Genomic DNA, 239,164 nt, shown 5'->3' with positions numbered 1-239,164 from the left:
TAGCATGTTTGATTAGAGTTACAATGGATTATGTTCAACAATGGAAATGGAATGATTGAGCGGATTTGTCACGCATTATGAGGTCTGCTAGCGCTGGTTAGCTTTGGTTCTCGGCTTGACCGATCAAATGGAAGGTGTCCTCAATTTGCTCTGCTTGATTGAGCCATGTCTATTCCAACGAGGAGGGTCTCAGACTCTACACTGCAAAATTCTTCTTCTATGAAGATTGTTCTAACTCTATTTATCTCAAAAAATTGCTGTGACTATCAATGACCACATTTGCAAAGTTTTCTTTTTCTTGATATATGGATGAGAAGCTAGCGAAAAGAACTGAGAATCAGGTGGAAGAAGCATAGCTTTTGTACATATTATAACCTGTTCCTGAATGTCTAACCCGATCTGGGATGGAGTCTTGGTTCATACAAAAGCAAATGATTTAGTCCTCAAATTCTTTCTTAGGGATGAGTTAAATGTACAATTTTGCTTTTTCTTGCTTCAGCATCTGTTATTGCTAGTTCAATGTTCTTACAATTAGCAGCTTCGAAGTTAGTAGCAACCAAAGTCCAAAGCATGGACATTTTGACTCATCAGACTTCGGCTATCTGGATTCTCTGGAATCTGCATTTGATCACCTTGTATATAGAGACCATATGAAGTACAGCATATCAAAGAAAGTTCTCTCATTTTGCTCCTTATCAGTTCTGTGAGATGACAACTGAGTATATGAAACATTGGTTGCATGTTCTTGTCATCTCTTAGCAAGTATGTATGATGGACTTGTGGTACATCATGCCTAATCATAGAGAGATTAGCCCCACAACGGAATGTGTTCTCGGAGGAGTCATCATTGCTTGCGTCACTGTGAAAAGGAATAATGCACATTACATTTTGCCGTAAATAGGTCAAGCTTATGATGCTCGATTTGTCATATTATGTTAATGCGGATTGGCGTATATCATGATTTTGGCCCCTTCTGCGTAGGCATTGATCTGTGGCCAGGGAAGCAAATGCACAGCCACAACTATTGTACACCCGAGCCATTTCAGGATCTAGTAGGTTTCAGGTTTCTTCTTCACCTACTCTTGCAGTGCAGCTTGTCCTCTGTTTACTGTCTTAATATTTCTTCGTATTGCTATCACGCCCATATATTACAGTCGCTTCTCTCTATAATAGTTTTGAATATGCTCTTGAATTTGATGCACTTATTATAGGAGCGGTTAATGTCGATTAGGGGTGCATAAAGACTAAGGGGCGAAGATTTTGAATCATTCACGGTTCATGATGGGGTGAACTGAGACTGCTCAGAATAAGTAAATCTTTTATAAACTTAACTCCTCCCCAATTGAGTGAACTGCTCTCTTCAAGGGTTGGAACAATCTGGCATTTTTTTTGTGTATGATATTTAGAAAGCTAGATGATTTTAATCTCCCCTCCCCATTTCTTTTCAGTGCGTTTTTTTTTTCCTGATCAAGATTGTCAAATTGCATGCTAAACAGAACTATTTTTTTGGCTTCTCAACAGTTGGTTGTTTTGATAGGGAGCGCTGCAAGTGCCATGGACATCTCTCGGGACATTGCCAAGGTCGCCAAAGAAGTTCATGTGACATCTAGATCATACGAAGTCGAGACTCTTGGAATTCAACCCGGCTACGATAATATGTGGCTTCATCCCATGGTAATAATTTGTCCTCCGTCTTTCATCGCAATATTCTTGTGAAATTCGGTTCCTCGAGTAGTCTTTTCAATATGTTAATGAAGCGGAACTAAGTGCAGATCGAAAAGGCCCATGAAGATGGTAAGTCACTTTCCTCGACAGGAGTTCTGTACGTGCTGATATCATCCTACACTGTACCGGGTATTCTTTCACGGATCCCGCTTACGTTTTGACACAAAGGCAAACTGACTGATGCTCTTGAATGTGATGGAAAACAAAGCGATTCATGCTGGTTTCATTTCTTGTTTCAGGTACAAATATCATTTCCCCTTTCTTGAAACCAATGGAATTGTGTCCGCAGATGACAGTCGTGTTGGACCATTATACAAGCACGTATTCCCACCACTTCTGGCGCCTTGGCTATCATTTGTAGGATTGCCATGGAAGGTTTATACCAAGCACCGATCATCCTCGTATTCATGTAGTTGATTTCTTTGACTCTTTTTCTTAATCTTTGTAAATTATTCTCTTCGCATGAATTTCCAGGTCGTACCATTTCCCCAGTTTGAATATCAGAGCAAGTGGATAGCCGGTGCTCTGTCCGGTAGGAATTGCTCTTCCATCGGAGGAGGAGATGATGCAAGACGTAAAGATTTTTACTCCCAACTTGAAGCTTCCGGCGTACCAAAGCGATATACTCATAACTTAGCCAACTCTCAGGTAAGCATTGCGGAAATACATGGAGAAATTTTCAAATTTCAACAGCTCGGACGATTGTTAAAGAATCATGTTTCGACATTGATAAGTTCATACCATTTTGACTAAGCTGCACCTTCTTCTCCTTCTTCTTCATCTACAGTTTGAGTACAACGATTGGCTCGCGGTGCAGACCGGATCTCAACCGTCTGAAGAATGGAGGAAGAAAATGTACTCGGAGAGCTCGAGGAAGAGGCACGCCCGACCCGAGGCGTACAGCGACGAGGCGGGAGACGAGACATTGGTTTCGCAAGCGCACAAGGACTTCGCCAAATACCCTTCGCATCGATGATGTTTGTGGTTGTGTTTCCATAATAATTAAGGGTGCCTAAAGTAGGCCACCCATGGATCTCACCATTCTTCGTTTCCCTAAGAGAGATTATTGTGTTGGTGATGACAGCAAAGCCAACAGAAAACAAAGCAAACATCTTCTGAGAACTCTTGCCCAATTTTATTGACATTGGGATGGTTTTGGTGAACATTTTCAAAAAGATTTTAAAAGTCCTTTGATCTTCAAAAGGCAGTAAAATTATAAAAACAAGAATTCAAGAAAAGAGAACGCAAAAAACAGGGAAAAGAAGGAAGCTCGGGGGTTTGCGATGGAGATGACCCTCGGGTGGATCGGATGGCTTGATGGAATCAACGATCACGATTGCAGGTTGTGACGGCTCCTCAGATGCACCAGTTGGGAATCGACTCCGCGTCTGTATCGTGGCAGGGTACTATTCGACCACTGGACCACTACTGCTTGTTGTTTAACATGCACCTCTTATCTAAATTTCTGTCTTTACATCACGTATATTCCTTCCTCACTGCTGCTTCGCTGCTCGCGTTAACCTCATGACCAAGCAACCCTCTGTCAATCTATAAGCTCCGTTATTTTGCGGAAAATAAATAATTTTAAAATATTTTTTTAAAAACGATAACTTATATCATTTACGTAAATTATCACGGTAATGAAAGCGTTTCATATCGATTCCTGATTTTAAGTGATACAAGATCACTTTTATCGTTCATTTTGCGGAGCAAATGGGCCATAATCTCTATAAAAATTCGTTTTAAAAAATATTGAAATTCGAAAAATATACATATGCTCCTTTGAAATTAAGTCGGTAGCAGCTTGTTTCGTGCACATAATTATTCCACGTTGTGTTAATTAAAAGCTTATAAATCCATCATTAAAAAGCCATGCGAAGCACTAGTTCACCTAATACGACACACCTCAACACCACTACGTGACAAAAAATTAAGGCTCGATTCGTTTCGCGAAAAATAAGCTTTGAGGAAATTGTTTTGGATTTTCGGTGTTCGGTTCACGGAAAATAAATGAGTCAATAAAAACATATTCCGTCAATGAAAAAACACCTTAAAAAATAGGGGAAATGATTTCCTCTTTTCCCTCCTCTTTCTTTCACCCAAACCAAATACGTTCTCCTCCACGCACTCCTTTTAATTATTTCTTCTTTTCTTTTCTTTTTCTTTTCTAAGCAGGGCTTAGAACTCTTGCACAATTAGTTAGATGTGGTCGAGTTTTATTGACATTAGAGATGTCAAATGGGTGGGTTGGATTGGGTTTAGATGAGTCATTAATGGGTTTAACACAAATTCACCAATTTAACTCATATTGATCAATTTATATTCTAAACAACTTATATGACCCATGCCCAACCCAACTTAACCCAACCCATATCCAATCCAAATCCACCCATACAACTCATTTTTTTCTAACAATTTAGTATTTAGCAAATTTAAAATATATTAAAAAAAACATCTCGGGACTCTTGCGCAACCAGTTAGATGTGGTTGAGTTTTATTGACATTAGAGGTGTCAAATGGGTGGGTTGGATTGGGTTTGGATGGGTCGTTAATGGGTTTAACCCAAATTCACAAATTTAACTCATATTAACCCATTTATATTCTAAACAATTTAGATGATCCATACCCAACCCAACCCAAACGTAATCCAAACGCACCCATGTAACTCGAAAATTTTAGGGTTAATACCACGAAAACCCCAAATTGGTACACGCGTGACAAATTTACGAATTAATTTTTTTGACCACCAAAAACCCTACACCTGTGATAAATTTACCTCAAACTAATTTTTTGACCACTAAAAATCCAAAACTTGTACACTTATGACAAATTTACCCTCCGTTAAATTGCATTAATACCACGAAAAATCACAAATTGATAAACTTATGACAAACGGAAGGGTAAAAGCACTAAAAAAGACACTCATTCTGGCGTACCACGTGTCGTCCAACTTAACATGAATTCGACGAAAAATTTAATGGAAAGTAACGGAGTGTAAATTTGTCGCAATGATATCGAGTTTGGGGTTTTGATGGTATTAACCTTTTTTTTAACTATTTAGTATTTAGCAAATTTAAAATATACTAAAAAAAACCATCTCAGATAGATTTTCATCCCACGACTCTGCCCCTTCCTCCGCTGCCGACACCACCCTGAATCGCAAAAAGGGCAAAGAAAGAAGAAGCTTAGGGTTTTGCGAGATATTTGATCCTAGGATGAATCCGTTAGCGATCACAATCGTAGGTTGTCACAGCCCTTCTTGTATTCCCGGTCTGTACCGTGGCAGGGTACTATTCTACCACTAGACCACTGGTGCTTGTTTTTCAACATGCAGCTCCTTTATATACATACATACATACATACATACATACACACACACACACACACATCTAAATTTCCGTCCCTACATGAATTGTGTTGCCTTGTTGCTAATGCTTGCTGCTTGCGTTAGCTTCATGACCAAAATAATAGCTCATATCGCTTTTCAAAATAAACAGACGAAAAATATATTTTATTATTTGTGAAAAAGTTTAGACATAAATTGTTATAGATAATAAAAACGTTTTACACCGACTCAGTAATTTAAGTGACATAAACGATCGTTTTAAGATATTTTCCAAATCATTTGTTTTTACGTGAAACAAATGAAGTAATCTCGACCGAAATTCGTTTTAAAAAAGAAATTGGAAAAATATATAGATGCTCCTTTGAAATTAAGTCGGTAGTAGCTTTATTTCGTGCACATAATTGTTTCAAGTTGGCATTAATTAAAAGCTTATAAACCCATTATTAAAAAGCCGTACGAAGCATTGGCTCACCTAAGTTTCCGGCACCCTCGACACCCCAACGTGACAAAAAAATTAAATTACGGCATGTCCAAATGTCTACCATTATTTATGAAGAACAAAGTACATATGATATGAACCACCAAAACCAACACAATTAAAGGAAGAAAATCACCCCCCAAAAAAGGAAAATAAAGTACCAAAAACATCCCCCAACCTTAGGAAAATTACCAAATCAGTCCTAAAGTTATTGCAATTATGCCAATTCAATCTTAAAGTTTTTTTGTCGATTCGATCCTAAACTTTTTGTATTTGTCTGATTCAATCAATTTGGTCAATTTTGACTACCGGCATCGGACGTTCGGCCGATAATGACGTGGCAATTATTTTAATATTTTTATTTTTTTCCTTTTTTTCCCTTTCTCTTTCCCTTTTTTTTTTCTTTCCTTTTTCCCCTCGCTGACCATTGGTGAGGCTCGCCCTCGCCTGGCAAGGCCATCGCGGGCGAAGTCGAGCCTCGCTTGGCCATGGTGAGGTTGCCCAACCATGGCGAGGCTAGCCCTTGCCCAGCGACGGTGAGGTCGAGCCTCGCCACTTCGCCCGCAACGGCCTCGCCCTCGCCGGCACTGGCGAGGGCGAGCATCACTAGTGGCCTTGCCGGCCTTAGCCCCTGGGAAAGAAAGAAAGAAAGAAAAAATAATGGAGAAAGGAAATAAATAAATAAATAATTGGAAAAAATATTTAAAAATTGCCACGTCAGCATCAGCTGGACGTCCGGTGCCGGTCGGCGTTCGCGTCAGCGTTGGCCGGCAAAAATTGACCAGATAGATTGAATTTGCATAAATGTAAAAGGTTTATGACTAAATTGACACAATTGCAAAAGGTTTAATACTGTTTTCGTAATCTTCCCCCCACCCTTAGAGTTTTAATGTTTTCCTCGTCTTCCCAAGTTCGCACCTGAATTGAATCACATCCACCAGAAGTGGGTGCGGGCACAGGGGTTCTTTCTTCTTCTTCTCCGCCTCGTTGGGGGGCAGGCATTCAAAGGCTCTGTTTTTTCTGGCTCTGCCGAGAACCAGGTGTGTGAGGAGGAAGGAGTGGCCAGGAGGAGCCAAAAAAATTGAATGCCCTCTAGAGTTTTCCCATATTGTCATGTTGGGGGGCAAGCAGGGCGGCGTGCCCCGGCTAGTCGTACTGAGACCGGTTTAGTGTTTACATAATGGGGTGTAACGCGTGATCCTAACGGGCCGGACAAACGGGTTTCTAAGTAGGTTGGCGGTGTTCAACGGTCGATAACAGTCTGCCACGTCGGTCGGGCTCACGGGTTAATATTGTAAAACCAATCTTAATTGGGGCAGGGGAAAGAAACAAAAGGAGAGTGGGGGGAGAGGTGACGCCTGATGCAGTTCTGTATTTTTCAGGTGGTGTTCTCCAGGTTTGATATGGGGGCCATGCCTATTGTTTTTGTGCGTCTTGGGGTCCCATTTATCAGTCCAATCTGAGGCCCGCAAGATCCAGATTTAGGGATTCTTGGTCGCCCCACAGCCTTCACAGGTCACTCCCAGCTGTTGTTTCTCCAGCACTCGTTTCCCTCCAAATCTTCAGTTTCCACAAGCCATTCAATGTCAACCTCTCTCTTTCACTCTCTTGTGTTTGTCAATACTTTAAGTTTCAATTGAAAGGAAATTTGCCAAATAGGAGAGCTTTCTGCCACTCAATTACTGGTGGATTTATGAGTGATTATAATATAATATAATGTACACCGCCAATGTAGAATATATTTTGCACATGTGGCGTCGTACACCGTCCGTCTAGAAGAGTGGATAGTTGTAACTCTCAAATCAATAATGAACAAGGCTATATGTGTAAAAAAGAATTCTACTCAGTGTGGACACTATTTTTTACTAATCTAATAAGCCAAATTAAGATATAAATCTCGGAATTACGTGGGATGTTTTGGCTTAACTATCCATGTGGAAACAAACATGCTTTCTTCACAAAACTCTGTTCCTCCTTTCAAAACAAGTTTCGATTACAATACTAATCAAAGCTTATGCATGACAAGAAAAGAACACTATAACGAGCTCAACATGTGATCGAAGTCTCAACTAGGCACTGTAGATTGCACGATCGATCCCCGTTCATCCCATCATTTGGCAAGTCGTAAAATTGACCCCACTATGTTGCCCCAAAAGAACTTTTCGAGCCTGCCCCTTGAATTATATGAACACCATTATTATCAGCAAGTAATCCACTCCGGAAAAAAGAGGGAGTCATTCAATTTGGGGCGAAATTATTGGCAACCGCATTATTTTCTCTCTCCCCCAGTTTCCAAAATTCAACTTTTTCATGCGCAGTGCGGCGAAGAGTCAGTCAGTCCCCGCGAAATCACCGGCAAGCTGGCCATCGAATCGCATTTAAAACAGTTGCTGCTCTTCGATACCCTTTGTCTTCCGCATTGAACACATTTGTACAGACGAAATCCAACAGATCAAAGGATAGAGATATGATTCAGCAGCCTACATAAGACCACACGAAATGCTGTCTAGCTAGTTATGGTAAACTGACGGGGTTAATTCGCAACGTTTAATTGACACCGGCAGATGCAACCATGCACGCATACATCTGTACAATGATGATAATCACTTTACAAAAGAGAAGAAAACAAAAAGAGAAGCCGGTGTGTTTCTTGTCAGATCGCCGAAATCCGTCAGGAGGGCGTGCCCAGTCGTCTCCCGCCACGTGGTCAGTGCAGGGGCGACCGGTGAGGGATGCCCTTCCGCCGGTTAACGAAGCCGGCCACGTCCGTCGCCGGCAGGCACCTGAGCCGACCCGTCACCCGGGTCATCGGGACCGGGCGGCTGCGCTTCCTCCTGACGAACTCGGCGCTGGGGGTTGAGTCGGGGGACGCGGGCGGCGAGACGGGCAAATCGAGGACCGAGTCGAGGGTGACGTGTCCATCTTCGAGCTCCGGGAATCCCTCGTTGGATGGTTTGTTCAGTGATGGAAGGGGCTCACAGCTGTGGTTTTGGAGCCGTTTCTCGAGGCCAATTTTTTTGGTCATTCGGTGGTGGACCTGCATTTTTAGGATGAAAGATGAAACTCGACCAAGAAAGAAGAAATAGCTAATCCAAACTAAGTTCTGAGCAGAGTCGAGCTGCTCGAGCTTAATTCGTGCATTACTCGAACCGAACTCGATTCGTCTCGAGTTCCAAGTAGCTCGAGGATAATCGGGGTCGACCTCGAGTAATTCAATTTCAGTTTTAGTAAGAATGGGATTGGACCTTGCATGAGAGAGAGCAGAAGAGGAAGCCTTCTTGGAGGCTTCGGTCACAAGTGACGCAGAAGTTGCCCAAGCCTCTGAATGGCCGAGACATTGGCCTCTGGTTCAAGAACACCACTTTCGCGCTGTTTGTTGTGTATGGCTGTTTATCAAAACGATACATTCATCAAAATAAGTTCAATTGGAAAAAAAACAAGAACGGTAGCATATTTTAGGGGCACGCGTCTGCGCAGAGACTCTGATATTACTTGGACGAGGGAACAGTTGAGTAGTTTCTGCGCATCATCCAAGCGAATGACATCGTGGTACACATACCTCCTTATCTGAGAAAAAATCACAAAGAAATGATGAATTGAAGCAAAATTCAAGACACGCTGTTTTAGTAGTAAAAAGGGTGAATTTTGGGTGGAGATGCGAACCTGCAAGAGATGGTGATGGCGATGAGGAGGCAAGCAATGAGGGCAAATGCTGACGCAGCAATCCAAGCAAAACGTGTTCTTCTCGTTCTTCTTCACACAGTCGTGAACACCGCACGGATCGAAGAACTTCTCTCCGAGGAGAATTCGGAGCCACCGGGGAATATTTGAACCCCCACCACCACCACCACCACCGACCTGACCCAAAAAAAGAAAGAAAGAAGGGCACAACACCCACATGGAAAATTCAATGACCCATCTCACAAGATCCCCCAAAAATTCGAAAGAACTCAAAATATTGAAAATCTAGTAACGAAGGTCACCATCTTTTCTCAAGCAAAAGTTTCTTCTCTGTTTCTGAAGACGAAGACAGGGTCGAGAGACTCGAGAACAGAGCAGAGACAGCTAAGGCTTTTGTCAGGCTTTTATACCAATAGTTCCATGAGAGAGAGACAGAGAGAGAGTGATGGAATTGGAGAAGAGTGCAAGCAAAGAAAGTGGAAACGGCGCGCCGGTGGGCATGTAATATTTACTCTGCTTCTGTGATTTTACCAATGAAGAGCGGAAACAGGGGAAGTTGGGAGGTTCATTTAAGGACGAGAAGCTCTCTTTTCTTTTCCCTTTTTTTTTTTTTGCTTAAAAAACTCATTCGCGTGCACTGTTCTTGATGATCTGATTTGAACTTTCGAGAGAAGTTCCAAAGCAAATCTTTCTCGTGCTGGTTTCACTCCTAGAAAAGCTAAGAACCCTAATCTACGATTCTATCTTCCCGCATCAAATCTTTTACCCATATCTACCACACTCCCCAGGATGTGTTGTTACTCCCATCATCAGTTCTAGTCCGTCTGAGAGATGATAAACATAATAAAGTCTAATTTATAAAATTAGCTTTGCACGTATAATTTATCTTTGCCGCGACTGGATAACTAACGTGTCGTTGTCGACAATTCATTAGATCAATTCGATTACCACTCGATAGACAAATTAACCCTTGAATGGAGCTACTTATAAATTTGTAATCACGAGGGTGGAAACGAAATTTGAATCTTTTTTTTTAAATAAAGGGTAAAAAGCTACCAAATACCCTAAATTATGTCCATCGTGACACATTTATTCAGATCTATCTTTTGTGATGCCAAAAACCTCAAATTTGTATCAGTGTGACAAATTTGCCCCAAATTTGTAGCCGTGCGATACAATTATCCCAAACATTTTTCGTGACACAAAAATTCCCAGATTTGTATATATGTGACACATTTACCCTAAACTTTTTTGTGATACCAAAAATCTCAAACTTAGACTCGCTCCGTACATTTACCCTTAGTCAAGATTTTTTATTTCTTCCTCCTTCGCCTTTGCCGCAGCCCTTGCTGCCGCCGCCCTTACCATTATTATCGCTATTGTCCTCACCGTCCCCAAACTAAGGCTGTGTTCGTTTGCGGAAAATATTTTTCCGGAAAATATTTTCCGCGTTTTCCGGTGTTCGGGGTGGGAAAACATTTTCCTTCCCCACCCCCAAATCCTTCATTGTTTTGAGGAAAATGATTTCCTCTTTTCACAAAGAGAAATCATTTTCCCCAAATTGAAAGGAAATTGCCCATGAGAGGGAAAATATTTTCCGTGGGAGAGGAAGTGCCCGCGCCGGTCGCCGCCACCGCGCCTCATGCCTGGCCGGCCGCACGCCTGCGGCTGGTCGCCGGCAGCGGGCCGGCACTGCTGGCGGCTGCAGCCACCGCAGCCCTCGCGCCGCCCCTCCGCCGCCACCGGCCGCCACGCCGATCGCTGGCCGCCGGTGAAAAATATTTTCCGAAATTTTTTCATATTGATCGCCGAACACCGGAAAATTATGTTCGGGAAAACATTTTCCAGGAAAATGACTTCGAAAATATTTTCCAAAGAATATTTTCCGCAAACGAACTGGTAGCTAAGAAAGAAAACAATGGAGGAAGTTAACAAAAAAAAAGAAAAAAGAAAGAGAGGAAAAAAAACATACGACGGGTTGACATATTTTTCCCACATGAGTGCCACGTCAGCTCCGTTTTACATGTAATCACATAAGATTTTTAGCGCCGTTCATTAACGGAATTTTGACGGACAAGTTTGGGGTGAATATATCACAAAGTATAAATTTGTGATTTTTGGCATCACAGAAAAAAGTTTGAAAGGTGAATGTGTTAATGGTGTCATAAGAAAAAGTTTACGGTAAATGTGTCCGGTGGGTATAATTTAAAAACTTTTTACGGCTTCTTTCCCTAAAAAAATCGAATATTCTTAACCCGTCAATTTTTATAGGTTCGGATAGGCGATTAGTTAGGGCTGCTCTGCTCCTCAGCTGTGCATTCGTTGGGCCGGAGCCGATCTCTTTCCGTCTCTAGAATGGAATGAATGACGCAACGAGGGAGACCTCAAAGCAAAGGGACGCCGACGCTACCCTGTCTTCCCATTCTTCGGAGATAACATTGAATGTAATGTCGGGAAAATGTTCAAATATTACTGTCCCAAACGCTTCGTTGAGTGCTTCCGTGAGCCGTCGTTGGAGATGGGACGACAATCGCACGCACGAATAATGATAACGATAATGATGGTAATAAAGAGACCGGTTTACGAGACGACTATTGTACTTTGTACAGTGACCCAATGACCTTAGTCCACTAACGAGTGGGACAATTTGCAAGCCGTCACCTATTGTTACTTAGGTTTAGGGAATTGAGTCCTCTGCCTAGATTGGGGAAATGGTTTTGTACCTTGTGATCAAGATGAGGATGACCAGTTAAAGTTGTGGATGGAATTGTGGCATGCTAGGGTTTGGATTAATCTCAAATAAATTTAACTAATCAGGCAAAAAAAGTTGTAGACTTTGACTCTCTTAACAGCTTGGCTAAAATGATTCATGAGAACAGATTTTCTCATCTACTCGATTTCTTCTAGCACGCACCCGTTGTTCAATTTATCTAAGCTTTCGATTGATTTTATTGCGGTCGGAGCGTCTAATGCGACTAAGCGACCGGCGAGGCCGTATTTTAGTGTCGATGTGCGTCTATTCACAAAATCGAGCAAGTAAAATTAGATTATCACATTGTCAAAACCATTATTTCACACGTTCATGTCATTTGTTTCGAACGGGAAACTTATCGACTGTAAATATCCTCACACCAACATTCATTTATCGAAATGAAGGGAAAGAGCTTGTCGCAAATCTCAGATTGAATGACTATGGAGCATCACTTGAATATTACCACCTTCGGGTCGTCCACTTGATACTCCACATGATAGTATCGATCTAGCGTTTATATCTTGTAAAGGACTCAAAAGTTCATTTTTTTTCAACCTTTTGGGAGTCTATTCCAAGCCTGATAATGGAGAGTCTAACCAACTCTAGTAAAGGAACCAATGGACTAGGTCTTCGTATTCACGAAAACTATCGACCGAGCTGACTAACCACGTCAAATTGCATGAACAATTCAAGGAACGAGAGAACTTGTGGGTACAGTTTAGACGTACGGCGTAGATCCGATCCCGTGCCATCGAATGCCACACAAACTTATGGTCAAAGCGATTGTTCATATGTCAATCGGGAAAATTGTCAAAAAGTCATAAACCCGTTGACGCTGGTCCAATTCAATCATAAACGTTTCGATTTTACCAATTTAATCACAAATTTTTTTCCTATTTGCCAATGTAATCCTCCCGGCCCATTTTTGACCGAAAAAATTACCGACGTGGATGTCAATCGTCCTACCTAGCGTGATCACCATGTCAGCGATTTCCGATCAAAATTGATCGGAAAGATTACAATAGCAAATGGTCCGGGTTTATGTCTAAACCCAAAATCATAAAGTTTAGGGTGATCGAATCGACGCGACGTCGATTTAGGTTTTTTGGGACAACTACCTTGTCGAATCTTGTCCATGGTATCTGGGGATGATAAACGAGCATTCAACGAAAGATAAGAGAGAAGGTGGAATGTTGGTGGCAGACGTTAGAAACTAATGAGCGACCAAAAGCTAAGCCAGAAAAAATCTCTGTGATAGCTCCCAGACTCTGCCATGGTTGGATCGTGAAATATATACCACGCGTACCTCAAGTCGATGCACGAAAAGGGTTGTCTTGTTCTCACGAAATCTGAACGCTTTGGACCACTTTGGAGGCACTCCTAGTCCTCGAGCGTCTCGGACCGGTGAAATTTAGGCATTCGGCTCAAGTTCGAGGACCACAGAGAATTTTTCCTCCGTCCGTTTCCGGCTTGTCCGTATCGTTTTGCAATGTCCCCCTCCCGTTCGGACATTCATCCCCCTTAGGGAACAAACGTAGGGAACTCTTTCTATGTATCTCCCCCCAATGAAATGAGCACGAAAGAAATTGAACCACACATTATTCCATGCGCAATGAGAGCCGAACATAATTCCTCGCGTGCGCGTCTAGATTACAGATGCAGGGAAATTGTCCAATCAAAACCTAAATTCACAGAACGAATGCCAATTCGGTGCTAGAATTTTAGTTCCGCCAATTTAATGTTAAGCCTTTACGCGAAATTCTGATGTAGACCTTCCGATCAGTCTTCAACGGAAGTCGCTGACGTGGCGGGGATGACTGGATTGCCACATCAGTGATTTCGGGCGAAGATTGACCAGAACGGTTGCATCGGAATTTCACGAAAAGGTTTAGGACTACATTGACGGAATTAAAAAATTTATGACTAAATTGACATTCATGGATATATGGAGATTTCATTACTAAAATGAGGATTTGTATGACGAGCTATTTGGGTTTTAACATCTAGCTAAATGAGCCAATTAATTGACACGTTGAGAGCGCGCTTGTTTCACGGTAAATGAATGATTTGAAAAATAATTTTCTTAAAAACGATATCTTGTATCACTTAAAACAATAAATGAATAAAAAATATTTTCATCATCTACAAAAATGTATAGAACAAAGATTGTTGTCGATAATGAAATTTTTTTTATTGACTTATCATTTGAAGTGATACCCACGATAATGTTTAGGAAAAAGGTTTTCTAAATTGCTCATTTTTCACGGAACGAGCAAAGCCTAATTTATTACGTAATACTCCATAGCATACGTCACAAGACCAAATCGAGCGATATCTCTTAGATCAGTTGTTTGGGCCGAGTCATAGTATTGTAACGAGCACGAATGATTAAACATACTGCATTAGCATCGCATCTACATTTTCAATTCCCGACCTCTGTGTACGACCACATGCGCCGATGTAAGACCAAATAACGAGAAAATATGCTAAGAAAAATTAAAGATAACACGACGGAACGCTAGCCTTACACCAATCTGAAACCGATATTACTTAAAAGTTAATGACATTTTGAAAGAGTACCTAACTCTGATTAAGTTCGAGGTTAGTGCAACGGTTTTATTAAGAAGGGGTGGCGATTACCGACACGGACAGACAACGCGGCGCCGGTTGTCGTCCTCCTATTGGTGGTGATGGATGAGCCCCCGAATCATATGCGACAGAATCTTGGTATTTATCTTCATGTGGGCCTGAGTTTATGTGGTTGATCCATGTTACGGCCCAATTTATATCACAATATAAAAAATTGAAAAGGCCGACTCGTAGCCCATGCAAAGGTCCATATTCAAAGATATGACTTATTTCTTGGGAAAACGACACACATTATCCCTGAAGTTTAGCCAAATATGCAATGTGGTCCCTAAAATTAAATTAAAAGTTTAGGGACCACATTGGACATTTAGCTAAAATTCAGGGACCACATTGCACATTGGACCGAAGTTGATGGACCATTTGTGTCATTCTCCCTTATTTCTTCTTAGGACATGCCTCAATGGCTCTAGCAGCAAAGTTCGTTGCATGTTGGTAGAGCGTGTTTGTTTCGAGGAAAATGAATGACTTGAAAATTATTTTTCTAAAAGTAATCGCTCGAAATAATTTTAGTCGGTAAAAGATATTTTCATTGTCGACAGCAATTTATGTCTAAATAGTATCGTAAACGATGGAATTATTTTTCGTTCATTCATTTCTGCAATCGATGTAGGTGATGAGTTTTGGGATGATGTTTTCAAAAGTCATTCATTTTTTGCGAAACAAACGGACCCATTTTCAATTTTACAAGCAAGTTCCCATTTTTCGATTCAATATATTAATTCTCAATTACTGTGCCTATTTTTTTTCCCCAAGTTGGTCCTGCTTTTAGATTAGTGTACATGTACATGGAATTTAAACAATTTATAGAAGATAAGAGAGGTCCATCTCTCTTCTATAGTGTGTACTGCTGTCATGAGATTTCTATATGACTGCAACTCGTCAAGCCTCACCTGATTTTCAATTACTAAATTTTGGTATAATTGTTATTTATGTTGGCTGGTAGCTTTGCCTTGCAATTCTCCATTTTTTTTTTTATGATAATTGTACTTCATGTTGCTATTTTTAATTGGTTTTTTTGGAACTTCGGGTACGTTTATTTCACTAAAAAATTTCATGATAAATGAAAATATTATCGACAGAAATCATTTAAAAAAAATGATTAGTTTTCATTTGTTTGATGGTACGTTTTGAGAAACTGATTTCCTTTTTGCCAAAAGAGGAAGTCTTTTCCCCAATCAAAACTTCTTGTTTTGAGTAGATCGACTATCTTTCCATCATCCATGTACCGGAAAGTCGGAAAACAATTTACTGGAAACAGTTTTTCCTAAAACAAACGGACCCTATATTTTGATCGCATCCCGCGCAATAGAGTTATGTGTGCGAGTAACTTATCAACCAACCAGTAAAATTTCGTATAAAACTGACCAATAACACATCTAAGTTTAGTTTGTATTATTTATACATGACACCTAATTCTCACAGATAAAACGTTAACATCAACATATTCAGAATTAATTTCAACATAAATACTGTAGGTTTCCCCGTAACCACCAACTATATCCAGTACTTGTTATCTCGATTTATGAAGTTGACATCTACATAACAATAACAAAATATGTTTATTAACTGCAAAATGTAAAGATCTAGCAAGACAAACTTTGGTACATAGACATTTTGTTTTTGGTCGAAGGGTACATATACATTGAAACATCAATTTCCATGACCTACTGACCCACTCATGATTGGGGCATCTATGTACACAGACATTCTTTGAGATATGACATTGAACAACAACATCCATTGTCACCATGATTGGGGCATCTATGATTAATTATTGAACAAGTGATTAATGAACATGTTTTGTCTAATCCTTCCATGTGAAAGTTTGCTTTTTCCCATGTGCATACCAAAGGTCATGAAGACAATTCAAACAGTCTAAGACCGCAGAAGGCACAGCAGCATGTATGGCATATTGGGACAAAATTTCGGATGTTGTAGAGAGATTAGAAGAACTAGTGTGAGATTAGAAAACATTGGGCGGAACAAGCAGTTCCATCAGTTGACTGCTCTAATATAAAACAGAGCAGACATAGCAAGACAGGTTAAGAAAGACACCTCAGCATTAGACATAGTAAAATCGATTTTCCAATTAAATCCTCAAGGAAAGTTCAAATTGGAATTTACTTCCTACACCGACTTCAACAAATCATTCTCAAAGTTGGAGAATGCTTCACCTAACATGAATGGAGCAAGTTTTTGGTTCAAAGTGGGAATCCTTTTAGCTGTATAAAAGGAAGAAGTTGGTTCCAGATTGAAGGGCATTTGCGAGGTTTCCCCTAATTCTTTCTCCATCTGTGTATTTGTGCTTTAATACAAAAAACTCGGATTGGAGTGGAGTCGAGCTGCTGGAGTGGCAATTGGTGAGCAACAACGGAGTGAGTGCTGGATTACAGTTGAGGCACTGGAGAGTGAGAAACGAGTAGAGACAGAAAGAGTCGGAGGTAGCGAGACAATATCATAAAAAAGAATGAACTTAGGGTTAGGACCCGAGGATGAATTGATTCCAGACTGATCCGACTCCCGAATCTACCATAAAACCGACCTTTCCAGTAGAACAAACTGTTTCGGGGTATGGAAACGGGGAACCTAACCAATTAAGGTTGGTTCTCAGTTTTTTGAATCGGGCACCCAGTTAGTCCTCGTGTGAAATGGCCTTGAACCGGCTAGATAAAGCCGGTTCCTAGGTTGAAATGGTCCGATTGCTCACCCCTTTAAACAATGGTAAGGCTTGCTTCGTAATTTAGTGCGTGTTCAACATATCACCATATCCGATCATCACCCAAGTCCAAGCCCTGGAAAGTCAAAAACATTTGTCCGACTGCTTCTCATCATGAAAGTTCCTTTGTACATATCGAAATGAGGAAAAAGAAGACAAAAGGCTAGGTCGAGAACACGAAACCACACTTGTAGACCCTATAATCATACTAACATAATTCATGCACCCAATAAGTCAAATAACGTATAACTTACAAGGTGGTGGGGGTTCTTTCTAAGCTCCTACAATTCTCCTCTGCCAACCTACCAAGCCAACCTCCAATTAAAAAAGAGAAACCTACCAAGCCAACTTCATGCTCAACTAATCTCTAGCCTTGAAATACGACGACGAAAAATTGCGATCCCCCATTGTAATTAGAATATCCTATTCTTAATCGTGCAAACAAGACATGGTTCGACGAATGGAGTCGAGATCACGTTAAACTCTCATGATTTCCTCTTTTTGCTTTTGAATTACTGCCTCAGTTCTCTTAATGAATATGTATTTCCTTCTCAAAAACTGTTTCGGAAGAAAGAAAAATTTGATAGTGCATCCTAAATCCAATGAAATGCACCGTCAAATCTAGAAGACAATCTCGTACATGGAACACCTGGATGAAACATTTGAGGGAACAATAACATGGTGGATTTTGAAGAATAAAACAAGGGAATGTGGACAAAGGACAGCGACCCGTTCTCAAAGCAATTAATCTTCAGCTCAAGAAAATATCGCTCCTTCGTTTGCGGTCACTTGACATGTTGGCTCGACTCATTTATGAGTAAATTAATGGGTGGGGAGGGTCGGTAACCCCTAACGCCCCTTAGCACATTATTGTAAAAGATTTCACGCTTTGGATGACATGCTCGGATTGACTCCGCCCCATTCGCGATCCGATGGTTCAAGGTTGGGGGATAGAGCTTCTTGGCATAAAATATGTGCCGCTAAAATCATTTAGAGACTTGCTCGCCTCATGAATCGAACCCGCGATCTCTACTCGAGAAATGGGACGTCTTTGTTATTGATCCGTTCAGCTCGATCGTGCGATGACGTTTGCTTAAATCACGTTTCGAACGAGACACCGACGGAGGAGCATAGGGTAGACAATCAAGAAACCGAGAGGCAACATCACGCAGATGCAAAAGATTTCACCGTGGAAGAGGAGGATCTGAGTGCTTATTCCATGCCCTGCCCTTCATCGACTCCCCCGAACTACTTCCGTCCGTAGAAGGGGCACGTTGTCGGGTTTTGGGTGCCTACGACTTTTCGAGGGTGAATCCTGGCGACGTAGCCCTTCCCCTCTGTTGGATAAATTCGTCAAAAATCGTTCCTTTTTCGCTTTTCTTGCTGAAAATCGACATCTTTGGGAACTCGGGGAGCGTTGCATGACTCTCCCTCAGACACACGCACGCACTTGACAACTCTTTGGAGAGAGAGAGAGAGAGAGAGAGAGAGAGAGAGAGGGGAGCGCATTGGAGTTTGCTCAGACTCGGGTTGGCATAATCGCCCCCTTTCCTATATATTTTATTTCTTCCCTTTTCATCTCTTCGGACCTTCCAATGATATCAACTATAAGACCCAAATAGCTGTTTCTTCATTACTCCCCCATCCGTCGATCTCTCTCTGTAATGGGTTGTTTGGGCATGCCTGTTCTGTCGCAATAAGCTGAGAAGGAGAGGAAAAATCCGAACTTTTGTCTCGCCACAGCACGCAGCGCTTGGTGTATGTGCGCGTTAGAGGCACTGCAGACATTGTGTTTGTTTGTTGCTCCCACAGAGAGAGAGAGAGAGAGAGAGAGAGAGAGTCCCAAGTGATTTTTAAATGGCCAATGCGTCTGGGCTGTTTTCTCCTTCCATACCCACCCTGAGAATGAAGATTCAGCCTTCCATAGGAGTTTCTCGATCTGGGTCTTGCTCGAATAAGGTCGTGCTCCGGCGGATACTGTGCGGCAGCGCCAACGAGAAGCATGCTTCGGGCGTTGCGTCTTCTGAATCTCGAGTGCCTAAGTGAGTACTGATTGGGTCTGTCTGCGTTCACGATGCTTCTTGATGCAATTGCAGTAGCAAGGAGTTGCATCAGTTTAATTGAATAATGCTTTTGAGGATGTTGTGGTAGAGTTGATTGGTGAAAAATGGAGTATGTTTAGCTGTATCCGTTGTTATTTCGGTCTCCTTGTTTCACCTAGCTTTTCATTTTTAAACTTTTAATTTCTGTTAAAGCCTGGTAGAATTGGAAAAAGAACGATGATGTTGGCTAGATTAGCTCATGGGTATGGTCTAGAGGATTGCCTTTTCTTTTTAATTTGTTTGTGGCTGATGCATGTATATCTGGAGAAGAGGTGGGAACATTTGAGCAAGTAGAATAGAGACTAAATTTGTTTATGGGATCGAGTGGTCTTGCATTATGACAATGGTGACCGGAGTGTATTGTTCAATGACTATGTTGAGCTAGTTTTGGCAGCTGGACGGCGTTTCGGTCTATTTGAATTTGTTCGAAATGCTATGAGAAGAGCTTAGATGATTGTTGAGACGAAAAAGTTCTCGAAAGAGCTTGATCTTTTCTATGATTTGTGAGGGCGTTCTTTCTATAGATTGTACAGGAGACTCAAGAGAAAGTTAGGTTCTGAAAGCAGTTTGGTGGGATACATGTTTCTCGGTACTTATTCTCACTCAATCTGAATGCAGCTCCTTTACAAATGGAGATTAATGATAAGCTTTTGTTCCAATTGTTTGAGTTCCTGTTGTTTACTATTAAGTTGGTAAATGACAGTAGATTTTATCTTGTATATACTGATAGATAAGCAAAAAAGAGAGCCTTCAATCCATACAGCTGATACAAGTGCTTGTTATATTGTTAAGTTTCCTGATTAAGCATCTCAAATCATTTGACCTACATTTTGTATAAACTTTGCTCCGCGGAAGTGGGCTTCTATGCTTTACATGCCTCTCTGCTAAAGGACAAGGTCTGCACTTATAACCCAATCAACCCTGAAATGTTTAGTCCTGCCTTGGCCACATGCCATCTGTAGATGGACACTGACCTGGAACGGCATATGCCATAAACTGGCCTTGTCAATTTTCATTAGCTGTCAAATTCAGTTTGAAGGTAAATGGAGAATTTATTGTGTCCAAGTGGCCGAGTATGCATCCACATTGAGGGAAGTTTTATCAAGTAGTGCAAAATTGGAATTTATAGCTTAATCTTTGAGGAAGCAGTTCTTTATTTTGTTAACCTTTATGTGTAAACTAAATTTTTGAAGGGTCATTGGTAAAGGCTGCAAGTTAATTGGATGCGGCTCGGCCATTCCAACTCTTCAGGTTTCAAACGATGATCTTTCAAAAATTGTTGACACTAATGATGAATGGATAGCAGCTCGCACTGGGATCCGCAATCGCCGTGTTCTGTCAGGTTGGTTCTTGCAAATGATGTTGCCAGTATTTACTGCTTAAGTTCTAAGCTAATGAAGAAAACTTAGTCTTCTAATAAATTTTTGATGAACTGGTCCACTCTTGCTTTCTCCACATACCTTGTCAAGAAAGATTGGATTGTTGGTTTTATTTATTTTTGTCGTTTTGATGCATACAATCAGATGCAGACATGATTTTACATAACTGTGAATGAAGATCCATCTATCATCTGCAAACTTATCCACTTATGTCACCTCTGTTTCCTTCATTATTTTTGACTTTGGATTTAAGTAAACACATACACCGTCTTGTTCCTATGGTCTGGATCTTACTATCTTATGTATGTGGTGGCTCTAAGGTTGATAGCTGTAGTCTCACAATTTTGTCAATGCAGGCAAGGATAGCTTGACAGGTTTGGCCGTGGAGGCAGCGAGGAAAGCTCTAGAGATGGCACAGGTTGATCCTGAGGATCTGGACCTAGTCTTGATGTGCACGTCTACGCCAGAGGATCTTTTTGGCAGCGCTCCTCAGGTACTCTACGATTGCATGTATTCTCATTGTGTGCACTTCGTTCTTTCACATTTGGACCTGTCTCGGTTGAGTATGATTCCATCATCCTTCCTGCTAAGTCATAGAGAGGATTATAAATTCAATTGGGGGAGATCGTTACGTCTTGGTGTAACCATAGAACGGTCGCAGTTAACTCAAGCCTCGATAGTTCTTGGTTTAACCTTGCTAAACAAACATCTCTGGAGTCCAAAACATTCCTTTTATAAGATACCTTCTTTAAGAAGTCTTTTCCATCTCAATAGTTTACCTAAACCATCTCATAATAGAGTCTTTTGCACTATGTCTATTTCAGATTCAAAAAGCACTTGGTTGCAAGAATAATCCTTTGGCTTACGACATAACAGCTGCATGCAGTGGGTTCGTGCTAGGTCTGGTCTCAGCTGCTTGTCACATCAGGGGTAATGTAAAATTCATTTGTTTTTTTCGAATAATCTACAGTATGATTAACATCTTTTTTGGCTAGTTACCATTACCGATAATCTTCTTGATGAAAATGTGCCTGAAACTACAGGAGGCGGGTTCAACAATGTCCTAATTGTTGGCGCGGATTCTCTTTCACGTTATGTTGATTGGACTGATCGAGGGACCTGCATTTTATTCGGTGATGCTGCAGGTGCTGTAGTGATGCAGGTGATTTCTGTATTGGACTGCATGAGGAATATTCATGCTTCTGGCATTGAAATATTGTACTTTCGCTTTATAAAGGTTCATCAATGTCACTGTCATCATCATCATTGTACAATATTTTAATACTTATATCTCACATATGATTTAGGTCTATTGCCTGTCTCCATTGCTATGTCATATGCTCTTTATAAGGATTTGGTAATTTGTTTTATTTATGCTGCTTCATTTCCCTGCCAGCTTGTATGTATGATCCAAGAGGAATAATCCAGGTTCCTCAAATCTTGCTTCTTGAGTATTTTTTGTCCCAAAAACTTAGAGGACTGATAATTCAAGGAGTATGGAATAAATTCACATACTTAGAGGTGCAAGCCTTCATTAACGTATGCGTTGTAAAACACGCTAACGGCATATATCTTAGCAGCCGACCTCCTTTTACCTTATTCAGACTGCCTGTCAGTCTGCTGTTCTGTTGTATGAGGGACTCTGTACAAAATCTAATTCAGCTTAACCTTGTTTGTGCCTTTAGACAATTAAACATCAGGAGCAACTAAAATATTTCATACTTTACTTCTCTTCAGGCCTGTGAAGCTGAGGAGGATGGTTTATTCGCTTTTGACTTGCATAGTGATGGAGATGGTCAAAGGTACTTCTTTTCCATGATCTTCTTCTTCTCTTTCATCACTTTCTGCTAGGAATACCAGTTTTTAGAACAGTAAATTCCATTTTGCAGGCATCTAAATGCTTCTGTCAATGAAAACGAGACCGATCATGCCTTGGGTACTAATGGTTCGGTAAGAGATTTCCCTCCGAGGCAATCCTCATATTCCTGCATCCAGATGAACGGCAAAGAGGTTTTCCGTTTTGCTGTGCGCTGTGTGCCACAGTCAATCGAATCTTCCCTCGAGAGGGCCGGCCTTACTGCATCTAGCATCGACTGGCTGCTGCTTCACCAGGTATTCTTCAAATTCCTCACTTAACCTTAGAAGATTGGGACCTCATGTGAAAATTTTGCACTCTAGTTATATGACATCCTTCTCTTTCTTTGATCGCTTATGTTACTGCATGTGTCCTTGTTGCATTCTCTTGAACCAAAACCGTAGCGATGGATTACTTTGAATTCTGAGTACATAGATACATATACATGTGAAAAACGATGTAGTCAGATTCTATGGATCACTTGTCCAAAGAAGAATCGGAGAACTGTAGAAACTGACGGAGATGATGCAGGCAAACCAGAGGATCATTGACGCTGTAGCAACACGTTTGGAAGTCCCTCAGGAGCGTGTCCTCTCGAATCTGGCAAATTACGGCAACACAAGCGCTGCATCAATCCCCTTGGCCTTGGATGAAGCTGTTCGTGGCGGAAAGGTGAAGTCGGGCCACATGATAGCGACTGCAGGTTTCGGAGCTGGCCTAACTTGGGGGTCTGCCATCATTAGATGGGGATAAAGCTTCACAACTTCACAAGGCAATCGCCGAATTCTTGCATCCAAATTTCACAATTTCTCTTAGGGAGGTAGCAATTTTGTTCATTTGAACTCCAACGATTCAAATAAAATTGTATATTTGTCCTTCAACTTTGAGCGACTCTTGTATGCATTTTGCTGCTGTTGGTCTTCCAACACAGCAAGCTAGTGACATTCTAAATTATGCAGGTAAAGAAAAGCTCTTTCATTGTGCACTCCCAGTAATAGTTCTCTATTTCCACTGCCATTATTGTGAGTTCATCAATGTTTGAACAAAAGAAGGGCGCATTGCACAACGGGCAATTCTGCAATAAAGGAAATATGTTTGAATCTTATTGCTAGTCAGATACATATAATGCAGTTCTTTCTGCATTTTTTGCAGTCAATAAATAAGAGGGACAAAAAAATGAGGGACAACAACAAACAAACAAGAAAATTACAAACAAGCACAAGAATGTAGTAACTTCAATCCCAAATTAGTGAAGCTCAAACTGAAACCTCTTGAAGTCTTGCTTTGATCCTCTTCAGAGTACCCTCAACTGCAATATCGAATGCATCCATCTTAGACCTCAAACCAGGTGAGCCTCCATGTTTTCTGTACATGATCCTCGGTATCATTTCCACAACTTTCTCTCTCATCCTCCTCACTCTCTCAATTGGTATCCCCATCAGCACATCCACTATCCTCAACCCTTTGAACACCACCTCCTCCTTCGGTATCGACACCGCGAACTCCTCGAATTCTTCCTCTGGCAGATGCCACCGGTACTGCGACCTGGCCGATTGGTCCTCGAAGAACACCGGGATGCACCCAGCAAGGAGCGAATCGAAGGTCGACCTCCGCGTCGGTGTGTCCCCAGGAGGTTGCAAGCAGAATGCGGCCTTCAGCATCGGCTGCATGTACCGGATAGGGTTGTGCTCGCAAATGCCGTTCGAGCAATCCACGAAATCACAGGTCTTCGCATAGTACCCATTGTCCGACCCTGGAGCTTCTGTCCCATTTTCGCACTCCATCCTGATGCTCCTCCTGATGTTGGGAGTCGCCGAGATGCCGCCCCCGCCAGCGAACAGCATCAGCGCGGTGCGGCGAGACCGTCGGACCCTGGCCACCCACGACTCGAGGAAGGTGGAGTCCTGGGGGTGGAACGAGGTCGGGTAAGGGATGGCTTGCTCCTGCCAGGGCCAAGCTCTGGCCTCGAACGTCAATGCGGTGACGTTGAAGAACTCGGGCAATTCAAGAAACGAAGTGCCCCAGATGGGAGGGTCGTTGGACAACGGCTGCGAGAAGTCCCAGGCGGGTCGAGCCATGACCAGGAAGTGGTCGTGGCCCGAGCGCCTCTCCCAGATGCCCGGATCGTTCGCCCTCAAGAAGCGGTAGAGATCGAGGCCGTGCTCGGCGCTGGAGTTGACGTCGCGGCCGTAGAGGTAGCGGAGGGCGTCGAGGCCGGCGTAGTAGGGGAGGAAGACGGCGTCGGCGAGATCCGGGTCGGGGGTCAGGCAGGGGAGCTCCAGGACGCGGCGGTGGAAGACGAGCTCGAGCGCGAGGGGGTCGGTGCGGAACCAGCTGCGGGAGCGGTTGTGGGTGGGCTGCCCGAGGCCGTGGTTGGCCAGGTACGGGCAGAGGTCGTCGAGGAGGGGGTAGTCGGCGCACGTGGCGAGGAGGTCCAGGTTGAACCGCGCCGGCAGGCGGCGGACGTGGATCCGGCGGCCCGAGCAGACGTCGCCGGCGGCGGCCGAACGGGCCAGGCCAAGAACGGAGACGAAAAGGGTGAGGAGGAGGAGGAAGGAGGAGGAGATGGCGGTGGCCATGTCGAGGGAAGACAGCAGGTTCGATCCGGTTGGATCTCTTCACTGACGCGCACGCACTCTCCCCATCGTGGGTTGGTTCGATCGAGCTCAAAGTCACTACCTTTCTCGCTCTTTCTCGCTCCTTCTCTCTCCTCTTTCTCTCTCTACCGCGGCTTCTTTGTTTTGTTCCTTTTTCAACTGTCAGTGGAGGAACCGAAGGTTGATGATGATGGGACTCTGTAAAAACAGGCCTGAAAATGCGGCGGCTTTTTCTTGCTTCGTGAAGGGCGGGGGGGGGATCGTTGTTAACTGCAGCAATTTCAGCACAGGTCATGCTCGACTAAAGTGCGTGTTATTAATGTTCATTTTGATAAAGGAAGGTCTTGAGCTTGAAAGTTGGCGATGATAGCTGTTGGGCTGTCATTAATTGAAAGAACATTGAGATGATTAAAGGAGGAAGTAATGACTAATGAGGCTCACCCCATGGAAGGGGACTTCTTTATGATAGACCTCACAGGTCAAAAGGATGCATTCGCGGATTCAACGAACCATTCCCGAGTCTGTAAAAACCTCTCGAATCGTGCGAACTGCCCCGTCTTCGCATACCGAGTTGGGTCGGAACCGAAAGTTGAGGTGTGATTTATTGGTTCCAAAAAGGTGTGGCTATTTTCTATTTGAGTGTGAATTTATACTCCCTATCGATAGGAAGGTACGAGGGTCGCAGGAGACAGCACTCATGGGCCACCAGAGGGCTTTTATTGTTTGGGCCTGTGCTTTATTGTTAGTTTGGGTTTTGACTCATGAATAGCTACTGAGTAGTCTAAGGTTTTAACGGCCCCTAGAGTTTTTTGTGTCGCCTATATATAATCAATTTCTCTTGTAATTTAAAATTGCAACAGAGAGGTGGGAGGTACTAATTATAGTGAAATCATCTATTAGATGTAGCCTTAGTTTAAAGATGAACCAAAATAAACCTTGTATCTCGATGTTTCTTTCTCGCCTTTACTCTCTATTTCGTTGTGTTTGTGTTCCTAATCCTAACATCTGGAAAAAGAGCTAGTGGTAGATTGGTGTGCCTCCAATCTTTTATAGTGTTTTCTGAATATCTCAAAGAATAAACCTGGTGACCAACGCGGTTTTCGGGTGGTGGACATTGTGGTGGAGCAACGCGGGTCATACTTCATAGTTTAATATGGAGAAAGAGATCATGGATGAAATTAGGCATTGATGGAGATTCAAGTTGAGATATCTTTATGCCGAAGGATACCTGGATTAAGGAAGAATAGACCTAACACTAAGCTCACACGTGAAAAGGAGATTGTCGAGATGCATGTGCGATTTGTATTAAAAAGTCCTACATTGGAGAATTGGTGTGGTGTGAAGCAACTAATATATCAATTGGCCTATGACTCATTAGTTTAAACTTTTGAGTGAAGATGAGTCTAACTAAATATGTTGATGGGTTTGGACTTGAGCTTTATTGGCGATCTTCTGAGTGAAGGTATTGAGCTTTTCCTTCGCAATCCCAACAATTATAGAGGTCCAAAATGTTTGAGCTCATTGCGTAGGGCCACTAAAGATTCGGGCTCATTCTAATTCATTTCAAGCAGAAGGGCCACTAAGGATTTGGGCTCATTCTAATCCAATTCAAGCCCTCTCACTCGAATGCAGTCTTGTTAGCAGGGGAAGAGGCAAAGGCACCCCCAAGCCCAATCTTCACGCAAATGGTGCTTATTATCATATCAAACTTACTTCACACGATTCATGTTCATATTATACAAAACTAAGGAGAGCAGTAAAGATCCATTATTCTACTGATCTGCTGGCTCGTTTTCAGGATTTCGACGACTGATCGATCGCTCTAGGGTTATAAACAATGTGAGATCAGGTGGAATCTTGATTATAATTAGCTCTCCAGGCTCTCATAGACCCCCGATAACAACAAAATTAGGTCCGCTGGTCATATGTTCGGCCATGTGCTTTCTGAACTTTCTTACTAAACATGGGCAGTTCCCACCTGAACCAGTCACAAGACACACTTAAGGCATCGTTTGCTATCTTTATCTGCGTGGAACTCGTGCAAGATTTTGTAATCTAGTCACCTTGACATGTGTGGGAGAGAGTGTAACTAAAGCGGAAGCTCAATAAACAAGTTCCACCTGACATCGCAGATCTTCTTCTTTCGGTTCTTCTTATCCACAAAGGGGTGTTTTTTTAAGAATAGAATGGCAGCTTTATCAAAAAGAATTTTTATTCCTCCCACTGGCAAATAATAATATCATTTCCACGAGTTAATGTCACGCGATAAATTTTCCCCTGAGCAACAATTTGAAGTTTCGTCATAAGAAATTTAGGGTTTGTTGAGAGCGTCAGGCACGATAATTTCGAGTTGAGGAAAAACTCAACAGACGCATATCGGAAATCCGCTGAAAACCCTTTAGAACTTCCCCACCTCTGTCCCCAATCCACGCCAATCTGATGCCTTAACAAGAGCAAAAGCACACCGTATTATACCCATAGATTCAGACATGCAATGACAAATCGGGCACCGTGAATCCCAAGTCCACTGACCTATCCTCTCATTTCCAAGTCTATATTAGCTACATGACAGATATCTTTGTTGACTGAAACGAGGGAACTGCTGTTTTTTGTGTGTCATTATTATCTAATATCCCAATTGCAGGCTGTCTCATTTGATATTTAGCATGTATAATGCCAATGAGGAGACTGATTGACCACGTATTAGACCAGTGATGATTCCCTAACTATGCTAATTTTTTTTTGGGGGGGTCGAATAACTATGCTCCTTTAATAATGCACCAATGTGGTAGTTGATGGAATCACAACTTTTATTAAGCTCAATCCCACGTGAGCTTCTGGACAAAAGGAGAAATCATGAGTTCTTTCCATGACTGAAAGTCTATGATGAAACCCCTGACAGTTTCCTTGTCCGGCAAACATGTAAGCCAAAAGGAGGAGGAGACCAACAGGAAAATGTTCACATAATTGAATCGAGTTTGTCCTGCCTTAGTTTTGTTAGCTTGTTAGTAGAACTATCAAAATGGGTCTACGATGCATTTCTTAACTCATATTTGATGGGTTAAGTTTTATATTGATTAGTTGTATTCGGTAAATGGATTTAGAATGGTAAAGCTCTAAATAATATGGGTGTCAAGTGGGTTTACAACTTAGACTCAACTCACCTTTATGACTCTCTTGCTTTCACTTGATCTTGCACTCTCGCACTGCACGCTCTTACCTCGGTTTGGGTATGACTTTCTTAGATTTGGTTAAATATGTAAATGTTTTAGCAATATGGGTTGGGTTGGTATGTATTGGGTATGGATTTGATCGAGTATTAGACATTAAATTTGTATTGCATGGAAATAGGTTAAAACGAGTTAAATGCGTAAATTTGGATCATACCATTTTCGACTCGACCCCACCCCCATCCACCGATTTGACCGGTATACTTATCATACTATCCCGAATGGGTATGCATGCATGGGCCCTACGACTGAGAATTGATGAGATTCTTGCTCATGTAGGCCAAACGGGACTCTTGGACTATAATGTTTGTGGCAAGTTGTACAATATTGTACATGCCTGTGGCTTTGGACGTTTGGGCAAATGAAAGACAACGAACATTAATAGATTTTCGCTATTCACAAGAGGGACAACAAACATTAATTGGCTCCATTATTCACTTTGGATGCATATATATGTAGCACTTGCAGATAAAATATCCACACAAGCTCAAAAACGTCTCTTTTGGGAGAGAATTACTTAACCATTTTTTGCCATCATTTGGCTGATCGTTTGGGAGAGCTATATTTACCTAATCTTTTCCCCAATATGTATTCTTCCCTTGACCAAGGAGTGTCAAATGTGAGGTACAAGAAAAATCGAAATGTATAAGGGAAGATTGAGCATTTTGACTTGGTGCATGATTTCGCCATTTGCACTTTGATTTCAACACTTACTGTTGCTCCCCAATGTCAAACAATTTGGTTGTTTTGACGAAAAAACAAAGCGTTCACGGTAGCGAGATTTGACAATACTCATCGTGCCAAGAAACTTGGAGACGTTGCGTGCTTTCTTGAGCATCGTATGACAGACATTAGGAGGCAGCAACATAGGTGAGCCCTAGTTCTACCTCTGCATAGGAAAATACTAGAATAATTTTTAAGCTTACTTGTTGCAGAAAACGAAGTTATTCCATTTGATGTCACTGATGATGCTCTGCAAGAATTGATGGTCTTCCCCAGAGTTCGGAACTTAAAACCCTAATTTGTTACTTGTTCTATCTTTTGTATGCACGCATCGAGATCAGAAGATTGACCCGAGAAAGCAAACATGCGCGTTTTGAGAGTTTAAGACGACCTCATGTTAATCCCAAATATATATGATCTTGTCTTAATGGGAGATGTCTGATTCTTCTTAGTAAGAGATTACATCGAGATTCGCATTTGAATATCGTAGATGGTAATCGAATGACGACTTATTCAATCGCATCTCCTGACCATTTTTTCGGTCATATGTTAATAAGAAACTTTACTTCTTATCCTGGACATGGATTTGGGGTAATTTTCATTTGAGCGAAATGCAGATCGAGCATAAATTAACGCTGGATTTCATAAATTGTAATGTTAGGTGATGTCCCGGTGAATGTAGTTATTTGATATTCATTTCAACTACGAAGTTAGGGTTTTAGGAGTACAAGAATGCGTCTACCAAACTAGTGAAATTCGACGGATGATATCATTGGCCACAGCGTCATTATCATCTGAAATTCTAAAATGGGGAAAGTCTTAGATTTATTCTTGAAGTAAGGCACAAATGTTTGACCATGGGGCGTAGAGTACCGGGTATAATACGCTTTTATCATGAACAATGACCCGGCGGTGACAGGTATCAACTTGCAAACGTACGCTTGAAAGATACATGCGCAAAGCGCATCGAGAGAAATTTCCCACGAAATTTCACAGCATGCGAATTTTCTACAATGGTATATGATCTGGCTGTACGCACGAATCAAATGCATATAAATCTAGATCATTTAAGGACCATCACAAATAAAAGTGAATCTTAACCGTTGATCGTGTGGAGATCGCACGTCGATGTCACGTCATTGATCGACATTGAGATCGCTCGATTCTAATTGACGGTGGATCGAATGGCGTGTTGCCTAGTCATGGGGGGGAGGGACGGTGATTAGGAGGTGGGTCCATCTGAATATTTTCTCTTGTCATAGACACCGAAGACAACATGTTACCCCCGTGGATCCGAGGTAGCTTCAACCAACCTTTTCTGTATTTTTAAAAGGTCAATTTCGACGGACCAAAATAATATTAGAAAATAACATAAAAAATAAAAAATAAAAGGTCAATTTCTCTTGCAGTTTCATTTTGTGGTGAGGTGAGGGGTGAGGGCGATGTTTTAGGTCAGCTCATTCGAAGCTCGACTAATTCACCTCTCTAAAGATTAAACGGTCCACATTCAGCCATGACGTCTTGATCGCAACACTTTTTCGAACCGGTAAAAAACTCGATAAGCCACGTTTAACGGGAATCGGATTAAGATAAGACAATTCGCCTTACATCGTACCCGGATCAGGGGATGACAAGCAATTCACGAGTCCTATGAGGATAGGAGAAATCTCGCGATTATTATCCGATCCTAAATTTAAACTCACGTATGTACCGGTACCCATTTCGCAATTTACGTGCTGTTTTGAGAGGGAATTCACTTATTAGAGTGAGATTTTGACCTAAGAGAATTTACATGCTTTTACACATGTGTTTCCCCAAATGCTTTAAGCTTCTCCATTTAATCGTGTGTTGACTTTGCAAGGTGGGATAGTGGGAATGAGTCATAGGCTTGAAGGGAAAGAATATATGTAACTTTTACTTATTCATTGTACATTTAGGGTCTGTTTGTTTAAAAGAAAACTAATTTTCGATTTTCCGGTATTTTGGATGACAGAAAATATTAATCTATCTACGGAAAATATTTTCCATAGACTGAAAACGACAAGTTTTGATTCAGGGAAAACGACTCCTCCTTCTAGTAAGAAGGAAAATAATTTTCTCTAAATCACCAAATAAGTGAAATTAAAATTTTTCCTTGAAAATGATTCCTAAAAAAATATTTTTTTATCATGAAATATTCAGTGAAATAAACGCTAGGCTTTATTTGTTTCGCAGAAAATCTTTTTCTCGTTTTCCAGCGTTTGTTTAGCTTAGGAAAATAAGTCAATAGAAAATATATATTTAAATTCAGGAAAATGATTTCCTCTTTGAAAAATCAGACAATATTTTACAAAACATGACTAGATATTAGTCCTTGGACCTGAAACTCCATGCTTGGCCACGAAAATCCTAATATTGATTTCCGAGTCCTTGGCGTCCAGGCCCAGGTCTCCGGCATCCTCATACAAAAAACCAGTTGACATGAACAAACGAAAAGATGAAAACCAAATATGAGTTCACATGATAACGACGAGGGGTTGGCATGCAATGCAAGAAGTGAGTTGCAAAGAAGTTTGGTGTGCAGTCGAAGCAACCTCGGAGGGCATCGTGGCAAACTGTCATGGATCAAAGCGGTTGCCCCCGACAGTGGAGAGTTCCAAGCAAAGTGGACAGGACAGGGTGCAACTTCTCTTGAAGAACATGAGAGAGGCCGAGGCATCAGGCAGCGCTGTGTTGATGTAATTCCCATGTCAGTATAATTCATTTTATCTTGAACTTAGATTCGTAGAATTCGCGCTCTATTCGAATCCCTTTCGTGCGCTTTGTGCTCGAGTGAGAAATCATGGAACGATCCCAACTGCTCTCCAATTGTCTGAAGTTCGGATACTCTCGACACGATCACTGCTCGATATTGATCGGTCCCGACACTGATTTAATGGGGAATTGGCCAGCATATTCGGATGCTTCTTTTTGGCCAATTTTGTCAAATATAGTTCGCAGAAATTTCTTTTTTCCTCTACGTTAGCCAACATGCATTAGATGTATAAAGAAAGTCCAATGATCTTATTGTTGTAAAACTCATACATCATTTGTCTAAAGAGTAGCAAATTCCATCTAATAGTTTTTTGCTATTTTGATCAAAAGGGAGTGTACATAAGTCAATAAGCGGTGGAATGAAAACTTTAGGTTAGAAATGATAAGAGTATAAACACATTAATTAAAGAGTATGATAAAACAAAGTAATCAATACATGAAATTCTGATAAAGAGGGAAGATAATCTTTGTACTATCCAAATTCATCTTCCATAAAAATTCTCTTTTAATAAACAATAATCTGCTTGAAATATTATCTCACATCGCTTGACAATGGATCACATATGCTAACAGTTTAAGCTTTTGAGTTGATTTTTCTAACACAGTATGAGAGCCACTGCTATCCATTTCACGTATGTGCATTCACCCTCGTAGGACAACTACTTGACAATGGGTTTTTAACAATCATCTCAGTATTATATTTTTGTTTTCTCTATTTGGAACAATAAACTGCGAATGGTCTTATGTTAGTGTACTACAATATAGAAAATATGACCACGAGTATATTCAGATCCCGTTTGTTTCGGAGAATTTGAATAATCTGGAAAACATTTTCCTTAAAAACAATCGTTCGTATCGCTTATAAAAACGAATGAACGACCACCAGTTTAGACATAAATTATCATCGGTTAATAAAAAAAAATTTATTAATTAATCGCTTCAAACGAGACAATCGATTATACTTTGGAAAATATTTTTAATCATTCACGTTCGAGCTCGACATCGATAGATCTCGGACTCTTGCTTAGTTTATAACCTTCGACATTTATGATGGTTGCTTCCAATGTGCCTGCATCATGCACCACCACCACACGAAAATCGAATCCCACCACCCGGATCATAGCATTTTGCACTTTTCGTGCGATCCCCATCTAACAAGTCCACATCAAAGAAAATCGAAGTTGTAGCTTTGGGCCAATTCGATTGGACCTAACATTTTTGCAATGTGTACAGGAGGAATTGGGCATGTTGGGTGCCGTCACCCGAATGTATTTTGGTTGGCCAGAAATGCCGACCTTTACCTAACTTATAATGTGTTAATATATATTAGTGTGAAGCGAAACTTTTGAGAATGGCTTGTGAAAAGGAAGCAAAATGAAACTCTTTTGGGAAAACAAACCAGTTTTTTTCTCTTTTTTTTTTAGTTTGGTGGGAGCCAATTGCCTTAACTTAAGGGGATGCATTAGAGAAGAGAAGGGCAGATCTTACGCTGTACCCTATGGTCCAAAAATAGAGATTTGTGTACCTAAGTTTGGGGAAGTGAAATTTTCCTTCCAAAAATATGAAAAAAAAATTGTGTACGGAATGAAGAGACGTGTTTACTTAATTGATTGTGAAGGATTTCGATCCAGAGATGCATTTTTAAATTGGGCCTTTTTTTTTTCGGTCGAAAGAAAGATGCTATTTATATATCATAATAATACTGGAGAGGCACATGGAAGGATTTCAAACCTAACAAATCCTAAATAATTGTAGAACGAAGCAAAAGCTAGAAAGCAAATAACAAAACATAGTCTATAGCTGGAAGCACACTCCCATCTCTCAAGAAAATATTTGCCATCCTAAGCATTTGGCTGTTGATAACCAGATTCAGTGATGTCTTTCATTCCATATGCAACAACTTATGGTGTGAGTCTAATTCAACGTTCTTATCAATATCGCCGTACAGAGATACCAACATTAAAAAGTTGAAAGAACACAGATCAAATATCTGTAAGAAGCTCCCATATCTATATATAGATCTAGTTCGAGAGAGTAAAACCGCCAAAACTTGACCTAAATCTAAATCGGGAGAGGAAAGCGATATAATCTTGGAGATGTTGTGGAGCCATGTTATGGATATCCTCCTCAATAACCGTCGACTGGATGAATGACCGAATTGGTCTCCACGTTCACTCAAGATCGATCAGCTGTAGAAATTTATTCATACACATATACTCCCAAAATAAATCGGGAGAAAAAAAGATAGAGCTTTAAAAGAGGGAAGAGGGAGGGAGAGAGGTTGCTTAGGTACATTTCAGGTGCCACATTGGCATGACTTTGCTTAAGTACTAAGAAAAATGTGTACGTGTAAATCGAGTGACAGTTATTTTCTTAGATGAATGCTCAAGGTAAGGTCTTACCACAATCTTTCACGTTGATGGTGTCTTCATTTATAATCTAGTTAGTCGCTTGGCAGTGCTTTGTGCTTTCGATTTACGAGATGGTTGATTATTCCTTATGATGTGTTTCGACATGGGATTTTTTATAGTTCTTGTGCGCATGGACTCGCAGCCCCAAATTTTTTATTATTATTATTGGAATTTCTTATGGACGGTGTCAATGAGTATCTTTAGAGACTTAATTCAGCAATAACTTAAGGTTACAAGAACTCGGCCAAACTTATTAACGCGTTACAGCGAAACTGATTGAAACGAAGTTAGAAATTATAATATACATATAAGGAAACCCTAACAGGTGTCGGAACGCATGTTTCGACCATCTTCGTCGGTAAATTAATCATGCATCGCATAGTAATAAAAGTCCTAAAACGTTAATACAATAAATTGTTCACGTGTCCTGAAAACGAAACGGTGACGTCGTGCCAACACTATATCGAGAGACATCGTTGCCAATTAGGATCGTGGGAGGCCACGTGAAGAGAAAATATTAGGTGATCCAGCCCCTCCAAGTCACCATGAGGTTCAACTAATCAATGAACGACATGTGACGCCACTTGTCATTCTTTCTTCGTAAAATAGTTTGCATCCCATCTCTATTCATTGAAGACACATTCTCTCTCTACCATTTTGTTCAAAATTCACTCCCTCTCTTTGCGTCCTCCAAAGAATGAGGACTCAACTCTCTTTTTTTTTTTCATCCCGCACGTCGCCTTCACCTCCACCTCCGGAGCCATGGCGACGTGAAGGGGCCGAACCACCTAATATTTTCTCCCACACAAAGGTTCGTGTGATCAACAGCCGTGAAATCAAGAAAAAGCAACAGAGTCTCGAACCAAACTCGATGGCCGCACGTGGACCTTCACACCTTCCTTCTCACATAACGTCACGGCGCGTTGGCCACTTCAAAGTCGTCATTTATGTTTGGCCAAAGTATATAAATTTAATGTCTCTTTCACTTCGCCGACTCCCACTTAGAAATAACCCTCTCCAGCGGTCGAGCGGTATCCCGACCCGGTCCAGAAGCTCGCACGGGGCTCGGTCGAGCAGTATCCCGAGCCGGTCCAGAAGCTCGCCCGCGGCTGGAGACCCGGCACAAAGAGCCGACGCCATCTCCTCATCAGTATGCATCAACGATAGACAGCCCGTCTCCGCATGAATCGGGACCTCGTAACCAAGCTAAACCCCCGCCGATTCAACGCTTCTCGAATCACGCCGTCCAACGCTTCTTTTCCAAAAAACAGTACAAGAAGCACAGTGATTCCTAGCTGCTGACCTTGGTGGTGGCTTGTCGCCCCGAAACGTGCTCAGCCCTTACAGTAGTCGATTACGTAAAGCTTTAATCCCGTTTGAATTAGCGACGCGATTGCATCATGGTTGACATTAGCGAATTCAGCCATCCTCTGCATCTTTGCCCAAAAGGGGAGAGTACGCGTACTCTGTTTTGATACTAAATAATGACTGCAGATTAATGTGTTTACACTTATAATAAGGTAAATGAATTTCGCTATATCATATAAAAATCACACACATATTATTTTTCCGGGATTATATGGGTCCTGTGTTGTGATGGGAAGGAGAAATCAAGAAAAGAGAAAAGAAAAGAAGGGAAAGAAAAGGCAAAAGAAATGGAGGATGGAAAGGCAAGAAAAGAGAGAACTTGTCTTCGAAATCCCACTCCTATAAAATGCCCAGAGTCCCAGACCACCTCGCCGTCTCTTCTCTTCTGCCTGTGTTTCGTTTCTCTCTGTCCTCTCTCTCTCTCTCTCTCTCTCTCTCTCTCCGTGTCTTTCTCTCTGTCTCTGTCTCTGTCTCTGTAAAGGGTCGAAAGCTTCGACCTTTTTGGCATTTTGGTGACAGAGACAGTCTTCTTCTTCTTCGAAGCTCCTTCGCCCATCAATTCCATTCACGACCGACCTCCTTCCTCCCGCAACTGCATTTTTTTCCCCAGGGTCGCTCGAGGGGTAAAAAAAAAGGTAAGGGCTGCGTTTTGACCGCTCGCGATTTGTTGCTGCATCATGCACGTCTCTTGACGACCGTATCGACTGAAAAAAGATTATTTCTTTACACTCGCGTTCCAGTGCGGAACGGAGTTCGTGGCTGGGATTTCGTTTGATGAACGTTCTTGATACGGCAAAATCGAATCTTTTGGTGGCCATCACGGTTTGTGGTGACGATACATGCATGGGAGTCTTTCTATCTCAACTCCCTGTGAGTTCCGGCGACAGTTTCTTCGACTTTCGATTTCAAGGTTTTTTTATTTTTTTCTACCTGCTCGGTTCGTCTAGGACCATATGATCTCGGGCCCATGTTTTTTAACGCCGTATAGTTTTTGACGACACGATTTTCTTGAATATTTTGGAGGACTAAACAGCTCGTCTGCTTGTTTCGGCTTTGAAAGAGCTGTACTTGCTGAGAAGATGGTGACTTTGAGGACCCCATTTGTTTATTTCGCTCATAAATCATAGGCTAATAATAAAGTTAATTGTTTGTCGGTTGCTGTAATCCTGGTGGATGATGTTGATGCCTGGAAACGTGTATCAATCACTTTCTTTCGAATGCCGAACCGTGAAACGTGTCTTAATCACTTTCTTTCGATGTGAACTGTTAAATGAAAGCTTTGATGTACTCTGGCTTACCTTATTTTTTGTTTCTTGATTGGCCCAGAAACTTCTGTAAGTAGTAGTTTACAATCTCGAGTTGTTTCAGCCTATATAGTTTGAACTGAAAGTGGGCAAGATTACATGTTTCAGGTGTGAACTATGAAGGTTGATGTTGTGTTCATTTTCTTGTTTATTTTCCCCCATTGTTGTGCCTGGTGGCATCTCATGGTCGTTTTTTGTAGTTGCAGTGTCCTTTTCGCGGTAGCGAAATAAACCGTGTCAATTTCCTGATGGGTCATACTATTATGCATCTGTGAAAGTGATATATGAGATCTATACATGGGTATTGCATGCCTTTTTTATTTTTCGATCTAGGCCCCCACAGGACTATGTAGTACTACATGATGCTTGCATAGGAGACGATGTGAAAATGATTCCTTTATTTTTTTTTTTTTGTGGGATGTCTTTTTTCTTTGCATGTTATTTAAGAAGTTTGGCCTATGTTCCATGTGCATTGTCTCTGCAAGAATTGGTGACTGCACCATAATTGTCCCTTGTAGTCTTCTCAATAACAATTGTCACAAACTGAGTCCTTGAGATGACGCGAAGGAAAAGTTCTTTGAGAATTATAAAATCTCGGATTGTCTTGCTGATGATTACACGTATCGTCGATTACTCTCTAGAGAGCGCGAAGCCTGTATAAAGTAAATTTGGGATAGAATCATGGAGATTTTGTCTGTGTTTGTTTTTCACTTAATGCCACATGGTGCAAATACTGCATGCCATGTATTCTCTTTCTGCATTTTTGTCTTTTCAATTTGTCATATGAAAGTGTCATGTAAAAATTTCGGACTGATTGTTACATATGAGTATAGATATCCAGTACCAAAGTCATCGCCGTTTGCATATTCGGTTGCCTTTTTCCATGTCTACATTTGCAAAATGGGTTCTTTACCTCCTGCTGCTGAACAAGTTTTCAGGGCTAAAATATACCAACAGGCTCAAACTTCAGATGCTAAATTAGTGGATTTTGTTTGCAGTGACCATCAGGGAGGTATTGAGCGCACAAGATCTGGAAGATTGTTGCTTTTCTCAAACATTCCGATGAATAATCCGCTATAAATGCAGCGCTTTGGAAATGAGAAGGTATTTTTGTCATAAAGGCGATCTGTCTCGTTTGTGTTAATTATAGTTATCTTGCTGAACGTTTGTGTTTTATATCATGACCAGATCTCAGGAACTCAGCACTTAATGGACTGCACCCCCAATAGCAGTGATAAGAAAACTCTGAAGAGGTGGTTTTTCATCGACAAGAGGGTCGGATAAAGCATATTTGGTTATAGCTTATAAATCACTCTTAAAAGCGCCATTTCTGGAAATTAGCAGCACAATCAATACGATCTGTTGTCTTATAGTGCTTGTATTCTTGATTCAATGGAACTTAAGTCTACTCATTCATCTCCTGTTCTTGCCGACCCTGCACCCATTAACAAGACGAGACTAGGCATTCATTCCACCTTGTCCTCTAGCAAATGCATACCGATACTGAGGAGAAAGCCGGGAAAGCTCGATGAGGCTCTCTCTAATGGTTGGCTAGATGAAATGAAAGCCTCGTCTCCTCCTCGTAAAAAGCTTATAAAAGGTTATTGTGTTGAAGTTGCTTTAGATGATGCCGAGATTGCCTATTGCTCTTGGAAGGTATTCTATTCTATAATTTCTAGATTTAAATGATGTGCTAAGCACTATACTATGCCATTTGCTCTAATTCATTTTGTTTAATTGCAATTTCTCCGGATTGCACAGGTTAAGCATCCATCAGCCCTCAATTCATTTGAGCATTTCACGAAGCAGGCTAATAAGAAGAAGATAGCCATTTTTTTGGATTATGACGGGACTCTTTCGCCAATTGTAGACAACCCTGATGATGCACTGATGTCTAGTGAGGTAAGAATATTATTTTGTAAGCATGGAAGCACTTCGTTTCTCTGTATTCCATAGTTATTTATTTTCTGACATTGTTCGATATATTTTCAGATGCGTTTGGCTGTGAAAAACGTTGCAGAGTTCTTCCCAACTACCATTATTAGCGGGAGGAGTCGCAACAAGGTATTTGGAGGACTCCACTTTAGGGGGTGTTCAGAACATTTCAAGCCTTTAATCCACCTTTCGACTTTCACTTCTCAATTGATACTCTGAAGATGCTATGCCTGATTTACATCGATTTAATTTCTTTTTAGGTACATGAGTTGGTGGGACTAACTGAACTGTATTACGCTGGAAGCCACGGGATGGATATTATGGGTCCTGTGGGTGTTACCGCGTCCATTGACCATCATGGCTGTGTCAAATTAACTGACAGACAGGTATTCAAAGATCTACTCGAGAATGTTTGTATTGATTCTCCGGGGGGAATAAATTTCATGTTGATGGTTTAACTTTTTAGTGATGTCTGTTCTTATTATTATAGGGTGAAAAATTAGAACAGTTCCAGCCTGCTGGAGAATTTTTACCAATGATTGACGAGGTGTGCGACTGCTCTGCCTTCATTTTCTTTTTTATTTTATTGTATCTATATATGATAAGTGGCAATTAGAAGATTGATTCTTGACCCTGGCATGCAGGTTTTTAGAACTCTCGTCGAGAAGATGAAGGGAATTAAAGGCACAATAGTCGAGAACAACAAGTTCTGTGCCTCAGTACATTATCGAAATGTAGATGAAAAGGTCAGGACTGGTTGCAGTTTGTGGCTTACCAAGGGCTGCAGTGATGTTCAATCAGCTTAACTTCCAAGCCTCGTTTTAATTGCTTGTTCTCTGATTTCAGAATTGGCGCACTATTGCTCAATTAGTCCACAATCTACTAAAAGCCTACCCGCGTTTGCAAATAACTCACGGACGGAAGGTACAACTCTTGTCTGGATTCCAGCATGTTCATCTATGCATCGTGACTTTCTATTGTTAAGTGGGTCTCGGTGATTGTTGCACATACTTCTTTTTGGTTATCCAGGTTTTAGAAATCCGTCCTGTGGTGGACTGGAATAAGGGCAAAGCGGTGGAGTTTCTGCTCGATTCTCTCGGTATCTTTTCTTTCCACCGTTAACTCTCTCTTTTCTGGCACATAAGCGGACATGCACTGTGCTACAACAAATTAACTTGCTTTCATGTCGACACAGGTTTCACTAATCAAGCCGATGTGCTCCCAATCTATATTGGTGATGACAGAACTGATGAAGATGCATTTAAGGTACTACGCACATGCAATTTCAATTTTTTTCTTCTTTTTCTACCTTGAAGCAAGCACGTAAATGAGTTGGCCATTTCAATGATTTATATCAGATGCTGGGCGAAAAGAAATGTGGCATTGGGATTTTGGTATCTTCAGTCCCCAAAGAAACAAAGGCAATTTACTCTCTAAGGGACCCATCGGAGGTGCGAATCCTTGTTCATCTTTTCATACTTTTCGCCTCAAAACTTTTGCTCGCCTTTTCAGAAGCATATACTGATATATGACGGATGTGTTGGAATTGCATGTAGGTGATGGAATTTCTGAAATCTCTTGTCGCGTGGAAGAAGATGGAAGATGCATGAAGGATGTGAAATTGCAGTACTAGTACTAGTGTCATAAGGCTAGGGATTCAATGGGATTCTGTCTATGCTTCTAATAGATCACGGTCGGGCGGTCGAAATCTGAGTGAAATCTTTTTTGCTTTTGCATCTCGGCCACCGGTCCGTGTAGTTTCTAATGTTTATATGCTATGTGAAGGGTAAATGTGGTGTGTTCAGCTAGCTGATGAGATCCTGTAATTATGTTGGACTCTTCTGCGAAGTGATAATGAATAGCCACACTAAGTAATGACTATCAGTTCAAGAACTTCAAGGGATGGTTCTGGGTCATTAGCATTTCACATGTTGTGATCTTGTAAATACTCTTGGGAATCTGGGAATCATTATCTCTCTGCCTAACAAGAAAGTATTCTACTCACATTGCCTGTGCGGTATGCATATCGACTGACTTCCACGTTCGAATTTCGGAACTTTCTCCAATTCGACCGTTTTCTGTGCTTGTCATTGTCACACGATATAACTCTTATCCTCGCTTGTCCGTGGATTATTTCGACGATTTTTCTTTTTTGGGTGTAAGCTGAGGGTTCTTTCTTCTCTTCCGAATGTCACGAAGTTTGTTTTTCATCCACAGGTTTATCCTTACGTTCTGCACAAACCAGGTCCTGGGCCTGGGCTCAGCATGCATGGGGCAAGTCCCGAGTCTTACGAATCTCTCTTATTTTCCTCGAAACAGGAATATGTTGTTGCTTCATGCTCCCATAATGATTGAAGAGGAATGGTGACATTCATAGTTGGGCAGCGGCTTTTGAATTTTTCTTCACGCGCCGACTATTCCGCCGTCGTGGTAATGTCGGCCGAGTTCTAGGACCATGAAGGCGAAAACGTTAGGGATGGTAATATGCTGCAAGGAGTCCTGAGCCTAATGAATTTTTTTCTTAGTTTCTACTCCATTCCTAGCCCTACATACAAAACGCAGGGGAAGTGTCGTTTGTTACATATCACTTTGACATTATATGTGATGAACCTTTTCTTTTTTATGAAATTCTTATTCGGTCATTTGGAAAAACTTATGTCCAAAGCAAAAAAACGAAAATATAAGGCCAAGAGATCATCATTTCAAGCGACACTATCGTTGGTTTTCACATATCGCATTAATTGATACACGGCGAGTCCTGCTCGTCCGATGATTTTATTAGTTTGGCATTTAATGATTTTATTAGTTTGGCATTTAGAAACATTCCACGTCGAGTTCGACCCAGACCCAAATGCCATAGAAAAGGATCTCTTTTTTGATATTTGAAAATCCTTCGCCAAAGATGACCTCTTTTTAGTGGTTCTAGAACTCGTATTCAAAGGGGTAATAGTGTCCCTAGCTATTTCATCTTTTTCTATCTGGGCCAAATAATTTTGAATCCCCTGATTACCCCAAAGATGAAATAGGAAATCCTACTTTATACAAGGCCGACCCTAATGTTGCTGTCACGGTCCAACTTCACCAAAGTTCATGAGAAATTATTTAAATTAATTTGGGCAGATGACATTCAGCTACCCATTGTCCTTGGAAAAACGTACATGAATGTCTTTTTGAAATTTCAAATCGTTCCGACCTGCTCTAGCTAGCATGTCAATTAGGTGCAATTTTATAGGATGCCCACAAAAAATATCAATTACAAGGAGCGTGACTAAACCCCGTAGAGCTCGGGACCTAAGATTCCAAATTCGCATTATGATACCCTTAATCCGCAAACGATCGTGTAATCCAATGTTCATTAGTCGTGACCATCGCTACTATAGGAGATACGAAACAAACCAGAATAATCTTTTACCCCTTTATATATCAACACATAGTCAAGTTGTAAGCTCAAGTGTGGTATGGCACTCAAAAATACAATGAACTTAAGAATTTTTTAACTCCAATTTTTTTTTCGTTTTAAAAAAGTTTTCTAGCACTTAAATATTGGGATGTAACTTCAACGATTTAAATCGAGGGTTAGCAAACCCTTTACCCTAAGCTCTCTCTTTTTTAATTTTTCTTTGTTTTAGTTAACCCAACTTTTTGTAGTTAGGGTTTCTTGTGGAGGAGGAAAGGGAACCAAACTTATTGATTATAGCTCATGCAAGTTATGAACGTGGTGCAGACATAATTCAATAAAAGTCATATCTAACCACATTATTTATATTCCTGGCTTTTCCTTGTACGCAAGATCATCTCATCACATATACACACACTAAGAATAAAGTGAAATAATATATATATATATATATATGTATGTATGTATGTCAAGAACTTGAAATGGACAATCTTTAATTGCATGGAAAGCAAAGCCGACACCACGAGGTTAGGACGTTGATGAAAGGATGTCTAGGGTTTGATCATTTTCCACGCAAAGCACACCTTTTTCCTTTGTTCTTCTTTATTCGTTATCATCGAGAGTTTTTCGAAGGTGCGATCAATGTTAGGATCAATTTGGGGGTGGTTTCTTTATGGATGCAATTATGTAAGTTGGAGATTCCACATGATTCTAATCCATTCGCGGCTTTTTTTTCTTTTTCCTTTTCCTTTGCTCGCTCCTTAATTTTAGGAACGACCATGGTAATAATTTCTTTTTTTTCCACCTACCCTCGAAATTTAATTGGATTGGCTCTGACGGATCTAACGGGAGGTAATTACCGAAAAAGTCTTAGACCTATTATACGGATGTTTATTCAATCTTAAACCTTTTGATTTGGTTAATATAGTCTTAAACTTTTTAATTTGATTAATTCAATCTTAAACATTTTGTCGATTCACCAATATGGTCATTCCGACCAATGTTTGGTAGGAAATCATTGACGGGAACACCAACCGCCGTGTGTATGTGGCACAAATTTAAGGCGTTGACGTGACAATTTTTGCAATTTTTTACAAAAAATTGTTGTTTTTTAGTTTTTCTTTATTTTTTTCATTGGGGCCGACAAAGAGCTTGCAACCATCGTTGGCCACAACAAAAAAAAAGAAAAATATATTAAAAAAATTAGAAAAACATTTAAAATTTTGTAAAAATTATCCACATTTGCATCGACCGTGTCACATAGGACGACTGACGTCCATGCTAGCGATTTCTAGCCAAAATTAGATGGAATGATTACATTGATAAATTATCAAAAGTTTTAATATTAAATTAGTCAAATCGAAAGGTTTATGACTGAATTGATATCCGTACAATAAGTTTATGATTGTTTTGGTAATTTTTTCAAATCCTATAGAATCAGTGATTGTGTACTCCACCCATTGAATTCGACTTGTGAACGATACTTGGATCTCTCTCGAGTGTCGTCATGATACTTTCGGATTCAAACTTATAAGGTTTGATTTATGTTTGTGTAATACTATTTTCATTTTTTTTTGGGTCAAAGCTGTAATAGTAGTAGTAGTAGGCTCGGCTACGTTGTAATAGACAGCTAAAATCTCACATTTTGGCGGCTTGAATCGTATGATAAAAGCCAAGATCGTCGCACCAGCTTCACAAACATATCCGCATATACCTATTATTCAGACAACATTATTAAATGGAATAATTAAATTCATCTTAATTCATTATTTATTTGTTGCTTGTTGTGGTTACTATTATTGATATTTGGCCCACTCTTGGGAAACCCATAATTATTAATTTTTGGGCTACAATGTTTGCCCCCAAGCAAAAGCAAAAAGCTAGTAAAGTCAATGTTTTCACGAATTCTTCAACCAAAAAAAAAAAAAATTTGTTGTCACGAATTGATTAACAAAGCCGGTTTCTAGGCGTGAGATATGGAGGTTGATTGAGCCTATTGCTCTATTCTGTTTCAGTACATTAGTAGTTCCAAATGTATAATTTAGCTTTATCTCCATTTTATCAAGTATTTTCCGAGGAAAAAATAGTAGGAAGTATCGCCACATATAACTTAGTAGACCGTTATTTTGTGATTGTTCCGTAACTATCGTATGATGTTGTGGCGGCCGAACACCTCAGAGAATGAGCCGTCCGACTTGTTTGTCCTTTTTTTTTTACCCTAAAAGTTGTACTTCTCGATATTTTTGTTTAACTCTCCTTTTCACGCAATTAGTATTGATGTGTTAACCATGTTATTATATTCCAAATTTCGAGCGAAAGGGATGGTCAGTGACCTGAGCGGCGCTCCGTGAGCATGTATGGGTAGAGCTTGAGACTTGGAACCGGACCCGTGAACCTGAGAACCGAACCCACGGGAACCTGTTCGGTTCCAAGTTCCAAGGTATGCAGGATATGTTCCAAGTTCCAAAAATTGGGGAACTTATTTCAACAAGTAGGTTCCAAGTAGGTGGAACCTGGAACCTGTAACGGGTTTTTGTGTTTTTCTTGGTCTATATTTTCACGAAATCCTGTGGTATTTCATGGCATCCGAAGATGAGTATATAATCTGGAACCACTAATCTGAGCTTCTATTTTATGATTGAGACTTTTACTTTGTTAATTTTTTATATTTTTCGTATGTCTAAATATAAGTTGTGGTTAGTGGATTGTAGAAGCAAGTGGTGATCATTAAAAGCGATAATTCACTGTAATCATTCAATTAATAATACAAGTGGAACCTGAATAGATCCTGAAATCGACCTTGAAACCTGTAAATGGTCCATGCATGGCATGTTTGCTTTCCATCTCCGACAGGAGGTAGAGAGAGAGAGAGAGAGCGAGAGTAGGCGAGCTCGGGGCCGAGGTTCGAGGGAGACTAAGGGGGTTGGTTCACGAAAATACACAATTCTTCCTTTTCGATATTCAGTGCGAGCATGGTATCCTAAATTTTAGATGCGAAAGCTAAGTAATAATTGAGAAAAGGAGAATGCAAGATAATGCATATGGATGTGTTTTTCTCGTAATTCAATCTCCGAGTTTTATAAAAAAAATTGAAAAAAATTCTATTTCGATGAAAATTTTATGTGTCACAATCGGTACACCAAAAAATGGAGGAAAAGAAAAGGAAAAACAACACAGACCGTAAAAATGTTATCTTGGAAAATGGCAATTCTTTTTTCTATTTTGATTATGAAAAATTCTGGTGGAACAATTTCCGCTTTCGGCTTGCCATTTTCTTTGCCTCCGACCCCACGCCCCCACAAAAATTGGTCATCATGTTGTCACTTCCAATTTTCATTTTCTTTCCTTAGTAAAACCTCAGGACAAGTCTAACCATTCAAATTCAGACAAAAAAAAATGACATAATGATTCGTTAAATTTATTTAATGTCGTCCTAAACTTTTGACCCAAAGTGTTGATGTAAATCAAGTCGGATCGCAATCGTTGGCAACGGAATTGTAACTGTCAGAATCGCGCAAGATGTCGCCGAATATTCCATTTGCTGAAAAACGTAAATAGCATTGTAAAAGAAGAACGAAAGTTCTTACGTGGAAAACCCAATATGGGAAAAAATCACGGGACGCTGATCTAGGAACTGCTCCACTATAATTAAAGGATTACAATTAACATTCGAATAATGTTTCTCTCACAATAAATCTTCACAATTGTCACAAAACATGTCCTCACTTGATTTCTCGTGTTTACACACATTATTGAAAACTCTTGTGATTTCTATGGAGTATTTTTTGGTGCACACGGAAACCTCCACCCAAGCCTTTCTGTTTATAGCAATATATTTCCACTCAAGTTAGGAATCCTCCCTAATTGATTGACAATCATCTCCCAATTAGAAATCTCCCCGATTGGAATTCCTTTAATTGGATGATATTATTTCTAAATAAAACTTCTTATTTGGATTTCTTCTTTTTCAACGTCCTACCATAATATGACTCCTTCCTATTAGGTATTCTTGACAAGCAATTTTAAGGATGTTTCAAATCGACTCCCAAATATGCTGGGCTGCTCCCAACAAATGCAATGTTATCCTCGAATTAATAAAATTTTGATATATGTTCAATTTAATTTTCGAATCATTCGTAGAATCATCCCTCTAAACTTCGACGGTCCTTCTTTGTTAGGGTCAAAATTAAAACAATGAAGAGTAGGTAAACCTAACGATTTTACTAGTCGAAAAAAGGGTTAAAAAGCGAAGAGGGTATCTCGGTCACTCCTGACAGTCAAAAAAACACTGAAAAAGCTGAAGACCGGAATCAAACGGTTCGGTTAGTGGGCGTTGTTACCTTAACCAACGCTGCTAATTGCCAATTTATTATTTGAATTCCTTTTATTTTCCCCAAAAAAAAAACGATTAAGAAAAAAAAAACAAAAACAAAACACCAAAAAAAGGACAAAAAAGGAAGGGAAAAAAAAGCGACAGGATCTATTAATTAATGGCCGTGGGGAGAGGGGGGGCCCACGCGTGGGAATGGCGATGGGCTGGCAATCATGTGGCGCTTTCAGAGGAAGATCTGGGAGGCCGAAAAAATTGTTCCTTTCCTATTGATTTCTCTCTGTTTTTGGTTCTTGCTTCTTGGGTTTTCTTCCCTTTCTTGTGTTGTTTAACCTTTGGAGACGAGACGACAGCGGTCAAACGTTAATCCCCTTCACGCGCTCTTCCGTCGTTGCTGCCGGGGGAGAGCTGTCTCTTCTGCAGCTGCTGCTGCTGCTTTTCATACGCACTCGTATAATGATGGTGTCTGGCTTGATGATGCCTGCCCCTGCCCTCCTCGGGCAAGCGTTAATTTAAGAAGGTAATCAAGAAAAATCGAGGCTTGAGATTTAGGATCCGAAGTTGCCATTCGTACCCGCGTCTCAAAGGAGGGGGCCAGTGTGGTCTCCGTGGCTGGATTTGTCATCCGTGAATAGGGAATGAAAACCACCCGGATGTCTGGTGCGACCGATTTGCCTTGATTTCGTCTCTTTCTGAACTGGCGATAAGCTGTCACACATCACACCTCCTCTGTTTCTCTCTCTGTCTCTGGAAAGTTCACACCTTGCTCTGTTTCTCTCTCTCTCTCTCTCTCTCTCTCTCTTCGGCACCATGCACGGTCATGCTCAGCAACGCATGACCGACGAGTGGTGACCGACAAGACAGAAGCTTGGGATCGGAATCCGATCCTCGACCCCTCTTTCTCTCTCCCCCATTTGACGAATTTCCTCGATTGTTTTTTTACGACTACCCGTTAAACTAAGAACATACATCTAAAAAGTTTCGAACAACAACAGATCGCGATGATTCTCGCTCCCAATCCGAACTGTCTTTGACCCACCACCGCGCAAAAGACTGAAAAGTGGGGTCATCTACATATTCTTGCAAAAAGGAAAACGTTAGCATAGACTTGCAAATTTCGCGGTGTTTTCTTTTTTCTTGGACAAAAATACGAAAAACATTCAAGGGTGTTGGTCCCCGTAATTGTTTCTTTCTTTTTGCGTATTTATTTATTTTTTGGTTGCAGACTGTCCCCCGGAGCTAATGTGCTTATAAGAGCCCACGAGAGCAGATAAAGTAAAAAAGAGCCGTTCCCTCAGACACGCAGACTCTCTCTCTCTCTCTCTCTCTCTCTCTCTCTCTCTCTCTCTCTCACACACACACGCAGAGAGGCTACTCTGTCTTCCCCATTTTTGCCTTTTCCCTACCAGATCATGCAAAGCCCATAAAAGCTTGGGAAAAATCGCCCCTGATTTTCGACACGAACAAGCTGAGAGAGGATAGAAAAGAAGGAGCTTTCTAGAATGGCTTTGAATGGCCTCGCCACCGCGGTGTTGCTGTTGCTCGTCCACATTGGCCTGCTCTTGGGCTCCTGTTATGCTGATGATCCATTCGTCTCCTACGATTTCAAAGTCTCCTACATCACTGCCTCTCCGCTCGGTGTTCCTCAACAGGTCCGTGCTCAGATCTCCTGCTCTGTTTTTCCTGTATCTATCTCCTTCCTGCTCCTTCTTTCAGTGTTGAGCTTAGCGTTTTGCCTGCTTATAGATGATGGGTTTGTGCTAAGTCCTCCAAAGTTTCCATTTTAGGTACGGATCTGTGCGAAATGAGGTTTCAGTAGTTGCTTCGAGCAGATACGTTTTGGTTAGACAATGTAGTGTCGACAGAGTGAATGTTCCACAGGGCTTATCGTTTGGGTTTCGATTTTGCTTTGCAGGTTATTGCAATTAATGATAAGTTTCCAGGGCCTACTATCAATGTCACTACTAACAACAATGTCGTAGTCAATGTTCGCAACAAGCTGGACGAGAGTCTTCTTATGCATTGGTATGATTTGCTTGACATTGTGAGACAAGAGGGAGAAAAAAAAGAGATTTGATTTTGCCGCTCTTTTGATCATGTGGAGTGTGTGATATGTTGCTTATGAGTAGGTCCGGGATACAGCAGCGGCGCAGTTCGTGGCAAGATGGTGTTCTGGGGACCAATTGCCCCATTCCTTCAAAGTGGAACTGGACTTACCAGTTTCAGGTCAAAGATCAAATTGGGAGCTTCTTCTACTTCCCCTCCACTAATTTCCAGAAAGCATCGGGCGGATTCGGTGGCTTTATTATCAATAACCGGCCTATAATCCCCATTCCCTTTGCGACTCCTGATGGCGATATTATTATTCTGATCGGTGATTGGTATACCAGGAATCATACGGTTGGTGATTGTTAGATGATTTGGGATTGTGGCATATGGTCGAAAGCTTATTTTTTAAGATAGATTATGCTTTTTGTTTTAGGCCTTGAGGAAGTCCCTCAACGGTGGAAAAGCTCTCGGGATGCCCGATGGTGTTCTTATTAATGGGAAAGGACCTTACCAATATAATACAACGCTGGTCCCGGATGGTATTGATTATGAAACCATTACAGTCCACCCAGGTAATATTAATTAAGGTTATATTATTAAACAAATTATCTGCAATTATTTAAATAGGCCAGATAAGCTCTGCTTCCAATTGATAATATTTTGCTGGAGTTTCCCCAAGACTCTCAGTTGTGTACTAGAAAAAGAATTTGGCTGGCTATGGTAGGTGACAAAATTATCTGGTAGCTTTTAAACTATGAGTATGATTTACGCATTGCAGCCATGTAGTAAGAATTTCTGCATCACCGTGGCAACGTTAAGGGTGTATCTTATGTTTCAATGCTCTTTTCTGGTATTCTCTTCTTGTGTAAGCAGCATTATGGTTCTTGATTTTTGCTTCATCATCTCCAACATTTTGCCTTATCAGGAAACATGTATATGGTCAATGTCATTAACAATCTCATAAATTGTAGTTATTTGATCATTTCATAATGCTGCTTGGTCTAATTAAAGTGAGCAAATACAATAATTTATCCTGTAACTAGTTCATGGGTTGTGGTGGATGCGGCTGGAACCGCACTACTAGTTCAAAAAATTGTCTGCGTCATTTGCATGAATGATTTGAAAGCTGTTCTTTTTTCCTAAAGTTGAATCGTTCTGTTTTCTTTCTTTCTTTTTTGTTTGGGGGTGCGGGGAGGTTTAGTAAGTCCTGCTCAAAAGAGTAGAAGTTAACAATACTAGAATTACTTCCTGTTTCAAAGAATTGATTTGTTTGAAGGGGAGGGTAAATCATCAATTTAGCTTGTAGGATTATAAACAACATGAGACTTACTGATGCCAATGATCAACAGGGAAAACATATCGCATCCGTGTGCACAATGTGGGAATATCAACAAGCTTGAATTTCAGGATTCAAAACCATAACCTCCTTTTAGCTGAGACTGAGGGATCATACACAGTGCAACAGAATTATACTAGTTTGGACATCCATGTTGGTCAATCATATTCATTCTTGGTGACAATGGATCAGAATGCTAGCTCTGATTATTACATTGTAGCAAGTGCCCGGTTCGTGAATGAATCTCTTTGGAAAAGAGTAACTGGCGTTGCCATATTGCATTACACAAATTCAAAAGGGAAGGCTGCTGGCCCTCTTCCGGATGCACCCAACGATGAATTTGACAAAACCTATTCTATGAACCAAGCTAGATCGATCAGGTATGCTTCCTGGAATTTTATGCGGAGAAACTTACATTTCTTTTACTGATTATGGCAAGAGTATGTTGAGTCTGCATCGCCTTGGATTCAACATCTGGACATCTTTTTTATCTGGAAAAACCGTCACTGCAATGAAAAGATAGAATGTCTTATATTAACATTCTGGGAGTGTGTCTGGTCCATGTTAGTTTCAAAAGTTGGTGAGAAGATCACTGCAGCAAATGTTTGAAAATAAATCACATGTGGCGTCAAAAGTGCCTTCTGTATTTGTTGCAACTTGATCTTTTAATCGCTGACACGGCATTTATGATTACTGTGTTAACTGAAACAATAGATAATTGAATCTCAATCTCTGATCTGACACTGGGATGCAGATGGAATGTGACTGCCAGTGGGGCTCGTCCCAATCCACAGGGGTCTTTCCGCTATGGCTCAATCAACGTGACTGATGTGTATGTATTGAGAAATGCTCCTCCAGTGACGATTGATGGAAAACGGCGCACAGCGCTAAGTGGAGTCTCGTTTGTGAATCCTGCCACCCCAATCAGGCTTGCTGACCAGTACAAAGTGAAAGGAGTATATAAGCTTGACTTCCCCAATAAACCACTGACTGGACCGCCAAAGATGGAAACATCTGTGATTAATGGAACTTATAGGGGATTTATGGAAGTAATATTGCAAAACAACGACACTAAGGTGCAGTCGTATCACATGAGTGGATATGCATTCTTTGTAGTGGGGTAACTTCTTCTGCATTGCCATGCCTACTTGCAACGTTGCATTTGCTTTCCATGGTTATACTAGTGCTATTTACTTTGTTAGTTGGAGTCGTAGGAATTCCCTTTTCTTTTTAATCAAGAAGTGGTGACAAATATCTTCTACGTACAGGATGGATTATGGCGAGTGGACAGAAAACAGCAGAGGTACATATAATAAGTGGGATGGCATTGCCCGCTCCACAATCCAGGTGCGTTTTCACGTGTCAAAAACTTTTATCAGATAAAATTTCAAATACCCTTATCTTCACCCTCAACTTTCTCACAGTGGTTGGGCTCATTTTCTGCATTCATCGAGGAAGACTGAGTATTTCATTGGTTGTAGTGTGCCTTCGCAGTGCTTTATAATTGAGTGTGAAAGATGCTTGTCGCAACTCGCAAATGATCCTGTAGTGGTGATGCTCTAAGGCATCTCCTGTTATACAAAAAGACAAACGCTTGAAAAACTTATTTTAGTTCTGAAGAAGCTGAAGTCCCTCATGTTTCTTGTTTCTTTAGTCAACGCTTGATTTTCTTCGAAGTAGATGGGAGACAGATGAAAGATTGCTTATACTGATTACTCTTTCTCTAGGTCTATCCTGGAGCATGGACAGCGATCCTCATATCCCTTGACAATGTTGGAGTTTGGAACTTGAGAACAGAAAACCTGGACTCATGGTACCTTGGCCAAGAGACTTACGTGAGGATCATCAATCCAGAAGAGAATAATAAGACTGAGATGCCGATACCTGATAATGCTCTGTACTGCGGTGCACTTAGCCATCTGCAGAAGTATGTAATCCAACTCTGCCTCTTAATTCTTTGTTTCGGTAGATAGAACTATCATCTGCCAATTAGGCAGGCTATTCCTTTTCAAATTTACACCTTTGACCCTGACAAAACGCATCTATTGCTCATTTTTTCTTTTAGTATGTTCATGGAAATGTGTTTAATCTAAAAACTGAAGCATAATAAAGAAACAAGGATTGTGAACCATCTTATTTTTTTGGTGTTTTGGTGAAAGCTTTCATGTCATACTAAAATTCTATGCCTTCAATTGCAGGCCTGAAGATATCTCTTCGGCAGTCACAATCACTGCCAGTATATCAACCGCGGCTGTCGCTCTGCTAACGATACTCTGTGCTCTCATATCCGTCTCCCGCTAGGCGCATCGTCGCCATCTCCTTCTAGTGTTTCCTACATGTTGCTTTGCCGGATTGTAGCTTTAGTGAGGTTGGTTTGTGAGTGTTTTAGGGTGTGCCATTCTAACCTGTCCATAATTCAGTGATTTTGACATGTATTCTTTTGATCCACTGTAGTCTAAGTATTCCGCTCGGGGTCCTTTCGTCTAATTTATCGCGATCTTACATTCTTTTACGTACCCTACAATTGTATGAATGACTTGTGAACAGTTTTCAGAAGCAGATCCATTTTTCCGCTCTCTGGTTTGGCTCTCTTAATTACTCATTAGTCTTGCCCGGTCTTTAGGAGGGACTAAGCACAGATTACATATAGGCTTTAAAAGTTGAATCTTTGTTGCCTAGCTTGTGTCATTTGCTATGGAACTGTAAAAAGAGTAGGTTTTCGTATGTGTATTTTCAGCTTTTTTCATTGTCCACTGAAAATGTAAGTTTACTTTATATAGGACACTTAAAATGTCGAGACATCTGACAACAAGACCTAGTTCACGTAATCATTTCGATGCCAAAAATGATCATCGTATTCCTTTTCCAGGTTTCTTAAAGGCCATCTCTATTTGCAAACAAGAATCAAAATCCAATGTTAGAGTTTTGGCATACTCTAAGCAATGCCTTGGATAGTGACGCGACTCGGCATCAAAAACTTGAAATCGACTGTTGTTGCACATCCAAAACTAGTTGAAAAAAGGATTTGTCAATGGTAACAATTATAACTTGTGTGCTTCCGACAAAAAATAACAGCCAAAGAATCGTCACGACATAGATCCCTTGCTCTCATGTCTTGTGCTTCATAAGCCCTTATTATCTCTGAGGAATTCTCAGTTTTCAGTAACTAAAGAATGAGAAGAGCCTCTGGCTTCAGGCTAGGAAGAAAGGTGGTGAAGATCTTCAAATTGATTACCCGGCACGGAGCAGAACTTAACTAGACCCCGAAGTGAGGTCTTCTTGCTAAGAAAGATGCTCGTAACCCCATGAACAAAACCTACGATTGGCTCAGTACGATATATGCAGAGCGAGAAGGCACTCCCCTTTCACTTCAGCTGAAAGTTGCATTTTGTTGGGTCAAGAGATGGACGGAACCAAAGGAAAGGGAGTTACAAAGGGACAATTGGCGGTTTAGTGGGCGAGCCGGGAGCTGCCATGAGGAGAGTCATGGTGCCTGTGATGTACTTCAATCACCCGCTGTTCGGCAAGATGCTTGTGGGTATGATCATCCGGGAGGGATTGACACACCTTGCAGGATTTAGAAATTTGAGAAGGTGAACAAAGGTCAGGCTGGTGGTGGCATTGCTAATCCCACTGAGATTCAAAACGATTAACCTATAAATTTACAGATGATAGAATGAGCGACTGAAGGCAATGGTGATTTTAAGTCTGGTGGTTGTCAAGATTCATGACTGGTGTTCCACAAGTTGCAGATCCTCTCTGTTCTTCAGTTTCTTAATTCTCATCGATTTGGTTGTTTGATGCAAACCTCAAATTAATTTCAAAAGTTCTGCAAATTACGGAACTCATCCCTGATTTTCCCTGTCATGGGTGACACCGATCTTCTGCAGAGTATGCAAATAATGAACCACGCACAATTGTGCATTATAAAAGCAATTAAAATCACAGCATCAAAGCTTTCCCGGCCTAAAATCAAGGTGATTCTCCTTCAAAGGATGAGGATTGCAGAGAGAAAAAATATATGGTAAGAAGCTGCACTACTTTCAGTCTCAGATTGTTATAAGCCCAACAAAAGTACATGAGGAAGACATGCAATAAGGAAGTCTCTTAACTGTCCACAGCGGAGCCATTTATGAATTCTGCTCAACCCCAAGCTCGCTCAATAACCAATGCTGCTTGAGGATCAAGAAATTCACCACTGCCCCTCCTTAAAATGCAAAAAAGCACAACAGTCGTAGTCCAGCTCATTCGAGCATGGTGAAAATTAAAGTGAGAAGATGCTATTCACGGGAAAAAAAAAACACCTCTCACATGACCAGAAATTCAAACTTTTATCTGCTGCTGGTTGTGTAATCAGTTTCCTTGTATTATTCAACTCACAATGAATGACTATTCTCTAGTATCTACCCCTCCAGGAACTCCATTTGAGTTTCAGTTGGTACCACAAAGGCGAGATTCCTAGAACTCCTCGTGCTAGCCTTGAATCAAACACATCGAACTGCACCCGACTGAGGGTATCTAGCAGTACTTGCGCAGGCACAGCCGGAAGCAGCACTGGGATCGCCTCTGCACGCACTGTTCCGGCTAACTCACGAGCCTTCTGCAAATGGATGTTAGCCACAGATGCCATCTCAAATACTGCATCACAAAGCTTCTCGCGGGAATCTAATCGAACTTCCGATTGACCTCCCAATTCAACCAGCAATCCATGCTTGGCCGCCACTTTTCTAGGTATATATAAAGAGTGGCGGCTCTTGCTAGCATGATATGGCAGCGACTTGAGCAGCAAAAGAAGGCCACTGGCCTTTCCAATATGAGATGCCGCGTGATCAGCGGCAGTGGACCTGATTCCACCAGATTGAAGTGTCGTGTACAGAATGGTCGATGCAGTGTCCTCGGCATATTTTTCCAATTCATCGATGGTTTCCGGCATTTGAGTCACCTCTCTGCTAGCGTCATTAATACGAGCTTCAACAGATCGTTTCAACCATGCCTTGCTAAATTTGAACTCAGATACAACTGCAGATAAGGCCTGCGCAGTTGGGTGTTCGATTAGTTTATTGGAAAATATTTTGTCTATGGTTTCCTGCCACCAGACAAGTCGCATGAGGCCAATTCTTGGATCAGAAGCGACGTCCATGGCTCTGGATGTTTCAACATTGAAAGCGCGGAGGGCAAATGCAGCCTTACGCATGTTGGGTGGAAGTTCAAGAAGGCAAAGGTAGTGATGGTAATCATAACTCCGAACCTGCTGCACACAATGGGAGAAAGCAGCGCGTAAGTTAGTAGATGCACCGGAGCCGCTCATCAGTTCAACGTCGGAAAAACCACCCTGCAGATACACAGAACTCGAATGAGAACAGGAAATCTCTAGAAAAGAAAGGAAGAAACTTCAGCATCGTTCAAGTCTCCGGGTAGTCTCTCAACTGAAAATGTTTAGCTTTCACGTATGCATTTATGCTTCATCTTCTCTTTGTCAACGCAAACCTCTATCTACGCAAATTGATAGCCCCAACATCTTGCTATAAACGTAAGGCCAGGTCATTGAGTGAGATGGATAAGGAATTTCATACCAACCTTTGCGCATCGCTGAAACTTCTTTGATAGTCCCTAATCAAAATTAAGCTAGATATATCGCTCTTTTCTGGTAGAGTTGCAGTTTTTCCTGCCCCACCTCGTGTCATATGGCCCCGGAGATACAGGGGCACAGGCGCATACATGAATTTGCCCAATTGTTACAGACCTTTTAACACCCAAGTATCGATCACCCAACGCTGCTATGTGTTCTACCAAATTATTTTCGCCAATGCCAGTCCATTTTAGTACGTGTACATTCACAACAGGACACAACACCAACCGTTTGGACAAATGCAGCCGCCAAAAAACCAAAAACCATCTGGCAAAGTTTACGAGGGTTAACAAGGTCCCAACTTTAGTAGATGGAAACGCGCACCGGCACGAAAAGCATGAATCGGACAACAGACACGATCGCGCTGAAGCACGCGCTCACGGAGGCATTTCATCAAACAGGTGACCCCCCAATGCAATTCCCAACGGTCGAATCCAAAAATGAACCGATGCAAACACGGCTTTCAGAACTTACCGGGTCGGCACAAGCGAAGCGATGGTCGGCTTCGAACAGTGGCTCCAGGTGAATACCAAGAGGGGCGAATTGGGTCAAGAGCCCGAGGGAATGCGGGTTCGGAAGCGCGAGCTTGGAGTGGGTAAGGTGTCGCGGGAGAGCGGCCGAGCTCTTCTGCACGTGGACACACGCGCGGTGGGGGATCTCCGGCGAGAGAGGTGTGGTGGGAGCGAGGGGTGTGGTGGTGGAGGGAGGAGAAACGCTGCGGTCGCGGGAGGTTCCCTCTGACGTTCGGCGGAGCTACATAAGCGCCAAAGATCTTCTGGATTTCGTTTGCTCCGAACTCGAAACGCAATAACGACACGAACAGTCCCTTAACTCTAACTCATTATACAATTTGATATTTATTTAATATAGTCCTTAAATTTTAACTTAATATTTAATTTGATCCCCGAACTTTTTATTTGTTCAATATAATTCCTGAAGTTTTTGCTGCATGTTCAATTTAACTCTGTGAAAATGTTCAAAATTATCGTTCAGACTCCATTGGAACAATAATCAATTTTAGCTTGAATGGGTTGTAGAGGAGCCCTACATTCTCTAATCCATTCGACACGTGCAATTTCATTACCTTTATAAAAAAAATATCTTTCTTTTGAGGAATAAGACTATTCCAATACTCATGGAGAAAGAACCGTGATAAATGCAAAGAAACGGCATCTTTGACTCTAGGGAAAGGGTAGAAGAATGGGACCTAATCTGGGACATATAATGCATTATAGACGTATGGTCATTACGTTTCAATTGGGTTATTCTGTCATTGAAATATGTACCAAAAAGTTCAAGGGCCATATTTAACAAATTAAAAGTTCAGAGATCAAATTAAAAATTAGGCTGAAGTTTATGGACTAAATTGAATAAATTAAAAGTTCATGGGCCAAATTGCATAATAAGCCAAAATTTAGGGACCATTTGTGTCATTTTTATTTTAAAATAAAATTCATTTAAGGTCCTTATTTGAGAAAATGAGAACACCTTAAGCCTTTTATTTAAACTATGATTAACTTTATACCCTTATTTGAAAAAATAAAGGCACTCCGGATCATCATTTGAAATTTTTAAACCAGAAACTATGATTAAGCTTGGTAATTTGCATTAGCACGTCATAATGTCTTTATAATTCCTCAAATTATGTTTCCGCATGACCATCGTATTTTCTTTTCTCTATTATATGAAGCGTAATAATTGAATTGCCACGAAATCCTGTTTATCGTTGTAGGAATCGCACAACTTCTGATGTCAAGCGAAGAAATTAAAGGCATTTGAATTTTCTAGTCAAATCGAAAATCTATCGCAGCAAGGCTATCACACGTGGCCACCTATGGGTAGGATTCTGGGCTCTCCAAAGTCCAAAGTATTGGAATCTTGGCTCCCCAACTTGATTACCTTTCTGGTGGTGCCTTCGTTTCGCCGAAAAATAAATAATTTAAAAAATAAATTTTTTAAAAATAATTTATTATATTTCTTATAAAAATAAATAAACAAAAAATAATATTTTCATCGTTCTCATCATTCATGAAAGTATTTAGAATGTATTTTATTAATTAATTTAAATAATACAAGTGATTATTTTTAAAAAATTATTTTCTAAATAGTTTATTTTTCACTAAATAAACGGAGCTTGTTTGATTGGCCGTTAAAGAGGCGTCACCAACCCATGTGGCGTATGCGAGCCTAGTTAGCTCCACTTAAAAGGCAATACGTGTGGCATGGGTGAAAAAAAAATAAAAACCGAAAGCTTTCCATTTTAACGTCCTTCCGGTCAGCAACCCCAGCAAGACGACTTCATAGCTTCAGCAAGATTAACGAGTTTCGTTGAAGAAGTCAAAGAGCGGGAAGGAACACCTCTGCATCTTCCAAAGGTAAAATAGAAACGCACATTAGGAGGGAGAGAGAGCAGGTGAAAGAAGCCCTTGAAAAGAAAAGAGGAGAGTGAGAGCAAGTAATGCCCTTGAAAATTGAAAAGAGGAAGAGTGATGCTATGTCCCTTTTCAACTAATTGCCATAGGATAGAAAGCTTCCGATTTTTATTTTTTATTTTTCACTCATGTCACACTTGTCGCCTTTTAAATAAGCTGTAGAGAAAATATTATGTGCATTCAACACTCCACGTAGGATATGCATTGAACCATCCACTGACGGACACGTGGCCATAATGGGCCCACTTTTCAGACCTTTTCTCTCTCCTTCGATACTCTCTCTCCTCTCACCATTTTCTTCATTTTCATTTTGCCTTTTGAGGCGCCATGGACGACGTTTCGTGGATTGAGCGTCACCGGCCAACCATGGACGACCCGCTCACTAGCACGCCGACGCGGTGGCGACCGCCATCAAGGCGGCCGACGCTGAGCTTTAGTTGGCCTAGAGCCCGTACAACAGCGAGGAGATTCAGTAGGCGGACCAAGCCATCGTCGCCGAGCTGAAGCAGATTTCGGAGCACGAGGTGGAGATGGAGGACCTACGAGATCACGGTGAAAAAGATGGAGGCTGAGGTGGAGCGCAAGGAGTCGAAGATCTCCACGTGGAGAAGGAAGCTCGACGAGCTCGTCTCCGAGAACAGGTCATCGGAAAAGAATCTCTACGTGAGCGAATAGCAATGAAGGAGCTCATCTCCAAGAACAGGTCATCGGCATGCTGGTGAGTGGGTCGTCCATGGCTGGCCGGTGACGCTGCAATCTACGAAGCGTCGTCCATGGCCTTGAAAGGCAAAAAGAAAAGGAAGAAATGGTGAGAGGAGAGAGAGCAACGAAGGAGAGAGGAATAACCGAGGAGAGAGAAAAGGTTTGAAAAATGGGCCCATTATGGCCACGTGTCCATCAGTGGATGGTTCAATGCATATCATACGTGAAGTGTTGAATGCACCTAATATTTTCTCGCCTAGGCTCACGCATAGTGGTTACAAACCACTTAGGGCAAGTTTGTCAATTTACCAAATAGTAACTATTTCTGTTTTTTTATTCTCAGAATCAGTTTTGAAACAGAAATCCGTTTGGTAAATTTTTTGTTCTCGGGCATAAATTTGTAAAAAATTTGTTTCCAGAATCAGTTTTGAAACAGAATCAAAAAGTAAAAAAAAGTAGTTTCTTGATTCTGGGAACAAGAATCAGAAATGGAAAAGAAATTTTTTCTTCTTCTTGGTTTTCTTCTTTCTCCTTGGTTTATTCTTCTTCTTCATTCCTGGCCTGCTGCCAGCCGCCGGATCTAGCGTGGACGACCCTTGCCGCCACCCTCGCCGGATCCGACGAGAGCGGCCCTCGCCCAGGCTGCTAGCCGCCCTCGCCCAGGCAAGGGCAGCGGCTAGGGTCCAGTTTGCCGTTGGTCGGCAAGGGCTGTGATGCTCTCGCCAACCATGGCCAAGGAAGGGGAAGGGAAAGAAAAAAAAATAAGAAAAAAAAGAAAGAAATATAAAAAAATTCAAAATATTATTAATAAAAAGAAATTTTGGGCAATTACCAAACGTCTTAGAAATTGTTCTCGGATACGAAATAAAAAAAATTATTTTTGAGCAGAATCAGCTTTTTGGGAACAGAATGATTGTCTAACGCGCTCATTAACACTTTTTCGTTGACTAGAGATAACGTAATATACGGGGTCAGATATCAGGCTTGAAATTTTACATTGACGTGAACCAGACTAAGTGGGCCTAACCGGGTCATAATCGGGTCTAATACCTGCCTCAGTTTGTTGTTAGAGCTTAGTGGGCCTGACCGGGTCACGATCGGGTCTAAACAGTCCCACACACAGCCAAGCTGCCAATACTAGGGTTTCGCGGGGAGTCTTCTTCCCCAAAAGAGAGAAACACAGAGCGAGAGGAACCGTCACTTTTTCTTACATTCACATATTTCACAGAACTTCTTAACATTCGAAAAGCTTAACATGCGACAGCAGAACTCAAGTTCCTACATATGTTATACATCTAGTAACCACCTTCCTTTCTCATCGCCATTTACAACAAACCAACGTGTTCTTTCAGCCTCAACCCTGACCTTGGCTTCCTGCCGTGATGACCCGGAGCTACGGCTGTGCTTTGGCCCCGCGGCGCCTCGACCCGAACCTGTCCACCAGGGCCAGCGCGTTGCTCACCACCTGCCCCAGCTCCTCCACCTGCCCCCTCACCGAAGTCTTCACGCTCCCATCCATGTCCGGCCTCGAGAACCCATCGAGGCACATGTTCTCGTCGGTAAGGGCCCCGCTCACCCACGTCTGCACGTTGCTCATGTGCCATTCGAACGCGTCCCCCGTGGCCGCCTGGCCTCCCATCTGGCCGAGCTCGTCGATGGACTGGCTCAACCGGCTCACGCTGTCGCCCACGTTCTGCACGCAGTCCCGCACGGCCTGGGACTCCCGGGGCGTGATGCCCTGGAACTGGGACAGCCGTGCAACGTAGGACGAGGCGTCGCGGGCCCGGTCGAGGCTGACCTGGAGCGCGGCCCGGGCGAGCAGGCGGGGGTCCTGCTGGACGGAGGAGGCGTAGCCGGAGAGGCACTGGATGCAGAGCGCCTGGTAGTGCGTGGACTTGCATGAGGACTCGATGAAGTCCGTGTTCGCATCAGTCGCAGGCTGTGAGTTCGACGGTTTGAGGAGCGTCGTGAAGAAGAGGGCGTGGAGGAGGATGAGGAAGGAGAGAGATAATAGTGCTTTGGCCATGTTTATGTTTGTGTGTGTGTGTGTGAGAGAGAGAGAGCTGGTTCAGACCGTGTGCATGTGAAGGTGAAAAGCATCGTGGAGTGCATGGTTTATATAAGGAAGTTTGCAGAGAGAGAAAGAGAGAGGACCTTCCTCGGAAGCTCCACTCAAAGTCAATGTTTATCTCTGTCGTACTTTTCATTTTAACTTATTTAGTAATAAAAAATTCAGTCACGTGAATGCCTGCCTGCCCTATTGAGCTCCCTTCATTTATGGCTGCATTTGTTTATGTTCTCAAGTCGGCACCATGTTATTGACCCCTTTCGACTTCATTTCTCTCTAAGATATCATGCGTAGATTATCTCGCCCTCGCATGAGGCCAACCCTCACCCAGGCGATGCCCAGCGAGGCAGCGTTGGCCTGGGTGAGGGTTGGCCTCGCTATATCTAGCAAGGGCGATCTCATTGGTGCTCACCTTGCTTGTGGTGGTGAGGGCGACCCTCGCTTAGGGGAGCCAGCCTTTACCGGCCATGGCCTGTGTCAGCACCATGGAAGAAGAGAAAGGAAAAAAAAAAAATTATAAAATATGTCTACGTTAATGCCAACAATGCCATGTAGGATAGTCAGCGTTCATGATTTCTAGTCTAAATTTGCCTGATGGACTCGATTGATACTAATGTAAAAAGGTCTAAGACTAAATTGATCAAATTGAAAAGTTTATGACTGAATTGATACCAATGCAATAGGTTTAAGATTTTTTTGGTACTTTTCCCAACAAGTCGATGAATTGGTTTAATATCATGAGGGGTTAGCTAAATTGGCATCTTGACTGCGATTTTGGGTCTTAAGAAGTGTGGAAATTTTTAGGGTTTAATTCGGATTGGGCATTATCTCTTGAGTTTGTGTTAAGTCCTTAAATCCCCAATCTTGGAGGCTTTGTTGTTTTACAATCGCCACAGAATCCGTCATGAGGCGATTTACTTTTGGCAGAACACTAATGGTCTTCAAATACAAATCACGCAAGAGCCTAATGTCGGTCGAGAAATTAATGTCCTAAATGTGCAAATAGAGTTGACTATACATCTAAGCAGGGACATACATACAAGGTTTAATTCAAATTTCATACCAAAAGAGAGCCAAAGAAAAAGTGGGTCTAGAGACACGAATGCCAAAATAGTAGCGTGGGTTTCTCGAATTTTAGCTTGGTCATGACCCCGAGCATAGAGACTATAGAGAGCTATATATTCGAAACAGTACATATGATTAAGTCTTTTAAACATCAATATATCGTTATTGATAAAGAACATATCTTTCGCTAACTAATTTTTTCAACCGATATCCAGTTGAACCCACCTCACTCAAAAGCTTAAGTTAGTGAATTATACGTCAATTGGGGTATATTAACTGTTCTACATCACATTAATTCTCTGATGAGAGATTTTTTTAACATAACTCACATGTACATCCTAACAATTTGACATTCGTTCTCAAAGAAACAAACAAATCCTAAGCGGAATAACAACTAATTATAAGTCTGTGTTCTAGGACAGTTGGATACAGGAGGGCCGACACCGGAGGAACAACCCTAGAATGATAAATTTTACAATAATCATATGAATGGACTGGCGACGCCAACCAGCTGAGTACAAGCCTGCCTCCCGAGATGGTTCTCTTCTTTCTGGACGCTTCTTCCTTGTCACTCACTTTCGTGCCACTACCGCCATAGATTATTTATAAGCGATTCGTGTACAAACACAGCATTAAACAATCACAAGTCCACCTTTCTCGTTTCTCAAGAACCGCAGACCACACGGCCAGCCAGTTGCGCAACACAATGTCAACCCATCAATTCAAACTTGTTTCTCGTGTCAGGAAGTCACCCAGCACTTGCCTCAGAGCAAATATAATAAGAACCAGCCAGTTATCAGAAGCTGTTCATTGGGTCTAGGGTTCCATTTCCTTCTGTCCTCGTGGGTCTGTTGTGCATTAAAAGATTTCGTCTCAGAAGTATAGCTTAACCAGCACCTTAACCAGCAATGCCGGTGCTGATTCTAGTCCGTCCCTTGTTTCTGTAAAGAAAAAGTGGGATTACACAACTTGAGCTAAGGCGTGGCATATCATCCAACCCTTGTTCAAACCTAGAATTGCCTTGAATTTTAAGTTTCTCTAAGGTTATCCAAAACTGCCTACTTTCGTATACACACGTATGAAGATGACTGTCGAGATTAATTCGTACCCACAAGTCATTAATAAATCATGGAATTATATGATCAAGGTCAACTTAGCTTCTCATCAATGTTACGTTTTTTTTTTTGGTAAGGAAACAATGAAAATGTTACGTTTGAAGGTTCTTTCGACACTTTTCGCGTGTAAGTCGATCCATTTACGTACGACGAGATATCCAAAGAACGAACAAATAAAAAGGACGGAAAATGACAGGCACAATAAGGATCGATGGAAGAGACTGTTAGGGTTCGGGCTGATGGTATCATGTTAGATAAATCACTTTTCTCAAAATATTTAAACTGTTCATAAACAGGGTTATAATGTGCGAATAGCATGTTTTTGTCGATCACCAAAGAAAAAGGATGTTTGAAATTAACTCGCAAGACCCGACAGCCATTTTTACATGACAACGAGGACGGGGTGGTGAATCCTATTGATATAGTGTCATGGCTAAATATTTTGATTTTATAAGCTCATATTAGCTAACTTAAAATTTGAAAAACTAGCTAAGTGATCTATATTAAAATTAGGGCTACGTCTTCCTAGGGACATGCTATCGGTCCATTGACTAAACATAATATCGTTGATGATTTTTGTTGGGTCGATTGCATTAACGGGGAGACAAGGTTGCCGGTTGACTCCATTTTATTAGAATTTATAAAAAGAAAAAGAAAAGAAAAGAAATCAAAACACAATTAAGAAAAAAATCCACCATTAGCGATCGTATCTCCCACATAAGCCAAGTCTAGTCAAACTCTTAGCTGCGCCTCTAGAAGTCTGAAGTCCTGCATTGGGCGGGGGGGTGGTGGGGTGGGTTGCGGGGCGCTGATTTTTATTCAAAAGACAATGGGGAAATTAAAATCTTTTGTTACTTCAGCATCACCCATGTTCTACCAATGATTCAGGCATGCGTTCATTATGACTTGCTACATTGATTTGATTTCGATTTTGAAGCAAGGTTAAATTTACCTTTTTGTTTGATAAATTTGAGAAAATCTCGAACATCAAGTACTCCTAGATGAAGATTATGGCGGAATTGAAGGATTAGGGTCTAGGTCTCGGCAATCACTTGTATCCATCACAGATCTAGAGGAAGGGGTCGTCGAAGTCGAATGGCAATGGCTTGACCCAAATTGATAGGAACTTTGGTTCCTCCTTGACATATATGCACATAGATCAAAGGCTGAATTATGTAGCGACAGAGCCAGAAATCTGGCTTAGGAGGGGCGGCATTTCTAGCACAACTCGCTTTAATTTTCAATCCCGAATTTTGGTAAGTGTTCAGTGATACCACCTTAATCAATTTACAATAACGCAACAAAACCTAATTATTGAAAATGCAACATCCGGTCGAAATGTGATTAACCGCACGTATGTAGAAAAAGAAAATTGTTTGAAGTTTACATCTTACGTTAATCGTATTCATGAAGGAAGGGAATCGAATTTAGAAGCTGAGTTACAATGTTTAGTCGACATGGTCATTTGGATTTATTTCATAAAAACTTGTGTTTTTAAGTACATGGAAAACTAGATTTATGTTGGTATGGCATTAACATAGAAACTCAAACTTGCTGGAGATTTAATGCATCATTCCTGCTAATTATGGTGTATGTTTGGGTGAATTTTAGTCACATTGCTTTGTGACGGGAGTGTTCTTCCTTAGAGAGAAACAGGCGTGAGAGCAAACATCATTTTTCTTGCATTCACATATTTCACAAAACTTTCTTACATCCAGAAAATTAAACATGGGACAGCAACAGCAGAACTCACGTTCCTACATATGTTTTCATATCTAAACACTGTCTTTCTCATCACCATTTACACCCTATCTCAGAACTATCATTCTTTCAGTCTCGACCCTGACCATGGCTTCCCACCGTGATTCCCAGATCTAGGGCTGCCCTTTGGCCCCACGGTGCCTCGACCCGAACCTGTTCACGAGGGCCAGGGCGTTGCTCAGCACCTGCCCCAGCTCCACCACCTGCCCCCTCACCGAGCTCTTCACCCTCCCGTCCATGCCCAGCCTTGCAAACCCATCGAGGCACATGTTCTCGTCGGTGAGGGCGCCGCTCACCCACGTCTGCACGTTGCTCATGTGCCAGTCGTACGCCTCTGCCGCCGTGGCTGCCTGGCTTGCCATCTGGCCGAGCTCGTCTATCGACTGGCTCAACCAGCTCACGCTGTCGCCCACGTTCTGGACGCAGTCCCGCACGGCCTGGGACTCCCGGGGCGTGATGCCCTGGAACCGGGACAGCTGCCCCACATAGGACGAGGTGGCGCGGGCCCGGTCAAGGCTGACCTGGAGCGCGGTCCGGGCGAGCTGGCGGGGGTCCTGCTGGACGGAGGCGGCGTAGCCGGAGAGGCACTGGACGCAGAGCGCCTGGTAGCGGGTGGACCTGCAGGAGGACTTGATGAAGTCCGTGTTGGGAGCCGCCGCTGGCTGCGAGCTCGACGGTTCGAGGAGGGTTGTGAAGAAGAGGGCGTGGAGGAGGAAGAGGAAGGAGAGAGATGGATTTGCTTTGGCCATGTTTACGTTTGTTTGTGTGCGTGAGCTGGTTTCAGACTCTGTGCATGTGAAGGTGAAAGGCATCGTGGAGTTGCATGGTTTATATAAGCAATTTTAGAGAGAGAGAGAGGACCTTCCTTGGAAGCAAGTTTAGAGAGAGAGAGGGAGGACCTTCCTTGGAAGCTCCATTCAAAGTCAACGTTTATTCTGTCGTGCTTTTAATTTTTTGTTTATTCATTTGGGGGCAAAATGTCGGAAATAAATTTTAAAAAAAGCGGTCACGTGACTGCCTGCCTGCCCTTTTGACCGACCTCCCCTCATTTATGGTCGTATTAGTTTATGCTCTTATTAAGTCGGTAACGTTATGCTCGACCCATTTATTCATTTCTAGATGGTGTCATGCTTATGGATTACTTCATCAAGAATAGAAATTGTGAGTTCGATTTGTCCTGATACACAAATGAGAGTCTCATCTAATACTTGAGTAAGCGATATCGGACAATGTTACTCGGCTTATCAAGTCATAGGATCAATACGTTATTGTATCGATAAACTAAACCAATCACGTAATAAGAAATAATGACACCCATAGGGGTCCGATAAAAAAAACCGCAAGTTCTTGGACAGTCTTCAAATTCCATCAAATCTGTTGTCCTAACTTTGTTTGTGGAATCAAATTTTGCGACATTAACTTATGAAGTTAAAATCTAAATGCTAATGTGAGTCAATAAATTGGCGCAATATCTCTAGGGTTTAGCTCAATTGGCATCTAGATTGCGATTATGGGTCTCTAAGCCGTGTGGAAATTTAGGTTTAATTTGGATTCGCAAAAGCTCTCGGGTGTGTCGGAAGTCCTTGAATCCCCTATCTTGGGGCAATCTCTAAGATGGACAAGGTTTGCTGTTCTGTAATTGCCACAAAATCCGTCATGGGGCGATTTTAACTTCTGACACCACACTCATGAACTTCAGAAAACAAATCACGTAGCACTAGACCTCGAGTATAGAAAAAATAGAGATCTAGAACTTTCAAAGGGTGTGTAATTATTATTATATTGACTAATATATATAAGTGATACAGGCGATCATTTCGGTAAATATATTTCAAATCATTCATTTTTATCAAAACAAACCGATCCCCGTGAAACGGAAGCTAATTATAAATCATGCTTTGGGGCCGTTAGGGCACAGGAGGGCCGACACCTGAAGAACAACTCTACAATGATGGAAAATTGCGATGATCCCATAAAATGAACTGTGGACGCCAACATCCGGCTGAGTACATGCCTCCCAAGATGGTTCTCTTCTTTTCTGGATGCTTCTTTCGAGCCACGCAATTTCATGCGACTACTGTATTAGATTACATATAATTCGTGTGCAAACACGGCACTAAACAAATCAAAGTCTATGTTTCTCGTATCTCGAGAATCGCAGAAGATGGCCAATTGCACAATATCGACCCATCAACTCAATCTCCTTTCACGTGTCCGGAAGTCACCTGGCACTTGCCTCAGGTCATTGCAATAATGGGTTGCGATTAAAAATATAAAACCAGCCAGTCATTAGAAGCTGTCCATTAGGTCTAGGGTTCCATTTCTTTTTGTCCTTCTTGGGTCGGTCTGTGCATTAAAGATTTCTCTTAGGAATAGCTTAACCGGCAATGCTGGTGCTGATTCTCATCTCTCCCTCATCTCTGTCTGCAGCTGGACATAGACTTCTGACTATTATTTGAGATAAAACTAAGGCGTGGCACATGTTGCAGTCCTTGTTCAAACAAAAACTTGCTTGAACGTTAAGTTTATCTATATTTATCCCCAGCCTGCCTCCTTTCGTGTACACGCATGAAGTTGACTGTCGAGATGAATTTGTATGCTAGACAAACAGTTCTTCTTATTTAAGTTTAAACAGTCTCTTTAACACTTTTCTCGTGTATAAGCCGATTCATCTACATCTGAAAGACGCAGGAATGCATGATGAGATATACAAAGAACGGAAAGATAAGTAAAGCATAAGAAATAATGGGCATGATAAAGATTGACGGAAAGGAGGGTTATAAGGTTCAAGCAGATGACATCGAGTTGAATAAATCACAGAGTCTCAACGGCTATTTTAAACGAGAATCTCGATGATAATGTTGTCATGGCCATACATTTTGATTTTATAAGCTCATATTAGCTAACTCAGAATTTGAGAAACTAGCTTGTGATCTATATCAAAATTGGGGCTACCTCTTCCTAGGCACACGCTATCGGTCCATTGACTAAACATCGACAATATTATGTCGATGATTCTGTTGGGTCGACTGCATTGATGGGGAGACAACGTTGCCGGTTGACTCCATTTCATTAGTAATTACAGAAGAAAACAAAAGAAGACAAGACATGATAAGAGAAACCCTCCACCATTATCGATCGCATCTCTCCCACATAAGCCTGGTCAAACCTTTAGCTATGCCTCTAGAAGTCTGAAGTCGTGCGCTGCATGGGAAAAAAATTTATCTTTTGAGCTCACGTGTTGATTTTTCTTTCCCTTCTCCATATTCACAAGACAAAGGGAAAATAAAAAATATTGGGTTGCTTTAGCATCACCCTTGTTCTACCAATGATTTAAGCATGCGTGTCTTATATATGACTTGTTAAATTGATTTTGCTTTCGATTTTGGACAAAGATGAATGTTTTTTCTTTTTATTTCGAGATTGAGTGTACAGTGACTCGCGTTTGATAAATTTAAGAAACTCTGGAAAATACTTCTAGATGAAGATCATGGTGGAAGAGAAAGGCTAGAGTCGAGGTATCGACGGTCGGGACTCAACCCATCATAGATTTAGAGGACGGGTTGCCAAATGGCTAAGGCTCGACCCAAATACATAGGAACTTTGGTTCCTCCTCGACATAAATAGATAGATTTAGAGGCTGAATTACACGGCGATGGAGCCAGAAATCTAGCTCGGGGGAGGGTGAGATTTGTAGCACAACTGACTTTAATTCAATCCCAAATTTCTGTAATTTAATATCAACTTTTTTTTTCCGCAAAACATACGGAGCCTTAGGTAACTTAGAAATATCTAAAATTCTTGAGAGAATAGAGTAAGTGCAATTCTTCAACATCAAATGCCCCTCCTTGGCTCCGTGGCCGGAATTACATATTTATGTTGAATTTTAATTAAGGTGTCCAAGATGATACGTTGATGAGAAATCTCTAAATAAACTTCCCGATAGCTAGAATGTTTCATTTAGGTTATTCGTGATTAGTCTCGTCACAAATAGAAGTATTTCAATAAGAGGAAATCTAATGTAACAATGCATCGCCCCGCTTGCCTCATCGGTCCCCTTATCTGGAGCAAATTACTACCTAAGACCAACATCCATCACGACCGGGCGAATCTCCGTGGCCGATGTTATGTCAGTTGAAATTCACTCGATCCATGACGGGACGTGTCCAAATTAAGTGTTAACTGCTTTCGATTACTGTATACCTACATATAAAAGCTACTAAACATACCCCCGTATCCACACTTATTCAGACAAGGGATTCAAAGACATTCGGGGTGCATTTGTTTTATCGAAAATTTCATGATAAAGGAAAATTTCTTTTATGAGAATCATTTTTTAGGAAAATGATTAGTTTTCATTTATACGGCGGTATAGGGAAAGTCATTGTTCTTCTTGTCAAAGGGGAAGGCGTTTTCCCCTTTTCAAACTTGTTGTTTTCAGTTTATGAAAAACTTTTTTCGTAGATTGATTAGTTTTCCATCATTCAAATACCGAAAAGTCGGAAAACAATTTCCTATAAACAGTTTTCCTTCGGACAAACCAACCCTTGATTTTATTGTGCGCCTAAATATAAGTAACTAATCACAAGAGTCCACGTAATCGAAGTGGAATCTAAAAGACAACCAAGGTTGGGCCAGCCCATTTTAGTACGTATACACCGTATATGATTAAGGCTGTCTGGTCTGGTCCTTGAAACCCTATCTTGGGCTTTCCCATTCTACCCAATACACAATGCCTCAGTCCAATTCGATGGGGCCTGAAGTTTTCTCCGAGCCCGCCTCTCTTGATAGGGAGGCATTTCCGATTATCGGTGCACCGCTCGCCGTCGACGGAGCGAGGAAGTCTCCCGAACTTTCATTTGCCTAGGCGATGACTTCTTTCGCACTCCCGGTGAACATTCCCTCCACGTCGAAACCCTAGCCCTCGTCGAAGCTCTCTCTCTCCTTGCGGCCAGAAGAAGTGAAGCACTCGAAGTGGTGTCGGATTGTTCAGAGTTGGCAGAAGCGGTGTCTAACTCTCTTCAAGCACAGTGGGAAGTACAATCACCGATATTAGAGGCCTGGCGGTCCATGGGCTCCTTTGCAAATTTAGAGCTAGCCCACCGCAAACGAGAGGCAAATTGAGTAGTAGACTGGGTAGTCAAGGCCCATAGATTTTTTTTTTTGTTTTCTCCTATTCTAACTCTTAATCCACTCTCGGACTTTTGCCCTACCTTTTTATAGAGCGTGAGAGTCGAATTCCATACTTGAAACTAAACGTCCCCGTCCCCATCCCCATCCCCGATCCCCCCTGAGAAGGTGGAGATTCGAACTCCCCACCTTCCCCAGGTGGCCACTGGGGTTGCCCATAAATTTCATACTCTACCTTGTAATTGGTGAGCACTTTCATTTGACTACTTTTCATTCAATAAATTCGTTATTTTAGTCGGGTAATTTTGGTCGCATTGCTTGTGAGTTCGGGACTGAGAATGAACAAAAACTTGTTTCGCCTAACCCGACTTCGCAATCTTCGTTAAGGTATGAAAGGAGGACTTTTCAGGACCGCCACGAATGACGGACCTTTTGTCCTTTCGGGCCACCGCGTGAAGACTTCGCAACGAGGTTTTCGGTTGTTTTCCATTGGCGCGGGATGTCGCGTGATTTCCACCTGCCACATATCAATATCAAATGCTAATGATGACCTTCAAATTGTTTACTTAGTCGTTTTGAACTCTGGTAATGTTTAAACGCGATTGCTCTCTGTTCTTGGCCCTTTCTCGTGGAGTCAAATTTCGGACAAGAAAAGTTTAGGTGCCGCTAAAGGGGCGGAGTCCAAAACTTCCTGTCGGCTTGAAGAAGACCCCATCCTGTTGCAGTCAATCGCCGTTCAACACGCAAAGTGTACGAAGATAGAAAATTCGTACGTAGTGTGCTTTCGTTGACCATGAAACCTCAATTCTACACCTTGTGTTTTCCTCATTTGTTTAGTAACATTGCCGCCTCGAATGCGCATGATTAGTTTCTTAATTACATCTTAGCCAATCATAGTCCGATAATGTTTTTTTTTTCTTTCGAGATGTGTAGGTCCTGGAATGCACAATGTTCGGCAGGGTCCGAAAAGTTATGAGTCGTCCATTAAATTTTACTGCTGGAGAGTAGAGGGTTTCGTGAATAGATGGAGGAGATGCGCAACTTCTGAAAGTAGAGGTGCACATTGAATTTCATTGTATATGAAGGGTGTTGAATTCTTCGATGTGTGTGCGTACGTATTCCTAAGAGGAAAGTGGAATTAGAGAGAGCCGGAGGTATATCGTGGAAAGTAGGAGGGTACAAGAAGAATTCGATATCGGGAAAAGAAACACGTCGTATTCTATATTCAAAATCCATGAAATTAAAATTTCCATTTTAGGCTCCGTTCATTTAGCGGAAAATATTCTCCTTTTGGAAAATATTTTCCCGGTAGTCATTTTCCTGGAAAATGTTTTCCCGGAACATAATTTTCCGGTGTTCGGCGACCAATATGAAAAAGTTTCGGAAAATATTTTTCATCGGCGATCGGCGGCGGCGGCGGCGGGCGGCCGACGGCGGCCGGCGACCGGCGACCAACGGTGGTGACCGGCGATCAACTTCCTCTCCCACGGAAAATATTTTCCCTCCCATGGGTAATTTTGCCTTCAATTTGGGGGAAAATGATTTCCTTTTTGTGAAAAGAGGAAATCATTTTCCTCAAAACAATGAAGGATTTGGGGGTGGGGAAGGAAAATGTTTTCCGTGGGAAAACATTTTCCGCCCCCGAACACCGGAAAACGCGAAAAATATTTTCCGGAAAAATATTTTTCCGCAAACGAACACAGCCTTAGTTTTGTTTTGTTTGTGTAAATATGGGAAAGGAGACTTCATTGGGAAAATTGCTCAAAAAGTCTTAAATATATTGTATTGAGATCAATTTAATCATAAACATTTCAATTGTGTCAATTTAGTCATAAACCTTTTGACAATTTGCCAATATAGTCATAAAACTTTCAATTATGCCACTTTGGTCCTAAATCTTTTGATGATTTGCCAATTTAGTCATAAAACCTTTTTACAACTTGACAATGTAGTCTTTTCAGCCAAATATCTAATTAATTGGTTTATGATTAAATTGGCAAATTTTCATAAGATTTATGACTAAATTGATACAAAGAAATGTTTAGGACTAAATTGACACATGATTGAAAGAATTTTGATTGAATTAGATGTAGCATAATAAGTTTAGGACTTATTGGACAATTATTCTGAAATTCATTCGCTAGGAGCTTGGGCAATCCCTCCTCATCAAACAAGAAAAGAAATTAAAAAGAAGAAAAACTTGACGGTTGGGTGGATGAAGATGTGCAATTCACCGGTCGATGCCTTTCAATTCAATAATTAGCCAACTAATTAAAAAAAAAAAAATAAGAACAAGGTACTCGATGTCGTTGGTGGGTCGAACATCTGAAGATAATTTTATTCCCGACACAATTATAGGGAGGCGCTTTGGAATTTGGACAGCTAATCCCTCCTGAAAACGACGTCAAAAATCAAATCCGAGGGCCATCCCGTTTCAAAATTTTCAAATCTCGACTCGATGGCATTACATCGCCACGAGTCAAGGGGGCCAACGGGACCCAATCCTAGGTTTGATTTGTTCAAAATTTGAACTTATCGTAACTTTTCATGTTGCGTCACATGATTAACAAAATGCAATTTGTTGGTTGATAATTATTAGGGTCGTATTCCAGTTTTACGCGGTTTTCCCCGGTCGCGTTCTTGTATTTTATAATTATCCGATTAAAATCCTTGGATTAATCTGAGCTTTCTAATCAACGTTCATCCTGCTCCAACCGTGATTGATTTTGGATAACTTGTTAAAAGCCTACTAGAGTTTTGATGTTAACAACACGAGCGCTGTGTCTTGGAGATTGTTACGCTAAATGTCTAGTTGCATATGGCCAAAAAGATATGTTTAAAATTGTGGTCTTTACCGTCGATATGGACGTGGCTGCTAAAGATTTTCTAGAGCGTTTGAACAAGTAGAAATCCGAAAGATTGGCTTGGGACAAGAATTAGCACGTCATTTGGCCATAACTAATGATGTGGGAGGAGGGAATTGCCAATTCGAAGAGCTTGTTTAGAATGGTATTTTCCCGATAAACCCTAATCCCTCTATCGGCAACCCTCTCTCTTCCAAAAAAATCCTCCCTCAAAGAAACTTCAAATGTAAGCTCTCCGCTTCAATTTTTGAAGTTGAGAGCCTGCTTTGCTCATGTTTTCTTTTCTAGGCCCCGTTTTCGTGTTTCTTTTCTCTTCCGACCTGATTTGGGAGTAATTTTTCGTCTCCTTTGGCATCTTCTTTCGCTCGTCTCTTTTGCTTTTCTTCACTATTCATGATTAATAAATTTGCTTGCAATTGAAAATTTTGTGAGAATATTCTCACTAGTCCAACCGGCAGGATGCCCGAAACATGGTTCTATGACACCTTCGAGATTTGATGGAAGCTCTACTCTCCCGATTTAGGTGTAGATCTAAATTTAGGAGCTTTTCTCTCACGATCTATATTTAGATCTAGGAATTTCTTAGAGGTGTTCCATCTGCGAAGGTTAAACATGTTGTTGTTGTTGTTGTTGCTGTTTTTGTCTTCGTATGGTGATGACATTGAGTTGCAAGCTGTAGTTTATGGAGAGGAAGATCTCGGCATGTGCCCATCACCGACGCTCTCGTTGATGAGCCACCAAATTTTTTTTTTTATGCTCCGATGGATTTGGTCTTTTGGAATGAAAACTTGCTTATAGCTACTGTACTCTTTTATTAAATGGGTTTTGTTTTGTAAGTCTTTTGGGATTTGCTTTGTTTGGAAGGTTGCTACGTTCCTCTCATGTTTAATCATGACAAATGAATGAAATTTTCTTTCGACCAAAACAAATATTTTCGAATATTTTTTAGCATTACTTTTTGCCCTTTTTTAATTTCTAGGTTATTTCTTCAATTTTTTATTATTATTTAGTATTTAATTTATAAATCATTTAGTAATTCCTAGATTAGGGTTGCAACAACATTTACTTGCTCTGTTCTATCAAAACGTTCACGTGCATCGTTTTAGAAATACAGAAAATTGAGAAATTCTCTACATGCTATATATGTGTTGGCGAGTTCCGACTCGTGTTTATCATTTCCACGGCGTAAATCGTCGAGAGCAAAAACTTCTTCCACGCCATGCCTGATTAATTGGATTTGAAGCCGAAGGGATTAATCAGAAAAGGGTGTTTGGGACTCACCATGGAAGCCCCATGTCTTCACTTGTGTAATCATCCCCTTATGCCCTGGGCTACCCACGTGCTACAATGGCTGGAACAAAGGGTCGCGATCCCGCAAGGCCGAGCTATAGTGGAAACTCAATTCCGAAACCGTCAAGATATTAAGTTGATGAGTTATAGGTACACTTGTCAAACAGGTGGGTTGAGTTTGGGCAAAAATGGTCCAAACCCAAATCGACCCATTTAATCCGTTTTGACCCATTTTCATGTAATATAAATGTAATGACTCAGACCCGATCTCATCAATACCCGAATCTACTCATATTGCTACAACATTTCTATATTTAACCCAATCTACGAAAGTGCATAATCAGATTAAGGTGAAAGCACAAAGTGAACGAGCACGAAATCAAAAGAGAGCAAAAAAAGAGTTATAACGGCGGATTGGGTTTCAATAAGCTGTGAACCCATTTAACATCCATATTAAACCCATAGAACAGGACAAAAACAAAATCGCTTTAGCCACGTATAATAGAGAAAAAAAGAAGAAGAAGAAGCCACATCAGTATTTTGCGTCAGCTAATTTCGGACGGTGTTAACGAAAGGACTTAATTACATCAATTTGATAAATTTGAAGATTTGATTATATTTTTTATAAATTGTAGGACTCAATTATATTTTCGTGACAAGTTGTAAGACTAGGGTTACAGGAGGATTGGGAAAAATAAGGAGAGCGTGAAGGTACGGTGAGCCAGCAAACGCGTGGCGACACGGCGCTCCCATGAGTTTCAGAAGTTTCACACTTTTTCACACACAAAAAGGAAGAACAAGAAGAAGAAGAAGAAGAAACGCAACTCGGTCGTCACACGCACCCGCACTGAGTCGCAACCATATATACCGAGTCGACTCCGTCAGAAACGCATCACCAACCCAACCACCTAACTCTCTTCATCCCCAACGCACAGAGAGAGAGAGAGAGAGAGAGAGAGAGAGAGAGAGAAACATGGCCTCCACTTCTCGCCGGACGCCTGTCCTCCTCCTGGTCGCGGCGGCGGCGCTGCTGGTCGCCGCCGGGTCCGCCGTCCTCGCGGGGGCCCAGACGCCGGCGACGCAGACGTGCGCGTCGAAGCTCGTGCCCTGCGCCAACTACCTGAACTCGACGAGCCCCCCGCCGGACACCTGCTGCAACCCCATCCGGGAGACGGTGAAGAACGACCGCGCCTGCCTCTGCACCCTCTACACCACCCCCGGCCTGCTCGCCTCCCTCGGGATCAACGTCACCCAGGCTCTCCAGCTCACCAAGGAATGCGGCGTCCCCACCGACACCAGCTCCTGCAACGGTAAGCGATCGCCCTACTCGCTCTCTCTCTCTCTCTCTCTCTCTCGTGAAATCTTTGCAGGGGGAAGGGAGGAGCGAATTCGTCTGCGATTCGGAAGAGCGTTCTCTTTGACGAGATCGAATGGCGATTTCCATGAGCCGATCTTTAACATTCGGAACTGGGATTTGGCCCGTTTTGGAAACTGAATCGAACTTTGCTTTTCTGCGACCCGTTCTTCCTTTTGAGTTCCAGTAACAAAAATTGATGTCGAACAAGGTTTTCTAACACGAGAATCTCTTGATTGGCAGCGACCGCTACGCCTCCGTCGTCATCGACAACGCCACCAGGTAAGAAATTCGATTCCGTTTTCGTTTCTGGGTCGTTGAAAAGCAGCAATTTTGGTGCTGCAGTACTGTTCTTCTTTTCAACTTTGGTTTCCAATTCGGAACCTGAACTGCCGTGCCTCTATGCATTGAATGTTTGATCCGCCATTGTTGAACCTCCAGATAGAGTAGTTCCAGAGCTGGTTCAGGGAATCAAATCTAAGTGAGGAAGATAGTTTTGTCTAGAACCCGATAAGGCTGGAAATTTCCTTAAAAAATGCGGGTGTCCGATGCTCTCGGGACCACCGATGTCGACTTGCTTTGATTGTGGAAATCTTACTTTAGTGGGGAAATAATTGGAGTCATGGCCTTTGTCCAAGCCTGTCTCATACCATAACTTTCCTTGGCAAAGCTGTCCACGTGAATGAGATCTATGAGGATGATCGAATATGCAATAGCAGATTCATGACAAGCAGAAAAATTTAAACAGGGTTGTTTATGGTTATCTTCGGTTAGTCTACACATTAAATTTTGGGTTGTCTCTGGGATTGATGTCTTGTTACTTCTATATGTAGATAGTTTATCGTATCCTAAGTTTGTCTTTAGGTTAAGACGGACAGACAGTGGAATTGGGACAAAATTCATGAAAGTTGATCAGAAGAATCGCTTATATTCCTTGAAGCTAGCAGTATTGCTTGCTAACCTTCGAGCGTCGTCTTCTGCCTCAAAGACAAGTTAACTATTGGGTATATCTTGTGACTGCGTTCGAGGAGAAAAACCAACCATAGGGCTAAGCGTCACTGATGTTGTAGAGACTCGGGAAACAAGAGAGACTTGCATTTTGCATCCCCCCTTTTGCGGAACTCTGTGTTTCCTTTCAATCGAGACATCTCGATCGTTATTGTAAGTGTTTCGGTTTCTAATAGCAGAACGTTGAATGAATGTTTACAGCGACGCCTGGAGGCGACAGCGACGCCGGCAGAATAGCTTGGAGCGGGATCTCGAGCTTATTCCTGATTCTGGCATCGATGATGTTTTATTGAGGTCCATGGGTTACCCACGTTGCATACCATCTGATTGACGAGGAGACACTTCACACGGATTGTTATGATTATCGGAGAGGTGAATCCTGGCATTTGGAGATTTTGGTCGTTTCAGTTGCTTTCGGCTTTCTCGATACGTGGGTGGTGAATTTGATTTCATTGCGGTGGTGGTTCTAGCTAGCTATGTTACTATAATTATACCCTGATTATTGTGTACTTGATTTATCCGGATCTTGACCTTGGGACACTTGATGGAGGTCATTTCTCAGGTGCATCATAATGAAATTGTTTCAACACTTCTCTTTCAGGGGTCACTCGCACCATATTCCATCGCTGAATCGCATGTCATATGCGTCCTGTTTTTTTTTTTTTTGGTCCCATTCCTCTCTACTATGTACATGTGTATGCTGTTTCACGGGATCGAACCTCGAACCTGATAGTCTCCGGTCCCATCCCTCAATCTCTTTATCAGCAGGGCTGCATGCCTAGTTGGTATATCGGTCCTTGAAAATAAGTGGTATAAACTAGTAGAGCATATTCATGATTTGTGCAGGGCTCCGGCTCGGGCATGACTTGATAATTTAACTCGTCTTGGAGTTTGATTCATGCCTTTTTCTTTGCTCAAGGAGCTTGATTAGCTCCTGGAGCTGAGCTTCAGCTCGCTGTGCTTGCTCTGAAAAGCAATAGTGGGGTTGTCTGTTCCCTCGAATTGTCCTCTTTCACAGGCTAAAATGTATATTCTAATTATTCGATATTTTACGGAAAAAAGTATATGTTATTTTACTTGTCCATATACGTATATTTCGAAAGGGTTTGGATACTTCCCATTACACGAAAGTGTTAGATTACGAAACTCTTAAGATTTACAAAAAAAAAAATTGTGAAAATTTTAGTGGCCCAAGACTTCTGTTAGTAAAATACTCGTACGTATGAACTTGACTTTCAATAATGCTGCCAAACTGTATTGAGGATAACATACTCCTTGCTTCTGACTTGATTCATAACTTCCACCTCCCTTCACTCATGCTAAACAGAAGAAGTATAATTATAGGCTTTTTTAAATATCTCAATTTGACAATACTTCTAGACTAGTCACACGGTACTGGTACGTGTTTAGAAAAAAAATCTCCCGTCGAGGATAAAACATAATCCCTCGGATTTCATTTCGTTTGGAAATTATGTTTAGGGGAGAGACGCCATCCTCAACTAAAGCGGCTTCCACTCTCTTTTCTATCAAGAGTTTGGGCATTGATCATGCGATCTATTGATTCGATGGGTAGGTTTTTACCGATCATAGGAACGAGCGAGCGCCTATAAATTCTTTTCTTCGCTCTAAATCAGATAAGTGAAGACCCACCTCAAAGGGGGCGGGCCCTGGGCCTTCTTTCATTGAGTCACTCGCTCCGGGGATATCTTCTTTTCTTTGGTAGGGATCAGACTAAAGATACTCATTTCTGTTTGAACTTAGGGAAAAATACTCATTCTTTTATAGTATAATGTACGATATACATTGAGAATACCCGATATATTCTTAACATAGATATAGTACATTTATTTTTTAATTATCATTAGGTAGCACGAGAAAATGACAAAATTCAATTATCTGACACGAACATTTCATAAGAAATTGCAATAAAAATAGGTACATTATTATATGCAAATTTGGTGAAATTAATGTCGTAAACTTGTGATAACAATGCTCTTAAATTTTCTTGTAGTAGGGCTGAATTTTTTCACGTAAATCAGGTGACGACAGTACCCGACCTTAAATTATTAACAGAGCCCTAGACTCGAGGGCCTCGGCCCATTTTATGTTGTCCGGCCAATGTGGAGTCGTCGAGTCTTCTCATGTTGGGCCAGTATCTTAACCCGACATGAATTATCCGATCGAAATCCAAATTCGACGAGCCTCGACTTAGCTCGAAACTAACGAGAATCGACACGTTGTCAACCATTTTTGATGAAAAATACTTTGTAATCACGTTTGAACGATTTTGTAACGACCCGAACTGACATAACCAAAAAAAAAATGATGTGCTGACACCCAGCAAACTATTTAGTTCACAAAAGTATACTTGTTAGCGAAAGTTTCTTTTTGGTTTTTGTGAGTCGAAGTTACATTAGGATATTGCTAGACATATTAAGATATGTCTATTAAGTTAGTATATTAAGTGATACGGCGGACTTTTATTAGATATTGGTTATGGCCCTGTAGTTTAAAGAAACATTACAATCTGTTATGTTATTCGGCATAGCAATTTATTGGTTTAGTTTTCATATGCTTAACATTACTCTTTACATTTGCGTATAAGCTAGGTGATTCTTTCAAAAGCATTGGACAATATGGTCAATTTAAGGTGATAAGGGGTATCAGGAGTCAATAAGGGCAGAACAACAAGAGCTTATTCATAATATGCACCCATCTTTATAAAGTCTAAATAAAAGAAATGGGAGTGAGACCAAAACGAGCTAAAGGATGGCCAATTTGGAGGCATAATGATAAACAAAACAAGACCATAGCCTTAATCTTGTTCCTTTTTATTTATTAGATTACATTTTATTTGCTCTAGCGGTCGGGCGGTGTTTGGGCTAGTTATTTGCGTACCTCGAGTAGTACATCTATGCATGCGATCTGAAGGGTTCACTCTCCCACATTGATTTGGTGTATTCAGGTATGACTCTTGATCGAGAAGCTCTCAACAAGAAGTAAAATCTTGCACAAGCTAATCTAATTATAGTAGCAGTTATACAAAACCTCTCTAAATTTTTGGGGTAGTACACATTTTTCCCTGTACTTTTAATTGCCACATAATACCACCGAACTTTCCTTAAAAATATGAGACGAAAATACATTTTTACCTTTAACAGTCATGTGCATTGCACATGCTAACGAAAAATGTAACGGATGATTAATGGTTGCCGTAACAAAAATGAAAGTTGAAAGGGATACCAAAGTTTGGATGAGTTTTGTGTGATTCCTTCTTATAATCATACATAGACAATATTATGTTAACGGGATATCTGGCAAAACATATACGGTGAAGATATACTTGTTCTAATACATCATGTGATCAATCTATTCACATCTTGTTTTATTAGCGAAATGACGTATATCGAACAGATTAATAAAGATATACTTAGGCCGGTGTATAGATTGCGACCGGTTCTTTAAACAAATGTGTCATGTTCAAGAACCGATAATAGCTCGACGCGTCACCTTTGTAAACCAATTATATACCGATCTCCGAAGGTCTAGTATTTTTCCTATTGTGGTAATATCCCGTCGAGATATTTCGTGTATTGTGAATGTATGTAGAAATAATATCTTCCCAAAGTCGAAGTGTATGGGCAATTGCCAACCTGTAAATTACTTGTCTAACTGGCATATCTCCCCACTCATCAGCAACAAAATGACATTGGACATGCGGCTAGTTGTATTTCTGCGATTATGACAAAAGATATGTGGTCCTATTTAGCTACAATCGATGTGGTCCCTCTATATCTCAAATAATGGATACATCATATATTAAAAAAAAGTATGGAGTTAGCAGCCCCATAACGAAGAGATATGTGGTCCTATTTTGATGCAATCGATGTATCAAAAAAAAATTTCATTCATTTGTCATAATCAACATGAGAGAAACATAGAAAGTTTCCAAATAAAGAAAATCCTAAAAGAGGTGCAAAACAAAAGAAAACCCATAAAGCAAAATAGTACAGCTTGCAGCTATAAGCATGTTCTCATTCCAAAAGACTAGATCTATCACAACATCAAAAAACAAGCAGCAACCGATCACCGGAACCTTCAATGATGATTGGCACAAGCCGTGATCTTCCCCTTTATAAACTTCGGCTTGTAGTTTGTGCCTAGGTTTGGCATCCTCAACATAATTGCCATACAAAGACGATAAAAACAACAGCATGTTGAACAAGCACAGATCGAACGCCTCTAAAAACCTCCCAAATCTAAATTTAGATCAGAGAGAAAAGCTTCCATATTTAGATCTAGATTTTGATGGATGTTGATTTGCTTCTTTTGTAGAAAATTTTTGTAGATAGACAGATAGCAACCTCCACCATCTCCGTATATAAGACAACCAACACTTTTTCCTTAAGATAGCAGATGAATGCCAACTCTTTCAGAGACTTTTTTTTTCTACACCTCTATGTTTAGATTGAATAATGCCTTTTGAGCTTGAGACAACATTCTCACTAAAAGCATTCACTAAAAGCATTTGTATATTCTCTCTCTTTAAGATAGCAGATAAGTGCTAACTCTTTCGGCCTACGAATCGGCTACTCTTATACAGGATTCTTGTAAGCAAGATAATAAGCAACCTCGATCAGCCACACAACGAAAAACAGTGAAACTCCGCGCATTGCACGAGACGGGTCACAAGTTTCACTTGAGTAACATGCATGCACTCAGGTGCTACATGAGACAACTAGAGCAGATAAGTACCACTCTTTCAGAGACCTTTTTTTATTCACCTCTATGTTTATATTGTATACTATATAAGACAACTAGCAGTCTTTGGATCAACATGCTTTTTAATGGTGTTTTGAGTCTTCTACATAGTATACACACGTAGTCGGTGTCCTCTCCAAGTCTAAGCTTGTTAATCTGACACATGTTGAATACGATTCATCATGTCTCTAGGCGATGGCCAAGCTTTAGAGAGGAACATTTACCATCGATTGTCCTCTATGATGTAACTAGCAAGGATCATTTAGAGGGGAGGTAAATAGGTGATTTTAAACAATTTTGATCAATTTATAGCGGAAATGATTGATCACAGTAGAGTCTAAATAAAATTCAGATTCAAAACAGTTTATATAGACAATGCTCTTGGTGTGCAGTATGTAAAGCAAGAAATGAGAGATAGAAAAACTGCACACAAGTTTATAGTAGTTCGGCTTATAGCAAGCCTACGTCCACTCTCCCACGCTGACAGCCTACTGGCTGGATTTCACTATGTAATCAAGAGGAATTACAAATTCTGAGTAACATCACTCTTGTGTCTAATCGGACTCTCTATCTCACACAATCACTCTTATAAAGTATCCCTCAAGATCTTAGTCTTTTGCTCAAGAAAAACAAGAGAAAGGATCGGAGTGTGCTCAAACTTTGGACTTGTTGATTCTCGATTTCGTTCTTGTTCATTCTGCTCCTCGTTGATCTCCTTTTATACTCCTCCACTTCCAAACTAGCCGTTGGATAGTCTTCAGAGGGTCATCTTCCAATCTTCATCTTGGACAGATTTGTATAAAATAGATTGAGTAGCCGTTTGCTGACAAAATCTGAATCCCGCTGATTCTGGTTACCCATACAATCAGAATCTTGGTTTCCATAAGTAGAGCTTTATCCGTTGTAATGCATACTTGTCATAATGTTTGATTGTCAATCAATTATAACTTTAGATTGAGACAATCAAAACTTCTTTTTGTGAAATCCATGCCAGATCACTAGCTGTTGTGTTTCGTTCTGAATGAGTTTTACTTCTGTGTCTGAAAAACTTCTGCGTCTGTGTTTGCATAATTTCTGCGTCTGCGTCTGCATAACTTCTGCGTCTGCGTCTCTTTCAGAACTTAGATTAGTGGGGTTCTTTTAATAAGATATGAAACCTATTTCTCATAGGGTCTAAAGTTCTTTGAAGACAAAAAAAAAATCTGAATGACTTTTTATGGTTAAGTCTGAACTTCTCATTCTGAATCTGAACTTCTCGTTCTGAGAACTTGTAAAGTCTGATATTTCCTTCTGAACTTCCAGAATATATTCACCTGGAATGGAATGTATGTCAAATTCACAAGATAAACATAGAAAGTTTTGTCAGCTTCAAAATTCATTAGGAGTTTTCCTCAACAATCTCCCCCTTTTTTATGGTGACAAAACTTCCATATAGATTCAATCAATGAAAAATAAATTTGAAGAAAATAATCATATTCGGCGCATGAAACACAAATAAAAAATAAATGTACAAACTCTTAAGATCTGTGTATTTCTCTTCCTTTGAGTATAACTTGCATATTGGAATGTTAGTACGGCAATATCTGCATAATCTCTCCCCCTTTTTGTCATCAGCAAAAAGAATAAATCAATAATAAGCAGAATAATGCATGATATAAACCATTCAAACAGTCTAACAAATGCAAAATGGTTTAAAAAAGAGGGTGCAAAATAGGCTATTTCTTTGATGGGGTTCGAATAAGCTGAAAGTTTTCCAGGATAAAAATAGCTTCCTCAATCTTTGTGGAACAATGGCCCATAGCTTTCTCCATATTTATTGAACATAGAGCAATAGCTTCCCCAATCTCTGCCTTATCTTTTTCTGCCTGAAGACGTTTAGTCTGATTGTTTTCCTCAACAATTTTCTGTAGATTCTTCACGTCTTCTTCAAGTGCAGCTTATTTCTCTTTTATTTCTAGCAGAAGGGTCAAAATGGTCATATTGTCTGAGGTCTGTCCTTGAACATTATCCGGTGCATTCTGTTCGAACTCATCCCCCGTCTCTGTTGGAATCTCCCCCTGAAAATCTGCTTGTCCTGCAGTAGTATTTTCATTTAAAGTCTCTTCAGGATTAAGTGGAGATTGACTTAGATCTGTCCTCTGTGGAACATCATCATGTTGCTACAGATGTGAGCCCCCAGATACTGGTTCTGAAACCTTCTCAGCAGGTGCTGAAGTATGTTCTGGACCAACATTCTGTCCTGTTTCAAGGTGTTTTGATTCATCATCTTCATGTCTGAGAAGAATTTTTCTTTTCTTGTTGTACACCCTTAATGGACTCGGAGACACAGTCTGCTTTCTTGCTTTTTCTTTTCCTGCTCTTTTTCCTTCTTCTTTGTCTTGGTCAGTTTTCCTGCCAACAGATTTTGCTTCTGACTGCTGAACACCCTTTCCTTTGTCTGTACTTGCTCTTTCCTTTCTATCATCGAATTGCTTAAGATTCATCTTGGTAAGCATCTTTTCTTCAACAAACATCAAAGTAACAGAGATTTTGCACAAATCATCAGGAATAGTAATGTTTAAAAAGGTAAAAATTCTAGTGATGAGTGCACCATAAGGAAGTTGTCCCTTGTCCTTCTGGAGAGTTCTGTACATGTGAAAAATGATGATGTGAGGAAGAGAGAAAAGCTTTCCATTCATAATAGCCCAGATAAGCTTGATTTCAGACTTAGACAAGTCAGTCTTGGAAACAGCTTTAGGTCTTAAGCAATTTATAATGATCTTATGCAAGATCACGGTCCTTCTGGTCAGATCAGAATATGAGATATGACGTTTAGAGCCTCTAGGAAAATTTTGATTTTCTGAAGCTGCTTTGGAAGCATCTTCTAAGCTCACTTCAAATGGAATGAACTTGTAATTTTTCACTCCAATAATCAGAGCCAGATCTTCCACTTTCAGATCATACTTTTTATCACCAATAGTAAATTGAAGCCAATTTGGGGACAGAATGGATAGATTCGAGTAAAAGTAAGCAGTCAATTCTGCATATACATGTGCAGATTGCAGACAGAATTCATAAATGCCCAATCTTTCGAAAAGATGTTTCACAGAAATGCCAGCCTTATCCAGATAGTTGAAATCCACACTACGATGATTCATAATCCCTCTAGCAAGTAGCAACTGATAATATACACTGTGCTATGTATTTCTAAATAAACTGCCATTACCTTGTACACCAAACGCAATTCCAACCTTCATCTCAAAGTTATGAAATAGTCTAGCATTATCATCAAGAATCGTAAATTTAGACCCACTTGTAGATTTAGGGCTTATACGAACAGATTTCGTTTCAGAGGGAGTTGATGGTTTCCCTTCTTTCTCTTTTCCCTTCCTGGAAATAGTTTCCTTTTGAGTAGCACTAGCCTGATCATGACCAGTTCTTGAGGAAAATTTAGAATAAATTTGCACAAGACTTTCTTCAGTGTGAAAGTCGTTGTCTTTCAGACACTGACGAAGAACCGATGCAAAAGCATTGCTGCGTTTCAACCTTTCGTATGCTTTCCACACAAGTTCGATATTACTGAAACGAAAATCAGTTTTACCCGTAGTTTTTGGTGGAGACGATAGTTGTGGCTCTTGTGGTGTCGCTTCTTAAGGATCTTGGTGGTGGTCCGATTCTGTGTCTGATGAATCAGAAATCTCCATGAACTCTGATTTCTTTGACGTCTTTGTGTCTCTGTTAAGGATTCTTGTCGATCTTATCTTGTAAAGGCATTGTGATTTACAGAGGCAAAAAGATTTGTTCTTGGAGAAGGAGGAGAAGCAGACTCTGAAGGTCGTGATGATCGGGAGTGAATGGGTCGGTACTATTAGGATTTTATAAAAAGAAGAAGACGGTTTTTAGAAATAAAAACCTCTTTTAGAAGTTATAAAATGTGATCCTATTATTTAGGAATTTTGGAAATAGAGAAAAATATTTCAAGCACACTTAATCAATCAGATAAATTAGAATACATACCTGGTTTGCTTCCAAAAAATAACATGTACCAAAATATCCTGCCAGAAATGCAAAAAATATATCCGCCAAAATTTGAATTAAGGACGTACCTTTCATTTGAGTCTGAAATGGACATTCAGACGGAGATTATTTGAGTCTGAAAAATTCCTGTCTAACAAATATTTCAAGAAAATGGGTAAGTAATGCATAGTTTATTTCTAATATATTCAAATGAAGACTTATCAAGAGGTTTTGTGAATATATCAGCTAATTGATTCTTAGAATCAATAAATTGAATATTCACATCACCATTATAAACATGATCTCTAATAAAGTGATGCTTGATTTCAATGTACTTGGCTCGTGAATGAAGAATTGGGTTCTTGGTCAAATTGATAGCACTTGTGTTGTCACATTTGATTGCAACACTTGAATCTTCAATAGCAAAGTCTCGCAACTGTTGTTTCATCCACAGAATCTGTGCACAACAACTTCCCAATGCTACATATTCTGCTTCTGCTGTAGAAAGTGCAACTGTGCTTTTTTTCTTTGAGTACCAGGACACCAACACATTTCCAAGTAATTGACATGTTCCTGTAGTACTTTTCTTGTCCACTTTACAGTCAGCTAAATCAGCATCAGAATAACCAGTAAGAGTAAAATCTGATTCTTTGGAATACCAAAGACCTAACATTGGATAAGTTCCAATGTATTTGATTATCCTTTTAACTGCAGAGAGATGTGATTCCTTTGGGTCAGATTGAAATCTTGCATACATACAGACACTAAACAATATGTCAGGTCGAGACGCAATAAGATATAACAATGATCCTATCATGCTTCTATACACCTTCTGATCAACCTTTTTACCATTTTCATCTTTGTCCAGTTTGGGTGAATGAGACATAGGAATGTCTGTTTTCTTGCAGTTCTGCAATCCAAACATCTTGACAATCTCCTTTGCATATTTTTCTTGGCAAATGAAGGTTCCATCCTTGGTTTGTTTTGCTTGTAGTCCAAGAAAGAATGTCAATTCACCCATCATACTCATCTCGAACTCATTCTGCATATTATTAGAGAATTCTTTACAAAACAGTTCGTTAAAGGATCCAAAAATAATATCATCAACATAAATTTGAACAAGTGAAAAATCCTTACCTTTTCTCTTAATGAACAAAGTTGTATCAACCTTACCTTTTGTGAAGTCATTTTGCAGAAAGAAGTTACTTAACCTCTCATACCAAGCACGAGGTGCTTGTTTTAGACCATAAAAGGCATTTTTGAGTTTGTAAACATGATAAGTCTTCCTTGGTTCTTCAAAACCAGGTGGTTGTTCCACATATACTTCTTCTTTGATATAGCCATTCAAGAAAGCACTTTTCACGTCAATCTGAAATAATTTAAAGTTATGGAAACAAGTATAAGCTAAAAGTAGCCTAATGGCTTCTAACCTGGCAACCGATACATAGGTTTCATCATAATCTATGCCTTCTTCTTGTGAGTAGCCTTTTGCTACAAGCCTTGCTTTGTTTCTTGTGACTTTCCCTTTGTCATCCAATTTGTTTCTGAATACCCATCTTGTTCCAATTACAGGATGATTTTTGGGTCTTGACACAAGTTCCCATATTTTATTGATTCTGAACTGCTGAAGTTCCTCCTGCATAGCTTCGATCCAGCTTTCATCTGATAATGCTTCATCAATTCCTTTTGGTTTTATCTCTGATATCAATGCCAAGTTGCTGATGTTTTCCTTGTGTTTAGATCTAGTCTTGATGCCATCTTCTATTTCTCCAATGATGAGGTTCTTTGGATGACTGGATTAATGTTTTCAGTTTCTGTTGAATCTATCCTTCTGAGTATTATCAGATTCTGATGGTTCTGGTTATGTGATGAATGAATCTTCCTTTATTTCTTCATCTGTTTCACTGGTCTTTGAGGATTCTTGTTGAACTTTAGACATCTCTTGAACATTGTGAGATAGTTCAGATTCATCTTTTTGAGTCTGAACATTTTCATCAAATCTCACGTTCATTATTTCTTCCACAGTCTGAGAGTTTCTGTTAAAAACTCTATATGCTTTGCTTGTATTGGAGTATCCAAGGAAAAATACTTCATCTGCTTTCTCATCAAACTTTCTAGAGCGATCATTTGGATTTTTGAGTATAAAGCATTTACAACCAAATACACGAAAATATGAAATACTGGGTTTTCTACCTTTGCAAAGCTCATAAGGGGTTCTGTCAAGAATGGACCTAAGAAAAAATTTGTTAATAATATAACAAGCTGTAAAAACTGCTTCTACCCAAAAATGAAAAGGAATCTTGCTTTCAATCAAAAGAGTTCTTGCCATTTCTTGTAAAGAACGATTTTTTCCTTTCCACAACACCATTTTGTTATGGTGTATAAGGAGTAGAAAAATTGTGTTGAAAGCCATTTTCTTCATAGAAATCTGAAAAACTTTGATTTTCAATTTCTCCCCCATGATCAGTTTTAATGCTGGAAATAGTATAACCCTTTTCATTCTGAATTCTTTTTGCAAATCTTGAAAAATATGGAAATGCTTCATTTTTATGAGCAAAAAAGAACACCCATGTAAATCTTGTGAAGTCATCAACAATAACTAAACAATATTTCTTACCACCAATACTTTGTGTTCTGGTTGGTCCAAATAGATCCATATGTAGAAGCTGCAAAGCACGATTAGTGGAAACATGATGTATAGACTTAAAAGAGCTTCTTACTTGTTTTCCTAGAGTGCAGGCATTGCATAACTCTGTTTTCTTGTACTTCAAATCTGGCAGACCTCGAACCAATTTCTTGTTTAAGATTTTTGAGATTTCTTTCATACCAATATGCCGTAATCTTCTGTGCCATAGATCTTCATCCTCTTTGATTGAGATTAAGCAATGTGTGGAGTTAGGATTGACATCTAGAAGATAAATATTGCTATGTCTTTTTCCTGTGAATGTTTTAGAAGAATCTTTGCTTTTTCCTGAGCATGTATTTTCTTGAAAGTTGATTCTGAAGTCTGTGTCGCATAGTTGGCTTATGCTTATCAAGTTCTGGTTAAGTCCTTTTACCGATGACACATCATTGATTGTGAGTCCTCCAATTTCAACTGTTCCTTTACCAACTATCTTTCCTTTGTTATTTCCTCCAAAGGAAACTTTTTCACTATTTAGGCTTTGTAGTTTAACGAACATACTTGGATCTCCTGTCATGTGTCTGGAACATCCACTGTCCAGGTACCACTTCCTTTTTCTCTTTGTGATAACCTGCAAAAAATCACAAGCACTCAAGTTTTTTTTGGTACCCAAATTTGTTTGGGTCCTTGAGAATTAGTATAGGTTATCTTAACAAAGTCTCTTCGAATTGGTCTCTAAACCTTAGGACATTCATTCTCAAAGTGCTGTGGATCTCCACATTTTGAGCACTTGAGTGCACTTCGGCCAACAGGTTTGACAAAGTTCCTTTTGAAATGATTTTTATAAACTTGTCTCAGAGGTCTTTGCCTTAATCTCTCCTTGACTTTTGGAAAATCAATTAAATTGTCACTTTCCTTCATAAATCCGAGACAAGATTTGTTATAGTAAGGAATTTATATAGAAAGAATATGCTTCAACGTTTCTGAACCTTTTGAAAATTTGGAAGTAATTTCTGAAAATTCCTTTTTCAAAATAGCATTTTCTTTGGAAAGTAAATCTCGATTTTCTTTGACTTGATGGAATTCTTTTTGAAGGAAATCGATTTTATCTTTTTGTGAAACATCATGTTGCCTCAGTAATGAATTTTCCTTTTTTAATTGAGAGATTCTTTTAAGAGCAGCCTTAAATTCAAAGCATAATTCATTAATATAATTTGACACTTCAATTGGAATTTCAGGATACTTTACCTCAATTTCGACTCCAGCATCAGAATCTGAATCTGAGTCTGAGTCTGACTTGGCCATCAGACAAAAGTTTGAGATATCTTCATCACTGTCTTCACACTCTGTATCACTCCAGGTTTATGCTTTTAAGGCTTTCTTTGCTTTCTCAAACTCTTTTTCTTTTTCAGAAGTGGACAATTTGGCTTGATATGTCCACGTTTCTTGCACTGGAAACAGATTACTTCCTTTGACTTTTCTGTTTCAACGAGAGTCTTCTTTTTCTCAAAAGGCTTCTTCCCTTTGAAGTTTCTTCCTTTCTTTTTCATCTTCTTGTACTTCTTTATAAAGAGAGCCAGTTCTTCATTGTCAACATCTTCATCTTCAGAATCTGCATCATCAGAATCAATATTAGATTTTAACGCAATTGACTTTTTACCTTTGGATTCATTCTCCTCATTCAATTGTTCAATCTCATATAATTGAAGAGTTCCGATTAGCTCATTCACTGATAGAGGCATGATCCTTTGAGTCTCTCGAAGTGATGTTTTGATATTGTCCCACTGCTTTGACAGTCCTCTCAAATGTTTGTTGACTTTCATCGCATCTGAGACTGGTTGTCCTTGATATGCAATACCGTTTACTATGTCAGCAAATCTGTCATACATATCAGCAACTGATTCTCCAGACTTCATTATGAAGGATTCATATTGACCAAGCAATAGATTGATCTGAGTTTCCTTGGCTCCATCTGTTCCTTCATATGTAGTGTAAAGAGTATCCCAGATATCCTTAGCTGATTCACAAGAAGCAATTTTCTTATATTCAATAGGTACTAAAGCACAATAGAACGAATAAATTGCTTTTGAATCTAACGCTTCTCTTTTTTATATCTCAGTTTGAGATAATGGAGGATCTGCTGGTGCGCTTCCTGCTATCTTTTCTTTTGAATCAGATTTTGGTGCAGAGGATTTTGGTTTGACTCCTCTGATGATATGATCCCATTGCATGTGATCAATTGACTTGATGAATGCTTTCATCTTGTTCTTCCAGACACTATATTCCTTGCCATCGAAATATGGTGATCTGTTGTTGTTTTGTCCTTCAATGAGACCTGGAGCACTCAAGCTAGCCATATAGATCGTTGGCTCAAAAATAATACACTTCAATAAACGAGCAACCTAGCTCTGATACCAATTGATGTAGCTAGCAAGGATCACCTAGAAGGGGATGAATAGGTGATTTTAAACAATTTTGATCAATTTATAGCGGAAATGATTGATCACAGTAGAGTCTGAATAAAATTCATATTCAAAACAGTTTATATAGACAGTGCTATTGGTGTGCAGTATGTAAAGCAAGAAATAAGGGATAGAAAAACTGCACGCAAGTTTATAGTGATTCGGCTTATAGCAAGCATACGTCCACTCTCCCACGCTGACAACTTACTGGTTGGATTTCACTATGTAATCAAGAGGAATTACAGATTCTGAGTAACAGTACTCTTATGTATGATAGGACTCTCTATCTCACACAATCACTCTTATAAAGTATTCCTCAAGATCTTAGTGTTTTGCTCAAGAAAAACAAGAGAAATGATCGGAGTGTGCTCAAACTTTGGACTTGTTGATTCTCGATTTCGTTCTTGTTCATTTTGCTCCTCGTTGATCTTCTTTTATACTCCTCCACTTCCAAACTAGCCGTTGGACAGTCTTCAGAGGATCATCTTCCAATCTTCATCTTGGATAGATTTGTATAAAATGGATTGAGTAGCCGTTTGCTGACAAAATCTAAATCCCGCTGATTCTGGTCACCCATACAATCAGAATCTTGGTTTCCATAAGTAGAGCTTTATCCATTGTAATGCATACTTATTATAATGTTTGATTGTCAATCAATTATAACTTTAGATTGAGACAATCAAAACTTTCTTTTTGTGAAATCCATGCCAGATCACTAGCTGTTGTGTTTCGTTCTGAATGAGTTTTACTTCTGCGTCTGCGTTTGCATAATTTCTGCATCTGCGTCTGCATAACTTCTGCGTCTGCGTATCTTTCAGAACTTAGATTAGTGGGGTTCTTTTAATAAGATATGAAACCTATTTCTCATAGGGTCTGAAGTTCTTTGAAGACAAAAAAAAATCTGAATGACTTTTTATGATTAAGTCTGAACTTCTCATTCTGAATCTGAACTCCTCATTCTGAGAACTTGTAAAGTCTAATATTTTCTTCTGAACTTCCAGAATATATTCACCTGGAATGGAATGCATGTCAGATTCACAAAATAAACATAGAAAATTTTGTCAGTTTCAAAATTCATTAGGATTTTCCTCAACACTCTATTCGATGCTAACCTTATCATGCCTATTTTGGCTCCAAAGGTTACTCGCAATCTTCCAGAAAGGCAAGTTCCGCCTACCGCCCGGTCCGAGAGGTCTCCCGGTCGTTGGTTACCTCCCATTTCTAGGGCGCAACCTCCACAAGTTCTTCATGGAACTTGCCCAAGAGTACGGCCCGATTTGTAAGCTCTCGATCGGCACCAAACTCTATGTTATTGTAAGCTCTCCAATCTTAGTCAAAGAGATACTACGTGACCACGACATCGTGTTCGCCAACCGCAATCCTAGCAAGGCCTCGTTGGTCTTCTCCTATGGAGGGAAGGATATCGCCTTCGCGCCTCATGGTCCCCAGTGGCAAATGATGTGGCAGTTGTTCGTGTGTGAGATGCAAAGCACGGCAAATCTCGATGCCTTTCGCTTGCACAGAAGGAGAGAAGTCGTGAAGAGCGCAAGAGATTTGTGCGTTAGGGTGGGACTGCCGGTTAAAGTCGGGGAAGTGGGGTTCCGGACAGTGATCAACATGATAACATGCATGTTCTGGGGCGGGACACTCGGGGAGGAGCAGGCGGCGCGCATCGGGGAGGAGTTTCGGGAGGCGGTGGCACAGCTTACCGCTCTATTGGGGAAGCCTAATGTTTCGGATTTCTTTCCGATGATTGCTAGGTTTGACGTGCAAGGAGTGGAGAGAGAGATGAAGGAGGTGATGGCTTGGATTGAGAGGATCTTCAACTTTGTCATACGTCAACGCATGAGTTCGGAAGAATTAGGAGGAGGCAAAGGATGCGAGAGGAGGGACTTCTTGCAGTTTCTTTTGGAGTATAAAGAGGAAGAAACTGGGAGATCAATAACGCCAGAACAAATCAAGGCTTTGCTCATGGTAATTTTCTATCCATTTTCGCAGTTCAAAATTTCCCCAAGAACTAGCACTCATGCTAATTTCTTTTACCATGTCATTTTTACTAGGACATCGTTATTGGAGGTGCTGATACCACGTCGACCATGTTCGAATGGACAATGTCCGAGCTGCTACTACACCCACAGGTCCTTCTCAACGTCCAGAAAGAGCTCCACGACATTGTCGGGCTGAACAACATGGTCGAGGAGTCCCATATCCACAAGTTACCATACTTGCATTTGGTAGTGAAAGAAGCTCTGAGACTGCACCCTGCAGCTCCGCTTCTGTTGCCGTGCAGCCCGAGCTGAACCTGCACAGTGGGCAGATACACCATACCCCAAGGCACTAAAGTCTTCTTGAACGTGTGGGCCATGCATCGAGACCCGCGGTTCTGGTCCAACCCGTCCGAGTTCAGGCCTGAGAGGTTCTCCGTGGGGGGAGACGCTTCTGAGTCGCAATACTCGGGAGGGGATTTGCGCTACATACCGTTCGGGTCGGGGCTGCACGTGTGTGTGGGGCTCCAACTGGGGGAGAGGATGCTAATGTATGTATTGGCTACGTTCCTGCATTTGTTCGAGTGGAGATTGCCACCGGCGGTATGGAGTTGGATTGCGAAGAGAAGTTTGGGATGGTTCTTGAGAAGGCCACTCCACTCATTGCTATTGCCACTCAAAGGGTACCTAACTTGCATCTCATTGTAAAGGAATAATTTGGTAGGATTAGGATCCAAATTTATGTGATTATTCTAGTTACAAAACCAGGAATCACGTGGAGTGATGATGTCTTCTGTAAAATTAGTTGGTTAATATACGAATATCATATGTTGTCTCCTTACATAAGTTCGGACATTGTTCATGTGACATTGCGGAGAAAACATCGAAAGGGATTCCCCACATCAACATAAAAAATCGTGCTGTCGGGTGGCACATGATCAAGTTGGTACTTAAAAATTCTAATGATGCCCGTGATGGTTCATCACTTGATGCGTAATCGATTCATGATATTATTCACATATGACGTCTTAAATGATTTGACTATACGATATGCAATAGCCAATCTCTTGAAAGGAGCTATAGGCAGTCGGTCACTGAAATGAATGAATAAGTTAAAATCACCTTTTATATCCTTGTAGAATTACTTCTATGTTAGTTGCACATTCGATGCATGAAATTACACATGACATCTCAAATGATTTCTTAAATTCAACATGATCGAGTTGGTATATAAAAATTCCAATGATGCCATGATGGTTCACCTAGTATTAAATGCATTATTCTAGAAGGAACTATTGGCGATCAATGAATCATAAAATTAATCACCTATATCCTTCTATAATCATTTCTATAAAGTTGTATATTCGATGCATTATATTCACACATGACATCTTAAATGATATTTTAAATTAACAAGACATATATCATGTATTCAATACGTACCTACACATGATTCGGCCATCAAAGGAAAACAATCCAGCATATACGAGTAAGCACCCTAAGGCTTTGTTTGATAATTTGGACATTTTCATCGTGCCCCCTATCATCACAAAGTCTGATAGCACCTCTGTCCCGTCTAGATTATCAACATTGAATCCCCAGCGGCCTTGCGATCACCTCAAATGGTGTCCTCAACCATGGGCAGCACCAAATGATCTTTGAACCTCGTGTTGTGGTCTAGGATCTCCATTAGGGGTGAGCAAAAAGAACCGGACTGGATTGGAAACTGCCCGAACCAAACTGAACCAGCCAATTCTGGGCAGTTCCCGGTTCCAAGTGTGGACCCGCTCACTCGAACCACTCGAACCTTTATATAATATTTATTTGGGTTAATACCACGAAAAACCCTAAACTGGTACACTTGTGACACATTTACCCCAAACTATTTTTTTGACCATAAAAAACCCCAAACTGGTACACCTGTGACAATTTTACCCTAAATTATTGTTTTGACCACCAAAAACCCTAAACTGGTACACCTGTGACAATTTTACCCTGAACTTACCACAAAAAACCCCAAACTGGTACATATGTGATAATTTTACCCTGAATTAAAATTTTAATATTATTTTTTGTATTTTTTTCGAATTTTTTTTATTTTTTATTCTTTTCTTTTATTTTTTTTCATTTTCAAACTCTGGCCGGTCGCCGGACCAGGCAGAAGCCGGCGAGGGCGGCCCTCGTCGGCGTCGGCGAGGGCGGCCCTCGCCGGATCTCGGCGAGGGCGACCTCGCCCGGGTCGGGCGAGGGCCGCCTCGGCTGGCACGGGCGAGGCCGTCCTCGCCGCCCAGGGCAAGGGAGACCCTCGCCGGTATCGGCGAGGGCCGCCTCGCGGCGCCGGCCACCCTCGCCCGACGCCGGATCCGGGCGAGGGCGACCCGCCTGCGCCGGCGAGGGCCGCCCGCGCCCGAGCCGGGCGAGGACGGCCCTCGCCCCGGGCAAGGCGAGGACGACCCTCGCTCGACGCAGGCGAGGGCAGCCCGACGCCGGTGAGGGCGGCCCTCGCCGGTCAGAGGTTGAAGGTGAAGGAAAAAAAAAGAAAAGAAAAGAAAAGAAAAAATAAAAATTCAAAAAATTAAAAAAATAATATTAAAAATTAGTTCGGGGTAAAATTGTCACATGTGTACCAGTTTGGGGTTTTTTGTGGTATGTTCAGGGTAAAATTGTCACAGGTGTACCAGTTTGAGGTTTTTTATGGTCAAAAAAATAGTTTGGGGTAAATGTGTCACAAGTGTACCAGTTTAGGATTTTTCGTGGTATTAACCCTATTTATTTTATGTTTAGAGGCTCTTACCTTGAATAAGTATGCTGGGTGCGCCAGTTCTTCGGAGGCAATTACCTAAGATATACATATGATTTTAGCTCAACGAGAACTGTCGTGCTTCTTTGAGATCAATCCATTGAACCCTGCTCTTCTCTTCCAATATCAGAGTCGATCGATGATATGTTAAGAGTTGTGACGGTCTTTTTGTCGAACAGAAAAGATATTTGTCTGTTTTAACTATTCAAGTTGGGTAATGTATCAATTGCCCACTGAATCAACCCTTAGCTCTCTCATTTTCATTTTCCCTGACTTAGTCAAATCGTGGCACTCTAAATCATAGACCACTTTCACATTTTTAAGATGATCAGAGATTTGTGAATTTGGGCTTCGCATTAAACACACCCAAAGTCATGTACAATACGTGAATGCGATCGACATCTATATCTCCGACAAATAACCTGTCAAGCCACTCGTGCCAAAGTGTTGAAAAAGGTAATGGAAACAACAATCCGAGAACTTTGAATATTGAGACAACTCAGGACACAGCCGGTTCTATGGACCCACTTGATAGCCGGACCGAATCAGTGGTCCAATTCTCAAGTGGGTCCAGTAACCAATGGACGATTCTCGGTTCCTAGTTTGTGGAACCGGCCCTTCATGGGCGATTCTTGGAACCGATTACTCCTAATCTCCACTAGCTCGTTCAAGCATCACTCGAGTTGGTGTAGTTGGTGGTGAACATGTTGAGGGAAACCGTAAAGTAGCGAATTGCGTTGAGCAACTTGGGCTTGATGAAAATCATGGTTTCCACTTTGTCATTGTCCTGGAAATAGTAGATCCCTAGCGCATGGAAGAGTTCGGCCGCAAGGTCTTCCTTATGTCCTCGTGTTTGAAGCTCGCGGACATGTCATACTTCCGTTGATGAATCGAAGTAGAAGAAAGAATGTGTCGCTCGATATCTTCAATTCCCATTAGGATAATGCATAATTGAGTGAGAGACTACGAAAAAGGTCGACCTTAACTTTTTTATTTGACTAATATAGTCTTAAATTTTTTTTATGATTTTTCAATATAGTCTTAGGCAAGAAATTTCTGACATGCCGGTCTAGTCAGCGCCGGCCGTCCTACGTGGCAGGATGGTGGCTAACGTGAACTATCTCAAATGAAAGTTTTGTAGTTTTTTGTTTTAATTTTCTTTCTTCTTTCTTTTTTTTCCTTTACTTTTCTTTTTCCTTTTTTTTTCTATTTTCTCTCCTCTCTACTGTTCATCTTCTTCCCTCCGACAGTCACCGGGGCCTTGGCGGTGGCTGGCGACAAGCGAGGATTGCGGTCCTTGAGATACATAAACTTCGGTTCTAGCACTCTTTGTATATTCTCTCTCTTTGAGATAGTAGATAAGTACCAACTCTTTCGGGGACTTTTTTTATACACCTGTATGTTTAGGTAAGAGTGGAAAAAAAAATAAGATAAAAGTAATAGATCCACAAAAATGCTTTTATAATTTGTTTGTAATAACGACAAAAAATTGACAAGCAATTCTTGTGAGCATTATTTGACCAACATACATACACTACTATACAGGACAGCTAGCACTCTTTTGTATAATCAATAACAGCAGATAAGTACCAACAAGTAAGGCAACAGACATACACTTTGGTACTATATAAGAACAATGGCACTCTTTGCATACACATGCTGTTTAGTAGTGCTTTCGAGGCTTCTACGCATTACGCACACGTAGTCGGTGTCCTCTCCAAGTCCAAGCTTCTAACACAGGTCGGATACGAATTCATCATGACTTTGATTTGTCATGTCTCTATGCTATTGCCAAACCCCAGAGAGGAACATTTATCATCAGTTTTCCTCTATTCTATACTGACCTTATCATGCCTATTTTGGCTCCAAAAATTACTCACAATCTTCCGGAAAGGCAAGTCCCGCCTTCCGCCCGGTCCAAGAGGTCTCCCCGTGGTCGGTTACCTCCCATTTCTTGGGCGCAACCTCCACAAGTTCTTCATGGAACTCGCCCGAGAGTATGGCCCGATATATAAGCTCTCGTTGGGTGCCAAACTCTTTGTTATTGTAAGCTCTCCAACCATAGCCAAAGAGATAGTACGCGACCTCGATGTCGTGTTCGCCAACCGCAACCCTAGAAAGGCCTCGTTGGCCTTCTCCTATGGAGGGAAAGACATCGCCTTCGCACCTCTCGGGCCCCAGTGGCGGATGCTTCGCCGGTTGTTCGTGCACGAGATGCAAAGTGCAGCGAATCTCGATGCCTTTTGCTCACACAGAAGGAGAGAAGTCATGAAGAGCGCAAGAGATTTGTGCGGTAGGACGGGACTGCCGGTCAAAATCGGGGAAGTGGTGTTCCATACGGTGTTCAACATGATAACATGCATGTTCTGGGGCGGGACACTCGGGGTGAAGGAGGCAGCGCGCATCGGGGCAGAGTTCCGGGAGGCGGTGGCGCGGTTCACCGTTCTAATGGCGAAGCCTAACGTGTCGGATTTCTTTCCGCTGATTGCGAGGTTTGATGTGCAAGGAGTGGAGAGAGAGATGAAGGAGGTGGTGGCTTGGATTGGGAGGATACTTGACTTTGTCATCAGTCAACACATGAGTTTGGAAGAAGTAAGAGCAGATAAAGGATGTGAGAAGAGGGACTTCTTGCAGATTCTTTTGGAGTATAAAGATGAAGAAACCGGGAGCTCAATTCACTACAAAAAAACATGATTTTTGCGACGATTTTTGCGACGAAAAATTTGGAAAAATCCGTCGCAAATCGAATTTGCGACGAATTTAGCGACGGAAAAAATTCCGTCGCTAATAGGTCGTCGCAAAATTTTGCGACGGAAAATTTCAATTTTCGTCGCAAATTTGCGACGGACAAAAATTCGTCGCAAATTTGCGACGGACAAAACTTCGTCGCAAAATTCGTCGCAAATTTGCGACGGACAAAAATTCGTCGCAAATTTGCGACGGACAAAAATTCGTCGCAAAATTCGTCGCAAATAATTCGTCGCAAAATTCGTCGCAAATTAGCCACGAACACTATCCATCGCAAAATTCGCCGCAAATAATTGTCGCAAATTTCGTCATGAAATTTGTCGCAAATTTCGTCATGAAATTCGTCGCAAATTCGTCGCAAAATTCATCGCAAATAATTAAATCGCAAATAATGTAGTCGCAAAATTCGTCGCAAATATCGACGCAAATTTCGTCACAAATTTAGTCGCACATTTCGTCGCTAATTATCCGTCGCAAAATTCGTCGCTAATTATTCGTCGCAAAATTTGTCGCTAATTTGCAAAAAAAAAAAAACTTGGTCAGTAATTTACGACGAACTTATTTGTGGCAAAATTCGTCGCTAATTTGCCATAAAAAAATTTTACTTTTGCCATTAACATTATTCATGATCGAATTTAGCGACAATTTTTTATTAATTCTTTAGCGACGAACTCCCCTACGAATATCGTTTAGCGACGAAATTTTATTTTTGCATTGAACTTTTGTAATTTGTGATCGTACGATAAAATCATTTATTTTATTTTTCGATTTTAAACCTAATTAAAAGCAAAATTAATTTTTGAAATTTATATTTAACATTGATTAAGCACTTAATAACATCAAAATATTATAATAATATGAAAATGAAATACATTCATCTACATTTTCCACAAGAATGATAAAAATAAAGAACCAAACTGAAAGGTGCATTCTTCCTCTTCAAGACAGACTTTCTCAATTGAGGAACTATCCAACCAAAAGGCGTTATCAGCCTTGTTATCAGAAAAAAGTTCACAGAATATGTTCTTGGCTCCACCAAGTCTAGCAGCCAAACCTTCTAACTTTCTCCATGTCAAGCCAGTTCAAGATTGGTTCCGATTTAGACGCAGAAGAAACTAGGAATACAAGTTCTGATGAAATACGATTCATCATCAGAGAAGAGTTTTCCCTAATCCATTTCATGTGTTCAAGGGCAAGTCTCACCTCGTCCGCATCATTTAAGTATTTCAGGAAAGTGACAAGGGAGTCTAAATTGCCCAAATCACAATTGAAACGTTGGAGCAACTTTGAAGCGGTAACAAAATCACCTGCATCAAGCATGTCAAGACATAGAACCAAGACATTATCTGTTGGTGCAATTATATAAGATCAAGAATACTCAAATTCAGTATTTACCGAGCTCGTCAAAACTTTACCTTTTCTGCAGAGACACAGGATGAATGCACTGAGGACACTACTGGCAAGAGTTGGATCCTGTTCAATACACTTATCGAAAATATTAAAGGCAACTTCAAAGTTTGCTTCTTGACAAAGCCCTTCTATGAGAGATTTGTAGATTGAGGAATCTGGTTCCAACCCGTTCTCCAACATGTGGTAAAACAGCCTCCTCGCCTCTTCAACTTGCCCTATTTCAGAGAACTTCTTGATCAAGATAGTATATGTTCTAAAATCTCCAGAATACCCACTTGAAAACATCTCATCCCACAGCCTTTTTGCTGGACGTATAAGATCTTCCCGACAACATGCTTCCAGAACAGAATTATAGCCAACCACATCTGGGCCCAACCCTTTCTTCTTCATCACCTGAAGGATTCCATAAGCTTCTCTTACTTTACCAGCCCTGCATAAAAATGAGACCATCACAGTTTAACTCTCCGCATCAGCAAAATAACCACCAGAATCCAAGACTTGATACACCTGCATCAGTACATCAGTTTGGTTGTGCTTGCATAAGTTCCTACACAAATTGCTCAATGTCAAAAGGGTCGGGAACTTTCCCTTCTTAATCATGAACCTAAAGAAGGCGATAGCTGATTGGGGATCATCAGCTGAGATTGTTCCGATCAATGCATTGAGGATATCATCCTCCAGGGGAAAGTCCCCACTAACGATGACTTCACCCAACTCTGAGGCTTCCTTCATTAGTCTTTCAGAAATCAGAGTAAATAAAAACTCTTTATAGTCATTCGCCCTCGGAGCTACTCCTAACTTCCGCTTCAACTTCAAAACTCTCTCTTTCTGCACCACATCACCCATTTCTCGAAAAGCTTCCGCAACAATTCTATACGCCATAAAATCAGGTTTGCAGCTTCTACTTCTCAGCTCGTCCAGCACCCAAAGAGCCTCTGATACCCTTGAAGCTTGACAAAGACCATGAACTACCAAAACGGCAATAACTGACCCGTTAATCCCTGCATTACGCCTCTTAACTTCATCTAACGCGCTCAGAACCTCGGAAATTTCCCCATTACCACAAAACTTCCACAAGAACACGCCCAATCCCAGAGTGCTCAAACGAACACCCCACTGCATCATTTCATCGAACACCTTCCTTGCATTATCGATATACCCATCAGACGCGAGGGCAGCCAGAAGCAAGTTACACACGTCGGGCCCAACGTCCCCAACTAACGAACCAATCTCGCTGAAAACCAAAAACCCGTCGTGGGTCCTCTTGTTCCTGACGAAACAGGCGATGACGTGCCCGTATGCCGAGGCGTCGAGGCTGATCCCGCGGGCCCTGACCCGCTTCAACAGGGCCTCGACGGCGTTGGACTGTCGGGAAGCGGAGAGGGACTTGAGGACGGAGCGGTACGTGAGGGGGTCGTGAGCGAAGCCGGGCTGCTGGGAGGCCCAGTCGAAGAAGCCGAGGGCGAGCGAGAGGTGGGGGATCAGGAAAGGGTCGATCACGCGGGCGACGAGCTGAGGGGTGAGCAGGTCGCGGCAGCCGAGACGGTGGAGAGCTTGCTCCGTCCATGTGCGCGCCGAGACGGTGCGGCTGGAGGCTGAAATGAGAGCTCTGCTTATTCTTCGCCGCGCTCGATTTCCTCCTCCTCTTGGGCACGCCCTGTTTCTCCACGGAGCTCCCTCCTTTCGGATTCTCCTCGCTCTCCTTCCCTTTCGGCCGAGGCCTCCTCGTCGGAAGCCTCGGCCTCCTCCTCCTCCGGAGCGGCGATCTCTCGGTCCCTTCGGGCGATCTCTTGATCTGCCTCCTCCACCTCTGATTTCTCGGGGAGCTCCTCCTCCTTGCCCTCGACGGGGGGAGGAGCCGCCGCCCCTTCGGGCTCCGCGGCCTCTAGGGCTCCGGAGGCCATGGGCGAGGAGGAGTCGCGGGAGGAAGCGCGAGCGCGAGAGGTTTGGGGGTGTGGGGGAGAGGGAAGAAGCAGAAGCGAGAAGAGGGAGAGAGAGGGAGAACAGTGAGCGAGAGAAAGAGAAATTGGGGGTAAGGGCGGGGCTTTGGGGCGCACTTTTTTTAATTAAATTTGCGACGAACTTCATATTTCGTCGCAAATTTTAGCGACGAACCTTTCCAGTTCGTCGCTAATTTGCGACGAACCTTATGTTCGTCGCAAATTTATGACGGAAAAATAAGTCCGTCGCAAAAATTTGCGACGAAAAAAAAAAATCCGTCGCAAAAATTTGCGACGGAAACAAAATCCGTCGCAATTTTGCGACGGAAAAAAAATCCGTCGCAAAAATTTGCGACGGATTTTGTTTCCGTCGCAAATTTTTGCGACGGATTTTGTTTCCGTCGCAAAATTTTGCGATGGATTTTTTTTCCGTCGCAAAATTGCGACGGATTTTGTTTCCGTCGCAATTTTTTGCGACGGATTTTTTTTTCCGTCGCAAAATTGCGACGGATTTTGTTTCCATCGCAAATTTTTGCGACGGATTTTTTTTTTTTTCGTCGCAAATTTTTGCGACGGACTTATTTTTCCGTCATAAATTTGCAACTGATTTTGGGACAGATTCCAAAAATAAAGAGCATTTTCTAAATCTTGCGACGGATTTATTTTCCGTCGCTAATTTGCGACGGAAGTGATCTTCACGGCACATGGCGCCCATTTTTTCAAATCCGTCGCTAATTTGCAACGGAATTACCGACGGAAATGTTTATACCGACCAATTTTTCGAATCTGTCGCTAATTCCATCGGAACTTTGAGTAGATATGCTTCTTACAATGACACATTACTCATATTTGACGAATTAGTAAATGTCATGATCTAATTCATCTAAGGGCGGCAAGTTTGGTGATTTTTTTTTTTCATTAGAGCAGCGGAGGAATGTCAAACAACCACGGGAGGTTGTTGCGAAATGGGCCGATGTGACTAGCATTACGAGCACTGTGGAGAAACATGACTGATGTGGATGTCGTTGTTACAAACAGACTCGATTGACGCTTTCTCAAATAACAATAGGGCTCTAATACCAAGTCAAGAATGTGATAAAAAAAATTAAGAGCAATATATATATATATATATATATATATATATATATATATATCATTGTCAAATGAAGAGTACACGAACCTATTTATCGGTTTTATAGGATGACTATCTAAAAGGGAAAATATCAATTACAATCAATTAAACGAAATATAGGGAATCTTCTAAATATTTCTCTAATGGAATGCATGTCCTCTATTCACTCATCATTCGGATGTAACCCTTTAGAAATAATTCATCTAATTGGTTAGATCAAACTGGTTAGGTCTAAATAAGAATATCTCTTTTATATGATCTCCTATAGATATCCCCATATAGATATATTGACTTTACATTTCATACATCCACTCGATTCAGATCTATTTGAAAATTGCTATAATTTATTTACCCATATATTTACGCATACATAAGAGCTACGTGCGGAGGAAACCGCCATATTCAACTAAATAGATATCTGCGTTATCTATATCTAAGTCTTGAAAAAAAGAAGAAGATAAGATTTGCACCTATCGAATCTAAAAAAGCTTATTTGGGACGAAAACATTTTAAGAGATTATCTAATATCTTGAGTTTATAATAGATGTTCTTATCTAATTTGAATTTGTAATATCTAATCTCTCTTAGAATTGGACGTGTAGCAAATCGTCCAATCTCTTTTGAATTTGAACTTGTGACAATCATCCAATTCGTCTCTACTTTCATCGCAAAATGGTAAATTTTGTTGCACAAATTAGCGACGGAAAATAAATCCGTCACAAAATTTGTCGCAAATTTGCGACGGAAAATTAGTCGTCACTAATTTGCGACGGAATTAGCGACGAAAATTTTCCGTCGCAAATTTGCGACGAATTTTGCGACGGATTTATTTTCCGTCGCAAATTTGCGACGCATTTTGCGACGGATTTATTTTCCGTCGCAAATTTGCGACGGAATTTGCGACGGAATTTTTCCGTCACTAATTTGTGACGAATTTTGCGACGGATTTATTTTCCGTCGCAAATTTGCGACGAAATTTGCGACGGATTTATTTTCCGTCGCTAATTTGTGACGGAAAATTGATCCGTCGCAAAATCCGTCGCAAATTTGCGACGGAAAATTTTCGTCGCTAATTTGCGACGGAATTAGAAATCCGTCGCAAAGTTTGTCGCAAATTAGCGACGAAAAATTTTCGTCGCAAATTTCCGTCGCAAAATTCATATTTTTTTGTAGTGATTTCCCCAGAACAAATGAAGGCTTTGCTTATGGTAATTTTCTCTCCATTTCCTCAAAATCAACATTTTTCCTTTGAGTAAAATATATATGAATACCAAAGGCATCTTTACTATAGGTACGATACATGGACCTAAAATATTCAAAATCATTGGAGGCAAAGTTTAGTTTAGTTATTTGGTCCCATTCTGAGGGAAATTGTTAAAAAACGATATGCATTAGGACAAGCTTTTTGTTGAACAATCTAGGAGAGTAGCTGGCTCACCTCCGGAAGTTCCCTTGGAAGTACAAACATTTGATGCGATTGAGAAAAAAAGATGTGTCATAAGAACAGTCATTGTCCTAGAGTGTCCATATACGAGGAGAACCGAATGATTTTACCCAAGAGAAAGGGGAGATCCATGCCTTCAATTTGCCTTTTGATGTGTCCTCTCTATCCATGCAAAGATATTTAGAAATAGCTCTCATGCTAATTTTTTCATGATTTTTTACTAGGACATCTTTTTGGGTGGTACCGACACCACATATACCATGGTGGAATGGACAATGACCGAGCTGCTACTACACCCGGAAGTCCTTCTCAAAGTCCAGAAAGAGCTCGACGACATTGTCGGGCCGAACAACATGGTCGAGGAGTCCCACATCCACAAGTTAAATTACCTGCATGTGGTAGTGAAGGAAACTCTGAGACTGCACCCCGCAGGTCCCCTGCTGTTGCCGCGCAGCCCGAGCCAAACCTGCACGGTGGGCGGATACACCATACCCGAAGGCACTACAGTCTTCTTGAACGTGTGGGCCATGCATCGGGACCCGCAATTCTGGCCCGACCCGTCCAAGTTCCGGCCCGAAAGGTTCTCCGTGGGAGGAGAGGCCTTCGAGTTAGAATACTCAGGACGGAATTTGCACTACATGCCGTTCGGGTCGGGTCGGGGGGTGTGTGCCGGGCTCCAACTGGGGGAGAGGATGCTGATGTATGTATTGGCTACGTTCCTGCATTTGTTCGAGTGGAGATTGCCACCGGGTATGGAGTTGGATTGCGAAGAGAAGTTTGGGATGGTTCTTGAGAAGGCCACTCCACTCATTGCTATTGCCACTCCGAGGGTACCTAACTTGCATCTCCTCGTAAAGGAATAATTTGGTAGGATTAGGATCCAAATTTATGTGATTATTCTAGTTACAAAACCAGGAATCACGTGGAGTGATGCCTTCTTCTGTAAAATTGGTTGGTTAACGTATGAATATCATATGTTGTCTTCTCATATAAGGTCGTACAGTGTGCATGTGACATTTGTGGGGAAGACGTGGAAAGGGATTCCTCCAAATTGACATAAAAATCGTACTGTCAGTGGAATTTCTAATAAATTGACCAATGCAAATAGTGCATAGCATTGGCATTTCTAATAAATTAATTCAGTTAAAATTTATGTTTGAGATAAGTATACGGAAAGTCTTAAAATTTATAACAAAGTGCAATTGAGTCCTAAAAATTTTCAAAAAGTGCAATCAAGTCCTAAAACTTATCACAAAAGTGCAGTTGCATCCTAAAACTTTTAAAAAAGTATAATGAAGTCCTAAACTTGTCGAGTTGATGCTATCAATTCCTAAAACCCATAAACATTAATTAATTGAAGGACTTGATTATATCAATTTACAAGTTTTAGGACTTGATTGCACTTTTTGAAGTTTTAAGACTTCATTGTACTTTCATGATAAATTTCATGTCTTCCATTATACTTATCTTTTTATGTTTTAGTAAGTTCTTAGTGCGCTAGCATTATTCCAACATATTGTCACGCGCTATTCATAGCTTTGCACGAGAGTGTATCATTCAAATTATTAGCGTTATGGCGGAATTAGTGTGAAATCTATAAAATTACTATCTATATTGTTATTACTAGCTCTCCCCTCAACTATATTAACAGATGCTATAGCGCCGATGTGGTAATAAAGATGCTGTGTCTCCATTTGGAACATCTGTTTCTAATGTATAATAAAGAGACTAGTGATGAAAAAGTATGTTGATGGAAAAACACATTTATATAGAGTGATAGGGCATTCGTGCGTGCAGGGAGAAAAACGGTCCTTTTCTTTCATGGGAATATAATAAAAAAAGTCCTTAACCTATTGCATTTTTACCAATTAAGTCATAAACCTTTTTAATTATGCCAATTGAATCTTAAACATTTTCACGTTTTGCCAATTGAGTCCATATGGTCAATTTTGGCTGAAAATTGCTGATCTGGATGTTAAGTGTTTTACGTGGCACAGCCGGCGCTGACATTAACATTTTTAATAATATTTTAATAATTTTTTGAATTTTATGATTTTTTCCTTTTTTTACTTTATTTTTGTTTTTTGGAGTGAGGGCCAGCGACCCTCACCCATGCCAACAACGACTGCCAAGCCCCGGCCTGGACCAGATCTGGGAGAGGGCTCGCATGCCCTCACTTTGGCCAGCGTGGGCGTTGTGGCTCTCACCCAAGCCCTCGTCGTGGTTCTTTTCCAAGCCTCAACGTTGTGGCCGACAAGGGCATCAAGCCCTCGCCTAGTGACCAGCAAGGGAGTGGCTGCCCTCGCCCAGAGCTAGTGAGGGCTACGACACCCTATCAACCCTCATTCTAAAGAAAATAAATAGGAAAGAAAAAGAATTATAAAAATTTCAAAAAATTTTTAAACTATTATTAACAATGTCCACATCAATATTAGCCGTCTATTCTGGCCATGCCATGTAGGTCGGACAGCATCAATGTTAGCAATTTTCAGTCAAAATTGGCCGGATAGGCTCAATTGGCAAAACGTGAAAATATTTATGACTCAATTGGGACAATTAAAGGATTTAAGACTAAATTAGCAAAAATGCAATAGGTTTAGGATTCTTTTAGTAAATTTTCCCATTCTTTCACATAGGACAACAATTAAGATTCCATCACGTTCCTTAGAAAAATACCAATTTGTTTGCTATTGACTACCGAGTAATTAACTCCATGGTGTTATAATATGCAATGGCTATTCAACATGTCATCGCTAAGCATGATCAAGTTGGTATTTGTAAAATTACAATGACACCTTGATGTTTCACCAATTGATGCGTATGCGATGCATGCTTATTCACAGGGACTCTTAAATATTTTGACTATACATTCCGCAATATTCAATCTTTTTATAGGGAGCTATAGGTGATCAATCCGCGAATTGGATTACGAAATTAATCACCTTATAAATTCCTATGATCACGCCAACTAAGATGTGTACTCAATGCATGACATTCACACATGACGTCTTAAATGATTTTTCTAATTAAACATGTCATCGCATGATCAAGTTGGTACTTAAAAATTCTAGCGATGCCATGATGGTTCACCACTTGATGCGTAATCAATGCATGATTTTTACATATAACGTCTTAAATGATTTGACTACACATTCCGCAAAATCCAATCTCTTGGAAGGAACCATAGGCACTTGATCATCGAAATGAATGATGAAGTTAATCACGTCATATACTTGTAGAATTATATCTATGAAATAGTATATTCGATGCATGATATTAACACGCGACGTCTCAAATGATTTTTTAAATTCAACACGATTGAGTTAGTATTTAAAAGTTCCAATGATGCCATGATGATTCACCCATGATATTGTCGGATGACATCGTGACGATTTGACTATACAATCTGCAGTATTCAACTTTTTAAGAAGGAAGTATAGCGACCAATGAATGACGAAATTACTTCTATGACATCTTAAATGATTTTTTAGACCAACATGACATATACCTTGTATTCAATACATAATTATTTTTTAATCCAAACATGATTTCTCCTTTCTAAGATTAATGTACCAAAACCTGACCCTATAGATGATTTGGCCAGCAAAAGGGAAACGAGTCAGCATATGCGAGTAGCCACCTTAAGGCCGTGTTTGATGGTATGGACTTCTTCGTTGTGTCCCCTATCATCGCACAGTCAACAAGCATCTCCGTCCCGTCTCGATCCTCGACATTGCGACCCTTGCGGTCTTGTGATCGCCTTTGATGGCGTCTTCGGCCTTGGGCGGCACAAAATGATCTCTGAACCTCCCATTGTGGTCCAGGATCTCCACCAGCACATTCAAGCATCACCGCAAGTCAGCGTAGTTGGCGGTGAACACATCGAGGGAAACCGTAGAGTAGCGAATCGCATCAAGCAACTTTCGACTCAATGAAAATCTTGGCCTCCATTTTGTCATTGTCCTGGAAATAGTAGATCCCTAGCACATGGAAAAAGTCGACTACAAATGTCTTTTTTATGTCCTCACCTCTGAAGCTCACGGACATTTCGTACTTCCATTGGTGGATCGAAGCAAAAGACGGAATGTGTCGCTCGATTTCTTCGATTCCCATGAGGACGATGCGCAATCGAGTGAGAGACTGTGAAAAAGGTTGAAACTATTCCTCGCGGGTGAAGTGAATATGTAACAAAGAACGCACAAGTTGTGAAGAAAAAAAAAGGGACGATGGATGAAAGCTCCGCCATCACACTAGATTTGGACGAAAGGTGGAGATGCCAATTGAGAAGCTCCGATTGGGAAACATGATCGGTTGACCAGCAATGACAACCAGTGGTGGTCGGAGGTGAGAAGAGCTACGCATTGGTCAAAGACGATGATGATAAGCTATTGTGGGGTGGTATTCACGTGGCGACCAGCTATTCTATAGCTTTGATACCATGAACATGTAAACTCATATTCACCTTTATTATACCCCCACTGTTATTTTTTTAATCCAGATTGTATCTCATTTTCATTCAGCCTTATCCTGTCTTGGATAGTAGTAATCAAACACCAAATATAGTAAAATTTATCGAATCCTGTTTTTTATCATGATCGATCACCAAATGTAGCATAAGGGAGCAATAAATTACCCCGAAAGAAAAGTCTCAATCTTGCATCCGCTACAAACAAGAAAATAAAATATAAAAACAGGCATTTCGACAGTACGAGAATGTCAAGAAAGAAAACTCATGAAGCAGCTTTAATTTCCAAGTGGCCCAAACAAACATGGTGTAAATGTAAATGGACTCATCCAAAAGCCGAGCTTTGTATACCAAAGTTTGGACATTCTTGCAGAGCCCAATCATTGGCCTGTTAATTATGTCATCTTCAATTATTTAGCCCATATGGCCCAAGGAAATTCTTCAGCCTAAAGATGAAATTGGACCTATGTAGGCAAAATCACATTGGACCAAAAGATGATATTTGGCCAACAACGTCACCATCAATGTAACCCCATGACCGGAAAAAGTTCCAAAAAAATCTTAAATCTATTGTAATTGTACAAATTCAGTCCTAAACTTTTTTTTTTCAATTGAGTCATAAACCCAATTCAGTCCATCCGGCCAATTTTGGCTAGAAATCACTAACATGGATGTCAACTGTCTTACATGGCGTAACCGGCGCTAATGTGGACATTTTATGATAATATTTTAATAAATTTTTTAATTGAATTTATAATTTTTTTTTTCTTTTCATTTCTATAGTTTTTGTTATTTTCCCTCCACTTGGGACCAACGAGGGTTGCTGGCTAGGGAGTCCCGGTCCTCACTTGTGGCTAGTAAGGGTCGGCTGGCGAGGGACCGGTGACCCCGAGTTTGGGGAAGAAAAGAAAAAAAGAACTAAAAGAATTCGGAAATAATTTAAAATATTAAAAATTATCCACGTTAGCACCGGTCGTGCCACGTAGGACGGCTAGTGCCCATGTCAGTAATTTCCGGTCAAATTTGATCGGATAGACTGAATTGGCACAAATAAAAAGGTTTAGGACTCAATTAGCCCAAAAAAAAAAGGTTTATGACTAAATTGGCACAATTATAATATGTTCAAAACTTTTTGGTAATTTTCCCCCATGACCATGTTAATACGATGAAGAGATCAATGTTGGGAACTTGACGGAGTCAACCTAAATAGCAAGTCATTGGGGGCGAGTGAGGTGCTTGACTAAGAGCACACGAGCCAAGCGAACACCAAAGCCTCTGTTAATCCAGTCAAGTGGAGCCTAAACAAACACATTCTTTGTACTTAGTATTCATTAACTTTCTAACTCTTATTTAAATCTCAATTTGATATGTAGTTGTATTCGTTAATTTGACATGAATTTGGTTGAGTATATATGGACCATGACTAAGATACGAGCAACACACAATTGTATCAAACTGTTTTTCGGTTCAACTTTTGTGATGTATAAATGAAGAGACCAAAAGACTATATATTAACCTTCGAGGTTGGCGTAATTGATTGGGGGCATTGGAGGATTTTCAACTCAAGAATTCTAGGTCGTGCATTCAAATCTCACAAATTACCTGCAAAATGTCTTAGGTTAAGGTAGCATGCAAAGGTCAAAAACCCGAACTTATTTAGTTCATGGGCCTTGAAAGGTGATCTACTAGTCTCCAGGCAACCGGGTCGATGAGCTCGTGTCCCCGGATATATAAAAAGACTGCAATTGAAAGTAATGCCCTTCACTAAGTACTATCAATGAAGGACAAAGTAAGGAAACATCTCTTGAATGCATTCATTGGACCCAACAACATGTTACTTAGCCATATAGAATGCACACATTTCTTCAGCTCTAATTCTCATGATGGCTTTTTGGAAAATGGCATTTGGTGGGGCTTGGTTTGGTGAGTGCTAATGTGAAGTCAACGTGAATGTGGTGAGTGTGGCTTAAGTTAGAACGAGGTTACTTTCGCTTGGCGAGCTTTTAGCTTTGTTAAATATTCTTGCCTTCATCACAAAGTCTATCTTTCACACATCTTGCCATCATCGCAAGTTTCTCTTTCACAGCTCAACCTTTCTTGCTTCTGTCTCTTGAAAGACTTGGTTCTTCATCACTACTTTTGCTGTCATGGTCATCTGCATAGCCTTTTTTTTTCTTTTCTGTTCGAAAGATAATCATTCATATGTGATGCGTACAAATACAAAAAAGTCGTAATTTAATGATCTGGAGTCAACCATTACGTTACATGATTCTGTTCCCGATGCATATTTGGAAATTGTTAACGAATAGCTTCACTTATGCAAAACATAGCATCAATACGCCGTCCGATATACCTTTCACGCGGTATAATTTTTCGCACATGTGACAGTATTTGCATACATGCTGCACAAAATGACAGGTAAGAGTGTTAAAAAAGTCATAAATCTATTGTATTAGTGCCAATTTAGCTTTAAACCTTTTTTTTTGTGCTAAGTCAATTCTAAACCTTTTGTTTTTATGTCAATTCAGTCATTCCGACTAATTTTGGCCAGGTATTATTGACGTAGACATCGGTTGGCCTACGTGGCACCGCCGATGATAACAACGTAGACAACTTTTAATAATATTTTAATATTTTTAAAATTTATTTATTTATTTTTAGAATTTTTTTTTTTTGCTTTTCCTTTCTTCTTCCTCCTGCTAGTCCCCGGCCTCTAGCGAGGCTCACCCTCGCCAGTGGTTGGGCAAGGCACGACCTCGCCGAATCTGGCGAGGTTGAGCCTCACCCATGGCCGGCGACACTCGACCCTTGCCAGCCCACCGCGAGGCCATGAAGTCGAAGGCTGCAATCTCCCAGCCACTGGCGAGGGCAAGGCTCGACTTTGCCATCGCCAGCGGCCGGGCTCAGCTCGACTTCACCTCGCCAATGGCTGGCCCTAGCCTCCAGCCAGTTGCCGAAGGAAGCAAAAAAAAATATAAAAAATCTTTAAAATATTATTAAAAATTGTCCACATTATCGCCAGCAGTACCACGTTGGTCGGTCGGTGTCCACATCAGCAATATCCGGCCAAATTTAATTGGAAGGATTGAATTGACACAAAGACAAAAGGTTTATGACTAAATCGGCACCATGCAATAGGTTTAGGATTTTTTGACACTTTTTCCCAAAATGACATGTTGTAAAATCTCATAAGTAACCGATTTTTCATTTCGTCGAGTTCTCTACTAAATACGGAAAAAGCCGTGTAGATCAAAAACATGTTTTTCATCTTATTTCCGGGACCACATTGAAATCTGTAGCCCTCAACTAGCAACAGGTGAATTTCCACCGCAAGGTCCCAGGCTTTACATCTGTAGAGCAGAGTATTGGACCTACAAGAAAGTTCATAAAAAAAAATAAAAAAAAATTGCAATCATCTAGCATGAGCTGTAGCTAGTTGGATGCAACTGCTCAGAATAGGAATATAGGATCATTTTTCAGCCTGGATTGGATTCTTTTACTATCCGGTCAAGCAACAGTGAAAGAGAATCAAGAAGACCATATCCTAGATCGTATTATGAATATCAGATCGATCATTTTCATTTGACCCAATATTCAGCAAACTCCAATGCTTCGTTTAAATAATAATGTCTATTTAACTAGAGCCGTGTGAGATGGGTAGAATTGCGCATGCCACCATCCGTATTTTTATAATCGGGGAAAGCGTAGAGAAACGAATTTTGTTAACGCGTGTCCATCGATGAATTAGGTAAAAAAAAAATTCGGGACTTTTCAGCAATTGGACTTTCTCGTATAATAATGTGTTAAAAAAATAGCTTGACGATAAAAATTATCTTATGTTCCTGCATTCTGGATTTTTGCCACTTATTATTATTTTTGAAATGGCAGCACAGAATTAAAAACGAGATCTTAGAAAGGAAAACTCATTTAAAACGAGATCAACCCGAAATCTACTTCTCCGGTGTCAAACACCAGATCAGAAATTTCCAAACACTTGCAAGAATTTCTCAAAATCTCTCTCTCCTTTCTCTGTGTACTGTGCTGCTGTTTGTGGGGTGTTTTTTAGTTTCCTTTTTTCCTCAGCGTGTTCTTGGTATTCTACTTTCATTCTCTCTCCTCACCCTCTCTCTCTCTCTCTCTCTCTCTCTCTCTTCCCAAGATTTGTTTTTTTGGTCACAGACTTTCCTCCTCCTCATCAAACCCATGGATATTGATCGCAGACCCACCGTATAGAACCCTAGGAAGTCCTCAGCAAAACGATCCAGGTGTGAACAGGAGCGCCTTTTCTTCACACCCTTTTGCCAGGAATCGCCGGAGCAACGGGAAAAATCCATGCTTTTCTCACCGGCGGTAAGTGGGTTTCTTCGCCATCAAGATCGCCACCAAACCCTAACCGTAGATTTTGCCCCCTACAACGGAGATCGGTTTGTTCTTGATTGATTTGTGAATTTTTTTCCTTCTGGGTGGGGGCAAGCATCCGTGAAATGTCACAGTTGAAGACGAACTCGCTCTCCCACTTGGACAATGTACCATCCTCCCCGGGTAAGTTCAAGTCCGACAAGCCGTTGACCTACATCCACCGTCTGAGGTTCCACTCCTCCGTGTCCAAACTCACGCTCTGGCTGGCCCTCTTCCTGGCCCTCCTCGTGTTCTTCTTCTTCCTCTCCCCTCCCTCCTCGTCCCCGCCGCCGCGGCGGTCCCTCGGCTCGTGGGGCGGGTCGCGCTGGGAGAAGCGGATCCGGACGTCGGCCCGGGTCAGGTCGCGGTCCGGCTTCACGGTCTTGGTTACCGGGGCGGCGGGGTTCGTGGGCACCCACGTCTCGCTCGCCCTCAAGCGACGCGGGGACGGCGTCATCGGGCTCGATAATTTCAATGAATACTACGACACCAGGCTCAAGAGGGCCAGGCAGGAGATGCTGGATCAAGCAGGGGTTTTCGTCGTCGAAGGAGATATCAATGATAGGGAGCTTCTGAATAAGTTGTTCGATGTGGTGCCGTTCACTCATGTAATGCATCTCGCGGCGCAGGCCGGGGTGCGCTATGCGATGCAGAACCCCGCATCTTATGTGCATAGCAACATCGCGGGGTTTGTGAACCTTCTGGAGGTGTGCAAATCTGCGAATCCGCAGCCGGCAATCGTGTGGGCTTCTTCGAGTTCAGTCTACGGGCTCAATTCCAAGGTGCCCTTTTCGGAGAAGGACCGGACGGATCAGCCTGCGAGTCTGTATGCTGCCACAAAGAAGGCTGGCGAGGAAATCGCGCACACTTATAATCATATTCATGGGTTATCTATAACTGGATTGCGGTTTTTCACCGTGTATGGACCGTGGGGTAGGCCGGACATGGCATACTTCTTTTTCTCAGAGGATATCTTGAAAGGGAAGGAGATTACAATATATGAAGGGCCTCATCATGTATCTGTTGCTAGGGATTTTACCTACATTGATGATATTGTGAAGGGTTGTGTATCTGCCCTGGATACTGCCAAGAAAAGTACCGGGAGCGGTGGGAAGAAGAAGGGGTCCGCGCAGTTCCGCATTATCAATTTGGGGAATACATCTCCGGTGCCTGTGACGAAGCTCGTGAGCATACTGGAAAAGCTTTTGAAGGTTAAGGCTAAGAAGAAGTTCTTGCCTTTGCCGAGGAATGGGGATGTGAAATATACACATGCAAACATAAGTTTGGCTCAGCGTGAGCTTGGATATAAGCCTACCACTGACTTGGAGACAGGTTTGAAGAAGTTTGTGAAGTGGTATGTTAATTACTATAAAGGGTCGAAAAGGAGTTCCTGGTGAATTCTATATGCCAATGCTAGTTTGCAAAAATGATAATTGATCTCGACATTGACTTTGCGTCCCCATGATCCTTAAATTCGATTGTATCTACGCTCATTCAATTGGTATCATCATAGAAAAGGAACTGAGTCCTGTACCGTCCAGAATTCAGCAGGATGGAGCATTCTTTTGCAGGGCATTCTGAACTGTATGTGCTGGTAATTGGGAGCATTGCATCAATTTTTCCCAAGTATAGGTTCCTTATGCACTCTATGATTATTTTAGATCTGAAATATTGTACAGTCCATGACTGTAGAGATTACAATCATATGTTGATCGTCGGACCTTTTTCTTTTCAGATGGATGGGAATAAGATTTCAATTTGCTGCAATGATTTTTTTCATTGTCTTAAGTCCTGGAGTGTTTAATAATGAGGTTGCCTCTATTACATCTTTGTCTCATTTCACAAGGTCACTTACTTCTGTCTAGAGTAGTTTCAGTTCTTCCAGCTGAAGTTGATATTGTTGCGTGTTTGTCTTTGCTCATGTTTTTCCTGTGGCCGTTTTGAGGATTGTCAATCACCTTTTGTTGCCATTAATTGATTTTATTGTTCAGAGGTTCTCAGGAAATTGTTGTTGTTCAATGAGCATGACTTAAAGGTTCGTTATGCAGCAGTGAATCTGATCAAGTTTAGGAGCTTTTTGTTCAGATTTTGCGGTTTGTTAACAATCAATGCTTGTCCAATGCGCTTTGTTAACAATTTGCACATAATTTACAAAGGTTGACAAGTCCCCTCAAGTTTTCAGATTTACATGGACATTATAGTTGTAATTGTGATGGTTATATATCCATTTTAAGGTTTATTTTGATTGTATTCATGTTCTGCTAGGTATACAAAATGAAAGTTGGCTTGTAGGGTTATGCTCCGGAGTTGGGACAAGAATGTGGCCGTTTTGCGCCGGTATAATGTAGGTGCTTACTCCATGATACTGATTATGATACATATTGATGAGTTGACGAGATTTTTTGTGGATACTATGTAATTAGTTAGTTTTTATGAGGTGATTAGGCTCGAACTGGCGATTGAATGTTCAGGCAGAGGAGCATAAAGGTGGCCTTCATATATTTTGTCCTGAATGATGAGAATTGATAACAGGTGACATTGATGAAGTTTCTTTAAAAGCATGCTTTGAAGTTGGAGGCAGAAGTCAATTTCATAGTTGATGGATTACTCTCCTTCAATTCTATAAAACCTTCACACTCGGCATAAGTCCAAGACGTTCTTAAACAAATCATCAAATTGAGGGAACACAAATGTTCTTTTGACAAATGCCAGTACCATGGTTAAAATCTTGGGAAAACGCGAGAGTTTTTACAAAGAATGTGTAATACCAGAAGCATAGCATTACAGGGCGCAGGGGCAACTCCAATTAGACAGAAAAGTAGCACCTTATGAAAAATTCAGAATCTCCTCAAACTTTGGGGTCATCGAAGCAGTTCTCTTTCTAACCGCTTTGTGGAAGAAGCCTGATGATCTGCAAAGTGATGTTGAAATGGAAGATTTGAGCTTTCGAAGACCCTGCAACATCATAAATTTCCTGCAAGCTTATGATCCTGCCAGATTATGAGTTCTCTTCGTCTGATCCTACACAAGTACGCATAGCAATCGAATCATGATTCAATCCAAATCATTTAGTTCGATTCACTTCATCAGAGTCAATATGGGGCATCTTATAAACCATGAGATTTTAGTTTTAGTCTTGTTTGTTAGTCGGTATAGGACGGTCGTCTTCTGTTTAGTCAAAGTACCAAATGGATCCTGAAATCAACCGCATTCACGGGATGCCTTATTCTAATTGAATTTTGGTTTTGGTATTATACTGAGAAGCATCTGGTCTGATCCTGATCAGACCGCCCCCGATGGAACTGAATCGCAATACTATTCTGCCCAGCACTTCACCAATTCGCCACAGAAATACAGGACAGACAATCTCAATTAATATCATAAAACTGATTTGTGAATGTCTTCCAGATGGATAGCTGAACTTCAGATCCATAATATTAACATCCACACCAATTTCCAAAAGATAATTATATCCTAAGCAATCATAAGTCCAGTTGATGTAATATTTAATATTCTGTTTGTGTTTAATCAGTAAAGATCAATATTAGAAAAACTAGTGCGTGAAGCTATATAATGAAAGAGCTCAAAATCCCAAAAGAAAAGCTTCAACAGAGAGAATGTGGAATGCGTTAAGATCTACAATTCTCAGGATTCAGATTCAAGTAAAACACTTGAATCTTAATTTCGAGCATTCTGAGGCTATTGAAGTAACCATTACAGATCGTGCAAGAGAAAAACCATTGATAGTTCAACCCAAACTTAATGATCATTTGCCACCACATGGAAAAGTACCAGATCTGGAACAAGGAGCAACTGTTACCAGAATCAGGTTTTAAGGCACGCGATGGCAATCAAACCCTGAACTCAAATGCTTTCAACCAATACAGCAAAAAACTATGTCATTTTAATAAAAGGGTCAGCTGACTGTGCTAAATAAGAACAGCCTAAAGGTAGAAGTCCTTAAAGTCACCACTCACCACTTTCAAGTGTAGAGAAAAAACCGAGCATATTATAACATTGATAAGTAGGATCAAAATGCAGAAGTAGCTGGTGCGCAACTGACCAATTTCAAGAGTCATGTCAAAAGCATCACCAAGGATGACAGGCAGATTTTATGCTTATGTTTGAACATGAACAATAATACTTGGGAAAAGTTATCACAAGTATGTCAAATAATTCTCCTTCATTCTGATTAGTACTGTAGGAGTTCAACTTAAGCCTTTAAGCTTGACCACATTTCTGCATCATCATCCACAGATTAGCCAGCAAGCCGACAGAACAGAGAGATAGAATGTTCTGCCTGAGGGATGCAGTGTCAAACATTGATTACTCATTTGATTATGCATCTACTGATATATGTGCCAAATCAATTCAGTTCATCAACGATCATGAAGATGAATGAGATGCCTGAGAAGAAGCAACATCATCATCTGAGTCCAGATCCCACCAAGCTCTCCTATCATCTTTTTCTATAAATTCACCATCTACTCCGCTATCACTGTCTTCAAAATCCTGGCCTTCACTCTCATCATAATAATCATAAATTTTCCTATCCACTTCTGGGTTGTAAGTCCACTCCAGCCTATTCAAAATGTCACGGTCTTTCCAACGGCCCACAACCGATACAGCTTCTTTCTTAGCCTTCCCCATCAGAATATCCCTCCACGAGAACCCAACATCTGCTGTTCTCTTCAAAGGTCCGTCGTTTATATCTCCCACGACAACAGTCTTAAGACACCTCAGTTTCGCTTCCTTAAAAACATCCACAAAGTCCGAATCATCCGAGACCAGGACCAAACAGTCAGCCTTCCTCTTATCCATCACATCAACCATGTTATTCCTCAATGCAACATCTGCTGCTTGAGGCCTATCCGAGACCATATTCACGAAAAACCCTGCTCGTTTCAACTCATCGGCTAAACCGTACCCGACTTTGGGGGTCAAAACATCCCTTGCAGCATTCTTGTACTTCTCCATTTTCATTGAGTACTTGGCAACCAAGTTCACCCTCCTCTTCCCCCTCGCGGACTCTATTTGACTCACCCTCTTCATATGTTCGCGCTCGTGGATTTGCTTGAAATGATTAACAAATTTTTCGTTCGTATAGAATTTCCTCCCACAGATACGACACAAGTACGACTCCACCGGCCTGAGCACACCCTTATTTTCCAACTTGTTCAACACCTTCCTCTCCTTCCTTTGCTCCCTAACAACTGGAGGGACGTGGCTGAACGCGTGACGATTAGCATAAGCCACCATGTAATGGACTACACCGAACGAAGATGCCGAAGCTTTTAGCTTGATAGCAGCATCGAATGGAGGGAAGGAATTAGGGGGCTTGTTGTCTAAATCCCAAAAGATGGCCACACTATTCTTGTTACTTGATGAAGGTGATGGTTCCAAATAAGTAGCAGTGACACCGAGTGGTTCGGAGTGACAATATCTAGCAAAGGCAGTGTACGTGTACTTGAGGGCATCGAGTTTTCCGAGACGAGCAAAACACCAAATGCTTTGAATCTTCATACGAACAACCATGACAAATAACAAGCTAAAAGACACCAACTTATGTTTCACAAATGAAAATCTCCAATCTGGACAAAACCGAATCTTTGAAGCTTAATCGCACACAACCCTGTACATATGGATTCGTACCTTCGCGATTCCTGAAGCAGAGACCGGGACGTTGTTTGGTTCAAGGACGGGGATCTAGAAACGGAGTCCTATTCGATCGGTTGGTAGGCTTAGTTATACGTGAACCACGAATACACTACTTCCACACAATCATCTCCGGACTACCATCCTCCAATCAACGGTCATAACCGTACCGCCACCTCCTATGCTCCACTGGAGCATTTCATCAAACAGACGTTACGCAATCCTGAAATCACTCAAGTTTGGCTCGACACGACTGCCAACTAATGACTTGATGCATATGGAACCACGGTACATATGCTAGCCATCACCTTTGCTTCTTCTTTCAGAAGCACGGCGGTGGATAATGTCAACGTTAAGGTCATTGAGAAGAAAGTAAGACTTCTTTTCCCACTTTGCCTCCTATACTGGCCCAACAACGAGCGTATAGCTACCTGGCTCTGTTTCTTGCCGGACGACAGGACGCTCGTACGAGGTTTGCTTTCTGGGTTCTCTTCATACAAGCCTTCCACTGCATCATCGCGATCGACAGCGATCTTCCGTGCGAAAAAATATTGTGTACAAGGTTATTTGGTATAACTTGTCTGCAACAATTTCAATTAATAAAAAAATGATGTTTTTCAGGCATTTTATAACTATACTACTTTTTTTTTTAAAAACAGCAACGTATTACAGCTTTCAGGAAATTAACTTACAATTTGAAGGCACTACAGTTTTCAAACGTGAAATATCAAATCATGCACAACTGTAGTATAACAAGGTAACGATTAGTTACAACTATACCAAAATCAGCTCGCTCAGTTTAAAGAGAGATTAATTATATTGTAATTCTTTTTAGATAACCCATGTATAAAATAAAGTGATTTGAAGATTCGGAGAAGATGAGGGAAATTGGCCACCTATACTAAGCTTTACAAGCGATAATTGAAACAAGTGGGCATGTTGTTTCTTCAATTTTTCTGACACTTGCCATAGAGGAATCTACTCTCACGAATAAAGACAAAAAAAATACTCAAATTTAAAATTTCAAAGTGAAAACATCCAATTCAAATGGAACAATAACTGATTAACCATTTAAACTAGCATAATGACAACTTAACGAATTGCATGTTAATATCCGAGATAAGAAGATTTTTATTTAAACAAAGCACTCAATGAAGTGTCGATCTATGAAATAAAAACTAAAATCGGCTAAAATGAGGATTTCGCACGTATTACAAAGTAACGTGTAGATAAGGGCTAAACGGAAAATACAAAATGAGAGAAAAATCACCTTTGACCTATATATATATATATAGACACACACGATTACAAGGACATAAAAGGTATCAACAGCCGAATTGAAGTTGAGATGATCCAAGCAAGACGTCAAAGCCAGGAAAGGAAAACATTTTGATCGAGCAAATGGGCCACCTTGAAAAAGCAAAGAGCAATTTGAATAAAGCACCACGGAAGTGGCACAAGAAAGATCATCACGACATCGAAGAACCCTAAGTAAAAGCAGAAGACTTTTGGAGGATAAAGATTTCGAGTTTCCCCTTTTTAACTTTGCTCAAGCAAGCACGATCGTGTGAAAGTTAAACTAATTTACAAATCTTCAGATCCAACTTTTCTCCTCGCCTTTTGACCATTGCTAAACCGAATACACACTTCTCGTAAACGAAACGTCGCAAATTTGACAAACTAGCTTAGTTCGACGCGTCAATATGAATTTTTGTGGGTCTAACTAAAACGGTCTTTCCTCTTTACTAAGAAAAACGGTACACGTTCATATTCGCCATCTCCTGCTCTTAAATTTTCCTCCATTTTAGGTCGGTCTTCCATGCTCTCTCCGTATGGAAACTTGGTGCAATTTGAATTGGCGACAGCGGCAAGTGCCGACTTTTCCATCTCGAATCCTTTTCTCCTTTGAAAAGTACAGCATGAGTTCTCCCCCCCCTTTTTTTTCCTGCTCAATCATGACGAGAATGGTGGAGAGATTGCGCATTCCCATCACCCCCATGATGTCTCAATCAAAATCAAAATCACATCACTTTCCGTCATGGTGACGACAATTCTCCCCTTCTTTTCATCGCCATTACTGCCTCTTCTTCGTACCTTGATATGAATAGAGGAATAAATACACTATATGCTACGTCGCTAGGGAGTAGAGGATGGTTAGTTGGCAATCGACCCCTTTTTTAATGTTTGTGCATTGAAAAGGATGGCCACGCAAATGTGGTCCATGGACCACCCCCTTATGCTATACATACTCAAAAATTTAAAAGTGGGCAAACCTACTTCTATGATCCACTTTCCAGGTAGAAATCATTAGACAAGGAAAACCTTCCCCAAAAAAATAATTCATCCAATTCAAATGATAGAAATTAGTACGGAACTTCATATAGTTCACAAACCAACAACTAATAAGACTAATTCCACGTAAAAACCCGATAGTTTCGAAGATTTCTTGTGATGTCGGCGTGTTCGGCACTAATCAAATCTCGGTCTTAACAAACATCAAAAATTTCCTTCTACCAAATAATTACATGACTAGAGATTTGGGATTCTCTATCCTAAAGCTTGGGGACAAGATAGACAAGAAGAGAGGATGTCCGTATGTGTTCTGCCCCCACCAGTTTGTGGTTTTTTCATGCATCTCCTAGATTAATCAGTCGCTTTTGTCACCATTATGCGCAATGTATGCAGCTTCTGCATGGAATCTCAAGGAACAAAAAACATTATAGAACAAAACAGAATGAAGAGAAGACGACAAAAGACGATGTTAATGTTTGCCACCGTGTTTCAGATCCAAAGCATTCTTAAAAGAAGTGATTTAGCTGTATATCATTCGACATGCTTAAAAAAATGAGGCTGCATCAGTTGAATTTCGTCCTCGAGCCATTGTCAAAGCACACACTACTTACTTAAGCAGAAAGCTGTGCCGTAGCAGGCGGTATGATAGTTGAAGCCACCCAAGAAAAAAGTACCACCAACCACACTTTTAAATCGGCAAAAAAGACTGATGTTTCCTTCAATACTATATTGATTATCATTTTGGTTTTCTAAATGCAAATAGTTGAGAGGGACATAGAATCCAAGGCTGCTGAAGAATCGTAAGTCTGTCCACGTTCACGAGTTTGAAAACTAGAAGATAAACGCAGAGGCGCCCTTCGCGCGTCAAGGGTCGCGTACGTGAAAGTCAGCTTTCGGGCAGTTTTGTCTTGCTTGTCTGGGGAAGAACATGTGCGATCGAGAGATGCGTCTAGCTTTTGGATAGCATTCGAAATCGTCGTATTACACGTCCGTTCTATGTCGGAAGCAGAATCGGGTAGTCTCCTTGGTGACCAGTTAAGCATTCCCAAAACCCTAATCCAACTTCAATAAGTAATGGAAATAGCCGAAATATAATTTCCATTCTAATCTATTCTCTCGCTCGTTGTGGTCTAGCTTCTTGGCCATGGAGCAGAGGTCGTGCCATGCACAGCTCACGACCCTTGTTTGCTAGAAAAAGACATAATGTGTATGAACTTCATTAGGGTTGTTGATCGGTTCATTTCCCGACTCTGAATCGACGACGATTACTTATTTTTTCGAATGGCATCTTAGAATTTCGAATTCTATGTCAGCAAAAAGTTTCCAGAAATGTCCCGTGATTGGCATAACATAAAATGGACTATATAGTCAACACATGCCATGTGGGGTTGCCATGCCACTGCCCATCGAGACCGCCAAAGTTAGGTCTCCCCAACAATCAAACGCTCTGACTTTTCCACCAGAGGAAAAATAAAAGAACAACAAGTATTAGGAATTTCGTCGAAGAGTCAAGATTGAAGGATGGATATAAACTAATAATAATAATAATAATATAAAAGTAATCTCCTCTTTGTGAACCGTTGGTGCAAAAAATAGTATTAAAAAGGATGAAGACGAATGTGGAGAGCTTCCCACCTAATTTGAAAATGCAGCCCCGCCTCAGTTCTTTATTTTTTCATACCACTGCGCCGAAAGTGAATTAACCCTCATGAATGACGATATAATACTCGATTAGATGCGATCGATTGATGTTAGGGAGGTAGTTATAGGTGGAAGGGGAACACTTAATTAAAGCCCTTCGAGGCATACGTCTTGAAAGCAAACTTGATTGAATGAGCAGACGAATGGGATCGAGGGTGGTTCGGTTTAACTTTGTTAATCAAGCTCCTTCATAAATAAAATTAGAGAAAATCTTAGAGTTGGTTTCGAATCAAACAATTTGGTCGGTTTTTTCAAAAGGCCAATTCCCCCAGTCTACCTATTAGCCATTCGGGCTGATCATACTAAATAATTCAAATATGATGTCACGCATTTATTTTAATGGTTCTTTTTGAATTATTGACAGAAATCCTATACAATTCTACTTTGATAAAATCGACTGCTTAGACACGAGGGGGCCTTATGTTATGGCCTATGAATACAGATTAGGAGTTAAGCCTTATTACTTTACCCCCAAAAACATAAAAGGTTCTAATCACCTTTTGCATAAAAAGTAGTGTCTCATCAATTTTTATCTTTTTTTTATTCCTATGTTTATTTTTTTGTAAGGTTTATAAAAGAAAAGTTGTGATCAAAAGTAAATTTTTGCATTAGATACTACTATAGTAATTAATTTAGGTGTCTTTTAAAAACAGGAAACTTTAGAAAGTAAGATTCAAGAATTCCCAATGACTAGCTTTTAACCGTACCTTTTCATCTGCTTGTGATTTTGTTCTTCACTTCTACAAATTACACTCCTCACTCTTTAACCCTCGTGAACCAATTAAGGTATGCTCAGTACTACACTTACTAATTCTAGATGATTTTTTTTAATCTATTTTGAGCAATTCGTGTACTCTTTTTGCAATATTTACATTGTAATTTGTCATCTTTTAGAGGAAGATTATTTTATATCAATAAACTTGATGTTTAATTGATTATGGGACGAAGTGAGACTACAAATTCCTTCTTCAAGAATTGGACTCTCAAAGTTTAGAAGCTAATAAATCAAACTCAATTTCCTTTCGGTGAATTTTTTTTATAATTTTTATGTGTGTTCTACTAATTTATTGAGTCGATTTCATTTGACATATCCTTTAGAAACGAAAATTAACTAAAAAAATAGCTGCATCATTGTTAAAAATTTTGCCCTTCGGTCAAAATCACGGCCCGTCACTGAATATCCTATCATGATATATCTCTAGTTTCCATTGCGCAACAATTATATAACAAATTCTTATAATCTCGATGCCTTCTTATAAATGATCACGATGCTACAGGTGTAAGAGCTTATTTTATAGTTGGTGATGCCAGAAAATCAAATATTTAGCAAGTGAAAATTCGGGGTTTTATTATAATATGGGTATCCAAACCTTTCGATTCGACTAATCCTCACAGATATATGCAGACGGTCCACTCCACGTATATCGAGTAAGGCTCAATCCACAAAGCAATGGATGTGGTTTCCAAGGTACCTATGAGTGGACGACGCTGTGATTTGAATACAAGTTCATTTTCTTTTTTATCCTAATAGAATGCTTAATCGCTCAACCAATCATTTGGGGTTAAAATTAAGTTGCATACACCGAGATTCGACTCAATCTTTAACGTGACAGGCATGACACAACCACTTCGCCTAATGCGATATTCATTACCAAATAAAAACCACAGTAGTTTCGATGTCTTCCTCAGTTTACCATTTACAGGAGTTTCGTTTGTGGCGTGAAGAGGAATCACATTACCTAACTATGAATTGGCGTTGCTTTTAAACCATACTTGCCGCGAGTACGGAGAAATTCTGCTTCATTTACTACTTTTGTGACACAATAAATTAAGATATTAACGCATGATTAACAAAATTTTTGACAGTGCATCAGTTTGGAAATCTGCATTGGATTTCTCTCATATCATTTTCAAAGAGAATTTGCAAAAAACCAATTAATATTTTTTTTAGAAATTAAATTCTAACGCAGCCAACTTCATCATAAATTAATGGTTTAATATCACGAAAAATCATAAACCAGTACATCCGTGACAAATTTACCTAAAACTAATTTATTGACCAACAAAAAACCCCAAATTTGTACACATGTGATAAATTTACCCCAAACTAATTTTTTGACCATCCAAAACCTCAAACTGGTACATTTATAACAAATTTACCCTCCATTAATTTCCGTTAAATTGAATTAATACCACAAAAAATCACAAACCGATACATATGTGACAAACGGATGGTAAAACCTTAAACCGGTATACCTGTCAATTGACACGTGTCATCCAACTCAGCAATTTGACGGGAAAATTTAACAGAAACTAACATAGAGTAAATTTATCACGGGTGTACCAGTTTGAGGTTTTTCATGGTATTAACCTTATTTAATACTTTCTTTTTCATCTTTTGGCCAAACCAAATACTTTTCATTTTTATGGGAGTAGAAAAAGGCAAAAAGATAAAATCTTTGCGAGAGAATGAGCTAATTACTGCAAAAAATCTGACAATTCCTTTTCCCGAAAAGATCTCTTTTTTTTAACTTCAAAAGTTAGCAAATTTAGGACCACCGTATCTCATCATCCTCCCGCAGGAATTTAAACTCAAATCAAAATCGAAATCCGAAGTTGCTGTAATAACTTAGAATTCTCTCGCAGAATCTAATCCCGAGCCCAGGCCGGGTGTGAATCCTGTCAGAAGGTGACAGAGAAAAGAAAAGCGGTCCCCATTCGATTCAATGCCCACCACCATCTCCTCCACCTCTTCCTCCTCCTCCGTTTGAAGTTACTACACGTACCCTCTTCTTCTTCTTTCTTTTTGCTCTCCCTTCCTCACCTTCGCTGGATCCCAGAAGCCAACAAAAGGACCCGAGATCCAGACAAAGGGGAGCTGTTTCAGACTCCCAGTTCATTTATTCCACACACCCAGAAAGCAAGGGAGCGAGAAAACATTAAGGTCATGGCCTTTTGCAGTTCCTGCTTCTGTCCGAAAACGAGACGCATGTGAGCGAAAACCGGATCTTTTTGGTGTTTGGAGGACGGGCAGTGTAATGGGGTTCGCTCATTTGATCCTGATTGGCTTGGTCCTGCTGGCGCTTGATTCTAGAGGGCTCGTCCGTGGGAATGCGGAGCTGGGGGCTCTCATGGAGATCAAGGCCTCCTTGGACCCGGAGAACAAGATTTTGACCTCGTGGACCAGTAATGGCGACCCCTGCGGCGGTTCGTTTGCCGGGGTGGCTTGCAACGAGCATCTGAAGGTGGCTAACATTTCACTGCAAGGGAAGGGCCTCTCGGGCAAGGTCTCTCCTGCAGTGGCTCAGCTCCAGTGCTTATCGGGCTTGTACTTGCACTACAACTCCTTGACTGGGGAGATTCCTAGAGAAATCTCTAATCTCACTGAGCTGACAGATCTTTACCTGAACGTGAATAATTTAACTGGGAGTATACCTTCTGAAATTGGAAATATGGCTAGCCTTCAAGGTGAGTTTTGTTTTGCTTGAAGTGCTTTGAACACGAGTGCTTTGTTTTTTAGCAGATGAGATGGTCACGACACTTTTCTTTGGCATCTGATCTTTTAATAATCTGGCTTTCGATTTCTTGTTATTTTCCTTTTCAGTGCTACAGCTATGTTGTAATCAGCTCAATGGTACTATTCCCCAGCAAATGGGATCCTTGAAGAAGCTGAGCGTTCTTGCCTTGCGGTATAACAAATTATCCGGTGATATTCCTGCTAGCTTGGGCAATTTGCAGACCTTAAAGAGGCTTTACTTGAGCTTTAATCGGTTTACCGGTACAATCCCGGTGAAAATAGCTAACATTCCAGAACTGCTGGCTCTTGATGTACAAAACAATTCTCTTTCTGGATTTGTCCCTCCGGGTGAGTTCAGTTCCCCAGTCTCTGCTTTTCGTTCAGTGTTTTTTTCCTCTTTCAAACAATTGCTGTGACCTTTAATGATGAATTTTCCTCATTTAGCTTGTTTTCTAGTATTAACTGAAGTTTGTTCACGTATGTTGAAGCTCTGAAGAAATTGGAGGAAGAATTTCAATATCAGAATAACCCAGGTCTATGCGGAATCGGATTTCCATCTCTTAGAAATTGCAACAATCTCGATAACACGAATGTCAATGATTTACAGCCCATTGGCGTGAACACAAACAGCACTGTTCCAATCCCACAGACAGCAAATATGAAGACGCATTGCAACCAAAGCCATTGCTCAAATCCATCGAAACTCCCCCAAGCAGCTCTTGTAGCTGGGATTGTCTCTGTCACAGTCACATTGGTCGGTGCAGGTCTTTTAACATTCTATCGATATCGTAGAGGGAAGCAAAAGATTGGTAGTACAGCTGATGCTTCTGATAGCAGGCTTAGTACCGACCAGTCAAAAGACTTATACAGCAGAAGTGCATCTCCCCTCGTCTGCCTCGAGTATTCTAGTGGATGGGATCCTCTGGATGATGGCCGCTATGGAAATGGACTATCCCTGCAGGCGCCTAGGTACACGTTGGAAGAAGTTGAGTCAGCGGCCCAGTACTTTTCGGAGGTTAATTTGTTGGGAAGGAGCACTTTTTCATCTGTCTACAAAGGCATACTAAGGGATGGGACTCTCGTGGCTATCAGGAGCATCAATGTGACGAGCTGCAAATCGGAGGAAGTTGACTTTGTGAATGGACTAAATTTGGTAACTTCGCTAAGACATGAAAACCTCATTAGATTGAGAGGTGTTTGTTGCTCCAAGGGCAGAGGCGAATGCTTTCTTGTGTATGATTTCGCTCCCAAGGGTACCCTATCGCAATATCTTGATTTAGAAGATGGAAGCATCCAGGTTCTTGATTGGCCCACAAGGGTTAATATCATCAAAGGAATTGCTGAGGGTAAGTCTTACTTTCTTTTCAGATCTTAAGGAGAGCTTTCTGGTTTTCCCTTAATTTCTGATTTAGTTGTTGGAACTTTTTTCTCTAGCTCAATGCTTCTAAGTCTTTAAATTTGAGAAGTACCAACTACCAAGTGCATTTACCCAGTTCATTAAGTACTCTTGGAAGTTTTCAACATTTAGATCTGGCCTTCTAGCTTCATGGGTGGCTTAAGTTCTTCTGAAGCCTAAAATTCTTGCACTTAGTTTTTTATTCTACAACTCATCAGCAAAAGTGCTTGAAACATCAGTGGGATGAATACAGTTAGGTTCCTCCAGATTCATTTTCATAGAGCCAGCTAGTTTTGCTGGCATTTGCATAGTATATTGCTCGAACATCATTGTTTTGTGCTTGTGAGTGTACCCTTCCTCAAAAAGTAACTTGTATGATGAAACAAGAATTCCCTTTTTGATTAATTCTGTCTACTCTAATTAGTGTTGTTTGTTTTTCATCTGAGTAGGTATCGGATACTTACACAACAGTGAAGCCAACAAGCCTGCAGTTGTTCACCAAAACATATCTGTTGAGAAGATTCTCATTGACCAGCAGCTCAACCCACTCATAATGGATTCCGGGCTTCCTAAGCTTCTTGCCGATGATGTCATATACTCAGCTCTCAAGATTAGTGCTGCCATGGGTTATATGGCACCAGAGTACATTACAACAGGTCGTTTTACAGAGAAAAGTGATGTTTTTGCATTTGGAGTCATCATCTTTCAGATCCTCTCGGGTAAGCGACAACTTTCCAGCTCAATGCGGTCAGCGGCAGAGTCTTGCAGTTTCGAGAACTTTATCGATTGCAATCTAAAGGGAAATTTCACTGAACCTGAGGCGGCTATTCTTGGGAAGATCGCATTAGGTTGCACCAGTGAATTGCCCGATAGTAGGCCCACTATTTTCAGAGTGATTGAGGAACTAAATGATTGGCACGATAAATATTGACGATTGTACATAGCGAATTGTCCAAAGTTGCATCCATGGAGGCACCAATTTAACTCGATGAGTTATCAAGATCAGCGGTGACAGTGCAATGATGTATGATCCCTGAAGAGTTAACAGCGTAATCTTGTCCTGATGCATAACAGATTAGCTTTAATTTATGTGTACCTTGTCTGTTCATCTAAGTCATAATCATTTTCGTTTTCCATTTGTGCTATCATGATATGATTTGCTTGTAAGTCGTTACTATTTGAGTTGGTATCCTGATTTCAAACCTATCAGAGCAGAACTATACTGTTCTCTGCAATATCCGTACACGGCGGAGACAGTTCTGCTCTCGAACTATAACTGCCGATAACAAAAGTTCCGTCACCGGAAGTATCCATATCGAAGAAGTTTCACATCCTAGCTTTTTCTTGAAGGTATTTCCAGGAGTGTCTCCTCTGGCACTGCAGAAGTCCAGTCCTGGAAAGTCACATCTGTGGACAGCGATTCAATCAGGTCCATATAGTCCTCCCGAATCACGGGTTTCGCAACCATCTCGGGCTGAAGTACACTCAAAATTGGGATTTGCAAATTTGAGTAAGGTCTGATGAACGTCAGGTTTGAGATTGTGAGATCTTCATGTAGTTCTTGCATCGATTATACTGCCATGTTGGCGACTCTTTTACTCTCCTAAGCCGATGCAAGCTACCGCTCTCGATCACGACGATTACTACTGCTGCAACTAGCATTGCGTTTTGTCAATTCGCGAGTGAAATGCCGAAGTGAGCAAACGGACAATCGCTCTTGCTCTTCTTTCCTTTCCCCTGTTTCATGAAATTGGTTGAAGGGGCCAGGGACTCGGAGGATTGGGCTGCGCAGAATGAAAGAGATAGAGATGATATATTCTCATATGTTGTTCTTTACATGGTAACATATAGTGAGATCCCTATTAGGTCTCACCCATAAACGAAAGTTTTCCAAAATGCCTTGCATAGACATAACCTTTTGTATTGTGATTGATTTTTGTCCACTACATTGTACATAGCTGCAGGTTTTCATGCAAATTTTATATTATGATTGATTCTATTTATCAGTTATCACGTCGCCAATAGAGAGCTTATTTGGTTATGCATTTTCCTTAAATCCATTCTTGCTCGTCAACCAAATTTTTGAAACTCGGTTTCGATCTCTGGTAGTGTCCGAGGTGCATCGTGTTTGATCCACAGCACCAAACCCTAAGGCAGGCCCGCCACCCTCGGCCGCTAGGTGCTCGTTGCATATTTTTTATAATTATACACGTGTATATCCTGTATAAAATTTCATGTATAATATTTTGATCTAGTCCCCGAAGATTAAGATCTAGCAATTCTTTTTAACCATGCTCCCTCAATCTAACTTTCATTTTTTCACTCATCATGCTGCTTCATGAGCAAGGGGTTGCTTACATTAAGTGACAAAATGTTAAAAGCACGTTCTGATACATACATTAGTCCTCTTATAATGACCAGTCGACCATCACTGCGTACATGCATATGTGTGCAATACGTATGTCTACACGGATTATTTTAATAAAATGAATGACGCAACACAAAAATAGAAAACGGAAAGTAGTGCCTTCCGGCCAGTGCAGACTAATGTTTTCGAGGAAAAATATAAGACAATTGGTCCAGCTTGTTTTCGACGCGAGGCACGAAAGACAATGTTTGCTGATGTCTGCATCATCACCACTTGTGGTATAAGTTTATCGTCAGTTTAGTGCAAATCTCAATACTTATAATAAGCAAAGTCAAACCCTTCTCAAATAAATTAAGCAGCTGACTATGGTGTGCCTTGAGTGTCCTCCTGAAAACCCCAGAAAAAAGAAAGAAAAAAAGAAAAACATTATTAGCTCATCAATGTTAACGTTTCCAAGTTGTGGTATTCGGGCCAAGTTCACCGAATTTGACCATATAATTTGGTCTAGAGAAATGTTTATCTCTCTTTATTTGTGCGGTCGTCGCCTTCTCTTTCTCAGTTTCATTCTTGTGCAAGCATACGCACGTCATCGTCGAGGAAACTGCAATGCGAAAATTTGCAGCAGTTTCAGAAGTTCATGCAGTTGATAGTCCCAAGCTTTCGAAGAGAACCACAGAGGCAAGGTAAATCATCAAATGGACAGGACAACGAATAGTGAGTGAACTAGTAAGTAGATGGAAACATGTATATATATATATAATAAGTGAGGTGAGCATTCGAAATGAAAGAGACATGAGTAAGATGAAATATTGGTAATAAATCAAATTGAACAAGTTGCCCTAGTTGTGAGGGAAACAATGCCTTAATTCAAGGTATAAGAAGGAATAGGGATAATGACACAATTAATTCATAAACTTTAGCCAATGTGTATTGTGGTCCCTTAATTTTTAATTTGTTTAATGTGGTCCCTGAACTTTAGACTAATGGGCAATGTGATCCACGAACTTTCAATTTGTTCAATGTAGTCTTTAAACTTTTGGTATATGTTCAATCTAATTCCCAAACTATATGAAAATGTTTAATATTGTCCTTCCATCAATTGAAGCTCGAAAACAACATTGAATATTTTCATATAGTTCATGAATTAAATTGAATATATACCAAAAGTCCATAAAATATATTGGACAAATTAAAAGTTCAAGGACCGCATTACATATGGGGCTAAAATTTAATCATTTATGTCATTTTCTTCGAAAAATGCTTAGGGTCTCGTCTAGGTGATTCCCCACTGTACGGGCCATCACATGAGGTTGAAGACAAGTGAACATTCCCAACAAGATTCATGTGAAAATCTCACAAGTTGCTGCACGTAACTCGAAAGAGGAGGGTTTTATGAACTTGGACGGTCAACCCTTATATTATCCTTCATATGTCTATAAACAAAAGGAAAACCCCTTCAGAGTTTCAATTCTAACATTGATGAAAACACAATTATTATGTTATACCGCCTTATACGTACCGAATATTTCTCTCTGTTTCTTTGTTCTCGATTTGAGTTTTTCCCCTCATTCTCCAAAGGGACAGAAGAGGGAAAAGAAAAAAGATGGAATAGTATACAAACCTGTATCGTCAGCGATTAGGTGGATGTTGTGTGGCAATCTTAGAGGTCAACCAAAGTGGGGGCCAACTCTCACTCGGACTAAAGTACAATTATTAGCAGAAAAAGAAAGCAAAACCAAACATTATTCTTGTTTTCGTACCGCGGCTGGGATCTCCCAATACGGACGCGACCACATCATCTTCCATCTGAAAACTCTGGTCTCTCCCCACCATTTGTTTGACCTCTTCACCTTCTGGACCTTCCCATGCCGTGTTGCTTCAGTTCTCCTTCATTTTCCTTCGCTGAAATAGCCCTGGTTTCCTCATGGAATCTCGGTGGAGCCACTGCTCATTGCGTAGCAACAGTTTTCCACATGGGAATCATCAGAATCATCCCATTTAAAATAATAGAAAAGATAAGAGCAATATAAATCGGTTGGCTTGATAACGCAGAAAAAACCAGCATCTCAGCATGCACTGAACCCACCAAAGATCTCGAGGATAAGTCAAGATTTGGTGCTTCCGGCGGTGGCGGCACTTGGTTCCCATTATGCTCGCTCTTTGGTATAGAAAAGGTTGCTCTAAGATAAGAATACCCTCAAGCCTCAAACTCTCCAAAGGGACTTTGCGGCATATCTTGCCGTATTCATTTTCTTCGTACGACCAAAAGAGCACACGCTTTATGTTGGAAAAAGGATGGTAAGAACAGAAAATGGGTTGTTGAAGATTTGGTCTATTTAGGGAGAAAATTCAGATTTTCAGGAGATAAGAAAGATTCAACTTAACGAAGATGAGAAAATTTACATTTTAAGTTTGGAAAGAGGTAGAGAGATTTAAGGAATCGTCATCCGAAGAGTTAGAGATTCTGATTTTTTTTTTTAATTACGGTTTTTGTCCATCGTTTATACTTATACCTTTATAATTTTACAGTGGAGTTTTCCATGGAATTTGATGGGAAAAGGGTACGGTTGAAATCATCTTTTGGGTTTGTTTTATTATACATAGAGATAGAGATTATAAGAAAATGGAAAGACGAAATCCTCTAGATAGATTTGATGAAATGGTACAAAAATCAGGGAAGGCGGCGACGCCACTTTTCTATTTATCTTATCGCAACAAAGATAAAATTCCACTAAATAATCTTTGATCAAGCGATAGAAAACCTTGGATAGTGGACACTTTATGATCCAAATTTTTCATACAAACTTAGTCTGTGTACCCATCATTTCCACACCTGAAAACAATTGAATGAGGTCAATAAAAGCTTTGACCTTTGCTTATCAGCAATCATGTATGTAGCCCTACTTCTTTTACGGTTAAGTAGGTGTTTGTGGAAATAGGAGAAGGTGCAAGGAAAGAACGATAAAGAGATTAGACACTATGGTTTGCAAAGAGATATATTGGAAAATCTTAGCACTCTGAGCTCAATTAGTCTACCTTTCAAGCAACACCCTTCAGTTTGGGGTTTGTTCATTATGAGAGCCTTCTTCGCTACAACTACTGGCCCCTCAAGATCAAAGATTTTTAGAAAGTTTGATTTTCTTGAAAGAAATGATGTTAGATTGTGTTTGAGAATGTTTCTTTTTCCAATATGAATCTGGGGTTTGTTTAAAAATGCTATCAACAAGGGACGAGCAGTGTTTGCTTGTATGAACTTCCAAAATATTAAATGCTCTTGTTGCTGCCATAACACAATGATAGAGATAACAAAGTTGCAAAGATCAGTGCACAAAATCTTGCATGGACTTCAACCTTTTTTTTTCGAGCTCAAGGCTAGCTTGTATTTTTCAATACTGTATTTGAAGATCGAACCATGTATTGAGAATTCGATGGTTACCCGATTGTTAGCAAGATAAATTAGGTCATAGACGTTGATGATTGGCCGGATGATGCAAACTACGCAAGCACAAAACCATTCAGTGGAATGACATTCTAGTGATAATTTCGTAAGAAGGGGGGGCATTTTGTTCGCGTAGATTTTGCCTGCCGTTGGTCCACAATTGTAGGGAAATTTTTAATGAAGTTTTTAAAACCAAGTTGTGCAGTGTAACCCTGCAAAAAACAAAAACAAAAAATACAACAGCAATTAATGTAATAGTAATCCACACGTTGATATTGACATATTGTAGTAACAATGTCAACGGTCCACAAAAAACCCTTTCTGGGACTCTTCCTGTCTGAAATATAAAGCCAAAACTGGCATTGCCTTTCCCATTACCACTCGTTTTTGCTTGTTCCTGAAGCAAACCACGAACTCAAAATTTATTCCAAGAAGAAGAAGAAGAGGAAGAAGGAGGAGGAGGAGGAGGAGAAGAAGAAGAGAGGAGAGGAGGAAGAGATGAAGCTAACCTGGTCTCCGGAGACGGCATCGAAGGCTTACATCGAGACCGTCACATCTGTAAGTATTTCTCTCTTGCAACCTATTGTAAAGAGTTTGTGTTATCTCTTTCGTCGATTTGTTTTCTGATCTTGTGTTTTGACAGTGCAAAAAGCTACAGAAAGAATCGGGTGTCGCTGAGCTAGTTTCAGCCATGGCCGCGGGCTGGAATGCACGTCTTATAGTAGAGACGTGGTCGAGCGGTGGAGCCACCGCCACGAGCATCGGCCTTGCAGTGGCAAGCCACCACACAGGGGGAAGGCATGTGTGCATAGTTCCCGATCAGAAATCAAAGTCTGAATACATGGAAGCCCTGGGAGAAACCGACGAGAACGTGGAAGTGGTGGTCGGAGAACCGGAGGAGGTGGTGGAGGTGTTAACGGGCATCGATTTCATGGTAGTAGACTGCCAGAGCAAGGATTTCGAGAAGATCCTGAGATCGGCTAAGTTGTCAACTCGAGGGGCAGTTTTAGTGTGCAAGAACGCAAGCTCGAGACTGAGTTTGAGCTTCCGATGGCGGAGCGTTCTTGATGCAGGGTCACGCCGTCTCGTGCGGTCGGCGTTTCTTCCCGTGGGCAGAGGGCTGGATATTGCCTATGTTGCAAGCATCAGTGGGAGCTCGAGCGCTGGCAAGGGCAAGAGCCGGTGGATCAAGCATGTTGATCAGCAATCCGGGGAGGAGATTGTCATAAGGAAATGAATTTCACATCAGCAGTGGTTTTGATTTTTGTCCTTGGCTTTTTTGTGTCTGTACAGTCTAACTAGTTATAGAATTTGCTGGGACACTTTATTATTCAGAAGATTATTGAAACCTGTACAGAAATGTTCTCCACATATAAACAAATGAGAAGGGATGCTTTTGCCCACTGTCTAGCTACAGCATCATACTGACAAAAAAGAAAGATCCAGACTGAATCATTCATTGATCACCCGAACAGAAGAAAAGTTTTAACAATACAGTCTCGAAAAATCTCTACTGACTCTGTATATGAAGTTGCCCGCTCGAAATTTCACAAGCAACAACGAAGAAACATATATGTCTATTAAAGGTTGGACTTCTTCCAGCAGCTTGATCATTGAGGGTGTCAGCGCGACCTAGTTGAATGATCTGTAGCTCTGATTCTTTATCTTCACGAACTTACCGCAAATGGTACTTGCTAATCAATGCTACATGAAACATATCCATTGCTACTATTCTCAGATGGTCAATGACAACGGTTGACGAATCAAAAGGGGATTCGGTCCATCAATTTTAGACTAACAGCTACAGAACCCCTTTCTGTGTCAATCCCAGCCGTCTCTACTTCTGCGAAATGCCTTCTTATCTGAGAGCGCCTTTTTACTCTTCAAGCGTTTCTGCTCTCCAATAGCAGCCCTTCAATGCAGAATAACTTCATCAATTTGGAACAGAATTGGGACAAATTTAAGTGAGAAACCATACTAGTGAAATGACTCACATCTTTTGACCACAAAAAAAAAAATGACTCACATCTTGGCCATCTTCTTCTTCTGCTCTTCTGAAGGAGGTGGTGGGACGTAAGAAGCAGCATCAATAATTGCCTGCTCGCAACACCCCAATATAAAACAAAATTAAACCAAAAGGTGATCTAAGAATCCAACGACTGAATATATTTAAGAGGAAAAACAAATAACAGCTGACTGTACACCCAGACCCAGTGTTTTCACGTGTGAAAAATGTGGATTAAATGTCCCAATCAGAAGACGAAACGCCGAGTAGTGTATCATCACTGCACATGAATATGAAATTAGCTTCAATTTTTTGTACCTGTAGCTTTCCTAGAGCGTCGTCAATGTTCCCCCTGCACAGAAATAGAATTGTCAACCGGCTGCTGCACTAGGCAGCAAAACCAACAAATTGTAGACAAAAGAGGGAAGAAAGTGACTTCTGAGTTCTAGTTTTCGTTGAAGAGATCACAATTTCACCATCCTTATTGATTCGATTCTTTTCCTGTTCAGCAGACAATATGCAGAAAGAAGAAAGAGCAGTTAGGAAGAATAGCTTTCAATTAAATATCAGAGAAAAATTACACATTTCCAAGTGTTGGTCATTCAAAAGACTGAAAATGCAAAATGCAGCAATATTGTTATATACATCCTGCACAAAATCACCTAACCAAAAACAAGAGCTCCCATGCAATCACAGAAACAGACACCGCAGGGACAACTCCTTACTCCACCAGATAAGAGGAAAATCTATGCACGTAAATATCTTGCTCGTGATATCCCCTTAGCCCCTGTATCGGGAGGGATTATAGTTCAACATGCGTGATTCCTAAGGAAGATCTGTTACATAAAGCTCAAGTTAAAGCAACAAACCGTTTGCATTATCCTCTCCCTGATCCTGTCACTTAGCCAATATGCATTTTTCACATTGAAGCGCATGTCAACCTTAGTATTCACTGTAAATTGCATCAAGAAAACAGATGTTAGTAGAAGGTATCATCTGAGAGAGTGGTACAAGGAAATGACCATGACAGAGAAGGGAGGAAAGAAAAGGAAAGAAAAGATCCGACCTTTGTTCACATTTTGACCTCCTGGACCACCACTTCTTGCAAAACTCACAGTGACATGGTCTGGCAAGAAATGAGAAAGAAACTAATAGATTTAAGGTTCTTTGATCGATTTAGGATCTAATATTAGTTAATCACAAAAAAATTTCATATCTAGCAATGGCTTCGTCAAGATGCTACTTTCTACAACTTAAGTGAGCAATTATTCTTATATGTTTACACTTCTGTAGCAGTATGTGAAAAGCAAACGACATATGTAAGTGCAGTGTTTCTTATGTATTTCTTCGCTTCAGTGACAGGAGAAATGGCTGCAGGGAAGCCAGAGAACAAGCACAAGCCCACTATGGAATCCAAGAAATCACAATCAGGCAAAGAAAAAAAAATCAAAACTATTTCCCGAGAAGGCTCCTTGACAACACAACATAAACTGCTGGATAAGGTGCTCCCCTCATTAATTCTGACCAAAGAAAACCTGCCCACTGGCTGAATGTGCACTGGGAGCTGAAAGCCCAACTCACTGTCTAAATGACGAGTCGTATAACTTTCTGAAAACAGCTAAACCATCATTCATAGATAACACGAAATTAAATTAGCACAGGATATTGTATGAATGCTGTCTGCACGCACTCCTTTTACAGCTGACCCAAGAAAGAAGGCCAATGAAGCAAGCTTAAAAAGCATTTGCACACCCATAACATTTGCATAAGACTTTTTGAGAAAGATTACAGATAAAAAGGGCTAAAAATCCATCATCAGTTCTTTCCCAAGCAAACAGGGGAAATCATAGATCAATTCCATAAGCCATGTCAACTCTCAAAACCATGCACCAACATAAAATTAACAATGAACAAACACACAACTTTGTGAGGACACGACGGATTAAAGGCAGAGGCAATATTGGTCCGCATCAAGGTAGGGAATATGCGAGAGATTCACTCATCTAGCTGTGATGCATCGGTGTTAACGAATTGCTGGCGACACCAACTATAATCAACACACGTATGCTCTATATGCCTCTGTGCAGCTGATACAGGCAGTAAGCTGAAAACGAAGCAAAAGGCGACAGGCAATGTATCCTCTTATTAGGAGCATTCGAAGAACGCAAAATGAACTTAAAACACCTGTCAGCTATCAGCCGCACGGGCATGTAAACTCTTCGGCAGTCTTTGCTGATATAAAGAGACTAAGAGGCAAAGGAAAACACTCCATTCAGTGATCATTCAATGCAGAACTTTTGACATTCCCGCGTGGAACAAGAAAGAGAAACTGTCGCCAAAGTTGCACAATCGCACGAACACAAAGCGAACACCCACTAAATTGAAGAACTCGTCGAGCTGCTAAAAAGCCAGCCAATGCCTGCCTCGACGCTCCCAAACCATTCATCAGCAATCACAACAAAACAGGAGCTAAAATAAACCGGAAGAAGCAGCAGAGACGCGGCCACCCACCGAGAGTTATCTTCGGGGTCGGCTCGTCGCCGGCGCAGAGAGCTCGCTCCTCGGCCTCCTGCAGGAGCTGCTGGACCTGTGCGAGCCGAGAGGGTGCCCTCTTCTCTCCGGCGCCCCCCGACGCGGCGCAGCGTATCCGGGTGAACCCGATCCCTCGCCGCGCGGCGCCGAGGCACGGCAACGGAGGGCGAATCCTTCCGACGGCCGGCGACGGGAAGAGGGGCCGAGCGAACATTTCCCGGAGGACCATGGCCGTCGTCGTCCTGATGGCCGCCATCTCCGGCTCCGGCGATGCCCCTGATCGGAGCGAGCAAGTGCAGGTGAGGTGGGTATGGGATTCGTGTTTTCGGTGATACCGGGCGTCGGGAGATGGAGGGAAGAGAAGCGTCGCTCGGCGGTGTGGCCGTGAGCGGCTCCGGTTCTTCGTTCTGTGGCCAGAAAAAATTTGAACTTTCAGAAGGATTCGAACCCAAGACTGCAAAGCTATAGCCCCGTCAAGTGATAAGGATGAGCAAGACGAATCGATCGAATCGGGAATCGGCTGGACCGGACCTAACTAGCCAATTCGGTCCGGTTCTCGAGAGTGCCGGTTCGGTTTCTAGTTCCAAAGGGAAACCGGACTGACTATATATATATGTTTAATTTTTTTTAATTTCTTCAAAAAATTAAGTAAGGTAAAGTGAAACCCTAAATGAATTCCGATTTTCCTTCCTCGAAACTTTCCAAAATTGCATCGTCTTCAGTTGTAACACAAATATATTTAACTCGTCTAGGAGCTATTCTCCACTAGAACAAATACTACAAATTACAAAATTTTCAAATTAATTTCAAAAGGGGAAAATGCAAATACCTAGCGAAGAAACTTTATGTGAACACAAATTGCAACGATTATTACAAGTTACGTATAATAAGTAACCAGTTCCATTAGACTTGACCGGATCGGTCCCAGGGTGGTCTGGTCCGATCCCTGGTTACTGGGTGGAAGTGGACCGAAAATCGATCACCCCTATCAAACGAGAACTTAGTGTTGTGCGAGTCGTGAACTTTTTGCAGTTGTCCGCTTCGGCCCGTCTCGTTATAAAAAACATGGTGACACCTTATAAGATTAGATTGAGCTCATTTATTTGGCCCGAAATCTACACTGGCAAGCCCGATCCGAGTCATAGGAGGTTATCTTGCGCTTTGGCCGACGAGATAATTAGCGGTGTTTATGTTGTTTGGGGCGTCTCGCTTGAGTCCAGCTTACTTATGTGCAACACTTATTCCGCTATTCACGTCCATGATTCGATTCATTTTCTCCGACAGATCTTTTATAGAGAGCAAAAAACGCACTCGAAGCCTCTGACCGCGAAGATAAAGCTGAGTAAGATGTGTCGGATCGGTTCACACGTCGTGCCCATGTACAATTAAGAGCTCCGCATGCACGCGATAAGGAGAAACGATTGGTCTGAGAAATCAAGAAGCTATTTGATGTAGTAACGTTTGATTGTAAAGAGATGGCGCTCGCAACAAATATGCTGAAACAGATTAATTCATCTCCAGCCGAACGAAGTTTATATCACACCCAAAATCATGTGTGACCATTTTTTCTTGACATCGTTCGGAAGCGCCATCTCTTCAGACAGAGGGAGAGATTCTCTACACAGCAAAACTGGGAGGAGCAGAAGAGAGATCATTCGGAAGCGCCATCTCTTCAGACAGAGAGAGAGAGAAAGCGCCATCTCTTCAGACACAGAGAGAGATTCTCTACACAGCAAAACTGGTAGGAGCAGAAACAGCTAATGCTATCCCTGGGCTCGCAAAGGAAAACTCATGCTTCTATTCCCCTTTCGGATATACAACTCCTCCCCTCTTGTCGCTCTGTCACAATCCGTGATTTATTGCTCCAATTCCAAACCCGCCAACAGTGACTAGGCTGATGAACTGCAGGCATACATTAAACCCAAAAGCCTCCATCAATAAGCACCCACACATTCAAATCGTGTATGCGGAACTCAAGATGCCTGGTCTACAAAACTCCCTGGTCCTGAGTCAGAGCCGGAGACAAGACCAAAAGCTATTCTTTATATTTAGGCCAACTGCTGACCAATTAATCCTAATCCAAGAAAGTCACCTGTCACTCACATCCTGCTTTTGCGGACAATCATCCAATCTTAATACAAAGGCAAACTGATTGATTTAACTCTTAACATCCAAAAAAAGAGCATTCACAACATTGGGGGCATTACAACCATGCCCATCAGATCATACATGCATTGCCATCAGGCATTATGAAATAAAGGTAAAGGTATCCCTGTATTATGCAAATTTCTATCCAGCTAGTCCAACATATGCAAATCTACGTGGCAAGGGAACAGGAGGGCCGCAACACGCAAGAACGATTCAATCTCCTTATCCTCTTGCTTTACCATGGGAGAGGCCGGCCTTATCGCTGGCATTTGCTTTCATTCTTCCGGCATTTTGCTTCTGAGAAGACTGTGCTCGTTCCCTCATATCAGATGTCACCCTCTGCACGGGCACTGATTGTTGAGTGGACGGAAGCGCCCATCCGCCATGACTTGAGTGTCCACTCTGACCAACTCCACCTAAAATACATTTGGTTTTACAGATATACAACTTAAAACCGTATTTGCAGGAAACACAAGGTCTGAATCAGGAGTCAAGACTTAAAAAGTCACAACGCATCATCAAGTGCCTAAGTATAATGAAAAACAACAGTAACACCTATGGCAATCAAAAGCAACTGCACCATCATGCACAGAAATGAACATCAGCGACTTGAATTTGCATTAAAACCTGCCACACAGTCAATTTCTGATGCTTGCAGAACAAAGAGAACATACAAAGAAGCTTCTTAAAAATGCTTATTGTCATATTCAGCTAGATGATTGATGCGCTTAGACAATGGGAACCTGTCTGATGCCCCATAAGCAAACTCACCAACCGAAAAGAAAATGACAATAGGTAAAAAGAATCATGTAACCTTAGTCCACCACATAAGTAGTAAGAATTGAAACATTAATTCTTTGCCTGTCATTAACACAAAAGATGCAGCCGAAAAAAAAAAAATCTCACAGCAATACTCACCCCGTCCACCATGGCCATCAAAATGCTCGCTCCAACCAGGCAAATGATTTCTAGCATTTCCCTTCCAGGCTTGTTCAAATTGAGGCAGCTCATCTAGATAGTCATGACGTTACATATATGAGCTATATGAATGAACCTTTTCTTAGGAATCCAGCATCCAACAAACAAGAAAATGTTTCAATACCTTCATTTAGGTTGTGCAGAGTCTGCATGGCATCCACCTTACCATCAGGGTTAAGCTTCCTAGTAACAGAATGGCCCTGCAGTAAAATCATAATATTAAGACAGTCGATTAAAATCATAATATGTGACATCTTAGCTTATGTCACACAAGGTAACGAGACCAACACTAAAGCATTCGGTGATACCTTATTATGAAGTCCCCTAGAAACTCTATGAGTGGCTTGCATAGTTGCACTATCAGCTTCTTTCCTATCCTCAAATGTTACCTGTTTTGTAACAAGGCAACCACTGAATCAGACCATTCCATAAGTTCAGTTTGTCACTATAACAGGCACTAGTACGTACCCCATCACCGCCCGTCCTCCTTGTCATGGATGATGTATAATATGCACCATTTGCACCACCACGAGTCACAGTAGAGCTCTGAAAGGTGAAACTGCGATTCTGTGGCTGGATCTGTCTCTCAGATGGCCTCTCTCTGGAGCCATTCCAATAATGTACCTGCTTGCTTCTCCTCTCTGCCATAACAAACAGGGCAATCAGTTAGAGCATATAACAATTTCAGACACGCGATTTAGAGATGGACATACCTTCGACTTCATCATTAGGACCCTCAACAAGAGGCATCTCACTTGACCTCCCATGCTTTCTTGGGTTGTCCTTCTTCTCGTTGTCCGCTTCTTCCTTCTCATCATCAGAGTTCACTTCTTCAATAATGGGTCCTCTCGAAATTCTCGGTTCTGGAGGATGATGCTCTATCATAGTAGATGGATGCATATTCATGAAAGGACTTGCAGTTGGACGAAAGACACTCGAGTCAAAGAGGCCCCCAAATGGTTGTGTAAAGAAAGGGTCATCAAATGGGTCTCTTCCTCCAAAGAAGCTAGAAACTAAATTTCTATGGCCACCAAAGCTTCCAAAACCAGCAAAAGGGTCACCAAATCCGAAAAAAGGATTTCTACCACCTCCGTTGCCCTGCATTTTGCTAGTGCTAGACCCCTGCAAGGAACAAGTAGAATCCAGAATTTGGCAAACGTTTCAAGCACAAAATCCTATAATGACGAAACATATACGCCACCTAACTTAAAGAGCTTTTGCAAAATAGAAAAAGGTAAAAGATAACCAAAGAAACAAAGAAAACAGAACCACTCATTAGTCAGGACACATTCCTGGAGTAAAGAATTTGATACTGCATTATTGAAGTGTTTATGATGAAGGAGAACAGCGAACAACTGATAAACTCTCTGCACATCTCAAAAAGGTGCAGTTGATCTTCCAAATACTACCCATGGGCACCAACAATCCCCAACAAGGTAAAAAGTATAACCACAAACACAGATCCCCAATAGGAACGAAGCCACGAGGGAAGAACAACTACTATATCATAGCTTGAACGCAGGTTACAGTGATGATACGAGCAAGGGTGGCTCTCGGGCATCTTGCCGAAACCTCACCGACTCGTCTGGGAACCACTAACTCAGCAAGGCAAGCGAGGTATGGTCAGCATCAGCGGCGCCTACGACCGCAACAGAAACTACAAACGTATTTTGAAATTGGACACGGCGCCGACATGTTCAACCGTCCCACTCGTCCGATACGAACAACGCATCCAGGCAGAACCAAAATGAACACCACGATCAACACAAAGAAAAAAGGAGCCGCGTAAAATCTCAACAACAACACGGTCTCACTATCAACAGCATCAGAACGATCTTCGGCACTTGAAAGCTACACATAACTAGCAGGACAACCAAAAACCTCTCTCTCTCTCTCTCTCTCTCCTACAAGCAAGGCACAAGGCACGGCTTGTAAATAACGCTAATCCAGAAGAACCGCCAAGAGCGCAGCCCCGCACTTCGCAAAAACACATCCAATCTCCAAAGCAGCACACACACGCAGAACGAAATCGTCCGCAAACAAAGGATCGACGACCGATGAGCGGCGCGTCATCGGCCGAGCGAATCGCGCGAAAGAGAGACCTAAGGAATTCACACAAAACCAACCGCTCGAGAGGAGGAGGAGGCGGCGGCGAGCGATCGTCGGTTGCCGAGACCTTCGCCTGGCGAATTCGAACCGGCGCGCAGAGAGAGAGAGAGATTCACCTGTGCAGCGGCAGTGGATTGGAAACCCCTATCGGAAGCCGCGGCGTGAATCGGAAGCTGCGGCGTGGAATTCCCCGACCCGGAAATTTTTCCGGCGAGAGAGGGAGGGGAGGGAGGGAGGGGAGGGAGAAGGTCGCCGTCGTGTTGAGAAAGATCGAGATGCACAAGCGAGGTACTCGTAGGACTCGTGGGAAAGCGAGGACACGTGTCGTGTCGTCACGGGGTTGGTGATTTTGCTTTCCTCTACCCTTTTTGGTGAAATGCAACTTTCGCACCCCCGTATTTTGGGAAAATTTCAATTTGGGCCCCTATTTGAGACTGATTGGGCACTTCATGCCCTTATTTGACACTTTGTCTACTTTGGACCCCTTTTTGAGAAAATGACTCCACTTTGGGTACCAAATTGAAATTTTTCCCCGTATTTTTGTGATTTTCTGGGTCGGCTCCGGGAAATCAATTTGTGAAGCTTTTGACCACCCTTTTTTGTCTAGATTGGGAAAATGGATTATTCAAACGTGTAATATGATCTTTTAATTTGTTCAATATGATCTCTGAATTTTAGTCTAATATGCAATGTGGTCCCTGAAATTTTAATTTGTTCAAGTGGCCATTGGACTATATGGAAATGTTCAATATAATCCATAAATTTGAATTAATGAAAGAGCTACATTGAACATTTCCATATAGTTCAGGAACTACATTGAACATATACCAAAAGTCCAAAGATCATATTGAACAAATTAAAAATTCAGGGACCACATTGAACACTAAGCTAAAGTTTAAGGACTACATTGCACATTAGGTCAAAGTTCAAGGACTATTTGTGTCATCATCTCAAACACATTTCATTTAGCATCTAATTCACAAACCCAGCAAGTGCATTTCCTGAATCTTCAGCATTTCACGAACACTTCCCGCATCTTATCAGACACTTTCCATCAAACGTGCTCGGTATCCTCTAATTCTCACCACGCATCAAGTTGCAAATACATCACGATCTTTTGTTCATTGTGAGAAAGTTTCTGCTCCCATTTATTACCAACAAAAGATACAACTTTACGATTATGAGCACGCTGGTCCTCTTCTCTTCATTTCGCAAGAATAATAAGCTATTGTTTGACAGTCATCAAATGCATTTTCAAAAGCTTGCAAGGTTCATAGCGTTTTGGGGAACAATCTCAGCAAGATGATTACAAGAATATCGATTGGGAATGGCCCCATCTAGCAACATTCATGCCGTGTGTCGACATAACGATGTATTATACTTCACTCGGCCACACTCGGAAGAGGAGATCAGACATCTTCGCACGATAGCCGCTCACCTGTTCTCGGTGAACAGGTACCGCTCGTATCTAACTCTATAGCTTTAAACCTGGGCCTAAACCCCGTAGCTCATCGGACAGCTGTTCCCTAGGAAGTCGGCGGCATACTGGATGCAGGTCGCGCATTCCGATGCCGTGATCCCCACCTAACACGTCGCGTGGCCGTAGCACACCTGATCGCCAGGGCTAGACAACCTCAACTGGGCGGAGCAGTCGTAAACGGAATCCGTCGTGGAATCGGCTAAAGCCTTTATGACAGTAGACACCGCATCTCCGTACGACGCTCCCGCACCATACATGTCACTACTACATTGATAGCTCAATGCAACGAGGCCGGTGTCGTCGGCTCCAACGGAAACAACAGCGACGAGAGACAGTACAATGAAAACCATAAGCTTATAAACAAGTGCTATCTTCAGATCTTTATAATCTTTTTGCACAAACTTTGGTGATATATGTATAACGGGGAAAGCTCTCTTATATAGGCTTATCAAGCCTAAGCTTTACTTGATTAATTGTGTAAAAAGGAGAAAAAAGTGTCAAAAAAGTCATAAACCTTTTGCATTAGTGCCAATATAATTCTAAACTTTTTTTGTGACAATTCAGTGCTAAACCTTTTGCATTGGTGCTAATTCAATCCTAAACCTTTTTTTAATGCCAATTCAATCCTAAACCTTTTGCATTGGTGCCAATTCAGTCCTAAACCTTTTTTTTCTTTGTGCCAATTCAGTCCTTCCGGTCAATTTTGGCCGGATTTTGCTAACATGGACGCCGGCGGGTCACCGGCACTGACGTTGACAACTTTTAATAATATTTTAATATTTTTTGAAATTTTATTTATTCTTTTCTTTTTCTTTTTTTTTCCTGCCTCTTTCCTCCAGCCGATCGCCGGACCGGCGACCGGCCAGAGGCCGGCGAGGTCCTCGCTGACCACTGGCACGACCTCGCCGGCCACTAACGAGGCTCGCCCTCGCCCTCGCTAGTGACGGCGAAGGCGAGCCTCGCCATGGCTGAGCGAGGCTGGACCTCGCCGACCCCTAGCCAGTGACGATGAAGGCGAGCCTACCATGGCTAGGCGAGGCTGGACCTCACCGAATCTAGCGAGGTCGTACCTCGCCCAGCGGCCGGTGAGGCTCGGGCCCTCGCCGGCCTCTGGCCGATCGCCGGTCCAGTGACCAGCTGGAGGAAGAGGGAGGGGAGGGAAAAATAAAAAAATCAAAATCAAAAATCAAAAAAATTTAATAAAATATTAAAATATTATTAAAAGTTGTTCACGTCAGCGCCGGTGATTGGCCGCCGGTGTCCACGTCAGCAAAATCCAGCCAAAATTGGCCAGAAGGATTGAATTGGCACAAAGACAAAAAGGTTTAGGACTGAATTGGCACCAATACAAAAGGCTTATGACTGAATTGACACCAAAAAAAGGTTTAGGATTAAATTAGCACCAATGCAAAAGGTTTAAGACTTTTTTGGCACTTTTCCCATAAAAAGGGTTTAGGCAATCTTGCCGGCACTAGATGTCCTTGTACATGTACATGTGTTTACATGTATATGTTTTAGATGCTGCCGCTAAATATGTATCGTTGTTGCAAGGAAAACCGATCGAAGTCCAGCCACAGGATTAGAAGCTGCGACATGAACGAGGTTTGATGGAGAAGAAGACGAGTACGATGAATGCGATGTTTCAATCGAGAATCATGTTTTGAGCTCACCGATTGACATAAATCGAATGCTCTTCATAGGCGATTTTGCTGCTTCATATGAATCGATAGTGATTAGTGACATACGTAGTTGACCGTCTGCTGGTTGTTTTCTACTAGTAGTAGATATCTCACCATTGACCATAATACGGGAAAGTCACCGAAAAAGTACTAATCATATTGTAATTATATCAATTTAGTTCTAAAAAAAAATTAATGCGTGGCATGGCTAGCGCTGACGTGGATAATTTTTTATTTAAAAAAATCGATGTTTTTATTTTATTTTATTTTTTTTTCTTCATTGAGCCGGCAGGCCAGCAACCTCTGTCAGCCTCTGGACAAGGGCCAATGACCCCCACCAGCCCCTGGGCTAGGGCCACGAAGCCCTCGCCGTTCAACTGTCTTTTTAGCTTTCGGGAGGCTGTTCTTGTTGATGAACGAGTATCGTGTCTGAGCTCTCTGTGCGAATTTCTCCACGTACTTGGTCACATAATCATATGTTCTTCACAGGCTTTCTCCTGCTTTATTGCAATCGACGGTGACATACCGTTTGTTAGCGCGGGGCATATACATATACGCTAGCTCCTGCACGCGAGCATAGCAGCTGCCTGATTCAAGATGGATTCGGATGATTTTCGCCACGAAACATAGATATGAACTTTAATGGTTAGGGTAATGGGCTCGTAAGGACAGGAGATTCGTAAGGTAACCCACCTGGAGATGTCGAATTAAGAAAGATTAAACGACTCTAATTCAACGTCAAAACCCAGCCCAGATGTTTCCACTTCATGCGATTTCCGGCAATTGGCTCGGGGACGAGCCGACGAACATATCAGCGTTCCAGGACTATGAAAAAGAAGGCGAGACGAAGAGCCACTCAAACAAGGAAGCTTCAAACTGTTAACCGCTGAACATTTTAGCAGCAAGTTCCACAGTACAAAATCTAACGCATGAACTGAATGGTTGTACAAATGGTTGTTGACTTGAGGCAAATGATATTAGGAGCATTCTACTTTCAGCAGCAAAGAGAGACTCCCAAACAAACGTCATAAGAACAGCACTCTACATTGACAATTACCACAATTTAATGCCATAACTCAGAAACCCTCTGCAGCCCCATCTCCTAGCCCTTCATCTATAATTACTAGAAATACTACTACCACACTCTAGAGCGGCGATGTCAACTTAGAGTCAAAAGGCTTCCGGGAGCTGTCGCTAGCAATGGTATGACTATCTGGAGAAGTCCCGTGCGCAGCCACGGCTAACCATTCTTCACTTCGTCGCTAGAGCAATCAAATTTTCCCCCGTTTAGCCCAGTGCCACTGTCTCCGTTCATGCCTTTCAACTGAAGATTGAAAAAGACCAGTTAGATGGATGAAAGAGCAAAGAAAGTGGGAAGATAATCATTAAAAACCCTCAACTTTTTGCAGAAAGGAATGGGAAAAAGTTCGTGTTGACTAGGGAGTGGGTAAGTGAGACATGAGTTCCTGTGAAAAAAACGATATGGACTTCAAGAATGCCTCATGGTCTCAGCTATAAAATTTGTTGATGCCTTAGATCTTCCTTTTGGTTTAATTTTCTAGGGTCTTAATAATACAAACCGAGATGCTAAAACCTTACCTTACCAAGAACCTTCTTATGATACTGATACCCCTGGTAACAAGAGCAAAATTAGTTAGTGATATTCAAACAAATGGAACCTCAAAAAGTGTGGAGCGCTGATAAAAGGCATGCTCACCTTGTCAGTTCCATAGATGAAGTCACAATAAGTAAAGACAGATGCAAAGTTGCTCTGGCTTTGTCCTCCGACATAATGATGGTAATCATGGTACTCTGCACCCCCATAAAATGGAATGTACTTGGTTGGACTCCATGGTAAGTCATACCTGCACCGAAAGAGCAAGTCATGCCACAAGGATCACCCACTAAAACATAAATGAGAGGTTTGATCAAGGTTATGCATCTAGAAAGCATCACTCTAAAGAGAAATTTTCACTTCTCTTAGAAACAAGCAGAGCATCAGCATACAGGGGAAAATTGTTTAATCTACACGCATGGGAGATGAAGAGTATCCAAAATTGGTGACAGATTCACTGTACAACAAATTTAAATAATGTCATACAAGAAGCTGCTTTAAGATCATTCATGAGATTTGCAAGTGCACTGACGTGGCTAATTAAGGGGGCCGAGATATAATCTTTTGGAAATGGGTCCATATCTTGATGCAGATTTTGGCAGGTTCCAAATCAGTAGAGAAATTTGGACGTCATCAACAGACAAGAGTATGGAAGTTATGCGCAGTTTCAGTCTGACCGGGCTTACAAAGTTTTTGGGGGAAAGAAGAGTAGAGTCACAAGAGTTTCAGGATTCTTAATGATATCTCGGATGAGAAACATTAAGGATCAATTTGCTAGTTGAAATCCCTAGACTCCAGAACAGAACCGCAAGTATCAAGCGGCTGTTCGTTCACTTGCTTCAGGGTAAACTGTCTCATGTCAGCTTTCGTAAATTCCAGCCCAAAAATGAAGTCTGGGGATAAACACAAGGCAACAACATAAAAGTGGGTTATGTACGGAATTGAAATATCACTTCTTTCCAGGTGAGGTATGAGGCAGCAAATACTTCGAGAGTGATATCTTAATATCACTTGTCTAAAATTTGAAACTTCAAAAAGCTGTTCTTACAATCTATCATGAAGGTCGCCATACTTTGAAGCTTCTTCAAGTTAGTCATTCTGTGAATCCAACTTCAGCATCCTCACTATTTTCCCTTTTCCCCAACTAATAGTAGCCCCTTACACTATTTCTACTTGCTATAAAAATTCCGAACAATTGTTAGCAGCAAATACACCTTGGATACCGAAAGAGTGTTAAAGCCTGTCTTGGTTGTGCTTTTTTTCTTTTTTACCAACAATTTATGCAATTTGTAATCAAATTATAAAATAAGCAAGCCAACAACAGTTCTGAGAGATTTGACTCTCAAGATAAGGTCACGAAAGATATAATATATAATTCAGCAAATCATGCTTGGCAAGAATTTGAGAAGCTATGAAGTGAAGACATACAGCCCCCAAACCCCCTCATAAAGAATTGAACAATTGTCATGATTTTAAAAGGCAATAAACTAATGAAACAGCAATACTCCACCAGCATGAGGAAAAGCCACTTGATTGCGACACGTGTCAGGAATCTTCCCTTTAGCAAAGAGTAACACATATGCATACCCTTTACCCAAAAAAAAAAAAAAAAACACATATGCATACCTATGCATGCACATATAGGTTAAATACCTGTGCACAGGTTTCATAATATACTCACATAAAACCAAGGAAACCCGGTCTTTATGCTTGTTTGCATTCACGAAAGGTGAGAAAAAGTATTATTAAGTGCAAAGATCCAACAAAATCTGTACTTTACATGTAATGGGTTCCAAGATCAGCCATAAAAAATGTAAATCAGCCACCATGATAGCATCATTTCGTCACTACCAACTTCGAAAAAGAAAGTGCTCAGCCAAAACAGACAATTAGAAAAGAAAAGCAAGTGACTAAAGGTGAAAAGCATGAAGATTAAAGCAAATATAGTAGATTATTGAGCATGCGTACCCGCTGTGAGTCTCAATGGCCTCTATCTGCCGTAAAGCTATCCACAGCCAAAAGGTGACCATGTGCCCCGGAGCCAAAGCTGGCCCGAGAAAAGACGGGATCCCCAGGATCAAAACCTCCCCCCAGTGAGCATAAGGCGCAGCATAGCCGATCGGAGCCGTGAATTCGTGGTGAACGGAATGGATCTTCTCGTATCCCCATTTCCCGTGCAGGAATCTGTGGATCCAGTAATTCATATAATCCTCCACGAGGAAATACACCACCAACTGTGACAGAATTTCCCATCTCGAGGGCAATGGCAATCCTGTCCGAATACCAATCATCTGTAGATTAAGGAAAAGCCCTTAAATTATGACCCAAGTGGTTTCAGAAAGAAGATTCACGTCCCCAAAAAGCAAGACATAACAGTGCGACATCACCCTTTTCATCACGAAAAGAAAGAGAGCAATGCAACATCATTCAGGCTCTCCGCATAAAACGAGCTGAAGAGAAGAGATCATGAACGGCACCATCCAACCGTGAATGGCACAGTCCAACCATATGCACAATAACGAGACAAATTGCTCAGAGAACCACAAACATAATGCGATGGGAACGCGGTCAATCAGAAACCGAGAACACGTTTCGACCTGTTTTGTCAAAATTCCTGTAGCATCGCTTGGTATTCATCGTTCAAAAAGAACGAAAATGCTAAATCGACACGACACGAATCGCCGTTCCCCATCAACCGAAACAGCGTCAGCACGTTGGAGGGAACGCCGAAACGCTAAACATCGCCATAACCACCCCTCAACAACAGCAGAACTTCAAAGAAACCTACAAAGTCTTCACCTTTCCACACATTCACACCAAAAAAAAAGAAAAAGAGAGGATTCTTTACCTTGATGGAAGGATAGGAGACGAGTTGCAAGGGGCCGACGACGAGGAAGAACATGCGATTGACGTCCTTGTAGCACTTCCACATCTCGGCGAACGAGAGCCTGACCTTGGGCTGGATCTTGTGCTGGTCGATGCCGAGGGATCGCGTGAGCTCCGCGAAGGCCAGGGGGATCGGGACGAGGTTGAAGGCGAGGAAGAGGAAGAGGATGTTGTGGCAGTAGAGGAAGTAGTCCGACTTCGCCGCCGAGTACCGGAACCACAGCGTCTCCGCCAGCGTCAGGCCCCGCCCGATGGCGGACTCCGCCTCCTCGATCGTCGCGTACGGCAGCATTGGTCGCCGGCGGCCGGGGGGTTAGTGGAGAGCGAGAGCGAGCGTGCTGTGGACTATGCGGTGAGGTGAAGTAAAAATTGCAGAGACGACGAATTGAATAGACAGAGAGACAGGTTGCCCCAGATTTATAAGACTCTGGTTCGTATTTCCCGCAACGGAAAATCACGCAAATGTTCCTTGATGTTTAGCTCAATATACAATATAATTTTTAATTTTTTAATTTATTTAATATGATATCGAAACTTATGTAACGTCGTCCCTCAACTTTCAATTTATTCAATGTGGTCCTTAAACTTTTGATACATATTTAATCTTGTCCCTGGGCTATATGATAGTTAATGGAAGGGTGACATTGAACATTTTCATATAGCCTAGGAAGTAACTTGAACTTGTATCAAAAGTTTGGAGACCATATTGAATAAATTAAAAGTTCAGGGATCACATTGCACATTAGACTAAAGTACATGGACCACATTGAACAAATTAAAAATTCAAGGATCAAATTGCACATTGAATTAATGTTCAAGACCTCTTTGTTACTAACCCTTCCCACAATGGATTCCATCTATCATTCAATTACAATTTAAATTGGTGATCCCAAATTCATTTGCTTCCATTTTTTTGTTTTGTTTTTTATATCTATGTAAGATTTACTTACCATAATTAATAACTTCATATGCATATTTTTTTTATTGTAGATTTTCCACGTACATTAGATGCATCATATTTTGTTTTATTGTTAGATATAACTTCCATAAAAATTTATTTTGTCGAACAGATAAATTTCCAAGAAACTAATTTTTTTCAACGTTGCCGATCAAAATTATGGATAAATTGTTAAGCAAATGAAATTTAATAAAATCAAACATTACATAAAGTAAGAATTTTTTTTTTTAAGTGCCAACGAAACTTCATTATTCCAAATTGACATAAATTAGTATCATCCATCAACGGTTTACAAAAAAATATCAAGATACCTCATTATGCATAATGTTTTTAGCGTATTCCTAGATATTCCTCTAACGTCTTACATGCTTCGTATAATAGCATCTAGCCAATATAGTAAGGAAAAAATATAAATTCTTTAATATAGTAAATAAGGAGACTTCATATATATTTAAGAATAATGAAATTAATAAAAAGTTCACCAAAAAAGTAAGGTTTTGAGATAAGAGAGACAACTAATAAATAAGTTTTTATAAGATTAATGATAAATAAGAGACTTTTCACTTTTATACTTTATCAAATGATCTCTTTTTTCCTTACTATTGGCGAGATAATTTACACTAATTATGTAAAATGTTATAGGAATATTTGATAATGCGCTTTTCTTTAATACATTAGAAAACAAAACATGTGAAATTCTTAATTATGATAATTATAACAAAAGAGTGGGCCATAGCTTTAAATTACAATTGAAAGATTGAGGGCAGATTTGTCTTTTTAATGTGAATGGGGTGGATTTAGTCGTTTAGAGGATGGAAATAGCGCCGCCCAATTATTAATATCTCAACAAAATTGTTAGTTTTCCGATATTATGAAACCTCAGTATAAAAATCTCGATAATCACACGGACTTTTATTAAAAAAAATTTCAGTTCCCGACCGTCGACTCGGATTAGGAGAGACCGAGCAAGACATGGCAAAAGTAAAAATAGCTCTTAGTCAGTAAATATAGACGATTGACGAGACGACTAATAATTGCCGACAGCGAAAACAAAGGGAAATTACTAAATCCCGAGATGTGAGTGTCGATGAATGAAGTTCGGTTTGATCAACAAGAGGGCCACAATTAACACAAATCATGACAAGAGGTAACTGGCTAAGTAATAGGTCAGATAATTTCGGACGCAATTCGTTCAGACAAACCGATATGGTCGTGGAGAAATAAGACCGACATGATTGTGTTGTGGTGGAGCTGTAGACCGTGAAGGTCAAAAAACATAGGTTGTTGCAACGTTGGGAAATGAAGCTACAAGAGAAGTAACTGTCGATGTTGGCCACGAAAGGGCGGAGAAGTAATGGCTATCGAAGTAGTGGGTTTGCTTGGTAACTATTTGTTAATACATGTTGCTGAATTTTAGGAGCCACGTAGAATGTGTTCGTTTTTGTTCTAAACATTTTTAATTGTCAGGCAGTATAAATAGTTGAGTTGTAGTTTATAGCAAGTACTATCAATCAATCAATCAATGAATACCAATTGTGCAATTTTATCTTCGTGTTATCTTTACATTTCAATACTCTTTTACATGGCTGGCCGTCCGTGATTGCCTCCAGTCTAGTACTTTTAATTTTCTCGTCAATTTGCATTTCCTATCTAAGAGTCAAGAAGGGACCCTTTGCATCTTTTCTCGATTTTCACATCGATTTACATTTTGAAAGTTTTTCCGCCGGTAACTTTTCGGCAAGATGGATAGTTTCAACATCAAGTCTCCGTTCGTTTGGCTGAAAATATTCTCCTTTTGGAAAATATTTTCCCGGAAGTCATTTTCCTGAAAAATATTTTTCTGGAACACAATTTTCTGGTGTTCGGCGACCGCCGATCCGGCGGCGTCCGGCGATCCGGCGGCAGTCCGGCGACGGCCGGCAGCGCGACGGCAAATCGGCGCGGCGACGGCGTAATGGACGGCGATCGATAATCGATTTGGCAGCGTAGCGAAGGGCGATCGTCGGTAGACCGACGGCCCGCTATGGCCGACGATCGACGGCAGGATCGGCGACCGATGACCGGCGGCGCGATCGGGAAGCTGGCCGGGGATCCTAGCAGCAAGTGGCCGGCGATCGGCAGCGTGGCCGACGACCGACGGCGACCGGCGACCGACGATCGGCTGCGGCGATCGGCGGCAGCCGACGATCGACGATCGGCGAGTGGCCACCGACGACGGTGGCGGCGGCGACTGGTCAGGCGGCGACCGGGCGGCGGAGACCGGCGGCGGCGATCAGCGGCGGCGACCGGCCATGGCGACCGGCGACCAATTTCCTCTCCCATAGAAAACATTTTTCCCTCCATGGGCAATTTTGCCTTCACTTTGAAAAGTGAAGGCAAAATTGCCCATGGGAGGGAAAATGTTTTCCGTGGAAAGTTATTTTTCGCCCCTCGAACACTGAAAAATCCGGAAAATATTTTTCTGAAAAATATTTTTCGCCAAACGAACGGAGCCTTAAGAGAAATGGAAACTTATTTGGTAAAAGCCTATACCTATACGTTAATTTTCAAAAAACTATCTCACCTAAATTTAGGTGATGGGATTTAAAAATATGTATTATAAAAAAAAAAGTCACAGCAATTCACGCTAGGGTCATATTAGGGTAAGACCACACTTCAAAATGTAGCTATACTATGTGGGCTCCACAGATGACAACGAGTTTTGGATGGGAATTGATCTCAAAGGACCACAAAATTGTCTCCGAACGATGGGTTCTTTGATAAATCCTAAGGTTTTTTTTTTTTTTTGAGAGATGGGTAGCTAATATAAGTTTAAAGATTGTTGAGAAATTTTTATCGTTCGAATTTGTGCTAATTTAGTCCTAAATATTTTAATATAGAGCCAATTCATTCCTTCCAACTAATTTTGGCTGGGTATTGTTAACGTGAACGTCGGCCATGCTACGTAGAGCGATTGGCGTTGATGTGTATAACTTTTAATAATATTTAAATATTTTTTTGAATTTTATTTTATTTTTCTTTTCTTTTCTTTCTTTTTTTTTTCCCTCCCTTCCTTCTTCCTCTCGCCGGCCAAAGGCGAGGCACGACCTCGCTTTTGGCTGGTCGCTAGACCTCGACGACCGGCCGGAGACCTAAGCAACTGGCTGGAGGAAGAAGGAAGGAAAGAAAAAAAAATAAAATAGTCGAAAAAGTAATAAAATATAATTAGAAGTTGTTCACGTCATCATCAGTCATGCCATGTGGGCCAGCCGGCATCCACATCAGTAATATTTAACCAAAATTGATTGGAATGACTGAATTAGCAGATCGAAATATTTAGAGCTAAATTGACATAATTAAAAACTTTAAAAATAAATTGACATAAATGTAATAAATTAAAAAAAAATTCCCGACACTTTTCCCGATAAACAACCTTTAGCATGGCTAGGCTCGCAAAACTTACAGAGGACAAGCAATTATATCTTTCTCCACCGACTGAAATTAGACAATTCTAGTTGACTTTTTGGAGCCCTCCTTCTCTTTTGACTGCACTTTTTATCCACCAAAAAAAACAAAAATCATTGTTCTTTTGATAATGAAAGCTGTAGAACGATCGATCCCATGTAAGACATGGCTGGGAGAGTCTTGTCCCAATCCGAACGATGCTTATTTAGAATATTTCTTCTCCTTCTTCTTTCATTCATAGGCTGGAGTAAGTCTGAGATCATTTAGAAAACCCGAGTTCTTAAAAAAAAAAAATTAGCGCATTAAAATGAGTAGTAAACGTTAATAAGTAATCCACGATAGAACCTTGCAAACACAAGTTAGTGTATAGTAAATTAAGGGTGGACGGTTTTAGAATCTGGAACCCATCCTCTCAGAATTAGTTTTCAGTTTTTGAAATCTCGAATCTATCATGTAGACTCTAGGACAAATTATGTCTTATCGGTCCACCTTTAGGATCTACTCGGAAACCAACAAATTCCCTTTTTTTTAGTTTCCTTTTTCCATACTTCAGAGAATTACTTGAGACTTCGAATCTTCAGTTACGTAACCCAAATGTCTTCGAAAAACCTTCGTATGTGCTGGAATTGGAGAAATGGAGCTTGAGCATCTTTTATTCTTCTTATACAGACGAGCCACCGATCTACAGGAGGCTCGAGAGCTTTGAACAATTGATTCGTGTCGATGAAATGTGAAGAAGTGGGCGAAGCTTAGTAGAGAGCGAGAGAGAGGAACCAGAGATAGAGGCAGTAACAACAAAAATATAAGATACAAGATAAAACTAAAAAGAGAGAGAATTAAGAATTCTCTGTCTGATTCCGCACCCAAAATCGAGAATCAAACCGGTGATAGCCGGTTCCAAAAATTTGGAACTAGGAGTTGGACCAGAACCAGCTAAGTAGGGTCGGTCCGGTCTGATTTCGAGGTCTACACGAAACAGGTGCTCACCTCTACTAACGATCATCCCTCCCAAGGAGAATAATCGAGTTTTGTGTTGAGTGTATTGGCAACAAGTGAAAGCATAGGTTAAAGCGTGCGATATCTATACTGAATAATTCATCTTTAAAGAAGAGATTGTCGGTATTTATTAGCTAGCTATCGGTGAAGATAGATATTGGACCATCAAATCATACTCATGCGCGTTCAAAAAATCTCTACTACTTTTTCACATATGATTTCGGATTTCCAATTTGGTCAAGAATTGGATGCTTGAGGTGGGGACTCCTGTACCAAAAGCAATCACTAAGATAGACTGGCATGTGGGCGGTAGCTATTCATATAGGATGCCATTATTCATCCTTTCTTTGGCCTTTGCAATTTTTCCTTCATCTCTGAAAAATCAGTTTGTCATTTCATCTTTATCGCTCCCATTTCGAGCCTATACTTAGCCTTTGAATGATTGATGCAACCTAGCTAATAAGGCCCACATTTCACAAATTTGATTTAGGCCAAGTACAAGGACATGCTCCTTTTTTATTTATGTAAAATGTTGGATATGAGGTCATGTTCGAGGGAGGTCGAAAAATCATCTCTCGAGTGTAGCACGGCCTAAAATCGACCAGTCGAAAAACCCATCATTATTTTGGTTATCGTGGCTCTTTTAAACATGATTGTTGCCCACAATTTCGATTTGGTCAATACCAAATCCACATTATATTACTAAACTAAACATTGAACTAGCCAATTAAAGAAGTTAAACGTGGAACTACATTCAAAACTCACTACGAGAGCATGATTTTCCTCTTACCTTAACCAGGGGCTTCCATGGATGTTAGGTGTTGGTTAAGGGGGTAACCTCGTCATGGAAGTAGAGCAAGCTCTCTACGAGAGCCCCCACGGCCTGTCTGTTTGTATTGCAGAGACGGCGGGCTCCACGGATGCGTTTCTTATTTTAACGTATCGGTGCTTGCACACTTCGCACCCCTAATTTTTCCTGTATCGTTGTCTTCCCTAAGAGAAGGGAATGCCCTCTAATCGCTTAACATCTTTGTCTTTCCCAAGGAGGAGAAAATATCCTCTAATTGCTTAACGTCCGAAGAGAGCCGAGGTTCGCTTGAGGTCTCGGACGAAGCAGTTTAACCTCATGCTCGGGAGGACATTTCGAAATTCATCGCGAGACCCTGATTTTCCCCCCTAATCTTCTCGGAGAAATTGATGAGGGAAAGCGAGCATGGAAAAAGAGGGGGGGAGAGATTCGGTGAGTGGGGAACCTTTCGATCAATCTTTTACTAAATCGGTTTTGACTAAGGAAAAGGCCAAAGGTGAAATTAAAGGGGATTACGGGATCAAGATCCAATCATGAGGTTCGGGGGGCCCCCTCCCCGAACTCGTGGTTGATGATTGGCCCCCACCTGCGAACTCATGATTCTGTGCGTGGACCGCGCCTCACTGAAAAAAGCTCTCTCTCTCTCTCTCTCTACTTGCGATGTTGGACTGTAGAAAGATTGGAACAGATGCAAAGCAAGGCATGCTTTGGTTGAAGCCCCACAAGATGCAATGGCATCATTTGTCATTCTGTATCCGATACACACGCCGTGGTTCGATCTATCGTTCTAGGTCCCGTGGATAACATCTTTTCCCCGGCTCTCGCTCGGTCATATCTGTGCGACGATCGTGTCACGGGACGCTTGTCGTGGCCCTCGATGATTGGCGATCGTTAAATACGGACCCGATGACGGCTGCTGACTCTCCTCTAGTAGTGGATCGAAAGCTCATCGTGATTGGAGCTGAATTAGCAACCATCGTGTCAGCCCGACTGGGGGATTGTTGATCCTAGGGCTGATGAAAACGCCTAGCACTAGCAGGCACTATCTCCTCCTCATCATCATCATCATCTTCATCATCATGCATGTCCTCGAAAGAGGACAAGATTGTTTGGTGTATAGGTGCCTCGCAAAAGTCATTCATTCGCTGTAAATATGGTAATGAAAGAAAGGTTTTCAATTGCGAGTAAAATGTAAAATTTAGTGCATTGAGTCAGTGGACCTGCGCCTATCTAAGGGTAGAAAAAAGCCGTAGAAATCATTACTTAGAGTTTGGTGGAGCCTTAGTGAACAACATGCCAAAAGAAACCCCTCCTCTTTTTTCTCGATAGACGAGAGATTTGAACAAAAACTTGATTATCCAAATTCTCGAAAGTATTAATGACGTATGAAAGTAGGTAATAAGAACTTAAGTTGAGATTGGGGAGTCGTTTTCTTATAAATAGCTCCGCATATAAGATATTTCATTCATATGACGCATTACGTAATTATCTTATCGTACGAATATATCAACTCTCGCACTCCTTTTTATGATTGCACTAGATGTCGGATTGCATTATATTCTCATTTTCTCATTCGGGTCGTGTCATGTGCGTGCCAAAGACGTCTGGATCTGTCCCCGCATCGGATAATCTCGATCCTAATCAACTTTAATTCCCATGCACTTCAAGAAGCTATCTTGACTTTGACCATGATTCTGTCGGTGATCGCTGAGGTTTTGGACACTGTTAAGGGTCATGCTTCATGAGGGATTAAGCTAGCAGCGAGGCTAATCATAATCTGCTCTCTAACATGCTTTATTTACCCTATAAAAAACCTCCTTCCTTGTCATGATTAACCTCAGTGCTGATCATCCACCATAGAAGCAGCTCAAATAGCCAAAAAAACAAAGGAAAATGACTCAGTTAGTCTTCGAACTTTGGTCCAACGCAAATGTGGTCCCTAAACTCTTAATTTATTCAATGTGGTCCCTAACTTTAACCCAATATGCAATGTGCTTCTCTCGAACTTTTAATTTGTTCAATGTCGTTCATAAGCTTTTGGTATACATTCAATTTAGTTCTTGAATTATATGAAAATATTTAATGTAGTCCTTTCACTAATTCAAATTCAATGAATTACATAGAACATGTTCATATAGTTAGGGACTACATTGAATATGTACCAAAACTTCATGGACCACATTGAATATTAGGTTAAAGTTCAAGGATTATATTGAACAAATTAAAAGTTTATGGACCACATTATATATTAGGTCAAAGTTCAGAAGTTATTTTTGTCATTATCCCAAAAATAATAGGAGAGAGAGAGAGAGGATATCAGAGCATGTCATTGGGTCAGTGAGTAAGATTTTGACAGATTCATGCACAAAAAGAGTGATTGATTTAATCCTTATCCCATGCTTAATTATGATTAATCACCTGTTCAGTGGTGGCAACAAGCTGCAACTTCTCGAGGCATGCCGAGGTTAAAAAGAGGTGGGGGGGAAAAAGTTGCCTAATGGAAGGGAGACACTGTTGTTGGATTCTCCTTGCTCGTCCCACATAATAATTGTACCACTTCATCATGTGGGAAGGCCAACTAACAAAAGGTCATGGTGAATGTGAAAGGACACATTCATACACGAAATCAGATGATAATGGCGATGTGATCATCTCGCCACAGTAACAACTCTCAAGGATAGAACAGTCGGCGAGTTGAGTTTACATTGCTTCGTGCCTGTAGAAACACGAGGTCTTACCTGGGTCCCATGCCCGGCATTATCTCTGAATATGAGCCAAAGTTTTGCTAGCTTTTCATTTATGGTAAAAGGGTGTGTCGATATTGCATTATTTACAATCTTCATAGCAATTTGTAGCCTTTCAACCTTACCCTTACTTATGACCAAAAACAAAAAACAAAAAAACCTTTCCCTTACTTTTCTAGAAGGCACTCGATGTGCAACCTCGAATTGGGCCAGAGAAACTCCTAGCTAGGTCCATGGGCCTAGCCAACCGGCGTCCAACCTCGAGTTCATTTAGCATTGTTCAAACTAGGCCTCCTGAGCAATCCACCATTCGCGAGCCTACCCGACCCTATCGGCCAAAATTTCATGCCCAAACCCACCCAATAATCGATGTCCTATTGATCGATAAGTCGATACTTTCACATGATCCATTTTCTTGACATTTAGGGTGTATTTTCTTTACGAAGAACTTTATGCTGAAGGGAATGATTTTAGCCGAAATTAATTTTCAAGGAAACTGATTGATTTTTCCTTGAAAATGAGAAGGAAATGGTAGAGAGAGAGAGAGAGAGAGAGAGAGAGAGAGAGAGAGAGAGAGAGAGAGAGAGACGCTCGCTAGTTTTGCATTAGCAACACCTAGATGGTATCTCTTTGGGGAAACTGATTTCCTCTTTCACGGGAGGGGAATTCATTTTCCAAGGCCATAACATACCAATTTTGGTCAACGGAAAACCTATGGCTTTTAGCTTGGGCTTCAAACTTGAAATTGGGCTTTTAGACGTCTCCCTGAACCGAGCACTTGTTCGGCCCATGTCCAGTTGAGAGTCTGAGCCCAGCCCATGACCATTGACAAGTTCTTAAAAGAAAATCCAGACCTGGTCATGCAAAATCTCTCTTCACTATCGGTAGCCATCATACTCGTCGAAATTATTATTTCGGAAGTCATGGAAGTACTCCATTTCAATTTCCGAAAAAAAGAAAAAACTGCGCTTTCAAAGGAACAAAAAGAAGTATCCGACACACTCAAATATGTACGTCTTCCAATTAAATGCAACGTGGACCTCGCGAAAAGATGGGGTCATATTCTCGAGATTCGCAGTAATTACCCCGGCCCTTACCTTATCTATAAAGAAGTTATAAAGCGGGTCAGATTGGCACTAGTCTACGAATTTGCCACCCCGAAACCGCCTATTGGTCAAGAGAACTCCAAACGCAGGAACGCCCTAATCTACATTGTCATATGCATACCAATCGACAGTGACCTTATCTATGGAGACTATGCACATTCGAATTATTCAATTTGCATATAAGAATAGGATAAGTACTTTGCACGATAGTTTTTTTTTTATTATTATTATTGTTGCCCAATAATTATTTTAATACTTCAACTAGCCTATCCCAACATTGCAGAGATCAGGCTGGGGGTCACATTCGATCGGATTAATTAACACAATTATTGGGGGTGGGGGGTGGCATGCATTTTGCCATTAGCTTGATACTTTTGCTGCATTATTTTACCCATTTTCTTGAAGTTTTGCCCCCATCGTTTAATGAAGGAGACAGGGGTTTGAGGGTGTTAACTTTGCCCTAATCTATATTTTTTATGCGCATGGAATTGACAGGGACCTTTTGTTAGGGACTGTTTCAGAGTGGATAGACATTTGTTACACAATCAAGTAAGGAAGTAATCGATTTTTTAAAAATTAAATAAAAATCAATTCAAACACGCGAAATATAAGACAAAACATGAACTTGGACTTTGCTTTATTCTGTTTTTTTTTTATTGTTAAAATGGATAGCCGCCCCCCCCCCCCCCCCGACGTTATCATAAGGATCTCACGCACGCGTGCGAAATGTCCGGTCCGAGTCCTGACTACTCCACGTCGGTCATGATCCAACATCCGAAGTTATTGAGCTTAATATTGTAACGTATAGTTGGCAATTAGAAAGTTTCTCGACACGAAAATATGCTACGGTTGGATAACACGACATGAGCCATTTAGAGGTTCGATTGCAACATGAACCAAACTTATGACCTCACCGAAGGCAGGTGACCCTTTTTATCACTAGACTAACTGTCTTGGTAGTGAATTCATTAAGTTCTTTCTTCCTTTGTAATTTCACAACTGATTAACTAATAGTCTAAATCCGAATTTTATAATTGAAAAAAAACATGCGTACATATATTAAAGTCCAAGTTCAACCTACCATATTTTACATATTCTTCGGGCAATCTAAGAATGGTAATAGTCGCGCTCTATTAATTGTATACGTGCGTGAAACAAGAGACGATCGATCCCAATAAGGATCAATTAGATATCCAAAGATATCCAAGATTATTTTTTGGGATAAGTGCATTGAAAGTCCTAAAACTTGTCACGTAAGTACAATCGAGTCTTAAAACTTTTAAAAATTGCAATCAAGTCGTTGCCCAATTGGTCCAATCAAGTCCTTCTATTAATTGCATTTTTTAAAATTTTTGGGACTTGATTGCACTTTCATAATAAGTTTTATGACTCAATTGTAATTTTCGAAAGTTTTAGAATCGACCGCACTTTCATGATAAATTTTAAGACTTGATTGTATTTTTTGAAAACTTTATGACTTAATTACACCTTCGTGATAAATTTTAGGACTATATACTGCACTTATTCCTTTTTGTTTTCTTTAATAGAAGAAATAGCAAAAAAAAAAATAATGACGAATCACATAAGGACACACACTCCTTTGACTTGCCTCAAGAAGAAATCTCCAATTGGGAAGTTAGGAACTACCCGTCAACTTTCACGTTTTCCCGCACACAGATTGGCGAATTCGGACAAGGCCCACACGACAAGAACCGTTGATTTCGTCACCATAAAACCGGCCAAAGAATTTCTGCTTCCTTCTTCTCCTTCTTCTTCCTTCCTTAATGTTCACTCCATCCCTCTTTCGACTGCCAAAACCGCACGCAACCGACGGGGAAAAAGAACCGCCCACAACCCCCTCAAACCTTTTTTGCTCTTTCTCGCATGTCGGAGAGGCGGGCTCATCGGCGACAGGCGGCGGTCTCCGGCGGCGGCCGGAGTAGCAGGCCGCCGCAGCCGTCGCCACCCGCTGCCCGGCGGTCTTCGTTCAAGCACCTGAGGCCGGCGAAGAGGCTCGAGAGGTGCTCCTCCGAGCCCTCGCTATGGAACAGTGCGGAAGATCTGGTCGGGGACGGCCCGGGCGATCTGAGGCAGAGCGTGAGCTCGAACGACGGGGCTCTGTTCAGCCCCCTGAGCTGCACGGACGTGCTTGCCTCGTCTCCTTCTTTGATGGGTAGTTCTTCTCCCGGCGGATTGGAGGTAAAAGTTGCGAACTTTTCCGTGCTGTTCTTGATTTGGAACTGTCGTGTTCGGATTTTCAGAGATGGCTTTTGATGGGTTATTGGGTTGTTTCGTTTGATCTATCTGCTCTGACTTGTCTAGCTAATGGGGTTTGAATCTTTGGCTGCTCAAGTTTAATCTGTATAATGATCGGTCAAGTTCTGTTTTAGCTATCGAAGGGAATTAGTTGATTCCTTCGAGCAAAAGCAGGTGCTGGAAGAAACGAACCCATCCTTATCCCCTGATACTAGATGACATGCGCCTAGACATAGCAGCAAAACCAAACGTTTCGGTTCGCATGAACTAGGGATTGACCTATTTCTGGAATTTCTAGATGAGCTATCAAACCACATATATAGACATTGCTGTGTGTGATTCACTTGTTGCATAGAGTGACTCAAGTAGATTGATTGCAGGTAAATGCGTAAGATCAATTGTCGGCCTTAAGATCAAAAACTTGCGTAGCTTTAATTGATTACTGAGGGACAAGTCTAGAAGCTGTGGAGGGGGATCTTTGGTTTCAGCTTTTCCAGTTTTTCTTAGTTATGGATCTGAAGTTGCTCTTTCTGTGTGTGCAAAATAAAATCTAAATCTTTTTGGAACTTTTGGATGTGTGTAGGGATACAATAAGGAGGCCAAGGTGGTGGTAAATGTAACCGTGGAAGGGAGTGTAGGGCCTATCAGGATGATGGTCAAATTGGGTTCCAGTGTGGAGGACACAATCAAACTCGTTATGAACAAGTATAAGGAAGAAAGGCGAATGCCCAAGATTGATCGGGATCGCTCGACCGGCTTCGAGCTGCACCATTCCTATTTCAGCCTTCAGAGTAAGTCCAGAATCTCGTTGTTCAGTACTCCTTATGGTGGCGTGTAGGAATTTTGGGAATCTGGTACATCTATGATTCTGCTGGCACTAGTTGTGCAATTTGTGATGTTCTTGGATATTCCGTGATGGTATGCTTGATTCATGATGAGAGCCAAGCCAACTAAATCAACGTGCAGTCGTGTTATGACTTTTTGGGGAGTATTGAACAGTCGGAATCTCAAATTAAGCACATAGCAAACCAGTTGCCTTCAAAAGGAAACATAGAGAACACACTTTCTTAGTTACTGCCTCTCTGGTTCTGCAGAATCTTTGAACGTTCTATAACTTCCCTGTGGTTCTGTGAAAAACCGTAGATATATCATGAAAAAGTTGGACCATAATTGGTAAATCCACAGGGTGACACTGTGATGAACATCTTCCATTAGTCAGGGTCTCTGCTCTACAGAAAGAACATATGGAATCTAATTTGGAATGTCGTGTGCTGTATAGGTCTGGATAAATCAAAGCTTCTCGGCGATGTGGGTAGCCGAAGCTTTTATCTGCGAAGAACCACTACTGGTCTCGATAACAGCGGATTCTCGGCTTCTTTTGTATCCGATAAAGCAGCAACAGTGAGGACCAGCTCTCCACCGAGTCCGCCTCTTTTCTTCTTGTTTACAACTTTCATAGCTCGAAAGCTCGCGAAAATCATGAGAAGGGCTCATAAGCTCTGGAGAATCATTATCTGCTCGCAACAAGACTAACCCGACATCCTTCCAGTGTTGGAGCAGCATAATTTTTTTGTCATGCTACTCTAACTGCTATTGCTGTTCGATGTAACCTTTCATAATTCAGCATACGTACGACCAGCTCCTCTGATGGGGTCCTCCGGTTCAACTTGTGAATGATGCCATTTGATTCGAGCATTGATTCAGCGTACCGGCTATGTACATAAGAAGTGCGTGTATTCGTTGCATTGTATAGCTAAAGCGTGTGAGAGTCCACCCTATTGCTATGATGTTGGACGGCATTGAAATGGTCGGTCGGGTTTGGCAAAGGACAGGTTAGATGAACTTCAATGTATTGGATTAATATCTATGATGTGTTTTCACACGAGAAGTGAAAGAATAGTAAAAAAGGAGGAACTTTATATTGTGCTCAGGTTTCTCCTTTCTTTTTCAGTCTAATTCCAAAAAAAAGTATCAACTTTAGGTTGAGTGATAATTCTGGCCCTAACCTTTTTTTTGTCTTGTAAAAAAATACCAACTTTAGGTCGAGTGACAATTCTGACCTCAACCTTTTTTTGTCTTGTAAAAAAGTACCAACTTTCACTTAAATCTCAAATCTGGCTTTCATTAACTTAGAATCATTGATTATCCAACTTGATTGTTCCACCTCAGCAATAAATTCACGTGGCTTGTTGACTGGATTTAAAGCACTATTTATTGTCTTATTTTCTAAGCCATAGCTTGAAGAATAACAGTAAAACTGTTCGTCTCCTTCACTTCATCGGCAAATAAAAAATATCTTCAGATTAAATCTCTCTGGCGTAATCTGAAGCTGTAGACCACCGTCCGTCGACAGACGTTATGCACAAGATCTGCCAAGCTCACCACCATAACCCTTTTTTCTCAAACAATGGTGACTTCAGACAGAAAGTCAATGGGAGGGCCAGATTTGAGATAAGGGTGAAAGTTGGTGATTTTTTATGAGACAGAAAAAAGTTGGGGCCACAATTGTCATTCAACCTAAAGTTGGTGCTTTTTTACAAGATAAAAAAAAGTTCAGACTAGAATTGTCACCCAACCTAAAGTTTATGCTTTTTTTTTTAATTAACCCTTCTTTTTCTTTTTCTCTTTTTCGGTTCCTTTTGTTTATTTCTTGCCTGAACCTAGGAATTCGTTTTGTTACTTTCTTTTTTACTTTGAGACAACCAAAAGAACATGACAAACCCACCAAAAAATCAGAGTAATTCGTATCAATAAGGGTTAATACCACGAAAAATCTCAAATCGGTACATTTGTGACAAATTTACCCTACGTTAGTTTCCGTTAAATTGGATTAATATAACGAAAAATCACAAACCGGTACACTTATGATGAACGAAGGCCAAAACCCAAAACTAGTACACTTGTCAACTTCACATGTCATCCAACTCAGTAATTTGACTGTAAAATTTAATAGAAACTAACAGAGGGTAAATTTATAACGGGTGTATCGGTTTAGGGTTTTTGGTGATAAAAAAATTAGTTTGAGGTAAATTTGTCACAGGTGTACCAATTTGAAATTTTTTGTGATATTAACCCTATTAATAAATCCTTAATTTTGTCATTCTAAAAGTCAAAATGCATAATAAAGTGAGCAATGTAGTGCCCCCACAATTTCAATCCTTGTTAAAGTCCTAACATATAGACTCCCCAATAGGTCGGTTTGTATCTCTTTTTAGGCAAAATATCAATTGTTGTTCAACAAGATCAAACGAATCTTTTCGGTTCGTGAATTAGTATATCACATAACAATATACTTGAAACGAGTAAAACCGATTTAACAAAATGGATTTATAAAGGGATGGAATACATTAGAAAAATCGACTAATATTCGAGCATTAATTTAAGGGAAAATGATACAAATAGTTTTTGAACTTTGACCCAATATGCAATGTGATTCATGAACTGTTAATTTGTTCAATGTGGTCGTTGAACTTTAACTTAATGTACAATGTGCTCCCTGAACTTTTAATTTGTTCAATATGATCCCTAAATTTTTTGTAAATGTTCAATTTAGTCCAAGAATTATTACATTCCTGGATTCAATCCAGCCCTTGGATTATCTAGTTCAGGGACTATATTGAATATTTACCAAAAGTTCAGGGACCATACTGAACAAATTAAAAGTTGAGAGATTAAATTATATATTAAGATAAAGCTCAGGGACCATTTGAGTAATTATTCCTTAATTTAAACTCTATTTGAACTTGATGGTTAAAATCACGAAACTGATAGTTTGTACTATTATTCCTACGACAAAGCGGCATCACGAGGGGCAGTTTGAACGTCCCGCCAGCCTTCCACGAAGCTTCGCGCTGTCTCTCTATCCCTCCATTAACGTCCAAAAACAAACCTCGCTTGCTGATCTTTTCTCTATCTCCGTCGCCATCTCTCTCTCTCTCTCTCTCTACAACATAGTTATCATGAATCACCGCTCACCCCACCCGACCACCCGCCGCCGCCCCGCCGCCCGCGCTCCCCCGGCCCGGGTGCCCTCGGACTGGTCCCTGCAGACCTTCCCGCCGGAGGGCCACGCCGACCTGGTCCGCCGCCGGGGCGGCCTCATCTCCGTCCCCTGGAGGCTCGCGCTGCCGCCCTGGCTTCCGTCTGCGGCCCCCGAGGCGGCAGCGGGGGGACCGGCGAGGCTGCTGCTGAACGTGACGGTGGAGCGGAGCCTGGGGCCGGTGCAGGTGGTGATGGCGGCGGAGAATAGCGTGGGCGACCTGGTGAGGGCGAGCGTGGAGGCGTACGGGAAGGAGAAGAGGCGGCCATTGCTGAGAGCGAGCGACCCTCGCTGCTTCGAGCTTCACTACTCGCCCTTCAGCTTGGAGTGTGAGTTCTCACCTCACCAGCTTTTTTCATTCTTAAAATCCACGAAAATTTTCTATGTTAATATTATTATGCTGACCTGGAATTTCCTCGAACCCAAAAAAAAAAATGTGGACCTAGCCTCTATGAGGTGAGCAAGATGGACCGCCCAAATCGGAACAAGACCGGACCGAACAGATCGGTTTGATCCAATTCTCGGGAATATTGGTCCGGTTCCCGATTCCTAAAAATGAAACCGGTTTTCAAGTGGTCTGGTTCCCGATTCTAGGATGGGGGCCGAACCGGACCGATAAATATTTATATTTCTAATTTTTCATATATATATATTTATTTATTTACTTTTTAAAATTTTTGAAAAAAATAGAAAGCCTAATCTAATTTTTCCAATTTCCTCTTGCCTTTATCAATAAGTGATTGGTCCCGTTAAAATCGGTTCACGGTCTCAAGACTAGCCGGTCCCCTATCCTATAAACTAAAAACCGATCCTCCCGGTCCGATTTTGGATTCCTGGATTAGACCGGATCAGACCGAAAACTGCCCACCCCTAATCCTTCCCTTAACAACCCTCCCTCCAGGTAATTAGGGTCGAGCAATTCTAGGACGAGTATATTTCAAACATGGAACATAGAACCTATCCCATCAACATCAATTCTTAGCTTTTAGAATCTGCAACCTGTTATGTAGACCATAGAACCGACCTTGTCACTAATCCTTTTTTTTTGTTTCATTTTTTTTTATTTCTTGAAATGACAACTTTAGTAAAACATCCCATTATTTATAAGAATCAGAAGTGGAAACAACGAGAATACAAGATGAAAGGTAAAACTAAAAAGAGGGAATTTGGGTTTCTTGGTCCGATTTTGCACCTAAAATTGGGCCGATAATAGCAGGTTCCAAAAATTTGGAACCGAAAACTGGACCGGAACCGGTTGAGTAGAATCGGTCCAGTCCGGCTACAGGATCTACCTAGAATCTATGTTCACCCCTACAGTCAACAAAATCAAATCAAATTATCAAAATCCGATAAGCAAAAACCAATGTCGTTTCTTTTATATCTTGCGGCACACGAATGTTAAATATCTTTCAATGTGATATTTATATCCATCTACCAAATCGATGCTCTCTATTTTACTTTCCATTTGTGCCTCCCGGAACTTGGATTAGGCACTGAAATTGCATAAGGAGTTGGTACTTTTACAATGCATCATGCAGGTCTAAGGCCAGAGGAGAAGCTGATAAACTTGGGGTCAAGGAACTTCTTCCTCTGCAGCAAGCGCTCCACGTCCTCCAGTTCCTGTGGCTCTGAAGAAGCCAAAATGGGGGCATGCTCCCCATTAGCACTGACCCATCTGATGGACTTCCTCCTATAGATCAGCCCCTCGGTTCAGTAGATGTACGAGAAGTCATGTAGTCGGCACGTGCCCAACGACGCGCGAATTGCGAATCGGGGCGAATTACCCGTGAGACAAATGAGATCAAGGTTTTTAGATTGAATTGGGTTCACATGAATCGAGTTCGTGTTTGCAAATTTTCGAGGTCAATGGCTCTGAGAGATTGGATGTATTTCTCTCTCTTCTCTTCTGGGAGCCATGACGTGTTTTTCATATGATTGATGATGTTGGGCATGAAACTCATGAGTCCTATACTATCGTATCTAAATAGTTTTTGTTCATACTTCTTACGTTACTCGTGACTAGACTATCAGTTGATAAAGAATTATTCCATGACAATTTTGAAAAAATAATCAAAAACTATAGACCGTCATACGTATCGATATTTGGATTTAGAAAGATTTTTTTATGTTTCATGCTAAATAAAGTCGAAATTGCGAGCGCCAAAAAAATTGCAAAATGCAAAAAGTCGAAATAGAAATACTGTAGCAACTTACTTGATTTGACTTTAATATGAAACGAAACGTCTAAAAATTGTGCTTGAGCTCTCCACTTTCTTTTTGCTTAGGACAAAAAACCCTTTAAAATAGACATGACTTGGATGGGCCGGGACTTATATCACTCGTCGGTGGACTTGTCCGGTTTAATGCGCCAATGAAGCATCAATTGTCTACTGGACGGGTCTGTCGCTGTAACCTCGCTAGGTGGAAGTGGAGATCCCTAAGAAGTTATGCACGTAAAAACCCGGTCCTATCTTTCTCAGACTAACGGAGTGGAGGAAAATACCAAAAGCATGCTTGAATTTTCATCCGAATACCGAAAAACATACCTCTGTTTGAACTACAAGTTTGCTGCCTGGCAGCACAACTAAAACTACTTTGATATCCCTCCCCTGTCTAAAAGCCTAAAAAACTCTAGCCTCGCACCACCCAAAAAACCCCGTCTCTCAACAAAAATTCCCCCCCCCCCCCTGCCCTCCTCGAAGGCCGATCGCCACCTTCTCCGTCTGGGGACCGCCTTGTCGTCGCCACTTTGCGCGGTTGGCTAGAGTTTAGGTATGAGTGATCATGAATAAAAGAGTAGGGCCATTTCCGAATAGAGGGGAATGACAATCTTGCAAAATAAATGCACAAATATGCTGAGTTGAAGTAATAAATTTGTAGTTTCAAAAAAGTAGGGATATGTTTTTTGTTGTGCAGTGAAATATCAGATATGTCCGACCAAAAAATAATATATCAGATATGTTTTTGGTATTTTCCAAAAATGTTAAAAATGAGAAAGATAAAACTCCATTTTCTTTCTTTCATTCTTTCTTTTTGGGTCTCTTCGGAGACATCCAATAAAAATCTTTCTTTTTGAAATAAGGGCACTTAAAATTAAGAAAGTGCAATTGAATACTAAAATTTTCATATAGTGTAATAAAATTTTAAAACTTGTCATAAAAGTGCAATTGAGTTCTGAAGCTTTTTAAAAAGTACAATCAAGTTATAAAACTTGTTAGTATTTTCCGTTTATCATGTCCTAAAACTGGATAATCGCTTTTCTCTTCTATTCCCTAGGGTTTTCTCCTCTCCTTCGCATCTTCACACAATTTTCTTTTTCAACCTCCGTGGAGTGGAGGGTTTGAGCTATGTATCTCTCCTGGCCTCCCTCCCCTTTTTTTCCTTTTTCTTTGGATGATTTGGTTCTTTGTTCCTTTTTTTTTTTTCGCTTTGCTCATGTTTCATAGAGCTTTTCTCTTCTGATTGTGTATAGATCTAAAAGCTTTTCTCTTCCATTTCGAGAAGATTTCTATCTCGATATGCTCTAGATTTGGGGATTTTTGTGTGTATGATATGAAGGTTTCACATCCCTCAAGTTTCGTTGGGGGAGACCGAATGAGCACTGTGAAGGTTTTTCTCTCACACGTGTCAGATCTGTGTTCGTTTAATCTTGTTACTCTGAATAGCGATGACAATGCTATAGCAATAGATGGTGATCTTAGTATGTGCTCATTACTAAAGACGGATTTGGTGATTGACCGTGGAGTTCGGTTTGAATAGGTCGTAGAATTGCTCTTTGAGCGGATGACATTTACCTTGTTCTGATGATTTATCTTGTTATCTGTTGTCTGGGATTTATCTTGATTTGCAATTGAACTATATTGTTTTTCTCTTGTATTTTGTGGAAATGAACGAAATGTTACTTTGACCAAAATAAAAGTTTGAAGGACTTGATTACACCAACTTGACAAGTTTTAGAATTTGATTGCACTTTTTAAAAGTTCTAGGATTCAATTATGCTTTCGTGATAAGTTTTAAAACTTGATTACAGTTTTTGAAAGTTTTATAACTCAATTGTATTTTCATGATAAATTTAGAATTTTTAATATATATATATATATATATATATATATATATATTTGCCTTGGGATATGGTACACCTTCATTTCCTTCTCCGTTTGAAGACGAGCCCTTGGATTGGTTCCTCCGTGCACGCCCTCTCTCACTTCCTCTTCCGCACCTCCCTCAAAAGTCAACAGTCAACTTGCAGAGCTCGCTGCCCTTCTCTCTCTCTCTCCGGCTCTGTAAATTTTGAGCTGAACTTGCGAGAGAGGAAGACGAGGTCAGGGGAGAGCTCGAGCGAGCAAGCAGGGATCATGGAGGATCTCTTCGGGTGGCTGGTCTCCTTCTTCGCCGCCGTCGCCCTCGTAGTCGTCGTTATTTACCAGGTTAGCCCCCACGCCACCGAAACCCTAGCTCCCCAACTCTCTTGTCCGTCAGAGTTACCCACCTTTCTTGATCAGGTTGTTGAAGTCGAATCGCAGTGTGTTGTTCAATTCGAAGTCGCGATTGACCCCTCCCTGTACTTTCCCCTCATCTTTGAGCCGACCCAAATATGGGTAGTGTTTAATTTTGGTATGAAGCATCTCAAAGTGGAAACTTTGCCGTTGGAGGGTGATCGGACGTTGAGATTAGAAGGGTGGTCGATGATGGATTGAGAAGCAGATGACTCTGTGCTACGTATCGTGTCTGAATCCCTTTTCGATGATGGCCAAAAGCTGCTTTTTTCCTTTGTTTTTTTGCTTCATTGTGGAAGCTTTTGCTTCCCGAAGCGGGGTTTCATTTGCCTCTCCGTCTTTTTGTTTCCGGAGCTGTCGATCCTCACTGTAAATGGGATCCTCCGTAAGAAGTGCCGCGATCCAATAACGACGCGTTTCGATCCGTGTCGTGTGCAGGCATAGGCCCTTTGGTTTTCTGTATGGAGCCCTTTGACTTTGCAGTTCAATGGGTTGTAATTATGAACAAACTGCGAACCGTGGCGGCCTTTTGCTGCTCTTACAAAGGAATTCTGGTTTTTACGTATTCTTCGTTCAACTTTTTATGTTTACAAGTGATGAGGTCTAACTCTCGTGATTACTTGCAGCTCATGTGCTTGGCAGACCTGGAGTTCGATTACATAAACCCTTATGATTCTGCATCGCGGATTAATGCGGTGATCTTACCAGAGTTTATTGGACAGGGAGTCTTGTTGTTGTTTTATCTCTTGACAGGACATTGGGTTATGGCCCTGTTGTGTGTTCCATACCTCTATTACAATGTGACACTGTGAGTTCAGTTTATTCCTCCTTTTATGGCGTTATGTTGTGTATTTGAAGCCAAACTAGCAGTGCTTTCTATGATTTGGATGATTCTCTCTCAAGAAATGCTGGCAGCCTGTTTTGATGTCCAGTGAGGACAGTATTTTTAATCATATATACTAGCCAGAGCTTTTTAATTTCCTGGAGATTTGTAACATGTTCAATGACCAAACAGATGCTTAAATTGATGGCTTGCACTAATTCATTCGGCCCAAGTTAATGATCCCTGTGACTCTTGCCCCGCAGCTGAAATTCGATTATTCTGAGCATGATGATGCTCTTTGGCCGTCATTGCAAATGCGAGACCTTTTTTATGTCAAGACTTAAACGGACATGTCCTAGCTCTGACTTATCTGAAGGATAGTTGTTAATTAGATAGTCAAACCTCTTCTGTTAACTATGTTTAGCTTTATTCAATGGCGGATACTACACAAGGGCTTTAAATTATCGTGATGCAACTTGGTTATTGACTAGTACATCTAAATGCAAACTTGTGTGTAAATGAAGATATAAAAGCATCTTGTTGTCTGAGCTGATTGTTGATTATCTGTTTACCTTGCCAGTGAAGCTATCTGCATGTAATAATTTGGTGATGGCTGGCTCTGATCTGTGACTGTTGTTAGGTACACTCAGAAACAGCACTTGGTAGATGTTACAGAGATATACAACATGCTCAAGTGGGAAAAGAAGAAAAGGCTTTTTAAGCTGGGCTATTTAGTAATGCTGCTCTTCCTCTCCTTATTTTGGTATGCCGAAAGTGAAAGGCTGCTTGCCTATGAACTATTCATGTTTTTTTATTCCTTTGAAATCTTCAAGCCGTGGCCTGATGCTAGAACACGAATGTTCCTCCCAGGTTGATCTATAGCGCACTGGACGATCATGAAGAATGAGGATATTCTCATCCGGAATTTTCACATGTTCACGTGATCTTTCCATAATCTTTGGGTTGGATTCCTGATTGATATGCTTTGGGTAGGAGGCAAGTTGCGCCTTTTCAGTCACTCTCAGGTCCTCCATCTCTGCTTGGCTGTGCTGCTCTATGCTAAGGAGTGTTCTGTTCCCTGTTCCATCTGTCTTTGTGATGTTCCGAGCTCGAGCAGGAGTTACTCATGGAACTCCTTTCTGCCGAGGGTTGTAAACTTCATTAGATTAAGCATTTGTGCATTATTTATTCTGCAACTGGCTTTCATTGTTGTTAATTCTGGACTTACAAATTCCATGGGGAGCAAGGACCTCAGTTCTCATAATCACATCGCATGCGCTGCAAGTACAGGCACAATTCGCGAGTGTACTCGACTCTCTTGTTGGGCAAGTTAGATGTGTTTGATTCCAGGTGTGAATTGGGAAACATCAAAGTGGGCGACGTCCGAGAAATAAACTCATCTATGACTCTCTGATTTTACCATTTACTGGGCCTATCATAATGTCTGACAAGGAAATCATTTTTGTATCGCCCAGTAGAGAAATACAGCTAAAAATTTTCCACGGGACTTTTATCTCCTAAGGGACTTGAGCAGGCTACTGTCACGGGTCAGGGGTTTTCCAAGCCCAACAGACCCAAAAAAAATGCGAAGATAGCCCGAGTTGGCCCATGAGAACCATGAAGTCTAGAATCTAGGGGTGATTGATTCCTGGTTCGGTCCGGTTCTAAGAATCGGTTCCCACAATTGGGAATCGGGGACCGGATCGGTCTAGTCCGGTCCAATGGAATTGATCACTCTTTTTTCCCCACTATTTGATGTCATCTTTTCGTGTTGAATTAAATGATATGTATGTAATGATCTTCATATTGAAAAGACGAATAAAAAAATGAGTTTCACTTAGGGTTTAGTTTACATTTTAATAATTTTTTTGAAGAAATAAAAAAAAGTACATGTAGTCGATTCGGTTTCCTTTGGAATCGGGAATCGTATCGACACTCTCGAGAACCGGACCAAATCGGCCGGGTCTGGTCTAGGCGGTTTCCGATTTGGGTGGTCCGTTTTGCATATCCCTAGTAGAATCTTCTTGTATTTAGGGTCTCTTAAGAGACTGGAAAATTGTCAAAAAGGTTCTAAACCTATCGCGTTTTTGCCAATTCAGTCTTAAACTTTTTAATTGTATCAATTAAGTTCTAAACATAATAACTTTTTATAAATTGAGTCCATCCAGTCAATTTTGGCCGGAAATTATTGACTTAGACACTGGTCATCCTACGCGGTGTCGCTCTTCGATAATTTTTAATAATATTTTAATCATTTTTGATTTTTTTTTAAATTTCCTTTTTTTCTTTTCTTTCTCTTTCTTTTTTTCTGCCCTTCTTCCTTTAACCTCGCCGGCCTCTAGCGAAGCTCGCCCTTGCCGACCACCAGTGAGGGCGGGGTCGAGCCTCGCCCCCCAAGGGGAGGCCAACCTCACCGACCTGAGGAAGAAGAGAAAAAAAAAAGAGAAAGAGAAAGAGAATTTTTTTAAAAAAAAAATCGAAAAAATATTAAAATATTATAAAAATTATTCATGTTAGTGCTGGCAATGATACCGATTTCCGGCTGGATAGACTTAATTGTCAAAAAGTGAAAATGTTTAATTTTCAATTGGTACACTTAAAAGGTTTATGACTCAATTAACACAATTAAAAGGTTTAGGATTGAATTGGCAAAAGTGCAATAAATTTATGACTTTTTGGACGATTTTTCTCATAAAAGACTACAGAATATTCCAAGCATATAACATGAATGGATTTAGCGGTTTTCAAGCTCAACATACCCAAAAAAAATAAGCCAAGATAGCCCATGAGTTAGCTTGGAGTTGGCTTGTGGAACCATGAATTCCAGAAACATCTTGTGTCTAGGGTTTTTTAAGAGACTCTAGAATATTCCAAATATATAACAGAAATGTATATTGTAATTAATAGGTAAGTGGTAGGTAAAGAGATCAAACTTCCACCGTTTGATCAAAAGGTAATCACTGGTTGTAAAGAGAAGAACTCATGTATAAATAGGGATGCCATTTCCTCATTTGAATCATATAAAAACTGTGCAATGCAAGCATTTTTGAAAGCTTACCTCTTTAATCACTTTCTACCATTCCCTTTCTTGGTGAAAGGAATATATCTAGACATTTCAATTTGAAGTGAATCCCATAGGATATAATTTCGTGATACAACCACCATCCGAGATAAATACCTTAATGGAAACGTCTAGATGGGCTTGGATCAGGAACAACAATCACAACTTGACTCGGTTTATTCATCAAACCCGAATTAGACTCATGTTTAGAAATTCAATAAAGGATGCGGCCGCTTTCCGGAATATCATTTTCCAAGAAAATGGATAGTTTTTTTTGTATGGATTTCATCTAAAAAATAGTTTTGCAAATAATAAATAATAGCCTTCCTCAACTTCTTTTTCCTAAACTCCATATCCTTCTCCATCTCTCCAACCTCTCTCAACCTCTCATCCAACAACGCACTGAGCTACTAACCTCTTCTCCACCACCTCGATCATGGGCATTCCTCTCAACCTCCTAGAACATGAGCTCAATCTCTGCCTTCCGCCTCGACGATCTCGTTCTACCTCCTCTCACTCTCCATCGCCTCGAACACCCTAAAACTCGCCTTGATAGATTCCTCCACCAAGTGAATCTCCTTCTTGTGTTGCTTGAGCGCCTTGTAGTGGTCTCAAGGTCCTTCTGCTGGAGAGAGAGCAGCAAGTGCAAGGAGGTTCAGAGGTGCTGCAACGCGTTGCGAAAGCCGCTCTTCTTTGCCTCCGCAAGTCAGTCGAGAGCCTTGTGTCGGCCATGGCTTTTTCTAAACCACTGATCGAGCGAATAGAAAACCTAACATGATGAAGACAACAAGATTGTCTTATTCATGAACGTGATAGTCACAAAGAGTTAGGGGTGTCAATGGATTGGGTTAGGTTTCATAATACTCGACCCGACCCAAAATATTGAACATGTATACTTGGCCCAACCCGAGATAAGACCCGAATAAGATATAGCCACACGATAGGGTCGAGTCGGGTTTCGTGTTTCAGAAATAGTACAGAGTACCCACTCCTACTCCCCGTTGCTGCGGCCGCTCCCTTGCACCACGGCGCCAGTCACATCAACGGCCTCGGACTGAATCTGGAACTCGACACTCTCGATCTCCACAACGAGAAAGCCAATTCCGATTTTCTTCTCCTGATGCGGCAGGCCGAGGCACCCGAGCCGCCATTGAGGTCATGGACAATGACCAGTGCCAAAAAGGCTCAAAACCAATGACTAGTGCTTAGGGAGTCTAATCCCTTATTTGAATCATTTAAAAAACGATGCAAAATTTTGTAAAAGTTTCTCTCTCTAAATTTGCTTTTTAAATTTCTCAGTATTAACCTTGCTACTTTCACGATTTGTAAACTCAATCATATCATTTAAGAATTTAATGGCACGGCAAGATTAATTTGAACACAAATCAATTATTTTTCCGTATCACATTCTATTTGGAGCAGAAATTCATTTTTCACGCGGAACTTTCCTTCTAATATAACTTTAATAACAGAGAAAAGTATTACATTTGAATTTTGTAAATAAAAAAATAAATACGACAAATGCTACAGGTTCAAGCATCGCCTTCCACTTTCAGAAAATTCCTACAGAAGGTTCGCTTCCATTCCCTGTGCTTCTACTCAGTCTTGATCCCACCGCATTGACCGCTGCTCGGACGGAGGCAGCGAATTCCTGGTTTGAATCGTTATGCTTTCGTACCTATTCAGTTGATCAGCTCTTCGATCTCTGAAGCTTTGCTGTTTGAAATGAAGATTGCTGCGTGTTCTAAACTAGGTTGTTGAACTTGGTTAGAAATGCAATCGGACTTTCATGTCTCCGCACTGCTCTGTATTTGATCAGATGGAGCTGTACTCGTGGGTGGATTCTTTTTTGTGTGTCTATGATCGAGGTAGCTGCGAACGCGATTCTGTTGTTATCTGGGCCTTTGTTCTTGTTGGCGTTGTCATGCACACCATGTGTTTGATTGATTGCTTCAAAGAACTTATTATCTTCAGACTGCCTGTTCCTCTCGAGCTTTTTCCTTAATAATCTTTGCTAGTTATAATGTGACATAAACATTCGACTTTGGGTCCGCCGTTGATGGATCAAGGTTGACATTTTTATCCTCTTTGAGTCCAAGAGAGCCATAGGTGCACCCACCATGGGACGTAGCAACCTATTTTCTGCAATAAGTGTTTTTGGGACTCAGTGGTAATGGGTCTGTGATTTAATCCTATGTAGCGACCATTTGCTATTCAATCAGTCGAGAAGGTAGCATGTCGGATTTGAATCTTCCAAATATTGTGTAAAATTTAGAACATAAGTCTTTTGGTTTTAGTGTTGTCTATGAATGGTACCTGGTTGTATTTCTGTACCCGTGTCTCACTATCATTTGGTTTTCTGTTCCCAGTTTGATGCTCGAGTTGGCTGTACATAATGGTTAATGCCACAAAGGGACTTTTCATTTCATGGTAATCCCTTGGTTTTCTTCTGCTTGGAGGATTGCTTTTAAATGCTTGAATCCCTTGTGCATCTTTCTGCCTTATTGATGGCTCAATCACAGATTTTATTTGGTCAAATTTTAGCATCCATAATGCTGCAATCTGTTCCTTGAGAAATTATTGTGTTTGGTTTCAAGATACAGTTGTCTTTCCTTTTCATTTTACAATTCTCGCGTGGCATCCCTGGAGGGTTATTTGAAACATCAGTTTGATTTTTCAAAACAGAAGTTCACAAAGTGCGACTCTGTTGTTATTTATGTTGCACATCTTTCTTTTCTTTTGATACTTATGTAAACAAAAGAAATAACATACATCTTCGTTCAGCGACATACCAATGGCGCAGTTCATCATCAACTTGAATGCTTCTCTGCCAGCATCACAGAAGTTCATCATACACGTCTTGGACAACACTCACTTGTTCGTGCAGCCTCACGTGGCCGACATGATAAGGAATGCCATGTCAGAGTTCAGGGAACAAAATTCCTATGAGAAGCCAACTTGATGACTTCTTCCCATTCTATACATTTCTCGGCCAGTTAATTACAATGAGGGAGACTTGGCATACTACTTGTGCCGTGTCAGTAAAGTTATATTTTATAGCTGCACATGGCGGAAGCAAGAGCATTTCGTCTGAATGTAAAAGCTCATGACTAGTTTCTATTTCGAAACAGGCAAAAATTGCCACAAACGCCTCTGACTTTATGTAACAAGAGTCTCTCTTTGGCATTGGCAAAACCAATTCCTCTATTCCTTGTATCAATAGCTTCATTCCGATTCGATTCGCATGATCAACTCCTCACACCCATATGACAGATGATGTTACGGAACTCAGATCTAATGCTGTGTACTCCCACTTTAAGCGATGCCAGACAACCGATTTTCCTCGTCTTCTGATACAGGGGCTCACCAGCTCATTTTTCCTTGTCGACATACCCTCTTTCGCTTTTGAGGTGAGGAAAGGAATTTGCCTCCTACTTTGTTCCTCAAGTCCCATCATCCGGTACCTTCATTCCCAGATGCTTATTTGCTTTCGCATCGCCATGATCATATGCTCCAGGTCATTGCGAGAAGCAACCTTGGCTACATGAGGTTTAGACTATTGAAAAGAGGAGCAGAAATTGACACGAAATAATTAACATTTTTTAGACTATTGAAATCATGTATGTGCTTTAGAATTAATAGGCTATATATATATGACTTCCATTTCGATCTACCACCTCCACCCTAGTACACGGAACACCGAATGGAGACCTGCTTTTGAAAGCACTGTGGGCGAAGGGTTCTCAACCAATCTCGCACTTGACATGCAAAGCGAGAAAGAGCCGTCTATCTTCACGGAGAAAGAGAAGGATCTTCGGCAAGGGGTTCCCGCCTTCGCGAGACCTTTTCGATCTGCTCTAGGCTAAGCTCAATGGGGCCTTGCTTTGTTGATGCCAATCTCTTAGCTCATTACTGCCTACATAATCCAAGCTAAAAATTGCACCACAAGTAAGGAATTTAGCCTTTTTAGGCAAATTTAACGCGAGTCATGAAACGTGCATATATTATGCTTGAGTGAAAACCAAAAATTATTTTTCCTTCGAAAGTTAAAATAGTATATAAATTCAATAAATTACGGAAAAATTATATGAAAAGGCACGTACCGAAATTTATATATCATAAAAATTTCAGGTATTGCCGAGCAAGAAAAAATCAAACTGCGTCTATTAGAAATAAGGGAAATTAAAAAGTAAAAACTATCCGGACTAGCAAAATCAATCCTAAAAGCAAAAGAGGAATAAAAACTGAATTTTTCCCCAAAAAAGCAGAAGAAGAAGAAGAGAAGAAAAGAACAGTGCACAACATTTGTCTAAGGTTTATTCTCTCTCATCGGTTCTTCTGCTTCATCTTCTTGACCCAGAAACAGCGTCACTCTCTCTCTCTCTCTCTCTCTGTGCCGATAATGGCGGCCTCTCTGCACACCCAGCCGGGTCTCCACCAACCCTCTCTCAGGTCATTCGAGGCGCTTGCTTTCGCCGCCTAGGACCTGCCCTTAGCTTGAATTTCTCGATTTATATTTTCTAGTTGATTTTTAGCTGGGGAAACTGATGTGGCATCGGGTTTGCGAAATTTGCAGCTGCGCTACCAAGCTTTATTCGGGGCTAAAGCTTCAACCTTCGAGTCCGTCTCTCGCTCTTGCCATCGATTCCGCTCGTTCCAAAGATTGGTGCTTTCTCGTGTTGATTCGTGGTTGGTGTTTTTGGGTGTTTCTTGTGCAGGTCTGGCGACCGTGAAGCCGAACGTGTCCGCGGAGTTTTATGGGAAAGTTCATAAGAGCCTCCGGTGCAGGTAAATTTTGTATTTTTTTTAGTTTATTGATAATGGGTTATCTTTTTTTTTAAGTGGTTCTGTGGGAATTACTGTGGTCCTGTATTGGCCTGGGAGGCATCCTCATGGAAACGTAATGGTTTGAAGCTCATCCATGATGTTTAATCGCGACATAGTAGTTCGGAAAGCGGGGTCGAAAGTTTAAAGCTCGTCCCTTCAATTTGTTGTGTAGGAGAAACTAATATACTTTTTGTGAAAAGAGAGCAGTAGAGCAGAGGATGTTGCTGACTTGTTATTTATCGGGTCAATTTTCTCTTTGCCGAAGCGATATATTTCATGCATTGCCCTGTAAAATATGTGGGAGTATTCAACTTCATGATACTCTTGACTTGCTGATTGCAGTTCAGGAACCAAATTTCACAAACTACATGGGTTTCTTAACTGTCACCTGCATTGTTCGTAAAAAGTATTACCAAATCTCTTAAATTTGATGGACGTCCTTTTTGCTTTAAATTGGAGTAAAAGTATAGATGCTGGGTTTTTTGCTGAGACTTCTACTCTTAATTTGTAACGGTTGGTTTGTTGGTATACCTTCTTGTTCATCCTATTATCTGCTCAAAGACACCAATGGCATTATTTATTGGACAAATTGCCAGTATTCTTTAAAATGTACAGAGAGCAGATACTTTTCTGTACGTTAATGAACTGTTTCTGTAGTTTCAAGAATTCCGTGCTTGCTTCTTTTAGTTTATTGTGTAATATGCATTTTGTGTCTACTATGTTTTCTGTGTGCAGGACTAGCAATCCTAGGCCAGCACAAGGTAGAGCAAGAATGATGCCGATAGGGACACCAAGAGTACCATATAGAGTTCCTGGTGAAGGAACTTGGCAGTGGGTGGATTTGTGGAATGCCCTAGTAAGTCATCTTTTACTAATATCGGAGTTGAATAGCTAGTTTGAGTTACCCTATAACACACTCGCCTACGTATCAATGTTGGTATACTTTTTGTGCTATTCATATCCTTCGACAGTTCCACTGTTCTCCTTTGTCTCCAAGTGTTATATAGACCATTGATTTATTGAGTGGTGTTTGGTCATGTCTTTTGAAATGTGCATTGTTGACCAAAAGGTTTAATTGCACTTTCTGCATTAAATCTGCGTCTATATACCCTTTCCTCGTTAAAGGGACTGTCATATGGAGGACTCACTTAACCGATGGATGCAGTACCGGGAGCGTGTCATCTTCATTGGACAGCATATTGATGAGGAGTTCAGTAACCAAATATTGGCAACAATGTTATACCTTGACAGTGTTGATGATTCCAAGAGGCTTTATCTTTACATCAATGGTCCGGGTGGAGATGTGAGATCTACATGCATGCAGTTTTCCTAATTCTCTGGAATTATGTACTTTATCTTATTTTAACCGGAGGAAAACTGCAGTTTTGAGCTTTTAAATTTCTCATTTTGCAGCTTACACCAAGCTTGGCTATTTACGACACGATGCAGAGTTTGAAAAGTCCTGTCGGCACCCATTGTGTTGGCTATGCCTACAATCTGGCAGGTTTTCTCTTGGCAGCTGGTGAAAAGGTACCATCATCTTCACTAAACATGTGCTGGACGAATGCAGTAGCATTAGCACAGTCCTTTAGTTGAATATAACGAAAATATCGCCAATGCCTTGACTTTAGATAGCATGGTCAAGATAGTTCACAAGACATGTGTAAACACTCTTAAATTGACGCCCACAATTGAAAAGCTTAGAGTAAGGAAGTCCACTTCCCCGTCAAACGGGCACATGAACCTAAAGACCCAACACAGGGTATCCATATCCCAAAATGAAACAATTCGAGCATCAGGCACTAGCAGTTGGTTAAGTTTACTCTGCGTATGTAATGGGTTGCTGTGGAAAAGTGAATGGATTGAAGTAGAGAAGTTAAATAGAGGAAGCATGTTGGTTATTTGATATGAGCCGAACATAATTGTTAAGAGAAAGTTTAATTTCTGTAATGTTAATGTTCCATTAGCTCTTGTCAGAAGAACTGAATTCGAAAAAAAGAAAAAGGACCATGTGAAGTTGACCCCATTTAGCACGGTGTGGGCCCTCTTTGGTTATGTTTAAGGTAACCATAGAACTCATCTGCACAGTATTTGAGTATCCTTTTTTGAACCAGGTGTAGATGGCTTTCGGGATATATTTTGGTTCATAAGCTTGAACCTTGTTATGGTTTATTCAACTTGTTCTTTTTTTTGGTAATTGACTGCATAAAGAAATTAGATGCCCAGAACCAGAAGTTCACTTTGGCGTATTCACTCTTATATTTTGCTCCTGTTAATAGGGTAATCGCTTTGCAATGCCGCTTTCAAGAGTTGCATTGCAGTCGCCTGCTGGTGCTGCTCGTGGACAGGTATAGCTTCATGCTAGCATGCAGTTAAACTTTCTGAGGTTTTTTTGCATGGCAATTATAAGTGTGCAAAAATATCTTTGCAGGCTGATGACATTCGTAATGAAGCAAATGAGCTTCTCAGAATCAGAGATTATCTGTTCAGTGAGTTGGCTAAGAAAACAGGCCAGCCTGTTGAAAAGGTGAGTGCCCTAAACTGAATTCCAAATCTAGTTTTGTTAAAAAGAAAAGAAAGAAAGAATTGCCAATTTACACGATTGATTTTATAGTATAAAATGATCTGTGTAAGTCTAGTTTGCAGTAGCTGCTTGTAAGCTTTTCAATATGCTCAGCTACCTAAAGAAAAAAAAAAGGCAGGCTTTGATATGAATTCTTTATTTCTTTCCTCCGTATCTTTGGTTGAAAAGGCAATCTTCTTTATTTCTGGAAGCTTTTGAATATACATAGTTTGAAAAAAAGAAGAGAGATGAACATATATTTTGATGTTTTGGCTCCATATCTTTGATTAAAACGGCTAACTTCTTCACTCCCACAAAAGAAGTGCTCTTTTTCTTGGAAAGAACTATTTAGATATTCATAAATCCTTTTTCAAAAAATGTGCAGGTTAACAATGACTTGAGCAGAATGAAACGCTTCAATGCGCAAGAAGCACTCGAATACGGGCTTATTGATAAGATTGTCCGGCCACCTCGTATCAAAGCTGATGCACCACGTAAAGATAATGGAGCAGGTCTTGGTTAGTGTAATTTATTCCCTCCTCGTTGGCTGCTAGACATTTTTTCACTTTTTGCGATTATTTTTCCTTTTGAGGTCATCAATTGTTTGAGAAAGGGCTATTTAGGTGGGAATAACCTTGTGTAAAGATTCCTGTGCTTGTGTAATGCTTTATAGTCAGTGACATCCCGATATAATCTCCTGCTGAATAGAAAATTTTAAAAGAGAACGAATATACTTCAAATAGCAGCTGCAAAGACGCGCAGTACTTACTTTGAACTCATGACCGATACAATACCCTGCAGCTAGAGTGACCAAGAGAAGGATTTCATACATTTAGCTTTTACATTACACTCTCCTTGTGGTTATTCTCCTTGAACCTCTCTACACACCATCGTTCATCAACCTTGGTGATGAATTCTTCGATTCTTTTCTCTAGACTGTTGGTACAAGCTCCGTCTTCCCAACTAATCTCATCGTCACTTCCACTCATGTCATCATCTCCATCGTAACCATCCGATCTACCAGAACCACTATACTCTTTGGCGTCAATATCTCCCTCGTCTCTATTTCCTCTGTTGTCGTTTTCTGTGACTTCATCAGAAGAAGGGTGGGAGAGGTCAGCTCCGCGACAGTTCGGTTTATGGCTTCCGAGGAGGACGGTAAGGACGAGGGTGTTTAGGATTAAAAACACCAAGAGAGGGCTCGATGACGGATCTGGATCTTCGAAACTGCTGTTGCTGCTTGATGATGATCCTATTCGTCGGTTCAGGAGAAGAATACCGGACACAGAGACTGCTAGGAGGACGAATATCTTTGGCAGGACAGGCTTCATGCCCCGCACAAAGAGTTTGGGGAGTTTGGTTTTGCTTTAACAAGAGAGTGACTCTTTTCTGACCACTCCTTTTTGTCGGGCTTGAGTAAAAGATGCTCTAATCAAATCAGAAGCTTTTTTCCGGTGTTGGTATTTGTTTGGAGTGGAAGATAATCTAATCGGGTGTTTTGGTTGGAAATTTTAGGCCCTGGATTATAAATTTCTTCTCTAATTCTTTGAGGGGGTTCCAGGAGTGCAATTATTTTGAACATGAGTTCTTATTTGTTAGATTATTCTTGGAAGTAACGTAATCTTATGGACATAAGATGCCGATGAATAAGGTTCAGTAATCAAAGCTGGCTGAGGACGGTGACAATGACCAGATACTAATATCCATGGAATGATTCCATAGACCAGATTCTTTCTGCTTCCCTTTCTCCATACTCTTTTTTCCATTGACCTAATAACCCGAGTCAGTTTATGTTTTCGACTGAGACGTGCCTGTCCGTCTCGTCTCATCTCATCATGTCATCGATTTGTGTTATTTCATGCCACCGTCAAAAATTACTGGCAAAAATTACTCCAATCTCTATCGCTACGATGAAAATTCGGTTTCTTCAAAAACACGAGCCGGAGCATGCTAAGCGGTGTCAAGTTTCAGACAGTATATCCATGTTACATGGCATTCGTATATTTCGCAGTAAATTTGGCTTCATGCTATCATATCACGTCTCCAAGTTGCCCGCTTTCACGGGCACATGAACTCGAGGATGATCGAACTGAAACAACCATGCCAGATGCGAGAGAAAATACAACTAGATTGTCAACTGTTAAGAGCCTACTTGTAATCTAACTGAGTTCTCAAACAAAAAGTTCAAGACTTCGATTTACACACACCGTTGAATTAAGTGATACCGATCTTCGTGCAATGGTTAGCTAGCTCTGTTCGCTCCATGGAACCATACGATCGGAACTGAAAAGATGACCGAGCTCAAGGTATCACCCGGCTTAGTAAACGGAAAGGAGACAATAAAGCAACATAGTTCCCAAGAAAAATGATCCCATCGTGTCGTCCGTAAAAGAAATAACTCCTCAAAACGTTGCTGAAAAAAGGTGACGGGCATCAGAGATCCGCTACATGGTTTCCTTGATTTCACACATATGACAAGATACGAACTAGGAAGATGTACCTTGTAAGAGTTCTAGCATTTGCAAAAGGTAAGTGTCAACCAAGAAAAGAAATTGCAAAGCACATAAGGATAATCGACACATGATTCGTCTAATATCAAGAGCGACCATTAATTTCAAAGAAGTTGGCTAAAATTCCAAAGTAATTCCCATAGTTTTCATTAAACATCCTACACAAATCGAACACACCGGCAGTAGCAGCATCCTAGCTGAACCAGACAACTAAAATCTGAACATAACACCGATACAAGAGCCGGGAAGAAGAAAAAAGAGAAGGAAAAAGAGGCCCTAGCTGAAGATTACTCTCTCTAGATGAAGTTTACAGACAAAGACAAACAAGGGAGTCGTAAGACTTACAAGCAGAGCCAAATCGACGTGGTGGGTCAGTTAAAAATCATGATATGATCAGTAGATATCGTCTAGCACTACTTCTACTACTACTACTACTACTACCACTGCTACTACCTCTCTCAAGGCAAAGATGACACATTAATGTCAGTTTGCTTGTTATTTCTCAAATCCGGCTGCAATGCAGACCAGTTTTCCGCAGCGGATATTGGAATGGATGACGTCGGTAGTGAGACCGTGGAAATAACATCATGCTTCTGTTTCTTTGGCTTTTGCTCGTGCTGGTTTCCCGCGAGGAAGCTGCCTACGACAACCTATTGATACATAACAGAGGCAAATAATAGTGAATTCAGGGGTTTGTGCGTCTAAATCAGGAGTACGTGAGGAATCACTTGTAACATGGACATCCTTAGATCAAGATTCAGCATACTCGGATTGGAGATTCCTCTAAAAAGTTAGGCTCTAAAGATGGCTTTTAAAAACCCAAAGATGACTATAAATCTTTGTCAGAGAAATTGTACCGAAAAACAATCAAACACAAATCGAGTTCTTTAGAACATTTCCAAGCGACCACCAGTAGTCATTGACTCAATTTTGTTGTTGCAGAAAAGGAAGCATGAAAAAAGAAACTATCAAAAAGATCATACCTGAACAGGACTTGCAGCTACTAGAAGACCAGCAACTCCTCCACCAACGACACGTCCATCTGGGCTTGCTAAAGACACACTCATCCCGCCTGATCTACTTCTTGTTCCTCCAGTGTCGCTGGGCATGAATGACCCAGTTAAGGACAGAATCTCGAAACGACCCTGTAATGAGAAAACCCACAATACATGGGATATTATCAGTAGTCGATGAAGGGGAAAAAAGGAAATATTCTACAAGGGACTTTGAAATCACAATTATGTGGCAACCATTCGCTAACCATGAATTTATTCCACTAATTCTGGTTCTTCTTAAATTTTTTGTTATTTAATTTTTTCCGTGACCAAAAAAAGAAGAGGAAGACCTTACCAAAAAAAAAAAAAAAAAAAAAAGAAGGGAAGAGAGCATAAATCCAGAAAGATTCTGCATATACATAGATGCATATGCATGTTTCTGTACGATGCATCACCTCATATGTCAATGTACCCCCGGAAGAATCAGGCTGACGAAGTGTAACGCTCGAGATCACGCCATTGGCAGAGAGAATGCATATAGCTCGAGGTCCTTGCTGAGAAAATGATATTATCTTCATAGTTACATCCTGAAACGAGGAACAGGTAAATCACCTATCAACTACAAGAAATGTAGGAACATATTAGGATGAACTTGATCTAGTTACTCCAGTTCAATAAGTCACCAGCGTTACTTACTCAAATTCTGATGCCATACCCCACAAAATTTGGGTCAAAAAATAAACTAAAGAAAGATAAAGGAGGGATTTTTTTCAAGCTTTATTTTTCGTGTAGTGTAAGATAGTAACTATCTTTTTTCAATTGGGAGAGATGGCTGAGCGGACTAAAGTGTCGCTTGCTAAGCAGAACTCAGATGGTATTAGTACAAAAAATTATGCAATAAGGAAGCCAAGGTTAAAGTAACAACAACAAGAACGATCACTGCAAAAACTTTTACTGGAATTCGAACAAACAAAAACACTACCGTGCTCCTTTCCCTCTTCCTTTTTTTTTTTTTTTTGTTTTCTATTGGTGATGGGAAGGGGTTGTGAAGAATATTCGTGAACTTCTGGAGGCCTATATCCCTTCGAATTCAATGCAGTGTTTGTCAGGCTGGTCCCTCAATGAGCATGTCGTGAGAACATTAGCTAAGCATGATTGCAGATAACATCAGATAAATGCCAATTTTTCCAAATATACCTCGCCTGTATTAACAGTGATGATATGAGGAGTAAAATTAGCACCAACAGAGCATGCAACCCATTCACCTGTAAAGGAACAATCAAACACATGGTTAATAACTCCAGAACAACCTCATTTACATGTAAACAAGTTCATTGCAACCTTAATAACACCATAAAATTCGTGTGAAGTGAAAAAAGAAACCCGAATCAGAAGTTTAAGACCGTATAACATATGCTTGCCAGGAACTGATAGGCAGTCCTATAAATCATCTCTCAAGTTGCTAGCCCAATCTGCTCGACATCCATACCGAATCACTATAAATAGAAAGGAAGACAGCAAAAGAAATTTCTAAGTAGTTTAGGATTTTTTGCAAGTTCATTGTTATTACTTGCCATTGAGATGATCCAATTTACCTAACCTAAGAAAAAGTTTCGATTGTTTCAGGAAAGGATTGTCATTTTCTCAAGCCAGCAAAGCATGTCAAGAAGCCAACATGAGAACAATATCACCGAACTTCAGACATTGATATTCTTGCCATAAAAATCCATCGCCTTAACCAAAGAACTATCCTTCTTCATCAGCTCTTACTATGTGGTCAAGAAAAAATCTGAGTACGTGCGCTGATCCCACCAGCGCATGTCAAACTATAGGCAAATTTATAAGTTGGGCCTCTTGAAGAAAAGAGGATGACCGTAAAAGAGACGGAGAAGCAGAATCTCCCAAAGGTGGATTTAACACATTTGGGAACCAACTTTGCTTAGCTCTGACAGCTCTCGCAAAGTCCCAAATGTCCAGTTTTTCGAGCTTTTCAACCAACAGATGATAAGGATGAGGTACCCAATGACAGGCTTTGCTAGAAGATTCCATCAGTCAACCACAACACACTTCCTCCTCTTAGTTCTCTCAGAAAAAATCCACAAGCATCAGAAGATCTGATATCTGCAATATAAGCATCTAAACACACAGGTCCCACATCTATCGCCCATCAAAGCATCACCAGAACCGCAAATTCCCACACCAATCTCTCGATTTTTTTTCTCAAGAGTAAAACAAACCCAACTCAATTCCCACATCAAAAACCACACAGATCACAAGAAACACTCGCAACCTCAACCTAAACGCCAAAGTGCTTCCAAAAAAATGTTAACTTCAGTTCGGTAAACTTACTATGATCGCAAGAAAGCCAAGACTTCTTTCGTTTACCTAAATTCTCCACTTCAAAGCTGGGCTTGGGGACCGACCCGGCCGACCGCCCGCGGCCGCGCTTAGGACCCGCCGAGGAGAAGTCGATCACCGGCGACGGCGCCGACGAAGATATCGGCTTCGGCGACAGCGCCATCGTCACCGACCCGTCCGGCCCGTACTTCCTCGGCCGCCCTCTCTTCTTCTTCATTGGCAGCGCCGTTCCCGCCACGACGGCCGGCAGCTCGCCGCCCACCGCCGGCTGCTGCGGCGGCGGGGGAGGAGGGGCCGGCGCCGGCTGAGCCGCCGATCCAGGAGCCTGGGCCGGGTTCTCGGGCCTTGGGGCCACGTGGTACTCTGATGGAGCATCTGATCCCACCACTGTAACACCCCCACTGCTACTCACACCTTCTCTTCCCTCCATGGATAAAAAACCTCGCAAATTCCTATGCTCTAAACACCAAAAAGCATTCAACTTTTCAGCTCAAAACTAGAACTACCCAGAACAGCTTTCCAACCAAAAATTCAAACTTGATGGAAACCAAGAAAGCAAAACATGCCACTGAAGCTAGAAACTTGAAAAAAAAAAAAGCAGAAAAAAATTTGAGAACCTTACACAGAAGCAGAACCGCAGCAAGGACAACTTCAAGAACAGATTTTTGAATTCTTTTCCTTCCTTCCTTTTCTTTTTTTTTTTTTACAGTGAGATTCACTGCAGTTTCTTGATTACAGGAAGTAGAATTAAGCTCAAACGGGAGAGCTTAAAACTTAAAAAGTTGGTCATCCTAATTTTTTCCAGTAAAGAAAAAACTAAATAATATTTATCTAAAAAAGTGGAAGGTTTGATTTTTCGGAAAGAGGTGGAGTATAGGGAGATGATAATAATTAAAAAAAAATGGATTTTTTTTTTTAGGTAAAGTTGTTGTTCAGCTAATTTGGTTCCTAACTTTCCTAAGATTGTCCGAACTGATATTATATTAAGAAATAGACAGGCATAAAAAGAAAACAATATATCAGATAAGCATCGCTCGAAATTATTATTTTAAGGTTGATTTTTTTTTATTTCACGTATTTAAATGTGGAGATATTGATTTCCGTGTTTTGGTTGGAACTTTCGTTGAGATGTAATAAATTAATTAATTATTGGCAGAGGGTAGGGTGATATATATTTTTTTCCCAATTTTTTTTTGAATTGTTTTTCTTGGAAAATGGGCGGGGGAAATATTGGATTAATACCTCCCCCTAATATTTAAATAATGAATTGAGACTTTAGTTGCCAAGGCATGAAGCAATTGTCTGTAAAGAAAAGTAGTGATGGCCAAGATTCTCCTCTTTTTCGGATCCGGCGTGCAATAACCAATTCAAATGAAAATGATGACCCGGAACAATATTAATTAGAGGAAATTAATAAAAAGCCCAATTATTTTTTAAAATTTTTAACTTTTTAAGCTTTAAATCAGATTCTGATTTCATTTCCCGCACTAGAGTTTTTAAAACATGCAAGCAATAACATTTAAGTACATCTTAAATTTTTCATAATTAAAAAAGTCATTTATTTTAATAAAGCTTTTGATTTGGTTTGAACAATACCGTCCTCCCTTTAAATAATTGCAAGTCCATGGATTTTTTTAAAATTTTTCAGTATTTTCTAAGTTCATGCACCGTTCATATCATTCGCCCTTTATTAGGTGCAAGAGAAATCGCTAAATAAATTTCAATCAATTATTATTCGTGAAATAAAATTTTTGGACATTTGAAGTAAGTCGATCAAAATGAAAACTTAATGATTTAACAACAACAAAAAAAACACTTCAAAGTTTAATTTCTCATGTATCTTCATGGATAGTGCATGATTTATAACAAGAAATTAAAGCTTAATTTCCCACTAACAGTCATGTCATGATCCTTTTTAGCAAGTACCTAATATTCAATTGAAAAATGTACATCTGCCTTGATAACCATAAATGTGAAACCGGTCACTTTTTCTTTAATAATGCCTATAATCATGTAAATTGATGAGGGATTTTCGCAAATTTAAATTATTATAGAAATGTGGAAGTGGGGGACTGGGGGGGGACCACGGGGGTAGACGCCAGTCCATGTGCTTGAATTACCACCTTGATATTACCTACCAAAAGTGCAATGAATTACTTACTTTTTCGATATAAAAGACACAATAATAATTATTAATAATAATTATAACAATGAATTGGTGTATACCAAATGTTAGGCACAGCACGTGATCCAGCTGTTCTACACTCTCTTTGGAAACCAAAATTTATATGCTTATAAAAAAAATGTGCACGACAAATAACCAAAAAAGAATCCTTCTTTTTCTCTTTCTTTTGCAGGTTTTTTTATTTCGCTCTTCGAGAAGGGAACCGTGAAATTTATTTTCTTTTTTGAAAATTGGAAATAAAATATATGATCAAGGGTCTTTTTTTGTCCTGTTAGATTGAAGAAAAATGGGACAAGGGAAGATGCTAAATGGAAAAATGACCTCCTCTCGCGGAAGAAAAGAAGACTTCAAGGACACTTTTCCAGAATGTGCTCAACTGCCCATTATCAAATTATTAGTCAGTCATTGAGTTTACAACCGAAAACACACACCCAATTCAACATTATTGGGCATAAAATTCCATAGGAGGAAGAAAACGTATATGTCCTTTTACGTGTAGTCCACTAGTCAAACCATCCAAATGTGATAGGTGTCCCCCATACAAAGCATTTTTGTTGCATAAAAATCTGAATCGGACATTTATAACTTTGATGCTATTTGTGAATGATTTTGAAAAGCATTTTATAAAAGGCATTGTGAAAGGTTATATATAATGCTTTACGGATCTAGTTTATGAAATGAGTTCTAAAATGATTTGAGAAATATTTTATGAAAAGTATTTTGGCTGATGAGCTAAGTTGCGAAAAGGGTATATGTTTTAGTTTGTGAAATGTATTCAGATTTATAATATGAATTATGGATTGGTTTTGTGGATTGTTGGAGGATGGTGGTTTAATGTTCATTATCATTGCGAACCCGGTTTAAAGATTTTTAGATATGCATACTAGTTTCATGATATCATTTGGGGCCGAGCCACCGGCTGATATGTAGGTTGAGACTTTGCCGGGGGAAATCTTAGTCACCTTGTTGCTATGTATTATGCTGTGACTATGGTTGGATATTAAACAATGGATTAGTCGATGGAATGGATCATCGACATATGATTTGATAAAGTTTGATCAATGAATTTCATCATTGATGTTTGTTCATATATAATTGATTTAAGGAATATTTCATATATGTTTATAGTTATGTTAAGGTGATATGACTTTCGACCAATAAAAAGTAATATAACTCATTTTGATTATGTGCTGGATTTGAGATAAGTGAGTTTGATGTTGTTTTATAAATGTGCATAGCTGATGCTCAACCTACGTAAAAGAAATTTGTACCACTCATTAAGATGTGATTGCTCATACCATTCATCTTACATCTTTTTTCAAGCTCTTCAATTAGAGGCAAGTTGAACAAGAGCACTATCAATGGGAATTTATCGTGGTTCCCTGAAATTGGGAACCGCCCATTAAGGACCGATTCCACAAAATGGACCCACCAAAGAACTAGACCAACGGTCTGGTACGGTTCCTGGGTGGGTCCATGAAACTGGTCTTTTTGTGTGTAAACGCGTGCAATAATTCTCTGTTCAGTATCAAAATGATACTACAGCAATTGATGCATATTTCATTCTCTCGTTCTTTTCTTCTTCCAACTTTCCTCAAACATATAAAGAACCAAAAAGATAAAAGAGAAAGATCGGAAAAGAAAAGTTCAGACTTTTTGAACCCTCTTCAAAGAGCCTTGAAAGAAGAAACCTAGAACAAGCCAAGACACTGACCGCGGTCGCCACTAAATATGTTGGGGTCTTAGCCAGTGATCTCCATTCTCCTTCCATTTTAACACCATTTTAACACCAACCCAGAACTCTCTCTTCCATTTTCTTTAAATCTCAAACACAAATTCAAACCCACGGATACAGAAAAGAGACCCCAACTCTCCTTGACTCGGTGTGAAGCAAGAAAGGTCATAACTTTTGAGAGGTCACATTAATGGTGGGTCATTGGTGTAAGCAAAGAAAAGAGATCGTACATTGAAAAGAAAAACACATTTAAGATGAGGCGAGAGAGTTGAGAGGGCTAGGTAGAGGGTTTGTGTGAAAAGGTGGATGATAGGGGTGTGAAAGATTTGTATGTACAAAGCTCGATTAGGGTTTTTTTGCTTTATATGTATTTATATATATATATATATATATGTATTGGTCTAGTCCGGGTGAATGGGTCTATGCTCGGAACCAAGAATTGGACCGATCCCCATGAGAATCGTCGGTTCGGTTTGGTTGAGTTTTGAACAGTTTGGGCGGTCCCGATTCTTTTGCGCATCCTCATATATAGGATGGATATACATTTTGATAACAGGTTCATGTTGGTTTTTGTTTGAAGGTGTGTCGTTTGAGTAAAAGGACGACTGTGTCATTCTCTTATACTTATAAGGGTCTGGGTGTGAAGTTTGTTGGTATTAGAGCGGGGCTCACTCAAGTAGATGTGTTGTTCAGCGATGAACCACACAGAAGCTAGTGAGCCTGTAATGACTTGGTTCAACGAGGGCCGGGAGTGATTGTTAGGGCCAGAGGCTCGAACAAGTAGAGGTTCCTAGAAGGCTTCTAGAATGTCAAATGAGGCAAGGATGAATTGAATTGCGAACCGAACAGAGAGAGCGTTCCTGAGATTTATATAATATTGAAATTAACTCACTAAAGACGCATTTTGACGTAACAACAAACTTAGAATTTGAACTCTAATTTTAAGCATGCTTAAGTGAGAGCACTACCAAAATGGGTGATCTCTTGGAAAAGTGCCAATTTGTACTCCAAAGGACAAAATCGTGAGCTTCGGTATGAGATGGGTCAAAGCGGATAATACCTTGAATAAGTTAATCCAGTGATATCACAATATGATATGTATATATATATGGCCGTAATCCGTATACTTATGGCCGCAACATTAATATAAATAATTCACATGATTGAGAACAGTGATGAAAATAATTCTATTAAAAAATCCACTCAATTTGATCCTAAATTTCTGTTAGAAAACCGATGAGGAACAGGTTCACGAGCTTTGATTTATCATTTTATCATTCAAATTTTGTCTTCCATCTCAATATTCCATAAGAAATTAACGAACGAAAAAAAGAAGAAGAAGACAAAATTTCTAAGAAGAACAATTACCCGGTAAATTTCACAAATGGAATCGACATTTTATACTTTCTCACTTTCTTTTGTAAATTCAATTTTTTAATAACAGATTGGTAAAATCTAATTCGCGTAATAACAATTCAAAAAATTTTAAAAAAGGGATTAAAAATAAAGTGATCGCTGGCTTCGAGAGCACGAATAAAATAGTGAGATCCATAAAGTTGAATGCCGGACAGCAAGCATTGACCAAAGCAAATTATATTTTTGCAATTAATAAATAAATTGTTTTTATTTTCACAGAGACTGATGGCATCTCGAGTAAACAGGGCTGCAAAAAAACAAAAAAAAAAACAATTGAAAAAAAATTTATGTCCAGATAAGAACAATCTAAATTAATTAATCCGATTAATAAAAAAATATGGTGATAAGGTCGATGCAACATTAGCTTGGACATCTTATAATAATTCCAATTATTTAAGTCTTTTTTAAATACATATCGCTTGTCTATTTATAATATTTTTTTATCAATTTTTTTTCCTTTTGGCCGGTGATCTAACCTGACTTAAATTGCATTCTACTCAATCCAAAAAAAAAAAAAACCAAAAGGGGACGCAGCGGACAAATCAAAGAGAACTCGTTATGTTATATTTATATAACATTGGATTATTAATTAATCAATTAATTACCACTTGACCCTAAAGATGAGTAGGGCTTATAGTGACTTTCATTGCACATCCATGTCATGATATGGGTTTTCATGATGAAAGTGAGTGAGTGATTAAATTAATTAATTATAATAATAATAATAAGCTTTTTCATAATATTTTATGTTCAGGCGTGCTCCAATCGTATTGATAATTAAAGGGTGGCATGTTGTGGAGATGAAAAAGGTGAGGAATTAGCTTTGAATTACAGATTTCGGCCCCCTACCTAATATCTCATTCATATCGGTACTAATCTCTACCGTATGGAAAGCGAATTCAAAGGATAGCTCGACGTCAAACTGCTAGGGAAGACGACGCGAATAATCCCTAAACTCAGGCTTAATGTGCAATATGATCCTCTAAACATCTTGCTTTTCATAATCGAACTTAAATCTCATGCAGCTTAAACTCACTTAAATCTCTTTCCTGTGCTAATTGGCATCTCTTAACATTTATCTCTCTCCATATGTGTCAAACATTTACAACCAGGCATGGCTTCTGCTCTTTTGCTAGTTTGAATAGGTTACTAACTTCAAATTAATCAATTATTAATTTAATTAATTAAATAAATTAATAGGGTGTGCATTTCTTTCTGATTAATGGTAAAAGGAATTTAAGTAGGTTTTGAATTCCTCCTCCCATGGAGTCAAAATCAGCAGGCATGCTGGTCAAAAAGGCTTTTGTAGCATGCCTAATGGACCTGGATTATTGTAGTCAAAGAGAACATGACCTTCCAAAAAGATGACAAAATTAGAAAATAAATTAATAAAAAAGAAGGGGTTTTGTTAATTAATAATTGGGCAGGTCCATTTGGACAAATCTGGCGACCGTATATCAAGGAATTTCTCTCTTTCTTTAAAGTCAAGGACCACTGACCATGGGATGGCTGGATTAGTACTTAGTCATAATTAACTAGTTTTAATTATTATTTTTTATCATTAACCCAAATTAAAAAAAAAGATGGTTTTATTTTTATTTTATAGGCGTAATGACGATGATGAAAGTAGAAGCCAAGCAATCTCAACATTTTCTTATACTTAATCACCGTTAAGACAACAGAAAAAATAAATCTTGCCCGTTCTTTATTTCCATTTCCTCGTTGACGCTTTGAATAGAACCTCATCTCGTGTCGTCCCTTCGCCTCGAGGCTATCTATTTTGATCCGGGAAAAATAGGGAAAAGAAAAATTACCCGCGATGAATCCCCGAGAGATGCGGCTCGAGTAACTAACGAATTCATTCTCCCCGATAACAGGTTTGGATTCGGATCATCACACTCAGCACTATCTATCGAGCCTTTTTCTTCAAATCCAAGCGCAAAGATTTGTGAAACAACCGCTAATTTCCATGATCTCTTGAAAGTAACTTTACTACTTCACTTCGTAACTCCCAAAGCTCAACTTCAAACAAGGTTTGAAAAGCCCAATTCAGGTGATCTGTCTGAAAGCCCAACTCTCTAATCTTCTTTTGAATTTGTAGTTCATTAATTCAGATTTTTAATTTTTTTTTAATATGCACGAGTTATCGCAGGCGCGTGCCCTATGTTTCCTAAAAATCGATTTTGGAATTGGAATTGATTTTCACCGTATATTTTTCCCACCAATTTTGTGTTTGGTCAATGCATGAGGTACATGCATTTAGTAAAGTCCATATAATCATAACCTAAAGTTTATTCACTAAAAAATAAAATAAAAGAAGATAATAGAGGACCTCACATGGAGAGTGGAGGAAACTGAAATGTGAAATCTACTTTGAGCCCGGCCCAATAAGCCCATTACCACATGTAGGCTTTTTGTAGCTCTTTTGCTATTAGCCTTCGAAATTTTTTTCATGAAATTTCTCGGATACCCGACATTCGTATTCTCTCTAGGACATTCCTTAAATCGAGAATAACTTTTGAGATTTAGACATGAAGGTCGGCGTCGTGCATAATACGTATGCTTCGACATCGAATGAGAACGAAGAGTTTCTCCAACACTCGACGGCTCAATCGATGTAGGAACCTTTTCGAGCACGATTGGATAGTATATTCACAGGCTATGCACAGAATTGAGAACCCCAAAATTGGAGGAAGCCAAAAGAATATTCTCGGCTCCTAATGCTTGTGTATGCCATGATTTGTACGGATGGGGAACAAATTGGAGAGATTCTACAAAACAAGATGGCCGCAAGCGAAGCTAACAAAGGTGGAATGGAGATTATTCCCATGTAAAAAAGCAAAGCCTCGTGAGAACATTTGTACTTTAGTTTCTCGCATGCGTCTTGTTAATGGTTGGCCGAGAGAACAAATTCTCTGTATGTTTTTGGATAGATTCCTGCTTTGGCCAACTTTCGATAACTCTGTTGTATTGTATGAAGCTTTAGGAAAACTGGGTGTATCCGACACGAAATCCTTAGGCTCTTAGTTGTTTCGTTGTCTACCTTGTCGAGTGAAAGATAGAATGTGCGAGAGATTTTGTAATCTTCGCTGAAGATGCGTAGCTGATTATCCGCCTCGGACTCTCTTGAACGGCTTGTCTTTTAGACAGAATATCCTTAACTTTGCTCTCCATAGTCGCATCAAATGTCACGCCGGCCAGTTCAAATCCGACATTTTTCATCTCTCTGACCTACAAAAGCTTCCTGTGGTAGGGTCCGGGAGGGCAGCATCCCCCCGCCCGCGACCCTCGATGCCAGAAGGCTTTTATAATTTGAACCCATATTTTATTGATTGTTTGAGCTCGGGCCCATGAATAACTACTAAATGTCTATCTTTTTCTCTTATAATTGAGAAATGTAACATAAAAGTGAGAGGTGCTAATTATAGTAAAACCTTCTACCGGACGTAACCCTAATTTAAGGATGAACCAAGATAAAAATTATTGTGTCTCGATTTCTTTTCTTGCTTCTACTCTCTATTTTCTTATGATTATGCGCCGAATCCTAACACGTTGCCCTCATCCACACCCAATCCCCTCTCTCTCTCTCTATAACAGGCCAAGTAGCTATCAAGAGCCATCACCGACAGCGTCGAGTTGCTGCTCAATGCCACAGTCTGACCCCTAATGTCGACGACAACACCACACCCTTACTCACCACCTGCGCACCCATCCCCTGGCATCTCTGTCTGTGGAGAGATCGTTCGCAATTCACAACGATAAGGCCACGCAAGCTCGGCCTGAGCCTGCGGCTCTCGATCTACAAGGCCGTGCAAGGTCGACCTCAAGCTCGCGAGGGTTGCAAACGGCCGCGAGCTACACAAGCTTCGTATCAGAATTTTAGTAAAGAGATAGTTCACAAATTTAATTAACCAAAAACAAGTTACGTGATTTTATTATAAATACACGAAAACAAAAATAAACATAGCCACACAGCCTCCCTAAAAATAGGGGTGTGCAAAACGGACCACCCAAATTAGAAATTGCCCGAACCAGACCGAACTGGCCGGTTGGCTCCGGTTCCCGGGAGTGTCGGTCGGGTTCCTAATTTTAAGGGGGAATTGGAGCGACTACATATATATTTTTTTATTTCGTAAAAAAAATTAGTAAAATGTGAACTAAACCCTAAGTGACCAGATCCATTGGACCAGTCCGGTCCGGTCTCCGGTTCTCAATTTTGGGAACTGGGATCCGATCGCCCTTACCTATAATGTACAAACTTTAGATTCACGTACTATTTTTCTCTTTACAAATTTTAGATTCACATGATCATCGAACAAATATTTCAAAGAAATGTAACCAATCGAGAAAGCTAAAGTTAAAGCTGTGATCACACACACCTTTTATCAAGTTGCAAAACTCAGTTCCAAGGCCCAAAAAAAGAAGGGTAACAAAAATTAAGGACAACATGGAGAGAGACAGGCACACAAGAATTTAGATTCTGCTAACAAAAGAATGCGGCCGGGGCATAAACAAACGAGCCTCCTTTTGCTTTGTCGGATTCGCTTTTAATTAAATTCGTTTTCCCCCTCTTTAATTCTCGCAAAATTTCTAGACCTGTCATGGTTCCAATTTGGACTAAATTATTGCAATTTTCGTGGACCCTTTTCTTGGATTTAAATTGGCTTTTTCTTTTGGCTTATCTAGTGTCGCATGCAATCTTAATCCTACATGGGGCAAATTGGAGTTTTGCGTGTTGTATCCTTCTCACTAATTAGCAAGAAGCTAGGATATTCATTCCCAATTGCATTAAGACTGCACAAACGACACGGTATATAAGACGTTGGTGTACTTAGGCAACTTAGGGTTTTTGGACTAAATTATTGGAGGGGTCAACGGCCCACAAGACCCAACACATTTCAACCCTCGGCACATGCCTTGTCCCTATGCCAATGGCATCTAACCCAACACTAATCTTTAGCATATGGTCATTTCCGAGTCTACATATATATATACACACACGTCCATTTCTCTCCGATAAAATCATTGTTGTGGTCGTCGACAAAACCAAGTATATAACTATGGCGAAGTCAATTGAGCTGACCCGTGTCGATGCCGGACTCCCCCTTTCTTTAGCTGTAAACGGGGGGGAATTAACTAATGTTAACGCGTACGGCCATCAAAATGAGTCCGCCCGACCGAGGGGGACGAGGGAACGGTTCTCACAACAACACAATGTCCGGCGCGCACGCAATCATCTCGCGGCCCCCCCTCGATCGGGATCGGGCTCGATAACTCCGCATAAACAGATAAATTAAGACCTAATTATAAACCTTTCGAAGTTTTGATTTTTTGTGTGGGTGCGTGTAAAAATCGTCAAACGTTGAATCGATCTTTAGAAGACGAAAACACGCATGAAAAGAAGAGCCTCCAAATGAGTGGTGTGCTTAGTGGGGAGCCGTACCCCCGCGACCGACTTCTTGTACCAAACCTCTCATCCCTCCCCTTCTTTTCCTCTCCATTAATTCAAAATAACATAAAATAATAATAGTACAAGAAATAAAGGTCAAGAAGGAAAAAAAAGAGGGAGAAGGTGGTGCCAGCTAATATAATGAGCTTTTCAGCTCGTTAATCGGCGCAAATTTCGGCCATGTCAAGTCGGACCATTGCCACTCTTAGGAAAAAGGTGTGATCTTTTGAGCCTCGGAGGATTTTCGATTTAGGGGAAAGAGGATAAGGACTCCTTTTCGGATCATCGGCCACCCCCATCGACACCCGAACCGCACCCAACGCCGAAAAACCGACGGCGAGTGGAGAATGACCGACGGGGTCGTCGACCCGGTCAATTACTTGATGCCGCGATGTGATACTTATGGAACGTGTGCTCTGACTAATCTGTGGAAATTTCGTATGAGTGCATCGCCTCCGAGTTAAGTGTCGCAGATTTTTCCATATCTTTCTGAGGAAAAAGTCACGATGAGAATTTCACGTGACGATATTTAATATACTTATAGGTATGAACGGCGAAAAACTCTATCATGAGATCGTGAACCCTCGATTCAGTGCTTATCGTCGAGCATGTCTTGGGTCCGGAAGAAATGGAGTATTAGTATAGTTTATGTTTCCCCCCCATCAACTGCACGTCGGCAACAGGCATGCAACCCTACCGATAAAAGGATTGAGGGGACGGGGCCGGAGAGTGCCGGGTCTTGAATTTCAATTTCCGTGAACACAATACACACATATGTACAGAGTAAAGATGGGTGAGGCCAAAAAAATAAACTGCTCATCAATGAACGATTCGACTTTCAAAATACTAACTACACAGATCACAATTCGGAATTAGTAATAATAAAAATTTAAAAAACTTACGTTGTAATGTGTACTATTTAATAAACTTCGAATAAATTTATGCAAAGGCCGTCTTCACTCGAAATTTTTTTTTTCAAAAATTTAGGGAAATAGAAGGAGGCAAAATAAAGAAGACGATGATTCCAAAGATGCCAAGCCAGAAGCAAAGCTCGCTTTTGGGATTCGATTGAGCGTCGGGAGTCGCGGTGTCTTCCTCGGGCGCATACCAAAGCACGCGATTTAATTTTTTTTAAAATTTTTTTGCTAGCGACCCCCTTTAATTTAATTCTATTTTATTCATTTAAATCCGGCCTATCTTTGACCACTCCAAATTCAAATTGTTTTTCCTTTTTCGTTTGTCGGAACTCGAACGAAAGCAACAGGAATTAGGTCGTTACGGTGAAACTACCGATGCCCACCATCGTCAAACAAATGGAACTTGACACTAATCAAATTGGGTTTTATCCGACTTAGCACTGAACTGTTTCGCTTGGCTAATGTGGGGACAAATTTGGCGTGGCGAGTCTGTCCAACATCGTAGCAAAGATCTTAACGACGCCTAGTGCGATGCTACGTGACAAGAAGACAGGGGGACGAAAAACTTCCGTGATCTCCTGCGGTTTTGGTGGGTGATTCTTATGGATTTATCGAAGTTAGGGGCAGATTAAAAACTTAGGAGCTGGCTTAGCTAGCGCCCAATCGAAACAGCCTTGTATAAAGTGGATTCCTAGTTTAATGTCTTGCAAGAAATCTACGCACGTATCATCTATATCGAAGAATCGTGTTCCTAAGCCGAGCTCTTTTCATGTGATTGGATGTGCAAGGTGCGCCATGGCGGTCGTATCTTGCTCGCCTGTATCGCTGGCGACGTGCATGCCCCCGTAAAGCGCGAAAAGAATAGCGGATAAGGCCTCGGAGATTCATTTGATGCAGTCGTTCTCTTCAACTAAGACCCTCGTTCAACCCCGAAAGATTTTTGCTAGGGGTGAGCACCGGATCAGGGTAGATCCTGAAAACTGGATTGGGCTGACCCTACCCAGCCAGTTCTCGATTCCGAAAACGGAACTGGCTATTACTGGTCTAGTTCCTTAGTTCTGGGTGTGGAACCGGACCGAGAAGCCTTAATTTCTTCTTTTAGTTTTAACTTGAATATTGTAATCTTGTTGTTGTCGCCTCTTCGTCTGGTTTCTCTCTCCTGCTCTTGGCTCTGCTTTGCCCACTTCTTCACATTTCCTCAACGCAAATCAATCATTCGAAGCTCACGAGCCTCCTGTAAAAATCGGTCACTAGGTTGTACAAGAAGAATCGAAGACGCTCCGTTTATCTGATTCCAGCAGATACGGAAGCTTTTCAGAGAAATTTGCCTTGTGTAACCGAAAAATCGAAGTCTCCAATAACACTCTCAAGGAATAAAAAAACGAAACGAAATGAAAAGGGAATTGACCTCGTTGATATCAAGATTTACGGGGGTAAGTTTCAATTTCAATAAACTGAAAACCGATCGCGACCGGACTCCAAAACCGCTTCCCCCCTAATTGTTGCCACACTGTTAACATTTGCAGCGTGCTCAGCCACCGAAGAAAACCCTTTTGTCAAGTTAAAAAGATGCACTCAGCGCTTGAAAAGCATTCATGATAGGGGAGGGGGCAATTCACATGATTTTACCTAACGAAAACCAAATTTGATTCGACTTGATTTTGATTGAACAACGAGCGAGGGGAATGATGATAGCAACCGGAAAGGGTGGAACAACATGGAGTTACTCGTCGTGCTGTCATTGGTTGCAACGCTGGAAGAGTCGTTAATGCAGAGAAAGATTCTCCCAAAACAGTGTGCGCAGAGGACACATTGCAGCTCAAATGCAATGCTCATCATGGTTTAGGTCAACCATTAATATAAACTAATCATTTTTCAACCGCCCATTTACTATTCTCTTCTTCCCCCTTTGGGGCTCGCACATGACAGCACCATGTTTTGTAATTGCAGCCAACAAACACAGTTGTCTACATGGGTTGTTCCTCATAAAATCCGAAAACTACAGGACAAAGTTCACAAGTTCGGAGACACAGAGAGAATGTGGAGAACTCAAGTCAACCATTGAAACAAGTACTAGAAAAAAAAATAGTCATTTTATGTACAATACTCTCTGCTGCTTTGTAGAAATAACTAATGATTTCATCTACCTAACTCATCTCTCTCTCACTCACCGCCACCAACACCGACACCAACGCAAACTGCAGTATCCATGACCCTCATCCATCATCACTAAACCTTCAACAACACCCTCTCACCACCAATTTGCTGTTTTAACTTTCCTCACCTGTCCTCTTTCTTTTTTCTTTTTTGTTCTGCTCCATTCTGGCTATAATTCAAACCTCCATAAAAAATCAAGCATTTAAAAATTTAATCTTGTATAGGGGGGACCCCCCAATCCTCCAATCCAATCTGGGTCCCCATCAAAATGAACCGACCAACCAACAAACCCTCAAACCCGCCCCTAACTAAACTAGCAAGCTACCATCACCAAATTCCCAACTTTTTGCTGTTCTGCCCTCTTCTGCTATGCACACAGAGCCCCCAATCTGAAGCAAAGAATATGCCGCCACATCAGTGGACGAATCTCCCTACCAATTTGCAAAATACCCTTTTTTCCCTCACTCCCTTCTCTCTCTTTTCAAATTTTCTTTTTGCCCTTTTCAAGTACATGATCTGATCAACCCCAAATTGTACAGATTCCTCCTCACTAGGCTTCCAAGTGACAACAGCACAGCCCCAGCAACCCCAACTGCTTCCTCTCCTTCACTCTCTGGGCTTCTGTGGTAGATCAATGGCACTTCCTTCACTCGCAGTTCGCTGAGCCCGATCCTCTGCCTCACCGCCTCGATGATCTTCAAATCTGCCGGGTTCCCCACTGCATCCGTCACATAGAACACGTTGAAAGCTGTGCCCAACGTGGTGGATATCTCGGCTCTCGTCACGTTGAGGCCGTTCTCGCGGAATGTCCTTGTGACCTCTGCTAAAAGGCCCGGTCTATCGGCCGTGCATAGTTCTAACCTCACACCCTATGAACATAGAGAACATTTCATTAGATTAGAGAACTAAAGAAACAAGAATGGTACTAAATTTGCAAGATAAATGGCGCTTGATCAGTGAAATGTTGGGATTTCTGTAAAATACCTCAGATGCTCTTCTCTCGATAGCAGCTTGCAGACATAAGATCACACGTTGCCTCTCAGCCTCGGAATTAATCGGGGTTCCATCCATGTGCCTAATGCAGAATTCCTGAAACACCATCAACAAACAGTCGAGTCAATATCTTTACCAACTAGCAAACAGGTTTAACTTGTTTTGATCAAAATCAGCAAAGATATATACCAGAGATGCTCTATTCCCAGTAGTATCGATGGTCGCGTGGAAGACGACGTACTCCATATCCGTCAACGTGCACACCACATCGAACAGAAGCTTTGTTCTGTCCTTGCACTCAACGTTCACGACCGAGTAACCCCTCTCGGCCCAATGTTGTACTGTCACTACTGGAGAGTCGCCATTTAGCTGTAGGACCGGCTCCCTCTCATAATCGCGATCCGCAAACATCATCTGGTGCAGTCTTCTCTCGGTGTGTGTCACTGCCAGAGAAACTGACGTCTTCGCGCTCCTAATATCGTTATCTCCCTTGAGAACATTCCTCAACCGTGCTTCGATTCTATCGATCTGCTGCGAGTCCTCGATCGGGGACCCGGAATTGCAGTCCTTGACATATATTAAGGAAGCGATCCTGCCGTTGTGAGTCCACACCTTGGCCTCCACGATATCGCATTGCAGATCGGCCAACACTGCAAACACCTCGGAGAGCAGGCCGACCCGGTCTGTGCCGGTCAGCTCTAGCGCCGTTAGGCCAGTGTAGTCACTGGTGCTCGTATAGTGAATGGTTCCGAGAGACTGCAACAACCAAAACCGGCACTCTCTTTTTAGATACAAACAATGCAATGTTCATGACTAATAAATCACTTGATCCACTTATCCCGGAATTAATTGCTCCCATATTCTAATAGAGTACACATGTAACTAGTTCCACATATATCAGTTACAGTTAGAGAGAACTCTTAAGAGGTTTCAGAATAGTAAATTACCTGTTCCATGTAGCTGATAACGCTCTCATCCGTTAATTTCTTTCCGTTTTGATCGGTCACATGGAAAACTGTAGAACCCAGAAAAATACAAGGCAAGAAAAATCAGGGAAATTGCTCAAAATGCGATCAAGGAAAGTTACTAAATGTAAAGATACCAAGATAAAGACACAACGCCAAGAAAAGAACCAAAAGAGCAAAAATTAAGGAAAAAAGATTTTGGTGACTCACCATCCATGGACCATCTTCCATCGGACGAAATGTAAGCCTTCTTGATGGAAAGGTTGAGATCAGTGAGGATCTGGACCGCCTCCAAGAGAATCCCATGTTTTCTTGCACTGTCGACCTGAAGAAACACGAGCCCAGGACTTGGTCAGACCCGCACAACATTGAACAAGCAGCAAGATATCTCATTTTTTTTCTTTCTTTCTTTCTTTCTTTCTTTCTGGTTTTGTTGAAACTTCTGGAAAAGGGTTTCGTGGAAGCATACCTTGACAATAGTGGCAGCGGGACAAGCACCATTATCAATCACCACCCTGTTAAGAGGACAACAACAGTAACAAACAACCAAGTCAGCGCGAATGGCATCCGGTCCAAAATTCAAAGTCTAGACGACAGACTCTGTCTTTGAACTTTCAAAGGAAGGTTTGCGAAGAAATCTTTTTCCAACCAAAAAATGATTTCTTTCTTGAAATGGAGCAAGTCCCTTACAGAACTTAGCAAGAGATCGGATGGAAAAATTGGGGAACAAAAATCGACCAATCCCAAGCAAGGGGGGGGGGGGGAAGAAAAACAGAGACCCAGAGAGCTCCTCTGCGGTTCTGGGACCAAAGACGGCCTTCACGAGGACCAAGTTGAAAGGACTTGAGGACATGGATCCGGGAACAAACCTCGGGGTGTTCATGCGAAACACGAGCTTCTCGTACTCGTCCTGGCAAGCATGCCACTCCATCTTCTCCATTCTCTGCATCTGCATCTTCTTCCCCCCCTCCTCCTCTCTTCTACTCTCCCCAAAACAACACCAAGAAACCAAACCACCCAGACAAAAGCAAGCAAAAGCCACAAGACCCGGAGGCGAGGAACCCGAAGGGCGCTGCGGTTCGCAACGACGCTGCTGCTGCTGCTGCGGGCCGCGGGCGTGAACAGCGAACGAACGGCAGCGACGACAATGTCGTGCTCCGGATTGTCAGCCTTTTGCCGGGCCTCCTCCTTCGATCGAATCGCTTCGGTTCAAAGGAACACCGCCCCTCGTCGCCGAGAAGAGGAGGAGCTCCTCTGCAACTGCTACCGGCGCTTTCTCTCTCTACAGGGCTAGCGGGGGGGCAGGTCTTTCTCTCTCTAGAGAAGCCTTCCTTTGGTCTTTCAACTCTGAGGACTCTCGCGCTTGAGGTCGCTCTTATATATATATATATACATGCAGGTAGTTTTCTTTAAATTAAATGAGGAAATCTTATTTTTTTTACTAAAGGTATTTTGCAGTATGAGAAATTTATTTATTTATTTGCTTTATTTGTTTGTTTATTTATTTATGGCAATTAGCAAAAGGAATGGAGAGAGAGAGAGAGAGGAGGGGGATGGGCCACATGGCGTGAGTAGCGCGTGCCCCGGACGGACTGTCCGGCCCGACCCACCTCCCGCCCTTTTTTCTTTTTTCTTTTTCTTTTTGGCCCCCTCCCCCCCACTACTTGAAAATAGGGAAAAAAACCCTAGAAATTTAAAAAAGTAATTCTGAATAACCAACTCGATTTAGAAATTGGATAATGACTTTAATAGTTTCTGAACTTTGCCCAATGTGCAATGTAGTCCATGAGCTTTTAATTTGTTCGATGTGTCCCTAAACTTTAACCCGATATGCAATGTGATCCCTGAACTTTTAATTTATTCAATGTAGTCCTTTTATTAATTCAAGTTCAGGGATTACACGGAACATTTTCATATAATTCAAGCGTTACATCGAGCATGTACCAGAAGCCTATGGGCCACATTGCGAATGAGGCCAACGTTCAGTAACTGTTTATGTCATTATCCCGTTTTAAATTAGGCGCAATCCGGGAAAAAAAAATCAGACAGCAAGTCGAGTTAAAATCCTCGATCGGATGGATGGGGTCGGCATTGCGGCTCCGGGGCTGTATCCAGAGTGCTTCTTAAAAGCAAATTTAATAATAATAAATAAAAAAAAGAGAGTGATCGAAGTTAAACTTGGGATTGTATGTTTGTACTAGCAAAGATAGTCCCGTCCATGATCGAAAGGAAGAGATAAATTAGGTCGATCCGGCCGACCGTTCGGCACGTGACGAGAGGCCCGCTCGGGTCGGGCGGCTCTTTCCCTTGTCCATTTAAAACTTTATCGGGGCCGGTTCCTCTGTACCTCTCGCTGTACCTTCCCCCTCGTAACGAACTTTGGTTCCACCGAATATGCCCCTCCCACAGCTCCCCCCCTTACAGTTATTCCCCCGCTTGTCCTCCTAGGCGGGGAGGTCAAAGTCGTCTTTTCACGCGCTCCCCCTTTCAAAAGATATCGAGCGCCGGATCGGGGAGAGTGCTCCGATCCAAACGGAAGAGTCCAATCTTTGAGCTGCCACCTGCCATCACTAACTTCAATTCGCTAAATGAACAAGTCCAAAGGCCAAGCCATATGACAAGGAATCAAGGCGCCCGGGGTCGCGCCATACTAGCCATTCGGGACTCATCGGTATTTTCGCCACCCTGAAACCATCCAGCTAACCCCGACCCTGCCCCCCTTCCCTCGGGAGGACTGATCGAGCTGTGAAACGACTGTAATCTCGCGCCTCGAGAAGTTCGAGCGAATCGGGTTTTTTCTCTGTGGAATGAACGAACCAAAAAAGCCATCCGAAACACCACCGCGGCCGCCACTCGATCGGGTCGTCACCGTCCTCCTCCTCCTCGTCCTCAGTTAGCGTAGGGTTGGTGGTGGTATCTCGCGCTTTTACTTCGCTTTGGACTCACTCGGGCACAACTGTGGGCGGGCAGCGTTGGCGTGGCCGCGGAGGCACGATCTTGGGGGGTCGCTCGTCACGCCCCCGGCCACGTGTCGGGACAGGGTTGGCCCGACAGGCGTCCCCCCAGCCCGCCCATCTTGTCTCGCCCCGTCACGTGCCCCTCGTCAGAGGAACACGTTCCCGGGTTTCCTTCGGAGTCAAGCCCCCTTTGTCTGTCTGTCAGCGTGCCACCGTCGCATTAACCACTCCCCCGCCCCCCCCCCGTCCCCCCGACTTCGCTTTCCATAAAGCAAGAAAATGAAAAATTCGCGATCCGCCGGAATTTTCACGGCCGCAGGATCCTCGTGGCCCCGCCGCCACGATGCCGCCACGTGGCCGGGACGTCGTGATGAATGTTTTTCCCGCGACGTGCGTGGCACTAACGAACGAAGAATTGAATGCTGCGGGTGCGGGGGAGGGGGAAAGTCCTGATGCCGCGAGGAGGCGAGGCGTCGTGTTTAACGGCGCGCCGGTTAAAGCGCGGGGTTCGATGGTTGATGCTGAAAAGACGCCTTCGCCCTTCCCCCCCGGGTCGACCCGGCGAAGCCCTTGGTTTTTTCTTTTTATTTTTTCTCTTTTTAAATTTGTGTTCCGAACATAAAATTAAGTTAATTTTTCCGGTTAGTCTCCCTCTACTGAATCTACTCTGCCATTTTCTCTCTCATTCATTCCTCCCTAACACAATCATCGAAGCTCGAAGGCTCGAGCGCGTGTTCATGGCGCCTTCTCAAGGTGCATAAACCCATTTAGACAAAATCGATCTCTCGCTAAGCTTACTCCCGAGTTCTATCTTAACGATTATTCAGAACGGGGAGTAAGCTAGATGTTCCTACATGCAGCTAAAGAAGACCCGGCTTCTTTTTCTTTAAATTGAGGTGATATTTCCTTTACAGGAGGCGTAACATGTGTAGGCATCTTGCAAATGCAACGTTCAAAGTGCGATGAGGATTTTCTTTTCCTTTTTTCTTTAGAAAAAAAAAAAGGAAGAAGGAGAAGAAAGCTCCGCACGGGACATAAAAAAGATAAAATCTCTCTTTTCACCCGGAAAGAAAGGAAAACGAAAAAAAAAAAGGAGGGGGGGAAACGCGAATTCGAAGGAGGAAGAGAACCGGCGGGAAACCGGCGACCTTCCCGCCAAATCGAGGCGGCGGTGGGTCCACGTCATCACGGATGTCACAGCCGCCCGGCCCGAATCTGATAACGTGAGGAGGAGGAGGAGGTGAAAAGCCAACGGGGTGGACCCCCACCACCCCCCGTGTCTTTGACGTGGCCATTACCTCGGTTGGCGAAAATGCGTGATTCCTGAGACAAGAACTTTATTCGAGAAGCCGTATGAAATCATATTGTCCCAAAAGCACAAAAAATAAATAGAGTCGAGTCGGAGCTCACGGAAAATTAAAGTTCGGAGTTAACTCGACCCAAATTTCGCGCAACTCGGCATTTGATGGGGGGGTCTCGATGGAGCTCGATGTCCCTAATTCGAGCACACGGATTTTGCTAAGTTAGGCAAGTAAATATTTGGATTATTATCACGAGAAATCTCAAACTATATCTACCGTAACAAAAAAATCTCAAACTTTTTTGACATGTCACAGAAAACTTAAATTTGGTCCATCGTGATGCGAAAACCCAAAAAATTCGAGATATTTTTTTATCACGTTAGACATAATTTGGGGTGTTTTATGACACTTGTCCTAAATACTTTCTATTCGAGTCATGTGGATTTGATTTTTTTTTTTTGGGGGGGTAAAACGGTCGATTTGATTAAAAGTTGCCTCAAATTCGAACTCGAGCTTCTCGCCTCCGCAGAGCTGACACGTGGGACGACAGCTAGGACGTCGGCCAGCGGGGCCCACGGTCCACCCACCTCCCCGGATTTTTCCTCCTCCTTTTTTTTTTTTACCTTCGAAATTGAAAAAGAAAACGCCTTTCGACGTGGGTTTTTCCCCCTTTTTCCCCCCCCTCTGATCTTTTCCTCCTTTTTTGACCGTATATTTTCCCCCACTTTCCAGAACCCCCGTTCACACCCGTCCGTGCGGTCTTCGGGTTCGGGTCTCGACGAGAGACAGACAGCAATACAGCTTTGCATGCATGAATGAACAGTACGGCGCCGCACATCTCTCCCCCCCCCCCCCCCCCTCTCCTCGAGACACTCGCCGCATGTTTTCCTCCCCAACGTGACTCCCACCATCACTACATGTCGCAATAAACAAACCATTCACAATTATTATCCTACATCGATTCGCCCCGTCATGAAAACTTCGGAGATCTCACTTCATTTTATCATTTTCCACCCTCCTTTTTTTCATCTTCTTCTTCGATCCGGAATCGTGGACTTTCTTATACGTTCTGCTCTGAATTCGGGACGCGATTGTGTTTTTTTTCCGACCCGCTTTTACGTGATTTCCGCACCTGCTCCATCTTCCGTCGGGTGTCGGGGGAAAATTCCACCCCCTCGATCCTCGTGCCGTCCCCCCCCCCCCCCCCCCCCCCGCGCGCGTGGGGCCCCGGGGGCACGGCGGTGTCGTGAGATCTTAGTTGGGGAGGGTCGGACGGAGAAGGGAGGAGAGGAAGATATCTGGTCAAAGCGAGACTGCACGTGATTGCGACGCTTTAGGGTATTTGCTTCGTTCGTGGTACATCACTAACTTTCCTCAATCGACAATCGACAATCAACTCTTGGGTTTAATATAACAAATTCGCGTGCGATCGGGAAATGCTAGACGAGCTTGGGGTATAGTTAAGATCTGCGAGCGTGTAGATGGCACGACGAGGGGTTTTTAAGTTTAGTATTCGGTCGTGCGCGAGAGGATCCGACCCATTACTAGAGTAAAAGATTTGTGTCGACGAGCGATCTCGAGTCGGTACCTTCTGCTCGATAAAGTTGCACAACGCAGTTTCGAGTTTTCGATTGTGAAGATATTTACAAGGTTCGCGAGAAAACTAATGCTTTTGTGGTCTCTTCTGGCAATTACGTATGTTGATTCGATACATGCCACGCAAAGAATGTACAAATGTCGAACCGTCGCGTTCATAGAACCAAATGTGTTAGTAGGAACTGTAACGACCAGGTTTAATGAGGATGGGAGTGGTTGTTGGGGTTAGAGGTCATGACAGGTTTCTAGGATGACGAAAGGGATAGGAATGAATCGAATTGCACACTGAATATGGGGAGAGCGTGTTTGGGACACATATATGTAAAAACTAAAATTAACTCACGAATGTGTCTTTTGACGTAATGGTAAGTTTTGCTCTGGAACTCTAAAGTTCAGCGTGCTCAAGTTAGAACATTACTAGGACGGGCGATTTCTTGAGAAAGTGCGTGCCTATATGTCCAAAGGACAAAACCACTCGCGACGGATCAAAGCGGACAACACCCAAAGCAAGCTAATCCAAGGATGCCGCGGGAATGAAGTCAAGAAGTCGCGAAAACAAGATTAGAAGCCTGCCCAAGTACGCATTCCCTAATGATGTCAATTAACAGCTGATGATCATGGGGCAGTAGCTTTCCCCCGTGGCAAAGTGCAACACGTGCTCAACAGCCAGCCACAAAATCATCGCTCATGATCGAGTTGAGAAGAAGAAGCGATCATCATGTTCGTGTGACGTTAGATACGTTCGAAGAAGAGAAGTGACGCACCCGTGGTGGTGGGGATCGGGGAGATTTGAAGATCGTTTGCTAAGATTGGTAGATGCGGACGATCGAGCAGGTGGGTGGAGCGGATCATCGCTTTGGGATTTGTGAAGTGAATACGAAGTAAAGCGATCGTTGGCTTGCCTTGCCTTGCCTTTCACGACTTGGCCTCTTTCTTCTTATTATTAAGCCCCCCCCGGCCACAACTTACTCATTCCATAAGCATATTCCCCCAATGGGGATTGCCGCGGATTACCAACTAATTAACCCGCCATTTTTCCCCACTCTAAAGTTGGCCGAAAATCCCGTATGATGGATTCCATCGAGAGCGCTCTCGCCCCGGGCGAAGGAAACATTTTGCGAACGGAGTATGACCGTTAACACGTCGTTTAGAATCGACAAATCATACATGGGCATGTCTATTTGGACCGAACTGAATCGGGATGGGGTTAGGGAATTGATCCCATATGATCCGACTACCGAGATCACAGGGTTTTGTCGTGAATAGGAGTGTAAGCTGGTCAAAAGTTGTAGCTATTGATACAATATGGACTCGAGTTAGATAAGATTCTTTTCGACTCGAGTAATTAATAGAGTCGAGCTTGAGGTTAAAAATACTTCGACTCGAATGTCTCGTATGCATTATTAGGTGGTTATATTTCACTTACTCAATCATACACGCACATAAGATGAAAAAGAAAAAAATAATAAAATATATTTTAACTATATTTTATTTTCATATTTCAAGTTCGAGCGCAAGCTCGCGATTTGAATTTTATTCAAGTCCGGAATAAAATTTACTGACCGACGGATTCGAGTTCAAGCATACTATAAACTTATTCAATCAAGCTCGATTGATTATAGAGTCTTCGTTACTCAAATCGATCAGACTCGAGCACTGAATTGCACTGACTTGGCTCGGCTCGGCTCGATTTAACTCCCGAACTCAACCCTCCATGCACGTGTTTGTTTCATCTATCGAGCTTCTGCCGACTCCTCTATTTTTTTTATTTTTCCTCGTGCGCTTCTTGAAGAATTCTTATGCTTTACGTTCACGTTGTCTTCATTGCGGAAGGTGAGGAGGCGTTGATGATGAGCTGGACCACTCACAGTGCAGCATTCTGTCCAGTAGACCTGCACAGCAGACTATTTTTTTTTTAAATTCTTGCAATTATGTCCGTCATTAAATTTTCGTACGTGCTACTTAATATATGTCCGGGGGGGAAATGACGTCGGAATATGATAAAAATGACGTCTGCATGCACTGAGAAGTGAGAATCCATCGGTTTCTTTTGGCACTGACGTGTCCAAGTTCTTGCATGGTGTTCATGATTTGGAAATCCTTTCTTATTGCATCTACTAAAGTTTATTTCTACCATAATTCTACTTCTTTTCAACGTCAAATCAAATACCTAAGTGATGTTGATAACTCTTTTTTTCTTCTTGTGAACCACGTCACATACTTCATCATAGCAATTTTTTGTGTCGATGTGTCATACTCGACAACAAATGAACATCTCCTAACAATACGCAAGAATTCATTACCTATAGGGAAACAACACCGATAAGCTCCAAACTTCCATTTAATGTGCAATGATAACCTCAAACAGTTAATTTGTTCAATGTGATTTTTGAAGTATTTCTAAACGTTCAATGCAATCGTTTCGTTCGATCAAATGAGGAGATGGCCTAATGTATAATGTCATCATTTAATCATCTTTTTACTGTGATGTGCAATTTAAATGACACGAACTAAGGCCCTATTCTTGAAAAACAAGCACGAAATGCCAAAAATTAACCAAAAAAATTAATAAAAAAAATCAGAAACTCCTTTTTCTTGGTCACTTTCACTCCCAATCTCATGATTATTAAATTTTTCTCCTTCCCAGATATTAAATTTTTGACCCATTAAATATTTATTTATCTGCTAGCTAGCGGTTGGTCCATCAAGTCTGTGCCAGCTACAAGACGATGGAAACAAGAAAAGGGCGCGGCCCAAAGCAAAGAACAGCAATCGAACAACAACAAGAACAGTAACAGCAACAGCAACAACAACAACAGCAACAACTGACCCCGCCTTCTCCAATCAACAACCCACCAAGATTTTAATCGCGGAATCGAATTTCCGACAACGACGTTTCCGTATTTCATATTAAAATATCGAGAGCTCGAGAAAGAGGAAAAGAGAGAAAAGAAAAAAAGGTGCAGGAGATCTTGGTGGGGGCATCTCCGGTTCCCATTGAGAAAGACAATGTCTGGTGTCGATCGGACCACGTCCCCCACGCATAGACAATCCCTTTCGCTTCTAAATCATTAGGCATGAAGCTTTCGAAATTACCCACTTTTTCTTTTCTCTTTTCTAGGATAATAGATTTTTTTTTTTTTTTTGCGCACTATTCTTTGTAGATGTAATTGAAGTTTAGATGGTGCAGCTGCTGGCGGCCGAGCCAACTGTCTGTTTGGTTTTGATTAGAGCGGCTCTTTAGCGAGCAACGTGATCGAGTCGGATGATTTTTTCTTGTTCCCATGTCATACGAGGAAGGACGTGCTTAAGGAAACATCCTGTCATGAATTGGTTTTTTTTTTTTTTTCGCGAGAAGTCAACGGGACGCGATGATTCCTCGTGCCCCCCCCGGGTTGTTATCTTCGATTTTAGCCGCTCGGCGATCGCTCCGGAGGCATGATTGGACCGGCCCCGTACGGAGAGTGCTGTTTTTATCATCGGGGAGTTTGAGAAGTTATACATGGAAGTGCGAAGATACGCGGAAAAGGGTTTCGACGACGGTAATCCGATCTCAACATGGGATTATTTGATGGAATGGTGCTTCATTTAGTGGGGAAATCCAAGGCATACAAGCTACAAAACTACCTGTTTCTGTCAAAAAACAGGAACGATGAAGTGAATCCAACCCGATTCGAGGTTTCGAAGCCCACGATGGTCGGCGAGAACAACCACAACAGCACATGGAGAGACCCAAATGCTCAAATCTAAGGGGGCCCTCACGGGAGGCAGAGTAGACCTTCCCACATGCCAAGATCACACCCGCAATATATCTCCCGATTTCACATAGGCCCGTCAAACAGGTGGGTCCTGGTTGCACATAGACTCGTCAAATGGGTGGGTCAGGTCGTGTCGAAAATGGTTCGCCTCAAATTAATCCATTTAACTCGTTCCAATCCATTTCCATGTTATACAATTCTAGCGACCTATACCCAATGCCGACCCATATTTACTGAATATAGTTAACTCATATAACAACTCAACCTATCAAATATGGGTTAAGAAATGGATTTACGACCCATTTTGATCAGTTTAGTTTCACCCCCCTAAAATGACATCAGAAAGAAGAAAAAAGCCAAAAAAAAACAACAACAATTTCATCGCACTTGAGTTTGACCACTCAAGCTTTGGTCGGCACATTCCACCTTTCTAACTCCCATTTCAATTAATGCAATTGGATCCGACCCGCCAACTTAGTCGCTCGACGGGAATTTTTTTAGGTGCTCTCGAATCACAAAGCATGTCCTCACGTCAATCGCTGTGTGATTAGATATAATAACGAGCTGTCTTCTAAGCCGGTAACATATTCTCCAACTTCATCATTTCGACGAGTAAGTGAAAAAACAGTCGTTCCGCCGAAATCACTCAACTTAACTGTGTGGCATTACCGGAAGAATCGCGATGACCTAATTTCGGTCTTGGCGGGTGGCCCACGAATGCCGCTTGTGTTGACTATCGTTCGTTCGATTTGTGCACAACAACTCCGAAGGTAAAAGATTCCCTTCATACCGGGAAAATCTCGTGCAAAGATTGACACCATCATGACATATAGGAATGATTTTTTCCATGGAGAAGAGGGACAATCTTTTCGAGGCTGCTTCGGCTTTTTTGTGTTCTTTTACCCTCCCTTTGGTCTGAGCTTTTGCTCATATGCTGGCCGCCTAATCACATGGCAGCTCACATGATCTGCCGGAGGCCGAATCACACGGGATTCACCGTCTCCATGCGGTGTTAACTTCTATTGTAATGATCTGGTCCGACAAGGACGGAGAGTGGTCGCCGGGGCTAGAAGGCTCGGACAAGGAACGGCTCCTGGCAAGCTTCTAAGATAGCGAATGGGGCAGAAGGGAACCGAACTGTGCATCAAACAGACGGAGAGCGATTATGAGATGAGTGCGAATGTGAAACTAGAATTAACTCATGGAAGCGCCTTTTAACGTAATGACAGTGCTTAGGTGGGAGCATTCTTAGGATAGATAACCTCCCTGGAAGGTATTCACTTGTATACCAAAGGACAAAATTGTAAAGCTCGGGACGGGAAGGACCAAAGTAAACGATACTTAAGTGAGTTAATTCAAAGATGTCACATATATTATATCTTTCTAGCAGGTACAGAGACGGCCTTTGAAAAATATTCGGGTCGCACCGGAAATTTTGGTGTCCCATCTAAGATCCGCATATGGGTAGAATCATAGTCGAAAGGGAGACAGGCCAGGGAGACTACAGCTTGCGCAAATCTAGGATTGAGACAGCAGTAATTGGGGCTAAGTGGGAAGTGACAAGCGTACACGTTTCTAGGTGTGGGAAGTGGAGTTAATGCAAGAGGCCAAGGATGGGTTACGAATAGTTACTCCCCCCCCCCACCACTTTTCTACCAAGCTGTCTTCAGAGATCATCGCGCAACGTGCGCTCTTGATTTCCTGCATTGGGATGCGAAGAGAAGACAGCTTCGGTCAACAAAACGCACGCAGCATCCACTTCGCTTCGTTTGAACATAACGTGTAGTGTTCGATAGATACCACCTCACTCGGCAAAGTACTCATCAAGAGATTTACTTGATGTTTTAGACAGAACGATAGATTCAGAAGTTCAGGTCTTAGCTCTCAGCTTCTGGTGGATTGTATGCGATCCTCTGTGCTTCGTGAGATCCGCAGGAGATTGGTTCTGTGATTTGTTGCATCTTGGAGATTGTTCTTTACCTGGTTTGTGCATTGATTATAATTAATCTAGTGGATAATCATCTTGTAGGGTAAGTAAAGATCACCATTTGCCTCCAAAAAACAAGAAAAACGAAAGCAAAACTTAATGTTGTGAGAAGACATGAGGTGCAGATTGCTTAACACCTACTGTTTCCGTTGTGTACGTGATAGATAGGACCGATTGCGATCTCATGATTCACGCGAGGATTTCCAAATTGGGAGAGCGGTTTTTTCGAGTTCCCGAGATACATACTGAAAGGCGAGAATGAGACCGTTTGAGCGGCTCGACAATGTGGCGGGATACAACTCTGTGGATACTAGTTTGCTTGGCTTCATAATATGAGGCAACGAAAGTGTTTCACTCAAGCTCGAGTTCAACTTTCCAAAGCTGTTCGGACTCTATTTTAATCTCGATCAATCGAGGGGCGAGTTTAGATGGGTTCGAAGTAGGCTGTGACCGATACTTGCAAGCCCGACAATCATACAGGGCGGCAAACTTCGGACCTAAAGAGCAGTACCCAGACTCGCTCCGTCCTACAAAACAAATCGGAAACTACGCGTGCAGTCGCGAGCCCGCCCCCGCCGAGCTCGTATTTTCTCCAAATCCGGCCCGACGCGTAGAAAAGCTCCGCCGAAGTCCGCCCGAACGACGAAGGGCCCGAACGAGCCTCAACGGTTGCACTATGCTGGGCAGGCCTTAGACATAGAGAGACATCAAAAACAGGAGATGTTACTAACTACATGGCACATATGCTCTCCCCAGTCCCTCCACCAAACACAAAACACAGAGGAAAACAGAAACGAATGGGCCCAAGGCCCAATATGTCAAAAGGCCCAACGGATCGAACCATTTGGGCCGGCCAACGCTGAACATAGAACCGAGCCCACGTGGGGCTACGACGTCGTACCGTCTTTCCTTCTCCATCTCTGTCTGTCTGTCTGTCTGTCTGTCTGTCTGTCTCTTCACTCTATCCACAACGTAGCATCTGCGCAACAACTCCGGTGCTTCTGCTTGACCTGCGCGGCAATGGCGTCTTACGCTCTCTCCAAGCTCTCGCCGTCGACGCCCTTCTCGCCGTCGACCCGCGCTCGGTCCCCTCACCGGCCGAGGCTCGCGAGCTCGTTGAGATTGCCGAACGCGTGGCTCCTCGGCGCGAGCGATTTGGCGCTCCGTTCGACGAGCCTCGTCTCGCGGTCGTCGAAGCCGCGCCCGATCATCGCCACCGTCGCCTTCAGCCTCCCCACCGCGTGAGTCGCCGCAAAAGCGTTACTTTACGCGTTCCCCTTTTAGGATTTTGTTTAATTTTGGTTTCTGGTTTTAAAAATTGCATTTTTTAGGTGACTGTGTTGTTGTTTCAGGAGTATTGTGCTTGATTTTGCAGAAAGCCGGAGAGGGTCTCTTCCGGTGAGAATGTTCCCAGGTGAGTTCAGCTAAAAACATTAGATGGAAGTTTGTGTCTTCTGTTGTTGTTTCTTGGTTACCATTACTGAAAATGTTCTCCGAACGAGCTGTATTTATCGAATGACAACTGGGAATGGAATAATTATCTTGATTCAGCTTTGGAGCATGCCATTTGTGTATATAGTTGATTCCAATCGATGATAAGTGAAGACGAATCTGTTGTGTTCGCTGGTATTCTGTGTTCTACGTGGACATTGAGTCTTTCTCTGTTTTTGTTGTGGTTGGGAGTGGAATTAGATGGTCGAGGAGGGCGATAAAGTCGTTTGCTATGGGTGAACTCGAGGCGAGGAAGCTCAAGTATCCGACTACTGGAACGGAGGCACTTCTTATGGGATTGCTTATCGAGGGTAATTCACTTTGTGCATTTTGGGAATATCTTTCATATTGCTTCCGGTTGTTGCTTCATTATTCATTGAAGTAGTCTGTTGGCCTATCTGCCTAGAGATATTCATAGCCATGTTAGATCATTCTGGCTATGTACCGTGTATATAATGAATTCAACTGGTTGGTGAAGTGGTTTCTTAGGAAAAGTTTTCGATTTTACTTGAACTGTGGAGTTGCCAGTGACGTTAATCATGGAGGGGGCATCTTAGGCCTGTCTTATATCATGCAAGCACTCTTGATGGGACCCTCATTTTGTTACTGGGAAGACCATATGTTTTCACATGCTTTGCATATAGTCTCGATAAGATTCAAGGGTTATCATTAGAGTGACATGGATTGTGCTACTTCTAATTTCTTGGTCGTGATGTGCAGGGACTAGCTCTGCTGCTAAGTTTTTGCGGGCAAATGGAATTACACTTTTCAAGGTGCGGGAAGAGTCCATAAAGTCGATTCCAAAGGGCGACATGTATTTTTTCAGCCCCGAGCATCCGCCGCTGACCGAAGATTGCCAAAGGGTGCTTGATTGGGCTGTCGATCAAAAATTGAAGTCTGGTAAGCTTTCCGTCAATTTACTCATTCATCTTTCAAGGACTGCTGTGTGATAGCGTTCTGCTGTAGTTGGAGGTCCACACATTCTCGTGGATTATCAGGGAATATGACAATAGGTTTCACTTGTTTGAGATGAGTTACATTTTCTGATTTTTACGAGTTTATTCTTAAAATGATGGAACGACTCTCTTAAATTAAATATCTCAGATAGAGAGAATCACTAATATGAAATGGTTTAATGTTAGCTTCTTCAATGTCTGAAATGCAAAGTGCCTGTACTTCATTGTATAAGGTCTTTCGATGGCATAGAGTTTTGCACTTGGAACTAGTACCGGCATAGCAAGTGAGTTATAATCTAAATGTTTTTTCCTTCGTTTCGAACGCCCAGAGAAGTCAAATTCTGGTTTTTTGCAGTTCTTGGATGGAAAGTCGGAAAGTGCTGTCAATGCTTTAAATATAGTTGGAGGTCCACACATTCACCTATATTGTTTGTTTTTCTGGCCTGTCCAACTATAGGCCTAGAACTAATAGTTCTTGCATTCCTTTGTTGACGCAGCTGATGGTGGAGAGATTACGACGAGCCATTTGCTTCTCGGTATCTGGTCTGAAGTGGAGTCGCCAGGTCACAAGATACTAGCTGCCCTTGGTTTTGATGACGACAAGGCCAAAGAGCTGAAGTCTCAAATTTGCGAACCGGAATATGACGGCTAACGGATTTTCCCCCCTCGATTTCTTTTTAATTCTTACGCGGGAATCTGGGGTTCCTTGGGAAAGCCGTGACGCTCAAACTAGTCTCCTCAATATGTTCAGTCCCTAATCCCTCTCACAGGCTGGCACGATCGGATGATTTCTTGACCATTTTTGTTTGTTGATTGTTGCGACTTGAGATTCCTTGAAAAATGAGATGGATCCATCATGTTTGTATCAAGGTCTTGCATTCTGAACAAATCTCTTCTTGGGACTTGAATTTATGTTCTTTATGGGTGTTGCTCAACGTGCGAGGTGATAATAACAACAGGGGGTTGCTCGTTCAGCTAAAGATAAGCCATCTGGTTTAGTATACCACGGCGTTTTTTGATGGTTTGATGTTTCTATTGATGTAACGAGGCTGTTATTTGCGAAACGCCAAGAACAAGTTTGACATGTTCTTTTACACCAATTGCTGCTAATTCCGTGTCTTCTCCTTCTTCCTGATCAAGTAACGTTTTTCATCGGGGGAGGAAATCACCTCATCTATCACCAAAAAATGATTGAGGGAAAGCCAAGTGACCGTACATTGGCTCGGTTCAAAGTGCGACAATTTCTCAAGGATACCTCCGTGACTATGATTCCCGTAACCAGAGTCAACTTGTTTGCCAACTGATAAGCAAGTAAACTCTGATAATAAACTCAACACTTACATTGTCTGGAACTCTAAGCTCAAGCATGTTTCCTATGCAATCCAAGCTGTACACATCTAATCTTTATACATTCTTTCACGTGGAATAATTGTTAGCAAGTTATGGAAACTAACTAAATTTACGCTACTAAAAATGGCATTGCCAGATTCAGAAAACATCAAACATGAATGAATAATGACCAAAGGGCACAAACCCTAAATGACGACCCGCTCCACCGGAAATCTTCTACAAGAGCAGAGCTTAAAATGGCCCCTTTCATGTGGAATCTCAATCCTTCCACTTGGATTAGTTTAAGCTGATAAATCAGGCTGACAATTATGTTAATAATCCATCCTTAATCGCCGCAGTTCAGCTTTGAAAGTAGAGCTGGATGCTAGCGATCTACGGGCGAGGGTCCTTATATCTTCACGTGAACAGTCCCGTGAGATGCGAACCAGTTCCCATAACGCACCTCCACTAATCATGTCCTTCGCATTCACTTCTGAGATGATGTTAAACACAATTTACTTCAGATTTATATTAAAAGGTTACAAATTCTTCAAACTCTGAATTGAGAGGAAGAGAAACTACCATGCTGTGCTAAGTGGCAGAGAGAAAGCTCAATATGACGCCTGATTGCAGAGGCTTCATTATTAGCATTTTGCACAATCCATGGTAGTGCACCATCTTCTATCAGGAGAGACCTTCCAGTCTTCGTGCCTGCACCATCAGAGCGATGAAGTTCATAAAAGAAGAGAGGATTGTGGAATGAGGGGGTTCTATAGTACCTGGAGGTTGTAAGTCACAAGCACAGATTAGTTTGCACGAGATTGAACATTTTTACAAGGGTTCACTATCCCAAGTGTAGTACGATGGGACATCACACCTAGCTACAGGTGCTCCAAACTACTCAATTCGTGATGGCATCGTCACATTTTCTTAATGGCAAGTCAGATATCAAATGACGCCATGGGCATAGTCTAAGCAATGATAAAAGTTTTGGTAAAGTATCTCTTTTAGTTATTAAAAGGTATGTACCTTGAGCAGATGATCTTGACTCGCATTTTGCAAAATTGGCAATTCCACGAGCAACTTGTGCAAGAACGTCAGGATGCCCACAATGAACCATCCCCAGTAATGCCTTGATGCCACCTTCACCCCTTAGCATAGTTTGCAACTTGTCTGGATAATGAAAACAAAATGCGTGAACCTCTCTTTTACGCTAAAAGAAGATTTAGCAACAAGATTACTTTGCCAGATGATTAAAATGTATTCCCTCACCTTGTCATACTATTGAGGCATTAAAAAAGGCATACATGGGGACAGTACCAAACAATGAATTAGGACAATATATACCCACAAAAACATGAACTAACAATAGCATGTTGCTACAAACCTCCAAAAGGCTAATGATTATTGATCAAGGAATACATAGAATGTTTAATATACAATTGCTGGATCAATGACTTGAGCGCGATTCATCCCCACACAAATAGTCCAAAACTACAACCCATCCTAATTACAGCAAGATATCTATTTTGTCGAGATCTCAGCATCAGGAAAGAAGGGCTTCTACAATTTTCTACCAGGGGTTTGTGTAAGTGACTCTTGCTTTTGGGAAAAATAATTGCTTAGTTTCAAATATATTCCCAAAACGAATATGTCTGCCCTGCCATCTTAACATTGACAATCATGTCAATGAAGAACCAGCTCTGCAAATAGTGAAAGAACAACAAATAACAATTCCAACAAGACCAATGAATATTGGGTATTTGATTTTACCATTTCCACAAAGGTTAGCAATAGCTCCAGCAACCATTCTAAGAGTTTGAGGATCCCCAGCATTAGCGGCTGTTGTTGACAACAAGCGAATTCCCCCTTGAGCCATTATCAGCTCCTGGTTGGTTTCTAGGTGAACAAACAAAACAAAGAATCTGCTTAAAAAGGAAGAAGTACAAAATAGCAGCATAGAAACATTATAATGATTGTTATATATTGTGAACGAGGTGAAAATGAATTTTACCATTCATTGCCAGATTAGCAATTGCACCAGCTGCAACTCTATGTATGGTCTCATCGTCTGAGCTCCTAAGCAGATTCAGCAAGGACATAAGACCACCAGTTTCCACAATCTTCTGCTGATTAGCTTCTGCAAGTCACAGTGAAGGTTTTTGCTCAAACATAACAATCAACTTGAAAACACAGGGTACTCATGTTGATAGGATATTGACAGATTTAAACCACTAAATAGATATTCTACTTCTCCAAATCAACATGCAATCAAAACTTTATTCAGAGATCTAATCAGTAGATGGACACTAGGAAACAACTCAAGCAACAAGGAACATAAAAACCTGTAAATTAGAAAAAAAAAAAATTAGAGCTCACAAAAAGGTTTTCAAGCCATATTGTCATGAAAGTGCATATTAGAACATAAAACACTCGACACAAGTACAAAAGGGCACCTTCAGCAGCTAGATTTGCTACCACCTTGACAGCATGAATGCGGACGTCAGCATCATCTGCTTCTAACAAGGACAAGATCTTGTGCAACCCCACTATAAGAAGATTTGATGTTATTGAGAAGAAGGAAAATTAGTCCATTATCCAAAACTATCAAGAGTAAAAGTGGCATATAAAATCACTAATGCTACACTACCTTGTTCAAAGAGTTTGGCTACTGAGGCTTTCTCGCCATTTTCGGAATCGCTGAGCTGAGAATTCTTCACTTGGGACGTGAGACAGTCTAAATCATTGGGATCATTCCCTGATCCAGCTCTGTCTAGTTGTCTCCTTCTCTACAAGATAAATGACATGTACTTATGCATGGGGAATTGTTGTTAAGACTCAGCTTCAAGCAGCTGACCTATTTGCTTGAGTAGCAATTTATATCTTACAATCACATTTTCCACCACATTTTAGGATACCAAACATCGTCTTATTCTGGACCAAAAGTATAAAGATTAAGCAAGTGCATCAAAGACGGAGATATCAACCATCTATATAACATAACAAACTTTTCGCAAGCCATTGAAGCAAAAAGGCATTAATATAGCCATCTCATGCAATGAATAACTAAAATGAGGGGTTCCATAGGTCAACTTTGACAGTGTGATTAGCATACCTCATCAGCATCAAAACTTAGCTGGAATAGCTGACTTTGCAATAATGCAATATCTCCTTCAAGCTTTTCTTTCTGCCTTGACTCATCTTCGAGCAACTTGTGAAGCTTTAAAATTTCAGATGTTGCTGAAGCCTAGTAGATGACATTAACACACGATCCAGTCACTCTTAAGATACAACAGCCCAATTAAAGAATGAAGGAAGAAGAGAGTTGGAAAACAAAATGTTAAACAATCACAAAGAGACCTCCATTAACTTTGATTGATATAATTGCCTCTTATGGTTCGTAAGCTCCTCTTCTGCAGCCTTTTTGAGAATAGTTTCCTTCTCAAGCAGTTTCTTCAGATTAGCAACTTCCTCAAGAGCTGAGATTGAGGAAACCTATGCACAAGACATCTTAAGTTTGACTTCATATGCACCATTTGTTATTTTGGGGGAAAACTAGGAGCAGCAATAGTATGTATAGGATATGTTGCAACAGATTAGGGAGGCAACATCTTGAAATAATATAGGCAGCATATGAGCAAAACGAGATATGCGTAAAATGGGTCTCTAGCTATGACTATTCACATGCAAAAAGCTATATCCAGGCCTTAGGTCTTGCATTTCTGATGCTTTCACTTTAGGTGTGGAGAACATTATTGACATCAAACAATTTTATTCGTACATCACATCTATGACAAATAGTGACAAACTTACAGATAAATTTTTGGTGACATCTAAGCTTGTCTATTTGTTCTTCAAGGCATTATAAAGGTACATGAAAAACAAAAACAAGCCTGACATTCATGTCAGGGCTATGTTTTACAAAAATTCATTACTACCTTGAAAAATGTAGAATTATTTGTTGATCTACTTAGTTACTCTTTCGAAAATTTTCATGAAAACATGCACAGTTCAAAAACGCCAAAATTAATTTTACAGTTGTTTTTTTTCTTTTGTTTCTTCCATTATCTGAGGAAATAAGCAGAAAAATGTCAACTATGGGCCCTGGTATCTATCTAAACAGTAGGAAGTTTTTCATTAATTTAAAATCAACACTAAGGTCCAATTGAAGTCGTCCGCACATTTTTCTACTTAAGCACACTGAAAAATCCGTTTCATGCTTTCATTCTTAACTGTTTCCAAGCAGGTCCCCAAGAATACTTGTAGACAAGTAAGCTATCTCCAGCTTCCAGAGGCACTTTGAGAATCTAATACTTCAACTGCTTCCTACATTCTTCAAAAATCCATGCATCTCAGCACTCTTCGACTGCATGATCCACACTAATCTCCTCAAAGATTAATATCTCGCATCCCCTTTTATGGCTCTTAGAGCCTTCACTTGATATTGAGACGTTTTGATTTTTTGTTATGAACTTAATAGCCGAGTATCGGTATTGATATCGCCCACTTAGGGGAAGACAAACAAACAGCTGGTTATTCCAGATGAGCTTCCTAGTGGTAGTATAATTGATTATGCATCTGTCAAGATACTTCCTTTTTCACTTCATTTTTCTAAACTATCTACAGGGCTAATTCACTGGGATTGATCGCTTCCTTTAGGGGAAGACACCCAAACAACTGGTTATTCCAGATGAGCTTCCTATTGCAAGTATAATTCATTGTGCGTCTCTCGAGATACTTAATTTTCTAATTCATCAAAACTGTCGAGCATTTCACAGGGTTAGATCATGGGATTGATTGCTTCCTTTATGTTATTTGCCAGCACGGATAAAACAGCTTACAGAATGCAAAATCGAGTTTGGTTACACGATTATTCTCATTGTAAAGACAAAAGGATCAAACAAAAGCATGGAGACTAAAAAGCCCTATGAGGCTTTCCTCCTTGAATATTGAGCAAGAATAATTTAACAAAAAGGAGCAGTAGCAAATTATGGGATTATGGGGAGGATGATGAGCTAACCTCTCCATTAGAGTAGGAATCATTGTGTGCAACAGTAGCACTATCACTATCATGCTTTCGTTGATCTCCCACCAACTGCTCCTCGATCTTCTTTATTGATTCCATGTACTCTTTCTGATACTTCATTCTTTCCTTCTATAAATTGATTAACAGTTAGTTCAGCTAAGCCATTGAAACAAGCATAACACGTAGCTATAAATTGTAAACTGTATCTTTAAGAGTGCATACCTCTAGGGCATCTGCATACTTTCTCTCAGTCTCAGCTATTCGCATCTCTGATTCTGCCTGTATCCTTTCAATTTCATCATCGGATGCTTTCTGCTGCCTTTCATGCTCAGCAATCAGCTTATCTAACTGTAGCTCTAGCCTTCTAGACAAACTTTTGTAATCAAACTCTTCCTTTAGCTTCAACATGTTCTCCACCTTCATAGCCTAAAAGGGAACAAAACTTTAGCTTCATTCACTTGATTGAAGATCATCAAGAGATTTGCTGACATTAGTAAGCTTTAACTAAAGCGATCAACAAATGGTGCTGCTTCACAATTCATCAACAATCCAAACATATAAGTAAGAACCAAAAAAACAACAGAGAGGCGGTGTTACATCTAAAGCAAACTGTGATATGTGAAAGTGATGACCACTGAACATACCCTTTGTCCAAACATTATGGTGCTCATTGTCTCTCCTCGATGACGTGGGGATGGGCCAATAGTAATAACCAAAGAAGTTCTTGCAGTACCTGCAAAAATTCCAAAATTTCAGGCAACAAATATAGTGGTGTTATTCTGTTCCACCTACAAGCTAATTCATGAAGCCTTCCCTAAATGAAAGAAATAACTTATAATGCGCATGCCTCTTGGTTAAGTAGTACTGAGCCAAGTATACAAGAAAGACGAAAATGGTGTGAAAACAATATGAGATGCAGTAACATGGATTAACTAATTTTTAAGGTTTAAGATAAAAGCATTCTAATTTCTATTTTTCTTATCAATATCAGGGATGTCTGCTCATTTTACTAGGGACAAAGAAGGTAAAAGAGAAAGAACAGTAGGATCCTGTACAGATAGATACATTATCACTGTCACACCAAAGGCCATCATTACTGCAATAAAAACGAAAACGGGCACTACAAGGAACACTAGACTGGGAGTCCCTTATGATGTGCTCAATGCAAATATTATACACTTGAGAATGAAAAGGAGATTCAACAAAAATGTAAATGCGATCTACACTGTACCTCCAAAAGAATCTCGGAGCAATCTAGTAAGCTTTGAATCACGAACTGGAACATGTGCACTATTTTCTGCCAGAGCATTAATGCATTTTCCTAGTGCACTCAAGGAGAGATTGATCGATTTGGCTTCCTCAAGCGTATGACCTTCACTTCCTGCCACATGCAAAATTGATAAATGTAAATCAATAGACAATAAAGGATCTAACTTTATAAGCAGCATCTAAACAATAACTAAGAACCTATGGGCCTGTTCTAAAAAATCTTTTAATAAAAAAATGACGAATTGAGAATTCACACTTAAGAATCTTTTCCTCTAGTCAGTTCCATACCAGTCCAATAATCAGAATCTTAAATATTTATCAAATGACAATTCACCTTATGATGATCTATTCTAAGCTATTCTCCCGTTGCCATCAAGTAATGACGAAACTAAAGTTAAAGATTTGTCCAAAACAAAACTAACCCATCAATCAATGTGATTATAGTGTAGAAGGCAACTTGACCATATTAACTTAATGGTTATAAACAGTCCATACAGCTAACTAAACTAGTTCCACAGTGATGTCTTGATCTATCATATCTTCATGGCACTGAGAAAACTTCATATCATGAACATTAGTAATTCAATTTAGTTAGCCCATTTTCGTTCCAAATTCTGATTAAAATATTTTACGTCGAGACAAGGAGATTTATGCAGTTCTTTAAACCATCAGGTGAAGTTGATCTTTGTGATTTCTCTCCAATAATGTCTAGTGGAATAATCCGTTCTACTAGAAAAAATAAACAAATAAATAAATTTCAACATACTACACCTAGCAAATAATGTAACACATATGAAGCTGGAATTCAAATGTTAGCATCACAGTCCCCTACATTGTCGTAAACGACGGTGAACTGTACTGAAACAGGAGCAGCATACCCGTTTATCAAGATCATGGTAAGTATGGGTATTCTTCGTTATGATGTGCCCAGATGGTGGCATGCAAGGGGTATAGGAGGGTTGGCTTTCTGCAAGAAAGCTTCGAAATTTGCTCTCCAAGGAACATTCTGTTCCTACCACTATCAAACCTCCAAAAGTTGACAGACTAAAACTCCTTATCCAAATGGGCAAATGAACCACGCTTCAATATTGAATCCTCAAAGAACATTCTGTTCCTACCACTATCAAGGCTCCAAATGTTGACAGACTAAAACTCCTTATCCAAATGAGCAAAAGAACCATGCATCCCAATTGAATTTTGAGACGGTTGAATAGGAAGCAGAGGCATCTACATAGAATAATGTGCCACAAAAGGCAGAAGGGGCAAACAGATAGCAACCGCAGCATAAGAAGAAGATGAACAAAAAATTACTGTTGATAGAAATGCTTCTTCAACATACTTCTATGGGTGAGCATATGAACATGTGCTTGCTAATATTGACGCGTGGGTGCATGTCATACAAACCAGTAAGTGCTAAATTAAAGACAATAGTCACTCTTATTCATACCTGACTTGTCAATGCGCTCTGAGCCAGCAAGATCTACCACAACTAGCTTTCCCTTCCGAATTATAGGAGCTTTAAAAGTTTTAGCCGAATGGGAGTTGCTACCATTTTCCATTGTAAGAACGGGATCCTTTTCCTTCAGATATCTTTTTACATTTACCTGAAGCATACGACAATTTTTGTCACGCACTGTAGCTCATAGGCATACCGCTGAGCTCAAGTACCAGCAGCAATCTTAAAGAGATTATTCACCATTAGAATGGCATGACTGCGTGATGATTCAGTATTCAGTTTGGTGTTCGCAGCAAAGCGATGGGCTTCCCCTATTCGTAATAGCTCCAGAAAACTTTGTTGGTCTCTTACTTCAACTAAGCTAGCTCCTGGTAGTGAAACATCTCCAGTTTTGGGATCTTCTACTATAGAAATGTTATCATTAGAAGGATCGAGGAGGTCTTGTATAGTCTCCATATAGAGCTGAGCAAAATTGTGAAGATAGGAAAAGGTTATATTAACAGTTAAAACTTTCGGTCTTATTCTTATGAATTTCCAAAACTGATAAACAGAGAAAACTTTATAAAGAGGCTTGTAATGGTGACAAGACACAGAGATAATGGGGGCATAAAATCAAGATTTTATTCAAAGGCCCACAACCTGCAGATAGGAGACAGACAAGGAATCAGTCTCCAAAGAGATATCTCCCAATATATCTTCCATAGCACGAACCATGATCCCACGAGCAGCAGTGTCCTCCTCTCCAAGTTTCCCAAGAGTATAGGTTTTGCCGGTTCCAGTCTGCCCATATGCCATAACTGTTCCATTATAGCCTTCCAGAACACTCTGCACAAACAATCACAGATATTCGTGTCATTTAAGGGCATGAATCATAGCAAACATAAAAATTAATTCATTAAGAGTTATACAGAGCAGCAAACGCATATCTTTGGAATATTTAAAGGCTACGAGGTTATGAGTCGTAAAGTAAAATAATATATCAATGAAAATAGCATTCTCCCTCAGACTCTTCCAATTGAGGTCTAAAACAGAGAGCTCAGCAAAGAACAAAATTATCAGAAGAACTTCTTCAACTTTCTTCGCTCGATAATAGTTCAATCAGTGATAGCTAACAACAGTACTTCACTTTTAGTCCAGCTTTCTAGTTTAGCTGTGTGAACATACCTTTCCTCAAACTGTAAAAAAAATATAAAATGACAGCATAAAACTCAACTATGGTATTTTAAAGATTCAAAGGAGTAGAGTGCCAGAAAAGTAAAAGTGTAACCAAAACTCATGATTTTTTCTATAGGAAGCAAAAATTATGTCAACTGGGACAGGACCTAGACCATAAATGATGGAGTCAACAGGAATGCTACTCTTGGGGGGCAAGATATAATCGCGGATTTCTCTCAATGATTCTATTAAAAATAATAGAAAAGGAAGCATATTAAATGCTTAAAATGTCAAAAGTTTCTCCACTTGCTTATATTTACCAAAAGCAAGCTCATATGAAGGTGAAACTAAGACAACTATCAAAATCTTTCATTTGTACACACCTCCACAACAGGCTTTGCCACAACCTCATACACGCGTTTTTGTGACGCGGCCTCGGTGAAAACTTCATCAAACTCATAGGTGTCTGTATCCCAGTTATTCTTCCGCAGTTTCAACCTTTTCAGCTGATCATAATAACACAGAGGACTTCAATCAGTGCATCATGAAAATGAATAAGCCACCTTAAAATTATCTTTTATTTTTTAGAAGCTATATACATAAATTGTAGCATCAGATACCTCAGGCTGTAATTCCACACAATCAGCAAAATCTGCATCAGCAACCAATTCCTCAGCATTACGAGGTCGCAACCTCACAGCTACCCGAACTCTTCCGAGTACTAAAAACAAGCAAAACCTCATGTCTCACGATATGTATGTATCACTTGTATGGATCTTGAAAGTCATTCATAAAGACAACCGTGAATGCCCATTCACGATCTATTTGGTCATGTTTGCCATACTAGGTTCTGACTCACCCAAGACTCAAAATAAAACGCAAACTTCAAATTAGTCACAATAAACCTGGAAAATAAGTCTCTTAGAGTTACATTTTCTTCGCCGATAACCTATCAAGAATCACCAAAATAGATTGTTACAATGCAAAGAAGAGGGGCATTCTCAAACAATCAATTTCAAGGGTTCAAGTATGAAAAAATGATCAGTAACAATGGGCAGCAATTCCTCTATACTTCGCTTAGAATGCTGGGGGATATTACTTAACCCCAAATTCCTAGCCTCTGAAATTCATTTACTCCATGCCGATAATTTCACTCGGTAAATTATCCCTAACAGCCTCATTTCCAGCATGCAATAAATACGACTTCCACATGAGATATGATTCCAGCTCCAGACTCCACTTTACTAGGCACTTCACTTCGTATTACATAGCAAAAGCGGAACATACATTACCATTGCTAGTGCATAAATGGCCAAAATTCTCCATGCGGCCAATAAGACCGATCAAAGTCGTAGGCAGGCGACCGTAAGCAACAGAAAATCAGATAAAACAGACAGTCGACCTAATGCAACAGCATTATACAGAGAAAACCAAAAAACAGAACATCTGCCAACCAAAATTAATAATCTCAACTCGCCAAAAAGCCAAAGTTTTTCCTAGACTGCGTCATGCCAGACAGACAAGATTTCGAATAGCATCAGCTCCTGAATTCATACAAAAGCTGAACCCAAAAAGAAAATGGCAAAGCTCAAATCCCATCTGGGCATATTCTCTTCCTGCACAGCCAACGAGACCAACCAAACTCCAAGGCAAGCAATCGCCAGACAACAGCATATCGACGAAAACAGGAAAAACAAAAGCCTGAGCTAACAGCACCATCACACACCACACCAGAAACTGACAACCTCAGCACAAAAGAAAGAAACAACTTTCGAAAAGCACGCCGAAACTGACCCCCGCCGCTGTCCTTGGCGGCTCCGTTCCCGCCTCCCAAGGCCGCGGGGCTACTCTTCCGAAATTGCAGGCTCCTCGACTTAAAAGACGACGACGCGGAGGACGACGCCCCGGAGGACGAGGATTTGAAACTCGGATTGGCAGCTAGGCTCTTGCCGTCCGCCTTGAGGGAGCTCCGGTGGGCGCCATTCCGGTAGGTGTTGCTCCCGAAGCCGGCGGCGGCAGCCATGGCTCAGAAGCAAAGGAGCCGCAACCACAGACGACGCTCCGGCCCTCCGCTACGGCATCAGAGCCGACCCAGAAAGGAAAGGCGCCCGCTTGACGGCGAAACGCAGCCGAATTCCGCTCCTTTCCAGCTTTTCCACAGAGAAAACCAGCGAGAGAGAGCGAAGGAGAAGGAGAAGAGTGCGCGTTGAAATTGAAGTCTTTTCGGCAGGGGGGGAAAGTGCGAGTGGGAGAGAGAGTGGGAGGACCCGGTGCAGATCGTGTGAGGCGTGACTCGGACAAAATCGGTAGTTATAAAACGACACGAACTTTCAAAATTATTAGAAGAAGAATCCGAGATTAATTAAAAGAAGGGATCAGCAGCAGACGTTGATTAGCATTTCAAACGACGCCCCACTTTTACTTATACTATTGTCCAATCGTATCTAAGGCCCGGATTTGGGGACATGATATCCTGCTCCCGACTTGGTTAATCGCGCTCTCGGTGTTCTTCCGATTGCCTGAGATATTTGGATATTTGCTAGAGGATACTCAGGATGATTGCTCCGGTTTTTTCATATTCATTTTGATTTTGCATATCCGATTTGATTTTTCTCGTGTAAAATGCGGTCTCTGAACTTTTAATTTGTTCAATATAGTTCTTGAACTTTTGATACGTGTTCAATCTAGTTCTTGGACTATATGAAAATGTATAATGTTGTCCTCGAGCTTGAATTAACTGAAGGATAACATTGAACATTTTCATATAGTTTAGGGACTAATTTGAATATATACCAAAAGTCTAGGGACCACATTGAACTGATTACATTGCACATTGCGCTAAAGTTCAGGGATCACATTGAACAAATTAAAATTTCAGTGACCATACGATACATTGAATTAAAATTTAAGGATTACTTGCGTCATTATCCCTACATCGAAATATATAGAAAATTCCACAATTGTCTCTTCCGCTTTATTATTCTCAGCTCCGATGATGATGTAATGCTAGATCTGTACGCTGATTAGAGGACAACGATCCGACCGTTGTCGACGCGTGAATTTTGTCGTTAACTAGTACTCTCGGGAAATATTCTTTTGGGTACTTGAAAGCTCTTGTGTTCTTGCATGCTTGTATTCTAAAGGAGGAGTTAGGTACTCCCTCTTTTGGACGTGGATGAGAATTCCTTGTCGACATAGCTATCCCTAACCATTTTCACTCCTTCCTTTCTTGTACTAACATGTTATTCCTATAGAGTTCCTTGTCTGACGGATTTTTAATGCATGATCGCCTGAACGAATAAAAGTAAATCTAAGAGCTTCGAGATGCACATCGACTTCAATGTAATAAATAATTCGAGAACATATCATATTAAAAATCACGCGCCGACAGATTCGCAAGATTAATCAGAGTGATTCAACGCATTCCAATTTTAACAGATCCATCTAATACTAGACGGAACGGTCGTGTTATTCGTCTCATTATACAATTCGGTCTCTCTTCTCGATCTCCATTGAGAACATGTTAAATTGCGTCCACAAAGATAAGATTCTTCAAAAGTTGTCTCTAGACGAGTGATGTCGTTTATCTTATTCCCGTCGGACCACTTTCATTTACTGCAACAAGAGGACAGTGTCTTCACAAGATTCAAACTGCCTTGCGAGTGAACACGGCACGTCCGAGGCCAGAATAAATGCACGAGTCAGCGGGGGAATCGTACGTACGCCCGTCCAAAGCTCTATGAACAGATGCATGCACCTATTGCGTGTGCGTTTTGATATTGGGAAAATCTATGAAAGCTGTCGAAACTCTCTCACCTACTTCGCATTAACATGACTGCAAAAGAGAAAAAAAAGTGATATGAACAGATGAACTTGCTGCCGCAGCATTCTGGTGGTTGCAATGTCACCACCAAGATGCCCCAGGTTGAATTTGGATAGGGTTGAATTTCGATTTACTCAACCTCAAAGGAGTATAAAAGCAAAAACTCACATGAAAAAGTAGTACAAATAGGAAAAAGGGACCCGGATCTCCAACAACGGAAAGCTACCCTAAACTTGCAAGACAATTAAACCTTTCCCTCTTGATTGTGATCTAGGAAACAAGTTCTCACATCGATTGAATGCCTGTGTCGAGCTCGAGTTGGCGGAGAGAAGGTTCAAAACTAATCGGATCATTCGTTTGAATTCCTCCATTGAATGATCACACGATACCCTAGTTCGACGAACAATACAATCGAGAGGATTGTAATCTCGACGCGCCACTCGATGTCATTCAAGTTGTGGTTGGCTCGACGAGTTTTTATCGGTTTAGACTTTGGCTCAGCAACCGTCGTCGCTCGACCAATCCACTCATGCTGATGATCTTTAGGAGCACAGTTCCCCACATAAGCCGGGTGCATTTATGATTTTATAGTGGAGTGTTCTTAAAAAGAGCTTAAACCCAAGATTGTAAGGAGAGAGATAAACTTTCTAGACATTTAATTAAACCGGCCCAAATCCTAAATTAAATGACTATAAATGCAACGAGGAGAATGTCCTATTCCCGCGGAGAACATTCAAACTCATTCACAAAAGCAGATGGACTGAGCATCTTCACTGATGACACTCACAAAAGTGGCCTGATTTGGGGCCAGAGCTCCACTCAATGGATTTGACAAATTGGGCACCCCATTCTCAACCTTATGACACTTTGAATAGATGGTCATTTTTCCAAGAACTCTGAAGGCTGAGAGAGCAAAAGGAAAAAGGGATAAAGGAAAGAATCTCCTAGTGCTAGGGTTTGCTAACATGATGAAATACTAGTGGATTTTCACTTTTTAACTTTTATATTTGCAAGATTCATATAGATTTTGTAGACATTATTCTTTGTTCTCGATGATTAAATGAGTAGATGTTGTTGCCCACCGAATGGCTGCTGGATCTAGGTTTTTCCGTGAAATCGAGAGGAAAAAGATTGAGATCGAGTAGACTGAACAATCGAGAATTTTGGATGAATTTTATTTCTCGTTAAAGATCGGAGGGGAAGAAAAGCAAAATTACCATTAGTGAAGAAGATGGCATGCATGTAGTTATAATCATCTTTCTTGTATTATATATAAACTCGCGATAGATGGATAAAAGAGATGCTTTCGCTCATATAATCATATATGAATCAACATTACGTAATCAATCGATCAAGTTGGAATATGGAGAAACAATAGAAAGAAACTCTATGATTCTTAGTTTAGATCAGTTTGCACTTCTTAATATTCAATTCTCAAACCAAGTCATCGCAAAACCTAAATACGAGACAAATTGGTTTGGGGTATTATGCAAACCACAACCAAACCGAGAGGGGTTAATTAAAGTCATTCTTCATTGATCAATTAACATCTTAACAATGAACATCAAACAATCAACACTAGATCATGCAATAAATTTATCCTATGAAGTCCTTTAAAGGGGGGTTTTTTTTTTCGGCCAAGAACCATCAAAGTTCAAAGGACCAATTATGTAGAGTTACCCTAAATATCCAACTTTAAGGAGGTTTTGTAGTAGGGGTCCATCAATGGTGGCCTCATTGCCCACCATTGGCAGGCCTAGAGAGAAGCCCTTTTGCTGCCCCTTTTTTTCCTGCACTTTTTCACCGTGTCTTGACTGAGACACTTCAAATTGAAGATGCTCAAAAGCGATTCAAAGGATAGAGATAGGCAAAGAGAAATATCACACCGAGATCCTCTCGTTTTAGGAACATGTCGAGACCAATGATCATTTTTTCAAGACTCGATCTTCATCTTAGACTCGAACTCCTCCTTTGAATGGCATCAAATGAACTAAATTCCTAGTGAATTAGTACGATAGAACTCTCGTTTTCTACATAAGAGTTTGAGGTTGCGAGAACAAAAGAGAATGAGAAACGAGGAGGGTTTGTGATGGAGTTTGATTGAACCACTTTTGACTTTGAGCATCTTCCTTCCCCCACATGCCCAGAAGAAGGCCCATGTAATTTGAGAGGCCAGGGATTTGATCGGGATTTGATAGCCAGCTTTCGTGTTCGTTCGTACCAATCCGCTGCGAAACCTTTTTCTTTGGCCGTGAAATAATTCACGGTGAAACATCATAGAGTTCGGAAATGTGCCTCAGAAAAGAAAGTGGGAGAGCGAATGGAGTCCATGTCAATTGTAGATAAATACATCTTTTAAATTTTTGTATGGCTTTTGACATTTAAGAAGAAAAGTAAAGGAAAGATAAGACTCAAAAAAGCAATTGAACCCATATTGTCATCCCCTCTTCTTCTTTCTTTTTTGACAAATCTTGAACTCATAAGTGAAGTGTGGCTCAAGGAAAAAATTGGGTGTTCTAAAGTCCTCTCTCTTTTCCAAATCAAACTAGATAATTGCACTTAACCACCAAAAGATAGCTTTTCTTTTCCTTTCTTGCTCTAATCCTTCCATGTGCATTGATAATTAGGATAATGCCAAAAATTGGTACCCGGACTGAGCTTGAAGTTTGATTTGGTCCTTAAACTTCAATTTTGACCGCTTTGATTCTTGACTTTTTGATTTGGACCAATATGATCATTGACATGACAATCCAACTCATTCTATGGAACTTACAATTGCTACCTTGGCTATCCAAGTGTGTAGCCACCTCAACATTAATTAAAAAAATAAAAAGAAAGGAGAATGGGAGCATAAGTATAGGGGGAGAGACAGACAATTGGAGAGGCACCACTTGCGCTAGTGAGGGCTAGCAAACCTCCCTAGGGTCTTGGCGAGGGTAGCCAACCCTCGCCGATAGTTGCACAAGGGCAAGCAAGCTCTCGCTTGCTATTAACGAGGGCTCGTGGCCCTCGTGTGGCCACCAGCGAGAGCTAGCCTCCCTCATCGAGACCCAAGTGAGGTTTACTGGCAAGGGTCTGCAACCTTTCATATGTTGCTATTATTTTTTATATATTTTTAAGGGTAAAAGCCACCAAAAACCTAAACTATGCCCACTATGACACATTTACATCGAATTTTTTTTTGTGACATCAAAAACCCAAAACTTGTAACTATGTAACAAATTTACCCCAATCTTGTACAACGTGACACATTTACCTCAAATTTTTTTTTGTGACATCAAAATGTGTCAGACAAGTATAAGTTTGGGGTATAATTTAGGGTAAATATGTCACAGTGAGCAAAGTTTGGGATTTTTTGTGGCTTTTCCTTTTTTTTTAATTTTATGTTGATATGCTAACATGGCTGTGCACGTTAACAAGTGTGAGTTCCACGAGATGGCTTTGATAGCCATTTGGGCTAAAGAGATCACATTTGTTTAAATCAAAGAATACAAAAATCAATCTGACGAATTTAAGATTTAAGAACCAAATTGAATGTTGAGTAAAAATTCAAGGGCTAATTCTAACATCGTCCTTTGATAATTGTTGAGATTATTAGAAACTAAACAGAAAATCATCATTCGGTTCTATCACGATGAAGAGTTCGATGGTCACTAAAATACCAATCTTAGATAGACGCACCGCACCACATGTAACTAGTACGGCAAGCTTTCAAGGAAAACTCTGCAACGGCACAACACGGAATGGAAGCGATATAATAAGACATCGTCGGACCTAGGGGACTAGCGGTGGCCCTTGCTCCCTAGAACCCGATTTTTAAAAAAAAATATTAATTAATTTTTTCACAAAAATAATCGGACATCTCAGTTAAAATTTTGGTTCCCCTCCCTAATTTAGAATTCTGGGTCCATTGGTAATGAACTTTGTAATGGGCCTAGCAAATGCACATTCTTTTGGGCTTGAGTGGCTTGACCTAAACTAGTATCCATGGAGGTTCAATGTTAGTGCACACTTGTAATGGGCCTAAGCAGATTTGTAAGAGCATTGAGCAGGCAACTTGCTCAAATGCCTAGCTAATTCAAGGGTCAATACTAACTGATATTGAGAAACCACCAAGATAGAGAGATGTTAAGTTTATGATTTGGTTCATAAACAACTTAATCCCTTGTGGATAGACCTGTGAAAATGGGTTATTTCTAGCTCATATTTGATGGGCTGGGTTGTTATATGGATTAATTATATTTGGTAAATGAGTTTAGAATGATAAGACTCAAGATAATATGAATGTTAAATAGATTCACAACTTACTTAGATCTAACCTACCTTTATGATTCTCTCTTCACTCTCTTTCGCCCCCACTCAATCTCGCGCTCGCTTGCTCCGTTCTCGCACCAAAGTTTGGGTATGTATTTTTCTAGATTAGGTTAAATATATAAGTGTTTCAATAATATGGAATATGTTGGATACAGGTCACTCCATTTTATTGCATAAAAATGGATCAAATCGGGTGAAATGGGCTAGTTTGAGTCGTATCATTTTCGACCAGATCCAAACCCAACCTGATTCACCCGTTTGACAGTTTTACTTGTGGATAAAGTCTTAAAATACATGTCATATTTCCCTGTGAAAATCCTATTTTCCTGCAAACTACTTGTCTTTGATCGGACCGAAATTCTACGGCTCTTTGTCTTTCGGGAGAAGAAAAGTCTAATCAAGGTATCGATTCATCCATATCTAGGAGACATGGAATCCGAGCATTCCTGACAATTTCTTAAGCTTATGGAGATTGGATCGTACTTTCTAAGTCAATATCTATCCGATTTCAATGAACAGGATAAAGATAATGATAGCGGGAACGATCGCGAATCTTTCAAACCTCACAGCGGCTTCCAAACATCCAAAAAATTTGGTTCAGCTTATGGATTTCAGGCTTTTCATCTTGGATGGCTTCTGTTTTTCATCTTAATGAAATGAAAACTCGAGAAAGATAAACCACCAAGAAGATGACCCAAAAGAAGGAAGAGAAAAGTAGGCACAGCAAAGGAGTCTTGCAAGTAGCGACGTGAAATGGGAAGATAACCACGAGTGGCATTCGTTTCTAAAACTTACTTATCGGTCAGATTTATAAGCTAAGTACCATAGCTCATCAAACCTTATTGTCCTTTTTCTTTCCGTCATCTCATCATGTGCCTTCGCATAAGAGGCGGATGTCGTTTTAGTGCGTCGATGCCATCATGATATGCTTTTTTTTCTTGTTTAATGTCTGCGATTCTCGGTATTTCGAGAAGAACAATATAGTTGAGATTATGTTATTGGTCGTGAGCGAGGAAAAGAAGAGAAAGAACTCTTTCATTTGTCCCAACTCGCTGAGCAACGGGAAGCACCCCATCCACACGATGATCCTCACTTCAAACCGTAGGTTGACGTGCATAATTTCAAGTTCACTGAATGATCTCACAGTCAGTCACAGCAATCAAAGTCGCTAGATTGGTGGGTGCAGATGGGGACTGATCGATCCGACGGCATACATCAGAGGTGAATACTAAAAAACAACACGAGCATCGGTCACCGTGCGACGGGCCCATCATCGAATATGCAGGAGATTTACAAGTTACGAATTTGGGGATTCACCATGACAGTTAACTCTAGATGATGACACTTGATCACGTGAGCTCTCGGCCGATCAATCCGACTAGGTCGAGACTCGAGAGCCGTCGTGCGTCCACGTTTTCGTCGTACAAATGAGTGTAGGTATAGCATAGTTTCTGCAGATACAATTATGCACGAGTTGAAACTTCCGAAACCCTATTTCAAAGTTATCAAAATCGCCATGATGCTGCGGAAAATCAATGAAACCTGGACCTGGACGACGATGATGATGAAGAAGCTGATATGAACCAACAACAAGCCCGAGTAATCGATTGCCCGGCACTTCTAGTGGGAGGATTAGATACATACACAAGAGAAATGGTCGATGTGGATCGATCACAGAGGCCTTGCTCCTAGGGGGGATCATCGCGTCGGCAACCATATAATTGGTGCATGCGAGAGCTACGTCGTCAACCGGTACATCATGTTGTGTGGACAGTGCAATTTAGGGGCACTCGAGGACAATGAAGAGTGCAACGAATGGAAGGGAAAGAGGGGGTTGGCTTCATTTCTTGGTTGACTAAAGACGAGTCTCAACCTCACCTAGCTCATATCGTAGAGAAGCAGTGAGCAGAAAGTAGTAAAAGAAGAAATAAGTGAGGCATTGAGTGGTATTGGGTACTCTTGGAGTGGCTCCTCTTTGCCGCCCCTATTCAAGTGTAGAATGATTAGGAATCTGTCAATTGCATGTCTTATTCTACTGCCTCATGCGTCCGGTATCGATGAGTTTTAGAATTGGCTGGTGTACTCAGTACAAACACATTAGTTTGGGTCGTCGGTGCCTATGATCTTGGTACGGACAATCCCTAGAAACCAAATTTTCCATGAACTTTACAAGAAACAAAAATTTGCCACGTTTCGCAGAACGTAACGTCGGAGCCCAACCTCTATCGTCAAAGTGTCTTTAGCAGCCTTGATTGTGGCTTTTTACATTGTGAGCCCACCTGATCGTTTTAAGCTTTTCAATTTGAAAGTAATTCCTCTAGACGTAAAATTCTACACGAGAAATGATGCATGCCTTGCGGAAACTCGCATAAGACTCCAAATGCTTTATGTTTTGCCACTGCTCATC

The 239,164-nt window shown here is 41.1% G+C and overlaps 26 protein-coding genes and 2 pseudogenes across 35 annotated transcripts; 16 read left to right on the top strand and 12 right to left on the bottom strand.

Annotated features, from left to right (window-relative positions):
- Positions 1-938: 938 nt before the first annotated feature.
- On the top strand, positions 939-2,847 carry LOC130139861 (flavin-containing monooxygenase FMO GS-OX-like 4; annotated as a pseudogene).
- A 5,145-nt stretch (positions 2,848-7,992) lies between these two features.
- Positions 7,993-9,464, bottom strand: LOC130139962 (protein RGF1 INDUCIBLE TRANSCRIPTION FACTOR 1-like). The gene is made up of 4 exons (XM_056318013.1): positions 9,213-9,464; positions 9,042-9,116; positions 8,795-8,935; positions 7,993-8,586 (listed from the first exon to the last, which is right to left on the bottom strand). Exons 1-4 carry the CDS (start codon positions 9,447-9,449, stop codon positions 8,257-8,259), a joined length of 783 nt encoding a protein of 260 aa, XP_056173988.1. The 5' UTR covers positions 9,450-9,464; the 3' UTR covers positions 7,993-8,256.
- Positions 9,465-18,486: 9,022 nt separating this feature from the next.
- LOC115686546 (beta-ketoacyl-[acyl-carrier-protein] synthase III A, chloroplastic) lies at positions 18,487-23,668 on the top strand. Its single transcript, XM_030611883.2, has 8 exons — positions 18,487-19,389; positions 20,643-20,791; positions 21,185-21,321; positions 21,653-21,758; positions 21,872-21,990; positions 22,566-22,630; positions 22,718-22,940; positions 23,215-23,668. The coding sequence occupies exons 1-8, from the start codon at positions 19,205-19,207 to the stop codon at positions 23,434-23,436; spliced, it is 1,206 nt and encodes a 401-aa protein (XP_030467743.1). The 5' UTR covers positions 18,487-19,204; the 3' UTR covers positions 23,437-23,668.
- A 132-nt stretch (positions 23,669-23,800) lies between these two features.
- On the bottom strand, positions 23,801-25,378 carry LOC130139878 (probable xyloglucan galactosyltransferase GT19). The gene has a single exon (XM_056317771.1). It carries the CDS (start codon positions 25,260-25,262, stop codon positions 23,940-23,942), a length of 1,323 nt encoding a protein of 440 aa, XP_056173746.1. The 5' UTR covers positions 25,263-25,378; the 3' UTR covers positions 23,801-23,939.
- An 11,018-nt stretch (positions 25,379-36,396) lies between these two features.
- LOC115686548 (probable trehalose-phosphate phosphatase F) lies at positions 36,397-40,937 on the top strand. Of its 4 annotated transcripts, none has more exons than XM_056317626.1 (13): positions 36,397-36,440; positions 38,108-38,213; positions 38,298-38,765; positions 38,871-39,011; positions 39,102-39,173; positions 39,305-39,430; positions 39,535-39,591; positions 39,689-39,790; positions 39,891-39,968; positions 40,074-40,143; positions 40,240-40,310; positions 40,403-40,495; positions 40,601-40,937. In XM_056317626.1, the coding sequence occupies exons 3-13, from the start codon at positions 38,502-38,504 to the stop codon at positions 40,652-40,654; spliced, it is 1,128 nt and encodes a 375-aa protein (XP_056173601.1). In that variant the 5' UTR covers positions 36,397-36,440; positions 38,108-38,213; positions 38,298-38,501; the 3' UTR covers positions 40,655-40,937. The 4 variants fall into 4 exon arrangements, with proteins under 4 accessions (XP_056173601.1, XP_056173600.1, XP_056173602.1 ...); XM_056317625.1 differs by lacking the exon at positions 36,397-36,440 and adding an exon at positions 36,495-36,675; XM_056317627.1 differs by lacking the exon at positions 36,397-36,440 and adding an exon at positions 37,620-37,729.
- Positions 40,938-48,044: 7,107 nt separating this feature from the next.
- LOC130139902 (monocopper oxidase-like protein SKU5) lies at positions 48,045-52,604 on the top strand. The gene is made up of 9 exons (XM_056317895.1): positions 48,045-48,423; positions 48,687-48,796; positions 48,901-49,171; positions 49,254-49,392; positions 50,170-50,536; positions 50,911-51,276; positions 51,425-51,503; positions 51,884-52,083; positions 52,355-52,604. The coding sequence occupies exons 1-9, from the start codon at positions 48,274-48,276 to the stop codon at positions 52,455-52,457; spliced, it is 1,785 nt and encodes a 594-aa protein (XP_056173870.1). The 5' UTR covers positions 48,045-48,273; the 3' UTR covers positions 52,458-52,604.
- A 1,572-nt stretch (positions 52,605-54,176) lies between these two features.
- LOC115686451 (uncharacterized) lies at positions 54,177-56,576 on the bottom strand. Of its 2 annotated transcripts, none has more exons than XM_056317896.1 (2): positions 56,260-56,576; positions 54,177-55,488 (listed from the first exon to the last, which is right to left on the bottom strand). In XM_056317896.1, exon 2 carries the CDS (start codon positions 55,462-55,464, stop codon positions 54,553-54,555), a length of 912 nt encoding a protein of 303 aa, XP_056173871.1. In that variant the 5' UTR covers positions 55,465-55,488; positions 56,260-56,576; the 3' UTR covers positions 54,177-54,552. The 2 variants fall into 2 exon arrangements, with proteins under 2 accessions (XP_056173871.1, XP_056173872.1); XM_056317897.1 differs by having other exon boundaries at positions 54,177-55,407.
- Positions 56,577-60,231: 3,655 nt separating this feature from the next.
- On the bottom strand, positions 60,232-60,962 carry LOC130139993 (21 kDa protein-like). The gene has a single exon (XM_056318110.1). The coding sequence runs from the start codon at positions 60,943-60,945 to the stop codon at positions 60,313-60,315; it is 633 nt and encodes a 210-aa protein (XP_056174085.1). The 5' UTR covers positions 60,946-60,962; the 3' UTR covers positions 60,232-60,312.
- Positions 60,963-64,837: 3,875 nt separating this feature from the next.
- Positions 64,838-65,708, bottom strand: LOC130139994 (21 kDa protein-like). Its single transcript, XM_056318112.1, has one exon. It carries the CDS (start codon positions 65,675-65,677, stop codon positions 65,042-65,044), a length of 636 nt encoding a protein of 211 aa, XP_056174087.1. The 5' UTR covers positions 65,678-65,708; the 3' UTR covers positions 64,838-65,041.
- A 9,293-nt stretch (positions 65,709-75,001) lies between these two features.
- Positions 75,002-77,161, top strand: LOC115686538 (non-specific lipid transfer protein GPI-anchored 7-like). Its single transcript, XM_030611874.2, has 3 exons — positions 75,002-75,522; positions 75,810-75,848; positions 76,776-77,161. The coding sequence occupies exons 1-3, from the start codon at positions 75,186-75,188 to the stop codon at positions 76,865-76,867; spliced, it is 468 nt and encodes a 155-aa protein (XP_030467734.2). The 5' UTR covers positions 75,002-75,185; the 3' UTR covers positions 76,868-77,161.
- Positions 77,162-91,433: 14,272 nt separating this feature from the next.
- LOC130139860 (cytochrome P450 71AU50-like) lies at positions 91,434-93,117 on the top strand (annotated as a pseudogene).
- Positions 93,118-96,857: 3,740 nt separating this feature from the next.
- Positions 96,858-104,811, top strand: LOC130134497 (labd-13Z-ene-9,15,16-triol synthase, chloroplastic-like). The gene is made up of 3 exons (XM_056317658.1): positions 96,858-97,870; positions 103,603-103,639; positions 104,100-104,811. The coding sequence occupies exons 1-3, from the start codon at positions 96,858-96,860 to the stop codon at positions 104,736-104,738; spliced, it is 1,689 nt and encodes a 562-aa protein (XP_056173633.1). The 3' UTR covers positions 104,739-104,811.
- Positions 104,812-112,450: 7,639 nt separating this feature from the next.
- Positions 112,451-114,505, top strand: LOC130139882 (UDP-glucuronate 4-epimerase 3-like). Its single transcript, XM_056317775.1, has one exon. The coding sequence runs from the start codon at positions 112,825-112,827 to the stop codon at positions 114,133-114,135; it is 1,311 nt and encodes a 436-aa protein (XP_056173750.1). The 5' UTR covers positions 112,451-112,824; the 3' UTR covers positions 114,136-114,505.
- A 2,491-nt stretch (positions 114,506-116,996) lies between these two features.
- LOC130139880 (uncharacterized) lies at positions 116,997-118,930 on the bottom strand. The gene has a single exon (XM_056317774.1). The coding sequence runs from the start codon at positions 118,271-118,273 to the stop codon at positions 117,125-117,127; it is 1,149 nt and encodes a 382-aa protein (XP_056173749.1). The 5' UTR covers positions 118,274-118,930; the 3' UTR covers positions 116,997-117,124.
- Positions 118,931-125,020: 6,090 nt separating this feature from the next.
- LOC115686509 (protein NSP-INTERACTING KINASE 2) lies at positions 125,021-128,652 on the top strand. Its single transcript, XM_030611835.2, has 4 exons — positions 125,021-125,854; positions 125,991-126,251; positions 126,392-127,249; positions 127,749-128,652. Exons 1-4 carry the CDS (start codon positions 125,425-125,427, stop codon positions 128,228-128,230), a joined length of 2,031 nt encoding a protein of 676 aa, XP_030467695.1. The 5' UTR covers positions 125,021-125,424; the 3' UTR covers positions 128,231-128,652.
- A 4,864-nt stretch (positions 128,653-133,516) lies between these two features.
- LOC115686536 (uncharacterized) lies at positions 133,517-134,428 on the top strand. The gene is made up of 2 exons (XM_030611871.2): positions 133,517-133,664; positions 133,750-134,428. Exons 1-2 carry the CDS (start codon positions 133,605-133,607, stop codon positions 134,341-134,343), a joined length of 654 nt encoding a protein of 217 aa, XP_030467731.1. The 5' UTR covers positions 133,517-133,604; the 3' UTR covers positions 134,344-134,428.
- A 103-nt stretch (positions 134,429-134,531) lies between these two features.
- Positions 134,532-138,069, bottom strand: LOC115686535 (uncharacterized). Its single transcript, XM_030611870.2, has 7 exons — positions 137,623-138,069; positions 136,178-136,237; positions 135,981-136,063; positions 135,548-135,612; positions 135,430-135,463; positions 135,133-135,203; positions 134,532-135,018 (listed from the first exon to the last, which is right to left on the bottom strand). Exons 1-7 carry the CDS (start codon positions 137,897-137,899, stop codon positions 134,928-134,930), a joined length of 681 nt encoding a protein of 226 aa, XP_030467730.1. The 5' UTR covers positions 137,900-138,069; the 3' UTR covers positions 134,532-134,927.
- Positions 138,070-139,898: 1,829 nt separating this feature from the next.
- On the bottom strand, positions 139,899-141,917 carry LOC130139829 (uncharacterized). Its single transcript, XM_056317559.1, has 6 exons — positions 141,483-141,917; positions 141,238-141,410; positions 141,078-141,158; positions 140,894-140,969; positions 140,710-140,802; positions 139,899-140,207 (listed from the first exon to the last, which is right to left on the bottom strand). The coding sequence occupies exons 1-6, from the start codon at positions 141,871-141,873 to the stop codon at positions 140,014-140,016; spliced, it is 1,008 nt and encodes a 335-aa protein (XP_056173534.1). The 5' UTR covers positions 141,874-141,917; the 3' UTR covers positions 139,899-140,013.
- Positions 141,918-146,902: 4,985 nt separating this feature from the next.
- Positions 146,903-150,943, bottom strand: LOC130139830 (methylsterol monooxygenase 1-1-like). The gene is made up of 5 exons (XM_056317560.1): positions 150,501-150,943; positions 149,621-149,943; positions 147,755-147,902; positions 147,637-147,669; positions 146,903-147,361 (listed from the first exon to the last, which is right to left on the bottom strand). Exons 1-5 carry the CDS (start codon positions 150,828-150,830, stop codon positions 147,278-147,280), a joined length of 918 nt encoding a protein of 305 aa, XP_056173535.1. The 5' UTR covers positions 150,831-150,943; the 3' UTR covers positions 146,903-147,277.
- An 11,351-nt stretch (positions 150,944-162,294) lies between these two features.
- On the top strand, positions 162,295-164,715 carry LOC130139824 (uncharacterized protein At4g22758-like). 2 transcript variants are annotated; one of them, XM_056317539.1, is made up of 3 exons: positions 162,295-162,799; positions 163,434-163,641; positions 164,130-164,715. In XM_056317539.1, exons 1-3 carry the CDS (start codon positions 162,479-162,481, stop codon positions 164,381-164,383), a joined length of 783 nt encoding a protein of 260 aa, XP_056173514.1. In that variant the 5' UTR covers positions 162,295-162,478; the 3' UTR covers positions 164,384-164,715. The 2 variants fall into 2 exon arrangements, with proteins under 2 accessions (XP_056173514.1, XP_056173515.1); XM_056317540.1 differs by having other exon boundaries at positions 162,298-162,793.
- Positions 164,716-166,714: 1,999 nt separating this feature from the next.
- On the top strand, positions 166,715-168,709 carry LOC115686502 (uncharacterized protein At4g22758-like). Its single transcript, XM_056317909.1, has 2 exons — positions 166,715-167,218; positions 168,428-168,709. Exons 1-2 carry the CDS (start codon positions 166,810-166,812, stop codon positions 168,583-168,585), a joined length of 567 nt encoding a protein of 188 aa, XP_056173884.1. The 5' UTR covers positions 166,715-166,809; the 3' UTR covers positions 168,586-168,709.
- A 2,318-nt stretch (positions 168,710-171,027) lies between these two features.
- Positions 171,028-173,472, top strand: LOC115686455 (protein cornichon homolog 4-like). The gene is made up of 4 exons (XM_030611755.2): positions 171,028-171,316; positions 172,012-172,193; positions 172,849-172,971; positions 173,079-173,472. Exons 1-4 carry the CDS (start codon positions 171,245-171,247, stop codon positions 173,113-173,115), a joined length of 414 nt encoding a protein of 137 aa, XP_030467615.1. The 5' UTR covers positions 171,028-171,244; the 3' UTR covers positions 173,116-173,472.
- Positions 173,473-176,769: 3,297 nt separating this feature from the next.
- LOC115686456 (general transcription and DNA repair factor IIH subunit TFB5) lies at positions 176,770-178,291 on the top strand. 2 transcript variants are annotated; one of them, XM_030611757.2, is made up of 3 exons: positions 176,770-176,923; positions 177,639-177,699; positions 178,054-178,291. In XM_030611757.2, exons 2-3 carry the CDS (start codon positions 177,665-177,667, stop codon positions 178,229-178,231), a joined length of 213 nt encoding a protein of 70 aa, XP_030467617.1. In that variant the 5' UTR covers positions 176,770-176,923; positions 177,639-177,664; the 3' UTR covers positions 178,232-178,291. The 2 variants fall into 2 exon arrangements, with proteins under 2 accessions (XP_030467617.1, XP_056173940.1); XM_056317965.1 differs by having other exon boundaries at positions 176,772-176,841.
- Positions 178,292-179,535: 1,244 nt separating this feature from the next.
- On the top strand, positions 179,536-183,352 carry LOC115686453 (ATP-dependent Clp protease proteolytic subunit-related protein 2, chloroplastic). Its single transcript, XM_030611751.2, has 9 exons — positions 179,536-179,721; positions 179,846-179,889; positions 179,988-180,057; positions 180,832-180,952; positions 181,262-181,399; positions 181,510-181,626; positions 182,376-182,444; positions 182,528-182,623; positions 183,045-183,352. Exons 1-9 carry the CDS (start codon positions 179,672-179,674, stop codon positions 183,180-183,182), a joined length of 843 nt encoding a protein of 280 aa, XP_030467611.1. The 5' UTR covers positions 179,536-179,671; the 3' UTR covers positions 183,183-183,352.
- Positions 183,353-185,287: 1,935 nt separating this feature from the next.
- Positions 185,288-189,300, bottom strand: LOC115686550 (AT-hook motif nuclear-localized protein 1-like). Of its 3 annotated transcripts, none has more exons than XM_030611889.2 (6): positions 189,140-189,300; positions 188,514-188,981; positions 187,362-187,429; positions 186,620-186,751; positions 186,153-186,314; positions 185,288-185,819 (listed from the first exon to the last, which is right to left on the bottom strand). In XM_030611889.2, the coding sequence occupies exons 2-6, from the start codon at positions 188,950-188,952 to the stop codon at positions 185,628-185,630; spliced, it is 993 nt and encodes a 330-aa protein (XP_030467749.2). In that variant the 5' UTR covers positions 188,953-188,981; positions 189,140-189,300; the 3' UTR covers positions 185,288-185,627. The 3 variants fall into 3 exon arrangements, with proteins under 3 accessions (XP_030467749.2, XP_030467748.2, XP_056173518.1); XM_030611888.2 differs by having other exon boundaries at positions 189,145-189,300; XM_056317543.1 differs by having other exon boundaries at positions 188,550-188,981; positions 189,140-189,295.
- A 12,765-nt stretch (positions 189,301-202,065) lies between these two features.
- LOC115686525 (ACT domain-containing protein ACR8-like) lies at positions 202,066-205,685 on the bottom strand. The gene is made up of 7 exons (XM_030611857.2): positions 205,209-205,685; positions 204,809-204,854; positions 204,550-204,664; positions 204,322-204,389; positions 203,564-204,130; positions 203,366-203,470; positions 202,066-203,250 (listed from the first exon to the last, which is right to left on the bottom strand). Exons 1-7 carry the CDS (start codon positions 205,292-205,294, stop codon positions 202,885-202,887), a joined length of 1,353 nt encoding a protein of 450 aa, XP_030467717.2. The 5' UTR covers positions 205,295-205,685; the 3' UTR covers positions 202,066-202,884.
- An 11,210-nt stretch (positions 205,686-216,895) lies between these two features.
- On the top strand, positions 216,896-219,254 carry LOC115686447 (ATP-dependent Clp protease ATP-binding subunit CLPT2, chloroplastic-like). The gene is made up of 5 exons (XM_030611742.2): positions 216,896-217,179; positions 217,314-217,352; positions 217,631-217,740; positions 218,150-218,329; positions 218,883-219,254. Exons 1-5 carry the CDS (start codon positions 216,959-216,961, stop codon positions 219,035-219,037), a joined length of 705 nt encoding a protein of 234 aa, XP_030467602.1. The 5' UTR covers positions 216,896-216,958; the 3' UTR covers positions 219,038-219,254.
- A 435-nt stretch (positions 219,255-219,689) lies between these two features.
- LOC115686487 (kinesin-like protein KIN-UA) lies at positions 219,690-230,813 on the bottom strand. 2 transcript variants are annotated; one of them, XM_030611805.2, is made up of 19 exons: positions 230,415-230,813; positions 229,241-229,341; positions 229,004-229,126; positions 228,105-228,290; positions 227,706-227,927; positions 227,457-227,613; positions 225,972-226,121; positions 225,385-225,473; positions 224,963-225,166; positions 224,735-224,869; positions 223,075-223,209; positions 222,830-222,961; positions 222,365-222,503; positions 222,171-222,263; positions 221,729-221,854; positions 221,488-221,613; positions 220,744-220,887; positions 220,297-220,425; positions 219,690-220,207 (listed from the first exon to the last, which is right to left on the bottom strand). In XM_030611805.2, the coding sequence occupies exons 1-19, from the start codon at positions 230,641-230,643 to the stop codon at positions 220,047-220,049; spliced, it is 2,781 nt and encodes a 926-aa protein (XP_030467665.1). In that variant the 5' UTR covers positions 230,644-230,813; the 3' UTR covers positions 219,690-220,046. The 2 variants fall into 2 exon arrangements, with proteins under 2 accessions (XP_030467665.1, XP_056173727.1); XM_056317752.1 differs by lacking the exon at positions 223,075-223,209.
- Between the last annotated feature and the right edge of the window lie 8,351 nt (positions 230,814-239,164).

This window comes from Syzygium oleosum, unplaced genomic scaffold (genome assembly GCF_021117445.2).
Source record: "Syzygium oleosum isolate NSW1041296 unplaced genomic scaffold, Sole_v2.1 Sole_v2.14, whole genome shotgun sequence".
Taxonomy (NCBI): domain Eukaryota; kingdom Viridiplantae; phylum Streptophyta; class Magnoliopsida; order Myrtales; family Myrtaceae; genus Syzygium; species Syzygium oleosum.
Note: the sequence above shows the minus strand (reverse complement) of the source record. Positions and strands in the feature narration are given on the sequence as shown.

Bases quoted from the DNA above. Each gene is read 5' to 3' on its own strand.
- LOC130139962 (XM_056318013.1), bottom strand. From the start codon at position 9,449: ATGTGGGTGTTGTGCCCTTCTTTCTTTCTTTTTTTGGGTCAGGTCGGT. The intron at 8,936-9,041 runs GTAATATCAGAG...TTTGATAAACAG, and splicing joins TCAACTGTTCCCTCGTCCAA to CCATACACAACAAACAGCGC. The intron at 8,587-8,794 runs GTCCAATCCCAT...CTAAAAATGCAG, and splicing joins TCTGCTCTCTCTCATGCAAG to GTCCACCACCGAATGACCAA.
- LOC115686546 (XM_030611883.2), top strand. From the start codon at position 19,205: ATGGCCAATGCGTCTGGGCTGTTTTCTCCTTCCATACCCACCCTGAGA. The intron at 20,792-21,184 runs GTTGGTTCTTGC...TTGTCAATGCAG, and splicing joins CAATCGCCGTGTTCTGTCAG to GCAAGGATAGCTTGACAGGT. The intron at 21,759-21,871 runs GTAATGTAAAAT...CTGAAACTACAG, and splicing joins AGCTGCTTGTCACATCAGGG to GAGGCGGGTTCAACAATGTC.
- LOC130139878 (XM_056317771.1), bottom strand. From the start codon at position 25,262: ATGGCCACCGCCATCTCCTCCTCCTTCCTCCTCCTCCTCACCCTTTTC.
- LOC115686548 (XM_056317626.1), top strand. From the start codon at position 38,502: ATGGAACTTAAGTCTACTCATTCATCTCCTGTTCTTGCCGACCCTGCA. The intron at 39,592-39,688 runs GTGTGCGACTGC...CCTGGCATGCAG, and splicing joins TTTTACCAATGATTGACGAG to GTTTTTAGAACTCTCGTCGA. The intron at 39,969-40,073 runs GTACAACTCTTG...TTGGTTATCCAG, and splicing joins AAATAACTCACGGACGGAAG to GTTTTAGAAATCCGTCCTGT.
- LOC130139902 (XM_056317895.1), top strand. From the start codon at position 48,274: ATGGCTTTGAATGGCCTCGCCACCGCGGTGTTGCTGTTGCTCGTCCAC. The intron at 48,797-48,900 runs GTATGATTTGCT...GCTTATGAGTAG, and splicing joins GAGAGTCTTCTTATGCATTG to GTCCGGGATACAGCAGCGGC. The intron at 52,084-52,354 runs GTATGTAATCCA...CTTCAATTGCAG, and splicing joins GCACTTAGCCATCTGCAGAA to GCCTGAAGATATCTCTTCGG.
- LOC115686451 (XM_056317896.1), bottom strand. From the start codon at position 55,464: ATGAGCGGCTCCGGTGCATCTACTAACTTACGCGCTGCTTTCTCCCAT.
- LOC130139993 (XM_056318110.1), bottom strand. From the start codon at position 60,945: ATGGCCAAAGCACTATTATCTCTCTCCTTCCTCATCCTCCTCCACGCC.
- LOC130139994 (XM_056318112.1), bottom strand. From the start codon at position 65,677: ATGGCCAAAGCAAATCCATCTCTCTCCTTCCTCTTCCTCCTCCACGCC.
- LOC115686538 (XM_030611874.2), top strand. From the start codon at position 75,186: ATGGCCTCCACTTCTCGCCGGACGCCTGTCCTCCTCCTGGTCGCGGCG. The intron at 75,523-75,809 runs GTAAGCGATCGC...CTTGATTGGCAG, and splicing joins CGACACCAGCTCCTGCAACG to CGACCGCTACGCCTCCGTCG. The intron at 75,849-76,775 runs GTAAGAAATTCG...GAATGTTTACAG, and splicing joins GTCATCGACAACGCCACCAG to CGACGCCTGGAGGCGACAGC.
- LOC130134497 (XM_056317658.1), top strand. From the start codon at position 96,858: ATGCTGTTTAGTAGTGCTTTCGAGGCTTCTACGCATTACGCACACGTA. The intron at 97,871-103,602 runs CTCAATTCACTA...ATATTTTTTTGT, and splicing joins AAAGATGAAGAAACCGGGAG to AGTGATTTCCCCAGAACAAA. The intron at 103,640-104,099 runs GTAATTTTCTCT...ATTTTTTACTAG, and splicing joins AAATGAAGGCTTTGCTTATG to GACATCTTTTTGGGTGGTAC.
- LOC130139882 (XM_056317775.1), top strand. From the start codon at position 112,825: ATGTCACAGTTGAAGACGAACTCGCTCTCCCACTTGGACAATGTACCA.
- LOC130139880 (XM_056317774.1), bottom strand. From the start codon at position 118,273: ATGGTTGTTCGTATGAAGATTCAAAGCATTTGGTGTTTTGCTCGTCTC.
- LOC115686509 (XM_030611835.2), top strand. From the start codon at position 125,425: ATGGGGTTCGCTCATTTGATCCTGATTGGCTTGGTCCTGCTGGCGCTT. The intron at 125,855-125,990 runs GTGAGTTTTGTT...TTTCCTTTTCAG, and splicing joins AAATATGGCTAGCCTTCAAG to TGCTACAGCTATGTTGTAAT. The intron at 127,250-127,748 runs GTAAGTCTTACT...TCATCTGAGTAG, and splicing joins CATCAAAGGAATTGCTGAGG to GTATCGGATACTTACACAAC.
- LOC115686536 (XM_030611871.2), top strand. From the start codon at position 133,605: ATGAAGCTAACCTGGTCTCCGGAGACGGCATCGAAGGCTTACATCGAG. The intron at 133,665-133,749 runs GTAAGTATTTCT...GTGTTTTGACAG, and splicing joins ACATCGAGACCGTCACATCT to TGCAAAAAGCTACAGAAAGA.
- LOC115686535 (XM_030611870.2), bottom strand. From the start codon at position 137,899: ATGGCGGCCATCAGGACGACGACGGCCATGGTCCTCCGGGAAATGTTC. The intron at 135,464-135,547 runs GTCACTTTCTTC...ATTTCTGTGCAG, and splicing joins ACGAAAACTAGAACTCAGAA to GGGGAACATTGACGACGCTC. The intron at 135,204-135,429 runs GTACAAAAAATT...TGTTGCGAGCAG, and splicing joins ACGCTCTAGGAAAGCTACAG to GCAATTATTGATGCTGCTTC.
- LOC130139829 (XM_056317559.1), bottom strand. From the start codon at position 141,873: ATGCAGGGCAACGGAGGTGGTAGAAATCCTTTTTTCGGATTTGGTGAC. The intron at 141,159-141,237 runs GTACGTACTAGT...GTTACAAAACAG, and splicing joins GGAGGACGGGCGGTGATGGG to GTAACATTTGAGGATAGGAA. The intron at 140,970-141,077 runs GTATCACCGAAT...ATTTTACTGCAG, and splicing joins CTAGGGGACTTCATAATAAG to GGCCATTCTGTTACTAGGAA.
- LOC130139830 (XM_056317560.1), bottom strand. From the start codon at position 150,830: ATGCTGCCGTACGCGACGATCGAGGAGGCGGAGTCCGCCATCGGGCGG. The intron at 149,944-150,500 runs GTAAAGAATCCT...CTTAATCTACAG, and splicing joins TCTCCTATCCTTCCATCAAG to ATGATTGGTATTCGGACAGG. The intron at 147,670-147,754 runs GTGAGCATGCCT...TCTTGTTACCAG, and splicing joins TCATCTATGGAACTGACAAG to GGGTATCAGTATCATAAGAA.
- LOC130139824 (XM_056317539.1), top strand. From the start codon at position 162,479: ATGTCGGAGAGGCGGGCTCATCGGCGACAGGCGGCGGTCTCCGGCGGC. The intron at 162,800-163,433 runs GTTGCGAACTTT...GGATGTGTGTAG, and splicing joins CCGGCGGATTGGAGGTAAAA to GGATACAATAAGGAGGCCAA. The intron at 163,642-164,129 runs GTAAGTCCAGAA...TGTGCTGTATAG, and splicing joins TTCCTATTTCAGCCTTCAGA to GTCTGGATAAATCAAAGCTT.
- LOC115686502 (XM_056317909.1), top strand. From the start codon at position 166,810: ATGAATCACCGCTCACCCCACCCGACCACCCGCCGCCGCCCCGCCGCC. The intron at 167,219-168,427 runs GTGAGTTCTCAC...TGCATCATGCAG, and splicing joins CTCGCCCTTCAGCTTGGAGT to GTCTAAGGCCAGAGGAGAAG.
- LOC115686455 (XM_030611755.2), top strand. From the start codon at position 171,245: ATGGAGGATCTCTTCGGGTGGCTGGTCTCCTTCTTCGCCGCCGTCGCC. The intron at 171,317-172,011 runs GTTAGCCCCCAC...GATTACTTGCAG, and splicing joins TAGTCGTCGTTATTTACCAG to CTCATGTGCTTGGCAGACCT. The intron at 172,972-173,078 runs GTATGCCGAAAG...TGTTCCTCCCAG, and splicing joins CTCTTCCTCTCCTTATTTTG to GTTGATCTATAGCGCACTGG.
- LOC115686456 (XM_030611757.2), top strand. From the start codon at position 177,665: ATGGTTAATGCCACAAAGGGACTTTTCATTTCATG. The intron at 177,700-178,053 runs GTAATCCCTTGG...ATCTTCGTTCAG, and splicing joins AAGGGACTTTTCATTTCATG to CGACATACCAATGGCGCAGT.
- LOC115686453 (XM_030611751.2), top strand. From the start codon at position 179,672: ATGGCGGCCTCTCTGCACACCCAGCCGGGTCTCCACCAACCCTCTCTC. The intron at 179,890-179,987 runs GTCCGTCTCTCG...TTTCTTGTGCAG, and splicing joins GCTAAAGCTTCAACCTTCGA to GTCTGGCGACCGTGAAGCCG. The intron at 180,953-181,261 runs GTAAGTCATCTT...CGATGGATGCAG, and splicing joins TGGATTTGTGGAATGCCCTA to TACCGGGAGCGTGTCATCTT.
- LOC115686550 (XM_030611889.2), bottom strand. From the start codon at position 188,952: ATGGAGGGAAGAGAAGGTGTGAGTAGCAGTGGGGGTGTTACAGTGGTG. The intron at 186,315-186,619 runs GTGATGCATCGT...TTCTCATTACAG, and splicing joins GGGGTACATTGACATATGAG to GGTCGTTTCGAGATTCTGTC. The intron at 185,820-186,152 runs GTATGATCTTTT...ATGTATCAATAG, and splicing joins TAGCTGCAAGTCCTGTTCAG to GTTGTCGTAGGCAGCTTCCT.
- LOC115686525 (XM_030611857.2), bottom strand. From the start codon at position 205,294: ATGCAGATGCAGAGAATGGAGAAGATGGAGTGGCATGCTTGCCAGGAC. The intron at 204,665-204,808 runs GTATGCTTCCAC...GTGTTTCTTCAG, and splicing joins CCGCTGCCACTATTGTCAAG to GTCGACAGTGCAAGAAAACA. The intron at 203,251-203,365 runs GTATTTTACAGA...CTATGTTCATAG, and splicing joins TCGAGAGAAGAGCATCTGAG to GGTGTGAGGTTAGAACTATG.
- LOC115686447 (XM_030611742.2), top strand. From the start codon at position 216,959: ATGGCGTCTTACGCTCTCTCCAAGCTCTCGCCGTCGACGCCCTTCTCG. The intron at 217,353-217,630 runs GTGAGTTCAGCT...GAGTGGAATTAG, and splicing joins TCCGGTGAGAATGTTCCCAG to ATGGTCGAGGAGGGCGATAA. The intron at 218,330-218,882 runs GTAAGCTTTCCG...TTGTTGACGCAG, and splicing joins CGATCAAAAATTGAAGTCTG to CTGATGGTGGAGAGATTACG.
- LOC115686487 (XM_030611805.2), bottom strand. From the start codon at position 230,643: ATGGCTGCCGCCGCCGGCTTCGGGAGCAACACCTACCGGAATGGCGCC. The intron at 229,127-229,240 runs GTATCTGATGCT...TATTATGATCAG, and splicing joins GTGTGGAATTACAGCCTGAG to CTGAAAAGGTTGAAACTGCG. The intron at 221,614-221,728 runs GTAAAATTCATT...TTGTTCACCTAG, and splicing joins TGCTAATCTGGCAATGAATG to AAACCAACCAGGAGCTGATA.